At 42.7% G+C, this 288,358-nt stretch overlaps 7 protein-coding genes and 1 long non-coding RNA gene across 34 annotated transcripts; 3 read left to right on the top strand and 5 right to left on the bottom strand.

Moving 5' to 3' along the window:
- Window positions 1-1,670: 1,670 nt before the first annotated feature.
- LOC116525352 (olfactory receptor 481) lies at window positions 1,671-3,273 on the bottom strand. Its single transcript, XM_032241156.1, has one exon. It carries the CDS (start codon window positions 2,840-2,842, stop codon window positions 1,904-1,906), a length of 939 nt encoding a protein of 312 aa, XP_032097047.1. The 5' UTR covers window positions 2,843-3,273; the 3' UTR covers window positions 1,671-1,903.
- Window positions 3,274-13,407: 10,134 nt separating this feature from the next.
- On the bottom strand, window positions 13,408-15,255 carry LOC116525082 (olfactory receptor 10T2-like). Its single transcript, XM_032240649.1, has one exon. It carries the CDS (start codon window positions 14,730-14,732, stop codon window positions 13,767-13,769), a length of 966 nt encoding a protein of 321 aa, XP_032096540.1. The 5' UTR covers window positions 14,733-15,255; the 3' UTR covers window positions 13,408-13,766.
- A 9,077-nt stretch (window positions 15,256-24,332) lies between these two features.
- On the top strand, window positions 24,333-30,511 carry LOC116524999 (olfactory receptor 502-like). The gene is given in 3 exon segments (XM_032240509.1): window positions 24,333-24,354; window positions 29,377-29,904; window positions 29,907-30,511. Coding segments are annotated over 3 exon segments (987 nt in total). The 3' UTR covers window positions 30,344-30,511.
- A 22,622-nt stretch (window positions 30,512-53,133) lies between these two features.
- Window positions 53,134-69,346, top strand: OVCH2 (ovochymase 2). The gene is given in 16 exon segments (XM_032240648.1): window positions 53,134-53,221; window positions 54,857-54,966; window positions 55,727-55,818; window positions 57,156-57,328; window positions 57,675-57,770; window positions 58,010-58,161; window positions 58,844-59,033; window positions 60,476-60,499; window positions 62,511-62,601; window positions 62,725-62,849; window positions 63,593-63,730; window positions 64,111-64,244; window positions 67,321-67,414; window positions 67,935-67,970; window positions 67,973-68,065; window positions 69,273-69,346. Coding segments are annotated over 16 exon segments (1,710 nt in total).
- Window positions 69,347-91,547: 22,201 nt separating this feature from the next.
- LOC116525079 (NADH-cytochrome b5 reductase 2) lies at window positions 91,548-100,697 on the top strand. Of its 5 annotated transcripts, none has more exons than XM_032240643.1 (9): window positions 91,548-92,102; window positions 92,924-93,067; window positions 93,279-93,351; window positions 96,134-96,240; window positions 96,531-96,660; window positions 97,268-97,351; window positions 98,021-98,106; window positions 99,250-99,349; window positions 100,251-100,697. In XM_032240643.1, the coding sequence occupies exons 1-9, from the start codon at window positions 92,082-92,084 to the stop codon at window positions 100,421-100,423; spliced, it is 918 nt and encodes a 305-aa protein (XP_032096534.1). In that variant the 5' UTR covers window positions 91,548-92,081; the 3' UTR covers window positions 100,424-100,697. The 5 variants fall into 5 exon arrangements, with proteins under 5 accessions (XP_032096534.1, XP_032096536.1, XP_032096535.1 ...); XM_032240645.1 differs by having other exon boundaries at window positions 92,001-92,102; window positions 92,816-93,067; XM_032240644.1 differs by lacking the exon at window positions 91,548-92,102 and adding an exon at window positions 92,317-92,376.
- A 2,266-nt stretch (window positions 100,698-102,963) lies between these two features.
- Window positions 102,964-244,136, bottom strand: PPFIBP2 (PPFIA binding protein 2). Of its 23 annotated transcripts, XM_032240619.1 has the most exons (28): window positions 243,759-244,136; window positions 211,619-211,718; window positions 195,480-195,694; window positions 168,020-168,112; window positions 163,668-163,781; window positions 152,025-152,156; window positions 145,200-145,382; window positions 141,514-141,606; window positions 135,145-135,256; window positions 132,580-132,641; window positions 131,381-131,456; window positions 129,848-129,951; window positions 127,961-128,028; window positions 126,363-126,420; window positions 125,327-125,368; window positions 121,117-121,258; window positions 119,918-119,950; window positions 119,362-119,503; window positions 118,556-118,684; window positions 111,648-111,798; window positions 111,271-111,382; window positions 110,946-111,034; window positions 110,527-110,649; window positions 109,215-109,340; window positions 108,322-108,510; window positions 106,973-107,149; window positions 104,662-104,727; window positions 102,964-103,432 (listed from the first exon to the last, which is right to left on the bottom strand). In XM_032240619.1, exons 2-28 carry the CDS (start codon window positions 211,680-211,682, stop codon window positions 103,361-103,363), a joined length of 2,967 nt encoding a protein of 988 aa, XP_032096510.1. In that variant the 5' UTR covers window positions 211,683-211,718; window positions 243,759-244,136; the 3' UTR covers window positions 102,964-103,360. The 23 variants fall into 23 exon arrangements, 22 of the variants coding, with proteins under 22 accessions (XP_032096510.1, XP_032096513.1, XP_032096511.1 ...); XM_032240622.1 differs by lacking the exon at window positions 104,662-104,727; XM_032240620.1 differs by lacking the exon at window positions 119,918-119,950.
- Window positions 244,137-245,303: 1,167 nt separating this feature from the next.
- Window positions 245,304-245,631, bottom strand: LOC116525351. Its single transcript, XR_004257651.1, has 2 exons — window positions 245,465-245,631; window positions 245,304-245,399 (listed from the first exon to the last, which is right to left on the bottom strand). It is a non-coding gene; the product is annotated as an uncharacterized LOC116525351 (long non-coding RNA).
- Window positions 245,632-246,969: 1,338 nt separating this feature from the next.
- On the bottom strand, window positions 246,970-272,034 carry OLFML1 (olfactomedin like 1). Its single transcript, XM_032240618.1, has 4 exons — window positions 271,760-272,034; window positions 271,390-271,519; window positions 269,010-269,298; window positions 246,970-248,879 (listed from the first exon to the last, which is right to left on the bottom strand). The coding sequence occupies exons 2-4, from the start codon at window positions 271,516-271,518 to the stop codon at window positions 248,089-248,091; spliced, it is 1,209 nt and encodes a 402-aa protein (XP_032096509.1). The 5' UTR covers window position 271,519; window positions 271,760-272,034; the 3' UTR covers window positions 246,970-248,088.
- Between the last annotated feature and the right edge of the window lie 16,324 nt (window positions 272,035-288,358).

Raw genomic sequence — 288,358 nt, 5'->3', positions numbered from 1 at the left:
AGTCTTTTGGAGTACTAGTCCTCTCAAAGAGGTGACATTTATAAGGTGACCATATTGAGAAAAGAAATAGAGGAGAAGACACAGTTTTGAGAGAAATATGATAAATCTGGTTGCAGCACGCTGAGTGTGAGAGTCCTAGGAAAAAAAGCCAATGAAATCTATTGGTCCTCCAAGGAAGGTTGCATTTGAAGACATGGATATTGTTAACCACAGAGGGGAAACTGACCCCATGGAAGAAAATGAGGTCACACTTGGGGATCATGGGGAACGGGGATAAGAACAGAGATCTGAGGATGTACCCTGGTGAAGAGTGAAGTGCAGAGGGTGAGATGAAAAGAACGGCTGCCAAAAACGGTCCGTGAAAACCTTCAACCACCAGAGTTCAGTGTTCTCACCATGATTGCTAAGATGGTTCTTAGACTGAAATCACACCTTTGAGTCACCTCTCTTTGCAAAGGGCCATATCTGTGTAAACTTTAGCCCTGTAATTATTGCATTGGGGGGATTATAGGCCCATAGTTGATACAAGAGGTGGAAACAGGGAAACAGGATCAGAGAAATTGCACATTATAGCTTCCAGACAGAAGAAAAGATTTCCTTGATCTGGTCAGTGAAGAACCCAGGAATGAGAGGTCAGATTGTAAAATGGCTCCTCCCTACTGTCTTGGGATCTGTATGACATTATTACTATGCTAACAATGCAAATATATCAACTAAAGTGTTAATCAGAAATTGTGGAAGAAGCACTGGAGGCAGGGAATCAATTTAGAAACAGTTGCCATAATTGAACTGGGTCACAAAAAAGGGCAGTGGAAGAAACAGTGATGATGGACACCTTTTTGAGAGACATTATAAAAATGTGTGGCAGATATATTTTTTGCCTGGATCATAATTTCATGTCTCCTATCTATAAGCTATTGGTCAAAGAAAGTCTCACTATCTAAAGAAATGTCTGCTTTCAAAGTCCAACTCTAATGCTTATCTGCTAAGACTTCATTTATAAAAAGAGTTAGCTAGGATTTGTTCAGAGTTTCTTCTATGTTATGTGGGTTGTATCTCTTAATGGCCAAATACAGGAATCACAATTTTTGCCCTGGCTTAAATAAAAGAAAAATAAATAGAAGCTTTTCTGAGACACTCACGTTGCCATTTTCAGAAGTTTAAGCATTTATGGAGCATAGCAGAGTAGTAACTTGAACTGCCTGATTTGTCAGCATTACCATTGATTACACATCTATTGGAAATTCCTTTCCCAGATGATGTTTTATAAGATGGGATTTAGAAAAAGTTGATATTTGATTGAAATATGTCTCCTTGTGTCTTCATTCAGTTAGAACTCTGTAATTGGCGAATGGGGGACATTTTATTTGAAACTGTTTTCTGAGGTATTCTTACCTTGAAAAATCCATGTTTAATTTGATTCCAGGCTGGGCGCAGTGGCTCATGCCTATAATCCTAACACTTTGAGAGGCCAAGGTAGGCAGATTGCTTGAGCTCAGGAGTTCAAGACCAACATGATGAAACCCCATGTCTACTAAAAATACAAAAACTAGCCGGGTGTGGTGGTGCACACCTGTGATCCCAGCTACTTAAGAGGCTGAGGCCGGAGAATTGCTTGAACCCAGGAGGAGGAGGTTATAGTGAACCGGGATAAGCTCATGCCACTGCACTCCAGCCTGGGCAACAGAACAAGACTTAGTCTCAAACAAAAAAAAAAAATTCACCGCAGCAATGTCCACATAAATTAGACATTTAACTCTGTACATGGAAGGAAGCATTGGCTTTCTACATTCGTGTGAGTTCTTCACTATATAAGTGATACAGTTAATGATAAATAGAATATTAAGCACAAATGTCTCCCAAATCATTGGTTTTGTTATTTCTGGATTATACCTGATTTAATTCAGGAAAACCAGTGTGTTTTTGCCAACAGTTTTCTCATGGCCTCTTTCACCTCCTTATTCCTGAGACTGTAGATAAGGGGGTTCAGCATAGGAATCATCACCGTGTAGATCACAGATGCCACTTTGACCTGAACCACTGAATAGCTTGACTTGGGCATTACATAAACAAACAAAACGGTCCCATAGAACAAAGTGACTGCAGTGAGGTGGGAAGTGCAGGTGGAGAAAGCCTTGTTCCTTCCCTCAGTAGAACGCATCTTCAGGATGGAGTGGAGGATGTAGATGTAGGACACGATTATGGTAAATAGCGTGCTGATAAGGACAGATGCAGAGGTGATAGCAGGGGATATTTCAGCAATGTAAACATGGCCACAAGAAAGTTTCAAGAGTGGGAAGAGGTCACAGAAAAAGTGGTTGATTTTATTTGGACCACAGAAGGACAGGTTCATCAAACAGCCTGTAAAAGACGAAGTGTTCATGCATCCACCCAGGTAGGAGGCTCCCAGTAGGAGGAAGCAGACGATTGAGGACATTTGGATGGAGTAAAGTAGGGGAGAGCAGATAGCCACATAGCGATCATAGGCCATAGTGGCCAGCAGGAAGCACTCTGTGGTTCCAAACATGACATCAGAGCCAAGCTGTGCTATACAGCCGGTGATGGGAATAGTCGTTTTCTCTCTTAAGAAACTGATGAGCATGATTGGTGTAACAGATGTGGAATACCCAATGTCCACAAAGGCCAAATGGCTGAGAAAAAGGTACATAGGGGTGTGAAGTTGTGGGCTGGTTCGGATTAAGAAGATTATGCTAATATTTCCCACTATGGTAACTATATAAACTGCTAGAAAAACCACGAAGAAAACAGCACATAGCATAGGATTGTCTGTTAATCCCAAAAGAATGAACTCTGTCACTGTTGAATTGTTTTCAGTCTCCATCTATCCATTTAACAGTGCCTATTAAAACAAGACCAGAGGACATTAAATTGGTTGAAATGACTCCACGGTTAATGTATATGCCTAAATATGATCTTATCATTCAATTTTTAATATAGTAACTTTGCCTTATAGAATATTTTGTGCACACAAATTTTCCTTTCAGATTTCGTTAAATAAAACTGAAGATTCAATTATCTTGGGATCCAGCTATTTCACCCTTATTTGTATCTTTAGAGTAAGTCTAATCACCATGTGCACAGGAGATATATAAATGGATGTTTACAACAACATTTATTAAAATAACATAAACTGTTAATAACATATTAATAAATGTTCATAGAAAAGTAAACTCTAGGCCAGACATAGGGCTCATGCCTGTAATCCCAGCACTTTGGGAGGCTGAGATGGATGGATCATTTGAGGTCAGGAGTTTGAGACCAGCCTGGACAAAATGGCGAAACCCCATCTCTACTAAAAACACAAAATTAGTCAAGTGCGGTGGTGGGCATCTGTAATCCCAGCTACTTGGGTGGCTGAGGCAGGAGAATCACTTGAACCCGGGCGGCAGAGGATGCAGTGAGCCAAGATTGTGCCACTGCACTCCAGCCTGAGCAAGAGAGCAAAACTACCACCTCAAAAAAAGAAAAAAGAAAAAAGAAAAAAAAACCGGCCAATTCTTAATTTTCCATGCCCATCCCAAATGTATCTTTTCCAGTGGTTACACAATTAATTGGGCCTAAAAATTGACTTTGATATCTCTTTCTTTCTGACTTGCTCCTTTCCATAGAGTACAAAAACCACATCCTTAGTTATAATAATTGACAAAGAGCTAGATGACGTCTGCAATCCAGATGAAGAAGTCAAACAATTTTTATTATTGTTAAAAGCCAAACATCCTAGATACTTTGCAAAATATCCCAAGACTTATCTCCTACACCATACCTTGTCATACATATGAGATTGTGTGAAGCAATAAGGAAAACCTAGGTATCATTGTGGACTAGGATTAAATGGAAAGTGAATGGGATCTGTCTATTTGGGGATCTGTCTAGGTAAGTTTTAGCTTTACCAGTTCTAAAAAGCAACTATAGAGAAATAAGTGTGGCAGTATTTGATGGGGCTGGGGATTTAAACAGGTAGGAGAAGAAGTAGCCAGATAGGAAAGGTAGGAAGTTATATTGAAAAAAAGATTAATTGACGTTTCAAAATAATGGTTCCTTTTCCCAAAATACAGCACATGATCTAGGAAAGGGGAGAATAGATAAGTTATATTCATTCTTTCCCATGACTCTGATCTAAAGGCCAGCATATTCTTTAGAATAATTTGCTTTTTCTTCAAGAAATCCTACTTGAAGATTCAGAAAACATAATAAATAAATATCAGCAACCACGCTCTTACCCAAACACATTCTATCAAATTTCATTCGATCTCAGTTACATGAAAATCATGACAGCAGTATGCTTTAGTGTGAATAATACTAAGATTGTGTGCCTGAATTATTAAATTCTGGCTTTTTTATCTGGGCAAACACCCAAGCCAGATATGAATTTAATATTTTTAAAGAAAATAATAATAAAAAAGAAAATAAATGCATGGAAGACACAAATGTTTTCAAAGTTGAATATGGTTGCCAGTATGGAAGACAAAGTGACGTGCAGAAACACCATGGATTTGCAGCCATGCAAACCTGGGATCAGAGTTTTTAGTTCTGCCTCTCACAGTCTATGCAATCGCAGGCAGATTACAAATCTTTCTGATCTTCTGTTTCCTTACCTATAAAAAGGAGATAATAATACATACCTCATATGATTCTTGTGTTAAAATATACAATGTGGGAAAAACACCAAGCACTGCTTACACAATAAGTAGATGCTCAATTACAAAATATTTGCTTGAAATAATCAACCTGTAACTTCTGGTACAGATAAAATAATCAAATATTCCTGAATCCTTAAAAAATAAGTATAAACTTGTGATAAATTTATTGTAACACTGGAGATAGATTAAAAGGAATTGTTATTCTACATCAATGCTATATTTAAGTGAGGTTTGGGTCATTTGGGATATTATTCACTTCAACTGTAATTACAAATTAATCACTGTTTTGGAAAATTACATTGAGAATCCACTGGGACAAAGAAATTATACGTACACATCTATTACGACAGCAAAATAACCTGTCCACATGATCATATAAAGGCTTATGAATGAAGTATTTTCTAAACACCCAAGGGTTCCATGCATTTTTAAATTTGGTGATTTGAAAAAAAATTATAACATTTACCATTAATGAAGCTGAGTTTCAGATCAACATGATTAATATGGTTGCAGCAATTTGTGGCACTTCTGAAATGTGGCTGTATTCAGTGGCCCAGGATTTAAGGTCACCTGTGTTTAGAAATCATCGAGGTTTGCCAGAAGAGTTTAGTTTACAAACATGCATAGAATAGAACTGAAATATTATTTTCAGCATGATGAATAGCATACACTTAAAAATTTTATTTGTGCTTTCCACATCTTACAGACTTGTTCTAGGACACTTGATATATACACCACACTTGGTAGTGGTAGATATTTTTCACACACACACTCTTCCCTCTCCTCATTGCCCACTTTAATCCACTCATTTGTATGCTTTCCAACAGAACAATTATGCTTACACTAACATTTTTTGTGACCCTGTCACATACAGCTGCCACATTGACTGGCAGTTTGCCAGGGCACAACTGGCTGTCATTGTGTTCCTGAACTATGGCTACATAACAGAGCATGCTCTAGGTTGAAGGCCAAGCTCCTATGGTCTTGTCCTTGAAGAGTCCCTAAGCCAGCCCTTCCACATCAGGAGGATCTAACAGCTCAAGCATATATGGGCCTAATTTCAATATTTTGCATGTAGCTTTTTCAGTTTTATCAGCATCATTTGTTAAAGAGAGTTAGTTTTTTTTTTTTTTTTTTTTTTTTTTTTTTTTTTTTCTTATTGGCTAGTCATGGCACCCTGCACAAAGATCATTTGAGCATACATGCCTGAGTTTATATCTGGAATTCCTATCTATTCTTTTGGTTTCTGTCTCTCTTTATGCCAATATCATACCATTTCAATTATAGTAGTTTTGTATTTTGACATCATGAAGTGTGATGCCTCCAGCTTTGTTCTTTCTGAAGATTGTTTTGGTTGTTTGGGGTATTTTATGGTTCCATACAAACTTTGGGACACATTTTTCAATTTCTGTAAAGAATTCCATTGGGATTTTGATACGGATTTCCTTAAATATATAAATCATTTTCTGTAGGATGGACATTTTAACAATATTAAGACTTCCAATTCATGAACACAAGATGTCTTTTCATTTGTTTTTGTCTTCTAAACTTTCATTCATCCATGTTTTGTTTTTTCAGTCTACAAGTTTTTCACTTCCTTAGTTAAATTTAATCCTGCATATTTCACTCTTTTTAATGTTTTTGGAAATGGGATTGTTTTCCTAATTTCTTTTTCTGATAATTCATTTTTAGTGTCTAGAAAACCAATTGACTTTGAAGTCATGATTTTGTGTTCTACCAATTTAATGACTTCACTTCCTGGTTCTGATGGTTGGTTTTTGGTTGACTATTAATGGTCTTCCACATACAAGATCATGTTGCAGGCTTACAGAGATAATTTTACTTCTTCCTTTTATATTTTGATGGCTTTATTTCTTTTCTTTCTTCTTTGCTCAGTATTTCCAGTACTGTGTTGAGTAAAATTGGTAAAAGTGGATATGCTTGCCTTGTTCCTGACCTTAGAAAAAATGCCTTTAGTTTTTCATCAGTTAGTATGATGTTAATTATGAGTTTATAACATATGGCCTTCACTATGTTCAAGTAAATTCCTTCCATAGCTAGTTCGTTGAGAGTTTTTCTCATGAAAGTGTGTTGAATTTTGTCAAATAATTTTTCCACAACTATTGATTCTTTTTTATTCATTTTTTTTTGTTTTTTTTGAGACAGAGTCTCACTTTCTTCCCCAGGTTGAGTGCAATGGTGCCATCACTGCTCACTGCAGCCTCCACCTCCTCCCAAATGACCCTCCTACCTTAGCCTCCCAAGTCGCTGGGACTATAGGCATGTGCCACCATGCCCGACTAATTTTTTGTTTTTTTTTTCCTAGAGATGGGGGGGGGGGTCTCACTATGTTGCCCAGGATGGTCTTGAATTCTAGACTCAAGCAGTCGGTCCACCTCAGCCTCTCAAAGTGCTGGGATTACAGGTGTGTGCCAACATGCCCAGCTTTTTTTTTTTTTTAATTCTTTATTCTGTATCACATTGGTGTATCAGGTTGATCAATTTGTATATGTTGAATCATATCAACCCTGCATGCCAGGGATAAATTCTATTTGTTTATTGCATAGAATTCTTCTTTTTTTTCTTTTTTTGAGACAGTTTCGCTCTTGTTGCCCAAGCCGGAGTGCAGTGGTGTTAGCTCATTGCAACCTCTGCCTTCTGGGCTCAAGCAATTATCCTGCCTCAACCTCCCAAGTAGCCGAGATTACAGGCGCCTGGCACCACACTCAGCTGATTTTTGTATTTTTAGTAGAGACGGGGTTTCACCATGTTGGCCAGGCTGATCTGGAACTCCTGACCTCAAATGATCCACCTGCCTTGGCTTCCCAAAGTGCTGGGATTACAGGTGTGAGCCACCGCAACTGGCCAGAATTCTTTTTTTTCTAAATGTGCTGTTGAATTTAGTTTGTTAGGAATTTGTTGAGAATTTTTGCATCTATGTTCATTTGGAACTTTGGAATGTAGTTATATTTTCTGGCAGTGTTTTTGTCTGGCTTTGGTATCAGGATAATGCTGACCTCATAAAATGAATTTGGAAGTATTCACTTTTCAATTTTCAGAAGAGTTTGAGAAGGATTGGTGTTAATTTTTCTCTAAATATTAGGTAGAATGCACCACTGAAGTCCAGGTATTTTACTGGTGGGAGGTTTTTGATTACTGATTTAATCTCCTTACTTACTGGCTCATTCAGATTTTCTGCTTATTTATATTCAGTTTGGGCAAATTGTATGTTGTTGGTGTATGACTGTTCAAAGTAGTCTCTTAGGATCTGTTTTATTTCTGTGGAATCAATTATAATGTTTATCCTTATTTCTAATGTTACTCATTTGAAACTTCCCTCATTCTTTTCTTAGTCTAGCTAAAGGTTTGTCAGTTTCATCTACCTTTTTAAAAATCCACTGTTAATTTTGTTGATCTTTTCCTTTTTTCTATTTCATGTATTTCTGCTCCAATCTTTGCCATTTTCTTCCTTTTGCTAACTATGGGCTTAATTTGCTTTTCTTTTTCTACTTCCTTGAGGTGTAAAGCTAGGTTAATTCAGGTCTTCGTTTTTAATATAGGCAGTTGTCACTATAAAAATTCCCTTTTAGTGCTGTTTTGGCTGCATTCTATAAGTTTTTGTACATTCTATTTTGTTTTCATTTGCCTCAAGATATTTTTATCTGTCTTTTTGACTTCTTCTTTGACTCACTGGTTATTCAAGAGTGTGCTATTTAATCTCCATATATTTTTGGATTTTTCAGTTTTCCTTCTGTTATCGATTTCTACTTTTATTTCATTGTGATCCAAAAAGATATTTGTTAAGATTTCAATCTTTTAAAATTTGTTAAAACTTATTTTGTGACCCAACAAAATAAATTCTATATATGTTTCATGTGCACTTGAGAAAAATATGAATTTTTGAGGCTGTTGGTTGGAATGTTTTGTATGTCAGGAAAATTTGGTGTATAGTGTTGTTCAAGCTTCCTGTCTCCTTACTGATTTTCTCTCTAGATATTCTATCCATTATTGAAGGTGGCTATTGAAGTCTTCTACGATTATTGTATTAATTTATATTTTAGGTGCTCTGATGTTGTGTGCATGTATTTATAATTGTTATATTTTCCTGATACATTGGCCCTTTTATTATTTATTTATTTATTTAGAGACAGAGTCTCACATTGTCTCCTGGGCTGGAGTGCAATGCTGCTATTACAGCTCGCTGCAACCTCCGCCTCCTGGGTTCACGCGATTCTCCTGCCTCAGCCTCCCAAGTAGCTGGGATTACAGATGCACAGCACCACATCCGGCTAATTTTTGGTATTTTTAGTAGAGATGGGGTTTCACTATGTTGGCCAGACTGATCTTGAACTCCTGGCTTCATGATCTGCCTGCCTCGGCCTCCCAAAGTGCTGGGATTACAGGCGTGAAGCCACCACACCCGACGTGCCCTGTTATTATTATATAAGGACCTTCTTTGATTCTTGTAACAGTTTCTGAACCAAAGTCTGATATGAGTATGGTCAACCCTGCTGTCTTTTAAAAACATTAAAAAATTAATTTTAGATTCAGGGGTACACATGCAGGTTTGTTACCTGGATATATTGCATAATAGTGAAGTTTGGGTTTCTAGTGAATCCATCACCTAAACAGTGAACATTGTACCCAATAAGTAATTTTTTAGATCAAATATCTTTTGGAGTCCCCAGTATCTATTATTCCCATTTTTATGCCTGTGTGTACCCATTGTTTAGCTTCTACTTATAAATGAGGATATGCACTATTTGATTTTCTGTTTCTGAGCTATTTCACTTAACATAATGTCCTCCAGCTTCATCCTTGTTGCTACAAAGGACATGCTTTCATATTTGTTATGGCTGGGTAGTATTCCATGGTGTATGTATACCACATTTTTAAAATTTAATCAGCGGTTGATAGACACAGAGTTAATTCCATGACTTTGCTATTGTGAATAGCGGTGCAATAAACAAACAAGCTTAGGGGACTTTTGATATATTGATTTCTTTTCCTTTAGGTAGAGAGGAAAAGTCATAGGATTGCTGGGCCAAATGGTACTTCTATTATTTAGCTCTTTGAGAAATCTCCATACTGTTTGCCTTAGCAGTTGTACTAACTTACATTCTTATTAACAGTGGATAAGCATTTTCTTTTTCTCTGCATCCTCATCAACATCTGTTATCTTTTAATTATAGCCATCTGACTGGTGTGAGATGCTATCTCATTGTGGTTTTGATTTGCATTTCTTTAATGATTAATGATGTAGAGCATTTTTACATATGCCTGTTGGCCATGTGTATGTCTTCTTTTGAGAAATGTCTGCTCATGTCCTTCACCCACTTTTTAATGTGGCTATTTGTCTTTTTTCTTGTTGATTTGAGCTCCTTACAGATTCTGGATATTAGTCCTTTGTTTGATGCATAGTTTGCAGATATTTTCTCCCATCCTGAGGTTGTCTGATTATCCTGTTGATTATTTATTTTGCTGTGCAGAAGCCCCTTAATTAAGTCCCATTTGTCTATTTTCTGTTTTCATTTCAGTTGCTTTTCTGGTCTTAGTTACAAATTCTTTGCCAAGACCAATGTCCAGAAGAATTTTTCCTAGGCTTTCTTCCAGAGTTTTTATAGCTTCAAGTCTTACATTTAAGTTTTTAATCCATATTAAGTTAATTTTTGTATATGGTGATAAATAGGGGTCCAGTTTCATCCTTCTGCATATGGCTAGCCAATTTTCCCAGCACCATTTATTGATTAGGGTATACTTTTCCCATTGTTTATTTTGTTGACTTTGTTGAAGATCAGATGGTTGTAGGTATGCGATTTTATTTCTGGGCTATTTTGTTTCATTGATCTATAGGTCTGTTTTTGTACTAGTACCATGCTGATTTGGTTATTATAGCCTTGTACTGTACTTTGAAGTGAGGTAAGGGGATACTTTCAGCTATATTAATTTGCTCAGGATTGCTTTGCCTGTTTGGGCTTTTTTTTTGTCTCATATGAATTTTAGTATTTATTTTTCTAATTCCATGAAAAACTACACTGATAATTTCATAAAAATTGCATTGAACCTGTGGATTGCTTTCGGCAACATGGCCATTTTAATGATGTTGGTTCTTTCAATCCATGAGCATGGGATTCTTTTTATTTGTTCATGTCACCTACACTTTTCTTCATTGGTGTTTCGTAGTTCTCCTTGTAGAGGTCTTTTGCCTCCTTGGTTAGGTGTATTGTTAGTTATTTTAATCTTTCATGGCTATTGTCAATGGGATTGAGTGCTTGATTTGGTTCTAAGCTTCAGTGTTATTGGTATATAGAAATTCAACTTATTTTTGTACATCAGTTTGTATTGAAACTTTACTGAAGTTGTTTATCAAGTCTACAGTCTTTTGGAGGAATCTTTAGGGTTTTCTAGGTATAAGATCATGTAGTCAGTGAACAGATAATTTAAACCTGACAAAATCTAGAACAGACTCATAGCTAATTTCATACTTAATGGCCAAAGACTAGATGCTTTCCCCAGATATGAGGAATGAGACAAGAATTCTCTTGCTACTTCTATTCAACATTGCAATGGAAGAAGCAAGGCAATTAGCAATAAGAAGAAATAAAAGGGATCCAGAATGAAAAGGTAGAAGTAAAACTGTATTTTCAGATGACATGATTTCATGGAAAACATAAACATATAGAAAAAATATAGAAATCCATTAAAAATTATAAGGACTAATTTTAAATGAGTCCAGGAAACTTGTAGGATATAGGATGAATATAACAAATCAATGGTATTTCCTTGCACTAGCAATGCAAAATCTAAAAATGAAATTAAGAACGCAATTCCATTTACAGTAACATCATTTTTTTCAATGCTGAAAGGAATGAAATAAAACCTAAATGAATGAAAATTCTTATGCTTATGAATTGGAAGTCTTAATATTATTAAGATGAAAATACTCCCCAAATTTATCTGTAGATTAAACATAATCCCTCAAAGTCCCAGATGATTTCCTTATAGAAATTGACAAGATCATAAAATGTATATAGAAATGCAAGTGACCCCCAATAGCCAAAACTATCTTGAAAAACAAGAACAAAATTGGAGAATTTATGCTTCCCAATTTTAATACTTACTATAAAACAACACTAATCAAGGCTGGGAACAGTGGCTCACGCCTATAATCCCAGCACTTTGGGAGGACAAGGAGTATGGATCCCTTGAGGTCAGTAGTTCAAGACCAGCCTGGCCAACATGGTGAGATCCTGTCTCAATGAAAAACAGAAAAATTAGCCAGGCATGGTGACAAGCACCTGTAATCCCAGCTACTCAGGAGGATGAGGCAGGAGAATTGTTTAAACCTGAGAGGCAGAGGTTGCAGTGAGCCATTATGCCACTGCACTCCAGCATGTGCAACGGAGTGAGACCTTGCCTCAAAAAAACACAACAACAACAAAACAACACTAATCAAGACAGTGTGTACTGGAAAAAGGATAGGCATAAATCAATGGAATAGAGTTGAGATCAGAAATAAACCCATGTGTCTATGGTGAACAGATTGTCTACAAGGGTGCCAAGAATATTCAATGGGGTAATGAATAATCCTTTCAATAAATGGTACTGGGTCATTTGAATATCCACATGAAAAAGAATAAGGTTGGACCCTTATCTTAACCCACATACAAAAGTTAATTCAAATGGATCAAAGGACCTAAATGTAAGATTTAATACTATAAAACTCTTAGAAGAAAGTATAGGGGAAAATCTTCATGATCTTGGATTAAGCAATAGATTCTTAGTTATGACATCAAAACCATGAGCAAAAAAAAAAAAAAAGATAGATAAATTTCACCTCATTCGAGTTAAAAACTTTTGTGCTTCAAAGGAAACTATAAAGAAAGAGAAGAAACAACCTACAGAATGGAAGGGAATACTTGCACATAGTATATCTGATCAAGGATGTGTATCTAGAATCATTTAAACAATCTAAATTCAGTACAAATACCCAAATTAAAAATGAGTAGAGAATTTGAATATGTATTTCTTTAAATTAGACATATGAATGATTAATAAGTATATAAAAGATCTTTGCTGTCATTTGTAATTAGGAAAATATAATTCAAATCCAGAATAATATATTACTTCACACTTCCTACCATATGAACAATGCAGCCTCAAAATTCCTGCACCAGCTTACATCATCTAATTTTCCATAATCCACTTCACAACTTCCCTACCAGGGCCATGATCTGTCAGCAACAATAGCACTTTCCACCACTGTAAGATTCATAAATTAGAAGTTGTTTATTTTTGTGCTCTAAATCAATTTAAATAGCATTTGAATTATTTGTTCCTTGAAGATTTAAACAAATTAATTATTAAACTATCTGCTCTAATGCTTTCTGGATGAGAATAGGAAAGCATCTCTTTGACAAATTTTTCAAAAATTTCCATGGAAATTGGTATGTCAAAAAATGTCTATTGCTTTTGAGGTCATTTTGTAAGCTTATTTTTTCCATAAATGTATTCATGTTTTTCTTCTAATTTTCAAATTTGTTTGAATAAATTTGAACAAAGTATTCTCTTAAATTGCTTTTAATTTTCTCTGTATTTTAATCACACCCTCATTTTCAATTTCAACTTCATATGTTTGTATTTTCTTCCTCTTTTTGGATTAATTATACTAGTCAACTCTATTTTTTCCCCTTTTTTCCTTCTTTCCTTCCTTTTTCCTTTCCTCCTTCCATCCTTTTTTCTTTCCTTCCTTCCTTCCTCTCTTTCTTTCTTCCTCTCTTTCTCTCTTTAGTATCATATTTTCTTTTTTCCCCAAAAGCAACTGCTATCATTAAAATACAGTGTCCCAAAGCAATACATTCCCCAAAAGCATGTGTTCACACACACACACACACACGCACACCATTTAAAAATATTTTAAAACTGCATCATCTCTGTAGTAGGAAAACGGTGTTATGAGGTCAGGACGTAACAGGCAATAGACAATACTTTAATCACTTGTGCACAAAGTGATATTAATTGGAAGTACTCCACTTTTCCCACCTTTATTTATCAATGATAGGTAATTTTTTTAAACAGTATTGCATATTGAGATAGGTAATTTTTTTAAATGTTCAGGGCTCCTTTTTTTGTCTTCTGAGGGAAAAACCCAATTATACTGCCTAGTGCTTTTCTTAGGGCTATCTGCATTTCTTTGTTCCTCAGACTGTACACAATGGGATTAAGCAGAGGTGTCAGTATTGTGTATGCCATGGCCATCAGCATGTTTTCATGGAAGGAGTTGCCGTTCTTGGGCCTCAAATAGACAAAGGAAGCAAATCCATAGTGTATGCACACAACAGTGAGGTGGGAGGAGCAAGTTGAGAAGGCCTTAGACCTCTCCTTGGCAGAGGGCATCTTTATGACTATGAATACAATGAAGACATAGGAAATCATAATTAAAATAAAGCTGCCCACCAACACAAAGGCAGAGAGCACAAAAATAGCCATTTTATAATAGGAAGTGTAATTACAAGCAAGGGAGACCACAGGTGAGATATCACAGAAGTAGTGCTGGATAGCGTTCAAGTCGCAAAAAGACAAGTTGAATACAGTGACGATGATGCACAGAGAAAACAGGAACCCAACCATCCAAGAAGCCATCATCATCTGCAAGCAGCTGTTTCTTGTGATAAGGGTGTGGTACTGCAGTGGGTTGCAGATGGCTGTGTAGCAGTCATAGGACATGGCACCCATGATGAAACAGTTATTCGATGCGAAGCCCAAAAAGAAAAACATCTGTGTGGCACACTCAGGAAGAGAAATGGTCTTGCTCTCTGATAGCAAGTCCACCAGCATGCGAGGGATGACTACCATAGTGGTACAGGTTTCTGAAAAGGACAGGCCACAGAGGAAAAAGTACATGAGAGTGTGAAGGTTGTGGCTGAGCTTGATGGCCCCCATTACAGACACATTTGCCGCTATGATAGTCACATGGAAGAAGAAAATCACCACAAAAAGTAGATGCTGCAGGTCTGAAAAACTGGAAAATCCCCACAGAAGGAATATGCTCACTGCAGTGTGATTGCCCATCCTCCTGGTGGGCACAGCCACTGTCTATCAATGGTGCAGAGGTGTTCTTGGTCAGGAGTCTGAGATCACTGTATAAAGTTCCTTATGCACTGATTTAACTGTATTTTATTCAGGGAACCTGGGCAACTGTCAGGCAATTCTTAGAATACCTGGGGAAAGAGAGTTAAATGCATCTGGAAAGAGGTCAAAGTCAGGAGCCTAGTGATGAGAAGAATGATTCTAGTATGATAGCAAGTATAGATGACATTGAGTGGGCCCAAATATTTATAACTGGATTCTACCCACAAAAGCACTGTTTATCTCCCTCTTCTCCATTCTGAATCTACAAGGAAGATGCAAAATATGAATGAAAGTTTTTTTTTTTTAATCTCACCTACTGGATTTTGAGATGTTACATTTATCAAATGCTTTTTGTGATTTAGTGGTACCCTAGCACTCAGGAGTGCTTAAAATAAACTGTTGATTGAATGAATAAAATAATTCAATTATTTAAAATTAATATAACACTTAAAAAATTCTGAGAGATCAGTGAAAATTTTCTTCCACTACAGTCCTCCGCTCTACCAACTGAACTATCGAAGGCTCCACTCAGTGAAAATTTTCAAAAGAACATTCACATTTCTTTCAATGCAATTCTATCTTCATCAGTGCTCTCCACAGTGTAGTGGCTCTGAGGGTGACATTTGTGTCAATGACTAAGACAAATCAATTTAACATGTTGTATCTTCTGGGTTCATATATGTGATAATAATAACGCTTGAGACATACAATATCAATTGTTCTTATTACAATAGCTCTTAAGATATATCATTAATTTTTAAGTTCTTAAGAACATCATAAATCAAGAATGAAGTGCCATTCACAATTACTACAAAGAGAATAAAATACCTAGGAATACAACTAACAAAGAATGTAAAGGATCTCTTCAAGGAGAACTACAAACCACTGCTCAACGAAATAAGAGAGGACACAAACAGATGGAGAAGTATTCCATGCTCATGGTTAGGAAGAATCAATATTGTAAAAATGGTCACACTGCCCAAAGTAATTTATAGATTCAATGCTATCCCCATCAAGCTACCAATGACCTTCTCCACAGAAATGGAAAAAACAAACTTAAACTTCATATGGAACCAAAAGAGAGCCCACATAGCCAAGTCAGTTTTAAGCAAAAAGAACAAAGTTGGAGGCATCACACTACCTGACTTCAAACTATACTACAAGGCTACAGTAATCAAAACAGCATGATACTGGTACCAAAACAGAGATATGGAACAGAACAGAGGCCTCGGAGGCAATGCCACACATTACAACCATCTGGTCTTTGACAAACCAGACTAAAACAAGCAATGGGGAAAGGATTCCCTGTTTAATAAATAGTGTTGGGAAAACTGGCTAGCCACGTGCAGAAAGCAGAAACTGGACCCCTTCCTGACACCTTACACTAAAATTAACTTCAGATGGATTAAAGACAAACATACGACCTAACACCATAAAAACCCTAGAAGAAAACCTAGGAAAAACCATTCAGGACAGAGGCGTAGGCAAGGACTTCATGACTAAAACACCAAAAGCATTGGCAACAAAAGCCAAAATAGACAAATGGGACCTAATTGAACTCCAGAGCTTCTGTGCAGCAAAAGAAACAATCATTAGAGTGAACTGGCAACCAACAGAATGGGAAAAAATTTTTGCAATCTACCTATCTGACAAACAGCTAATATCCAGATTCTACAAGTACAAAAACAGATTTACAAGGAAAAAACAAACAAGCCCATTCAAAAGTGGGCAAAGGATATGAACAGACACTTTACAACAGATGACATATATGAGGCTAACAAACATATGAAAAAATGCTCATCATCACTGGTCATTAGAGAAATGCAAATCAAAACTACATTGAGATACCATCTCACACCAGTTAGAATGGCAATCATCAAAAAATCTGGAGACAACAGATGCTGGAGAGGATGTAGAGAAATAGGAACACTTTTAATCTGTTGGTGGGAGTATAAATCAGTTCAACCATTGTGGAAGACAGTGTGGCGATTCCTCAAGGACCTAGAAATAGAAATTCCATTTGACCCAGCAATCCCATTACTGGGTATATATCCAAAGGATTATAAATCATTCTATTATCAGGACACATGTACACTAATGTTCATTGCAGCACTGTTTACAATAGCAAAGACTTGGAACCAACCCAAATGTCCATCGATGATAGACTGGACAGGAAAATGTGGCACATATACACCATGGAATACTATGCAGCCATAAAAATCAATGAGTTCACGTCCTTTGTAGGGACACAGGTGAACCTAGAAACCATCATTCTCAGCAAACTGACACAAGAACAGAAAATCAAACACTGCATGTTCTTACTCCTAGGTGGGTATTGAACAGTGAGAACACATGGACACAAGGAGGGGAGCACCACACACTGGAGTCTGTAGGGGAGAACTAAGGGAGGGACAGTAGGGGAGTGGGGAGTTGGGGAGGGATAACATGGGGATAAATGCCAGATATAGGTGATGGGGAGGAAGGCAGCAAACCACATTGCCATGTTTGTACCTATGCAACAATCTTGCATGTTCTTCACATGTACCCCAAAACCTAAAACGCAATAAAATATATATTTAAAAAAAGAACATCCTGTTGAAGTTATTTTTGAAGTGTCTAATATCATATAATGGATTAACTTAGATTTAATATAATTTTGAAGATACTGGCTCATTCCAGAATGGCATATTCTGATCATAATGTTCTGATCAATTTTTGTGTTTTTAGCAGGACTTCCAGAACATTTGTCAGCTAGTATACTTAAGTAGTTTGCTTTGCAACAAGCCTAAGAATAATATTCTTCAGATCAATTTTGCCAGTAACATTTCTATTTTGACTGTTCAACATGTAATCTGATTAGCAGATGAGGGCAGAAAGTGATACTAGACTCTTCATAGAATTTTTATTTTAATTTCAGTCATGGTTAATGCTGAAGGAAAAGAAATAAGGAAGCAGGTATGAGAATGAAGTGCTGGGAGAGAAAAAAGAAATGCTGGCTGAAATTATTTTGAAAGATTCATCAAGACTAAAGACAAAAAAAAGACAAAACACAAAACAATTATATTGTAAATTGAGAAGTTACTGTCTTCCATGTGCATTGCATTTGTAGGCAAAGAATACAAGAAGAGTTAGGGCAAGTAACCAGCACCTACTCAATACCAATAATGTGTTAAACAATATGCTAGGATTAGACAGAACTGTCTCATGTAATTCTCATAAGGCTATGCAAAGAATTTTTGTCTTTATTTTACAAAATATGAAAGCAAGGTATGGAGTGGTTACATGACTATCAAGGGCCATGAATTGACTCCATATATATTGACTAGAGGCCAATGATGTATCCATCATTTGTATGCATAGGAAGGACAACATGGAACCAGACATGTAGGATCTCTGTGATGCGAGAGTGCTTCACTACTGTCGTTTGTGGAATTTAAAAGCCCTCTCTGAGGAGGTGACACACTTAAATGAAGAATAGAATGACTATATGTAAACAATAGATGATGATCAGGGGGAGAATACTGCAGGCACAAGGCACAGATAACACATAGACCCTGAGGTGGAAAACAACTATGCCCAAGCATTTTTCAACCAAGACTCATATCACTTATTTTTTAGTCTACTCCCCACAGGTTCTTTCCTCTGAAGGTTTCCCAGAGGATTTACCTCTAAAGGAAAGTCTTTCCCATTTTTATTGTTTCAGAACCACTACTTTGCATGACTCAAATTTTAGCCTCTATCAAAAAAGGATCTCCAATTTCTTCTGGGACATCTCCAAATTCAGAATGTCCTCCAAGTACTGAATACAGATTTTTAGAGCAGAATCGGCCATATTCCCCCACATATTGGGTTTTCTTCCTGTGTTTTCTATTTATTTCCAGACATCAGAGAGTTACTATTAGACTGCATTTCTTATTCCTTCCACATCTTTTACCCCAGTAAGTTACTTCCAAAATTCCAGATATCTGTTTTTCAACATCTTAACCTTCTTTTTTAGTCCCTCTGCTATTGTCCTATGTCTGCCCCATAGGGTGAGTATGGCATCTCCTTCTCCCAGTTCTACCCTTCACCCACTGCCAGCTTATTTATGTCAAACCTGTGATCACGCTATGTCTCCTCATTATAGATGTCTTTGGACCCCTTTTGCCTACAAGCTAAATAATAATAATAACTTACACTCTTCATTATATGTTTTGGTTATATAGTATTGTACATACTCATAGTTACTCTAAGATATAAATACTATTAAAATGATCTTATTTGCAATTAGGAAATTGTGGCTCAGAGAGGTACCTGATTTGCCAAAAGTGAGATAGTAAATGTACATACACAGCATATTTACAGCAAGGCAGTGAGAGTCTAGAGAACTACATGCTTAGCTAGTAGATTCTAAGGGGAATTCCACCTAGCATGGCTTCAGGGTCTTACCTGTCCATCCTCATTTCCTTCTGCTAACTTCTCCTACATAAGAAAAATTCCACTATTTCCCAAATACAGCACGTCCTTTTGGGGCTCTTATACTTTATCCATGTTATTTTCCCTAAGTTGCAACGTCTTTCCTGCCCTTCTCTGCCTCCTAAAAACATAGCTTTCTCAAAATGACAATTAATCACTTCTCAAAAGACTCTCTAAATTTGCCTAGGTATTATTCATCTTCTAGATTCACATGGCATTTTATTATAATAAGGTATTTTTTACAAGCTTGACTCTTGTACTAGACAGGAAAAACACCTATGTAAAATTTTGTCTCTCCCAATTTTCAGCCTAAGTTGAGTGCAATGTCAGTTTTGACTAAGGGTAGTTCGATGGCCATAGGATAAAATAGGATCTCATATTCTCCAGAAAGGCTTCCATGATTATGACTTCAATTCCTTCATTAATTCTTCCCCAACACATTGTTTGAACTTTCACATTTACTTTATTTAGACATACACTAAAGATAGTTGGCTGCTAAGTAGATTTTAAGGATCTTTTCACCTAGCAATGTGAATGCAATAGGTGCTTTCTAAAGGCTTGCTTAATTGCACTTATGAATGTTGAGCAACAACAAAAACAAACAAGTTTTGAAAACTTCAGCAGTGGTTGCTTAGAGCCTAGGATAAAGAAACTATCATTTTTACATTCTACATTTTACATTTACTCCCCTTATTTACTGTAATATTAAATCACACTTGACCTGTAAATGGTCATATTAGAGTCACTAGGAGAGCTTCATCAAAGAATATATTTTTCATCTCCAGGAGATTTTTCATCTCCAGGATATCAGGATATGTATAGTTTGCACAATCTTTCTCAGTGATTTTGGTCGGGATCATTTGACTTTTGTGATATCTTTCATACATGTTGATGGTAAAATCTGCTTTCCTCATTATTTAAGTATAGTAGTGACAAAAGATATATCCATACAACATTACCCTCTTCCTTCCCAAGGACTCTGGCAGCTTCTGGAGAACAAGATGCCCACAAAGTTGTGTCAGCCTCTCTGTTTGGTTTCCCCAAGTCTTACCCTTTTCCTATACCTGGATTTTGCTTTGAGTTTGCCATCCTGTTCTGTTTTTAGTTCTTCAAATCCCTCCTCATGTAGTTTTCTGGGTTTTATCTCTACCAAGAATAAGAAACAGACAACATTCTTAATTTCCAGCTATCTGTGCCCATAGTTTCTTCAGTACTACTGAAGAATAGTAGTAGAATATTCAAAATACTTCAACTTCTAACAGGCTGTAAACACACACAGATACTTGATTATTAGAACATATAAAATGATGTACATTGCAAAAAGTAAAACAAAAAATCCCCAAAACTCTAAAATTCTTACCTTCTAAAGAAGGAGAATCACCTTCCAGTTTTTTTAAAATCATGAAGTACTTAAGCTGTAGGAATAATGTACAGTTTGACAACTCAGGTGCAGCTTTCTGCAGTTCCTTCTGTCATTTCACTCATGTCATTATTCATGGATAAGTGTTAAAGCAACTTTTTCCTTTGAACGCCTATGATCAGTCCCCTCCAAATTTAGAGTCACCTATACTTAAAAGGTAATGTTATCTTCATTTCTTGGAGATGGCACTCAGAATCATGAAGATTTTAATGAGAGTCCTGGAAGCCACTATCTTGCAACTACTGATTTAGACAACACAGTCTTGACTTCTATATCCTCTATGTGATGCTCACAAGTATGTTTTCTTAAATCCTCACACACCATAGGGGCTTTTCAGTGATGTTTGCTCCTGTTCTTCTGAATAACAGTAGAAATGATTGAAATTCAACTTGTTAAAAACATATCCTTAGAATGCAGATGATTTCCTTGGGCATATTTTACTTTCTGCACAATACCATTTATTTTATGATTCTGAAAATTTGTGAAGTCTCTCAGGTCTCTTCAAACTTATTCACAGGGCAAGGGAATGGGTCATCATTAGAAGCAATTGCCTGGGGAAACAAAAGAAGGAAGGTAAAAAGAAAACAAACACGCAGTATGATCACTGTGATTTTTTTCTCATGGGGCAACTCCACTGTAGAAGACCTTACTGAAAAGGAATATCCACTATTATCCAAACCTCCAGTTACTGCACTGCCATCTGTAATATCCACAGGTGGCTTCGAATTGCCCCTCTGGTTAGCTTGTCCCTCAGTGTCTTCACCACCTATAACAATCTTCTACCTAATGTACTAGCAAGTCTTGTCTCCAATATCTGTTTTCATCATCTCAATACTTCAGGCAAACTAATGCACTGTTTTCTAATAAAATTCTGCATTTTCCTCATTTTGTTTTCTGTCTGAAAAATCTCTATTCTTGATTTCACCTATCCGACAATTTGCACATTCTTCAAGGCTCAGAACAAATGCCACATAATCCAAGAAACCCCTAGCTTGCCTAGCTTGCACAATGTACAAAAACCAAGTCAAAAATTGCCATCATTAAGAAGGAATTCTATAAGGAGAGCCACTTACTTTGGATAACTTGCATTGGGTACCAGAATATCAATGCTAACAGAGTCAGTGTAGGTAGCTGTACACAGTAAATAAGACTTGTTGAAATTAAGTAGACATCTTAGTGCCTTTCCTGGATCTCCCTTACCAGAGCAGTAAATACATTCCCAAGCTTATTTGAGAGCCAGCTTCTAACATATATAAACCTCTCTTTTGAGAATTGCTCTTAGCCAAAGGGAACATAAGCTACTTAGGAATAGCTGGGTGTGCATGACCTCACACCCAGGGTGGCCCGTAGCCAACAACGGAATGATATGGTGATTTTAAAACAACAATGGCAGAAATGTCCTATTGTTGCAAGCTAGAACCACTCCGAAGTGCCATTTGTGCTCCAGTGCTTCCTCAGGAATCAGACTGAAGCTATTTTCAGCTGACCCCACACCTTTCTGTGGCATATTCCCATGCCTTGTCCTGCTTCTTTCTCATTCTTAGTTTTCTCCTGAGATCACTCTTTTACTAAATCATACACATTTGAATTGCTAAGGTTCTGCTTTTGTAGAATGTGTCATAAGACAGAGTCTTAATAAATACACAGAATAAAGATTGCTTATACTTTATTATACACACTCAAAATTGAAAAATAGTTAAGTATATCTAGTGACAGAATATCGTGAAAACAAAACAAAACAAAATAGTAATGTATAAACAGTACCTACCCTCTCCCATCTTGAACCAGTCTGTTTTGTATTCTACAATCTCTCATTCCTGCTTTGGGCCTTTTTCTACCACTTTTATCTTTTTCATGTCTGGTAGAGACTGAAACTTTGCCAACTTGAAGGAGAACCTCACAGTGACTATGGGCCTTCTTCAGCTCTCATCACCAAGGATCACATAGTTTCTGAGGTTGCCAACCCCAGCTGTCTGAGTCAATGGGATACCATGCACACTGAGGTCCACAGTCACCATATGCCCCTTCATTTGGTACCTCATGCATTCCAGTATGTCTAACCCACTGCAGGTGAAGGTCTTTACTCTAAAAAGTCAGTTTATGAATTTTGGAGGGGATGACTGCTTCTGCAAATGCATAGACATCTACACAAAGTTACAAGAATCACACAGAATCAGGAAAATATGATGCCACCAAAAGAACACAATAAACTCCCAGTAATTATCCTCAAAGAAAAGGAGACCCACAAGTTGACTGAAAAAGAATTTGAAATAATTGTTCTAATGAATGTCAGGGACTCGAAAAAAAATGCAGATAAACAATTTAACAAAATCAGGGAAAAAATTTAAATAAGAATTAAAGAAAGAGGAAAACATTAAAAGAAACAAATTTTGAGTGAAAAATACAATGACTGAATTAAAAAATAAAATAGAGTTCTTCAACAGCAGACTCAATTAAGAAGAAGAAAAAAAATCAGTAAAATCAGACAGGTCATTTGAATCAAAGGAGAAAAGGAAAATAATTTAAAAAATGAAGAAACTTTATGGGCTATGTGGAACACTATTAAGACAGCTAACTTTGTATTAAAAAAGAGAGAGAGAGATAGAGAATGGGGCAGAAAGTTTACTGAAAGAATTATGGCTGAAAACTTCCCAAATCTGGGGAGAGACCCTCATCTCACACTGTACACAAAAATTACCTAATATGGATTAAAGACTTACATATATGACCTAAAATTCTAAAACTACTAGATTAAAACATAGTAGAAAAGCTCCATAACATTGATGTAGGCAATTAGTTTTTTGATATGGCCCGCAAAGCACAAACAACAAAAGCAAAAATAGATAAATGGAATTACATAAAGCTAAAAAGTTCAACATGGTGAAGGGAAAAATCAACAGAGTAAAGAGACAACTAATGAAATGGGAGAAAAAGTTGGGCACAGTGGCTCACACTTGTAATCCCAGCACTTTGGGAGGCTGAGGCAGGCAGATCACTTGAAGTCAGAAGTTTGAAACTAGTCTGGCCAATATGGTGTAACCCTGTCTCTACTAAAAATACAAAAAGAAGCTGGATGTAGTGGCACACACCTATAATTCCAGCTACTCGGGAGGCTAAGGCAGGAGAATTGCTTGAACCTGGGAGGCAGAGGTTGCAGTGAGCTGAAATTGCACTATTGCATTCCAGCCTGGGCAACAGAGTGAGACTCCATCTAAAAAAAATAAAAAAAAGGAGAAAGAAATGAGAGAAAATATAATAGTCATTTCTCATACAAATGGGCGATGGGTGTATTAAAAAATGTCCAACAATACCAATTATTAGGAAAATGTAAATTAAAAACCACAATTAGTTATCACCTCACACCTGTTAGGATGACTGTTACTAAAAAATCAACAGGTAAGTATTGGCAAGGATGTGGAGGGAAGGCAACCTTTATACATTGTTAGTGGGACTATAAATTCGTATGGCCAATATGGAAAACAGTATAGAGATTCCTCAAAAAACTAAAAATAGAACTACCATAGAATCTAGCAATCCCACTTGTGAGTATGTATCTAAAAGAATTGCAATTAGTTTCTCAAGAGATATCTGCACTCCTGTGTTCACTGCAGTATTATTCACTGTAACTAAAATATGGAAATAACTAGGTGTTTATTGATGGATGAATGGATAAAGAAAATGAGATGTGTATGTGTGGGTGCATTATATATGTGTATATATACATATATGTACATATGTGTATGTGTATACTAAATATACACATACTAATATACACATACTATATGGTATATGTATACATATATGTAAACTTAGCATATATAGCATACCATATATGTATACATATATGTAAACATTCATCTTACAAATTTTCATTTATAAGATGAATAAGTTCTTGGCAAAGAATGTACAGTATAGTAACTATAGGTAATAATGATGTATACTTGAAATTCAGTAAGACAATAAATATTAAGTGCTCTCACCACACACACACACACACACACACACACACATACACACACACACGCTAACTCTGAGGTGATAGGTATGTAAGCTTGATTCTATTGTTATTACAATCAATAATTGTTTTTAAAAAATCATGTTGTACATCTTAAAACAATTTTTGATAGTCATGCCTCAATAAAGCCGGAAATAAAATAACATTGGTTTTGTATATTATCTTTGTATACAGAGATCTTACTAAATTAATGCTACTGTGTTTTATAGACACCTGAGGCTTTTCTGCTTAAACTGGAAACAAAAGACAGTTTAAATTCTTCCTATTTCATCTTTATATTTTTTGTTACTCTCTATTTCCTTATTTCAATACCTGGTACTTCTAATATATTGTTGACTAGAAGGGGTGAGGTTGGACCTTCTTGCCTTTTACCCAAATGTGGATGGAAGTCATTTAATATTTTATCATTAAGAATGATGTTAGTTGACATTCTCAGCAAACTGACAGAAGAGCAGAAGATCAAACACCGCATGTTCTCACTCATAGGCGGGTGTTCAACAATGAGATCACATGGACACAGGGAGGGGGCACTACACACTAGGGTCAGTTGGGGGGAAATAGGGGAGGGACAGTGGGAGGTGGGGAGCTGGGGAAAGATAGCAAGGGGAGAGTTGCCAGATGTAGGTGATGGGGAGGAAGGCAGCAAATCACACTGCCATGTATGTACCTATGCAACAATCTTGCATGTTCTTCACATGTACCCCAAAACCTAAAATGCAATAAAATAAATGGAAAAAAAAAAGAAAAAAAGAAAGAATACGTGAAATACAAAAAAAAGAAAAAAGAATGATGTTAGTTGAAAGACTTTGTAGATACTCTTTCTCATTTTTTTTTTGTCACTATAGTGGTTGCTGTTCTCTCTTCCTCTTTCCTGCATTTTTCATTATTTGAACTTTAAAAAAAGTCCATTTGCATTTTCCCATTGACATTTTTGGCATACCTCTTTGCATTACTTTTTAAATGATTGTTTTCAGAATTACAACATATGCTTCTAAATTTTTGCAGTTTACCTAGAGCTAATTAATTCATATAAAACATAGAGATTCTGAGATCTTATGTTTATTTTCTTCCTGCCACTAAGTCGTCATACGTCTTACATCTCTATACATAAATATCCCACAAGGCAATATTACAATTTTTTATTTGCTGCTTTGTATAAATTTGAAAGGAATTAAGAGAAATACAGTATTTTTCCTTAGCTTTATTGAAGTATAATTAACAAATAAAAATTGTATATTTTTATGGGGTACAATGTAATATTTTGACATATGCATACATTATCAAATGATTAAATCAAGCAAATTAACATATCCATCACTTCACAAATTTATAAAACTTTTGTGATAAAAACATTTGAGATCTACTCTCTTAAGTATATTTTATTATTAAATATAGTCACTGTGCTGTACAACAGATCACCAGAAAAATATTTTATGTCTTTTTATTAAACTAGGTATTTACCATTTTAGATTATTTTCATATATTCCTACAAACAAGAGATTACCTTTCTCCCCTTGATGTTATGCTTCTTGGTTGTATGATCAAGGTCACTGCTATAACAACAGTATCTTGATTCTACAGCAACAAACGAGAGGTCCAGAGACTGTCTTCCAGAAATGTCAATCTGAAAGATCAGGGCAGAGCATGTTTGCACTGAATTCCAGCCTTTATTAGTTGGGGTTGCCCTTAGGAGAATTTACTGCTTCCACATCTAGGATGTGCTTGCATGAGGACTGAGCAGGCTTCTAACAGTTTCCTAGAAGGTCTTAGACTTCAGATAAGAAGTGGAGCATTCAAGTGGAGAGGTTTAGTGGTTAGCACTGGAAGCAGGAAACTGACAATGTAGATTGGAATCACCCAGTACAAATTCCTTGAACTCCTCAGTCTCAGTTCTCTCATTTGAAAAAATAAGGGTAATAAAAACACCACATAAAATTATTATAAGGATTAAATGTGTATAAACTGTTAAGCATAGTTGTTGACATAAAGTGACTCTGAATGAATGCTGGTTCTAATTATAATGGTGGTGGTAAACCAGCTTTCTCAAAGAGGGGCTTCAGGGGTTGAGATAGGAAATTATAAAATTAAGATTAGCAAGAGAATTAGGGAAAAATTGAGTCTTTGGGTTGAAAATACCTATGTTCTACCACTGTCTCGCTATACCATAAGGAACCACTCAAGAGACAACTCTTTGAGATATCAATGGTGAGAGATTATTTCTTATCTGAGAATCATCCAAACATCTTTCTTTTTTTTGAGATGGAGTTTCGTTCTTGTTTCCCAGGCTGGAGTACAGTGGAGTGATCTTGACTCACTGCACCCTCCGCCTCCCAGGTTCAAGCTATTCTTCTGCCTCAGTCTCCTGAGTAACTGGGATTACAGGCACCCAGTACCACACCCAGCTAATTTTTGTATTTTTAGTAGAGATGGTGTTTCACCATGTTGGCCAGACTGGTCTTGAACTCCTGACCTCAGGTGATCTGCCTGCCTAGGCCTCCCAAAGTGCTGAGATTACAGGCATGAGCCACTGCGCATGGCCTACATCTTTTTTAATTTGTATATCTTCATAAAATCTTCAAGCCACTTATTTTCTTAGTTTTTCTCTGATAATTCGTATATATGTGTTTACATTTTTTATTACTTAACATTCAACTTTACATCAAGTTCTACCTCATATTCCCCTAAGGTACTTAATGGTACATCTTATAAATACCAAAACAAAATTCTTAACAATAAACACATATTGAATAGGTAAAGCTAAGGCTAGTATTTTACATCTGAAGTTTAGTATTGAATATTTCTTAATCATAAATATCATAGTAAACTTGTAATCAGTATTTATTTGTAAGACAATTTGTTATATTGTGCTCTCTAATAACTATTTAACAAAGGTTATAGAACTGTGAATGAACACTTACAGACAACAGAATAAACTGATCACTTGAGAATTGACAGAATCTTGAAAGATGAGTTGTTTTTGTGTGTGAATTGAACTGCTCAATATCCACTACAGAAAATGATGATGTTCTGTAAGGCTTTTAAATTCACATTTGAATCTCTAGAGTCTTTTCCTCAAGGGAAAACAAAAATAAAATATAGCTATATAACCATTATGGGTTTTATTTGTTACTCAAAGTTGAATGAATTCTCATTTCAAGAGGTAAGAATTTAGCTTTTGTTAATGAATCTGATGTATTGATTCTCATTCACCATTTGAGAACACTTTATTTTCTAAAGTTATATCTGTACTCACAAGCCATAGGGCAGAAACAGGGCAGATATAATCAAGCACTCAGCTAGTGAAAAACTTTGACTAAATTTCTCTGTTTCCACCATCAGTTTCATGTGAATAAACAGGAATAATCCAGTTATTAGGATTCCTTGTTCATTTACCCATAAGACAGTAACCCTTATAGACTTTCAACACTATTCAAACTTTGCACTGTGCCATATGCTAATAAACTCACTACTTTCAAGATATTTTGGGCACTTACTGATAAAGTAATAAAATTTATAAAGTTATAAAGATTTTAATTAAATATTTCGAAATGTAAAACTATCATAAATATTTGCAGAAAGACTTACTTTGTTTATAGGTCTGAATGCTGTTAGCTTCAAGGCAACAACATATTAGACACAACTTAGCATATAAAATTAGAAAATTTGGAGATGAGGATCAACATGGCCACTAGTTGGGTGGCCTTCTTCAATTTTTAGGTTATACTTTATCCAGCTATGTATTATGTTGAAAATAATATTATTTTATTCTGCACAACTCCAATTAGAAAACACTGTTACAGTAAAAGCTATTTGATTTGTTCAAATAAATGTATTTTATGTACTGAATATCAATCATACTTTTTGTGTAGTTATTAATAAAACAATATATTCCATTATTAATATTTTAAAAATATTTAATAAATTTATGTGACCTAATTCATAATTCTAACTAGAAATTACTTTCTGATAAGAGTTAAAAATAAATTGACTTTTCCTTTTTAAAAAATTGACTTATTTTACTGATACATATTGTGAAATATGTAACTAACCCAGTGTCTCTCTTACATATTAGCTGTGAGAAGGCATAAAGGATAAAATGTTATCCACTCATTTCCAGTGTATTGAATGTCATGGTATATTATTTATTTGATGTACAGTTACTAAAAAAATGGATAGTCATACTTCCTAGAATTCATATTCTAACTCCACCAATTGCTACGTAACCTTGAAAAAGTTATATAATCTCTTTGAAATTCAGTTTATGCATCTATAAAATAATGATGAAATGAATACTATTTTGTGGAAAGTGAACCAGACAAAATTCCTAGCCCTCTGCTTATCATTTAGTAAACATATAATAAATGTTAGCTATTACTCAAGTCTAATAAACAAAATTCTATGTGTATATATATTTTTATATACGTAACAGTCGTTATTGTTATTCTCAACTGTCTTATATTTTTATTTTTTGGGTTTAAAGACATTATAAGTGCATTTTTGGAAACAATACAAAATAGTAAGAAAAAGACATTATTTGGAGGAAGTTTTCTGGTGTTTGTGCTAAAAATAATTTTAAAAACAGACTCATTATTTGATGTAAAAAATGTACTGATGCTTGAATGTCTTCATAATGACTTCTAATGAAAATGAAACCAACAAGTTTTTATTTCTTTAATGTGCTGTTCTCATCACAGGTTCATTTTGGCAGCAGCTACTTTGTCTCACGGACTCCCTGAAGGATGAGAATCACACTGCTGTGACAGAGTTCATCTTACTGGGCTTAGCAGATGATCCAATCCTTCGAGTCATCCTTTTCATGATCATCCTATGCATCTACCTGGTGACCGTATCTGGCAATCCCAGCACAATCATTCTTATCAGAATCTCTTCTCAGCTCCATCAACCTATGTACTTTTTTCTGAGCCATTTGGCTTTTGCTGACATGGGCTATTCATCTTCTGTCACACCTAACATGCTTGTAAACTTCCTGGTGGAGAGAAATACAATCTCTTACTTTGGATGTGCTATCCAGCTTAGTTCAGCATTTTTCTTTGGGACAGTTGAATGCTTCCTTCTTGCTGCCATGGCCTATGACCGTTTTGTGGCAATTTGCAGCCCACTGCTTTATTCAAACAAAATGTCCACACAAGTCTGTGTCCAGCTACTCACAGTGGCTTATATTGGTGGCTTTCTTAATGCTTCCTCCTCTACCTTTTCCTTCTTTCTTTATTCTTCTGTGGACCAAATCAAGTCAATCATTTTTTCTGTGATTTTACTCCTTTACTTGAACTCTCCTGTTCTGATACCAATATCCCTGCAGTCATTCCCTCATTTTCTGCTGGCTTCATCATTGTGGTTACTGTGTGCATCATAGCCGTCTCCTACATCTACATCCTCCTCACCATCCTGAAGATGCGTTCCACCAAGGGGCGCCACAAAGCCTTCTCTCCCTGCACCTCCCACCTCACAGCGGTCACTCTGTTCTATGGGACCATTACCTTCATTTATGTGATGCCCAAGTCCAGCTACTCAACTGACCAGAACAAGGTGGTATCTGTGTTCTACATGGTGGTGATTCCCATGTTGAACCCCCTGATCTACAGCATCAGGAACAACGAGATTAAAGGGGCTCTGAGGAGAGAGCTTAAAAATATTTTCTAGCGATGTCTGTTCTTTTTATAATGGTTGACACAGTAATGTTCCATAAATAAAATAATAAAAAGAAATTGAATGTCTGAAATATAGCTAGTCATACATTATTACCAGCATGGAGCTTTTGTTAGTAGTGGGTGAATTTTCAGCTACCAAATAGTAAATCAGAGGCACATATTAAATTACCTCTATAAAATCAAGTTAAATTTTAATTAAAAAATCAACTGTTTTTATATTTTAAAAATATACAATCTACTGAAAATTCTTTTTAAGTTATATTTTTTGAAAGAAGGTATCTGCTGTAATTTTACTTGAAGACATATGAACTAAAGAGACAAGTCATCTGCTCCCTACACACCTAACAGATACTGCTGATACAGGGGTAAGAAAATTTTAGTAAACACTTTTGTTTATAAATGGGGAATACAGGAGTCACATAGCAATCACTGTCCCATAACATTTACAAAATTCAACTGGATAGAAATTGCCATTTTCTTGATCATGGCCCAGACATGCTCCCTGTTAAATAGGTTCTTTCTCTCTTGCCTCAGCCCTCTGGGCTTTTGGTTCTGTCCTCTGAATCATCCTTCCTTTTCCAGAAAGTAAAATAAAATATGTTATAGCCGAATAGTCTGGATAACTGAAGATAATTTAATAAAGAGACTATAAAATTGTGGGCAGAGCTTAGGAAAAGCTTCAAAGGTAATGCCATACCTCCAGGATCGTGATCTGCTGAAAACTTGGAGGGGCAAAAGGTGTGGGCAGTTACTAGAACCTGGAGAGCTGTAATGAGAGGACTACCTGTCAGGTGCTGTGGCATTTGGTGGAGGGTCACAGGCAACCCAGGTGACCCAGAAGCAGAAGAGTCAGAGAAGTACCTAAATCAGAAATCAGAAATCAGAGACAAGGGAGTCTGTTGATGCAGTCCACATAGGTCAGTCTCTTGGGATTATATCAAGGTGGAAATGGGTAGAACACTGTGGGCTTCTCCAACCACAGTGGAATGAAACTAGAAATTAATTCAAGAGGAATTTTGGAAACTATACAAATACATGGAAATTAAGCAATATGCTTCTGACTGACCAGTGGGTTAATGAAGAAATTAAGAAAGAAATTGAGAAATTTCTTGAAACAAATGATAATGGAAACACAACACACCAAAATTTATGAGATATAGCAAAAGCACTATTAAGAAGGAAGTTTATGGCTATTAAGTGTCTACATCAAAAAAGAGAAAAAAACTTCAAATAAACAACCTAGCAATGAATCTTAAAGAACTAGAAAAGGAAGAGCAAACCAAATGGTAAATTAGTAGAAGAAAAGAAATAATAATAATTAAAACAGAAATAAATGAAATAGAAATGAAGAAAACACCACAAAAGATCAATGAAATGAAAAGTTTGTTTTTTGAAAAGTTAACTGCAGCCTCAACCTCCTGGCTTCCAGTGATCCTCCTGTGTCAGCCTCCTGAGTAGCTGGGACTACAGGCATACATCACCATACTGGGCTGATTTTTAAATTTTTTGTGGAGATGAGTTTTAACCATGTTGTCTAGGCAGGTCTCAAACTCCTGGTCTCGAGCAATTTGCCCATCCTGGCCTCCTAATGTTTCTTTTAATAGGTACAATGTCTCACTCTGTCACCCAGGCTGGAGTGCAATGCTATGGTCATAGCTTACTGCAGCTTTGACCTCCAGAGCTCAAGTAATCTTCCTCCTTCAGCTTCGCAAGTAGCTGGGACCACAAGTGTGCATGATTAACTAACACCACACCATGCCTTACTAACAAAATGTGATACTCCATTCAATGGAATATTATTCAACCTTTAAAAGAATAAAATTCTGATGCATGTTACAAAATGGATGAACCCTAAAAACATTATGTTAAGTCAAAGAAGCCAGTCACAAAAGACCACCTGTTATAAGATCCCATTCATATAAAATGTCCACAATAGGAAAATCCATAGGCATGGGAAGATTCATGTTTGCCAGGGGCTGGCAGGAGGTTGGAGTTGAAAGATGGGAAGTGACTGCTAATGGATACAGGGCTTTTTGGAGTGATAAAAATGTTCTTAAATTACATAGTGGTGATGATTGCACAAGTGTGAATAAACTAAGTACCACTGAATTATATAAAAGGCAAAAAAAAAAAAAAAAGAAAGAAAAAAGAAAATGTGGTACATACACACAATGGAGTACTATTCAGCCACAGAAAAGAATGAGATCCTGTCATTTGCAACAACATGAATAGAACTGGAGATCACTATGTTAAGTGAAATTATCCAGGCACAGAAACAGGAAACATTGCGTGTTCTCACTTATTTGTGGGAGTTAAAAATCAAAACAATTGAACTAACTCATGGAGATAAAGAATAGAAGGATGATTACCAGAGGCTGGGAGGAGTAGTAGAGGGCGGCTGGTGGGGAGGTGGGGATGGTTAATGGGTACAAAAAATAGAAAGGATGAATAAGACATGCTATTTCATAACACAAAAGGGTGACTATAGTCAATGATAACTTAATCGTACATTTGTGCAACTGGATTGTTTGTAACACAAAAGACAAATGCTTGAGGGAATGGATATCCGATTCTCCATTTAACTATTTCTCATGTAGCCTGTAAATATATGCACTTACTATTTACCCCACAAAATTAAAAAATTAAAAATAAACTATTCTCCAATGTACTCAAGGAGATACATACAAGGTTGTTTATAATGGCGTTGAAAGCGCATCGGAAGACCTCTCTTGATTTTTACTCTCTCTGGTCCAACTCTATTATATCTACTTCATCCGTTTGTTTCTATTCTTAGTAAATGAGATCTCTATTCACTCAATCAGGCCATAAAATGTGGAATAATCCTTAATACCTTTTATTCACACTTGCTCCTTTTCCTGGGTTAAAGGATCACATCCTATTTAAAATAATTTAAATGGAAGGTTAGAGGGTGACTAAGTATATAGTGGGAGTAGACAACTGGAAAAGTGGCTATATTTTTGTGTAATAAATAAATATCTTGCATATTTTGCAGATGTTTTCAATATTCATATTCTACACACACACACACACACACACACACACACACACATACATATTTCAATCCTAAAGGACTGCTTGAAACCATAAGAAACCAAGTATTATTTTTTTAGGGACTGAGTATTAATTACATGAACCAAAGAGTTGGGGACACAGAAATTTTAGTGACTAACATAGAGTGAACTAGGAAATTAGATTTAACTAACGGATCAGCATTATAAAAAATGTTCCCTTGGCTATGAATGAAATACATGATACAAGGATAGGGGAAGCTATCTTAGACAAAGCAATCTTAGACATATCAACTCTCAGTTACTTTAATTTGAGGATAAAGTTATTTCTCAGAATAATTTATTTTTTCTTCAAGATAGTCAATTTGTAAGGAGTTGAACATACAATAATCAAAACCATATTCTTAGTCAACCACCCTATTACGTTTTACCCTTTATAGGTATATATTATTGATGTCACATGTGAATTACCTCAGTGGACTGTCATATGGTAGGTTTTACTAGAATTGAGTATGAATTCTCAAGTTCTGACATCTGAACTAGGCATAGGACGTGAATAAGAATATTTTTGTTTAGACATAGACCCAAACCAGAAACGAAGTTTCTATTTCAAAAAACATAGATGTATGAAAGATAGAAATAAAATTAGAGTAGGACATAAGTGCTCGTATAGCATGTGAAGAAAAGTGGTATGTGAAAATATGGCCTTCTGTCAGTTTCCAGCTCTGCCCCTTGTAGTGTACGGCACCTTAAGCAAGTTATATACAATCTTGGATCTTTAGTTCCATTACTTTACAAAGAGAATATTACTTTATACTTCACAATCGTCTTGTTTTAAATTATGTCATGTATATAAAAACACCAAGCTCTGTTTAGCAACAACCAGTTGCTTAATAATTGAAAGCTTCCTTGATGTAACTGACTTAAATCCCAGTTACTTAACTACTGAAAATTTCCTTGATGAAACTGACAAATATTTCTGTATCTGTGACCCTGGACAAATATTGTCCATTGATGCATACTTCACCAATAGGTAGGGAATCTAGGCAATTTTCACTATGCAATAAAACTATGTTTATGCCAAGTTTGATACACTTGGGATATATCACCTTAAGCATATTATCTGTTTGGGGAAATTACACTGACATTTCATAGGGATTGAAAATTGCATGTACACATAATTATGTAAAAGTGTGGGTCTGAAGCATTCTTTAAATTCTCAGAGGTTCCATTTATCCTTTCATTTCATGATTCCAAAAAGGAATCACTACTTTTGGCTGTCATTTTAGTTCCTAAAAAATTGTTTTAAATCTGTATCTTGTTGAGAAGCTCACTGTGACTAATAAATGGTCCATGAGAAAGGCTTTAATGAGTAAAATTTACCCAAATTCCATCAGAGAATAAATTGTTTCTAACACATCCCACATTAACATTTTATTCATATTACTTGAACAGGACCTGTAATATTTTTAAATTTTTCCTTAAATTACTTGTTTTTAAGGAAGTTTTATCTTTAAGATTTGACAGAAGAAATAGTATGTCTGAAGTTTGCTCAAAGTAGGCAAATGCTGAGTAAAGGAATGTGTGGAGGTGTAGACTTTATATATAATTGTATGTATTTTTAAATGACAAAAATACAATTATTTAAAAAGATCTGAAAATGTAAAAGAGTTATGAAAGAATATTCTTTACATAACTTATCTTACTACTATGAACATTTGAAAGTGCCTGAATGTCCATTGAATTTAATGTGTTAACTTCAAAGTATGCAATGCTATGGAACTATTAAAAGAATGAAGTTGATTTACATGTATTCCACAAAATATTAAGAAAAAAATCAAGTTACAGAAAGTATAAATGGTGTGTGTAATAAATATTTTTGTTAAGGAACAACGTGGCTGCTTTTTTTTTTTTGAGACGGAGTTTCGCTCTTGTTACCCAGGCTGGAGTGCAATGGCGCGATCTCGGCTCACCGCAACCTCCGCCTCCTGGGTTCAGGCAATTCTCCCACCTCAGCCTCCTGAGTAGCTGGGATTACAGGCACGCGCCACCATGCCCAGCTAATTTTTTTTTGTATTTTTAGTAGAGACGGGTTTCACCATGTTGACCAGGATGGACTCGATCTCTTGACCTCATGATCCACCCGCCTCGTCCTCCCAAAGTGCTGAGATTACAGGCGTGAGCCACCGCGCCCGGCCCGTGGCTGCTTTTAACACCAAAATATGTATTTCTGTTTTAAACAATAGCAAAATATCTGTATTGCTATTTCAAAATTTTTATTTTAACTTGCATAATCATTAACTAGTTCCCTTTAATGCCTGCCAATTCTTGTCTTATGAAACTTGTTTTTATGAACATAGTAATCTCTTTTATCTCTTTAAAAACATTAATTATAATTTATATTGTGAATAAATTTTTTCTTGAGTATAAGTTCTATTTTGTTTCCCTCTCATGAATTGCTGTTTTTAAAGTGTTGTGTGACTATCAATTTTGAGCTCATCTTTACTGCTATTTTCTGCTCTATTGCCAACAAGCTCTGCTTGTAGGGGGAAATGTAGAAGCATCAATTTTCTTATAGATTTTAGCTAAAGTTGGAGAAGGGCAGGACATACAATCAGGAAGTGTGCTACTGTCCAGTCTTCTGTGTTTGATTCCTTTCCTTAGGAGTACTGATGAGGCTTGGATAACATAATCCTGTCATAGATGCTTGGTCATTAGGAGGAGATGTGATGTAAGAGCTTGGTAAGCACTTTGGAGGACAAACAGGGAGGACTGATTGAAGCCAGCAGTTCAAGGTCAGCCTGGGCAACATAGCAAGACAACATTTCTACAATAAAAATAATTATAAATAAAAACAGAGCTTGGTAAAGCAGTCTAGCTGCTCCCACTGAAGCACCAGAGCTAAACCATTTGTTGGTTACCCTGATGTCCTTTCAGCTTCTGAAACACTTGTTAGTGAACATTCCTGGTGCTGGGCCCACTGGTTTTTGACATTATACTTTTATTGGCACACATATACATTCTGTATATATTTTTATTTCTTCCGATTGTACATCTCTGAGTTTTTAAGATACCTCTCCTTGATTTGGGAAAACAAGTCACTTATTTATCATTTAAAACATGTATCTATTTTTAAATATATATGCATAGTATATGTATATATGTGTGTTTCTATAATTGTTTGCTGTAAGCTTGTGTATATTGATACACAAAATAATAAGATTATATAATGTTCCAACACTATATATAATTTCTTAGGTTTGTTGTAGTGTTGAAGGTTATTGCATGTGGTCTATCCTCTTAAACCTGAAGTCTTTCATAAATTGATGTATATTAAAAATATTTACATAATTATAAAGAAAAAGCATTGAAAGAGAAATAAATTTATAACACTATTTTCCTTCCACAAGAGCTGATTTACAAGTGGTTAGAAATGCAGAGACAATATATTCCTACTTTATAAATCTCTGTGTAGAAAAAACATGTATGTCCAAAAATTTCTCAGTCTCCTCAGATTTTTAATTTATTTTTAAAGTTTGTTAATTTACATTATAGAAGAACATAAAACATTTCTGATAGTTTTAAAAATGTACTGCTGTAAAATTGTGCATAAGATTAAATAAAAATTAACCTACTTCTATGTAATGTCAGTCATTTACATAGTTTGTTTTTTCTCATCCTTTTTAATCATGTTGCCAAAGCTTTTTCTATTTGTCTAATAGAGTAGCTTTTATCAGAATGATACTCCTACCAAGAATACATACGTGCTTGCTAAAATTAAAGACAAAAACTGTTTTAAGGCATTAGAAAGCAACCAAAGCAACAAGGCTTTGGAGGAGCAAAGATCTTAAAAAAGAGAAAAACAGATTGAGGTGAACTTGAGATTCTCTGTCACATTTCCTCACAGCCTGAGACTGAGAGACAAAGCAGAAAGCAGAGATTCTGAGTTGATAGCCTCATGGGACAAAGTGGATAAAATTTGTTTAATAATATTATGGTTGAAGATGGCCCTTTAGGAACAGCTCAGGATTGTAGCTCCCAGTGAAAGCGCAGAGGGTGAGTGGACGCCACATTTCCAGATGGATTTTTATTGCCCACAGACCAGGAGATTCCCAGGCGGAGGAGCCCCATGGGTCGCTAGCGTGACTGTTTTGGCTGGCTCGCGGCCGTGATTTTGGCCCGTGCGGCTTTGCGGCATCCTGGCATGGCAGTTCTCCTTACAAAATACACTGGTCTGGGTGCCCTTTTAGCTGATGATTGGAGCCCTGGGAAGGTGCAGTCACCCATTCATCTGTCTAAAAAAGGGTGTGAAACACGGAGCCAGGCCAGGAGATTTCCGGGCAAAAACAAACAAAAAGCCCCATGAATCTCTGTGCCGCTGTTTCAGCCGACATGGTGAGTCACCACAGGGGAAATCACATAGACCCCGGCACCTTTTCAATAGGCGACTGGAACATCTGGGAGAGAGTTGACTGTTCAACTAAAAAACAAAAGACTCTGAGGCAGGGAGCCAGGTGATCAGGCTCAGCTGGTCCCACCCCCACAAAAGAACAGCAATCAGAAACTCTGGATTGAGAGTTTCACAGCAAGCACAGCTGAACCTGGGGGTCCAGCTCTGTGGGGGAGGGGTGTCCGCCATTGCCGAGGCAGCCTGCCACTGCCTAGGCAACCCACCATTGCCAAGGCAGCCTGCCATTCCAGAGAGAGTCTGCCATACAGAGCAGGCCACCAATGCTGAGACAGTTCTAACTACACCCATATAAACAGGACTGCAGGGAAGTTCACACAACAGCTGGGCAGAGCCCACAGCAGCTCAACAAAGCCTCTGCAGGCAGACAGTGACTAGGTTGCCTCATTGCTGCGCGGGGCAGCCCTGAAAGAAAAAAAAAAGGCAGCAGCACAATGGAAACTCATAAATAAAGCCCTAACTCCCTGGGACAAAGCACCTGGGGAAAAAAAAGGTGTTTATGAGTTCTGTTGCAGCAGACCTAAACATACCTGCCCAGCAGCCCTGAATGAAAAACGGATCTCACAACTCAGCACTTGAGCTCATGTAAAGGACAGGCTGTCTCCTCAAGCAGCTCCCTGACCCCTGTATATCCAAAGACTCACCTCATAAAGGAGAGATCAGGCTGACATTTAGTGGGTATCCTTCTGGGGCAAAAATAGCAGAAAAAGAAACTGGTAGCAACTGTTACTGTTCTGCAGCTGCTGAAGGTGATCCCCAGGCAAGCAGAGCCTGAAGTGGACCTGAGCAGCCCTACAGCAGAGGGGCCAGACTGTTAGAAGGAAAACTAAGAAACAGAAATAACTTCATTATCAACAAATTGGACGTCCACTCAGAGACCGAATCTGAAAGTCAGCAACTACGAAGATGACAGGTGGATAAATCCACAAAGATAGGAAGAAACAAGCGCAAAAAGGATGAAAACACCCGAAACCAGAACACCTCTCCTTCTACAAGGGTTCACAACTCCTCACCAGCAAGGGAACAAGACTGGATGGAGAATGAGTGTGATGAAATGACAGAATCAGACTTCAGAAGGTGGGTAATAAGGAACTTCCATGAGCTAAAAGAACATGTTCTAACCCAATGCAAAGAAACTAAGAACTTTGAAAAAAGATTTGATGAAATGCTAATGAGAATGGACAAATTAGAATATAAGTGAATTGATGGAGCTGAAAAAACACAACATGAGAACTTCGTGAAGTATGCACAAGTTTCAACAGCCGAATTGACCAAGCAGAAGAAAGGATATCAGAGATCAACACAATGAAATAAAACGAGAAGGCAAGATTAGAGAAAAAGGGGTAAAAAGGAATGAACAAAGTCTCCAAGAAATGTGGGACTATGTGAAAAGACCTAATGTATGTTTGATAGGTGTACCTGAATGTGACGAAGAGAATGTATCCAAGCTGGAAAATACTCTTCAGGATATTATCCAGGAAAACTTCCCCAACCTAGCAAGGCAGGCCAATATTCAAGTCCAGGAAATATGGAGAACACCACAAACATATTCCTCAAGAAGAGCAACCCCAAGACACATAATCCTCAGATTCACCAGGGTTGAAATGAAGGAGAAAATGCTAAGGGCAGCCAGAGAGAAAGGTCGGGTTACATACAAAGGGAAGCCCATCAGACTCACAGCAGATCTCTCAGCAGAAACCCCACAAGCCAGAAGAGAGTGGGGGCCAATATTCAACATCCTTAAAGAAAAGAACTTTCAACCCAGAATCTCCTATCCAGCCAAACTAAGCTTCATAAGTGAAGGAAAAATAAAATCCTTTGCAAACAAGCAAGTACTCAGAGATTTCATCACCACCAGACCTGCTTTACAAGAGCTCCTGAAAGAGGCTCTACACATATAAAGGGACAACTAGTAACAGCCACTCCAAAAATAAACCAAATAGTAAAGAGCATCAACACAATGAAGAATCTATATCAACTAATGGACAAAACAGCCAGCTAGCATCAAAATCGCAGTATCAAATTCACACATAACAATATTAACCCTAAATGTAAATGGACTAAACGCAAAATGAACCAATCAAAAGACACAGACTGGCAAATTGGATAAAAAGCCAAAACCCATCAGTGTGCTATATCCAGGAAACACATCTCACATGCAAGGATACACAAAGGCTCAAAGTAAAGGGATGGAGGAAGATTTACCAAGCAAACGGAGAGCAAAAAAAAAAGGAGTTGCAATTCTCGTCTCTGATAAAATAGACTTTAAAGCAACAAAGATCAAAAGAGACAAAGAAGGACACTACATAATGGTAAAAGGATCAATGCAACAAGAAGAGCTAACAATCCTAAATATGTACGCACCCAATACAGGAGCACCCAGATACATGAGGCAAGTTCTTAATGACTTACAAAGAGACTTAGACTCACATACAATAATAGTGGGAGACTTTAACACCCCATTGTCAATATTAGACAGATCAACCAGACAGAAAATTAACAAGGATATCCAGGACTTGAACTCAGACCTGGAACAAGTAAACCTAATAGATATTTACAGAACTCTGCACACCAAATACACAGAATATGTGTTCTTCACAGCACCACATCACACCTACTCTAAAATTGACCACATAATTGGAAGCAAATCACTCCTCAGCAAATGCAAAAGAAAGGAAATCATAACAAAGAGTCTCTCAGACCACAGTACAATCAAGCTAGAACTCAGAATTCAGAAACTAACTCAGAACAGCACAGCCTCATGGAAACTGAACAACTTGGTCTTGAATGTTGACTGGATAAACAACGAAATGAAGGCAGAAATAAAGACGTTCTTCGAAACCAACGAGAATGAAGACACAACATACCAGAATCTCTGGGACACATTTAAAGCAGTCTCTAAAGGAAAATATATAACAATGAGTGCCCACATGAGAAGAAAGGGGAGATCTAAAATTGACACCCTATCATCAAAATTGAAAAAGCTAGAGGAGCAAGATCAAAAAATTCAAAACCTAGCAGAAGACAAGAAATAACTAAGATCAGAGCAGAACTGAAGGAGATAGAGACACAAAAAACTCTTCAAAAAATCAATAAATCCAGGAGCTGGTTTTTTGAAAAGATCAACAAAATAGACCACTAGCCACATTAGTAAAAAACAAAAGAGAGAATAACCAAATTGATGCAATAAAAAATGATAAAGGGGATATCACCACATATTCCACAGAAATTCAAACCATCATCAGAGATTATTACAAACAACTCTATGCACATAAACTAGTAAACCGGGAAGAAATGGATAAACTCCTGGACATTTGCCTCCTCCCAAGCCTAAACCAGCAAGAAGTAGAAATCCTGAATAGACCAATAACAAGTTCTAAAGTTGAGGCAGCAATTAAGAGCCTACCACCCAAAAAAGCCCAGGCCCAGACGGGTTCACAGCCAAATTCTACCAGACATAAAAAGAGGAGGTGGTACCATTCCTTCTGAAACTATTCCAAACAATACAAAAAGAGGGAATCCTTCCCAAATCATTTTATGAGACCAACATCATCCTGATACCAAAACCCAGCAGAGACTCAACAAGAAAAGAAAACTTCAGGCCAATATCCATGATGAACATAGATGCAAAAATCTTCAATAAAACACTGGCAAGCCAATTGCAACAGCACATCAAAAAGCTTATCCACCATGATCAAGTAGGATTCATCCTGGGGATGCAAGGCTGGTTCAACATACGCAAGTCCATAAACATAATTCACCACATAAATGGAACGAAAGACAAAAACCACATGATTATCTCAATTGATGCAGAGAAGGCCTTTGACAAAATTCAACAGCCATTTATGCTAAAAACACTCAGTAAACTAGATATTGATGGAATGTATCTCAAAATAATAAAAGCTATTTATGACAAACCAACAGCCAATATCATACTGAATGTGCAAAAAGTGGAAGCATTCCCTTTGAAATCTGGCACTAGAGAAGGATGCCCTCTCTCACCACTCCTATTCAATATAGTACTGGAAGTTCTAGCCAGAGCAATCAGGCAAGAAAAAGAAATAAAGGGTATTCAAATAGGAAAGGAGGAAGTCAAATTGTCTCTATTTGCAGACGACATGATTGTATATCTAGAAGACCCCATCGTCTCAGCCCAAAGACTCCTGAAACTGATAAGCAACTTCAGCCAAGTCTCAGGATACAAAATCAATGTGCAAAAATCACAAGCATTCCTATACACCAATAAGACTTAAAGAGAGCCAAATCAAGAACGAACTGCCATTCACAATTGCTACAAAGAGAATAAAATACCTAGAAATACAGCTAACAAGGAATGTAAAGGGCCTCCTCAAGGAGAACTACAAACCACTGCTCAACGAAATAAGACAGGACACAAACTGTTGGAGAAACATTCCATGTTCATGGTTAAGAAGAATAAATATCGTGAAAATGGCCAGACTGCCCAAAGTAATTTACAGGTTCAATGCTATCCCCATCAAGCTACCAATGACCTTCTGCACAGAACTGGAAAAAAACACCTTAAACTTCATATGGAACCAAAAGAGAGCCCATATAGCCAAGTCAATTCTAAGCAAAAAGAACAAAGCAGGAGGCATCACACTACCGGACTTCAAACTATACTACATGGCTACAGTAATCAAAACAGCATGGTACTGGTACCAAAACAGAGATATAGACCAATGGAACAGAACAGAGGTCTCGGAGGAAACACAACATATCTACAACCATCCGATCTTTGACAAACCTGACAAAAACAAGCAATGGGGAAAGGATTCCCTGTTTAATAAATGGTGTGGGGAAAACTGGCTAGCCATGTGCAGAAAGCAGAAACTGGACCCCTTCCTGACACCTTACACTAAAATTAACTCCAGATGGATTAAAGACTTAAATATAAGACCTGACACCATAAAAACCCTAGAAGAAAATCTAGGCAAAACCATTCAGATCATAGGCGTAGGCAAGGACTTCATGACCAAAGCACCAAAAGTAATGGCAACAAAAGCCAAAATAGACAAATGGGACCTAATCAAACTCCACAGCTTCTGCACAGCAAAAGAAATAGTCAATTGAGTGAATTGGCAACCAACAGAGTGGGAAAAAATTTTTGTAGTTTACCCATCTGACAAAGGGCTGATATCCAGAATTTACAAAGAACTAAAACAGATTTACAAGAAAAAAGCAAACAAGCCCATTCAAAAGTGGGCAAAGGATATGAACAGACACTTTACAAAAGAAGACATACGTGAGGCCAACAAACATATGAAAAAATGCTCATCATCACTGGTCATCAGAGAAATGCAAATCAAAACTACATTGAGATACCATCTCACGCCAGTTAGAATGGCGATCATTAAAAAATCTGGAGACAACAGATGCTGGAGAGGATGTGGAGAAATAGGAACACTTTTGCACTGTTGGTGGGAGTGTAAATTAGTTCAACCATTGTGGAAGACAGTGTGGAGATTCCTCAAGGACATAGAAATAGAAATTCCATTTGACCCAGCAATCCCATTACTGGGTATATATCCAAAGGATTACAAATCGTTCTACTATAAGGACACGTGCACACGAATGTTCATTGAAAATTAATTTTTTAAAAATCAGCTTTACCTTCCTGGAATAAACCTAAGTTGGCCATCTTGCGTTTTGTTTGCTAGTACCTTGTGGAGATTTTGGCTATGTTTTTGCTCACTCCTGCTTCTTGAGCTTCATGTGTTCCCCTTAGGTTCCATCTCTCTTCATCCAGAAAAGTAAGGTTGTGAGTAATAAAATTTCAGAGTCCTTCAATAATATAAAACATCTTTCTGTGTGTTACTTTTCCATTCCCACTTCCCCGTGCTCATTCTTTTCTGGGTCTCCTACTAGACACAGCTTGGAACTTCTCAACTGATTATCAACATATCAACTTAAAAAAACTATTTTCATCTCTTTGACCTTTTGTGTACATTTTAGGCATTTTCCTCAGCCATGCTTCCCAGCTCACTAATAGAATCCTCCCTGTGTCCATTGCCATGTTCAACCCACCCACTGAGGGCTTATTTTTTTTATTTCAACAATAACATTTGTATTTTCCAGCATCTGAGGTTGGTGTTTATGCATATAATATTTTCTCATATGTTTATTCTAAAGTGTTTATTCTAATTACCTTAACTCTTTTTCCTTTGGAGTTGGATATTCTGATGATTATATTTGATGTTTCTCCTTCATGATGTTTTTGTCCCTCCATCATTAGCTGTTTCTTGTTGTTTTCTCAGCTTTATTTATACCTCTGAATGCTCATAATCTACAGGTCACATTTTGTTAAGCAGGCTTACAACTCAATTTACCTTGAAAGACATTCTCCTTTCAAAGAAAGAAACTTAACATAAATTCCTCAAATTATTGATGTGCTAGTCAACATATAACCTGCCGATGTCGAATTGATTTATTTTTTAAGATTAGCCAAAACATGAAGTTCTACTGTTCGACTTGCATGTAGATTTTTTTTAGCCTGTATGATGTAATCCATAGCTAATGATTATAACTTTTGTATTGTACCCTCCAATGAAAAGAGAACAACTCCAGTATAAGGAATCTCTCTCTCTCCCTTTTTAGATTATTCTATAAAAACCTTTCACCTACTGACAGACTTCAGAACACCTCCAACTTTGTTGGTATGTCTTCCTGGGTCAATCCTCAAATTTGAGGTTCAATAAACTTTTATAATTTTTTTTCTGTCTTGACAGCCTCAATTTTGGTCAACAGTGCCATAAACTCTCACCACCAGGAATGTTCTCAGCCACCTCCAGTGCCCCTGAGAGAGTTAACAGAATGTACTGTAGAGAATCCCAGGAGCTGGGTTTCTGGACCTGTCTGCTTCTCATTCTCCCTGAAGTTTCCAGCCACCTGGAATTGCCCTGCCCCATGGGCCCAAATATCCCCTCACATCTCCCTCCCAGGGAATGTGGGAGCAACTGGTTCTTGCTTGGAATAAACTGGAGAGAGTCTACTCCAGAACGTTTTCAGCAGTTTTCTCCTAACAGGCATGTTAGGTTGTGGTTCTTTCCTTAACTGAATTCCATCTACTTTTTATCTTTCTAGAAATATTCATAATTTGGAGCCATTAAAAGGACATTTCCTTTTTCTGGTTTTCCAGCAGTGCTATGAGTTCATTTATTTAATATATCCTTCTTATCATAAATTTGGAGCAGAGGCAGGTGGACATACCATATGTTCTCAGGCTGCCAACTTAATCCAGTCTTTAAGTGGGAATCACTGAATACTCCTTTATGAACACCTTGCATGTTCCCTGTTGCAACTAAGAGATGACACCGAAGGCAAATGCAAGGCATGCTGAAATGTAAAATAATTAACAACAATCTGAGAATGCCTCAAGGATAATAAAAAACAATGAATATTTTTAAAAATAAATTTTAAAAGGGAAGAAATGATTTGGAACTGAGAGATGTTGTGGATTGTGCAAAGGAAGGAACACCTTGCACCTTCTCACCATTTGGGTTTTAGAATAGTGATGAGAGTACTCCAGAAAGAAGTTTACTTATACCCAGGAATTTCAGGAATACTGGGGAAAGGAAGAGATAGTAGCAAAGAGACAAACTTAGGCAAGAGTGAGCTGGGCAGAAATGATAGGGAATCGAAGGGAAATCATGTAGGGATTTGCCTGAGTCAGTCTCTGCACAAGCAAAAAATTTCACACACAGGCATGAAGAAAATAGGGGAAAGGAAGTTGTACAGGAGTCTCTCTGGAAGAGATATAATCAGCCCCCAAATTCTTGGTGAAAACTTGATGTGTTATGCTTCAGCCTCTGTAGTTTGTCTCCAAGATACTAGTTTTTATAAAGACAAAGTTGTCATGGTATGACAGAGAAAGGAGGTTAGCAGGAGATGTAGGTGAGTGAGAAAGCCAAAAAAAAAGGAGGAGTTTAGAACAATAAAGAAAACATATCTCTTACAAGTATAAAGTGGGAAAGGAGGCTAGTTAAGACAAATGGAGGAAGTGTACATTTTTTCTTTCTTTTGTGTCAGTTTTGAAGCTAGTGATTGGTGGGAGCCAAAAAGAAAAAGAAAGAAAAAATTGGACCAAATCCTCTGGTCTGCCAGAGAAAAATAAAAAGCACACAGAAAAAGTGACAAGGACTTAGACGACATGATAGCATGATAGAAAGGATAGGGTATCAATTTTTAAAAAACTATAAATTGAAATCAAGATTCCAACGCTTACTAATAGTGTAGCCTTGGGCAAGTCCATCAAGTCATTAGATCCTTGTATTTCTCATATGTACAGTATAGATAACAGCAGATCAGGTCATTCTTTGGTAGCTAGTGGAATGATATCCATGGGGACTGTTTAGACTATTATGTGTTACATGACTTCATAATAACACTATAAAATTAATCATCTTTGTATGATGCATGGAACCAAGACTAATGACCGTTCATTAGCCTTTGGAATGATTAATAGAGAAAAATAATCGCTGGGTATGATGGCTTATGCCTATAATCCCAGCACTTTAGGAGGCTGAGGCAGGAGAATCACTTGAGTCCAAGAGTTCAAGGCTGCCACCATTGAACTCTAGCCTGGGTGACCAAAAAAAAAAAAAGAAAGAAAGAAAAAAAAGAAAAAGAAAAATAATCAAGCATTTATCATAACTCTTATCCCAAATATAATGTGAGGTAAATTACTGATGAAAGGAAAATTTTTATAAAATAGTTCCTGTTGATAAATGAAGAAGGAATGACAAAATTAGAATACCATCGTTTTGTACACCTGAATGAAATAGTGGATCTAGGCAAGGACAATCAAGAGCAGTTTAAAATTACTAAGTGAAAAAATATGAGGGACTTTATACTGAATGAAGCAGGCTGAGATCTGAACCTACTGATTTATTTTAAAAACATGGAAAGGACAGCCAGACATTCTGTGCCTCATGGTATGATGCAATAGGAAGTATATGACCCTGCTATAAAATTTCTTGCCAAAAATCTAACCTGACTCTGATAAAGACCCTATTTAGATCTACCTGTCAGTTCATAAACTACACAGGGTTATAGGAACTCATTAAAGTCACAGCTCTGCAATCAGCAAAATAGAGAATGTAGAAAATGCTAAAAGACTAAATAACCAATTATTTCAACAAAAATAATTGCACAAACAAGAGACAAGAAAGTTATGGCTTTAAGAAAAACATAAGATATAACGACTATATTAAACACATAGACCTTGTTTAGTTTTTTTAAAACTCAAACAATTGCAAACAATTGTAAGAGAACTGGAGAATTCAAGCACTGAATATTTAATATTAAAGAAGTATAAATTTTTATGTAATAATGCTACTATTGTTATGTATTTATTATTCTTTATCTTTAAGAGATACATACTGAATTACATATAAAATAATACTCAAGACTTGTTTCAAAATAAGACTGTAGAGTGGTGGGAGTGTTATAAAAGAAAAATGACTAAAAATACAAAAGAATTAGCCGGGCATGGTGGCACATGCCTGTAATCCCAGCTATTTGCAAGGCTGAGGCAGGAGAGTTGCTTGGACCTGGGAGGCAGAGGTTACAGTGAGCTAAGATCGCAACACTGCACTCCAGCTAGGCAACAGAGTGAGACTCTGTCTCAAATAAAATAAAATAAAATAAAATAAAATAAAATAAAATAAATAAAATGAGCAAAGTGTGACTAATTGTTGAAGCAGTCATGGGTCCAAAAAGGTCTGTTATACTATTTTCTCTACTTTTATATTTTCTATAAGTTTTAACTTAGCCATTATGCTTTGTAAAATTACCTGCCCTCTATTTTTTTCTACAATCTCTTTCTGTCTTTCCAATTAGACATATGTTGCACTTTCTCATTCTGTTCTGCACATCTGGTAACTTCTTTTTCATTCTGTGCATTTCTCTCTCTCCCTCTCCTCTCTCTCTCTCTCCCTCTCTCTCTCTCTCTTTCTCTCTCTCTCTCTCTCACACACACACACACACACACACACACACACACACACACACACATTCTGGGTAATTTCTAAGCTCTGCCATCTGGCTAATTAGTTCTCTCTTAAATTACATAAAACCTACTGTTTAACCTATTTTTTAGAGTGAGTCTATGTTTTTTATTCCTAGAATGTCTCTTTTTATTCCAATCTGTGTGGCCTTTTCTTAAACTTCCTTTCTTGAGTTTTTATTCTTTTATTTCGTCAAAAATATTAACTAATGTATTATAATGTTGATTAGGTCACTCTGCTAACTGAAGATCTAAGTCTGCTTTCTGATACATCTGTTAATAAATTTTTGGTTTGTTTTTGGTTGTTGGTCCTGGTGGTGCTGGTTTGGTTTTGTTTTTTGCTGTTTGATGGTTTTTAAATTGTGAGCACATCCTTCTTTAGTGGGTTTTACTGGTGTTATTCTGTTCAGACTGGATGGAGTCTGTATGCAGAGCATGTCCTTCAAAACCTTCAAATAGTTTTGTTTATGTCTGCCAGCTGCCTTCTACATTACTAGCTCAGGGTGATTTTTTCCTGAGGAGGGGAGTGGAATAGTGTTACAATTTTATTCTTTGCCTGTACTATCCAGTTGGTTTACCACCATTTCTTTAAAAAACAATTCTTTTCTATCTAATTTTCTTGGCACCCAAAGCACTGTACTCACCCTAAACTACCAATTATTTTAACTTTTATTTTTGGTTCAGGGAGTACGTATGTAGGTTTGTCACATGGGTAAATTGCATGTCACTAGAGTTTTGTGTACAAATGTTTTTGTCACTAAGATAGTGGTACAGTACTCGGTAGGTAGTTTTTCAATCCTCACCCTCTCCCCACCCTTCCCCATCAAGTTGACCCTGGTATCCATTGTTCCCAACTTTGTGTCCCTGTGTACTCAGTGTTTAACTTCCACTTTGAGAAGATGAGGTATTTGATTTTCTGTTTCTGTGTTAATTTGCTTAGGATAATGACATCCAGCTGCATCCAGTTGCCACAAAACACATGATTTCATTTTTTATGGCTGCATAGTATTCCATGGTGTATATATACCATGTTTTCGTTTCCGGGCTAACATTAATGGGCATTGAGGTTGAGTCCATGTCTTTGCTATTGTGAGTAGTGCGACGAACATATCCATGCATGTGTCTTTTTGATAGAACAATTTACATTCCTTTGGGTATATATTTATATTCCTTTTGGGTACATCTAATATTTATATTCCTTTTGGTAATTTATATTCCTTTTGGGTATATCTAATAATGGGATTGCTGAGTCCAATGGTAGCTGTTTTAAGTTCTTTGAGAAATCTCTTGAAGAACTGCTTTTCACAGTGGCTGAACTAATGTACATTTCCACCAGTAGTGAATATGTGTCCCCTTCTCTCCAAAACCTTGCCAATATCTGTTTTGTTTTTTTTTTTACGTTTTCATTAGAGCCATTCTACTGGTGTGAGGTGGTATCTCACTGTGGTTTTGATTTACATTTCTCTAACGATTAGTGATGTTGCTTGTTGGCAGTGTATGTGACTTCTTTTGAGAGGTATCTATTCTTGTTCCTTGCCTGTTTTTTAATGGAATTGTTTTTTGCTTGCTGATTTTAAGTTCTTAGAGATTCTGGATATTTCACCTTTGTTGGATGCATAGTTTGCAAATATTTTCTCTCATTCTGTAGATTGTTTATTTACTCTATTGGTGATTTCTTTTGCTGTGCAGAACCTCTTTAGTTTAATTAGGTCCCACTTGTCTTTTTTTGTTGTCGTTGCAATTGCTTTTGGAGACATCATCATGAAATCTTTGCCAAAGCCTATGTCTAGAACAATATTTCCTAGGTTTTCTTTTAGGGTTTTTATAATTTTAGATTTGCATTTAAGACTTTAATCCTTCGTGAGTTGATTTTTGTATATGGTGTAAGGAAAAAGTCTGATTTCAATCTTCTGCATGTGACTAGCCAGTTATATTATTATTATTTAATAATAATCTTCAATACCATTTATTGAATAGGCAGTCCTTTTCCCATTGCTTATTGTCAACTTTGTCAAAAATTAGGTGGTTATAGGTGCCTGGTTTTAATTTCTGGTTTCTCTAACCCGTTTCATTGGTCTATATGTCTGGTTTTCTTTTTTTTTTGAGATAGAGTCTCACTCTGTTGCCCATGCTGGAATGCAGTGTTGCGACCTCAGCTTACTGCAGCCTCTGTCTGTCTCCCAGGTTCAAGTGATTCTCTTGTCTCAGCCTCCCAAGTAGCTGTGATTACAGGCACAGGCCACCATTTTTTTTTTTTTTTTTTTTGTCCATTACTGTGCTATTTTGGTTACTGTAGCCTTGTAGTGTAGATTGAAGTCTGGTAGTGATGCCTCTAGCTTCGTTTTTTGGTTTTTTTTTTTTTTGCTTGTCTTGCTCTGTTACCAGGCTGCTGTGATCTTGGCTCACTGCAACCTCCGCCACCCAGGTTCAAGCGATTCTCCTGTCTCAGTCTCCTGAGTACTAGCTGGGACTACAGGCATGTGCCACCACATCTAACTGCAGCTAACTTTTGTATTTTTAGTAGAGACAGGGTTTCACAATGTTGACCAGGATGGTCTCGATCCCTTGACCCCATGGACCACCGGCCTCAGTCTCCCAAAGTGCTGGGATTACAGGCGTGAACCACCGTGCCCAGCCTAGCTTTGTTCTTTTAACTTAGGATTGCTTTGGCTGTTTGGTCTATTTTTGTTCCATGTTAATTTTAGAATAGTTTTTTCTAATTCTTTGCAGAATGATGTTGCTAGTTTCATAACAATAGCATTGAATCTCTAAATTGTTTTAGGCAGTATGGCCATTTTACAATGTGTAGTCTTCCTGTCCATGAGCTTGAAATGTTTTTCCATTTGTTTGTTTGTTTCTCTGATTTCTTTCAGCAGTGTTTTGTAATTCTTGTAGAGAACTTTGCCCTCCCTGGTTAGCTGTATTCCTAGGGATTTTATTTTTTTGATGTCTATTGTGAATGGAATTGTGTTATTGATTTAGCCCTCAGCTTAGACATTATTGGTGTATAGGAATTCTACTGATTTTTGTACATTGATTTTGTATTCTGAAGTTTTAGTGAAGTTGTTTCTCAGATCTATTTCTATGAGCCTTTGGGCAGAGACTGGGGGGTTTTCTAAACATAGAATCATATCATCTGTGAAGAGAGATGGTTTTACTTTTAGGATAAATTTTGATGCTAATTTCTCAAGCTGGGGATTTACAGACAGGGAAACAATAAAATTTGAACCCCAAATCCATATTTGGTACAGACTTTGGTCCAAAATTCCCAAGAAAGAGTTTTTCCCTTTTAAAAGGTTTAATAGTTTCATGGATGAAAAATTTATTTTCCACTACCATGTCAAACAACACTTTAATATATTCCTCTCAGCAAATAACTACAATGTACAGTTATTATAGTTCCCATTCAAATTCTGGGAGGTTTAAATTGCTGGGCTTACAAAAATGTAGTGTCTTAGAACCTGCTATACCCCCACTAAGAGCAAATATTTTAACAGCAAGGGGGCCACATTTTACCCCCTTAAGAGATAAAAGTACCAAACTCGTAATGACCAGCTTCATGTGGTGAAGAGTGTGTTGATGTGTATTGATAGTTGTGCTGATGCAAGAGCTTGAAGCAAATATCTTCTCCTGAAATTGAGAAGCAAGAGTTCATCATATTCCTGTGTGACAACCAATAAAAATGCTCCACTCCTACATTACAAGGAAAAACTCATTGTTTTTTCAGAATAGAGTCAGATTGTTCTGTCCTATGATATGTGCCTACTTTAGGTTTGTCAAGTTTGGTGCATCCTAGGCCCATGCTAGGTCTTCTTGTGCTTTTGACATTAGCAGCACACAAATTTTAGACAGAATGTAGTGAATTTGGGGTCAGACAGGCCATATTCCTAGCCAAGTTGCTCTCAAAAGTGACTGATAAAACACAATAGAAATTTCAAGCTCAAGAGAGCTTGTTGTCAAAGAAAGATTGAGATTTTGATTATGGCTTAGACATTGATTGATTACCTCTTGGGGATATCACCCCCATACCAATAGCCAAAAATGCTTGGCATTAGGATTACAGTAGTTGTAGATAAAGCCTCAATAGAGGTTTGAGTTTCCTTCTTTCCATAAGGCTGATTGGTGTTTCTGAAATAATGCAATGCTCACAATCTTAGGTTTTACAACTTCTCTGTTTTGCATTTATATTATCTGTATGTGTTGTATTTTTATAGTTTTTTTTTTTTTGTACAAAGGCAAAAGTTGCCAAAACAAATTTAAGGGCTTTTGGGTTGACCTTTGTTATTTTTAGCAGGTAACTTATGAAAGTTGACAGAAAAATTTTATATTTCTATGTGGTCACAGATGGTATTAACCATCCTATAAATATTTCTCACACACTGACCATGTGTCAAAAACTCACTGAGGAAAGAGGAAGATGTACAGTAATCATAGCCACTTTTCTCGCTAGACATCTACCAGGCATAGAAGTAAAGGAGATTTGGTGTTTCCCTTCTATAAATATGAAAAATTATAACAGAATGCAAGGTTACAAATGCCCCACTGGACAGTAACCTAGATGACTTTCTAATAGCAGGGCTTCCTGAGTGTAACACCCAAATATCTTTCCACTTCTTTCCATCACCAAGATATGGCTATAATAACCACATAGTTACCTTTGCAAAATAAGATAAATAAAAATATTTTATAATGTTGGCCTGGTGCGGCAGTTCACACCTGTAATCACAGCACTTTGGGACGCTGAGGTAGGCAGATCACTTGAGCCCAGGAGTTCGAGATTAGCCTGGGCAACATGATGAAACTCCATCTCTACACCCAAAAATTATATACATTTGGATGGGTCGTTTGCAAAAAAGTAGGGAAGTGTACTCTTGCAAACCAGGACAACCTTGATAGTCAGTCCTCTTATAGAAAGTGGTAAGCTCTACAAAGGAGCAAGTAATGTTTGCAAATGCAGACCTTACATGCAAACCACTTTGCTAGCCAGGTATACTCTGGAGGAAACTAATTGATGTAGATGCAATGGGATATGTAATACTGCTTGATCAAGGCTTTGCTTCTGTGGTTGTTTCTCCATGTCTTGCAAAAGAGATTTGCAAAACGCTATATTCAGAAACATCAGCTGGACATGGTTGAATACACCAAGTCTTGGTTAATGAATAAACTTGTCTTAAATTGGCTTATTGCTGGTCTCTCAAGGCTTCCTATTTTTGTTCACTTTAGTCTCTCAAAAACTTCAGAGAAAAACTATGAGTCTCAAAATGCTTATAAGCAGGAACAAGCTGACTTTACTATTAGGAATAATCTGTTTTCAACAAGGTAAATCTGCAACTCTTTCACTCCCCAAAGGTAAGTTTCAAATGAACTCTATAATTACTTTTGTCTGAACCTTTGCTGGGAATGTACATCACAACTCCACTCCATGTTCCTTTGGGAAAATAGAAGCAAATATATTTTGGAGATCTAATTGTTTTTAAACAATTATTTTGGATTTATCTCCTGCAATCAGCATAGGACATGGGGCAAAACATTTATAGAATGTAACTAATGCTTCCAATTAAGTGAACAATCCCTGTTTTCTTCACTTAGTTTCACTAAGTGAACTGAGATTGTTCACTCACTTGGACCCATTACATAATCCCATCTTCATTCATAGAGCAAAGTCTGGAAATCAGCATGGATTTGGAAGCATTTTTAATCTTTTGCAAAATCATCTTGCTGAGAAATATAAAGCATTTTCACTGTAGTATATTGTAAATGGTCTTTTTCCCCCTTCAATTCACTTAAGCTGAAAACAGTTCTTGGCAGAGTTCTCCATGGTCAGACTTGTGCCAGCCCTTAGAAACAACATGTTTTCTGACTTTGCTTCAGTGAATTTGGGAAATGGTAAATTTTGTATTTAAAGTATTTATGACTCATTCAACTAAAACAGTTAGAAAACAAGCTTTTAATCCAGTGTCATCCTGGCACTAGGTTCAGGATTAAAACACTTATTGTTATATCCATGCTCTGCCATTATTCAGCTGTGCATCTTCATCTCTTTGATTCTTAGTTTTCTCATCTGCAATGTGGGGTTAACAGTGCTTCATTATTAGGCGTAGAGTAGGATTAAATAAGAAGCTGTATGAAAGAGCTTTGAATATTTTAACATGTTGATCTAAATAGCTATGCTCTTAAAGATATGTTCTCAAGAAAAATCATTTGTTCATCCATCCAGCATTTCTAAGTGCTTACTTATGCCGAGAATTGTGCTAAACCTTAAAAATACAGAGGTAAATAAGACAAATTTTTTCCCTCGAGTAGTTCATAGTTCAATGATGGAGGCAAATAATTCATTATCACAATTCTTCATGGCAAGAACTATAAAAGGGGCAAAGAAAGAGTGCTACACAACACAGGAGAGAGGCAAACCCAGTTTGAGGAAATCAAGGAAGACTTCCTGGTTGAAGTGATCTGCAAGCTGAGGAACAAGAATTACAAAATCTAGGTAGGCAATGAAGCATGGTGATTATGAGGCAAGCCTAGTTCTAATCCTCCTTTGAAATATGGAAAAGGATGACCTCCACGAGGGACAGAAGATGTGCTATCCCTGAGATGCCAGGTGGTGGTAAACATCTTTAATCTAGCCTATCTCTTGGCTGAGGAGTCAGAAAATGCATTGAGGGCAAAGAAATGAAAACAACTTTTTCAGGGACAAAGTCTTTTACATAAAAAGGAAGGATTTTGTTTCTTCTGTTACCTGGCAACCCCCTAACTGAGCACTGACTTGTGAATCAGAACACTTCACTCTACACTCCTTAAACAACCTATCACTTTCCATCCTGCAGGAGAATTAAATCCAATAAAGATTTATTGATATCTGACTGTGCGCTAGGCACCATAGACTATGGTCTCAGACTCCATTTCATGGATGAAATAGAGAAGATATGCCCTCAATCCTAGAAGACATCTAATCATTTAATGTTTGTCTCATTTTTTTCTCAGCTCCCAATTGTGGGCAGAGTCTGGTTAACGTAGAGCCTTGGAATTACTTTAACATTTTCAGTCGCATTCTTGGAGGAAGCCAAGTGGAGAAGGGTTCCTATCCATGGCAGGTGAGTCTCAGGGACTCCTATGCATCAGAAACTGTGCTAGATCTTATGGGTATAGATATTTCTAAGGTTAAGTTTACATCTTTGAGGAGCCTACAGCCTAGCTGGGTTGAAAGACACAGAATAGTCATAATGGCATGTGATGAATGTCATAAGAAAAAATTATTTACTTGTACTTAGTAAGTCATTTTAAAATCAAATAGGATAAGCAAAAATTAGAAAGTATATTGGAGAGGTAGAATAAAGAATAGGCTTGAAGAAGCTATAGGGGTCAAATAGTTAGTTAAGAGTATGATAAAAATGGTAGATCCAAACCATTTCCCTAAGAGGCTTAGAGAAATTGGAGCATGTGTTGAAAGGCTCCCCAGCCCTCATTTTGCCTTTGTCCCAAACCTCTTCAGCTGGACTCTACTATATCTTATACTCCTTTATCTTCATTCACAGACACTGTTTATATTGTTAGAGCAACAGGTCTTGGTCAACAGTGTTATAAAAATAAGTAAATACATACCAACATTTCTAACTGCTACCTCTGTTGACATTTTTACAGCCAATCATCTCAAATTAACTACCTCTCATCTATACAGTTGCTAGCACCACTCTTCTTTCTGAGCGGTAGTGTGTGGGCTTTATCCTTTCACAGTCTATGATTCCCGATATTTATGAGTGAGGTATCTAAGTCTGGTTTTGAGAATAGACTTCATCACCATGTTTAGGGGGATCCCAGGGCATGAACTTGCTCTCAAAGGTATTTGCAATTTAGGTGTCTCTGAAACAAAGGCAGAAGCATATTTGTGGAGGAAGCATTGTCTCGCCACAGTGGGTGATCACGGCTGCTCACTGCGTTGCAAAAAGGTAGGAAAGGCCTAGCCTATGGTGACGATTAGACCATCCTTTCCTTGCCCTTGGAATCATCAGCAATAACTCTATTAAAACATGCACCTACGTGATGGGTGAGTATTGCTTTAATAGAGGAAATTCTAATTGCATGACACAAATGGGGCTTGGTGACATTGTCAGATGGCACTTGGTAGATAACATATATTCTTTTCAGAGGTAAAATTCTCTTTTACTTAAAACAACTGGAAGTTAACAATATCATACAAGTCAGATATAAAAGCATTACAAAGCAAGATTTGTGAAAGTTTTCTTAAAATCTCAGTGAAAAAACATCTTGTTCATTATGCACCTGAAGAAATGGATAAAAGAAAACAAAGGGAGACCAGTAAAATAGAAAGTAGGCTCCCTGTCTTCCCATTGATCTTGCCTCTCTGGGCCTCAACCCAACAACTTCCCTTTACTCACTTTCTTGTGTGATCCCTATATTCTATTATTGGCAGTGTTCTGGGTATGTCCTAGGCTGTAATCAAGATCATGTTCCTGCATAATCACTCTTTCAAGTCTGCAAACATTTTCTGGATGTTTACTTTGTGCTAGATACCAGTGAGTACCAAAGATACCAAAATGACTAAGACAGGATTTCTGCTCCCAGAGAGTTGATAGTCTAAAAGAAGAGTCAACTGATCATCTCACAGCAATGTGGCAAGTGGTAGGTAAGATAGACATTATGTGTTAAGTTAGGTACCTAATTCGGCCAAGAGTCAGGGAACTTTACCCAGAAAAAAAGCCTTTTTCAATTTTGTATAAAAGCATCACTTTTGGGAATGAAGGGTCTCAAAGGATGGCAAGCTGAAGTTTTTATGTATCTCAATGCATACCACCTAGTTCCTTTCAGGTAACATTATAGTTAGTTATAATGCAGTCTGTACTTTATAATATACACTAAGCATAGGATCTCTAACATTGAAGTCGTATACTTACTGGGAATCACAAATCATTCCCAAAGGATCTCACGGGTATTAGGTCAGGTCAACCTCTCAGGGTAGCTGAATAAAGTCCCCTATAGCTGTAGACTCCTGAACTACAATGTATGTACATCTCTAGATATTTTCAAATTACATTGCAAAGTATTAAATTCATTGTACCCTTGGCTATAAATGAATCCACTCTTCACTAGTCCTCTACTGGATTTTTTTCTAATAGTGTTGGAATTATTCTCACTTTCTCTACTCAGCAGCCTCATACCGCATATTAATTATCCATATCATTTAAAAGAAGCCAGTTTGTCAATCATTGCAACTGTACCCAGAGGCACAATGAAATTCATTCATTTTACTGTTTGCTTTCCATAGAAACATTGTGCCAACTTTGAATGTTACTGCTGGAGAACATGACTTAAGCCAGACAGAGCCGGGAGAGCAAAGTCTCACTATTGAAACTGTCATCATACATCCACATTTCTCCATCAAGAAACCAATGGATTATGACATTGCCCTTTTGAAGATGGCTGGAGCCTTCCAGTTTGGTAAATATTTGAGGATCGTTTTGAATTGTCTACCCTATATTCTCTATAACCTCTGTGCCATAGCACATTTCCTGCAGTATATGTTCTCGGTCATGCACTTTGAGACAGGTATTTGGGCTGAAGAGCCCTGCCTGAAACTCTTTTTGCTTGCGGTTCTGGAGGTAGCATTACATGAAGTCAGGAGAGGGTTTTCTTTATCTCACAAGTGACCCCCTGGAGATGCCAGGCAGAGCTATCACAACTCTTATGAGGTCTTTAGGGGACTACCTAGGTGCCAACAGGTGAGTGGCTTATAGTGTCCTCTCCTTCATGAATAAGATAAGCCTTACCTTGCTCTTTTCTTCAGGCCATTTTGTGGGGCCCATATGTCTTCCAGAGCCATGGGAACAATTTGAGGCTGGTTTTATTTGTACAACTGCAGGCTGGGGCCGCTCGACTGAAGGTAAGAACTTGTGTGCCACTCCTCTTAATCAGAGGTCAGAACTTTCTGGTGGGCAACCAGAAAATGGAATTTTTAATCCATTATTTAAAACAATTGTGCATACATTTTTAAAGACAGAGAATGTCACGTTGTACTTAGAAATGCAAGTCTTTCCAAAAGACATAAACACGAATGATGCATCTCTAACTCAAAAAGGGTGAAAGAGTTCTTGCTGGGGCTTCTGTCTCTATGTTTTTCAGATGGCGTCCTCTCACAAGTCTTGCAGGAAGTGAATCTGCCTATTTTGACCCAGGAGGAGTGTGTGGAAGCTCTGTTAATGCTAAAGAGGCCCATCAGCGGGAAGACCTTTCTCTGCACAGGCTTTCCTGATGGAGGGAGAGATGCGTGTCAGGTGAGTGGGAGCAGCGGGGCTGTCAGGCCCTAGGTAAGGCTTCCTTTGGTTTTGTTATCAGGTTCAGATGAGGGGCTACAGGAAGACTGATTCCAGGTAAGGCAGGAATCTGGAAAGAAGGATCAGTAATACCAAGGGAGGTTACGTCAAAATAAAGGGATAGTGGAAACAATCTGTTTTTAGCAGGAAGTGTGATTTAAAAGAGGTCTTCTGCTTTTTCCAAAAGACCCAAATAATAGAGAGATAATGCCAAGAATAAACTCAGTGTACTCCTATTCCTGAAGGATGGCTGACTCTTTCCTATTTAGAAGTTTCCAGTTTGTGGATGTTGGGAACTTTACACCTTGCCTCCATTCTTCCTGCTAACCAAGACCTGAGGTCAGTTTCATTGCTGGCCAAGACTTCTCTGGGTCTGCAGTGTGAGACAGGAGAAAGAAGAAAGTCTGCTGCTTTGATGAAAGCTGTGGATGAGGAAAAGGGAGGTGGGATTGTTGGGTTCCAGTGATATTTGAGAACCATATGGGAATTGTGCTGGGATCTTTAGACCCAGGTCTCTGAGTCTAAATTATTAGAAGTGAGGAGGTGTCATTGTTCCTCCTCCAGCATCCTTATGGGGAGAAAGGGAGCCCTTTGGGGCACCGACACTGACAGTGATGCTAACAGAGGCTTTTTCCCTCTGCAGGGAGATTCAGGAGGTTCACTCATGTGCCGGAATAAGAAAGGGGCCTGGACTCTGGCTGGTGTGACTTCCTGGGGTTTGGGCTGTGGTCGAGGCTGGAGAAACAATGTGAGGAAAAATGATCAAGGATCCCCTGGGATCTTCACAGACCTTAGTAAAGTGCTTCCCTGGATCTGCGAACACATCCAAACTGGTAACTAAGCCATCACACAAGGTTAAGAAGCTGCCATTCTGCTAGGGCCCAGAGAGAGCACCAGCAGAGTCTTGGCAAATCAGAGCACTTGAACAGACAGGCTCTATCTCTGTTCTCAGTGTAGCACACAAGGATTGTGAGATTTACCAAGTCTAAATAAAACAAGAGCAAAATATGGTATGTGGAGCAGCATGCAAATATTCAATGAAAAATGAATTCATCCATCCTAGACCTTCTCAAATTGGCCTTTAATTGAAACTATCTCCGTTGATGATATGCTTTCACCACTTATTTCTCAACAAAATCCAGCGGACTGTAGCAGATCAGTAATTCTCAACCAGGGGCAATCTTGCCCCCAGGGACAGTATCAGGAGACATTTTTAATTGTCACAACTGGCAGGTGTGAGGAGTGACTCTGGTGTCCAGTGGGTAGGGGCCTTGGATGCTGCTAAACATCCTACAAAGTACGGGACAGTCTCCTGCAACAAAGAATGATCCCACCCAAAAGGTTAATAGTACCAACATTGAGAATCCCTGGCATGGATCCAGGTATAGTAAGTCTGAAAAAGTTAGGATCTATATGCAGCCAGCCCTCCACATCTGCAGGTTCCATATCAGCAGATTCAACCAAGTGTGGATCAAAAATATTTGGAGAAAAATAAAAACAATAAAAATAACAAAACAATAATAAATATAAAAAATTTTAAAAATACAGTATAACAACTATTTATATAGCATTTACATTGTCTTAGGTATCGAAAGTACTCTAGAGAATTTAGAGTACTGCATAGGGCAAGACAAGCCTAGGTTATATGTAAACGCTATGCCGTTTAACATAAGGATTTGAGCATCCTCAGATTTTTGGTGTCTGCAAGGGTTCTGAAACCAACCCCTGACAGATATTGAGAGACTGACTCATAATAGACTGACTAGTGAGCTAATTACAGCTTCTTTGCTACCTCCAAATCCGACCTAATTGTTTTCTTTTCTGGTGGCTTCCATCCTCAAAAAGGCTTTTATCCTTTTTTAAAGAAGTTAATTTAAATTAAGTTTAGTAAGAATTTGAGTTTCTTTTCAAGTGTATGATGCAGTGGCAGGTATCTGAGCCCTCAGTTCAAGTTTTAACTCTTTTGTAGTTATGAACAAATTATTTCCATCTTTAGCCTCTGTTCTTATATAAAACAACCACTTGCTCTGTGAAATCTTTAAGTTAATTACTATTTCTTATTGGCCCACTCAATAAAGAGAATTAATCATTTTAAAACACCAGAGCCCCTTTCCCACTTTATCAATTTATCCCTTCCCTTCTTTCCACAGATAAGATTTTTATTAGTTGCAATATTGACTTAAAAATCTTTTTGGCGCCAAGGAGATGCTAACTTCTTGAAGTATTGTTCAGGATTCCACAGGCTTTCAATTACATCGTTCTTTTTCTTTCCCAGGGAATTGGAGAAAGAGTTCCAGAGGTGGGTATTCCTTGTAGGCTGCTCCACCGGGAGCACAAATTAACATCTAGCATTTCAAATTCCTTTAGAATCGAAAGGCGTCCTCTACAAGAGCGCTCCATGCTCAGTAGGTCTAAAACTACCACCTGGAGTGCCTATAGCTATGGACTTGCCTATGGCCAGTCCAGGCAAGCCCATGCCCAGCAGAAGCCTCAGTTGCCCCCCACCCCGCCCCATTTCATTTCTTAGCAATCCAGAGCTCTGTCTCAATTCAGCCAACATTTGCCAAACACTAGCTTTGAATCAGAGACTCAAGGAAAGAGGACAAGGCAGTGCAGATGTAGTCAGTAAGCTACACACCTTGTCCTGAAAGTGTCCCTACTTATATAGGGTCCCATCCCCTGTGTTACATTGTGATCCTGCAATGAATTCACTCTGTAACTTTGGGCGAGCCCTTTCCTAACTCTGGCCCTCATCTATAAAGAATATAGTGTGGGCCAGATGGTCTCTAAGACACTGTAGCTCAAATCTCCAGTGGTTCTTTGAACCTGTGGAAAGATCTACAAAGAGCAATATGGAAAAATAGTATCCTGAGAGCTCAGAGGAGTGAGAGGCTGCTTCTAGCTGAAAACAAATTCACAGGGGAGCTCTGATGTACAGACATCGTTGAAGCTGTGCCTTGAAGGAGGAGTAGGTTTTTGTCAGGTGGAAAGGAAATATGGGTAAAGAAAAATATTCCAACTCAAGGAAGGATATTAAGGATGGAGACCAAAAAAATGTAGGGTCTAAGTCAGCTAAAGCAGCAGAAGTATAAGACATGGGATGATGCCTTGTGAAGTAGAATAATAAAACATAACTTGAGATCAAACCATGGAAACTTTAAATACCAGCCAAAAAAAGTTTGGATATTATTGAGTAATAGAAAGCTGATTAATTAGATAAGCAGATTTGAACTATACTTTAATAGCATAAAAACTGGGTTGAGAGGAGACTCATGCATGAACGTATGAAATTCTGCATTAGTTTGAGAGACAAGAAATGAAGTCTTGAATCAAGGCAATATCCACAAAATGAAAAGGAGGGAATAGAAACAAGAAAAATGAGGATTTGGAGCCAATTAGATGAAAGTTTATGAGGAAGAAGGAGGAATAGAATATAGTACCAAAGTTTTGAGCACAAGAGACTAAGAAAAGGGCACACAAAAATAATAAAATCAGAAGTGGGTGCAGTTTGGCTGACCCAAGGAATTCTATTTATAGCATATTGAGTTCTGAGAAAGATAGCTAGGAAACTGTCATAAAAATCAGGCCCGAAGTTCAGAAATGTAGAGATGACATCTGAAATGAAGGATATGAATGAATGAAACTGGTCCAAGGGATCATAGAGAGAGAGCAGATGAGGACGAATGCTTAAACCTGCAAAATACCTGCACTTACAGAAAAAGTATGAAGTCAGCAAAAGAAGAGTAAAGGGCCAGAGGTGGCTTATGCCTGTAATCACAGCAATTTGGGAGGCCAAGGTGGGAGGATTGCTTGAGTCCAGGAGTTCAAGACCAGCCTTGGAAAAAAAGTGAGACTCTGACTCTACAAATAATTTCTTTAAAAAATTAGCCGAGTGTGGTGGCATGAGCCTGTGGTCTCAGCTACTTGAGAGACTGAAGCAGGAGGACTGTCTGAGCCCGGGAGGTTGAGGCTGCAGTGAGCTGTGATCGTGCCACTGCACTCCAGCCTGGGTGACAGACTGAGGCCCTGCCTCAAAAAAAAAAAAAAAAAAAAAAAAAAAAAAAAAAAAAAAAAAAAGAGAGAAGAGTTAAAAAAGGAAAACCAAAACCAATAATAGAATCTCAAAGTCAAGCAGTATCTAAAAGGAGCCTAAAAGGCATCATAGAAGCAAAGACAGGAGAACATTTCATGAAGAACAAAGAGTACATCAAGAAGAACCAGGAGACTCTGGTGTTTGCAGCTTCTGGAGGAAGGGGTTGTTGAGGTAAGCCTACACAGCTCACCCTGACTTTCCTGGCTTTCCCTCCCAGCCTGGTGCAGTGAGCAGGATGGCATAGTCAGTGGGGCTGAGGGGGAGCTGCACTTCCCAGAAAGCCTCCACCTTTATTATGAGAGCAAGCAGTGAGTAACCCCCTTTGCACTCCTCCTCCTTACTCCCACCTCCAGTCTGGCTGTGCCCACTAATTGGACTGTGATAGTAATTTTCTGTCTAGAAATGACGCCCTCTCCATGATCTGCCTACAGACAGTGTGTCTGGACCCTGCTGGTGCCAGAGGAATTGCATATGTTGCTCCATTTTGCCCACCTAGACGTTGAATCTTGTCACCACAATTACCTGTCAACATATTCTTTAGAAGACAGATCCATCGGTGAGTGGATTTTCACATTGTCAAATGGAAACCAGTGCCAAGTGGGCTGAATGGGGCCTTGGTTATCTTATGTGTGGCACTGAGCCATCTGTAAATGCCACACTGCTTGACTTCAGTTTTGAGACTCAGAATGGGGAGTGAGAAGGAACCAAACCTGAGCCTGGCTGATGGCTGCGAGGTCACAGGGCAATTCATTTGCCAAATCTGTTTCACATCAAACCAGGCTTCCTAGACCTATTTGCCAGACGTGGAACCCCTGAAGAATAAACTCTAGATATATTCCAGGGCCTCTCAGGACCTCCAGACAGGTCACTGCTTTCCTAGCTGTGAAAACGACCTTTCCCTGCCTCATCAAGCTAAGAAGGAAAATACAAATAGACAATCATGAGAAGGAAACAGGTTACTTATAAGAAACGGAATTGGAATGGCGTTTCTGTGGTTCTCAGCTGGAGGTGATATTGTACCCCTAACCCTCAGGACACATTTGACAATGACTGAGAAGCATTTTCAGTTGTCACAGGTGCAGGGATTGTCACTGGTAGAGGTCAGGAATGCTACTAAACATTCTACAAAAGATGCAGGACAGTAAGAACACAAAGAAGGTTCTGGCTAAAAATGTCAATTGTGCCAAGACTGAGATTGGAAAATCCTGAAATATCATGGCAAGTTCTGTTCTTCTTAAATCATTGAATGGGAACTATTTTCTAGACGCTGAACAAAGAATCTTTTTTCTCATCCTGCAGGAAAATTTTGTGGAGAAAGCCTCCCTTCATCCATTCTTGCTGGCTCTAATTTTCTAAGGCTGAAATTCATCTCTGATGCCACAGATTATGCAACTGGATTTAATCTTACCTATAAAACCCTTAAGCCAAACTACATTCCTGTTAAAACCATTTACTTTTATCACATAACTATCCCCACCTTCTGTAGAAGCCTAGGCCCCATAGGAATTAGGTGAGAGGCAGGGATCCCTCTCCCAAGGCCCAACTGGCTCCACATGGAAGAGGGGCACAGGCTAGCTAGAGAACAGGGGGCAGTCTCCCCCTCAACCCGAGTTCACCCCACTAGCTCGTAGTGATCGCCCATCCAAGTGAGTTCAGAAGGCCTGAAGAGTTCTGGAGGATCATGCGCGACCTCTTTTCTTGTTGACAATGTCTGAAACTGCAACTGATAGGCATCATTTTCAGGAGACAGGAGGGAGAACATTGAGAATTCTTCTTTACTTAAATGGTGCCATCTGTTTGGACTTTTTCTCATGTTTCAGATTCAGGTTGCAGTTACTTAACTGTCCTTTTTGAAGAAGGCCTCATACAGAGTCTAAACTGTCCTGAAAACTACAGTGACATGGCTAACTGTAACTGGATTTTTCAAGTCCCTAAACATCATCTAATTAAGGTATTGACTTTAGCTGTCTTTACTCAGCTATGGCAAATTCACAAACTAGCTAACATAAGCACCACGAGATCAGAGGTTTTATATGATTTATTCACTACCTAGAACCCAGCATCTGACACACAAAGCTGTCAATAAATACTTGATGAATAATGGGTCTGCCCAGTTTCCCGTGAAACTACACACGTTTACCACTAGATGACACTGTGCTTTTTCCTTTTTGTTAAAAAAAAAAAGTGCTGCTTTGATCTTTGTATTGAATTAGCTGCTGTGCGCGCCTATAATCCCAGCTACTCAGGAGACTGAGGCAGGAGAATTTCTTGAACCCAGGAGATGAAGGTTGCAGTGAGCCGAGATCGTGCACTGCACTCCAGCCTTGGCGACAAGAGTGAAACTCCGTATCAAAAAATAAAAAAAACACAAAAATCTTTGTACTGGTGACTTTCTGAGTCCCTCCCAGAAACAAGCATTTCTTCCTTATTTATTAAACTGCTCACAAATCACACTGTAAATTAGAGATAACAACAGTCAAAGACAATCAGGTCCAAATCAGCATCTTTGAAGCAGAGAGGGCAGAGCAAGCCTAGAGGATGCAGTGCAGAACAGGCTCAGGGAATCGCTGGTTTAAGAGGGTATTAGGTATCCTGGAGAGGGCAGTGAAAAGCAAGGCAGAAGTCAATGTATGGAGGCCTTTGAACGGCTTGAAATGGAGTTTATTCCACATTTGATTAGCCATGTTTATGGCTGTTTGTCCATTAAACACTAATGAACAATCTGCAGAGAGGTATCACCAGGGAGGTGGAAGTAAGACTGCAGTCAGGGTGAGATTGGAGTGAGGCATTTTCTTATAGGTCTTCCTCTTAAAATAATAATTGAAAACAAGACAGTGTATGATGGAGAGAATGGAGAGTAGAAAATAAAGGGGAGAGGAGTGAGGGATGATGAGGTTCCAGCGTTCTCATGTAGTTAAGATACGGAAAGAGCTCTGAGATGTAGGAGGAGAACCAAACTGATATGTTCTTATGTCAGCCTGGAGAATGCAGCCTTTAACTTAAAACACAAACCAAACCAAACAGAAAGACGTAACCAATTGTTTGGATACCACACAAAGTTAGAACTTAAAGAGATGAGAACTGAGAACTGAAGTGTCCAGTCCCCACCCCACACCTCCCTAAGCTGGCAGAATAATTAGATTGGAAATTGAACAATTGAGAGCAGTTGGGATTGGTGGTATCTGAAATATCACGTTCAGTCAGATATTAATGACAGAAAGAAGACCACACAGGATTTATGAGTGAGCAGGAAAAGATGATACAGAGGCAGTTAGTATAGATTTCTTTCTAAAAGTTCTTCAAACCTAAACAGAGTTGGGGCCACACTTTCAGCAGTATTAAGAAAAATTTGTTGTTAGTGGTGGAGGATAAAATTTAGGCTGTAAGCATGTTTCCAGGAGGAGGAAGAAGAGGAAATTTAGTTGAAAATCTGAAAATGCCAGAGCCAGAAGCGATTGAAAAATATCTCCTCAATATTTAAATCTTGAGTGTGGTGCACCAGTGAGGTGATGTTCTCATACCCTGCCAGTGACAGCATCATTTTGCAGGACTCATCTAAGATAGTAATTTGAAAATCGGTGTTACAAGTCATAGCAATGTGCTTACCATTTGACTTGGAGACAAAAGGGCCCCTTCACAGAAAGTATCCCAGAAAGGGTTTAATGTTTGAATGAATCTTATTTCTGATACATGTCCCCCTCCCCAAACCTACCTTCACCATTAATAATTATTTGCCTCCAGTTTTATTTCATCCACACAATCCTTTCTGCACCTTGCTCGGAGTCCGGGTCCCATTGAATCCCCATCATCTGTATGTGAAAATTCAAACTCCTATTTCATCAGCCCTTTCTCCCACCACTCTTCACTTCAAATTCCATTGGCTAGTGCTCACCAAACTGCTCCAAGATCACTTTTTATTGTTTCTTTGTTCCTCCTTCACACTGCTCCTTCTGTCTAGATATTACTCCTCCCTTTGCTTAATACAAAACAAGTGCCGATGCACAGAATAATATAAGAGAAGAAAAAAGGCAAATGCATAAAGATATTTACTGCTAAGTTTCTAAGACAGCAAAAAATGGAGATCTCAAGGATAGAGATAAATGAAATATTATGTTGTCAATCAGCATCACGATGATAGAAACTATGAGAAAAGGTTTGTCATGATTTATTCTTGGTGAACCTAGCTTGATTCCAGGTGATCACCTTTCTTTTCTAGGTCATTATTCATCATAACAAAATAATCTACTTGAGAATTTTGCTGAGGTTTACATTTAAGCTTAGTATCCAAAATCAACTCTAACTCATACAAGGATTTCCTTTTTCATGCACATTAATGAGTTCCCAAAGTTCACTACACTTGACTCTGTAATGAGTTCCCCAAGTTCACTACATTTGACTCTGAGCCCACCTATGCAAATACTTTCAGTAGCTCAGATGATATTTTGTTTTATATCAGCAATTAGAATCACTTGTATCTGTGCCGTATCAGAATTTTGCAGTGAGGCATGGAAATTTAGTGGCAATAGGACAGAGTAGGTGAGAAGAGGAGCTGGATATGTCCTGCTGGGTAGAAAGACATGGTCTCAAGGGGCACAACCAATTTCAGTCTTGATTCAGGAGAACTAGAGGTTCAAGATGAAACATCAGGAACCAGGTGAATAACACTAAGATGTCCAGAGAAGCAGTTTTGTGTATATGCAATTGGTTGAGTGCCTAGTTGCTTCCAGTGAAAAAAAATCCCCATGGGGTAGCTCTTCTAAACTCTTAGAGCTGCTAGGAAGCTAAAATATTTGCACAGTATCCTGCCCTTTGATTTAGGCCATATTTGGTGGCTGTTTTAAAAAGTTAGAGAGCCTGTGATATAGAATCCCTTCCTTGGAAAAGGGATTCTATATCACAGGTCCACTAACTTTCTCATCTGAAGTCTTACTCCAGAACAAGTTGAGCAATCCAAATTTCTCTGCTGAATCAAAGCCAGGTAATTCACTCAGAGTGTTTACTCTGGATGTAACTTTTTGTCTTCTCAGCTTTCATTTCAGAGTCTGGAAATAGAAGAAAGTGGAGACTGCACTTCCGACTATGTGACAGTGCACAGTGATGTAGAAAGGAAGAAGGAAATAGGTTTGTGTCCCGTGAGCTTCAGCTCACTCTGGTTTGCATTTGGACCCAGTCTTGAGATGGGAGTAAAAAGAATACCGATCAATCTTCCTTTATCTTCCTGCACCACCTCCACCCTTCCCTGTGGTGTCACCATCACTCTTTTGTCTTCTACATTAGAGGAGGGAAGATAAAGAGGGAGAATCAAAGAACCACTGAAACGGGAGATGTGAAAGGCCCAGGAGGAACTAGGAGTCAGAAGGGGAAAGTTCCACTGAAACAAATCCCGAGTCTTGAACCAGTTCCCTTAACAGCATTGTGGGTGGGAGCGTTCGGGAAAGAAAACCAAACTGAAATATCATGGGGTTAATTACCTATTTAAGGAGTGGGCTGCCTTTATTTTGAAAATGAATTGTGGCATTCAGCAGAAAAGCTTATTTCACAATAATTACTTGAAGGATGATTTTCTTTTTGTCTTCTCTCCAACGTCATGGCTATCTGCTGAGTGCTTGACAATGTCTTGACTGGGTTGGTTTTCAATGAGCTTGGCTCTGTGGCTATGATGTCCCCACCCCTGTGCTAAGCCCTCCAGCATCATGCTCATCAGCTTCTGATCGGATAAGGATGAGACTTTCAGTGGCTTTCAGGCTACAATCTCCTTCATTCCTAAAGCAGGTAAGATGATAGAGTCACCAACTCTTTGGTTCCTAATTCTAATCCTTGTGATAAGTCTTCAGAGCCCCACATGGAGGCAGTCAGTTCTCACCATCTGCAGTAATTATGTCCTACAAGTCACCATGGACACTGAATAAGAGAATACTCAGCCATCGCTTCTGAGAAATGTAGTTAGGTGCCTGCAAGGTACATTTTCATCAGCTGATCAGTATATAACCTTGTTTTATGTGTGTTTCTGCTTAAAGACGCCCTATTTAATATATATTGTTGATTCATTACCATGAATTCATAACCATTAAATGCATGGCCAACAACAGCACTATGACTGAATGAAGCTATCTAACAAGTGTTTTCTATTTGAGGCACTTACGAACACTAGGTGGCACTTCAGCACTATGCTTGGGGCCATTTTAAACATTGAGGTCACCAATAAAAAGAACAGAAATGAAAAAAGAAAAAAATAGTGGTACTAAATAGATCATGAAAAGGACACTTGTTTATAGGAGGAAGGCTAAAGCAAGAAGGCAAAACATTGCCTTGTTTCACCTCATCTGGAAACATGTGTGTCTAACAACTCACATTTTTGTCACTCTTCACATGCCTATGAATGATGATGAGAACAACATGAGTATTGCTTTTAGAGCTATAAATAAATTTTAGTGAGTAGGTAAATTCACATATATGGGATGGACAGAGAATGAGTGACTGTATGTATGTCTGAATCCTGGCTGATCATTACTAAATATGTAATCTTAAGAAAGAGTCATCTAAGACTCATATTTTTTCAATCCTACTAAGGGAAAACAATGCATGCCTAATAAGAATGTAGTGAGGATTAAATCAGGTGAGACACACTTAGCCACAAGCAAGTGTGCAATGCATAACAGAGACACAGAAATATGAAATATCTTCACCAACTCCAGACCCTGGACACTTGAACTACCTAACCAGCTTCCTTGCAGGTTTGCACACCCATGATTCTTCTTTCCAAATCCCACAAAGCCAGTTATCTGCTTACCAAGTTGTTCATTCTCATTGGGTATTAAGCAACTGCAGATGGCAAAGCCACGTTATAGTTAAAATGCCCACTCCTCATTTGAGATCTCTATAGAGTCTAGCTGGCTGAGGTGCCCTAGAATTCTAACGATAGCTTCATAAATCATTTTCTGATAAATCTCTAACCCTGGCCGTCTTTGTGGGAGCTGAGTAATTGTAGCATTCTTACACCCAGATTTAAACATCTCCATATCAGAGGATGAGTCAATGTTTCTGGAGACATGAGATGGGACAAATGGAGAAACCAATGTTTCTGGTAAGCTGTTTTAGGGAATGTGACCAAATGATAAACACAGAGTATATCATCCAGGGTTCAACTGGAGAAGCAGATGATACAGATTTAATTACATCTGCCTCAAAAATATACTGGAGTCCTAACCTCCAGTACCTCAGAATGTGACCTTATTTAGAGATAAGATTGATACAGAGTTAATCAAGTTAAAATGAGGGTATTAGCCTGGGTCCTAATCCAATATGACTAGTGTCCTTATAAAAAGGAGAAAATTGGAAGCAGAGAGAGACACACACACAGGGAGAACATCGTGTAATGATGAAGACAGAGGTTAGGGCGATACATAATCTACAAGCCAAGGTGCACCAGTGACTCCCAGTAAACCACCAGAAAGAAGCTAGAGGAGAGGCCTGGAGCAGACTCCTTATCACAGCCCTCAGACAAAGCCAACCCTGCTGACACCTCGATCTTGGATTTCTAGCCTCCAGATCTATGAGACAATAAATTTCTGTTGTTCTACTACACCAAGTTTGTGATACTTTGTCATGGCAGCCCTAGCAAACTCATACACCAGAATTGGCTTACATGATTGTTGGGGCTGAATAAGGAGGTAAATCTACAGAACAGGCAGTCAGAAGGGGAAAATCATAGAAACATTGGAATTGCACAAAAGGGGCTGAAGTTGTTCTTCATGGGCAGAAATGTCTATCTCTTTCGGGGAAGCCTCACCTCTGCTTTTAGGGCCTTTGAACTAATCAAGTCAGGTTCACCTAGATTAATCAAGATGATCTTCTTTACCTAGAGTCAACTGATCAGGAACTTTAATTACTTCTGCAAATTTTCTTTACAGCAATAATTAGCTTAGTGTTTGATTTAATAACTGTGGATTGTTACTTAACCAAACTTAAATAAAAAAGCCATCCCATGGAGCTTTATGGGATGTAGTCATTGTCCCTTATGCTCAAAGCAACATTGGAATATTTCCAGTCACCAGAATAAAAGTTCCCATCTCAAGTGAGTAATTAAGTGGCAATGACTACTTTCTGTGCCAAATTGTGGCCTCATTCACAAGATCCCACCTCTGAAAAATAGTAAGTACACCACTATGTTCTAGTGCCAATGAGCATTGAGAAGTTCTGGGCTTTCCCTGTCCCTTGTTTGTTCGTGACATCCACTGGCATATATGAGTGACATCTTGCTCCATGTGGAAAATACAGTGGTGAGGAGAGCAGGCAGGTGAAGTGGGGAAACTTTTATAGTTTGCCATTTTGATACTTTATCAGAAGAAAAGTCAAGCCTTTTATATTTTTATTTTTATAAATTTTCTGACACATAGGACACAGAAAAATAGAGTGTGGAGAATAAAAATTCCTTTTCATGAGAAAGGATGAAAGCAGTTGGGGTCTTTTTGTTCCGGCTTCTTTGACAATGACCTCATGATGCATACATGCCCCGGGTGGAAACATTTTTATAAAATGTGGCTGCAGTGATTCCTTCTCTTGGCCACCAGAGGGTACATTCAGCAAAGCCATTGTTATCTGCCTAAACCAAGCACAAAATTTCCAAAGACCAGAAAAGAGAATATCATAGCAATAGCACATTTGAGGAGGAGAGGTTGAAAATGAATTCAGTGTGTGCCTGTCAATTTACCTGTGGGATATTCAGCTGCAGATGTCCAGGAATTAAGAATCAAGCCTGGGATGGGGTAGTCTGGGAGGGAGCAGATGAAGGTGAGAGTTGCAACCCGAAAAAAGGCTATTTTTAGAGGAAAAAGAAAAAAGGGAAGAGGGGAGAATCAAAGAAAGAGGCTGAAAAGAGCCAAGCATAAGGCGAGGAGGAGAGCCAGGACAGAACATGGGAGCTGTGGGGAGAGAGATTAGCTTTTGCCGTGGACTGAATGTTTGTGCCCCCACCAAATTCATGTGTTGAAGCTTAACATCCAATGTGATGATATTTGGAGTGAGTTCTTGGGGAGATAATTAGGTTCTTAGGGTGGAGCCCTCATGAATGGGATTAGTACCCTTATAAGAAGAGATGCATGAGAGCTTGCTTCCTCTCTGTCTGCTCTCCCCTATGTGAGGATAAAACAAGAAGACAGACATCTGCTAACCAGAAAGGGGGCCCTCACCAGACACTGGATCTACCAATACCTTGATCTTGGACTTGGTAGTCTCCAGAACTTTGTGAAATAAGTTTGTTGTTTAAACTATCCAGTCAATGGTATATTTGTTATAGCAGCCCAAGCAAAGATAGGAGAGAGAGGTGTCAATAATGAAAAATGCTGGACAGAATCTAGTAACATAACAGTGGGAAAAGAGGCCTTTGGATTTGGCCATTGGGATGTTGCGGGTAACCTCAGTGAGTCAGTATTCCACAGTCTTATTGTTAAAGATGAAGAGTGAATAGGGAGGTGAGAAAGAGGCTCCCTGGAGGTAGATTTTACTTTCAAAAAGAAAGGTCCTTGGGCTGGCCGCAGTGGCTCACACCTGTAATCTCAACACTTTGGGAGGCCGAGGCAGGTGGATTAACTGAGGTCAGGAGTTTGACCAGTCTGACCAACATGGAGAAACCCTGTCCTTACTAAAAATATAACAAAATTAGCCAGGTGTGGTGGCTCATGCCTGTAATCCCAGCTACTCCAAAGGCTGAGGTAGGAGAATGGCTTGAACCCGGGAGGCAGAGGTTGTGGTGAGCTGAGATCGCGCCATTGCACTCCAGCCTGGGCAATGACAGCAAGACTCCGCCTCAAAAAAAAAAAAAAAAAAAAAAGAAAAAGAAAAAAATGAAAGGTCCCCAAGTGTAGTTCTGAGCCTCTGGCCTCTGTTGCCTGAAGCTCTCACGTTTCAGGAGTCATAGAGGCAGTTCTGATATACTAGCATAATTTCAGTAACAATTTATTTCTCAGACTTAGCCTTCAATTTTCTCAAAATTATGTCTTAGGCTTTATTATTATTATTCCCACAGCCATCACTTCTTATAAATGTTTTGGGTAACATCATATTTTTCGACAACTTGCACAGAAATATCACATGCCTTTCAAGCCACGTGGTGGAATCACCTTTCTTTTCATCTGTATGAATCACATGCCCAAAGATCTCCTGAAAATATATTCTTTTTTTTTTTTTTTGTACCTTTTTGACCTTAGCAATAGAGATTCTTTGCGTTTAAGGTAGAAAGAAGTCCAACAAGCTACAACAGCTTAAAATTCCCACCTTTGCATCAGAAGCAGGCCAGGAGAATTGTGTGTTTCTCTCCAGGGATTCTAAGGTGCGCAGCAGATGTGGGCAAGGATTCCTGCTGGGTGAGCTCTCCAGCCAGCTGTTTCTCTGCTCTCCACAGGACTCCGGTCTGGGAGTTTCACTTTGTGGTTTGATAAAACAGCCTCTGGGTGGAGCTGCTGTGACAACTTATTTAAAATCTTCAGAATGCTCAGGGACACACTCTAGAAAATTTTAAGAGCCTTCTTTTCAGAATTGAATGGTATGTTCTAAAAAAAACTTTCTGTGAATTTTTGGAAATGTTCTACTCCCTGCTATCGAGTAAGGGAAAGGGTCCTCCTTTCATAGTTTCAGGATTTTGATTTCCTTTCTTCCTGCAGATACTTTGCAGATTGGGATTGGGCTCAGTATAGACAAATTCATTTGTGAGGAGGGTACTTCTTTTTCTCTGTTGTTTTTAATAATTTAAAAAATGTGTATTAAACAACAAATGTCTTTTTTTAATAATTTAAAATATGTAGTACTTGAAACTCGGAGGTGTCAAGACTCTCATGTTTCTTGGTAAAGTGAGAAAGAATGGCTCTCTTCTTTGTGTTACCCTCCATGAGAAATTCTTGAGTCCCATCCCAATGCCTAAAGCAGACTTTATTGAAACTAGCTTTTTCAGTTTTGACTTAAGGACCTCACTCTTGTTTTCCTTAAGATGAGTCTGGCAGGATCAAGAGAGGGAGACAAATGCAAGAGACAGACACCATGATGTTCTCAGAATTGCCCCTTTAAGATGCTAAGATTTCACTGTCTCCTCAGACTCTCTCTGCCTGGATCCCTGTTCCCTCAATCTAAGTTCCTCCTTACTAAGCTCCTTAGCTCTAAGAAAATAGACTTTTGCTGATTCCATCCCACCAGTTCATACCTCACTGGATATGTCTGAAATCTGCTTAGCCTCAAACTGAGAATGGCCATCACACAAAAGAATTAACTATGTCTTATAAATAAACCATACACCTCATTTGTTGGGGCTAATATGTAGTTACACTTAAGATCCTAGGCACGGAGTGGGGCGCCAAGATGGCTGAGAGAAGCCAGGACCGGAAACCGGCTCCCAGCCAATGAGATGCAGAAGGCTAGAGGACCTCATGATTCCAAACAAGGTGCCAGGTTCATTTCTGTGGGACTGATAGGGCACTAAAAATAGGCCCACGGAAGGAGCCGCAGGGCAAGAGCCACTCAGGGGGGCAAATCAAGATGGGGGGGCACGTCCCCACCTGAAACATGCAGCCCGTTCGGAGGGTAGGGGGACTTAACCCCCTCGGTGCTCTGTTTCAGATCCTGTGCCTACCTCATCCCTCCTGCAACCCATGGTACACGAGAGCCCTGACAGATGGTGGGGTGCCCTGGGTAGTCGATGCAAATGTGAGCAGCCGCTACCGCTGGGTGTGGCAAGTTGTCACAGGGACCTGGGCAGGAGTTTGGACTAACGCCAGAGGGATGGATGGACCCACAGAAGGAAGCAGAGTTGAAAGCAGAGAAACAGACCATAAGGCCTGGCAGGCCACACCTCTACATAACTTAAACTGAAGGCCTCGCTAGAGAGCTTGGCAGCAAATACACCAGCTTCACCCCAACCAGGAAGATCCAGCTGGGGAAGGAGAGGTGCCATTGGGAAGGTGGGGCCAATTTCACCTACAAACAAACTCCAGGGAAGGACCACCCACCCAACAACCTGACTGAACCCGAGGGAGGCTAGCAACGCCCTCTACAGGCCAAAAAAGACACAGCTCCAACCTCAACAGAAAAAGACGTGCACTCAGAGACTCCTCCTGAAATCACCAACTTCAAAGATTAAAGGGAGATAAATCCACATAGGTGGGAAAAAACCTGCACAAAAAAGATGAAACCATCAAAAAACAGAACATCTCTTCTCCTCCCAGGGATCACAACTCCTCACCATCAAGGGAACAAAAGAAAAGAATGAATCTGATGAATTGACAGAAGCAGGCTTTAGAAGGTGGGTAATAACAAACTTTTCTGAGTTAAAAGACCATGTTCTAACGCAATGCAAAGAAACTAAGAACCTTGAAAAAAGGTTAGACAAAATGCTAACTAGAATAACCAGCTTAGAAAGAACATAAATGACTTGATGGAGCTGAAAAACACAGCACGAGAACTTTGTGAGGCATACGCAAATTTCAACAGCCGAATTGACCAAGCAGAAGAAAGGATATCAGAGATAGAAGATCAAATCCATGAAATAAAATGAGAAGGTAAGACTAGAGAAAAAAGAGTAAAAAAAAAATGAACAAAGCCTCCAAAAACTATGGGATTATGTGAAAAAACCTTATCTACGCTTGATCAGCATATGTGACGGGGAGAATGAATCCAAGTTGGAAAACACTTTTCAGGATATTATCCAAGAGAACTTTCCCAATGTAACAAGGCAGGCCAACATTCAAATCCAGGAAATACAGAGAACACCACAAAGATATTCTTCAAGAAGAGCAACCTCAAGGCACATAGTTGTCAGATTCACCAGGGTTGAAATGAAGGAAAAGGTCCTAAGGGCAGCCAGAGAGAAAGGTCAAGTCATCAACAAAGGAAAGACCATCAGACTCACAGCAGATCTCTCGGCAGAAACCCTGCAAGCTAGAAGGGAGTGGGGGCCAATATTCAACATCCTTAAAGAAAAGAACTTTCAACCCAGAATTTCATATCCAGCCAAACTAAGTTTCATAAGAGAAGGAGAAACAACATCCTTTATGAACAAGCAATTGTTCAGAGATTTCATCACCACCAGGCCTGCCTTACAAGAGCTACTGAAGGAAGTACTAAATAGGGGAAGGAACAACCAGGAGCAGCCACTGCAAAAACATACCGAATGGTAAAGATAACGACACAATGAAGGAGACACATCAATTAATGGGCAAACCAACCAGCCAGTAACAAAATGGCAGGATCAATTTCAAACATAACAATATTAACATTGAATGTAAATGGCCCAAATGTCCCAATCAAAAGACACAGACTGGCAAAGTGGATAAAAAGTCAAGACCCATTGGTGTGCTGTATTCAGGAGATCCATCTCACATGCAAAGACTCACACAGACTCAAAATAAAGGTATGGAAGAAGATTTACCAAGCAAATGGAGAGGAAAAAAAAAAAAAAAAAAGCAGGGGTCGCAAACCTAATCTCTGATAAAATGGACTTTAAACCAACAAAAATCAAAAGAGATAAAGAAGGGCATTATATAACTGTAAAAGGATCATGCAACAAGAAGAGCTAACTATCCTAGATATTTATGCACCCAATGTAGGAGCACCCAGATACATAAAGCAAGTTCTTAAAGACCTACAAAGAGACTTACACTCCCACACAATAATTGTAGGAGACTTTAACACTCCACTGACAATATTGGACATACCAGCAAGACAGAAAGTCAACAAGGATATCCAGGACTTGAACACAGATTTGGACCAAGTGGACCTAATAGACATTTACAGGACACTCCACCCCAAATCCACAGAATACACATTCTTCTTAGCACCACATGGCACTTACTTCAAAATTGACCACATAATTAGAAGTAAATCACTCCTCAGCAAATGCAAAAGAACAAAAATCATAACAGTCTCTCAGACCACAGCACAATCAAATTAGAACTCAGGATTAAGAAAAGCACTCAAAACCACACAATCACATGGAAACTGAACAACTTGCTCCTAAATGATGAATGGATAAACAATGAAATGAAGGCAGAAATAAAAATGTTCTTTAAAACCAACGAGAATGAAGACACAACATAGAAGACCCTATGGGACACATTTAAAACAGTGTCTAGAGGGAAATTTATAGCAATAAATGCCCACATGAGAAACAGGAAAATATCTAAAATTGACACCCTATTGTCAAAATTAAAAGAGCTAGAGGAGCAAGATTAAAAAAACTCAAAAGCAAGCAGAAGACAATAAATAAGATCAGAGCAGAAGGGAAGGAGATAGGGATACAAAAAAATCTTCAAAAAATCAATAAATCCAGGAGCTGGTTTCTTGAAAAGATCAACAAAATAGACCACTAGCTGGACTAATAAAAAAAAAAAAAAGAGAAGAATCAAATAGACACAATAAAAAACGATAAAGGGGAGATCAGCACCAATTCCTTGGAAATACAAACTACCATCAGGGATTACTACAAACAACTCTATGCACATAAACCAGTAAATCTGGAAGAAATGGATAAATTCCTGGACACTTGCACACTCCCAAGACTAAGTCAAGAAGAAGTCGAAACCTTGAATAGACCAATAACAACATCTGAAGTTGAGGCAGCAATTAATAGCCTACTGACCAAAAAACGTCCAGGTCTAGATGGATTCACAGCTGAATTCTACCAGACATACAAAGAGGAGCTGGTACCATTCCTGTTGAAAGTATTCCAAACAATACAAAAAGGGGGAATTCTCCCTAACTCTTTCTATAAGACCAACATCATCCTGATACCAAAATCTGGCAGAGACACACTGAAAAAGAAAACTACAGGCCAATATCCATGATGAACATTGACACAAAAATCTTCAATAAAATACTGGCAAACGGAATCCAACAGCACGTCAAAAAGCTTATCCACCACGATCAAGTAGGCTTCATCCCAGGGATGCAAGGCTGGTTCAACATACACAATTCTATAAACATAATTCACCACATAAACAGAACCAAAGACAAAAAGCACATGATTATTTCAATAGATGCAGAGAAGGCCTTCAACAAAATTCAACAGCACTTTATGCTAAAAATTCTCAATAAACTAGGTATCGATGGAATGTACCTCAAAATAATAAAAGCTATTTAAGACAAACCCATGGCCAGTATCATACTGAATGGACAAAAATTAGAAGGATTCCCTTTAAAAACTGGCACTAGAAAAGGATGCCCTGTCTCACCACTCCTATTCAATATAGTATTAGAAGTTCTAGCCAGAGCAATCAGGCAAGAAAAAGAAAAAAAGGGCATTCAATTAGGAAAAGAAGTCGTCAAATTTTCTCCATTTGTAGATGACATGATCGTATATTTAGAAGGCCCATTGTCTCAGCCCAAAACCTCCTTACGCTGATAAGCAACTGTGGCAATCTCAGGATACAAAATCAATGTGCAGAAATCACAAGCATTCCTATACACCAATAACAGACAAACACAGAGCCAAATCATGAGTGAGTTCCCATTTACAATTGCTACAAAGAGAATAAAATACCTAGGAATACAACTAACAAAGGATGTAAAAGATGTCTTCAAGGAGAATTACAAACCACCGATCAAGGAAATAGGAGAGGAGACAAACAGATGGAAAAACATTCCATGCTCATGGTTAGGAAGCAATATTGAGAAAATGGCCATACTACCCAAAGTAATGTATAGATTGAATGGTATCCCCATCAAGCTACCATTGACCTTCTTCACAGAACTGGAAAAAACCACTTTAAACTTCATATGGAAACAAAAGAGAACCCGCATAGCCAAGACAATCCTAAACAAAAAGAACAAAGCTGGAGGCATCATGCTACCTGACTTCAAACTACACTACAAGACTACAGTAATCAAAACAGCATGGTACTAGTACCAAAACAGAGATATAGACCAATGGAACAGAACAGAGGCCTCGGAAGCAATGCCACACATCTACAACCATCTGATCTTTGACAAACCAGACTAAAACAAGCAATGGGGAAAGGATTCCCTGTTTAATAAATGGTGTTGGGAAAACTGGCTAGCCATATGCAGGAAGCTGAAACTGGACCCTTCCTTACAAGTTAAACAAAAATTAACTCCAGATCGATTAAAGATTTAAACATAAGAACTAATACCATAAAAATCCTAGAAGAAAACCTAGAAAATATCATTCAGGACATAGGCACAGGCAAGGACTTCATGACTAAAACACCAAAAGCAATGGCAACAAGAGCCAAAATAGACAAATAGGACCTAATTAAACTTAAGAGCTTCTGCACAGCAAAAGAAACGATTATTAGAGTGAACAGGCAACAACAGAATGGGAAAAAAAATTCTGCAATCTACCCATCTGACAAAGGGCTAATATCCAGAATCTACAAAGAACTAAAGCAGATTTACAAGAAACAAACCAACAAACCCATTCAAAAGTGGGCGAAGGATATGAACAGACACTTTTCAAAAGAAGACAAATATCTGGCCAACAAACATATGAAAAAATGCTTATCATCATTTGTCATTGGAGAAATGCAAATCAAAACCACACTGAGATATCATCTCATGTCAGTTAGAATGGCAATCATTAAAAAATCTGGAGACAACAGATGCTGGAGATGATGTGGAGAAATAGGAACACTTTTACACTGTTGGTGGAAGTGTAAATTAGTTCAACCATTATGGAAGACAGTGTGGCAATTCCTCAAGGACCTAAAGATAGAAATTCCATTTGACCCAGCAATCCCATTACTGGGTATATACCCAAAGGATTATAAATCATTCTATCATAAAGACACATGCACATGTATGTTCACTGTGACGCTGTTTTTGACAGCAAAGACCTAGAACCAACCCAAATGCCCATCGATTATAGACTGGACAAGGAAAATCTGGCACATATACACCATGGAATACTATGCAGCCATAAAAAATGATGAGTTTGTGTCCTTTGTAGAGACATGGATGAACCTAGAAACCATCATTCTCAGCAAACTGACACAAGAGCAGAAAACCAACACGGCATGTTTTCACTCATAGGTGGGTGATGAACAATAAGAACACTTGGGCACAGGGAAGGGAACAACACTCACAGGGCTAGTTGGGGGGGGGGTTGGAGGGAGGGGGGACAGCGGGAGAGGGTGGGGAGGATGGGGAGGGATAACACCGGGAGAAATGCCTGAGGTAGGTGACAGGGGTGTAGGGGGGATGGAGACAGCAAACCACCATGGCATGTATGTACCTATGCAACAATCTTGCAGGATGCAGGATGTGCACATGTACCCCAGAGCCAAAATACAATTAAAAAAAAAGATCCTAGGGACAAGACAAAAAAGAAGAAAAAAGAAATGTGTTCTTATACACCTTATTGAAGCTGGATTTAAGAGCTAAATATATATATTTCAATCCAATAGATAGACTGATCTTGTTATTTTATATATATATACATTTTATATATATATATATATACATTATATATATATATATACATTATATATATATATACACATTATATATATATATATATATACATTATATATATATATATATACATTATATATATATATATAATGTTTCAGGACAGGCAGCTGGCTTCCCAGGCAGAGTGTCCAAGGTGTCCTTCAGGGTCCAGGTCCTCAGCTCTGTTGGCCCAGAAACTCAACTGTGTCAAGATGCTCACAGGGACAAGGCTCACAAGAAATGAGTTCCCGACTCAACAAGAGGCTACGCAAACACAAAGTCTATTGTGTGAATGTGTGAGAAGGGCTATTCCTTTCCAGCGAATGGAATACATGTGGCATGAGATACATACTTTCACTCTTCCTAACTTCTGCTGACAAACTTTTTTGATAGTCAATTGGTAAATATATATATTGGTAATATATATATTTGGTAAAAAATGATATTGAGTTGGTAATAAATGATACTGAGAAAAATAAAGCAGGAATAGGGGATAGTGAATGCTGGTGAACAGCATATTGCAATTGTAAAAAAAAAAAAAAAAAAGTATGGTCAGAGAAGAGCTGATAAAGAGACATATGAGAGAAGACCTGAAGGAGTTGAAGGCAAAGGCTAGGCAGAAAATAGGTGTTAGAGAATTCCAGGCACAAGGAACAAGAGGCAAGTGCAAAAGCCTGAAGTGGGAGCTTGCCTGATATGTACAAAAACCAACCAGGAGGTTAGTCATATCTGGAGAGGCATGAGCATAGGGATATCAGAGAAGGTAGGAGGGAGGGCAGCTTGTGTCAGATCTTATGGGCTAAGGTAAAAACATTGGCTTTTATTCTAAGTGGAATGGGATGTTATCAAATGGAGTAACAGGGCCTAAAATCATTTCAACAAGATCACTCTTGCTATTGTATTGAAATTAGGCTGCAGGAGAGGGAAAGGGAGGAGGCAGAGAGATCAGTTAGAAGACTTGAAATAATCAAGGTAAGATATTGAGATCTGAATACTAGCAGTGGATGTGGTAAGTCAGATTCTGGACATATTTTCAAGAAAAAACCAATAGGATTCCCTGATATATTGGATGTGAGGTATGAAAGAGGGACATCATGACCCTGGGGGTTTTGGCCTGAGCAACTGGAAGTATGATATAGACCATCAGAATTTGGGGTCGGGGTGGTGGAGAACAGGAGTTAGTATTGATTCTGCTATGTCAAGTGGGCAGTTGGATATATGAATGTGGAGTTCAGAGGACTGACCCAGCCTGGGTATCAAAACTATCACTATATTGTTGGTATTTAAACACAGGATGCAAGACAAGATCACCAAAGGAGCTGTCTGAGATTTGAGCTCTGGGACACTCCAGCATTTCCAGGGGTTGGAAATGAGGAGAATTGACTGTGAATTGACCATTACATTAAATTTGGCAATGTGAGGATATTAGTGATTGCAACAAAGGTGGTTTCAAAGGAGTGGTGAGAGTGAAAGCTTTTTTGGAGTAGACTTTAGAGAGAATGTGATGGGAAAAATTAGAGATAGCAAGTATAGACAATTCTTTCAAGGAATCTTGTCATAACGAGGAACGTAGAAATGTGTTAGCACCTAGATGGGGATAGGGAAGTCAAGAGAAGGTATTTTGTCATTTAAAACATGGCAGAAATTACAGCACATATGTCTGTAATTAATAGGAATTATCAAATGGAGAGAAGGAACTGATCATAAGGGACAAACAGAAAAGAACTGCTGGGCAGTGTTCTTGAACATTGAGAGGAAAGGAGCACTAGGACACAAAAGGAGCATTTAGTCAGGTGGTAACTGGGGGAAACGCAGAGGACAAATGTATGTTTTCTACATCTCTATACTTTTTCAATTTTCTTCCACTGGCTCTAATCAAACTGCAGGCTATGCAAAGCTGACACCTCAATACCAATGATCCAGTCATAGCCCTTCCTCTAAAATCATCGCCTAACATTTCCGGGCCTCAGCTTTGCCAGCTGAAAATAGGGAGCTTCTTTCAATTAAAAGTCAGAAATTTAAATTTGCATGCCATTAAAAGAAAAGTGCTGTGGTGTAGGGGAAGAATACTGTACTGGATTTAGGAACGTGGGCTTGTATCCCAGCTTTGCCACTGTCAAGCAATGTGATTATGGAGAAGGCAGAGAATCTTTCTGAGATTTTTTTTCTCCAAACTAAATTGGTTGTAAAATGATTATAACAATTTCAGAAAGATGTTTCATTGTGAGTAATGCTTTAAAAACTATACAGCTCTATGAAAATGAAGGTTTTAGAATAACTCTCAGAATGGAGACTTTAACCCACTTTGCTCTATTTTCACCTGTTTTTGCTTTTTAAAACAGAAATTGTCATCACAAACAAAACTCTTTTCTGAAAAGCTCCTGTTTTTGTCCCCGTAAAAGAAAAGGAAGCAGAGGCTAGGGCAAATTTGTGAAAAACCAAAGTCCTGGTCATGCTTAAGTAGGAGTCTGGAATGCTTCCCTTCATTTCTCTTTTGTTGGACATTTTCTCCTTCTCTCTGTCCTGGAAGCCAGCTTTTCTCCTACTGCAAATCGGAAGCTCCTAGCCCCAGACTTGTCCATGCAGGTGGAATTCTCCCCTGGAAACTGCCTCACTTACTCCTGGTTGTCTCCACAGTCCAAGCTGTGAACTCACAAACAATACCTTCTTGAGGCTCTAACCCAGCCCCTGCCACAACAGATGCTGTTTGTAAAGAGTTGAAGCAACTGCTGTAAATGTTGGTGAAGTATTGACTAGCATCATCAGCACAGCTCTGCACACATAGGTGCTCAGGAAGGATTCCCCTAAGTGTGGGAGGTTCTACAGGAATAGGACCCTGCAAGTGGTTCTGTTAACTCTTCCCAATCACACCATTTCTAGCAAACTCTGACCAATCCAGGTGTCTCAAGACTCTTGCCTTTATGCAGTCTTACCCTATCATACCCATGTTAGCCCCACATCGCCAAAAGTGCACAAGTTTTTCATGGACACATTTCTGTTGCATAAGTCACGGTTGAAGATATTTCAGAAAGCAAATTATTACCATTGCTTTATGCCTGTCTGTAGTGCTCCTTACGGAATTCTGAACAGGTAGCATTAACATGCTTTAATTGAAAATCCTTGAAAAGGGAAGCTAATGAAGCTCTAATTTAAGAAATATTCTGCATTGGTCAGCATTGAGTATTTGAGAGGGCTGGGTGCCCTATCAGTGGTCCCTCATGAAGCTCACCCCAGTTAACTGTACTTGTCCGCTGAGCCTCTTTGTTCAGGATGACATTTAAAGCAAAATGCATAAAGGATGGGCCAGTGCCAGGGTGAAGAGGAAGACATGGAGTGGGTGGGCTGCTTACATGCTCTGGCAGAAACAATGAGCTGAAGATGTGACTGGGTAGCAGAGGGCACATTGGAAAAGAGGCCCACAATCAAAGCAACGAGAGCATCGGGGCAGGGGTCTCCTCCCTTGGGGGACTTCTGATCCAAGTCTCAGGAGATTTTTTAATGGAGTAAATTCAAGTATAAATAAATAAGCCCTATGAGACAAAAACAATCATTCATTTACTGTACTAGTTTCCTATTGCTGCTGTAAGAAATTACTACAAATTTACTGGCTTAAAACAACACAGATACATTCTCTTACAGTTCTGGAAGCAAGAAGTATGAAATTAGTTTCACAGGGCTAAAGTCAATGCATCAACAGGGCTGATTCTTTCCAAAGGTTCTGAGGGGAAAATCCATTCCCTCACCTTTCAGCCTCTACTGGTTGCCATATCCCTTGGCATGTGGCCCCTTTCTCCATCTTCCAAGTTCAGTATGCCAGTCACTCACTGCTTCTTTTATGGCACTGCCTTCTCCTCCTTCTCCTGAGTCTCTCTTATAAAGACCCTTATGATCCCATCAGGCCCACCCGGATAATTAAGCAGAGTCTCTGTCTCAAGATCTTTAAATTAATCACAGTTTGAGAGTCAGAAAAAAAACCAAAGTGTTTTTTCCTGTTCTTTCTCTCAATTGTCAACATTCCTGTGACCCTAGATTTGTGGAAAAATTTCCCCACATACCACATGAGCAGTTCTCCAGCAGACACCGGCTGGCTGTCTTCTAATTCAATTCATTGCTGACATCATCTACCTGGAGGTAGCCTAAGAGCCCACAGATTGAGGGTGCAGTCCCTAAGACTGCCACTCATCTCAGATGCCAGTCTCAAGACTGGGCCTGGCTACAAAGACTGACTGGCTACGAAGTGGGGTTCCCACAATTCCCTCCTCAGATTAGATCAATTTGCTGGAGTGGCTCATAGAACTCAGTAAATCATGCTACTTATGTTGATCGCTTTATAATAAAGGATATTCCGAAGGGTACAGATAAATAGCCAGATGGAAGAGATGCACAGGGCAAGGCATGTGGGAAGGGGCATTGTAGGTTCCAGCCCTACAGGGTCGTGGGGTGTCCCCTATCACTATGCTGAAGCGCTAGATCCGAGAAATAAAGACACAAGATATAGAAGGACAAAGAAAGCAAAGCTGGGCTCGGGGGGGCCGACACCACTTATAAGCAGAGACAGGCGAAGCCCTGAATGTCCAAAAGTGTCTGTATTTATTGGGTATAGGTTAGGGGGCAGGGTAGTCAGTGAGGTCATCTAAGAACAGTGATAGGGTCAAGACAATCACGTGTGCAATAAGCAAAGGGTCCACCCCCATTAGGTCACCGAGGCAAGGAGGTGGGCCGTGTGCAGCAAGGGGTGCAGTGTGCAACATCTCTTATCTAGGGGCAGGCTACTTCTAAGGAATTCTATAGGAGGATGCTTTGAGCACAGTAGCTAAAGAGCTGACAGGGTATACAGCCACCTGCTGGCGGCTTCCAGTGATTTTTATAAGAGGATGCTTTGAGTCAGTACATAGCAACAGGGCTGACAAGGTATACAGCCACCTAGGTGCAATGGTATCAGAGGGGTTTTAAGCCCTCGGATGCTCATCGGCTTGCCAACCTGAGGCCAGCTTTCCACAAGAACTGGATGCAAGGTACTACAATTCCCTTTCAGGAGGTGTGACTCTTGCTCCAAGTCTGCCATACAGAGGGTATCTTTATGATACTGAACGCTGCTGCCTGGGCCAGCCTGCCATGTAGCACATGCCCTTTCAGACAGGGGCACTACTGCTGGGCCACAAATTCTTGTCCTGGTATAACTGTTTTTTCCCTTAAATCATGCTTTGCACCACATCTGCTCTAGACATTCCTCCGACTATAAGCAAGATATGATTATATATGTATAGCTGCTTATTCCTTAATCATGCTCTGTACTGTATCTGCTCTAGGCATTCCTCTATGAACTAAGATATAAATATATATATAGGGAAATAACTGAGTAGTAAGATATTCTTCAGGCACTAATTGTTCTGACTATAAACTAATACATAATTACATATAAAGGATTACATAAAGGAAATAACTGAGTTGTAACACTATAAACAGATATTCTTTGGGCACTAATTGTGCCAGGGATCTGCTTAGCTCTCCTTCCTTGGTGCCCAGATAGGGGGTTACCCACAGGGCATGGAGCTCCCATACCTACTCCTGGCACACTGTGCTCTAGGAGCTTCCACATGTTCAGCTATCCAGAAGCTAGCTCTCTGAACTCAGCCCTCTGACGTATGTAAGGAAACTTTATTAAGTGGAGATTATTGATTAAATTATTGACCACTGGTGGGTAATTCAACTTTCAGTCGCTCTCCCCTCCCCAGAAGTTGGTGGGTGGAATGCTGAAGGTTCCAAACTTCTGTATTGGTCCATTTTCACACTGCTATAAAGAACTTCCCTGAGACTGAATAATTTATAAAGGAAAGAGATTTAATTGACTCGCAGTTTTGCATGGCTGGGGAGGCCTCAGGAAACTTACAATCACGGCAGAGGGTGAAGGGGAACCAAGCACCTTTTTCACATGGCAGCAGGAGAGAGAGAATGAGGGAGGAACTTCCAAACACCTATGAAACCATCAGATCTGATGAGAACTTACTATCATGACAACAGCATGGGGAGACTGCTCCCTTGATCCAATCACCTCCCTCCCTCTCTCCCTCTACACATGGGGATTATAATTCAAGGTGAGATTTAAGTGGGGATACAGAGCCAAGCCATATCACCCTCTAAACATGGGGTTGGTTCCCTTGGCAATCAGCACCCAACGGGAGGCTATTCAGGAGACCCCAACCATCAGTCAAGTCTTTATCATACAAAAAGATTCATATCACTTGGGAGATTCCAAGGATTTTAGTTGTTATATGCCAGGAAACTAGGAGGAAGACCAAATATATATTTCACAATATCATGCACAGCTACAAAGTCCCTTTTGACATAAAAGGTAGCATTCCTAGGTTGTGGGTATATCTGGGGTGACATTATTCAGTCTACTCCAATTTAGGCTTAACAGCTAGGACTTAATAAGTGGTCATTTATCTAGTGGGTAAAATGGAAATAAATAATTTTCAAGGTAAACACTTAATGAAAAATTCACAACTGCCTGGAAATTGTTTTGAAAGCAAACATTCATTAAAAAATTTTTGCCTTTTATTTTAGATTCAGAGGGTGCATGCTCAGGTTATATGCATATTATTGCATGATGCTGAGGTTTGGGGTACAAATGGATTGCGTGACCCAGGTAATGAGAATATTAGCCAATAGGTAGTTTTTCAGCCCATGCCTCCCTCCTTTCCTCCCCCTTCTAATAGTCCCCAGTGGCTACTACTCCCATCTTTATGTCCATGTGTACTCAATGCTTAGTTCCCACTTGTAAGAACATGTGGTATTAATTTTTTGTTGTTGTTTCTGTATTAATTCACTTAGGATAATGGCCTCCAGCTGCACCCACTTTGCTTCAAAAAACATGATTTTGGTTTTTCTATGTCTGTGTAGTATTCCACCATTGATGGCCACCGAAGCTGATTCCATGTCTTTGCTATTCTGAACATATGAATGCATGCATCTTTTTGGCAGAATGATTTATTTGGCTTTGGGGATATATCCAGTAATGGGATTGCTGGGTCAAATTGTAGTTCTGTTTTCAGTTCTTTGAGAAATCTCCAAACTGCTTTCCACAGTGGCTGAGCTAATTTACATTTCCACCAGCAATGTATAAGTGTTCTCTTTTCTCCACAGCCACACCAACATCTTTTTTTTCTTTTTTTTACTTTTTAGTAATAGCCATTCTGATTGGTGCAAGATGGTATCTCATTGTGGTTTTTTTTTTTTTTTTTTTTTTTGAGACGGAGTTTCGCTCTCGTTACCCAGGCTGGAGTGCAATGGCACGATCTCAGCTCACCGCAACCTCTGCCTCCTGGGTTCAGGCAATTCTCCTGCCTCAGCCTCCTGAGTTGCTGGGATTACAGGCACACGCCACCATGCCCAGCTAATTTTTTTGTATTTTTAGTAGAGACGGGGTTTCACCATGTTGACCGGGATGGTCTTGATCTATTGACCTTGTGATCCACCCGCCTCGGCCTCCCACAGTGCTGGAATTACAGGCTTGAGCCACCGCACCCGGCCTCATTGTGGTTTTTATTTGCATTCCTCTGATGATTAGTGATGTGGAGCATTTTTCCACCTGGCAAACACTCATTGACCAATGACTTGGGCAGGTCATTAGTTCCCCCAGAGGATACTCAGCAATGAAGGAGGCCTCGTTCCCCAACAGGAAGAGTTGAATCTTGTGGGGTGGAGACTCACAGATGTTCAAACAGCGACAAGAGAAGTTCATCTTTTTTTTTCTCTTTTCCAGCAAATGCTTGCTGAGAGCCTACCCTTGCCAGACCCTATTGCCAAGCTGGGGATTTAGAGGCATGAGACATGTGCTCACAGTTTATTTCAGAGGATTAGTAGAAACTGAGCCAAAATCTAGGCAGCACATGCACATGTGAGGGATACACATAGAGTGCTTAGGAGTTAGAAGAGAGGGGAATCACTGCCTTTTCAAAATTACTGGGATCCCAGAAAGACACCTTTTATCCTGCTCAAAGAACAAATAAAGAGAATGTGCTTGCTATCTTCCTCTTTAATAACACAGAAGGAACAGGCAGAGAAAACGAGAGAGAAGAATGGAGGGTAGAGGCAAACTACTAAGAAAACCACAGGAGAAGGTGAGGTGCTTCTGGATTTCAAAGCCAAAAGTAAAGGCTTTTGATAGAGTCAAAGGGGGAAAATGAAGTTTGTTCATTCATTCATTCATTCATTCATGCAGTAAGTATTTATTGAACATCTACCAATTGCCAGGCACTGTTCTAGCGATAAAGCAGTAGTTAAAGCAACTCCTATCCTCATGAAGCTTACTGATATGGTTTGGCTGCATCTCCATCCAAATCTCAACTTGAATTGTAGTTCCCATAATCCCCATGTATGGTTGAAGGAGGTGGGAGGTGGCTGAATCATGAATCATGGGGGCAATTACCCTCAGGCTGTTCTTGTGATGGTGAGTGAATTCTTACAAGATCAGATCTGATGGTTTTATAAGGGGCTTATCCCCTTTTGCTTGGCACTTCTCCTTCCTCCTGCTATGTGAAGAAGGATGTATATGCTTCCCCCTTTGCCATGATTCTATGTTTCCTGAGACCTCCCCAGCCAAGCTGAAATGTGAGTCAATTAATCCTTTGTCCTTTATAAATTAGCCAGTCTTGGGTATGTCCTTATAGCAGCATGAGAATGAACTAATACACTGACATTCTATGTAACAAATAGGTAAAATATGTAGTATAGGTTAAAAAGTATATCATCCGGTGCTTTGTCTTATGGAGACAAATTAAGCAAGGAAGGGGGACAGGGTGCTGATGGAAAGGATTGTTCCTCTCCTAGGTGAAGAAGTATTTATGAAGCGTCTATCACGTGTGCTAAATGCTACAGGGCAGAGATGAATTCATTCATTTGTTCATTAAATATTTATTGATTGTCTATGCGACAGTCAGTGTGCTAAACCCTAGGAAAACAAGGTGTCTGCCATAAAGAAACTTCCAGGCTAGTGTGAAAGTCAGTCATTTAATAATGCACTGTTCAAATGTACAATTACAAACTAAAGTAAAAGCTATGAATAGGACTGGGTGTGGTGGCTCACACCTAAAATCTCAGCACTTTGGGAAGCCAAGGAGGAATGATCCCTTGAGGCTAGGAGTTCCAGGCTGTACTATGCAATGATTATACTTGTGAATAGCCATTGCTCTCCACCCTGGGCAGCAAAGTGAGACCCTTATCTCTACAAAAAATACAAAAATTAGCCAGGCATGGTGGCGACAGTCCTTGCTACTTACTCAGAGGCTGAGGCTGGAGGTTGGCTTGAGCTGGGGAGTTCAAGGTTGCACTGATCTGTGATCATGCCATTGTACTCCAGCCTGGGCAACAGAGTGAGACTTGGTCTCTGAAAAAAAAAAAAAAAAAAAAAAAAAAAAAAAGCTATGAATAGAATAGTTAAAAGAAAAGAAATTAAATTTAACAGAGTTTAAGTGAACAAAAAACAAGTTATGAATCAGGCAGCCCTAAAAACCAGAATAGGTTCAGAGCAACTCTGGGGCTGCCACATGGTTGTATAATACTTATGGACAGAAACAGGAAAGTGATGTACAGAAAACATAAGTGAAGTACAGAAACAGCCGGATTGGTTACAGCTCATCATTTGCCTTTTTGAACAGTCTGAACAGTTGGCTGCTATAATGAGCTAAAACTCCATGACTGGCGCAAGAGTAAATTACAGTTCACTATGTACAAAGAAAATTTTAGGGTGAACCTAAAATATGTAAGGAGGCAGCTTTAAATTAATTTAACAGACTATAATACGTACACGTACTTAAGTTTGGCGATCACAGCAGGCATCTCCAAGGGAGTGATATCTGACTTGAAATCCAAAGAATGTATAAGAATGAAAGACATAAACGCTTGTTATAAACTACTACAACTGGCCAGGCACAGTGGCTCACGCCTGTAATCTCAGCACTTTGGAAGGCCGAGGAGGGCGGATCACGAGGTCAAGAGACTGAGACCAGCATGGCCAACATAGTGAAACTTCGTCTCTACTAAAATACAAAAATTAGCTGGGCGTGGTGGTGGGCACCTGTAGTTCCAGCTGCTTGGGAGACTAAGTCAGGAGAATTGCTTGAAGCCAGGAGGCGGAGGTTGCAGTGGGCCGAGATTGCGCCACTGCACTCCAGCCTGGTGCCTGGCAAAAGAGCAAGACTCTGTCTCAAAAAAAGAAAAAAGAAAAAACAAAAAAACTACTATAACTAAAACAGTGTGGTATTGCCACAGAGCTGGGTAACTAGATAACGTAAGAGAACCAGGAGGCCAGAGCTAGACTCATACACCTATGAAAACTGATATATGACAGGGGTAGCAGGTCAGTTGCAGGTCAGTGGCCAGGTGTCAGCAATTCAATAAATGTTACAAAAAACCTTAGCCATATGGAAAAATGAAATTGTATCCCTGCCTCACATCTTATACAGAAATCAATTGCACATGGTTGAGAAACTTAGATACGAAAGGAAAATCTCTAAATCTTGTTGGGGAAAATATAGAATATCTTTAAGGGATTGTGTAGAAATAGACAAGCCACAAAAATCACTAACCATAAAGGCAAAAAAATTGAAGATTGGTACATATGGTTACATTGCAATTCAAATTTCTATTCATCAGCCCACAAAAAAGTCGGACAGAAAAGAAAGAAAAAAAAAGAATAAGTTACAAATTACGAGAAAACATTTGTAACTGGTAAAGAAGGGGTATCTAAAATATATGTAAAAGACTCCTAAAAATTAGTAAGAAAAATACAACTCAACAAAAAATGAGCAAAAATCATGAGCAGGCATTTTTTTTTCTGAAAGGGAAACTCGATGGGAAATAAATATATGAAAAGTGTTCAACCTCATTAGCAGTTATTAGGTAATGCAAACTGGGTTCCCAGGACATCATTTTACACTTATCGCGTTGCCAAAAATTAAAATATCTAACAATAATACCCAAGCACCTTCAGGTAAATCAAAAGTAAAGGCATTTGATTAAGTCAAAGAGAGAAAATTAAGTTTTTTTTATTAATTCATGCAGTATTTATTGAGCCTGTGGTGGTGTGTGTTTTGGGGGTGAGGGTTGGTAAAGTGTTATGAGTTATTGTTTTCACCCCCCGATTCTTATATAGAAGACCTAACCCCCAGTACCTAAGAACGTGATCTTATTTGAAGACAGAGCCTTTACACAGGTAATCAAGTTAAAACAAGGTCGTTAGGATGGACCCTAATTGAATATGACTGGTGTCTTCATACAAGGGGAAATGTGGACACAGGGACACACATAGAGAAAAGAAAATGGGGAGACACAGGGAGAAGATACCCCTTCTCCTGGCCCCTCTCCTACAAAACCGAGGAGAGGCATGGAACAGATCCTTCCCTCACAGCCCTCAGAAGGAACTCACTCAGCCCACACCTTGATTTTGGACTTCCAGCACCCAGACTTGTGAGACAATTAAATGTTTGTTGTTTAAGCTGCTCAGTCTGTGGCACTTTATTACATCAGCCCTAGCAGAGTCAAACAGGTGGGGATCTGCTTTTAGGCTTCTCTGCCTCACACAGGTCCCGAGGCAGGAACTGCCTTTATCTGTAATCAAGGGTGGGCGGGATTGCCAAAGTTCCGAAATGCACGGTGAAGATCCTCTAACTATGCCTGCCATGCCGCTCCCGGCGCGGGGCCCTCGTCCTCCCTTTCTCCAACCAGCGAACGAATAAACGCTTGAGCGCTCTGAGTAAATGCCTCCAACTCGGTGACACCCCCGCTTCGGCCCCACCAGCAAACACCCGCCCCGGACCAGGGCCAGAACAGGTGCCCAAGAGGCCTGTTGAATGAATACATTCATGCGCTCTTCGGAGCTGCCTGAATTCTTGTTTCACCAGCATCCCCCCTCTGCCCGGTCACCCAGACGGCCTTCTCCAACCTTGCCGAGTTGAAGCTGAGGAGCTCTCAGTGTGGCAACTCTGCTTATGAAGGGAAGGGGCCAGGTTGCAGAGGGGTGGCGTAGCAGCGAGGACGCCCCCGCTCAGCACCCCGCCAGCCTCGGGATCGCGCGCTGCCCTGGGGGGAGGGCTGGTCCAGAGCCAGCGGCTCGCGAGTGAGAACCCCCCGAGCCCGGTCCCTCTCAGGGAGCGGGCCAGCCGCCGACGTCCCCGCCTGCGGGGTCCACCCGCGCCTCTGCCCGCCGGGGCGCGCGTGTCCGGGTCTCGGCCGGTTCCTCGTCCGCCAGGCGGAGCTGCAGGGCGGCGCCACGAGTCCTCCGGCCCGCGGGGTAACCGCGCACCGGCCCCCGGCCCACAGCCAACCCCAGTTCGACAACATGTTGGGCGTCTCACTCCGGGTGGGTTCCGCGGCGGGGTGTATTTAAGGGGTATTTAAGAAGTATCTCCGTCGCGGCTGCCAGAAGGAAAGAGGCGGGAGGCGCGGAGGCCGACTAGCGACCCCCCGGGCTGCGCGGAGCCGGAGCTGGAGGCGGGGCAGAGGTCGAGGGCCGGACCGCGAAGGGCGGGGAGCGGGGCGGGACGGCTGGGGTTCCGGAAGGCGTGGTGAGGGCGGGGACTCCAGCGCCACAGCTGGAGGAGACGAACCTTTCCCTGACAGGCTTGCGTCGGGAGGTGAGCTGGCCGGCCTTGCCGGGTAGGGACAGATGCGGGGAGGCTGGCCGAGTCTCTGGCAGTTGAGTGCCCAGGCCCCCTTCGCCCTGTCCTGGAGAGTGTTGGGGAGTTCCCAGGCCCTAAGTCACGGGGCACGCCTTAGAGCTACGCACCCAAGTTCTGTCTTTAGGGACTGGGCCCCTTACTCCGGATTGTGTGTTACGGGTAATGTCCTCCCCCTCCATCTCAAGGAAGGGTCGCCCAGTGTGGGAACCTTTGGCTGTGGCCAGGAGGGGCCTAGTGAGCTGAGCACCCCAGGCCATGTGTGCGGCCCGGTCCAGGGGCCTGAAACATCCTGCCCATGTGACCTGCAACTGACCCCTCCCTACCCTCTGGGCCACCATAGGCGGTCCCAGCCACCTTCTGTGTCACTACCGTTCCCTCTGCCTGTTTCCTTCAGGCGGAGCCCAGCTTCTGTGCCTTTGGTGTGGGGAGGGTATGTTGTGCCTGAGAGCTGCCCTGCCCAGGCCGTGCAAGACCTGAGGTGCTCTGGTCACATGTCTGCCAGGACCCATCCCTGCTCCTGGCCATCACAGTCATTGGGGTCACTGTGCTCGTGTTGGTCCTGAAGAGCATGAACTGCAGGAGGAGAGAGCCTGTCACCTTACAGGACCATGAAGCCAAGTACGCACTGCCTTTGATTGAGAAAGAGGTAATGGGCAACCCTGTGGGTGGAAGGCAGTAAGTGGATGATGGCTGGGATGGCAGGGCAGTCAGTCATCTCATGGCCTCCGGTTCACTCCCTGCCGCCCTGTGTGCTGGTGCTGGAATAGCGCCAAACGGACCTCCTTTCCCAGGCATCTCAGCTTCCCAGCAAGGCTTCTAGAAAGCTGACAAAACCTGCCTACGTTTTGTTTTATTAGAAAATCAGCCACAACACCCGGAGGTTCCGCTTTGGACTGCCTTCGCCGGACCATGTCTTAGGGCTTCCTGTAGGTGAGTGGGGCTTGGGTCATCACCAGGACTGGGCCTACGGGGGCTAGGACCTCCACTCCTAACAGAAACACAGGTTTCCTATGTCCTGAAGTGTGGAAGATGCCCTCATGCGCCTCCTCAGCCATGTCAGCTTAGGGACATAGGTGGATGGATGTGGGACAGTACATTTATTTTCTTCATTGTTCTAATTGGGTTGACACAAGAGTGGTACCTCAGTGAGCACTGAAAAGAAGTGAAACTAAAGCAAAAGGCTTGAGATCTCATGGAAGGCTCTTTGCTGGGCAACTTTAGGGAAGTCCTTCAATCTCTCTGAGACTCAGTCTATGAAATGGGGTCTCTGAGACCTGCCTGCCTACCTTACCTGAGTTGTTGTGAAAGTAGCGTGTCTAATGGATATGAAAATTCAGAATAGGCAGAGTGTTGTGCACATGGGAGGGATGGGAGGAACCATTCAGGGGAAAGGCCCAGAATGTGCAGGTAGGCAGGAATGAGTCAGGTGCCCCCTGCCCCCACTGTCACTTAGATTCTCTGCAGGGGCCTCAGGCCCATGTAAGGAGGGACCAGCCCTAGGAGTTGTGGATACCAGCCCTAGCAGTCCTAGAGTTGAGTTATCCCATTTCTAATCTGTCACACCACTAGATAGCTGAGTCAGTCTTAGTGTAGCAGAAAACTTATTGTAATATCAGAGATTCAGAAAAGCTTTATACCGTCTGCTAGTGCTGCTTGCTTGCCTGGTGGTTCCTACTCCATGGCCTGTTTGTCTTATATGCACAGGACAAAACTTTGACCACAACTCTATCAGGTGGTGAGATGACAGCCTAGCCAGCTGGCTGGGCCCTAAGCCTCCCTGCTGCTCCCTCCCTCCCTTTCTATGCATGAGAGTTCAGTGTCATGCGTGCAGTCTCCCAGCTCTCTGCTCGGCCTGTCAGGCCAGTCCTGTTGGCAGGAAGCTTAAAAGAATGAAAAGCTTTGAGAAATAGAATTTCTTAGAAACTGCTTTGACCCACTATCTCCTCAGCCTTGGTATAGGCAGTGCAAAGTTAGTGGGACAAGGTAATGTAGAGGCCTCTGATTAGAGGCTCTAATATGAGGCCTCAGAGTTCGCTGCTTCATGCCAGCTCAGTGGATGTAAAGTCAGTTAGAGATGGGGCCTGAAGGACCAGCCAGGGATCCTCAATTGCCCTGCGGATACTCTCAGGCCAGGACTAGGTGGCTGCATATGAAAGAGCTTTTCCACATTTCTAGTTTCATGTTTTCAGAAGGAAGCTAGGGGTCTCAGACACTTATTCCTGGGTATCCCTGGTGCCCAGAGGGACCATGACTAGAGTCATTGAGTGTGTTCTGAGCTGAGGGTGTTGACACCTCAAGCTTCAGGGCCACCTCAAAGACTTGGCTCATGCCCTTGAATCAGCTTCAGGGCCCGTCCCCTCTAGTGCCTACTCTGCCTGCTTTTTTCTCCTCCTGCCTCCTTCTCCCTGCACCTTAGGTCTTGGTTTCTATCCATAACTCTGTTCCATCTTCCTTGTCTCTTGACTAAACTTCCTGTATGTAGCCCACTCAGTTTCTGAGGGAGTAGAAACTAAGGGAATAGAAACTGACTACACACAGGAAGTTAGTCAAGGGTTAGGGTTAGGGTTAGGTATCTTTCTCTTGCCTCTAGCTCTTAGTATCTCTTGATTGCACTCCTGTCCCTGCCACTAATTGCCTTAGTAATTTGAGTCTCGCATTTTGGATCCAACAAGTCGTAGCTGCCCAGTGTATCATCTGACAGTAGGATGTAGTCGTGATCCTTAGGTCTCTGGCCACACCTGGTTAATTAAATTCTGCCCATTAAGGGCAGAGTTACATGGTTTAAAATTTCACTGCTAGTCCTCACAAGGCCACAGGCCAGGAAGACATGATATTGTTGCTTCATTTGCTCCATGGGTACCCAAATTCTAGGGCCCTTGTAGTATCTGTGAGCCTAGGCCTGCTCTGTGCCTGGTACCAGGATTCAAATGGAGTAGCTGTAATTTATTCACAGACCCCAGTGATTCCTCCAGTTTAGGAAGAAATGAGTTTGTGAAGGCCACATATTTTTCTTGAAAATATACTCCATTTTCTTGAAAAAATACTCCTTTCTGTAACTTTTTTTTTTTTTTTTTTTTGAGACAGGGTCTCATTCTGTTGTCCAGGCTGAAATCTAGTGGCATAGTCTCAGCTTGTTGCAGCCTTGGCCTCCTGGGCTCAGGTGATGCTCCCATCTCAGCCTCCCAAGTAGCTGGGACTACGGGTATGCACCACCACACCTGGCTACTTTTTTTTTTTTTTTTTGCCTTTATTCTCAGCCCAGAGATGGGGTTTCGCCACGTTGCCCAGGCTGGTCTCGAACTCCTGAGCTCAAGTGATCCACCCATCTCTGGGCTGGGATTACAGGCATGAGCTACCATGCCCGGCCCCTTTCTGTAATTTTTAATAATCACTCTCCAACTTTAATGATCTTTTCCTGCTCCAAAAAGAAGTTACACTATGATCATAGGTGGGCAGGCATATCATCCCCATTTTACAGATGAAGAGGCCAAAACCCAGAGAGATGAAGTAATTTGCCTAGGGTAACACAGGGAGGCAGGGCAGGCCTAGGATCCAGGCATCCCAGATTTGGGCTCCTTCTCTGCTCTCTCCTTCCTGCCTGCTTTACATTCTGCCCCAGAATTTGCTCCCTTCACTGAAGCTCAGTCCTTTATTCCTGGGCCTTGTTTAAGCTAGACGTGCTTTGACTCAATGCTTGATGCCTTTTCTATAGGTAACCATGTCCAGCTCTTGGCGAACATTGATAATGAATTGGTGGTTAGGGCTTACACGCCTGTCTCCAGTGATGATGACAGAGGCTTTGTGGACCTAATTATAAAGGTGAATAGTGCCCACCATGTGTGGCTGCCTCATGCTTCCAAGCCTATCGAGGGTGGTAGGGTAGAGGGCCAGTGCTTTTTCTCTGAGGGGACATATGCCCTAGACAGGGCTTTTCAGCAGTGAAGCTACAGTTAACCTTGTGGCGGCTTCATCTTCAGGGATTGCTTACAGCAATTGAGTGAGCAGAACATTTTCTCTGCAAAGCTTCCAGCAGTAAATGCATTTTCCAGTTGTGTGTGGCTGTGGTGTTGTGTCTGGGAATATGAAAACAGTGCTGCCTTGCTTTTCAGATCTACTTCAAAAATGTACACCCCCAATATCCTGAAGGGGGGAAGATGACTCAGTATTTGGAGAACATGAAAATCGGGGATACCATCTTATTTCGAGGGCCAAAGGGACGCCTGTTTTACCATGGGCCAGGTACTGGAGGGGTTGACACTGGGCTTCCAGACGTGGGGGTGAAGATTCCTGCAATGATTCCATTGTTCTAGTACACTCCTCAGATTTGAGTCACATGGGCTTGTCCTTAGTCTTCATTCATTCACATACAATGCATAATAACCACACCTGTCCTACATTCACACATCCACTTCATGAGGTTGTAAGCTTTTTTAAGGTAGGGGAATTATGTGGTGTTTCCTCATCATTGTATTAATATCTCCAGCACAATGCCTGATACATAAATGGTGCCTGCTAATAGTCTCACATAGTCATCATTTACTCGCTGGTTGACGGCTGTGGGTGAGAATGCTTTTTGAGTCTCTTTGTTAACTTCAGCTTGCCCCTCTTCTTCCTCAGAACAAAAGGCCCATCGATTTCCTGAGCAGGCCCAGGCTCTATTCCTGCTTTGTGCACTGGGGCACCAGGGATAGCTGAGGAAACTGCCCTGGCTTACTTCTCTGGCTTAAAATGGCGCAGACAATCCCCTTAGTTGGACCTGCCTCCTGGGAGTCCCAAGGAATGTCAATGATCTTTTGCAGTCTCTTAGGCAAGAACTGCAGAGGTCATAAGTATTCTGTGTTTCCAGGGAATCTCGGAATCAGACCAGACCATACGAGTGAGCCTAAAAAAAAACTGGTCCATCACCTGGGAATGATTGCTGGGGGCACAGGTAAGGGCCTTCTAGGGTCTCCATTCAGAGAGCGAGCCCTGAGACCATACTGACTTGGAAGTTATTTGATCCTAGAAGGTACAACATTAGAGATTTCTCCCCCAGCTGTAGTAGGTGGGAAGGATGAACCAGTGACAGGTCTTGAAACTGACCTTGTGTGCCCTGCTTCCCCTAACCAATATGGTGGCTGCTCAGGAGCCTTGGTGGGGACCTTACAGGTCAGGCTGGGGTCAAAGCTGGACAGGCCCACCCATGCTGTCCCAGGAGCTCGTGGATCCAGTTCAAGCCCGACTCTTCCCATCCCTTGAAAATGAAAGCCTGAAGGAAGAGAACAGTCTTGAAGGAGACACACAAAGTGCCAGGCACCGTAACAGGCACTCTGAAAAGTATCACATCTACTCCTTGTCATTAATTGTTTGATGAATGAGGACACTGAAGAGCTTAGAGTGTTCTTTCCATCCAGCCATATGAAAATGAGAAAGACCTCTGACTTACTGTTGCATTAGAAAGGAAAATCAAAATGAAGGACTGTTCTCCACTTTGAGTTTTGGGGACAGAAGTGAGAAAAGGATAACTGGGGCCAGAGGAAGGTATGAAGCTTGCTGCAGGTCAGGGACTGTGGGCTTCAGAGATGGGGAGAAAGCTGGCTGCCCGCTCACTGTTTTCCAGGAATCACACCCATGCTGCAGCTCATTCGCCACATCACCAAGGACCCCAATGACAGGACCAGGATGTCCCTCATCTTTGCCAACCAGGTCAGTTCCTGCTGAGCTTGCAGTGGTAGGATGGAATGTTTGCTGAGCTGGGCTCTTGTTTTCATTTCTCCTCCATTGACTGAGCTCATGCTGCTTGGGTGCCTGTGGCTGTGGGAGGGCTTAGCGGGATCAACAGAGCTGCTGGCAGCTGGCGAAGCTGAGTCCAGGCCTGCTTTTTGCTTGTATTTAACTCTTTTGTGTCTCCTCAACCAACCCTGAGCCCGGAGCACTCCTTTCTTGCTTAGTATGTATTGCTGTGTTTTTGCTAAGTACAAAATTACAGATGTCCTCAGTGGACATTTGAGAAAATACAGAATATAAATATGTTTACTTATTTTTTTTTCTATATATGCTATATATTTTTAATTTATATATATTTTTTCACTCAGCATTACCACACAGGCATTTTCTTCTCATTAAGATGCTTTATAAATATTTTCATCATAGTCTCTATCAAGTTGCGCCATAATCTACTAACTTCTACATTCAAGCTGTTTTCAGTTATAAATAATATGGTGATGAATATTTGTGCCTACGCTTGATTACATTTTTAGATTATTTTCTAAAACAGAATCCCAGAAGTGGAATTACTGGGATGAGAATCATGAAGAGTTTTAAGATCCAGGCCTTCTGTGCAGTCTCTTTGAGGCTGTGACAGGTTATTTTTGGCTTTGGCTCCTTTTTCCCCAAATGAAACTCCAGACTGTTTTCTCTCCTTCACATATCTAGTGCTGTTCTACCACAGGATTTTCTGAGCTCATTACATTTCTTGCAGAAGATCCTGGGCCTGCAGTGAGCTTGTTCCACTTGGGTTTGCTGTGCTAGAGCTCATTGTAGATGTAGCAGGTAGGGCTGGAGCTCTGAGTGAAGCCACCTTGGCCAGTGCTTGGCTAAGGTCCTTCTAGCTGGAGGCAGTCATTACAGCTCTGTGGGAACCTACATCCTACGGCCAACTCCATCCACAAGACAGAGGGTTTGATCTGCAGGAGCAGTAGCAGAACTGTTGTTTGCCCTGGGAGTTGGCAGCCAGCACTCCAACTGGAGTGGCGGCAGCTTTGGAAAGAGTGTCCTGACCAGTGTAGTCAGTCTGGGGAACAACAGGATGGCCCTGGAGGGGCTTTTCTAGTGTTGCTTCTTTTCTAGACAGAGGAGGATATCTTGGTCAGAAAGGAGCTTGAAGAAATTGCGAAGACTCACCCAGACCAGTTCAACCTGTGGTACACCCTGGACAGGCCTCCCATTGGTACGATATCCAATGCCCTCACCCACCACGGGTCAGCTTCAACCCTTGACTACTTTGAGGACTGGTCTTTGTTTCTTTGTTTTTGTTTTATAGGACCAGATATGGGGGTGAAGCCTTGGGTTTTGGCTTCAGATGAGAAATGTGAGAAATTGAGGGAGAGAGGATTTGGGATGGCTTGCTGTTAAGGGCAATCAAGAGCAGGTGTCCAGTATACCAGCAACACCCCACATACTGCACTGAACATCAAAAGGGACACTGCCCCTGGCCACTCTGAACAGACACCCAACTCCACACGGCCATCACACACACACCTAATATGGGCACTGACCCCTTCACACTCACACCTCTGCTTACGGCCACCACACCTCTCACCACCCACCTTACCTGGACAGCAGTCTTCACATGCTGAGCCCCCAGACAGCTGCTGCAGCCCCAAACAGCATCCCAGCAACCACGGTGCACAGAGCACCCCACACTGCACCCAGCTGTTCCTGCTTTTCATACAGCTCCCTGCTCAGCAGAGTGAGCTACCCAACTGAGCAATTCTGAGCAGTTCCACTAACACCAGGCCACACCCTGCTGGACAACTCCAGCTGGCTGCATTGATTCACACACCTCGGTATACTTCATTGTGTTCTCCTTCCTTGTCATTGCTGACAGCTGACAGACGGGGGGTGGGGCTCAGGTTCCCTGCAGTGAGCCTGGGTCCTGGGGTGACTGCTGCAGAGGGCTATTTACCAGTTCTGAGACTTTTGGCAGGGAGCAGTAGTACAGAAACTTCTAAGCCTTTGTAGAGTGGCCTGTCACCACCTGCCTGGCTGAGGGTGGGTGTGCAGGCGGCCTGGGGTCAGGAACTCCACCTGGCATCCCAAAGCTTTTTCCTGCATCTGCTTCATTTCAGACTGGAAGTACAGCTCAGGCTTTGTTACCGCTGACATGATCAAAGAGCACCTTCCTCCTCCAGGGAAGTCCACACTCATCCTGGTGTGTGGCCCGCCGCTCCTGATCCAAACAGTGGCTCACCCTAACCTGGAGATGCTGGGCTATACCCAGGACATGATTTTCACCTACTAACACCTCCATGTGCTCAGCAAATTTACATGTCCCTTTTCATCTGTTTCAGAGTGAGTTCAATTTTACCACGTTAAACTGGGATGTTTTCAAAAGTGCCTTGCCATGTACTTGCGTGCACACACTGGTTCTCCTCTCTTTTGGGTGTGGGCTTGACAAGAAGGGCTCAAGGGGCTGGAGACTGGCTACTGAGCCCTCCTTGCTTGGAGGCTGGAAAGAGCTCCATTTCAGTAGCTTTCTTTGTGGTTTTGTGAAATAAACTCAAGTACAAAGCAGATAGCCCATGAAGTGTGGCTCTGTGCGGGACCTGGCAGGCAATCAGGAGGTCTTGGCCTGCCCTGTGAGTTGGCTTCTGCATGCCCATGGGGGTCAGAACTGGCAAGTATCAGGGCAGTTCCCAAAAAAATCCAAGTGGGGTCACATCAACTCTTAAGACTCTCTCCATGGCATGGTAGGGGTGGTTATATACAGAAACGTCTCAACTTTCAAAATCAGGTTTCAGAAACTGTGCCTTCAATCCTTTGTATCATGAAACCCAAATGATATGAGTGACCACGTGGCCATCTGCGGTTCATGGCCAGGATGACACACTGCTGCTCTGTTACCTGTGAGTGAGTAGAGCTGCTTCTGCCCTGTTTCAGAAGTCTTATAACTAGCCAGAGATTCTGTAGGGATTTTGTTCTCCAAATTATAGATGAGGAAACTAAGACTTGAGGACTGTGTTCCCAGGTCATTCAACCAGTAGGTAGCAAAGCTGGCCTTAAACCTGGGTCTGCTTTATTCTAAGTTGTTCTTCTTTTCACAAAAACTGGCATAATGGTGGCAATGTTGGAACTTGGTGTCAATGGATTTCTTACTCAGTGTGCATGTGCATGAGGGAGAGGGGAGGGGAGAGAGGAGAGGAACAGGGCTCTGGGGAGCTCTCTGTACAGCTGTGTTTTGCCCTCAGGTGGCCAAGCACAGAGATGGCCTCACAGAGGGCCTGTGGGGGTAGAAGAGAGGGGTGGCCAACCTTACCCATCCACCTGTTCAGTTGCCTCCTTGGGGATCCTTCACTGCTTTCAAGGGAGTCCCCACTCTGGCCACCCCATCTCTCCAGGACATACTCCAGGGCTTGGCTCCCAAGGCCTTTCTTGATTTGGCTCCTGCTGACTTTATCAGATTTTTCTTTCCCTGGGCTCCCAACTCCAACACCATTCTCTCACCTAGTTGTTCTCAACTGAGGGTAATTTTGTTGCTCAGGAACATATGACAAAGTCCAAAGACATGTTGGTTGGGGTTCAAAGAAGGGGTACATCTACCCTCTGTTGGCATTTACAGGGTAGAGACCAAGGATGCTGCTAAACATCTTAAAAGCCACAGGATAGCCTCCATCACAGAGAATTATGCAGCCCAAAGTGACAGCAGCACAGAGACCAAGAAACCATCTTCTAGCCTACCAACTTTTGGCAATTCCTAGGTTGTGCTAGGCTGTTTCAAGTCTGTCTACCTGGAATGCCCTTCCCCTTTGGCATACGTGGGGAAGTATGATTCATCTTTCCAAATTCAAGTGTCACCTCTTCCATGGAACCTATTCTACTCCTTCCCCAAACCCCCATTAAAAATGACAACATGCTCTTTTAGGCTGCAAAGAAACTAATATTGGAGCATCCATAACCTTTGGCACAGTCTTGTTTGAAACTGGTCTGTACTACCCCACTAGACTGTAAGCACCTTTAGGCAGGGACCTTGGCATTCATGCCTATATCTCTGGCCCCAGCATGGAGGGTACATACCACACACATGAAGGAGTGTGGATGGGAAACTTAAGAGCATGGATCTCCTTGGCAACTGGAGGCCTGTCTATAAAGGAGCCAGCCCAGAGCAAGTGCTCCAGGTTTGTGGTAAGGATTGGGTATAGCAAGACAACAAGGGACTTCAAGGCAAGCTGTGCTCTGGCTCAAGGGCAGACACGTGGGAGAGCTGACCTCTAACTGGATCATGTGGGAAGGCTTCCTGAGAGGTGGTCTCTTTGCCAAGCCTTGAGAGACAGGATTTTGCCTCATGAAGTGGACTAGGAGAAAAATGCATTCCCCAGTGAGGGAAGGGCCTGAGTAGACACCTGGAGGGAGGAAAGACTAGAGTGTCTGGAGAGGAAACAGACATGTTTGGGAAGTTGGTGAGTTTGTGGTGGAAACCTGGAGCTTGAGGTGCCCGAGGGCCTTCCACTAGGGGGTGCTGTTTAATCAGACATTATGCTTGAGCTGCTTGGAGGGCAAGGCCTGGGAGGCTGTGTGTCTGCTTGGGTGGAGAGGGCACGGCGTGGTGTTGGGCTTGCCTCTGCTGAGACGCTAGGAGGGTGCACTGATACCCATTGCAGATGAGGGGCGATGGAGTCAGGCAGGACTGTGGAAAGGTGCCTCATGTTTTTCCCACTCACACCCTAAACACCCGCCTTGTTCCGCCACAGTCCCGTGAATGGAAAGGCACGTTCCTGTGAAGCAGCCCCGGAGGGAGTTCCTGGTGATCATGTCACAAAACGCAGTCACTACAGAACATTCAAAACAGGTTTTCAGAACTTTTTTTCCAGCAGGTTTTATGAACTAACAGCTCTTCCCCTCAGGTGTGAGAGCTTCCAGGCTGTCACCAGAAATAGCACAAGGCATCGAGTCTGTGTGCTGACAACTCACTGCCCTCCCACAAAATGGTCTGCAGTCCGGGAATAAAAGTACAAAAGGTATAAGGCCTGTGGTGAAGAGCGCAGCCCGGTTGAAGACACACATGAACTCTGGGGCCACCCCTGGACACCTGTCCCACAGCTCTGCTTCGTGCCTGTCGGCACCCTGTCCAAGATGCCCTGCCAGTCCGACCGGGCTTGCAGAGGGGGCTGCCAGCTCCCCACAGAAGCAAAGGCTCTGGGCCCCCACACGTGCCTCCCTGGGCTCGCAGCCATGAAGAGAGTCATCTCCAGTCATCAGAGTTGGGGACAGGCAGATGAGAGTCATTCAGCAGCTGGTCCTGGCTCAGCATTGTCTGAAAGGACACAGCCGAAGGGGCAGTTCAACAGAGTTTTGGTTCAGGCTGCCCTGCAGCAGCTACATGGGAAGCAGAGGGCCCAGGGTGAGGGCTGCATCTGATGCAAGTGCACTATAAGTTTATGGTGTCCCAAGAAACCCTGAGTATTAGGGTTTAATAGAATAAACACACTATTAAGATAAAAATAAATTGTTCATCTTAGAAATACATTTCCCATTTTCAGGCTACCAAAGGCCTAGATCATAAGGGCAAGTGTGGGCAGATTCATGCATGGGCCAATAAATAAAAAAGTTAAATAAAAGTGATCCTGTTTGGAGTCAGTGAGACTTTCCTGTTTTGTCCTTGGATACAAAGAGACTCTTGTGTCCCTGTCCTTGTCCTGTCTTCCCAATGTGCCATGCTAGACAAGCAGATAAAGTACAGTGACGAGGCCTTGATGGGAACAGACACTGCAGCCAACAGGCTCAGTGATGGGATGTCCAAGAACTAAAAGGCCTTGGGAGTTATGGGCCTTCAAAAACAAATCCTATGCACTGTGACTGCGCTCTGTGGCTGGCTTTTCCTGCCAGCTCTAGTCTGCCTGTAAGCCTGGCAAGGAGGATGTCATTAGCCCTGCTTTACAGATAACTAAGCCAAGGCTCAGGAGAGAATGGCACTTGAGGTCACAGAGCTAGTAAAGTCAGAGCAGGGACTTGAGCCACACTCCAAAGCTGCTTTTCGAGGCCAAGCTGTTTCCCCATTATATGGTTTGTCCTTTCGGGCATGCCAGGATGCGCTCACAAGCCTGCGAACACATTGTGATACCCCCAAAGTCAGAGGCAAGCTAGGATATGCATGTGTCTCTGGGCAGAGGGTGGAAGCGTCCACCAGGAGAGGATGCAGGCTGGGCTCTAGACTGATGAGACAGGTGATCCAGAGCTGCTAAGCATCTTGGTTTCCTCACCTCTGAGCCTGGGAATAGGACCTGAGACCTAGTGTGTACTTTAGCTGGCTTTGGCTAAAGGCCCATGAGCCTCCCCATTGCCGGTAGGGGCTCAAGATCCAGCAACAGGCCAACGGAGGAGGCCCCTGGGCTGCTTTCTGCCTCGGGGCTGGCTCAGGCTCAGGCTGTGACCCCAGCACTGAGCACCCTTCTTTGCTGTCCCCCGGGCCTTGTACACTACCATACCAACTCACTGGGCCTCCCTGGCACCAGTCTGACTGTGGGGAGAAGGTCAGAGTCCTACCGTAAGGCGGTGAATGTCTTGGGAGAGGAGCCCTATCTGCGTCACGGTACCTTCCGAAGGTGCCATCTGTAAAATGAGCAGCAGCTTGGTCAGCATACATGGATGCAGCTCGTGATTCACAGAGATGGCATGCAAGTCCTGTCCTGCTCAAGCCTGGCTTCTCCAGGGCATGCTCCCCTGGAGGGATGGGCAAGGAGTGGGCCAGGCCCTGAGGAGTGACAGGTGGGTGGAGCACATGCTGCCGCTTCTATTCCTGGGGAAAGGCATCAATGTCCCACACTCCATGCACACCTCTCCTGGGGCCCCAGTGGGCACTAGCATTCAGGGTACATAGAGGCAGGACATAGGCAGGGCTTGTCAGAAGCAGCCCTTCTGCATGTGGTCAGTGTTCCAGCTACTTCCAGGAGCAGAGAACAGTAGGAATGAACATCTTCAGGATGCTAAATAGACCCACATTAACCAGGCAACAGAGCCCAGACACCAATGCCCTGGTATAGGTGGCCATCCTCCCCAGTAACCAAGAGCCTCCCTTCTCCCCCTCCTTCTCAGGTAATGTTAGTCTCTTCCTTCTTCCCTAAACCTACTTAGACACTGTAGATTTGGAAGCATTCTCTGTAAATTTGAAGGGCACCAAGTGTAACCCCTCCCTTGTTTTATAGGTAGGAAAACTAAAGCACACAAAGGGAACAGGACTTACTTGAGGGTACAGAGAATCAGTGGCAAAACAGTTCCATGCAGGGTTTGAAAACAGGCACATGCCGAGATCTCTGTAACGCGACTTAAGAAACAAGGGACTAAGCCTGCCCTGACTGGCTCTACAACTGCAATGGCCAGGTATCAGCCTGAATGCGCGCTTGTCATCCAGCAGACTTGGGTACCAGGATCTAACAGCAGCACTGCCAGCTGGCAAGCTTGTCCCCACATCTCTCACCTCTGAGGAGGCAGTGGCCTGCGGCAACAGACCATGCCTGAGGCTGCTGGTAGTTTAAGAAGCAAATCTTAGCAGAGCCTCCATCTGGTACAGAATCAGAGTGCTACAATGGAGTCATCACACCGTGCCCAGGCCGTCAGACAGCAGTGGCATGGTGTTACTCTTCTGTGATGAGGCCCAGGGTATTGAGGGGAGCCAAATGCTGCTTGGGGGCAAACTACAGTCTCCTGACCAGGAGCCCAGACTGGCAAGGCATGTCTCACCCTTAGTCCCAGCCAGACAAGTCCCATCTGGACGAGTCATTATCAGTCAGTCAGCCTCTAAATTAAGGGGACAGAGCTCTTCCAGTTCCGCCAGCACAGACAGACCATCACCCACCGTGGTTATAAGTCTAGCTAAGCTAGTAATAGAGAAGCCAGCAAAACATATGAAAGAACAGAGTCTTTCCAGCAAGGTGCCCTTCTCGTCTCCCCACCACCCTTCACTGAGGGTGTGGGGGGAGCTCATGCCACTGAAACAAACCAGCTTTGAGATCTGCACAACAGATGTGCCCTACAGTCAGGACGTGCATGATACACAAAGCCCCCCTCTGCTTCACAGAGGGAAGCAAATTCTGGAGCAGCGAGGCCATAGACCTCTTCTGCAGGATATGGGTGGGGGTATCTCGCCTTGTTCTACCCTGCCTGGTGAATCCTGAATGTGCACCTGGCTGAGGACCAGGCTCAGTGCCATCAGCTCTTCAGCTCTGCAATCGGTAGGACTCCATTTCCAGATATTCTCAGCTCTCTTTCCCCAACAAAGTTAAAGGTACGTTGTGCTGCCTGCTTTCCACATAAATATTGTTTTTATTACAAGAAAGAAGAGACCACCTCTGAAGTAAGGCACAACACAATTGCCACTGTGGCAGAAGTCCCTGTTGCTCATCCCTTTGATCTCAGCCAACACTGTGGCCCACGGGCCTAAGGCACTTGAGCTTTTCCCTTGATTGAAGCGCAGGAGGTGCCTGAGAGCTGAGCCTCATGGGAGTGTCCATGGTCTCTGGACCTGTGTCCAAGTTCACGTGTTTCCACTGGTGGTGAAGATGGACATCAAGAATTATGAGAAATATAAAAATGTCTTTAAGTGTCTTTCCTCCTGAGTCCATCTTTGGCAATGGTCCCCAAAGCCTGGCCCCTTAGAGATGCAAATCCAGATCCTGGCCACCCTCAGGGTTCAAAGAGAGACTGGCCCAGGGGTACACAATTGCTGGAATGTTCTCTGCGAGTCATGCACACGTGCAGGGGTGAGGTACAGTTATATGGTGACACACATGGTGTTACTGTGAGCTCTCATGGTGCACAGAGAGGGCAGGTGATAAGGGCATCAGCTAATCTGTCCCACCTGGTCCAGCCCATCCAGTTCAGGGGAATCAAGGGGGCTGAGGCTCCGGTAGCCACTGTAGACCCTGTGACTGTCACTGACACCGTCATTAGGCTCCATTGGGCAAATGTAGTCTGTTGATTCATCGAACTTCTTTTTTCTTATGTTTCCAAAGTGTGAAAATCCTAGTTTCCTAGGCTAAAACACAGCAAATGCAAGATTATGCAATCAAGGCAGTATGCAGATATGACTGACAATATACTTAATAGCAGGCCCACAAGGAAAGCAATAATGTAAACTGCTCCTAGAAAGACTCTGAACAAAACAGAGCTCTTATAAGCAATTTCTATGCTGCGAAAAGGGCAACAGGTAAATAAACTTGAAAAAGAGCTGCTCCTCAAATACTATGCCTGAAACTCATGCCTGGCTACCCCACCAAAGTGACTTTCTTATTTCCACAGATGAACTGGGAGTTCCTTCAGAAAGTACTTGAGATCTGCACTTGAGGCCAAGCACAGAGAACTTGCCTCACTATAGCTGCTGGCACCCCAACCCCTTCCCATCTCAGCACCTGGCAACATCTAAAGGCACATAGGATAGCTCCAGGTTGCTCCTTGCCCTAGTGTCACCCAGCACTGTTTCTGTTTCTGCTGGACTCCTCCAGACACACTTCCTGTCCTGCTCCCTTGGGGAAGGAGGTCTGTGCATGAGTTGTAGCTGGGCACGAAGCATCAACACTACCAGGTATAGGACCAGCCTGGCCTCCACAGGGGTTGCCTGTGGGTCTACAGTCTGGGAAGAATGTGGTCTGAGAATGCTGTGGCTCAGGCAGGTCTAAAGGACTGTGTGGGATTTTGGGAGCCCCAGTGAGTAGTGTTGATGCTTGGAAGACCTTGGGACCTCTGGGCATCTGTGTGCTGGCCACTTCATAAAACAAGACAGATGAGACCAACTTCCAATGGGAGCACTTCCTATGCCAGCAGGACAGTTTTGGCCAAGATCCCATGGCATTGTGTCATGCAGATGGGTCTGACCAAAGAAAAGCTAGACTCAGAGCATGTCCACTCTGCAAGATGAGTCATGGGAGCAATGGGGTGGAGGATGAGCTCTAAGCCACCTGAGGATAGGTGCTTCCTGCACATACTTTCTATTTTCTAAAGAAACCTGCCCTCTCTTCCTTGGATTCAAAATTGGTGGAGAACTGGCTTAACAAAGAACTGGCCTAACAGCCCACAGGACCACAGCAGAAGCTGGAAGGGCCTCCTTGTCCAGGTTGCACATGCTGCTCTGGCAATAGGCGTTGAGCCAGGTGCTGTGCTGGAGGGCCAGGAGGCAGCCCAGGGCCCACCCAGAAAGGGTCTGCAACTCACCCGGACTTTGGCTGTGGTGGTCAGTGGTGTGTAAGCAGGTGAGGACATTTTCTCTCGCTTTTCCTGTTCAGCCTCTGGACCAATCAAGGCATTGAACTTGGTGGTCAGGTGGCGCCTGAGGAGCGTCTTTTGTGGGGGGATATTGAGAAGCATAGCCAGGGTGTCCCCCGTGAAGCGTGGCTCCAAGATCTAAGAAGGAACCACAGACAAATCTGGCCAGGGGCAAATACAAATGGCTCCAGGTGGGGGATGCCGAGAGATTGGCCTGTTAGGGCCGGAGGCACCTCCACAGCAGGGGCAGGAGCTCATTCACTTGTTCTGAGTCCCACTCCTCCCACTGGCTGGCACAGGGCCTGGCTCTAAGCAGACACTAGCACATTTGCTGACTGACTAACACCTTGTTTTCACAGCCCAGCAGAGAACTGGGACCTCTTGGTGAGGCTGTCTCCCACGGTCTCCCCTGGATGACATCCAAGCCACCACACTTCCTCATTTTCCCTCTGGCTTTGTGACTTGACAGATCTGAGTAGTAATAAGGATCATACTGCAGCAAGTGGGAAGCTGCATTTTTATGGCCTTCCTGTCTCTTCCCTAGCCCCCCGTTCCCTCAGGACAGGCAGACCTGCCTTGTAAGTGTTGGTCCTCATACAACTCATTGACCTAAAATCCTCGGGTCTGATGCCAAGGAGGTGCTTCCAGAAGGCATCTTGCTTCCATGAGGTATTAATTCTTAAGGACAAGTTATCAAAATACTTTCTTTGAGATGTCAAATTATGCAAGAGCTTCAGATGAAGTACCTATTTTTTAAACTAGATTTTATGTCTTGTCCTTAATAAGTTTCTGAATATCCCATTTGCACCAAGGCAGATGGGTTAGGCCAGAGATCCACTCACAATGAGGCCTCCATGGACTCCACTCCCTCGAAGATTGGGTGCATACTCTGCCAGGTCCACAGATCGCAACCATTCCATCACCCTGTGGTTGGACCACTGTACAACTTCTGAAGGAGAAAGGTTACTCTGTCAGAGGGAGAAGGAGAGTGAGGAAGTTAGTCTTAATAGGTCCCACCATGGTCCTCTGTGGAGTCAGCCCCTGTAAGTGACCCGGCCCCAGATGCACCCCAACAATGGAAGACCCTCAAGCTTGGTGACCCACACCACCTGCTACAGCACCAGCCTCCCCAGTTTCCAGGAAATAGAGCTCCCACTGAATCTTGCAAGATCTTCCACACTGAGATATCTGAATCCAGAATTCTGTTACTTCCTCATTTTCTGGCTTTGAGACAAATAAATGAGGACATTATAGTTATTCTTTCAGTGATTTAACAGAACTTTAAAGATGACCGTCAATTACAATTCAAGTGTTTTATAGAAGAAAGATCTCCCTGGTGTGGCCAACTGTTTTAGGGGAGCACACCTTAAGATACTTATTCCTAAGTGCTCTCATGTAGCATTGTGGTCTTAAAAATGCACAGTGCTGTGCCTGACATATACAAGGCATTCAAAACATGTTTGTTGAATCAGGAGAAAATAGGAGATAGATGTCAAAGGTAGCAGTTTTTAATCTCCCAGGAAGCTGAGTTAATTCTATAGCAGGGTTAGACCTAGTTCCCAGGAACAGAGGAGATAGGATGTTACTGACAATCTTCAGTTTTGGGATCCACCAAGAACTCCGAAGTTCATGGAACATAATCAGTTATTTCATCATGACTTGGGGTGCTGTTAGTTACCTATGCTATTTCTTCTCTAGCAAGACTGCTCATGGATCCCCTGTACCTGGGCCTGAAGATCAGTTACTTTTGGATCTATGAGTAGGGATACATATTCTGAAATGTCTAGCTTCTATGGGCTCCTCTTCCCTCTCCTGTCTCTTCTCCTCTCTTCCACTGTGGCACCTATCTTTCCATTTTGTCTTTCCCTTCCCCTCTTCTTTGCACCATCTTCTTATCTCCTTTTATCACTATGATGACTTTATAGCACATGTCTCCCCAGTGGACGGTGGGAGCTTAGAGGGCTATGGCTACTATGAGACATGAAGTATAGGTAACGGGTGTTTGGGGCACCATGAAGCACGAGAAAACAAAAGAAACCCAGGCACCATGATCCCTAAAACAGTGCTTTTATGCTGTCATTCTTGTTTTCTCTTGCTCGATGTTGCAGGGGTCCTGGCTCAGAGCTACCTGGAGAGATATTATCATGGTCTCACCTCATCAGCTGGCCGCCGGTGCAGGCAGTGGGGGTTGAACTTGTTGACATGCAGCACGTGAATGGCACATTTGATGCTGAGATGATGTAGTTGGCTGGTAACTTTTAAGAAGAGTAAATCATTCTGAAAGAGGAAAGTTTGGTTGATAAACTAGTTTCCAAAGTGACAAAAGACCCCTGATGTCCCTTCCCAGACCAAACATAGACAAGTCAACCACATTTCAGGAAGGCACATGTGGAGACACCCATAGCTTATTACAGTGGTTTGTACTCTGCTACTTGGGACCTTTTTTTTGTGACAAATGATATTACTTCAAGGCCATAAGAATATATGGAATCAAGTTTAAAATAACCACCATGGGTACACGTGAGCTGGGTGCTCACAGGCCCCACTGAAATATTTAAAGAAAAAGTCCTCACCACAGTCAGGTATTGCAGCATTCGCCCGTCAACTCGAGATTCATGAAACTGGTCTTTGTACTGGGGTAAGCCAATATCATCAAGCCACCCTACAAATACAAAAACCCCAGATGTGTCAGGATTCACAAGAATGAGAGAATGTAGATGCCAAGAAAGGGGAGCAAATTATATTTTGAGGTTCCAGTTTTATTCCCCAAAATGTTTGGTAATTCCTCTGCCTTTTACAAGGAGACAGCTGTCTTTGAGGTAACCATTTAACAGGGAAATTCCTTCTACCCTTAGTTGCTGCTGGAAACATACTTAATACATATATGCCTGTCCTTACGTGTCACCCAAATGTGGTCTAGCAGTGCAGACTTCTCCTCCTGCTTGGTGTTGATGGCTTTCACTGCTAAGACAAGTTTCTTCCTGTGGAGAGGGTGCTTAATTCCTAGCTCCTGAAATTAAAAGGTGAAGACCACATGTGAAATTTTGGCATGCAATTTGGCCCTCAAAGAAAGCAGCGTCTGGGTGGAAATGCTCTGAGAGTATGACAGTGGATCTCTGTACCATGCCCTAGGATGCCAACCTGCAGGTACAGAGGGACTCTCAGCCTCCTCCATCCATCCTCCTGTGTGTGTGGGAGGAGTGGCGGATCCTGGCCTCCCCAGGCGTTGGTTTGGGGAGAAATGGGAGTCTCCTCTCCCCAAGCTCAGCCCTTACCTTTTCCATGTCCTGAGGGGTGGCTGTCAGTAAAGTGTGGCCGGAAGACACCCACTGCCTGGCGAAGATCACATATTGAGCCAGGCCAAAGTCCTCCAGCCACGCACATACACGCTCTGTGCTCCACTGGGCAAAGGGGGCGTTGGTGTCACTGGGAAGCAGAAGAACAGCATATTCCTATTAGTGGGAGAGGCTGAGGTTCTGAATCTAATCATGTCTCACAAAAAATAACTGTTTTTTAACAAACAACCTCCATCATGGGATTTTGTTCAACAAAATTCCACTACAGCACACTCACATGAGGTAGGCCCTACAGTTTCCTTAATAACACAAGATCTGCATTTCAAATCTTAGGCTACTTAGAGGATGGGGCAGCCTATATGATCCTCCTGAGATCACGTTTATATGCCCTAGGTCCACATACACACATATACATGCCACAAGCCCAGAGCTGTGGCCTCATTAGGAGGAATCATCTTTTTAGGAAAATGCTTAGAAAACTAGTTTTCTTAGCATTTAAGTGGGTCAGTTCTCAACATTAAAAAAACAAAAACAAAAACAAAAAAACACCCAAAACTAAAAGCAAAAACTTTCCAGTCAACAGTTCACACCTTACATATTAACGAAAACATGGGAACATTCAAATTAAAGTCAACGAAAGGACAATATGTGTTTTATCAGTGCTAACAACATTGGTCTGAGAGTCGTAGCCAGTACTAGAGATAAATATGAATAAGAAGTATAGGTATTAGAAAGGCAGAAACAAAAAAAAAAAAGCCATTTGTTACAGATGATAGGACTGTCCATTTAGAAAACCCAAGAGAGCTCAGTAAGATGGCCAGTTATGAAATACACATATAAACGTATGTAAGATATATGTTACATACAAAGATCAACAATTTTCTAATACCATCAATGTACAGATACTAATGGTTCTGTTAAAATAATTTAAAAATTCCACTCATAGCAACCGACATTATAAAACGCCTACAAATTGTCTTAACGAGAAACATTTGGCCTTGTGTGATTATGTGTGGGGATTGTGGGGGTGGGGAGAGGTGCTGACTACAACAGTCAACTGAGCAACATAAAAAAGGACATGAAAATGAAAAGCTAGATTATGTTCCTAGACAGGATGACTGGGTTTTATAAAGCCATCAATTCTTAAGGACATCCATTCTTCATTTAAAGTGTGAATTTAACAGCACGCTAAAAATCCCAATGGAGTCATTTTTTTTTAGGAGGGGAGGATTTGACAGTGCAACTCTCTGTTCATAAATGGGGATTTATAGAATACTGAAGACTAGATATTCCTTCAAAGACTAGAAAGATTCCTTCAAAGCATCCCTAACATACTACATTAAAACGTATTTTTTTAATGTCTGGTCAAACTGTTCTTAAAGTTAGGGAATTCCTTAAAGGATAAACATGGTAAGAAAGCTTCATTTTAGAATAATTGCTAGAGATGATGTATATCCTGGGGCAGGGACTGATCAATTGCAACCTGGAGCCTGGGCTTTCATGGGTCCTGAAAATGTTTTTATGAGGCCTAGAACTTATAAAATTTCAAAAAAGTATAAAATCTAAATATTAAATTAGAAATAAAAGGAATATTTAGAATTAGAAAACAAGCCACAAAAACTGCAAGTTTTGCAAAACTGAAAAAAAATCACAAAATCTAGAAATATTAATATTTTATTACATAAAAGGTAGATATACCTCTATAGTTTGATTCTTTTTTGAGACAAGATATTTATTATTTTAGAGATGGGGTATTTATTTATTTTAGAGACAGGGTTTTAGTAATTAATTAGTTTTAGAGATGGGGTCTGGCTCTGCCGCCCAGGCTGGAGTGTAGTGATGTAATCATAGCTCACTGCAGCCTTGAATTCGTGGGCTCAAGCAATCCTCCTGCCTCAGCCTCCCAAGTAGCTGGGACTAAAGGTCTGAGCCACTGTATCCAGATATAGTACTTTTTTACTCTCATATTTTGGGTGCATACTATTTGACTGCTTCTTTATATGTCCACAATCTATAATACTTTCTATGAAAACTGATGGTTGATTTAGTCTTTCTTCCAGTATGACTGCTCTTTATCTTTTATGACAATAGTTAAAAAAAAGTCTCCACAATTTTTTTTATTTTTATCTTTTTTTTTTTTCAGACGGAGTTTCGCTCTTGTTACCCAGGCTGGAGTGCAATGGCACGATCTCGGCTCACCACAACCTCCGCCTCCTGGGTTCAAGCAATTCTCCTGCCTCAGCCTCCTGAGTAGCTGGGACTACAGGCGTGTGCCACCATGCCCAGCTAATTTTTTTTGCTATTTTTAGTAGAGACGGGGTTTCACCATCTTGACCAGGATGGTCTCGATCTCTTGACCTCATGATCCACCCGCCTCAGTCTCCCAAAGTGCTGGGATTATAGGCGTGAGCCATCGCGCCCGGCCTTTCTTCACAATTTATAACTGGTATTGTCATGGACATTTTTAAAATCATTTAAATTTAGAAAAGCCTCTGTCAAATGTCTTATATGTGAGTTGTAAAACTACACCTCATTCAAGTTTTCTAATGCTATGGCTAATCTTAAGCATTCTTTGAATTTGACAATATTCATTTAACTCATGTGTTGTCTATGTCCTTGTGGCAGTACATGAGTTTATATCATCTTTGTCACTGTCAGTATATCATGTAAACTCAGCAAGAAATTTCAACCTTTTTCCAATGAGTTCATATGATTCATCTTATATGAACAACAATCTAGGAGGCCATTCATTCCTTTTGTTTAAAACTTGCCTCTTTGTCTTAGCAAATTACTGCTTTTGGTATGATCTGGATTTTTTGTTTGTAATTTATTTTTTAAGGTAAGAAAGAATAATTTCTCTCAAATTTCAATGCTTATTTTATCACTTCTGTTTTATATTCTATTTGGTTTTTATTTCATTCATTTCCTTGTTTCTTGGAAGTGGGAAAAACAAAAATATCTGAGGGACATTTCAGTTCTTTTTAAAATTTTTTAACTTTCATATTTTGCGTAGTCTTTGTGAACCTAACATTTCAGTTCCAAAGGGAAAATAAGTGTTTCTGAGATCATAATTTGAAAACCTCTGTCCTATAGACCTTTTCAAAACCACCTAGAGCTCTGTTCCTCATCTCCATAGTCTTTCCGTTTTTTGTTTTGTGATCCTCTCCTCCCTCTTAAGCCTTGAGTTGCTCGCACAGTATCAGACCCAGCTTCTGCACCTCCTCCTCAGCTCCTCTCAGTGCCAGCATCTCCCACATCCTCAGCCAGGGCACCACTCAACATTCTAGGAAATAATCTGGAGATGACAGAGAAGATACCCTTCATCTATAGCCAAACCATTTATTTTGCTGACATAGTCCAAAACATCTTTTCAAATTGCAGTTCAAATGATATAGCTGAGATTTATCAAATATGCTCTTCTCATCGGAGGGAGAGAGGACATGGCACATTTACAATTACACAGTTCACCAGTGAGTACGGAGTGCTGAGCGAATCGGCACAACGGGAAGTGGAAGTAATTCTGGAAGCCATTTGTGCAGTGGGAAAGCTAGTGAATCAAACTTAACTAAACATGCAGTGTCTGTAAACCACATACACACATACCCCACCCTACCCTAAACCCAAACAACATGGATCCCCAGATCAACTTCCCCTTAACAAGTCCCCTGAAACCCTCACAGCTGCCCTAACACCACCTGTTATACGGAAAAGTGTAGACCAAGGGAAAGTTGGAGTAAAAAGAGTCAGGAGTCTTGAAACTGGCTGTGTTTAAAATTGCCAAATTTTCAAAACACCTGGCCCTATCGACACTATGATCAAACTCTCTCTGGACTCTGGAAGGGCTCCATACAAGTGAGGGTCCCCGAAGCTTAAGCGTCTTTATATTCATGATGAATCTGACTGACTGTGCATGTAGGAAAAGGAAACAAAATGGGGCCCAGGGCAGGGGAGCGGTAGGATTGGGGACACCTCTTAAAGCTGGAGTCCTAGGGCAATACACTCAGTAGATCAACTCAGAAAAAAAACACTCCGCAAAGATAGGATCCAGCCATGTGCCTCTAGAACCTGTTTGCCTTAAACATTATGCTTTACTGCCTTTTTCTAAAAAATAGTAACTCATAATAAACACACATACTAAAATAAATCCTAAATGGATTATTCAAAGTTTTAAAAAATCATAGAAAAAAATTTAAAAAATGAAAGAATTCACAAATTGGATGAACCTAATTCTATATAAACATAAAAATTCCATATATTAAAGTATCACAAACAAAAGTAAAATTCTACCACAAACCTATAAATACTGTCACAATTTTTAGACATGACTTAATATCTTAATAGAGAACAGTTAGAATCTATAAATACATTAATAATTAAATAATGAACAAGATGCAGATAATTCACAAAAGAATTAAAATGACAAAAACATAAAAACTAAATTACCAATGCAAATGTAATTTGGATGTTCATAAAAATAGAAAACTTTAAAAAAGAAACATTTAAATACTTCATGCTGATAAGGATGTGGGTGTAATAGGCACTCTCTGTCCAGCAGTGCTGACTGGAATGCAAATTGGTAAAACTTTACCTGGGAGGAGAAAGACAATAAAACGTGTTCTTCCATAATCTGAGACAGAGGGCCTACACAATATTATCAAAGATCATATAAAAAAATAAATTGTTTTATTGAACAAAGAAAGGTTGGGGCTGGAGACTTTCAGTAACAAAGCACCTTTCCTAAAGAATATGAGCAACAGTTTTAAAGCTATACCTAAATATTAATATCTATAAATTATAAGTATTACCAGAGGACATTAACATATACCAAATTTCTACTTAAGAGTCGTAAAGGCCTTTCTTGTCCACCAGCAAATTCATTTTGCACTGTTAGGATAAACATAACAATCTCATCAGGACCTCTTCACACTTCTTCCCTTTATCATCTACTGTTATGGTTAACGAAGCACAAAGACATTCAAACAAAGCAGCCCTGTGGCTAGAACTGCAATTTTTTTTCTTTGGCAAAGAAAGTTACTGACCCTGGTTACCCCATACCCTAAAGTGACTGGCAGAATACAGATGGCTCCCTAACCATGCACTTCTACTCCAGGGACAATGCTGAGGGGTCTTAGAAAAGTTCCTACACCCTGTCCCAATGATTCTCCTTCTAGAATCAATCCTTCAAGAACTAGCCAGAATTAAAACAAAAATGAATCACTAAAACTTGCTATGGCTTGATTTTTTTTTCAGCTCAGATAAATCAGAAACAACAGTAATGTCTACATTGAGAAGACTGCTAGGTAAATTGGAATATCTAATTATTGAATATACAGGTAAGCCTTCTCTGGCTCACTTTCTAAGGGCTCTGATTTAGTCTCTGACTTAGACTATGTTCTTAGGTTCTCTAGCCTCTAAAAGCTAATGGTCTACACATTCTATTGCTTCTTTTCAAGGCACCTGGAGCCTGGGGATACTTGTCAAAGAATAAATGGATCTGGAAAGGTCCCGTATCTCATGCACCAGGAGGACATGGCAGAGACAAGAAGCCCGTTTGGCAAGCTAGGGAAGTGAAGTATCATATCCGTGAGCAGCATAAGTGAAGGCTCCCTTCCACAGGGGATGCAGGTCTGCCAAAAATATGAAGCATTTAGCGAAATGCTTTTCTTCCTTAATCGGAATCTAGACTGTATTATTTCTGAGAACTGATATTTGAATTATATGAACCTTATCCAGTAAATGACCTGTACTTTGCATTGGTATATGGGAATCTTGAGGGGACTAAACTGAAGAGAGTTAAGCCTTACTTTTTTCCCTTTTGGTTAGATATAAAATGCCACATTCGAATCTTGTGGAAAGCCCCCAGGAGTACCGATCTTGGCTGAGTAACTCAGAACTTAGGAGATATTCTGGTGGAGGTGATGTATTGTAGGGACTGCTTGACTGGAGAGAGAATATGGAAAGGGTTTTCCCCAAAATACAGGAGTAAAGATTCACCTGTGCAGGTTCGAAGGGAGATACTGGTTTTCAGAGCAGGGATATCAAAAGAAAGTGGGTAAAACTAGTAACTGGAGGGTTTCTGCCAGGGACATGTCCAGAGAAGTTTAACGTTTTCTATGCTTTTGTATTAGGGCATGATGGGGAAAGTCACATGAAACTTCCCACTTTGATTCCAGTGCCATCCCTCTGCAACCCCTTTTAGTTAACATGCTACAGTAAAGTTTGGCACAGTAGGATTATGAAAAATAACGGCAGGTGTGGCCAGCTCCACTGACATCTTTCTGCAGAGTCTTTGTGGATGACTGACCCAGAGGTGGGTAAGAGACAAGGCTTACTTTCCCAATACTAGAGGCTGTTGACCCTTGAATGGCAGACAGCTGATGCAGAAGCTCATGTAATCCTCATGAGAACTTTAATAAAACACTTGTTTTTGACATCTACTTTACAAGTGAGGAAATGGAGGCATAGAGAGAGATACTGTATAACCTAGCTTAGGGCTCACAGCTAGGAAGTGACTGAGCAGAGATTCCTAGGGGTCCCAGAGTCTGTGCTCTTCCTGGCTACACCAAGGCTACTCAATTCAGTGTGTAAACCCACTGCCGAGAATGGATCATAGGCGTGTAGCACTGTTGAGGTGCTCAGGGAGGCCCAAGGGCCCACCTCCAACCCTAGCCAGCTCCAGCTGTAGGGAGCTTCTTGTCTTCACCTCAGCATACTTGTAAGCATAAGCAATGTGCATGCGTGTTGAATGGACAAGTTGAGAAGCTCTGCACTACGGGCTCCTGCCTTCCATTTCTGGAGGCTGTGGGACAACCGGAAACCCTCTCCCTGCTCCACCCTGGCCGGGATTTTCACACGACTTTTTGTAGATGGACTGGAGGGAGCCTTACCTTTTCTGTCCCTTGGAATCTCTGGTCCTAGAGAGTCTTGGCCCTGCGGTTGCCCGGAGCCCACCTCGTCGAAACTCTGCCATCCCCAGCGTGTCTGTGTTGAAATTTCCTGACTGAGTTCTTCGGATTCTGCATGGAGAAGAATCCATGGAGACTGTCACGGGAGAGTCTGAAAGCCTACAGTTGCTGCACTTCCTCTTTTGCAAGGCCATGCAGGCCAGAACGGTGACTCTGGGCAGCACTGCTTCTCAGTACCTTCCCAGAGATCAAGGATCACAACCTGTCACAGCTCCTCGGCCAGACTCAAGCCTCAATTCTAATCCTGCTTCTGGGATTTAGTCACTTGCCATAGAGGTCAGAGCAAAGTTTGATGCTTTGTAGGAGGCCCCAGTTTCTGCCTCATGTTGCAAAGTAGATCACTTGGGCCAGCAAGTACTCAGCTTTCAAAGATCTTTCAAAGATTTCTTAAGACAGACTGACTCCTAAGAAGGAAGAATACAGTCCCATCTGTGTCTGTCCCAAAGCCCATGTAGTATAAGCTGCAGAGATGATGTTCAGGGTGTGTGGAATGGGTGTGTGGCAAGGATGCATGACATGAAAGGCAACTGGATATATTTAATGGGTGCCTTTCATACTTCTCCTTCTCTTGGCGCTGAAAAATAACTCAGATTCTTCTCTTTAAACATGACCAATCTGATTTGACTGCTGTTTCAATGTCTGATGGACCAGGAGCTTACAGAGACTCTTTGCCCAATCAAAAAGAAAAATTCCAAGCAACATAATTATCATCAACAGCACCAACTTACTTTCCCCAGAACTTCTTAATGCCTTTGGGACTCCGTTTACCATCTGGTGTCAGAGGAGACTGGGGACCTGATTCAGTGCCCGATGATGTGGATGAGAGGTCATTGACCACAGCAGTGTCATCCCAGCCACTTTCTGTGTCTCCTGAGATTGGAAGAAGGCAATGAACATGAATGTAAGGACGTGACCTCCAGAAACCTTCTCTCCCAAGCCTGGGCCCTTCCCTTCAGTGGCAGTCCAGAGAATCTGGCCAGCTCTGCCTTCAGGGCAGAATTCCATACCAGATCCCAGAGACTAGTGGGGATTCCAGGCTTTCTTGCTGAGAAATTAATGAGCTCAATGTTTCCAATCTAGGTGAGCTAATGTCTTTAATTTTAAGGATTTGGGGTTCAAGTACTTGTGGATTATTCCAACAAGGAGCTTGCTCTCTTTTCTCAGAGGGAGATGCAGGCACGCAGGCAGTAGGGGGACCCTGGCTGAGTGTTGGTGAGGGGGAGGGTTAGGGTAGGGAAACAAAGGCATTCTCACTCTCCACCTCACCTGGAATGGGTACAGTACCTAATACGGGGGCACTGACACTCCGGCCACGGTCTCCAGTGAACCAAGAAGCAGAGAAGCCACATGAAGAAACAAGAGAGGCCAAAGTCCAGCCCAACAGAGTTACAGGGAAGCAAAGAAATAAACAAAAGAGTGTCATCGAGCAAGAGAGAAAAACTCAAACAGAAAGAAAAATAATCCCACGGAGAAGGATAGGGTGAGTGGTGACTGAGACTGACAGGAGGTTTCATGTGAGGGGACCACGTGCTCCTAGTGCCTCTCTGTGACAGGCTGAGGTGTTCACACTCGGGGACAGGGAGGGACAGCAGCAGGGGCTGAAAACTCCAGGCCACAGGCAACTCTTGTGCAGATGCCTGGGCTCACTCAGCTCAGACTAGAGCAATCTGAAGCTGTGGTGAGTCCAGTTTGAGTGTCACACTCAATGAGAACACACTCATTCCAGGGCTTATCTGGAGTTCCTGCAGCCAAGGGCAGAGCTGACCTTCACGAAGCCAACACATGGGCCAGCTCAGGCAATAGCTGAGGCTGAGGGGCCTCAGGAAGAACTGTGCCAGGACCAGAATGTTCCCTCCTGGGCCCATTGAATCTTCTGCTGCTGCTGGGGAAAGATGGCCTATTTTGAACGCAAAGCAGCAAAAACCTCTGCGGTTTCAGGTCTTACCCACCGAAAGGATAACTGTAGACCAACACACTTGCCCATTGGCCACTGACTCTATTTGCCTAAGGAAATGCTCCTACTTGGAGTGCATGATACCCTCCTACTAGGAATAGGGAAGCTGCAGAGAAGAAGGTGGAGACAGGAGAGAGAAGATCAGAGTGACAGAGGAAGGAAGCATGAGGGGCAGGAAGGGTAGAACAGGGTCTCTGAGAAGAGGGAAAACAATGCTAGGAAGGAAAGGAAGGGGTTCGAGAGGAGGAAGAGAAGAAGAGAGGAAATGAGGGTGAAAACTGCAGCTGGAAAGAAGTAGGGGATACACACACCCTGCTTTGCTGAGACTGTGGATTGCTGACCATAGAAAACAGCTCAACCAGAGGGAGCCTCTAGAGGTGGGACCACCCCAAGGTACAGCTTGTTCCAGCCACCCACCCCACCATTCTCCAATTGCGGATTGTGGTGGTAGGTGCAAGGTTCTTGTATAATCACTCAAAGTGCCAAGGACACTGCTTAGAGGTCACCAGCACCAGGGTTGGACACTTACTCAGTCTCAGCAGGCTGCTCCCCGTGGCGTCAGGCTGGCAGGCAGTGGTGGCAGGAGATTTGGCAGCTTCTCCATTGGGCGTAGCTCCTGAAAGCTTCCCAGGTAAAGTGGGGTATTTGTGCTCCGCCAAGAAAGGGCTGTCCTATTCGAAAGTGGAAGAAAGAGAAAGATACGTATTTAGCTGTCAGCCTCAGTTGGGAAATCCTTGGATATAGAATAATTCCCTGTTTTTCAAGAGCCATTTTTCATATATGGTGACTCAAAGACCCCTCAAAGATTATTTAGCTAGTCTGACAAAGGGGAATAGAGTTCCAAGGAAGGAAGAAACTTTTCCAAGGCCACACAGTAAGACAGGGACAGAGTCAAGTGCAAATCCAGAGCTGACTGCAACTGCCTCTAACAGGAAGTGAAGTTGTCTTACAAAGTGGCCTTTGCTGTCTGGCCTAGTGCTCAGAGACTCGATGAATTAACAGCTGTGAATTACTCTGTAAGCTCTTTGGATATGAAAACTGGCATTCTCGTAAAAGCTGCCTCATGCTTTATCATACATACATACATACATATATACGTAAAATAACAATTCTGCAAGAGAGGAAGCTGAGCTCAGTCTGCTCTGGGCTTCTCTGTTTCTCCCAGATTTGCTTTCCTGTGGTGAGGAGAGAGGTGCTTCTGCTAATTGGGATCCTTCCTCAGGCCAGGCAAGGGCAGACCTCTGTGAGGGCTTGACCAACTGCACAAATGATACGGATCTTGCCGGAGAACAGGTATGCTACAGAAGGGAAATTAAAGTTTAAATCTATAGCAAAAGAAAAAAATCTATATTATGATAATGGTTTCTTGAAAAACATCATGTTAAGGCAAGCAAGAAGATATGCACACCTTTGGGGGAGATGATGACAAGAAATGGGCCAGAGGACTACATGGCAACGAGCTCCTTTAGGAACTTAGGGTTAGAGTTTACACAAGGTAGAGCCTCAGTGTACCCAGCTCCATGCTTGGACCCTGGCCATGGAGAGGTCCCAAAAAACAAGCTGATTAAATGAGGAAGAAGATAGCATTTATTCGGCAAAGAGGCATATAATGGCCTCTAAATCTGCAAACCTGAGAGAAACACAGTGGAATGCACTGTGAAAGTGAGAAAAAAAGAAGAGAGAAATTGAAGCGATGTCACCAGAAGGAATTGACTGTGGATCACCTGATTAGATTCAGAAGAAAATATGAAAGACAAAACATTTCAAACTGGCAAGTCAGAACAGTAATGGGCAGCTGCTGTGACTGAAACATCCTTTGAAGTTCCATTTAGCTAAAAGCCAAGTATCCAATATATTTCTGAATTCAATTTCCTTATAAACGCATGTCCTAGAAATTGAGATTCAGTTCATTCATTGAACATTCACTGTAACTCCCTATAAATAGCTCAGAAAGGAGAGATACAGGAACAGTAAACTGAATTCTGAAAGAACTGGCTGGTACAGTAGAAGTAACTAGAACCTTGAGAGTGAAGGCCATGAGATTTTCAAGTCTGTGATGACCCATGAGCTAAAGATTAGACATGATCAGACATGTATGTGGTCAAGACCCCAGAGTTTCCAAATGGTAGTTCACGTGCCGGCTGCTCTTCCTAATTACCTAGGGCACTTGTAAAACAATATGAGTTTCCAGATCCCTCCTGTGCCCAGTCCCTGATTCAGTCTTCCTGGAAGCACACCCCATGGGTCTGTATTTTTGACAAGCATCTCAGATTATATGAATGCAGTCAGACCCAGGAACCACTGACAATGAGAAGATAGTGTTCAAAAAGTTTAGAGACCTGAAGGGCATGACTCTAAGCTCCACCTTACATAGGACATATGGGAAGAGGGCAGGGCTCTCAAAAACAGGTTTCTGACTGTATCATCATGCATGATCCCTCAAGGCAGGGCTGAGACAGCCAAGGAGCCAAGTGGGCCAGCAGGGAACTCCCTGAGGAGCTGAGATGCAAAGAGAACAGATACCTAATCCAAGCATGGGGTTTAAAAGGCAGCCCAGATCTGTAAGAAAGAAAGCAAAAAGGAATCAAGGACAATGGAAAGGGCTCTCTGGGTTCTACTCAGGCCAAGAATAAGTGCTGGGAAGAAATGACTCACTGATGGAGAAGGTGGTGCAATGTCGAGACATGATGCAGAGGAAACAGAGATGCTCAACTCCTGTCTCCAAAAAGAATACTCCTCCTGGCTGTGGGGGAACAGAAGCCCCAGCCAAGAGAGTAGTGTAGAACTGATTATCCGCTGCTTTAAATCAGAACAGAGAAGCAGCATGCCAGAGTGGAGAGGGCCTAGGCTTTGAGTCAGACCATATCAGGCAAAGCTCTTTCTCTTCCACCTCTCAGGACCTCTGCTTGGTCATTTCTAAAAGGAGAATAACAATTCCTGCTTCAGGTTTGCCAGGAAATAACATATCCACAGGGCCTAGCACACAGTGGACACTGGATAAACAGAAGCACAGGAAATATCACATACCCAGGACCTAAAGAAACAGCAATCTAGAAGAGCAGTTCTTACCAAAGCAGGCACTGGTCAGACTACATCTAGAATATCACAGTCTGGTCCAGAGCACAACTTAAAGAATACACTGAGAAACTAGTGCTGATCCCAAGTAGACTAAGCAGCAGCCTGAAAGGCTTGTGATCCATGCACATAAGAAGGTAATATTCAGTCTGGAGAACAGAGCAGTCAGAGAGGGCAGGAGGGACTTAAATTCCAGAGCTATCAGAAGTAGGGGAGATTGACTTTATCCACGGGCTAGACACGAAGAGAGAGGATCAGCAGATGCACATTTTAGGGAAGCTCACAGAGCTGGAAAAGAATACAAAGGATGTCTTACAATGAAGTCACAGAAAGCAAGAGCCAGTTTAAGCAAGTGCCAGACACAAAAGTTAGGGCTGCTGCAGAAAGATGGCTCTGGAACAGTTCTGGCCCTATGGGACAGTTCTGGGAGGGCAGTGGTGTATGTGGGTGAGCAGCGAGCAGTGGCCATATTGAACAAGATTGTATAAGATTGTGATTATGGGCAAAACCATACAAAATTAATCTTTTAATCTGGAGCATTTTTTTCTTTATAAATAGTCCCATACCACTCATATTTCTTGGTAATCAAATTGGGATCTTGAACCTTGAGCCTGTGAACTGGGCGTTCTTCCAAAGGAGCAGGCGGTCACTTACAGATGTGCTTTAGAAACACCTGTGAATGACCTCTGTGAAGCTGTGGTGGGAGGGGGGACTGCTGAGCGATTTAACAGCTGTCCTCACAAGTAGCCTTTCGGTTCACAAAGGGACCACACAAACCCCAGACTCAAGGGTCTGTGTTCTGGAGCACCTGGGCAGGAGAGCAGGCAGAAGACTTTTGCTGTACAGCTCAGATGGCCCAAGGAATGGCTGCCTACTTGAAGCACCAACCGCTACAAATATGGAAGTGTAGAGAAACCCCTTATATAGATGCAGAGGTGCAGAAAAGATCTTTCTCTTAAGCAAATGTGGAGGAGCAGAGATGCCTCATTTTACCAGATGGATGTGAAAATATAAAATGACCCCCTCAGGCAGAAGTCAGCAAGGAATAAGAAGCTCCATGTTTCATGTGGACATGGAGGCAGGGGACAGAGAAGGGAAATGCCATCAGCCTCACAATACAATACATTTTCTATATACTGTTATAAATCGTGGTTGGATGTGGCTGAAATTATGCTAATTATATGAATCTTCATTTCTTTATGGGTTCAACATTTGTGCACTGGCCTAAAAACTTAATCCTCTTCCACGACAGAAGAAGAAAATTAGTCCTAATCGAATTTTTATAACATAACTTGTTCACCAAAGCGGGACTGAGTGTGCACTTGTGGTTTATTTTTTAACCATGACATATCAGCACAGAAAGGATGACAGTGTGCTGAGATCGTAGCAATCCCCTTCCCAGGGATTAAGTCAACTTTCTTAATTTCTCTGAGCCTGTAAAATGGAGGTGGTAATAATAAATTCTGTCCCACAGATAATGGCAGTGAAAGCATGTTAAATAGTTGGGTGCACATAAAGATAAAATGGGAAAGAAAAGTTGATCTTTCCCCTCTTACCCCCTTACAGTTAGTACATTTTAAAGCTACAAAGCTATGACTTGCCAAATTAAAATACTTGCAAACAGTGTAACCACAAATAGGCAACAGGGCATGAGGTCAACGCACCTTGGGCTCTACCACCGGGAAGAGCTGGTTCCCGTCCATACACTATGGAGTAACAAGAGGATTTCGTTTATGTGGAGAAAAGAGATTTGTATTATTCACAAACAGCAACAACTCAGAACTACCCGTCTGCTTAAATCTGAAGGGCTCATCCCCTCCCTCCACATCTTCATGCCAGGTAATCACCATCCATGGCAGAAAACAGTTCCCTGTCCAACTCCTTGGACAGATGTCCTGGGCAGCTGCCAGCAACATGGTCGTGGCAACCAAGGGACACATGACCATGAAAGCAGAGCCACTGAATGAGCCCAGGGCTCCTGGCGACTTCAGCTTTTATGGTTCTCCATTGTATCAACAGGGAGGCTGACCAACGTTATTGGAAACCAAGGGATGCCATGTAGCACGGGCTCACTGAAGGGTCTCTATCAGGACAGGCTCCCTCGGTCTCTAATGACCAAGCTCAAGAGCCTGCTACTGTCCCCTGCAGCGTGAGGTCCACCCACATGATCAAGGGCTACTCCCATCTAAGGAGCCACAAAACCCTCCTCATCTTCCCAGACTCTTAGAACAGCTCACTCTCCAACATCTTAAAGATCCCCCATCTTCTCCCTGGGATCATCTACTTTACTCACATTAATTCACCAATAAAAAGTCTGTATGATGCCCCCAAGTTCCGCAGGGATATAGGACTAGTAGTCACGATCTTCCCTGGCTCGATCTGTCTCATGGCTCTGACCTTACCTCCTCCTACTCCCCACCATTTCCCAAAACCCACCAGTGCCCAGCAGACTTTAACCAAGCTTTGCCTACCTCAACATCTCTCATCAACTCCGGGCAGCATTTCCTGAATTATTCTTCCTCTAAGATGCTTTGGACTACACCTGATTAATTTTCTCAAAATGTTCATGTAATTCCTGTTTTCCCCACAACTTTATAAAATCTTCTACAACGTAGGGACCAGGACCTACCCATATCCCAGTACTAGGCTAGGCCCAAAAAAGTAACTCAGTCATCCTTAAGGGTAGGTTGATGAGCTGACCTTATTCACAGATCCACTTCTCAAGTCTTCTAGACTACAAGAGAGCTTTTTCTGAGCCCTGAAAAAAACACAAAAGAAAGAAAGAATTACTGGAGAAGGAGGTAAATGTTATCACTCATGCAGAGGACATTTCAAATACTTAACCAGTGGTCTTCGGCTTAGGTTCAAGGTCATGAAAAAAAAATACCCTCTCATAACAGCCTTTACATATAAAATTAGACTGGCCCACCCTGGGGGATAGATTGGTCCAACAATGTGTTAGTAAGGGCATGAGGGCATCACTTAAATCCAAATGAAATGTTCTTGCACAAAAAGCCAGAATACACTCAAATTCTGCTGCAACAAGGTGACAATTGTGCAGTCATCAAAGACCAATGTCTACAGAGTCAGAAGAGGGGAAAGGCATGAATGCTGGGCTTGTCTGAGTCTAAGAGTAATCCAGGGAGGAGGGACCTGAGCCTCCTTAGAGTGGAGGTGAACACACCAGCCAGCCGTGGCTCCAGATCACCTGCTAGGAACCTTCCACACTCTGCTCTGGATCTGCATGCCCTATCTAGTCTGCTTAGAATAATTTGGCTCTCTCAGGGGCTATTTTGCAGAGAGGGGCACCAAATGCATCAAGAGGCCATGCCACAGTGGTCCCAAGGGTAACCTTTTGCCAAATCTCCTTGGCAGCCATACTTCTCAGTTTCTATGAATAAATCAGCATTTAAAAAAATCTTAGTCTCTTTTGAATCTGGCCAGTGTGAGTTCCTTGGTAGTGACCTTCCCTCAGCGAACTCACAAACCACAATTCTTACTCTCCAAAACTAAGGATTGGCTGATCAACTTCTCTAACATTACCATTTTCCTCTGGGGCTACAGGCTCAAAGGAACAAGTGCTTTCTGGAAAGTGGACTCAGAGTGCAGGCTCCGGAGACTCAGCACCATTCTGGGGAGCTTCTGTGATGCTTATGGTCATCTGCCCCAACACCTTACCTGAAAGGCAGCCTGCTCTTGGCAGTGAAGCCTCCATATCTCCTTTGCAAGGAGCTCAATTTGGAAATGTGTGCGAAAGTGCAGACATAGGGAACTAGACTTAGGTTTGTTTTAGAGGGAACAAGACAGCTGGCAGTCAAATGACCTCAGAGGCGAACCCATTTTTAGTCCATTGTTGTGAAGCATCCCCAAAGCAATTAGACCAATTGCTATGAGGAGGCATGTCCATCCTCAGAGAACTTGGATTTACAAAGGGCTAAATTCACTCCAAGAGCAGAAAGCAGAGGCTGACAAAAACAACACATATCATGGCATGCTCTCAGCTCTGAGTAGCCACTGTAAGACACAGATGAGTTGCAGCCACGTCTCCTCTGAGGCTCTAATCCCTGGCCAAGTCCTTTCTCAGTGACAATGATCCACACCTCAAGCTGAAGGATGAGAAGCCCTTTTGTAGCCCAAAGAGGTAGGCCTGGTTTGTAAGTGCCCTGACTAGAGAGGGGCAGGTGCACCTAGGATGCAGTGGCCATGCTCAACACACAGGACCAGTCACCATCCACTTCGGCAGCCCCAAGGCACGCCTGAGAGCACAGTGGCTATGGGGAAACGCTCAGGCCTCTTACCTGGTTTCCAGTGATTTCTGTGGCAATGGAGGTGGCCCCACTGTAGGAGAGCTACATCCCAGAGGCATCTGCACCAGAGATAGAAGAGTCATGGTAGAGGACAGTCTGTCTGGTGACCACCCACCATCTTTCCCCCTTCTTTGAATGATTCCTTTTAGGGAGACATTTTCTCCCTGGGTACAGCCATGGTGGACACATCACTATAGATGCCCAGCTCTTTCAAGATGCCAAGGGGGTGTGGTAGGCCTATCGGTCCATCTGGGCCAGCTTGCCTCTCCTTCCTGGGCCCTAGAGCTTAGATCATGTTCATATCCCAGCAGTAGATTCCTGAGACCTGGGTTCCTGGGTTTTTTCTGCTCCTGCCCTTTCTGAGCTTGGTTCTTCAGCTTTTCCTTTAACTCATGAGCCACTGCATCCTCTTTCGAAAACATTCCTTTTGGCTTAGGTTAGCCAGAGTCAAATTTTGTTGCTTTCAATGAGAGAATCCCATTTGATACGGTTACCCAACAAACATCAGCAGCATCTACTCCCTGCCAGGCCCTGTGTCAGGTCTGCAGCAAGTACTCCTCACATCTGGGAGACAGACAAGTAAACTAGGGTAACAGAACAATGCAACATGTTCTTATGGTACCAACACCTGTAACACAATATGGGAACAGTGGGAGAGAGGGGCTTCCTCTCACTGGTGGGAAAGTTGGGAAAGCTTTAGAGAGGAGAATAGCTGAGCTGAATTTTGAGAAATGAGAACTGGCTAAGGCAAGAAAGGAAAGAATATCACAGGTGGAGTGACCATGAGCTAATGATGGTATGAAAGAATACAGCCCTGTCTGTCTTCAGTATTGTACCTTCTGCAACACTGTGCCTTTAGTAGTGCACCTGGCATCACAGGTGGAGCCACCTTGAGCTAACGGTGGTTATGAAGGAACACAGTCCTGTGTCTCCAGTATTGCCTCTTTTCTCTAGACCCCAGCATCATCTTGGTCTACTACAAGAACAGCCCTGGCATTACAGTATAGTTTTAAAAGCCTGGGCTTTGTGGTTAGACCTGGGTTCAAGTCCAGATTCTGCCAGGTACAGTGTTCATCACAGTGACCACATGGAGGTATCCAGTAAGTCTTGGACAGCACTATTCTGTAACTGCCAGCAATCTGGGGTGCTTGTTCTGAGTCATTAACTAGATCACTGGATGAATGTTTTGTCCCTCTGTTAATTAAAAAGGTTGAAGCGGGCCACTAAGATCCTTTAGAGTTGACTGTCTGGAGTTTCAGGAATCTTTTGAACCATAGGCTGAAGCCCCTCCTTCACTTGAGGTCTTGTTTATTTGTATCTAGCCTAAGTCCAGAGAGATTCAAACAATAGGGACCAGATTTTACACAAATGAAATAGATGAGAAGGAAAATCTGTGTCCTGGCTATAGGGGGTATCTGTCAAGTCAGAATGCAGCATTTCAGAGGTTGCAGTTATTCCTCTCAATGAGCAAGACATGTTCGTTCATTTGTTCATTCAACAAACATTTTTTTGAATTCTACTGGGTATCAGGCATGACTGCAGACCTTGGAGAAAGAGTGGAAGATAAATCAAACACCACCTTTGGCCTATGCTTATATTCCAGAGAAGAAAAGAAAAAAAGAAACTAAGAGCCTGATTAAAAAGGAGAATTCTTATCCTTGAAAGTTCCAGTATCTACCATGCTGCCCTCCAACCAGAGCACAGGCCAGAGCCTCAGCCTCTTGCTCCACTATCCCCATCACAGCCTGAGGAGCACTTCGTTAAGTATTCACCTGTGAAGATATGTACCTGATATGTGTCTGACTAGATCCTCCCACAAGCTCAGGACAAGCTCAGAGGACCTGCTGAAACCCTACATCATGGATGGAAACACTGTACCTCTTGTTTAAATAATTCTTCAGGGCCCTTATTTGTAGTGTTCCACTTTCTGAAACCTCCCTCTGGTTCTTCTTCATTGATTGAGGGAGTTCTCTCTGAAGGCCCTGCAAGCATTAATGCAGAAAAGAGTGAACTGTTGAATTCATACTGTGGGAATTGTTCAGAAACCTGTAATTGTACCATGAAATTCTAACATTGTTTCTCCTTCATTATGAAGGACTAAGAAATATATAAAGGACCATTAAGAGTGTGATTCTGAAGATTCTTCAGGGCATCTGAGCATGGGCTGGCATCAGGATCATTTCAAGGTCAAAGCTTATCTGCAGAACAGAGGTAATGTACCCCCTGCCTCCAAACGTCTCACTCCTTAGCCATAGGCAATTAAAGCCCTGAGAGTGACTTGACCCATGATCTTAAAGGATTAAAGAGGGCTGTGAGGCCAGGTGCATTGGCTCATGCCTGTAATCCCAGCACTTTGGAAGGTTGAAGTGGGTGGATCACTTGAAGTCGGGGGCTCACGACCAGCCTGGCCAACATGTTGAAACCCCATCTCCACTAAAAGTACAAGAATCAGTGGGGTGTGGTGGCGGGTGCCTGTAATCCTAGCTACTCAGGAGGCTGAGGCATGAGAATTGCTTGAACTTGGGGGGCTGGATGTTATAGTGAGCTGAGATTGCGCCATTGTACTCCAACCTGGGCAACAGAGTGACACTCCGTCTCAAAAAAAAAAAAAAAAAAAAAAAAACAAAAGAGGACTGTGTGTGAGGGCTGGCAGAGGTCCTGGTCAGTGACCAGTCAGCTGCATCCTGGCAGAGGCTTGGCTTCTTCCCAAGAAGCAGCAGAAGCTCAGCCAGAATCAGAGGTTCCTAAATATCCTTCAGAGCAGCCCTGTGCTGTGAAACAACAGCCACTTCCTCAGGATCTGTGATGGGAACCCAGGCCAATGGCATGAACAGTGAAGGCAGCCTGGCACATGCACCACTATGCCCATAAGAACACTGAGGCTGCTTGCATGTTGCATTCAGTCAGGGCAGCAAATATTAAACACAGCAGCTCTCTCTGTCCTGTGACTTCCTACAGCAACTCAGGCCCAACAACTCAAGGAAGGCAACCAGACGGCCCTCTGAGTCAGCTGCGGAGCTCTAGATTTTCTAGGAGGTGGAAAAGCTCTAATCCCCAGTGACGGCACTGAGTTGATTTTTGACCCAAGTTTAACTGTACTTGCTGCCTCTAAGGTTTCGTCCTGGGAAGATGCATAAGAGACCCTCCAATGGTGGAGAATCCACAGGCTTTATATTCTTGGTGATCTGGATAGTCCCTGAAGGTCCTGAGCTGACTTCCATTTGCTAACATTTCTGGAAATCAACAACTGCTAATTTCTTACCATGCAGGAAAGTCTAAACAGCTCTATTCTCCAGTAGGGAGTCTTCTCTGAAATACAGGTGAAACCGCTGCTAGCAGGACTGCCCCTGGATTTAACGTAGCTGGTGGAGTATCTTTCAGCGACCACAGTAGGATGGTCTTTGCTCTTACCTTGAGTGACCATCACAATCTCCTTTACTTTCCGATACTGGTTTAACAGCCCCGTAAGCTCCTCTATCCGACGGTCCTGCCACAATGCAAACAGAGATTTAGATTAATTCTATGCCGGCATCTCACATGATTTCATTTTGGGACCCAGGCTATGTTCTGGGCACAAGGAGAAGAAACACCCCTGTGGAATCAAAGGAAAAGTGTGTCCAGGCCCCATTCCACAGAGCTGGGATTTCAGTGGTTAGCTTCATAGGCATCTGCAGGCATTCACAGCTTTACCTGAAGGCTGTGAGTCAACAATAACTACCTGTGACACCCTTCACAGGGCTTAAACATTTTCAGAAGCATGATGCTCACTGTCTCCCTACCTTCCTAAAGTGGCCCTTGAAATCTGCCTTCTGGTCCTAGTGTTGCCCTCTGGAGCTACACAAAAAATGACTAAAATAAAGCAGTCATATTTATCCCAATATACTCATTTGTTCCGTAGGAGTCTGAGATACCTCATACTACAGAGGAAATTCCCAGAGAAGATCATTTCTTTCAAGGCAAAGGCCGTGAAAAGGGCTTGGGAGACCACACAGGTCCTAGACAAACGTGGATGTGAAAGCTGGCTGTGCTATTTACTGGTTACCTGACCTTGGGCCACATTACTTAAGCACTTTGAGTCTGTTTTCTCATCTGTAAAATGCAGGGTTGTGCTCCTCAGAGATGATGTTTATACCAGCCAGGTACTCTTTATTTATAGAGGTGGCTATTTTATGACTGTGCTGAAATTAGTTGTGAAGGATATAAGATGGCAGGGTAAACTGAGGCACTGCATGCTGCCAAGCATCTCTATGATGGTTCTATTGTCAGATCATGCACATGGGAGACTGGTGGACTGTTTCACTAGGGGTTTCAGCAGGAGCTAGGATATTGGCAGTGATCACAGCAGTATTTTTTCCCCCAAAACAGCACGAACAGGGAGGGCTCTAATCTGCCTTTAGGAGATTCAATTTAGATAAACTTTCCAGTTACCAAGGCCAAAAACAGGTGGCTGAGGCCAAGTCTTTAGGGGGCATAAGTCATTCTCCTGACATATCCATATGTCAGTGGCATAATGAGCATGGCCCTGTACAGAATATCAGAGACCAGCAGGGACCAAACAGAGCCAGGGATGTAACCAGGGAAAAGACAGGGCTACCCAATGAGCATTTTACCTTATCTTCATTGGCAAGCAGCAAAGTTTCCATCCCCATTTTCAGACGTTGAATTTCTTGGTCTAAAATAATTTAGGTATAGAAATAATTAGTTATATAAATGTAAACAGCTATCCACATTTGCTACAATGCGCCCCAAGTTCACACAAAGACTTTCCATGTGAACGTGGCTCCTTCAGTTCTTTAGAAAGACCAGGATGGTGTCTGCCACAGACTCGGTCTCCTTAAATATTTGTTAGACTACTAAATGAAGGAACCTCGTATTCTGTCTTCTCTTTATAGACATTTATGGGCAAAATCAAAATGCCCATGTACTCAAGGTGACACAGAGGAACCCAAAAATCTTTTAAAACCAACATCTTCTAAGAATATAGGTATTCTTATCCTTTACAACTTGAGTAGGCTGCTGACTGGCTCTGAAGAAAATCATACAGTCTGACAAATTGTAGGCAGAGGAGAATTTAACATTAAATAAAATCCACAGTTGAATGAAGACTGGGAAATAATAATTATGTAAAAGAGTTGGTACTTGGCTTAACTTTAAATGGATATAGTCAAAATTGACTAACAAATGTTTAGATGTATTGATATATGTATATATATGTGTACACACATATCTATATGTGTGTGTGTATATATATATAAAATATATACATATGTTTGTGTGTGTGTGTGTGTGTGTATACACATACATATGTAAACAAATGCTGGGTTAAGGATAAACAATCTTATTTCATCGTAAACCAGACTTTCCCTATGAGCTGAGAAATCTCTGTTGTTCTGTCACGGAAAACCCGTGGCCTTCTCTCAGTTTGGGCCCAAGAGGGACTCTGTTGATTTCTTCCTTAACTGTTCTAGAGAGCCTAAGGAAGCTGGAGGTCATTTGCCAGATACTCTAGAAACTGGCACATAGCTAGAATGATGTTCAAAGGAGAATCTATACATTTTCCAAAACGGGAATAGGGATGTCCATTAAAAAAAAAAGTGCAGATGTCAAGGGAACAAATATACAGGACTCCCATTTTCTTTTGGGATGCTTGTTACATCTAACAAGATTAGCATCAGTAGATCTACAGACTTTGTGTAAACAGTTGTGGAGATTCATTTTCAGAATAAAGTGGAGAATGCTTGCTCATTATTTAGGGTCCTGGTAGCTAACATCAGCTCTGCAGCTCACTTTGCTGGGGAGAGCAGTAAGTTCCAGAAAAAGACTGGCAAACCTTGGTCCACTGGTCAGAACTTAACTTCAGCAGCAAATGACCAGAGGACCAGCTTTAGAAAGTCCTCTTTCTAAAGGTCCTCTAAAAGTCCTCTTTCCCAGGGGTAGGGCCTGGGAGGCTTAGACTGTGGGGAGGTAAGGGGTAGACAGTAAGAGGTACGGCTGTCTGGCCTAGAAGTCATGGCATGGGACACTCTCTGTCCAGGCTTATCATCAGAGATAGTCTGGGGTGTCTTAGTAGAACTCAGCCTCTACAAGGAGGCCTTGGGAGGAAGGCAACACACCCAATGGCTTGGGTGGACACTGACAAAAGCCAGGCGAGGGGTGAGCATGTTGATCACTAATTTCCTTCTCCAGCCTAAGCCACTGTTGCATGGCTTCCACGCCCCAGCTGGGGATCCAAGCTAAGCAGTGCTGAGGCCAGGATGTGACTAGGTAGTGGCACCAATCCATAGGAGTATTTGATCTTCAGCATTGCTCTGCAGCCTGTCTGTGAGTGGAGAAGTTGAAAGGTGTGTGATCATTTTGTATGCATGGCAGACAGCTATAAAGGTTTATGTGTTCGTAAGAGTAGTTGAGGATTTATCTTCCATTTTTGATCGCCAAGACTTGAACTCCTCAGAGGCCATTCACCATCCTTTCACTTATTTGAGAAGTATTTCTTTGGATCCTACAATGGGCCAAACATTGTGATGGGCTTTTTGGATATGCTGTTAAGAAAAATACAGTCCCTGCCCAAGTGGGGATGACATGTAACACTGTTGAGTTATAATAAGTGCTGTGCGGGAAAAAGGAAGGATGCTGAGTTAGAGAATAATAGGACTGAGGGCACCTATTTGAGTTAGGGTGGCCAGGAAAGGCCTTTCTGAGAGGTACCATTTGAAATCTCAAGAATGAACAGACTTGTTTCTATAACCTCAGGGCCTTATACAAGCATCAGGCAGGTATCCATGAAAATGACAGTAAATTGCTAAAGCCTCCCCTTTGGTGACAAGACAAAAACAAGGCCTTTCAATCAAACGAAAGAGTTAGGTATTTCCTACATTTTCAGCAAAAGCTCCAGAGGTGGCTGCACAAACCTTCTCTGCATCTGAGAAAAGCCTTCCAGTTAGGGCAGAGTTCCATGGAAATGACTCCACAATAGCACTGCATTATAGGCACATATACACAAACACACAGACAGGTGCATCCATTCACTTAGACAACCTTGCACACACACATGCATGCACATTAGCATGGCTACACACACATGCATATGCACACTCATTTATAGAAACACATGCTCACTTATAAGAGTAGGCCTAGAGACCCAGAAAACTGCATTTTGTCACGGTCAGGCTAGTCACCTCTATCTGTGTGGTCACCATGGAGAGCTGCTGTCCGGGAGAGCTGGCTGTGCAGACGCTCAATTTCTGCATCTTTCAGGGCCACCTGTTCTTGCAGCTGGGCTACCTCAGCCTGGAAGAGCAACAGAGGATCCCTACTAGGTCAGAAGGACTGCCAAAATCATGACAAAGTGCCTCCCATCAGAGTCCAGAGCCTATCAGGCCCCAGGGCATGTCAGGAGTTGGGAGAAGTGGTGAACAGTAGCAGGGGCTCATTGCCCTCCCCACAGGTGGAACTCTGCTGACTGAATTCCCTCTTCTAGGCCAGCCTGGCTCCCCCAACAGCTCTGGCCATCCATGTGCTTCTTCTCCTGCATCTTCCTATCTGACCAGGCTCTCTCTCTCCTGTCCTGTGAGAACTGGGATTGTGATGAGGAGTTGGGACTGTGTGCAACAGGAGGGCTGTTCTTGCCAGAGGAGGATGCTGTCTTTCTGGACATGGTCTTCCTTCTCCCAAGATACTCATGCAATACCATTTAGAGACACCACTGTAACAAGTGCATGCAGCTTCCATCTTTCAAACCCACACAGAAAATACAGCGGAAGCCAAATCACCACTGGTAGAGAAAAGGTAAGCCAAGGGCTCCCTCCCTCAAAACACTCCTACCCTTTGGGCACAATCACTGCCTCTGCCCAACCTCCAGGCATGTGTACGCACTCACTCATATATAGATGTACAAGCATTCAGGAGTGCTTAACATATATACTTTAGGGGGTAAAAAAGGCATGTATACACAGCTCATAAGTACACACATACATTCATATTTGCACACACAGGCAGCTGTGCTATAGTTCCCATGTCTCCACTAAGTAGTACAGGTTAAATTTCACACAACACTAGATATGGTTGTTCATGCTTTCCCATACTCTTTAGGAGATCAGAATTGTATAGGTCCTATCACAAGAGGTACCTGAATTTTAGAGTCAAACAAACCTTGACTCTCTCATTTCCTAGTTGGGTGACCTTGGGCAAGTAAGTTAACCTTTCTGTGTCTCAGCTCATCTATAAAATGGGAAAAACAACACCTACTTCATGGGACTGCAATGAGGTTTAAGATAATGGTTATGAACAACCTAGCCCAATACTCAGTATATACTAAGTGCTCAGTAAATGCTACTGCTATTTGCTCCTTCCATCCTATTATTTTCTTTGTGGATAATCGGTTCAATTATCTCAGCATCAAACCAGCTAAGAAAAAGGGTGAGCACTGACTATGGAGCTGGTCAATAAAAGACAGCAAAGCCTTCTCCTCTGGCCACCCCTTCCCCATGTGTTGGTTCAATCATGTCCCACCTTTGGTCCTCAAGGTGACAGTATGGGCTGTCCAATTCCACAAAGGCCCAAGTTAATATTTGAACAACCCCAAGTAATTAAATGAGCACTGGCCTTGTTGGCAACTCTGTTGCTGGACAGACCATGTATTCCGTTTCAGCACACGGACTGAGCACCCACCCTGATCAGCCCCTGCAATCATTGCTTTCTTACATCAAATCCTTTCAAGATACCATGGGAGGAAACAGTATCTCCATAAGTCACCAGAGAAAACAGGAGTAGAATAAGGTTCAGTGTCAGTCACAGAGCTACTCGGTGATCAGGCCAGGATGCAAACCCTGGCCTGCCTGCTCCAGTGTCAGAGCTCCACCCTCCACAGTGTGTCTGCTTCTGAGGTAACAGGCAGATGAGGGCCACTCTGACAAGGCTTGGGCTCCCTGAGCCCACCTCAAGGGTTTCTAAGTAATCTTCCTTAGCATCCCCCAAATGGGACAGGGATGACCATATCAAGAGTGACAAGGGGTAGCGTTTCCTTATTCCAAAGTTCATGATGAAGCACTGCCCCTCTGCTCTGGGCTCCACTCACAGAGGCCAAGAGCTGGGTCCTGCTGTGCAACCTGCAGGCTGAGACACACAGCTACGGTGCAGTTTTTCAGAGCTCACACAGGGCCAAGATGCCCATGGGCTTATGACTCATGGTGACAGTGGCTTCTGAAGATATGAGCTTTCGGACTGTCAACCTCCATTTCTACAGAGGTCAGATGATTCTTGAAAGATATTCCTTTAACGTTATTTTCTTGCACCTCTCCACGTCCAGTTCTCCCTTTCTTTGTGGACAGGATGGGTGCTGGTCTTCATTAGAAATCTGGATACCTGGTGCTTGTCTGTTGACCCCACAACCGGGACTTCAGCAATGTAGACCTATCAAGATGGAATCTAGCACCTGGCATGATGAGGACTCTTCTTCCTGAGGCCCGCCTCTAGGGGAGGTCTTGTAGGTATATACTGTGGACCCTACAGACCAAGTGACTGGGCCCAACCTGCCTTGTGCCAGTTTCCACAAGAATACGCCAGAAACAATATGTGTTCTGTTATCCTTAGAGTAATCTCTGTCTCCACAGTTAGGAAGGCCAAGAACAGTCCAAAGACCTTCTACCTCACTGTGTATGCTACTGCCACTGTTCCTATGGCCACAGTCACCATGGCTGCAGCTGTGTGGCAAAAGGTCTGAGAGAGCTATGCAGACAGGCATTCAGGCAGAGATGGGTGCTCTGGGTCCCTGCAAGTGCTGTGCCTCATTAAACCCAGGGACCATACCCTACTGCCACTGAACTGACAGATGAATCCCCTTCAGGGACTGAGAAGCCTTAAGAAGAAAAGTGAAGAACTTCCAAAAACAGTGCTGGTTTTCTCTGCAAGGAATCAGGATAATGTAGGAAGCAGTATAACGAGAATGACAAAGACCCAGATGTGAGCCTCAGCTTGGCCACTCTGAGCCAAGTTTCCTTCCCAGTAAAGTGAGAATTAAAAAACATAGACTTGTAGCTGTAGTCTCAGCTACTTGGGAGGCCAAGAGGACAGGATTGCTTTAGCCCAGGAGTTTGATTCCAGTCTGGGTAACAGACTGAAACATAATATCTAAAATTTTTTTAAAAAGACAACCCATTAGAAATGCAGGCCAAATACAGGAATAGACAGTCCACAGAAGGAATACAGTCAATATAAATGTAAAAAAGAAATCTCAGATTTACTAATAAAGAAACACACATGCAACATGCACAAATCAGCTTCAGTTTTGCAATATATGCCTAATCTTGTTTTATATCTACTGATCACCATGACATTATCCCCTTTGGATTATTTCAAAAGAAATCCTAGACATTATAACTTCATTTTATCCATAATATTTCTCAGTTTTAAATGTTTTGATGAGACTACAGCTACAAGTCCATGACAGGCTAATGTTTATTTTTACCTTTTTAGAGATGGGATCTCACTCTGTTGTCCAGGCTGGTCTTGAACTCCCAGCCTCCAGTGATCCTCCCACCTTGGCCTTCAAATGTTCTGGGATTACATGAGCAAGCCACTACATCTCTTCCCATTCACTTTAACAATAATTTTGATATGCTTGGTTTTATTCTTATCTTAATGCATTGCTTAGAACCTCCAGGATAATACTAATTATAAAAATTTAAAGAATGCCCAGCCTTGTTTTCAGACTGTAATGAGAATGCATGTAATGTTTCACTGATTATTCCTGTAGAGATATAAATAAAGACTGATTATTCCTGTAGAGATCTGGTAAATATCACCTATCATGTAAATAATTCTTCTATTCAGAGCTTATTAATAGTCATTTTATTATTTGCTTTTGAGAAATAGATTTGGTATAACTTTTGGTGTTTTGTTTTTATTTGTTTATCTATTTTTTGAGAGGCAGGGTCTCACTGTGTTGCCAAGGCTGGCCTTGAAATCCTGGGTTCAAGTGATCCTCCCTTCTTATCCTCCCAAGTAACCAAACTATAGGCATGTGCCGCCATGCCTAGCTTGTATTACTTTTTAATAAGTCTTAATAGGTTGCAATTGTTAATCAAAAATTAATTTCAAAAGTCTTCTATAACATTAATTTTCTATGTGAAATAAGCCAGATACAAAAAGAAAAACAAATACATGTCCTATGATTCCACTTATATGAAGTACCACAGACAAAAATTACAGTAAAGGTTCCCAGGCAGAGGGTAGAGAGAATAGGGAGTTTTTCCTTAATGGGTCTAGAGTTTCTGTTTGGAAAGCTGAAAAATCTCTGGAGATGAATGGTGGTGGATGGTTGGAAAACAATGTGAATGTACTTAGCACCACTGTATTATACACTTACAAATGTTTAAAGTGGAAAGTTTTATGTTAGTTATGTATATTTCACCAAAATGAATATAATGCAATGGGGCTGCCTCTACATAGCAGGGGAGGGACAGAGAAATAAATACTACACTTTTAAGTGTAAAAAAATAAAATAAAATAAAACATATACCTCACTGGGTGATTTTATGAATTATATGATAAAATGTGTGCAAATAGCTTGGAACATTCTGGCACATAGGAAGTGTTCCACACTTGGTAGTTATTAAATAACTACCTTAGCATCTCAAAGGTCTACATGCCAAGGCAAAGAGCTTGGGTAATTTAAAAAGGAAAGTGTTATTTGGTTTTATCACAGAGAATGGTACGTACAACTTCAAAGGTTTCACCAAGACAGGGCTTGTTTGAGTGGAGTGTTGTGATGGAAGGTTCTGAGTTACTGGACCAAACCAATGCCCCTAGTGCTGGTGCCTGTGAAGCATACACATGAAAAACTACATTCAGACACACACAGGCCAGGACACAGATGTGTCTCATTGCCCAGGCTTGGTACCAAATAGCGGTGAAATCTTCGGAAAGTTAGTTAATCTCTCTGTGCATCCGATTCATTATCTGTAAAATGGTTAATCAAATTATTTTACGATTATACACTAGATTATTAAATAAATATTAACATCATGTTTGTTGCTTTCTTTTGATAACATGGGAAGTCATAAAATTTTAAATGATAAAAGCGTGATATAAAATTGCATACAAATTATCAACATTAACAATTAAGAGAGACAGAAACACTGAGAGAGAGAGACCCTGATGTTTGAATATCTGTTCCCACCAAATCTCATGTTGAATTGTAATCCCCAATATCGGAGGTGGGCCCTGGTGGGAGGTGAATGGCTCATGGGGAAAGATTTCTCACGAATGGTGGCACTACCCTCTTGGTGCTGTCCTCGCAACTGTGAGTTCTCACGAGACCCGGTTCTTCATAAGTCTGCGGCACCGCCTCTCCTCTCTTGCTCACTGTCTCCCGCTTTGCTTTCTGCCATGATTGAAAACTCCCTGAGGCTTCACCAGAAGCTGGGCAGATGAGAGCATGCTTCCTGTAAAACCTGCAAAATCCTGAGCCAATTAAACCTCTTCTTCATAAATTACCTAGTCTAAGCTATTTATTCATAGCAATGCAAGAATGGCCTAACACAGATCTAAAACAAAAGAGAACAATATCTGGAAGGAAATATTAGCAATGGTAGTGCCTGGATGGTATGGTGCTTTTTATTCCTTTAATTTTTTTTATGGTTTAAAAATTTTCTATAATGAGTGTTATTGTTTTTATAATCATTAGCAATTAACTTGCAGAAAAAATAAAAATACAAACTAGAAGTTAAAAAACTAGAGTAAAAACGATCCCGTAATGCCCTTTGGTGGCACTGCAGACACAGTAGGGGAAGGTAGATATGAGTCTCCCACCTTCCCATACCCTCAAAGGAAACCTAACCATAGCCTAATGTAAACTTCCTGATGTTTAAAAGACAATTCAACATTTAAAAATCCAACATTTTTTTTGTGCGGGCCAAAAAAAATTCACGGGCTGAATGTAACCCACTAGTTTTGATCTCCGTACTTTAGCATAGGAAAAAAAGGAAGAAACAAAGGAGGGAGGGAAGGAGTTTATTTCATAATAGAATTTATTCTTGGTGTCCTTTAAATTGCAAGCTCCCCAGTTTAAGAGAAACATGATTTGATTGAAGAAATAATTCAAAATTTATGTCATTTTTAGGAATATATTTTGTGCCAAAAATAAAGCATGCCAATTTTTGAAAAACTGATTCTAGAAGGGACTACTGAATTTAAAATGATGCATCCAACATCTGCTTCAGGACTCACGACTCACTGCCTGCCACTCACTTGCTCTCCCGCTCCTACCCTCTTCTTGGCCCAGCTTCAGCCAGGTGCTATGCGGTGCAGGGAGAGGACGCAGACTGGGTTACTACACTTCAGCAGTTCATAACCTCACGGGCTTTCCCCATGAGGACCTTTCCTTGATCAAGTCAGTCTCCTGCACAATCTGGGCACTCTTGCATGTCCAGATTGGAGGGTTGATTTGCATTTTCAAACTCAAGGTACTGGAAGCCCCCAAGGTGGAATGCAGACCCTCCCCACAAGGACCTCATATCCTCTCCATAAGCATCAGGAGTGCCGTTTACCTTAGTGGCCTTTAGCTTCCATTCGTACTGATTCCGTTCATTTTCTAACTCTTCCACTTTGATTTTGAGGTGCCTGAGCTCTTGTAGTAACTCCTAGACGGATGAGGGAGAAAGATGAAGTTCTGATGGTTAAAAGGTTGTGCTCTCGATTTACCAACCTGGTTAAGCTCATGCATAGAGGATGCAGCAACCACATCAAGCTCCACTTAGCAGCTTTCATCTTTAAACATGGCCTTTGTTTTAGGAAAGCTGTATGGCCTTTAAAAAACAAAGACCAGGGAGCTCCAGACATAAGAAAGTGAAACCTTTCCATTTAGTTTTAGAACCTGTTCTGCCTGCCTCTTTCTCTGACAGCTGTGTCCTCTGCAGGGTACTCCAGCATCACACACGTGAGTATAGGGAACCAGGCAGGTGAGGCTTCAGAGTGGGAAGAACAGAGATGCTGAAATGAGGAAGCTTCTTCCCTGCGATGCAAAGTAGTAGGAAGCAGGCTAATTGGGACCATCTCTTTGTGCTGGGAGTGAAGGAAGCCAGAAGAGGGGGTCTGTGATCCTGGAAGGCCTCATAGAGGAAAAAATGACACCCTAAGGGAACAAATGTTAAATGCCAAATACGGGTGCCATAATGTGTGCTCCAGTTCAGAGGAAGAGGTTGGTTTGAAGAAAGAAGGGAGGGAGAAGGCATCCGGGGGGAGGGGGCGTGTAAAGATAGGAGGCAGAAAGGGAGGTAACTTATGGGGCTGGAGCTGAGGATGGGTGCAGGCACACAGTGGAAGATGAGGCAGGGAAGTTAAGGTGGGACCTTAACATAAAGGCTTGAGGATGAAAATATGTATGATGAGTTCCAATGCCATTTTTTGGACAGTAGAGAGTCATTGAAGGTTGCTGAGTGGGGAAGTGACACAAACAATTTTCTCTTACTCATGTAGCTAGTAAGTGGTGGAGTTGGAGTTTAAGCCCATATATTCTGACTCTAGGACCCTTGTTTGTGAAACTACCCCTTCGATAAAGACGACACCACTAAGCACTGTTATCTTGAACCAATATTTCCTTAACAGACCATTGGTCCTGCTAACTAGCTCCCATCAGAAGAATTGGCATAAAGATAATCATTTCCATAGGCTTTCTGAACTACAGTCTCACACGATAAACTTCCTACTTACCATCACATGGATGCTGCACAGCCACCTCCCAACTGTCATGTGCCAAGTGGAACCCTCAACTCCCCTCGTAGTCACTCTCCTCACTAAATGCCATATCTGTCTACCTAACAGCCTATCCAGAAACATAGGATCTATCCTAAGCATCTCCCTCCCCCTCCTCCCCTATGTATGCAATTTCCTCCCAAGTTTTATTAATTCTACTCCCAGAAAAACAACTTGAATGTCTCATTTCTTTCCCACTCAGCCACCACCACTCTGGTCTAGCAATTAGCATTTATAGCCTGGACAGTCAATTCATTGGTTACTCCTCTGTTGTCTTGTTCCTCTCAAAGCAATTGACCCCGCGGCATCTGGGGGAATCATATGAACAAACCATACATCATCAGATCATGGCACTCCATGCTTCTCAAAGATCATAAACTTCAACCCATGACCTGACTCAGCTCCCTGCCTGCCTCTTGGATCACTCTTTCTCCCTAGTTATGCTCTAGCCACATGGATAATTTCATCAGTTCCTCTCTTCAACTTAGGTCTTTGCAGTCAACATTCCCTCTGTCTGGACTTTTCTGCCAGGTTAACTCCTGCCTATCCATCAGGTCTCCCTGAGTTAAACTATCCCGACCTCCACACTATATCAGGCCCCTCTGTTATATTCTCTTGTTGTACCCTGTGTACCTCCTCGTAATTTGCAATTCAATGTTTATTTGTATGATGGCTAATGGCTAGCTCTCCGCCTAAACCGCAAACTCCATGAGGCATTTGCTAACCTCTGATTATTCTGCAGTGCCTGGCACATAGTAGGTGTTTACTATTTTGTCAATGAATGCACACATGAAACTCAAGTCATTATTTAACTGGCCTTGAGTTTTGTAAGGTCATTTATTAAGACTGCCTTATAGCTGAGGTGAGCATTTGCTGGTGCCCGTTAAAAACCAACCAACCAACAAACAAACAAACAAAAAAAAACTTCTGGCCAGGTGCAGTGGCTCACACCTGTAATCCCAGCACTTCGGGAGGCCGAGGTGGGTGAATCACTTGAGATCAGGAATTTGAGGCCAACCTGGCCAATATGGTGAAACCCATCTCTACTACAAATACAAAAAATTAGCTGAGTGTAGTGATGGGTGTCTGTAATCCCAGCTAAGGAAAAGAAAAAGAAAATCGCATCCATGATCTGCATCACAGGACGTCAAGGCCTCAGTTACTGCTTTGACTTGCAGCAGACCCAGAATCATTCTCTGAGAATATTACTGGCCCTGCCTGAGAGGTTCCAATGCCCACAAGTTGGGTGTTCTTCTGCTCAGCTTTGTATCCTAGCCAGGCTACTCAGTTTGTTGGAGAGGGTGTCAGGCAAGCTGATATCAGAATCAGAAGAGTGCAGGTTCCTACTGCCTGAGGGGCTGCTACTATGGGTACACAGAGATCATCCTTTCCAGGCTCTGTGACCTCTGGAACATCCTCTTCCTTCCATGTTACTTCTTGTCCATCATTGACTACCAACACTAGTACACAATTTTACCTTCCTTTAGAAGTCTTGCTGGAGAAACCTACTCAACCTGGGTCATGCTCCAACAACTCCTCCAGGCTTCTCTATCCAAATCTACATTTACATCTTGACTTTCACATTTTCCCCCTGTCCTTTAATGCAGCAGGAAATCTTTCCCACGGACTCCCTCCCCCAATGCCTATGTCTAGATTCTCAACAGGTTCCCTAATTGAGTATGGGCCATAGTAACTTCCTACAGAGCCACGGTATCCTCTGTAGTACTCATGGCTGCTGTAACCTCAGTCTTTTCTTGAGGGGCTTCCAAGTCCTCTTCAACAGTAGGCCCCCTTGGAGGTATAGGCTTGTCTCTGCTGAAGCTGTCATCACCTGCCATCAGCAAAGTCACAGAGAACCAGGTCACCCCCATGTGGAGAGCCAAATCTAGAATCCCAGTCAGGTATCCCCCTGCATGGCCCAGTGGCTATAAAATCACCCTGATGTGATTATGTGGGGGGATATTTTTCCTGGAAATTCAGATGATGACTTAATTATTCACAGCACATGGAAACTTGTATTTTGTTTTTGAACATAAACTTGAAAGGATTCTTTTTCATGATACTTTTCTTCTCAAAAAAAAAAAAAAAAAAGAATCATGTAAAACAAAACTTTGTTTAATCTCCCAGCCTTGGAGGAAGTATCAGTATCTGAGTCATATATCTGGGAAGGGGAATCATGAGGCTCCCTGTTGCACAAACGCCCCATCACTCAGAGCACCTGGTGTACCTCATTTCCAACCCTAAGGGAGATGAGTGTCACCTGCTTGAGGGTTGGCCTTACCTGCTCAGACCCTGCTCAGTGAGGGTCACTGAGCTCACCTCACATCCCAGTAGGAGTGAGTCAGTCCAAGCTCTGCCCAGAGGTAACAACAGGTCCATGCCAAGCCACTGCACTCTGTTCTGGTTAGGAGAAACCCCAGCCCCTCCACCAGTGAAATGTCCCACACACGCATGCTCTGATATACTTAAGTGTGGTTCCTACAGGTGACCCCTCCCGACAGGCACAGTCCTGGCTGCAGGGCTGGGGCTCGGCCACATCGTCGCTGGCCGCCACCTCCTCAGGGTGGTCCCTACTGAGCAACAGGCGCTCCTGGATCTGCCTGTGGATGTCCAGCTGCAGCCTACACATCTGCTCCTGCAGCTCACTGATCACATTTAGAACTGACTGTAGGAAGGAAAAGAAAGAAGAGACAAGCACTCCAGGTGAGACAGCTCTCAGATGCACAACTCCTTAAGAGAATGGCACAGAGGAAGTGTGCATGGGGCGGGAGGCAGGTGGCACCCAGTGGTCACTGTTGATGGTCCTCTACTTCCTCACCAGAACCAAAAGACATGGCATTTTTCTTCAGGCCTGCCCCAACCAGGGGCCTGTCTTGAAGTTCGGACAAATCCCCAACAGCTCCTTTGTGCCATACTGTTGTGGTAATGCTGAGGCATTTCTTCTAGATAAGGGTCTAGAAGAAACCCTTCATACAAGCAGAAGCAATAGCAGAGATGGGTGCACACCAGGGGCACACACATGGACACATCCCCTCTCCACATATACCTCTCCACATGCTACACACACCGAGTCCCCTTCCCCAAACACCCAATGTGTCAGCACCTGTGCACAGGAGACATGGCACACATCACACTTATCCATGACAATACATACCCAAACCCTAAACTCAGGCACCAATATGCCTATTTCAGCATATTTATCTTATATTCCTCCATCTTTTCTAAAAGATTATCCCAAGCAATGTTCTTGCAACTTTTCACTGATGTGTGGATTTACCTGGTCTACCACAAGACACATTCCCGGCCAAACCAAAAAGGCCAATCTGATGTGCACTCACTCCTTAAGGACACAGATCCCTACTTTGTCTCCTAGTTTCTGGCAAACCATCACAGAGTTGGCCCCAAACTCAATAGACTAAAATTTATTGAACCTATCAAACTTTTGCCATTTTGAAAATCAAGAAGAACATGGTTAATTTCCAGTTTTCTAGCAACTGATTTGATTTTTCTGATTCATTAAAATTCATTTAATGAACACTTTGGACGACTACTGTCCTAAACTTTTTGTACCTGTCAGAGGCATCAGTGGAATCAAGGCCATTTTTTCTTTGATTTTCTTATTAAGAACACAACTCGTGTGTGTGTGTGGCTTTGTGTTGTCCTCAGCATTGTCCTCCTTTAGTTTGGGATGTCCCCTTCCTGACACTGGTCATGCAAGTGCACTTTTATTTGTCTTTAGGATATGTCCTTTCTGCCTTTTGTACAAGCCCCTCTGAACACTACTTCCTTTCAGGACACCTCTGAGTGCTTCCTTTTTGTTGGTATTATCTGGGAGATTGCACAGTCAGGATTATATTTAAGTCGTTCAATATTCTTGGGTCTTCTTCTGTTCGAGAGTTCCCCATTTTATTTTTAAACTGTCAGTTATGATTTACCCAAGTATACAGTGCATGTCTGTTTATGCCTAGGTTTTTTCATGCTCACTCTTGTGAATTTTCAAATAACAATGAGCACTTTCTCTCAAGTTACCTATCACTTTTACTTCATAAACCAGTTTCTCCCTTTGCTTCTGTATTGGAGCTAGAATGGCAGTTTTCCTAGTTTTGTCTTTTACCCTCTGAATAAAGTATAAACCATTGAGAAAAACAAACAAGTAAATATTCAAATGCTTTAGAATGCAGCTAGGAGATGTTTAGGAGCTAACCAAATAGTTGCTGCTCCCTCCCTCCATCACTGTCCCTTGTCTGCACCAGTCAACTTGGAGACCTGCATCAGGAACGCATCTATTTTCCTCCATCTACTCAGTAACCGAAATTTCTGGGCTACTCTGCCTTAACTCTCCCTAGCTATATGTTGTCATTGTTTTCTGGTATATGTCTGTTCTCAGGCTTGGCGTTTCAACTCAGCTTCATAATTTTTTATTTTTTTTTGAGACAGAGTCTCGCTGTGTTGCCCAGGCTGGAGTGTAGTGGCGTGATCTCAGCTCACTGCAACCTCCACCTCCCAGATTCAAGCGATTCTCATGTCTCAGCCTCCCAAATAGCTGGGACTACAGGCACACACCACCATGTCTGGCTAATTTTTATATGTTTTAGTAGAGACCTGGTTTCATCATGTCAGCCAGGATGCTCTCAAACTACTGACCTCAAGTGATCCCCATGCCTCGGCCTCCCAAAGTACTGGGACTACAGGTGTGAGCCACCACGCCTGGCCTAGCTTCACAATTCTTTATCTTCAGGGCTGGCCCATCTCCTCTCTTAACAGGTCTGTTTTCCCTCCCATAAAGCAGACCCTTTTGTAGCTCTGTTCCATTCTGGGTCCCACAGAATAACATCTAGGTGTCATTTATGAGGTTATAATTGCTGTCTTGTGTTGTAACCTCAGCTCACCTTGTTTTAAATCATACTTTGCCGACCATTAAAGCTCTTCTTTATGATTCTTTTCTACGTGAAACTATTGGGCATCTCCCATAATCACAGTTGTTTCCAATCCCATCTTACCTGCTAATCTTGTACACAATTTTACTTAGTTCTTTCTTTTTTTTTTTTCAGGCTCAGTTTAATACTGTCCTGGCACTCTTATACATTACATTGCTCATAGGAATATAACCTCTATGCTCTAGAGAGGGCAATTTGGAAATATCTGTCAAAATTTCAAGTTCCTGTACCCCTTGACCCATAAATTCCACATCAATATATTTACATATATACAAGATTATTCACTAAAGCATTATTTGTAAAAGCAGAAACTTGGAAACCACCTAGATGTCCACTGAGAGGGGACAAGTTAAATAAATTAGGCTATAGTTGGATGGTAGAACAATATGCAGATATGGATATGAATGAGGAAGTTTTTAAAAACATAGTTGGTGTGAAAAGAACTCTAAGACTGCTAAATTTAAAAAGAAAGGTCTACAATAGTGTACATTTGCATAAAAATGAGGAAAAGTGTGTGTGTGTCTGTGTATATCCACATGAATGTACCTGTCCATGCATAAGATGACTCTGGAAGGGTACAGACTGATGGCAATGGTTCCTGACTGCCGACTGGAGGACAGGTGTTGAAAAAGGTCTTTTGCTATATACCTTTTGAACTCTTGACTTTTGAATTGTGGGAGTACATTTCCTATACTGATACAAATGAGTAAACAAAGAAAATAAAAACAAGAATAATAAAACTCTCCTCCTTAGGCCAGCTCATTTCTGAGCAAACAATCTTTCTAGATCTCGCTCTATATTCCAAGTCCATCATTCTGTTGCCTCAGTTCAGAAATCAGAATCCCTTTCTCCCAAGGTCCTAACCACAAGGAAGAAGGAATGAGGGCATCATCACTTGTGCTATAAGATGTTTCCATTTTCTGCAGGAAATCCTTAAGATTCTTTCCTGTTCTCTTCTTGCTCATGTGTACCCCTGATCAGTTGGGCTGACTCCTCTTCCTAGCATACTGGGGGCCCTGTTCCCTTAACAGGGTGCTCTGGTAACTACTCACAGAACCCTCTGTTGCCACAGTGGGGTCCAGCTGCAGGTTGCTGGCACCCCCACAGCATGGGGAAGCCAGATTCCTTTCTTGGGGAAGATTCATCTGAGCAACATGCTTTTGCAATGCTTTGGCCTGTGTCCACACAGAGGCTTTCCTTTACCTCTGGATCTCTTTCTTTCATGCTCCATTCTTTGATTTTAGTATTTATTTTCATTGTCAATCACTCTTTCATAGTCCTGCTTTTCAGGAGTACGTCTAATTCATCCAATCTTCAGTACCCTCATATGATCCCAAACCATTGCAAAAGGCTGACGAGAAAAGGTAAACAGGAAACCCAGTACTCACCGACATCTCATTTGGGCCATTACTTACTCCTGAGCAAGTGTGGCTATCAAGGAACCTGCGCCTCCAAGTCCTTAGGTCTTACAGAATGACTGTCAGTAATCACTTCCACAACTTACAATGAGCAGCAGGACGGTGGCTTAGGCTATGATCAGAACCAGAGTAGAAAGAGCAGCCTGCAATGCCCTTGCCACCAGCATTCTCTTCTTTTCATTAAACATAAAACAGAATTTGAGGATAAAGCCTAAGCTAAACTGAGGAAGTTTATTTCATATCTGCCTTCCTCATACCTAAGGAAAAAAAAAAAAAGAATCCTGCCTGTTCCAAACCACACACAATCAGCCCTCAGGCTAAGTACATTCACTGGAAAAAACAGCAGCAGTATAATATGGGAAGTAGCGTTCCCTTTATTCATGCAATTACAAACTCTGGTGACCTTAGCCAGCAAAATGTTTCACTCAAAATAAACATCTCCATGCACATGGCGATAGTGCAGCTTTAGCAGCACCCTGTGGTTTTAAACCCCTGGTGATCCATGCTCCAGACACTCACAAATAGAGGTAGAAGTTCTGTGCATACCGGCAAAGATTTTGTGCAATTACAAGAATGAAGAATTGGTTTCAGGTCATGTGGCTGCTCACTGATTATCACAGGTTTGAACAGCCTACAGAATTCCTCCACGTGGAAACCTAATATTTGTACTAGCAACTGGGAAGGGCTGTTATCTGGTAGGATTGAGGCCAGATGCTCAGGGTCTACGTTGCCTTATTTCTGAGCAGACCGATGGAAAACAACAACAAAAAATTCAGATTTAAAAATAATCTTTCAGAAAAGAAAGAAAAAAGCAAACAGTAAAATGACTGTGTTAGTGCATCTTGTCTCAGAAGTGGGAGCGCTCCTTCCTTTCTGATGTCCCTGTAGAGGGACTGCATTATCCCAGCTTGGTGCTAACCCTGCATACTTCCACAGATGGACTGACTTTCAAACTCATACCCACCACCTCCCATGCACGGATCCCTGTGGTGACTGGTGTAGAACCAGGCATATGATCCAAAGTGGCCCAGTGAGATGCAGCCCTGGGGCTTTTGCTGGAACCTTTGAGAAAGTACCTCTTTGACTGCGGAAGTTGCCTGACTGGCAGGATATCATTCTGGAGCTACTGATGGCCATCTCTGTCACCACTTGGGGAGAGCCTTCTTGAGAAAAAGGCTAAAACAGAACCAAGTGATACAACTGAGACTAATTTCTAGTAACACTGTGAGATTACCTGGATCTAGTCATATTGTATTTTTTAAACTGTGGACTTTTCAAGTGAGGTGACATAGCTCTCTCACCTCCCGTTTTGTCTTAAGTGATCCTGAGTTGAGTATCTGCCACTTTAAGCCTTCTTACAGAGTTGATGGAATTCTGCCCCCCAAGTCCTAATGTGTGTTCACATACAATTGTGCATGTTGAAACGCTAGTAAACTACTTTAAACCAGAAGAAAATTCAATTACTTCTCCCCGAACAGTTAATTCAACTAACACTTCACACAGATTAGCTTTCAGGCTGTGTCAACTTTGCAGCATGTAAATAATGTATGTGTGTCTACATTTTCATTTCCAACATGCTTAACAATACTATCAATTAAATCTAATTACTATGTGCCCAGGACCATGCTAAGGGCTCCACATACATTATCTCATTCACTCCTCAAAATAACCAAAGAAATAGGAAGTATTACTACCTTTATCACACAGAAAAAGAAACGGAGGTTCGGGAGGTTAAATTACCTGCCCAAGATCACAAAGCCACTGAGCTCAGTTCAAAGGTGGGAGATTCGATTGATTAGCCTGCACTCTTAATCAATACAAGCTACTATTCTCAACTTATTGGTGATATCTTCTTTTGGCATCTGTACTTCTAATTAATGAACATGTTCTCAAAAGCAATGCAAGGAATATGCTCACACATTAGAAATATTCCAATCACCAGTGTGTTTACTTAGCAAACATGGCAGGTATCAGTATGCAGTAATGCTGGCACTTATCAGAAGGAAACAGTATCTGTCTTTAGCCTAACTGAAGGAAGGAGATGAGGATACAGCAGGTATCGACAAAATGCCAAATACTATGACAGGTACTTAACTTCCATGATTTTATTTGGACTTTACGAAAGCTATCCACTTTACAGATAAAGAAATTGAAATTGAGAGATTAAGTAACCAACTTGAAGTTCATAGAACTATTAAGCAGTTAGGTCAGTAAATAAGCAAGGTGTTTTTAAACCTAAAACCTATCTTCTTTCATATCTCTCATTTCTAGGTGTGAATATAAGAACTTAAAGGTAGAGGCACATGAAGACAGTTATCTAAGGTTAAAACATGCTGCCTGCTCTCAAAAGAGCTCTGAGCCTAAAATTCTGTAAATATTTATTTTAAAAAGAGTCTGGCATGCTCTAGTCAATGGCATACAAAGACTGAAAAACAAAAATTGGAAAACATTTTCTAAGAGAAGGCCTGCTCATGGGCCGCTCCATGAGACCCATCAGGAGAAAAGAAACATATAACCTGAGGGTTCCCACCGGGTCAGCAAAATGCATGTCAAGAAATGTTTCCAGACTCCTTGGACGTGTAGTGACAATGGCCTACTGGGAGGCCGACTTCACCCCTGTACGTTGTCATTACCTTGGGCCTCTCAGAAGACATCTTGAGTCCCTCCACATTTTGTCTTATTCTTCCCCAACTATTGCTTCTCTTTCCATCCTTGTCAGCAGTTTGAGGGAGGATAAAGCCTTAGAGCCAAAATTGGGTGGTTTGGATATTGCTGAAATTTGCAGCCACAGCAAAACCTGATAACTTGGTATTAACAGATCACTGCATCTCTGGTGTATAGATATTTCTGGCACCCAATAGCTTCCAGGCTGGGAGTTGACCAGATAGCCTAAATTCACATTATGACAGCCTTCCCATGTCTGAGCTTAGGACAGTACAAGATCATCCTCACCTCTGCTTTCCTCTGCTTCTCCTCCTGCTCTCTCTGCTCCTTCTCCATGCCAACCAGCTTGAGCTTCAGCTCAGACACTTCAGTCATCAGATCAAGCTTTTGGGTCTCAAGAGATGTGCGGCTTAGCAGCTCCTGCAAGCAAAAACAGATCTCGAAATCAGAAACCACCATGTCAATAAGAACAGCTCTGGCTTCATCTATAGCACATAAGGCAATACCTAAGTTGTGTGTAGACTGCTGCCTATGAGTCACAGGCCTACTATGGATGGGCCCGGGCTGACGCTGGGCTACTCAGGGATAGCACATTCCCGATACCACCCACCGTACTTAAATAGACAAGGTGAGCTATATTTCTCAACTAATATGTTTGCCCGTAGAAACCATTATTCATTATTTCCATGTGGAGAAAAATGAATGGGTACTTTCAAAGAACCAAATTTCTCAATTTTTTAAAAGACAAAGCAGCAGGTCCTCTCTATCAAAAGAAACAAAAATGCTTACATTAACAATATATTTTTTTCAAAGCCAAAATTTCTAGATCACCTCCTGGGCTCAACCAATGCTCAGCCCAGTCTTCAACACGTTTCAATACAAGACTTCACTGCAATGAACCTAGACAGGAGCTAGAACATAAAATACATGTTCAGAGAGTATTGAATGATTATGTGGGAATCTTATGTGACATGGATCTTTCCTGGGCTGTTCCAAAATTATAATCTGGCCACTCTGGAATGTAAATAAGAAAACTGTTCTTTCCCAATTGTGAGGACAGACCAGGGAGGTTATTATTAGTCCTGCCATCACGGGGACAGTAGCAAACTATAAGCAGATAACCCAGGTCTTTGACAACAAACCTGTCACTAATAAAAACACTTAATAAGCATAAACAAGGTAACAAATAAAGGTGATAGGCAAGACACCCAATTAGAACTAATATGAATTATAAGGAACCTCAAAAATCAGGAGCATTTCCTAAAGTCCAGGGCAACATATTTTTCCCATTGGCAAAGGGTAATGTCCTATGAGGTTGAAAATCCTGGCACATGGTAGACATTGGCTACATTGGATCTGGCAAGGAGAACAAACCAGGCAACCATGAGAACAATGGGCCAAATGAACAGAGGAAAATACAATATCCTGCCATGGTCTGAACATTCTGTATCATCTTGGGCAACCCAAGCTCAGCACAAGAATGGAAATCTCAACACTCTTACTCAACCATTATGAGGTCACAGATTCCGAACTGTCCTCAGAGCATGAATCAAACCACACAAGACAGAGATTCTTGACTTGATTCCCAGGCCAACAGCCTGGGAAACAGCCTACCTGGGAAAGGTAGGTTACAAACTGTTCATCTGCTAGTCTGAGAGGATGGGTATCTATCCAGTAGCCCAACAACTTCTAGAGCATAATGAGCTCCCCCAGCTCTGGGCTAAGGAGGCCAGCCACACTCCAGACTCCAGTTGGCTGGAGCTCCAGCTGGCTCACAGGCAGAGGCAGAGCACCGCAGACAGAGCTACAGGCTACTTGGCCACAAGGAGTCAGCCAGATGAGTGTGTCCAATGCAATGGAGAACTGAAATTTGTTCAGTGCCTCCTCTGTACCAGAGACTGCTGGTGCTCTTATATACATCTTCTTAATAAACTCTCCCAGCGAGTTGGCAGTAAACATTATCCCAATTTTACAGATGAGGAAACAGGCCAAGAGAGAATATGTAAATTTTTTGGCCAAGGGCACAAGCCAATCAGCAGCAGAGTTAGTTTTCAAACAAAAATCTGTCTGACCCCAGAAGTCATATTAGTCTGTTCTATCACACTGTTTCCCAAACAGAGAAAGAAATCCAAGGATTTTAAGAGACATTTTTAAAAAATGGTAAAAATAGGCAATCAAATATTCAGTGAGCCCAGGAATTGTCCACTCGAATCGCCAAGATTTCATTGAGCACGTACTACCTATCAGGGCCTAGCACGAAGGCTAAGCAGGCCACGACAAAGGGCCTTAAGCAGTTCTTCCCTGAGTGTGAGGGCACACAAAGTGATAAGTTCTCTGGGTCTTGAGTACATGAGTATCTTAAGATGTAATCATCCCCTACACCACCTGCTCTCTCCCACCTCCTTCCTTCCTTTCCCTACCTCCCACTCTTCCTTTATTAGCCCATTCTCTAGTTCTCCATCCTTTTGCCTACCTACCTTGTTCCTAACATGATTTTAAGCAGTTTGTAAAATAGATATTTCAAGTTAAAAAATAAATCATAAAAATTAAGGCAGGTAGGAAAGTAAGTTAAAGTCAGACTTATAGTCAGTAGAAAATCTATGCCATACACTTCTATAAACAGCTAGAGATGGACTATAATGTACATGTGAGCTTCCTAGTTGCCAATGCAAAGGGGAAAAGGAACAAGTGCACAGTTCAGGGTCCACATGGTAATGCCTCAGATTACTGAAATCTGAGGGGAAAAAAATTCTCCATGAAACTTCATTCATTTATTCAACAAGTATGTTTTAAAAAACCTACTAGATGCCAATGCCTAGAAACATGACAGTTACTAATAAAACGAAACCCCCTATTGAGTACTTGAGCATCTTAAGATGATGCTTAGCCTGGACGCAGCGGCTCATGCCTGTAATCCTAGCTATTTGGAGGCTGAGGTGGGTAGATCACTTGAGCCCCAGAAGTTTGAGATCAGCCTAGGCAATATAGTAGAACCGTCTCTACAAAAAATACACACACACAAAAAAGGCCCCTGTGGTGGCATGGGCCTATAGTCACAGCTATTTGAGAAGCTGAGGTGGGAGGATTTGATTGAACCTGGGAGGTTGAGGCTATAGTGAGCTATGAGCCACTTTAGCCTGGGGGACAGAGTGAGACTCTTTCTTAAAAAAAAAAAAAAAAAAAAAAAAAAAAAAAAAAAAAAAAAAAAAAAAGATGCTCATGTAGCTTTGTCTCCTGATCAGCATTCAAAATACTGCTTTGATAGGATTTTTAAAAGTCTCATAATGTATCTCTTTTGAAAGCTAAGATTCTACTCTGCTTCCATCATTGCCAAAATCCCTCTAGCTATTTTAGCTACCAGGTTGTGATTGGTCATACCAATGTTCCAGCTGATGAAGATAATATTTTCACTGGTTCCAACAGCCATTCCAATTGGTCATGCCAGCGTTTGAATTAGTCACACTAACATTCCAAATACATATTCACAATTGGACACACTAACATTTTAATTAGAAACCTGAGGTTAATTTCATATAGTTCAGTAATAATAGAACATTTATTTACTCTCTTCTAGCTTATATCTATTAGCATGTGCTTCTACCTTTCATGATCATCTTCACCTTGTCCCTGTTATAATTACTGTTCTGGTCCCTAAACTCAAAATCAGACTTCAACAAACTTATCCCAATTCCAGCTCTACTTCCCCATCTCCAGATCCAGCAAGGCCCCTAGTCACTATTATGAACTGTGATCTCTAAAATGTGTGTTTTAATAGGAGTTAGCTTATCCTGCATCCTCAATTGCTCCTTCTACTTCCAACATAAAGTAAATCTTGTTTTTTTCAACAATATTACACCTTCTTCCCAATCATTTCAAGTGGAGACCACTCAACTTCCACCAACCCAATTTATAGAACTCCGTCCTCCCTATTCCAGGGCTGCTTCCAAGCCACTTTTTGGCCTCCTCCGACCATCTGCATCTATCCTCCTATTCTAAGGCAGAGCTCTTCACTTATACCACATTATCCCCAAACACTCAGAACCAGCCCACTTCCTTCAGGCTTCTGTCTTGATCAACAGCTTTTCTACCTACTTTAGGCGCATTCCGTCTCCTCAATAGCTTCCACATCTTTGTTATTAACTTTTCAATTCAGTACCCACTCTGGCTTCACATTCTTTGACCTCAGCTCCAATACGCTTTGCTTTCCACTTCGTTTCAGCTTCTCAGCAGCACGGTCACAACTTGGATCTCATGTTTATCCAGCATGTGTTTCCTTTGCTTCTAAAATCTTCATCTCTGAAATTCTCTCCTCTGGCCACAATCGTCTGACCTTTCCTCTGTCCCACTTGCTCACTCAACCTCTAATTGCTTCTGTGGCCACTAGTTACTTAGTAACTCTCTATTTTCCTGGTTTATCAACTTCCTTGAAGCAATATTAGTCTCCTTATCCACTCTATATTTTGAAGTTGGTCATTTCAAATGTACTCATACCTACAGCAGAAAATCCTCCTAGGAGCTCATCCCTGTCTCCAGGCACCACGTGAGTTTGTCAGTCTTTTGTCTGATTCCACCCTCCATGGCTTAAAAATTGCTAGTGAAAGTCACTTAATGATGCCAGTTGGTTTCCATACAAATTTATGCTATCTAATTACTGCTGATCTTCCAATACTGCCTGGCAAAACTTGTGTTTGTCTCTGGCTGATTCCTTTCAGAAGCTATTCCAAGTCTTTTCTGTTCTGCTCAAGCCTAAACCCCTACCATGTCCTCCTCTTCTCCTCAAATAATCTCTCCTCATATTTGCTGAAAAGATAAAATGCATCTGTTCATTGAATGTAAGTTGTATTTCAAAGTTTCCCAGCATCATTTCTCATTCATGTATCTTAAATTCCTGTCTTAGAGACAGCAAGCCCATAGTTCCTTTCCAAGGCTAATCTGCCACAATTGCACATTGCCATCTTCTCTGCAGTCTTCTTTCACTTTTGAAAAGTGTTCTCTAGCTCAGAAAACTTCCAGCTGCACATAAAAAGTACACATCAAAGGATACAGTGCTTCCAGAATTTGCTCCTGAATTGCCCCTGACTGACCTTCCCGTTTCTGGCTATTTCTCAGTCTCCAGACTCTTCATACATCCCCATACAACTTGATGAACCTTACAGTAACTTCCTGGTCAACCAGCAGCCTTTGGCTCTGTCTCTGAGCTCTGGTCCTGTTTCTCCCTCCAGCTGGTAACTCAGAATGGCTCCTGCTCACATGGTCCTAGATTCTTCCTTACTTCTGTACTGCCTTTGGGCCATTTCCCACCAGGCTTTGTGCTACTCTAGATTAGGGCCATCAATCATCCACTCTGACAGGCATTTAATCTCTCCCTCACCATCAGCTCCCATCCCTCAGGCTATAAACATGATCGAATTTCTGACATTCTAAAGAAACTTGACCTTGCCTTGCCCTCAAGCTACCACCATCAACTCCCATGTCCTTTTGCTGGGCCAATGCATGGGTGTGTGTGTGTTTACGGGTGGGTGAGTAGGTGTGTGTGTTTATGGATGGGTAAGTGGGTGTGTGTGGGGTGTGTTTATGTGTATGGGTGGGTGAGTAGGTGTGTGGGGTGTGTGTGTGTGTGCATGGGTTGGTGAGTAGGTGGGTAGGTGTGGGTATGCAGGTGTCTGTGTGTGTCACTCCTCAATACAATTTCTGCCTGACTGAAACTGGCTTCTCCTTTCACCAACTAGGGCACAGAAATCATTCTGGGACCAATGTACAAACTTTAAGATGCAGCTTGCATTTCTCAGGTCTTCATCCGCTCAATGTAAGCTACCCCTAGCCACCCCATCTTCCTTGCTCCAGGTTTTCCTGGCCCTTCTTTTTTCTTCTCCATCTCCTTTGCTGGCTCCCTTTATCTGTCTAGCCTGTAAGGAAAACACTCTTAGAGCCCTTGTTCTCATTCTCAAGACGGGAGTCAGATCTGATCCAGGTTGTCTGGAGCACCCACATCCCTGCTAGGCAACACCTGCCCCCTGCTGAGGGCTTCCTGACCTTCAGGGTGGAATCCTTTTGGGCTTCTGGAGCTACTGCAGTGTGGGGAGGGGAGTTGAGAGGAAGCAGTGAGCTGAGGATAAGGGGCAACAGCTTCCCAGGCAGCACTCTTCTTCTGCTCCCAATAGTTTGAAGGTTGCCGGTGCAAATGACAGGAGGGAGGAGGTCTGGGGGAGGCTGGATTTTACTCACTATGGTAGACCACGAAACTGGGTAATAAAGGTTTAGAAAAAAATCAATGGATAAAACTGTCACTAACCTTTTTCAGAAGGACGAATACTTCTCGTTTCTAAGAGATAAAGAAAGTTTATATCTCGGAGAAATTCATCATTCATTTCCTTTTACCAAAACTCATGTTCTGACTAAAGCTGAACAAAAGCATTTGGCTTTCAACTTATTCGCTCCTTAAAGGGCCACATCTTGAAGCAATTACCTCCATCTTTAAGTGTGGAATATGACCCAGGGAGTTACTGACCAATGACGGAGGACCACAGCCAGACTGGCAACCTGAAACCAGAATGAAAGAATGGGCCATGGAAAGGCATGAAAGGAAAAATAAGTCTCTTTGCCCTTTGAAGTAAAAGGCCCAGGTCTTGCAGGGAGGCTTCTTTCATGAATAACACTGTGCAGACAAGAGGTGCTTGTAGTCAACCCGAGTTTGAGCACAGACTCAGTCCCCACTAACTCAATTATGTCTCTGAACCTTACTCTTATCTGCAAAAATGAAGTTAAAGTATCTAGTTTGCCCTGTAGTCTGGATACCCAACATCAAATAGGATAAACGTGAAGAAATTCATTAGCTCATAAATCCCCAGAGGGAGTTCTTGGGAATATTTGAAAACTTCCTGTTTTCTTCACTTATGAATCAGTGTATTACCTGCCTCAGACAGATTTGTCTTCCCACCAGAACAAGTACACAGCTCATTTAATATTTTCTTTGAGATAGAAATACCTGTTTAAAGGCTCTCCTGGGAAATTTATCAGTCAGCTACTAGACCTGTGTCTCAGGCCCACAACCTTCTGCTCAGTGTCTTGACTTACAGTGGCCATTTGTATGCCAGCCTGTGCTTAGTAACGCTGGAAAAACTTTACTAGAACTCTGAGAAGTAAGAGGTGGGCAATACAGAGGCCATATTGTCATCCCCATTGTCTACTAGTAAGAAAACAGGTACACTGACTTTCCCAGATCAACAGCAAATAGCAAATCTACAGAAACTCATATCCATGAACTCTCAGTCCCCTTTATTTGTCACTTCCCAACCTCAACTAAAAGCCAAAACAATGAAGTTGCCTAACTCCTAAAGCTCTGGGTCAACAGGGAGGATGGAAATAGAGAGACTGGTGTTGTTCAAGGTTTCCCAAAAGCAGGATTATGTCTTCACAAGGTTTGCACCCTTACTTCCTCCCCACAGTGTTCCCTTTCCCTGTGTTCTGTTTTGACATTGACATTGTTTCTGTTCACATTGATTATATCTGTAAATGACCAGTCTGGAAAATGCTCTATTTGGCCACTAGCTCCATGTAAAACCTCTTATCCACTGAGTAGCATCAGCTTCTTTCCGGAGATCACCCTCTAGAGAAGGGTCAGTGATCAGAGGCAGAGGAGCTTATTGTGTAGGAACCTACTAGACCCCAGAGAGCTCACGGGGGCTACTTTACAAAAAGCCACCATGGGCCTCAAGTATATAACAGAGCAGGGAAACCTTTCCCATGATATAGAGATTTTTGTTGCCAGCATAGTTTGAGCCAGTCACGAGAAGATTGCTGGTCCATGCCTCAAATCCTAGGGACAATTCTGGGCCCTGGTCTCTGATAGCCTTGGTGTGCGGCTGAGCAATGCAATGCCTTGACCCACTTAAGGACCAGAGAGGCAGGGCCCAGCACTCTGAGTTCCATTTTCAGGCTCAGACAATACCAGCCCAGTGAAAACCAACTCAGACTGTCCCTCCCCTAAAGATCCTTCTGAGAAATGGTTTTTTTTTTTTTTTTTTTTTTTTTCCCCCAGTTTTGTTCTTATTGCCCAGGATGGAGTGCAATGGCATGATCTCAGCTCACTGCAACCTCTGCCTCCCTGGTTCAAGTGATTTTCTTGCCTCAGCCTCGTAAGTAGCTGGGATTACAGTTATGCAACACTACACTTTGCTAATTTGGTATTTTTAATAGAAATGGGGTTTTACCATGTTGATTAGCCTGGTCTTGAACTCCTGACCTCAGGTGGTGATCCTCCTGCCTTGCTTCCCAAAGTGCTGGGATTACAGGCGTGAGCCACAGTACCTGTCTGAGAAATGGCTCTTCTTAATGGGAAAGGTTTCTTGGGTAATCCAGACATGCTCATTGAGTCTAAGACCACACCTTGAGTAGGTGCTTCCCTAAGCAGTCCTGAGAGCTACAAGGTATGTCTATGTCTATGTAGACAGCTATGAGATGCTTGTAGCAGTCCTGAGAGATGCTTATAGCTATCATGTTCCCTTCCCACCCCACATCTTGCCCTGGGCTGCAAAATAGAAACATTATTTTGTCCTCAAAAGTGTTCATAATCTAGGTAAGCTCATGTGGACCTGCCCCTTTGCTGACTCTGGTTGGTTCTGGTTTGCTTGTCTAACCCCAAGGGAGGTCTTCATGCTCTTTCTGGAGGCTGGATGAGTTCATGTGTGGACAAAAACAGATGGGAGCTGGGAGACCAGCCCTGTGCAGGGACAGGCTAAGGATGTTGTGGTTGGGGGTACAGCAGGTACGTGGCTCATGAACTGGGTAGGGAATTAACGTCTCACCTCTTGTGCTTCTGGAGGGAGGTTGACATTGGTTAGAACAGCTATGGAGAGAGATAGCTCAATGGGGTTCTTGGAGCCCTTGTAATCATAAGGTTTGGGCTATGCTCATTGGATTTGGCTTTTCCTAAATCCCCCTAGAGTTATTCCAGCCTGCGGGGGCCAAGTCTAGAGCAGAGGTTGCAGATTGGAGGCCTGCGGGCCAGCCTTGACCTATAGGTATGATTCACAGAGCATTTCTAAAAACTTAAATTAGCTGCTAATATTTTTAAAGCAGACATCTTTAACTCATTAAATCTGGATTTTGAGTCTCGTGTAAAAAATGAGAATATGTAGCATCACCATGCCTAAATGGTCAGTCAAGTGGAGTAGAACAGCAGCTGCTGCCTTCAGACAGGATGTCTTCAGAATGCAGGGTTATCAGGAGGAGCAAACCCAGAAGATGCACCTTATCTATAGGCAGCTAGAAGCTGCATGCTGAGACAGTGAAAGGATTTTCTTCAGAGCCTTTGAGCAGCAGGCTCACCTTGGCTCTGGGCCAGAATGATTTCTGAGGCTGGCAGAAAGAGTCAATTGTTTGCCTCCATTCTCTGCCTCTAGGCCATGAGTCAGTCATTCTTGCTCCTACCACCAGAAGCCAAGGGCCCTGCAGCCAGGATATCTCAGTCAGATTGGGCAAGTGTTTGCCTGTTCTCAGCTCAGAAAATGCATACATAGTCCAAGCCAGAGATATCATTGCATCAGCGCTGTGGTGCAAGAATTAAGTGTCTTCACAAACAGCAACAAACAGACTTCAGGAAAGCAACAGCATGTTCGGCCAAACATTCAACTCTGGATTTAGATTTGGGAACTCAAAACATCTCAAGCTCTGGTGCCACCCAGCCCAGTGAACACGTGGGTGGGAGATGAGGCTCAGATGTGTCCTATGGCTTGAACTCAATTTGTTAAGAAAGGAGCACTGCATACTGCTATCATTTTACCCTTGGCAGTTTGAGGGAACGCAATGAAAGCTTATGAGCAGAAAAAAAACTTAGTCAAATTCAGGAATCTTTGAAACTCGATAGTGGCTACCATACTCCAATATATGTCAGGTTAAGACATCTACCTCTGTGGCGCATGGTACCACACGCCCAATACCAAACTCATAGCACACAAGAAAGAGGATTTAGAATAAACAGGATAAAAAAGGTAACTGAGCTTAAGACTTTTTAAAAAGTCTAAAACGCCATCCATGGGAATGCTTAGAGGAACTAGACAGCCTCTCTCCAAGTGGTGCTGGGCATCACAATCAGACTCCTTGACACAGAGACTTTGACAATGGAGCAGAAACACTGCCATAGAAAGCTATGTAGAGCAGGCTCAGAGAAGCCAGCACGGGCAGTCAGACAACTCAGCTACTACAATGCAGCTATTCTCTGACCTCTGATTATGTGGTTACTCTCCCAGCATCACCTTCCTGAAACATCAACCTTCTGACTTGTTCCCTTCCATATTCAAATGTTCTTGGTGTCTTTCTGGATTGTTTACACCATTCAATCATCTTTCTCCCTTATCTTTCTCATCTGAAAACCACACCTTGAGCAGACCTGAAAACATAATCTAGTAGGTTGTTTTTTGCACTCTTTGTGAAAATACTTTCATCATTTGAGATTTTCTTCTATCAGGCTATTTTCTTTCCTGGGTCTTCAAAAGAAAGATTCAATTTTTTAAAAAAGACTCAATTCCTCTTGCTAGCCAGATTTTTAGGGAATACCATGAACAAGAGAAATGGCACATAATCTAAGTAGAATATCAAATGGAGCCAAGAATGTGGTAACTTATTAATCAGCAATGAAAAGATAAGAAACTAACAAAAGTTCCTGAGCCATTGGAACTGGTTTTTATGAAGATATATACATAAAAACAGTGACTTACATGTTTTTAAAGACCTTCAAAGGCACTCAAACAAAACTAACAAACACCAGAATTAAGATGTTTATTATGAGACCAAAGGTAAAATTCAAAGCCTGTATTCACCAGTATGCTGTCAAGAAACAATCTGAGTCTTATGCTGATCATGACAAAAAAAAAAAAAAAATGCTAGTGCTTTTGGTATTATAAGCAGTCACCTAATTGAATCCACTCATTTTAAGGAACAAACTTTTGATCTTTAAGTAATTGTGAGCATCTTTTATGTGCTAAGTACTAAGCCAGGAGTTATAAGGCAGACACACACAAGCTTCAGTTGTTTAATTTTCAAGATAACTTAAAACACAAGAATGATATGAATTAAGGAAAATTTAAAATTAGATATATTAATAGATTTCATTTACAAACTTAATTAGCTTCTGAACAAATTCTGAAAAGAGTTTTAATAAAAATTCAACACCCCTTCCTAAAAAATTGTAGTTCATTACTTATAATACAGAAAAAGTACTCAGGAATCGAAAAACAGTTAAGTCAACTCTGATACTTTTACTAAGAAAATCTATTATCAGTGATAATAAAGATGACAATACAGCAAAAATGTAAAATGGAAAAAATTATATGATATTAAGCATACAAGATCAGAGAAGTAAATTGCATATTTGATGTGACTACAGACTTGGAAAGTACATGCACGCATAACACGGACAAAAAGGAAAGAAAGAGAAGACTATATTTGAATGGTAGGAAACAGTTAAATATTTTTTCCATTTTGATAGCTACTGAATTATATTAAAATGTTATTTATGTAATAATTTTTATTTAAAAACTATATAGAGTAGGAAGAGGCAGAGCAAGATGGGAAAGGGGCACAACTGAGAATTGACTTTCTAAAACTCCAGATGACACCGCAGGATGAGGGTGAGTCCCCCAACTGAGGTCTTCCTCACTGCACCAGGTCTGGAGGAAGTGCTAGCTGGGAATCTGTCTAACCAGCTCAGCAGGTTATTCGTCTCGGGGCAGCCCTTCCTTTCCCTACCCCCTCTGCTACTCTCAACGTTCAGGTTGGTTTCACCTGCTGTACAAACACTATACACTGAGCAGCCAATCCCGCCTCCAGGTAGGATGGGAAAGCAGGCAGCGAGAGCTGTAGCCTAGGCACAGAAAGGGGCTTCGGCACATGAGCTGCTTCAGAACCCAGGGCCTTCAGCACACCTGTCCTTACCTGTTGAAGCATCTCTTCAGCAGCATTGAGTTTCACCTGGTGTCCTTCCAGACACACTTCCAGGTCTCGAATCTTCTCTCCCTGGGCTTCCACTTGGTCTGTGAGGACACTCACCTGTTCCAGGAAATAAAGCAATGGCAGAGGAGCAGGGACTTGACATGGGGCAGGAAAGCCTCCCCACCGCAGGGGAGCTGTGAAACCTCACCACTGACTCTTATACAGAGGAAAGAGTTTTGCCTTTGGCTGAGTGGCAGGTAGAGGAAGTGTCCTGAACGAAGGCAGCTCCGGTTAGATTCTTACCTTACAAGGGAGTCTCGGCCACTGCTCTGATGACATGGGTCACGTTTACTCCTCTTGACAGACTCAAGAGAAAAACACCCAACAGCCACAGAATCTGCCTCTGGGCTGGACTCGTGCTCCTTATTCCTCTTACTGAACAGCCCCGACCTGAAGGCACATCTCAGCAGGCTTGCCAGGACTTCTGCAACCTCATGTGGAAGAGCTTTCCAAACTTCATGAAAACGAACCAATGACCTTACCTCTCTCATAAGGGTGTGAGGACTGCTCACCTATCAGGCGAGTGTTTTGATGCAATTAATGAATGTGGGCTGTAAAGGGCATGTATTAGCACTGACAAAACTTGGCTCCAGAAAGGGTTTTGTGCTTCACAGGCCAAAACATGACTCTAAGTCATAAATACAGAGGAGCCACATTACACATATGGTGGCAGAAAAAAAGTCATCTTTCTAAAGAACGCTGAGAATCTCTATTGAAAATATGAATTAGTAAAAACTCATTTACAGGAAGTCATTCAAATTATGCCCTAACTGTATACTAGCAATGGCTTTCATAGCCTTCTCTATTAGCAAACTGCCCCAGTATCCTTTTTCTTTATTAAGAGATGGTTCAAAGCAAGAAGAAAGAGAATGAGTGTCCTCCCAAAAGTGAAGAAATTAGCAGTTGGTAAATTGAGATCCTTTAGACTTTTTCATCAGAGTCATTGTCATTTGCATATATATTATCCAGAATTATTTCTCAGCCTGTAACATAAAGATAGATGGAGCATGAGTTGACGTGAGTTCATTTATGAGTGTTTAAATAAATTTTCTGAATTATAAAGCTCCTGTTTAAAAAGGAACTAATCTAAATTAATATGCCTACTTTAAGCTCTCCATTTTTACGTTCCCAAATGATGAATGAATTATTGAAACATATTCCTGGAGTCGACACAGGGTTAACATTCCACTTTTAACCAAAAAAGTGGTTTAAAACCTTTGTAGGTGGGTGTGTATTTATTACTCCCTGTGGCCCAGCACTCAGCCATCCTGAACTAACACCACTTTCAAAAAGGTAGTACTCTGGGGGTGGGCTTTCCTCGCTGGAATCCAGAGTTTCTGTCTGTGAAGGATGTTTTCTCGTTAATCTTATTATGAGGATTAGACATTTCTATGGTCTATACCATGCCTGAGGCTATGTGTTGGCGATACCCAAGGAATCACAGGATCTCTAGCATTCTATAGCTAATTGTTCAGCTCCAGAAGACTTCAGAACATCAATGCTGATTCTAAGTATTATGAATGAAGGGATGTAGAAAATCTGGACAAAATACATAAAGGTCCTAAACATGACCTTTGTTCACTAAAAACAACTATTTTTGAGACCCTACTAGATGCTAGGCATAGTTCTAGGTATTGAGGGATACAGACGTTAAAAAAAAGAAACAGGACGAAAATCTTTAAGGATTTTCATTACAATGAAGATATAAGAGATTTGGGGTTTCTTTTTAACTAATCCTAAAAACAGAGTATTTTGTTACGTGTGATTTGTCTCGTTTTACGAGTAGAACCAGGAAAACTTTCTGGGCCAAGGGCTCCAAATTAAGTCAGTCTGGCTGAGCTTGTGTGTGCATTAAGCAAGAGCCTCTACCCTGCTGAGAATCTGTCTAACCAGCTCCACTGGGCCACTGCAGAACAGGAGTGATCACATAACAGACACTCCTGGAGTCTGCCCATAAGCTCCCAGTAGAGTAGAAACCACTAGGGTCAACTTCTGACTTTACTGGTAAGCAGCTTCCCAATTGTGTTAAGATTATTTAAATAGGGATTATTCAAGAATTCGGAATTTTAGAAAACTATGAATGTGAAAGGAAGCATTATTAACACAGGACTTTTAAAAATTAAATTGTAATCCTCTCTAAATAGGAATGTGCTATTTCAATCATGAAGGGTCCTGGTTCAGAAGTTTGCAATTTCATACTGTTTACTGCAAAATCTCACATTAGATACTCTTTCACTAATCATGTCATTGGGATAAGAGTTTCAAATTACACATCCCTCAAACATCTGTGCTACAATGTGCTATTCAATCTGACCCCTGCGACCTCTCTAAAGGCGGCTCCCACCACCCTTTTGGGCACAGACTCCAGGTACAATAGCCCTTTGCTGTTCTTCCCACACACCAAGCACACTCTTGCCTCAGTGTGTGGGCTGGAATGACCAACTGCTCTGCCTGGAGTGCACTTCTCCAGGTATCTGCATGGCTCCCTCCCCAGCTTCCTCCTGTAAAGGAGATCTTCCTTTTACTACACAGTCCTCATCTTGCTTTACTTTTTTCCATAGTTCTTATCATCATCTGAAATAGTTTACATATTGGCTTATTGTCAATACACACTCTGTTTTTTTTTTTTTTTTGAGACGGAGCCTCACTCTGTCTCCCAGGCTGGAGTGCAGTGGTACGATCTCAGCTCACTGCAACCTCTGCCTCCTGGGTTCAATCAATTCTCCTGACTCAGCCTCCTGAGTAGCTGGGATTACAGGCGCCTGCCACCACACCCAGCTAACTTTCATATTTTTAGTAGAGATGGGGTTTCAACATGTTGGTCAGGCTGATCTCAAACTCCTGACCTTGTGATTCACCTGCCTTGGACTTCCAAAGTGCTGGCATTACAGGTACCTGCCACCAAGCCTGGCTAATTTTTGTATTTTTAGTAGAAATGGGGATTCACCATGTTGGCCAGGCTGGTCTACAACTCCTAACCTCAGGTGACTCACCCCCATCGGCCTCCCAGAGTGTTGGGATTATAGGCATGAGCCACCGCGCCCGGCCCACTCTCTCAAATGGAAGATCCACAGAATGGGAACTGAGTCTGCCTCTTTCAGTGCTGCATCCCAGCATCAAAAACCAGAATCTCACAAGTTGTATATACTCAATTATTTTATAATGAATAAATCAATGAAGAAAAATACAAAACTGGAATGTAAAACCATATATTTAGTATGAGCTCAGTTATTTAGAATACAGGCAAAAGGAAAAAAAAAACAACACTGGAAAAAAGGCCAAAACGTTAACCTGATTCTTCAAATTTTTAGCATTTTAAAAGTTCCTAAAATCATTCATTACCCTTATGTTCATAAAATACAATGAAAGAATAAAATAAATAAGGTAAAAAGAGAAAAAATAAACACACTGCCACCTCATAACCCTAGTGCTCCAAGCTGAAGTCCATAGCTTAGGTAGGGTACAAGTCCCCCCAGCCCCTCCCTCCATTCTACCACCAGTCTAACTCATCACCCTTTAAGCTTTAAGGAGCTGGGATTAGGATACTGGCCTTTATATTTTCCAAATCACCAATTAATATCTGATGCATACCAGACCTTGAGCAAATGCTTGCTAAATCAATTTATACTTTCAAAAGCTAACATAGCAAAGAGCTAGGCCTGCTTCTTCAACAGCGTTCTTACGGGAATACCTAATTCTATGGGCTACAAGGCACACAAACTTTCAAAAGTGAGAAAGCCCCTTTGACTATCTTTTTCCATTAAAGGTGTTGGAGTTCCTCTCTTTCAAGCAAGAGAGCTATCAAAGGCTTAGCCCCTATTACCAGCTCCAGGGGATTTACTATCAAAAGGATCAGTCTAGATCCAGCTTCAGAAAATTTGGACTTGATTCATTAGCATTCACCTTTAGGCCTGTATCACCCACAGCTCTGTCTTATTAGGGGCACGAAGATATATCTCCCCTACCTCACAAGACTCGGGAGCTTCTGGGGGACAGGGCCCATTTTGTTCATTCTTAGCACCTGGAAATCAGCCTGGTCATGGGGCTTCCAGTGTATACAGGCAGGTGCTTGGTACTGCATGATAAATGAATGACTGAATTCACAGCCCCTCAAAGTCAGGTCTAGAATTACTTACTTCTTTATTTCAGGAAAAGTCTTTTCTAAAAACATACGCTTTGGAAGCAGAAAAATTCCAAGAGAAAATCCCTTGTGCTTCCCTCCCACTTAAGAGAAGCTACACAGTAGGAGGTAACAGGATAAGGTGATTCTCACCAAAAAAAAAAAAAGTACCCACCTGCAATATGAGGGACTCCTTATCTCCTTCTAGCCGTGCCAGGCGTTCCTGGTAGGTTTCATTACTAGCAGTACTGTGGTGGTTTACCTGGGTCTAAAGAAGACAGAAAAAAAAGAATATACTTAAAAGGTTGGAAAAACATCTTACAGCTTCTAAACAAAATAGGGGATCCATGTAATTTGTGAGGACAGTTTCACTGATTATATGTACAAAACCACTCATCAAAACAGGAAACCACAAGATTTCAAAACTACCATGAGGAGAACCAGATCACATGCCACTGAAAGGTGTGCCTTGGAAGTTGGCACAACCGCCCCCTGGATGACCTCACTCCTGGCCAGGAGGCCCTCTGTGAAACTCTAGGCCCAGCAGTGCTTGACTTGACATGCTGGGTCTGGGTTAGCCAGAGGCATTGCCTCCAGAGGCATGGTGACAATGAGGGCCTGCTCTTTGAGGAGACTGGAGAGCCGGTACCATTCACCAAGGGACTACATGGGAACAGCTTCTGCACAGATCTTGGTATCTCCTAACTCTCATGCCAGGGTCCCCTGAAGCCAAGGCACACCTTGCTGCATGGAGGCCCAATCTGAACATCACAGTGAGCATGAAGGATGGGGGATGTCAACTACAAGGCCCTTCACTCACACCTCCCTTTCCACCCCAATCCCACCCTCCAGTAAGAGCTTTGGTAGCCAGGCTGGCAGGTCACATTTCCTCAGTGCTACAGCTGAGAGAAGCAAGCTAAGACAAAACATCTTGAGAAGAACTTAAATAAGAGCCAGAGGGATGCCAGAGCTAAAGCACAGGAAATGACAAGTGGCCAGAAACTATAGAAAACAGAGGAAAGGGAGAGGATGTGGAATGTCAGAGGAGAGGCAGAATCTTACAAATGCCCCAGGCAGAGACAGGAGGTGTCACTTTCTCGGGTGTGTCTGAGCTGCTTGTGGGTAGAGAGGAGGGAAGGAGCTGCTAATGTCACTAAGCTGGCCCCAACACCTCCTTCCTCCATGGTGAATGGAAGACTGAAACCAGGCTGGTCTGCAATAGGTCACCCAGAGGCTTGGCAGTCTGAAAAAGTAGATCTGATTGCTAAACGTGGAAATGAGTATCACATAACCTGAGCTGGTCCAGTGAAATCAGTGCTTCAATATTCATGAGGCAGGTGTCCACCACCCTAGAGGAAAGCCTCAACTGTGCAGAGGCAGATGTGAGAGACCCAGAGTTGGGCCACCTTGTCCTAGGCCATTTCTCCACATTTCAACTTTTAGTATGGGCTCTCCCACCACCCTCCATGAGAAAGGGCACCTCCTTCCTCCCCTGATCCCACCCCTTCCCAGTGCACTGCATAGGTGAGGGGAGCAACGGAGCCATGCCCAGTTCTAGAACAGAAATGTGAACGAAGCATACTGCACTCAAGCCTAGAGTCTCACTAGTGAAAAATACACTGATTGTTTGTTGAAGGTGCAGCCAGAGGACAGGCCCAGGGGCCACTCCCTAGGCCAGCTGTGCCAGGCAGCACCTGCTGCCACACTACTGTCTTCTGCTCCAGCCCCTCTGGAGCCTATGTCTTGTTCATTGTTATGGGAGCGCTTTCGTGCCGCAGACAAAGAGCCTTAACAATCACAAATGACGTCTTTGTTAATGGTAGTTTATTGTTGTTAAATTAATATTCCAGTTCTCACATAATCAAACTCTCTGACTAGAATCCAAGGATGTAATCTATATTTTCTCAGAACCTGAGAAGAAAAGATAGGAAAATAATTCTTAACAGCAGATCAAATTCTTATGTCAAATAACTCACATGATGGTGATTTCCAGTGGACAGAGAAAAAGGACCCAGGTGTCCAAGAGAGGCTCTGCACGCAGAACCCCGGTGCCAAAGTCCACATGGACATGGAGCCACCTAGCACTGGCAGCTGCCCATTCTCTGGCAGGAAATGGAGAGAAGACTAAAGACCCCTTTCACAGACTCCAGCAAGCCACTGTACCAACTATGCTTTATTCAAATGGTGTACAGTATATTCTTCATTATAATAAAAGGTCTACCCATGCAATCACCCAGAGAGGCAACTGTTTTTACTAGTTGACAAAAGAGAGTAAGAAAGTTGAAAGGGAGGGGAGCAATACACACTGGGGTCAGTTGGGGGGAAATAGGGGAGGGACGTAGCGGGAGTGGGGAGCTGGGGAGAGATAGCAAGGGGAGAAATGCCTGATGTAGGTGATGTGGAGGAAGGTAGCAAATCACACTGCCACGTGTGTACCTATGCAAAAATTTTGCATGTTCTTCACATGTACCCCTAAACCTAAAATACAATAAAATAAATAAATGGGGGGAAAAAAAGAAAGTTGAAATCATAACTCCAGTTAATAAAAGGTGTGACCCACATTCTATAACACATGCTAGAAGGGGGTAAAAATCTAGATTCACGCTAGAAGCCAATAAAAAAAGAGAAGCACAACCAGTTAATAGATGCACAGATCAGTATGATAAAATCAAATCAACTGCCTAGGAGAAGCATAACTATTTCAAGCAAGGGAGAAACGTCTTGTTTTCACAGAGAGATTTTGTGTAACAGGATCAGCAATATCCATGATAGCACCCTTACAGTAAACAGAGCCCAAGAGAACTCATTGCTTTTGTATGATGCTCTCAGAGTAGTTCAGAGGCTAGTGGGTAATATGGGCCAAAGGTGAAAGCAATTTTATGGAGATTAATATAATATGGCCCAGGCACAGGGCTGTAAATACACAGCAAGCACCAAGTGCTCAGCACGTGCCAGGCACTATTCAGAGCACTTTGCCATAATGTTTGCATTTCCTACAAAAATGTTTCTATTGAGTAATCAAAATCTATTTGAAAATCTGGAAGCCCTGTTAGAGGACCTAGAACAGTGGTTCCTGATATTTGTCCCTCCTATAACAGATTCAAGGAGCCAACTCCTTTCCTAGCAGTCACACTGGTCCATACAGCAGTGGTGTGCATGGCAGACAGGTCCCTCCCCTACCCCTAATCATTGTTCTAGAGGAACAGTACATCTTCCTCTTCTATAGATCCTTCAGAATCACTGCTGTTCTCCAGCAAGCTTTTAAAAGGTAGTAAACGTCAGTGAGAGACAAAATTCCAGACAGAAGCCCACAGTATCCCTATCCTTTGCTTTTAATGAAGTCAGAGCTATGTGTTTTCATGATCTAGACAGGACTGGCATGTGAAAAAACTGTGCTGTTCAGAAAGGCCAGGATCAAATGCCACCTCCGTCTGGAGAAAAACTTAGAAAGCATCTGAGAACAGGGCCAAGAAGAGGATTGTCTTGCTGAATGCTAATATTCGTCAGCCAAAGGTAAGGATTTACCTTTGGGTGAATCTGCATATTCTGTATTCTTATAACTCGGCAACAGGTTCAATCACGTTCTGGTGTCATTCTTGCATTATAAAACGAGTACATCATCAAGGCGTAATAAGCTTTGTGGTTATCAAAATGTGATTCCAATTTATTGAGAAATATGTTTTAAAAGACTAAGTTAGGACACACCTCTGTTTTGCTCTACTTTAAAAAGAGATTGCTTTGTCAAAAGGTATGCCTGGTCCTTTAATAGTGGAATTGCAAATAGAAGGCTTGGACAGATAGTGGGTCCCTGCGTGATTCCAGGTTTAATGTGTCTCTGAAAAGTCTTGTCCATGTTCCTGATTAGGCAAATCAGTGTTAGAGCAGTTGCCCAGCTCTCCATGCATGAAGTCAAGTTGGAAGAACCATGCCCACATTCCACAGAGAAGAAAGTACAACCAAATTCTGAAGGACACTACATGCCAATTTTCTACGGCTCCCCACTGTGGGATGGCCAGTGACAAAAGGAGAGTATCATCTACCCCCTGTTCTACTTGTTAAGGATGCTCATCCCACAGATAAATATAAGAAAGCTAATTTTTACGCAACCAAGGACATTAGCCACTAGGCTAGGCCTGCCAATGGACTGACTTACTAATCTGTGTTACATATATTTGATCGAACTTCCTCCCCCTCTCTTTTGATAGTTATTGCTACAAACGTAACACGGTAAAAATCAATCTTCTCATTCAAATTTTCCATGGTCAGAGCTGTTTCTGATACTATAATTCAGGTTAGTTACCTAAAAATATTGTGAGAACCATGTGATCTGTGTGCCCTGTGGAGGTGAATTGTCAACTACAGACTGACACTTGCATATCCTCTTGAATTTTGCCTAAAGGATACCACAGTGAAACATACTATCTCTCCTATATCATGGAACTGAATCATGAACCAGGACTTCCTGAATGTATATTGTTAAGAACTCGGCACGTTTAGTCAAGATTACTGAAGCCAAACCAACTTTGTGTCTATCAAGCTTTGCTCTCAAGAAGCTGAAGAGAGTCTTGGACACAAGGAATTCATCCTCTAAAACTCAGATTTCTTGGAGGCAAATATAAAACGGAGCACAGAGTTGTCATATCCAGGTCTTCCGTAGGCCTTGAGAGTAATATTCCAGAGTGTCTTCAGAAACACTGACAACACACCTCCTTGATTCTTACAGGTTATCCCAGGGTCTGTTTCTGTAAGATCCAAATTGCTATCACTGCTGAGGCTGGGCGAGCCTAATGTGCAGCTTGAGCAATTAACAGCCTAAAGTAGGGCTATTTTCTAAGCCATCTCTGACTGAGAGAGGCCTCAGGAAGATGCAGCAGCTATGCAGGGTATTCTGTGGTTGGGATCCTGGAGCTGCTCACCATAGTCAATCGGCCTCAGCAGGGAGGGGACAGAAAGAGAACTCCGAGTAGCCAGGATGGAGAGGACTGGCTGACTGCAAGATTCCAGCAGCGACAGTCTCCACATAAAGGGCAGTTTGGACCGTACAATGACAGTAGCCTAATCTAAACCAAGTCCTGTCCCTACCTCTCCCATCCCTCCCCTTGGTCAGTGAGTAAGAAATTTACTCTTGATAAGTTCCTCATGCACAGAGAGCTGGATGCTGACAGACTCAAGAAATCAAGATTTCTGCAACATGGAGAACATTGCATTTTAACTAGGTATGAGATTTTCAGGGGGTATGTGAGGTCCAGAAGAGAAACTTTATCATGAATTATGGAGAACCCTAGATCAGCCGATTTTCCCCTTGTTCTCTTGCTAAGGAATAGGAACAGAGAAGACTTGTCTCCATCTTGGCAGACAATTCTTCAGCACCCTGCTTTAATGGAATCTATTGTTTGTCTGGAGTAGGCTGAGATCATCACCTTTACTGTAATTAAGTGGCACAAATGAGGGCTGCCATCTTCTTAGAAAGATCCTCATCTCCCTGCCACTGGCTTGTTGAAATCCTTCCTCTGAATTTTTAAACTTAGGAACAGAGCATGGTAGTTCCTAGAGCATGGTGGTGCCATAAAGTTCTGAGGTTGTCAGTGGCCGTGTCCTGTTCTATGTGGACAAAGCTGGTTTGCAGCAAGAGACAGCTATGAAGCCAATGCGCAAACAAAAGCCAAGAAAAAGACTGGGGGCATTCTCATCCCTGGTTCATGCTGTCTAAAGGCAGAGATATATTCCAGTCCTTCCTGTTTGTTCCCTCTTGGCTTAGTTCAAACTGAATTTCTGTTATTTGCAACCAAAAGTTCTGGTTAATGCATTTGTCTCAAAAGGTGATCAACTGACTAAAATTTACTCCTTTGGAAACAGACTTGCAGGAAAGAATTCCTGCTATTTGGATATAGTACTGAATTGCAAAGGAATTCTGCCTATTATTGCTTGATTTGCTTAAACTGGCAATTTTTAAGGCAAGGTTGCCAGCCCTAAGCCAACTATAGTTAAAACCAGGATTATCATCAGGGGCTAATTGAGATCTACTTTGTGGCACAGGGAGTGTCTGTGTGGGATGTACTAGGATAAAAAGGGCACCCGGTCTCCTTTGTGTGGGAATAGATGGCTTTCTATCTACCACCTGTTTGCTTCCATTCTTATTTCCCATGTAGAGCAAAAAGGTTAAGACAGGGAACAAATACAAGATGCAAGAGGCCCATGGGCATCAACCAGGGCTGGTGGAGCAGGATGTGGGATATGAAAAAGTAAGTTCAAACAAAACAAGAAATAAACAGGAGCTAAAGTCTAAAAGATATAATGGTGAATCAGAAAATGAATAAACAAAGGGTAAATAACAAATATATCTAACGACTATTTAAGAAGTTATGTTGAAAGAATTACATGTCAGACACAGCTGTACAAATGCCAGGTCTGGGTGCTGGGAGGCTGGGAGCTCTGGCTTCCCTATTCCCCACATTTGACCCAGCTGAACTTTCAAGTGGGGGATCCCTGGGGACTTTCTTGTGGTGCTTCCATATTCATGTACAGAATTCCTATTGCATCCTCCTCCCCAAGGTACCACCTTCTCTGCAGCAAGAGGACAAACCAAGAATAATTAGGAGGCTGGGGCTGCACCTAACCATGTGGAATCTCAGGTAGGTCACCTCATCTCAGGCTTTCCATCCTATCAATAGAAAAAATTATGCTTCACAGAGAGGCAGAGAGGGTCAGTTAGGTCAATATACCTGAAAACCTGAGGGAATAAAACTACAGAATGCTCTTTATAGCAGGATGCTCTAAAAATTCCTGTGTGATATAAAGTTTTTGAATAATCATAGGAATATGGAAATGGTTTTAAATTATAATTTAACAAATGAATTTAACTAAATTGTAAATGAATTTAGCTTTGTTTAATCTAAAAGGCTACCGTTCAGTTAGAAGCATTTAATGTCTTCTACAAAAAGTTTTAATTCACTCTGTATGTGTAAGAGAACAACAGGAAAATATTTCTGATCAGGACACCTAAGAAATATCTATAAAGACCTGTACAAACAACCCAAGGGAACAATAAACAAAATACTTTCAGGCTGGAAATAAAAAACAAAACAAAACAAAAACAAAGCCTGTGTGAGAGTGGCAACACAGAATCCGACATTAGTTAACAGCCCTGGGATCACGCCTTTGAGCCACATTGCTCAAAAGGAGTTCCCTTCTCCACTATCCCTGAAAAAGTGCTCACATTGTTGAGTCATATATTCATGGCCACACTTTTTTCTCTCGTACAAGTGTTTTATTGTGTACTGTAAGTATTATGTGCTACATACATGTTTATAATGAGTACACTGGGAATTTTTATAGCTAGTAATAACCAATCATAAACATTGGATTTTTATTTCTGTTCCAATCTAGAGGTTAGTTCAAATTTGAGTTAAACATGAACTTTTTAGCCAAGTTAACCTCCAGCAGCCTCCTCAAAGACATCACCCTCTGACTGCAGTGGCTGTTCAGATCCATGATGCTTGCTCTCTCCTGGCCTAGCCCTTCCACTGTAGCTTGGCCAAGGGATAGCCATGTTAGGCTCTCCGTGGAGCTCTAGACAGGGTGTGAGTGCTTGATACCATGGCTGGGGTCCTGCAGATTTGCCGGGGGCATGACTGCTTTGTGGCCTGGCTGGCATCTGGCAGGAGAATGCACCGTGCACATGTGCTCTGGTACACCGCAGGGATGCTGGGTGAGGGCAGTTCTGCAGCACTCCCCAACTGGCATGACCCAGATGATTTCCTGCTGGCACTGTGCTTCACTGAACTAGTAGAAGGAGTGGTTCCAGAGTAGTCAGATGGGGAAAGGGGAAGATCACAACAGGGGTGCCATTGGTATATAAGTAAGGAGTGTGGGAAAACCTAAGCCAGTCAGCTCCCCCATGTGACAGCCCTAGCCGTCATGTTGGTTTCTGAAGCCAACAGCAGCTTCTCAGAGCTCTTGCCTTGGGACCGTCAAAATGCATCTGCCTTCCTTTTTTGATATCAATAATTGTCATCTCGGCTAGGTCAAGAGTCATATTTCCTTCAGTGCTTCTAATAAGCTATAAATTCCAGTGCCTCCAGGATCTTGGCCACAGTACATACACTGTCCCAACTGGTCAGAGCATGTTAAATTATATGATGGCTCTTCACCTGTAAATATGCTGAGATTCTGAACACAGCATGTTGGGTAAGCCTTGTCCTGGATAAGCCTTAAAACGGTTTCTCCTCATTTAGCCACTTAGGCGACATGTATTTTTAGCTGAATAAGAAAACAAAAGAAAATGTATAGTGTTTCCAGGCTGCCTGGTCAAGAGGATCTTATCAAAACCCAGAAAACCAGTTACACGCGAACCACAGCTGCCAGGAACAGGGCATCAGGGGAGATATCAAAGCTACTAAGGCTATATCTTAAGCTCAGAAGCACCACTCACATGCAACCCTTTTAGAAACTTAGAATACACAGACCTTAAAAGTAAGGGGACCTAAATAAATAAATAAATAAGGAAGATTGGATCACAAAGGCTATACCCACCACCAAGGGAACCCAGTAGTATGAGTGTAGGCAGGTGCTTATAAAAAAGAAAATTTCCCCTAGATTTTTTGATTCAGCAGTTTTAGAGCTTTCTGGCACTTATTATAAACCCAACCATTCCCAGGACTAGTTCTACTTTTTCTAGGTGAAGAATGGTCAAGCCAATCTACCATCTTTGGCACAGTGTTAAAGAAGTTTCTTCCAAATGCAAAGTGGATAGAGTGCAATCAAATCCTTGGCTACCAGGAGTCCAACAAGAGAGAGCCTATCCTGACCTTGACCCTTATGCCCTCCTCCCCCCCTCAATTATATATAAGGGGAGGTTAAGTATTGCTGATGGAGTTATCATCCAATGATCTAAATGCCCTCTTTTAAGGAATAACAAAGCAGAGTTCATAAACAGCAAATAAATGGCTTCTTGGTTGACGAATGTTCAAGTCATCACACTCCACGCATGTATTTACTCAATGACTTGAACATTCCTGAGCACCCACTAGGTGCCAGTTTATGTGCTAAGCAATGATTTAGTCCCTGCCCTTAAAAAGCTCTGCGGTATGACAGGGAAGAAGGACAGAAGGAAAAAAAGAAATCAGCCTTTGCAGCAGGATGTAATAAGTACTATCATAAAGAATTATATGCACACAAACGGCAGGGGCATAGAGGAGGGACAAAAACATTTCACCCTCAAAAGAAAGAAGTGGCTTTACAGTGGAGGTACCATTTGAATGATTGAGCCTGAAGGCTATAAAGGAATTCCCCCAGGAGGATAGGAGAACAGCAGCTTTGGACATAGCCTTCCCAATACAGATATGCTGCCTCTGAGGCTAAGACAATCACTACCCTTCAGACATTCTGGTCTTCCAGAACGAACACAGCAAACACAGGATACCTTAAGATGAACTGGCCATCAGCTCTCCAACAAAAGGGGCTGGCATGAAGCTCCTAACTGATCTTCCTGGGGAGCTAGATTTGTAGAGAAACACATTTGATTTACCAGGATTTTTTTCCCAAAAAATTATAACCTTGGCTAAGCTTGGTCACTGCTAATTTATCTTTATCCGGTGGCTGGACACTAAAAGGCTTTAGCACTGGGTTACAGAAATAGCATTTGTATGTGTGCTGGTATCCTGTGAAAAGAGAATGTGAAAGCCAGGAGGAGAGTAAGAAGAGAAGTCTTTGAAGACCGTCTTCTCCGTGCCAACTCCAACAGAAGCACTGAGTCATTATTACTGAAAACACCTTCAGAGGCAGTGCAGCAGGATTGGGTGCTAGAGTTGGGGTGGTACTGTGACTGTTTTAGCTTCCCTGGAGGCTTTGGAGCCTGGTGTGTCTTCAACTGTCTAGACCTCCCATATGAGCAACCAACGATCATATAGGCATGAAAGATCCAAAGTTGGAGAACATAGAATTAGGCAAGGGCCAAAGTGAGGAGCTGCTCCTTGGGTCACAAGAATGCCATAAATCCTACAAGATTTCAAAATGGAAATGAATACAAAGGAAAATGCATGGAGAAGATTACTTGGGAACTACAGGCAGCAAGAATAACATTACAGAAGGAATTTAACAGATGACTATAGGAACAAAGCTAGTGCTCACTGGAGGGAGCAGAGATGAACAAGCAGGCTAACAAATCACCAAGAATCTTAATGCTGAAAGTAAGGTAAGTTACAAGGCAGCATGAAGAGGCAAGCACAGGGTCAAAGACAGTTTCGGGGTTTTTTCCTGAGAATTGAGGAGAAGCATTTTCCACCAAGTGTAAGGGACAGATAGGCAGGGAGGAGCTGAAAGAAGAAACAATCAGAGGAACAACGGAAGCTGGAACAGGATTGGGTCAAGGACAGGATACTGGGATAGCCTTGGCTGAGAGAAGGGACTCTTAGCCCATGAAACAGAGGGATGCTGAAAAATGATAGCTGAAACAGTTACAATTTGTGGCGAAAGGGAGGAAGAATGAGAGACTCAGCTCGGTTTGGCTGTATTTTTTTTCTTTGACATTGGTAGTGACGTCAGTTAAAAGGAGAGTGTGAGGTTGGAGACGAATGGGAAAGTGTGAAAGAGCTTCTATGGAGGATGGGAGAGAGAAAAGCAGGGATGAGTCAAAGGATCCCCAGGTGCTGCTGCCAGCCCACAAAACCACCAGTGGCTGTGCTGCTCTGCACTGCCCACAAGCTGTTCAGCAAATGATGGTGGTGTGATGACACTTTGTAAAATCCCACTGGGTAAAAGAGGCCTCTCTTCAAGGAGCTGGCAGGAGTCGCAGGTGCTGGGTGTCAGAGATGGCAGAATTCTAGCTTCTAAATTATACCAGGAAACATGATGTGCAGGCACCTTGGGTGCGTTGGCTAGAAATAGGAGGTATCTTATGAAATTGAGGATAGCTAGTGCTCTTGGGTGACCATACCCACTGGTGCCTTTCTCATGGGATTGAAAAACCTCTCTTTTCAGAATCAGGGTTAGGTACATGGCTCTGGAGTAACCAGAGGTTGTTGGTTCTGACCAATGTCATCATCCCCATAACTAACACTTATGAAGTGCTTCCTAAGCACTTAACATATATGGAATTGGCTGGGTGCAGTGGCTCACGCCTATAATCCTAGCACTTTGGGAGGCTGAGGCAGGCAGATCACCTGAGATCAGGAGTTCGACACCAGCTTGGCCAACATGGCAAAACCCTGTCTCTACTAAAAATACAAAAATTAGCCGGGCATGGTGGCTCATGCCTGGAATCCCAGCTACTTGAGAGGCTGAGGCAGGAGAATCACTTGAACCTGGGAGAAGGAGGCTGCAGTGAGCTGAGATCGTGCCACTGCACTCCCAGCCTGGGCCACAGAGCTAGACTCCATCTAAAAAAAAAAAAAAAAAAACAAAAAAAACATATATACATATAATTGTTTATCCCTATGTTATAGTCAAGGAAATTGAATTCCAGGAAGGTTAAATAAATCACCCAAGTTTACATAGAGATGAGATATGAGCCCAAGGAATCTAGATCCAGGATCCACGAGCGTTAAGAGCTAACTAGTAGAACAGCCTTCACAGAAGCTGCTGACTATTTCTGCAACTTTCACTGCAGCCCAACATGAATGCAAGGCAAGGCAATGTCTGGAGCAAGCGTGCATGTGTGTCTGCCTTTGCAGCTCTTCTGGCCCAAGCGGCCAGGCTACTAGATCAACCATTTGAGCACCAGATGACATGGAATAAAGTCTCACATTAGCAGCTTGAGTTCATTCTACTTTCTACTGCAGAACCCAAGCCAATTGCATGGGGGACCCATAGTGATTCCATTTTCTTTGTGACTTTGGGTTGGAATGTGCTTAAGCACTGAGCGTGCTGGAAGCCAGGAAGCAGTGTGAAGATGCTGGCAGTCTGGGATTTCTGTTCCTGGGAAAATGAACTCTTGCTGAAAGAGCAGTGGGTGGGTCCCACAGACCCCGCTTGGAGCTATTTTTAGAGGCATGTTCATGGCTGTGTGGGCTGGATCTACTGACCTCAATGTAGGACAGGTGTGAGCTGTTTGTGAGTCAGGAACCAAATAGCTGAGGGGGCTGAGACCCTCTGTATACTTGTGGCAGGGGACTACCTTGTTCTAGGCTTTGTGCATTACGAGAATGAACTAGAGCATCAGCCCTGGTCAGCCTTCACTCAGCAACCACAGCCAAGCTGGCCGGATCCAGCAGCCAATGAGGCCTCTGGTGACCTACGGTGGCCCAGTTTGCAGCTGCCTTCTTCTAGGTCTTCAGTATGCTTGGTTTGAGACCTTGATCTGGAATGTGGGAAGGGGCACGGAGCTAAAGGACTGAATGGCCTGAGAGGCACTTCTAGGATAGAGCCTGGTCCCATCTCTTCCTCTTTCAACCTCCCGCTTCTTGGTAATCGCCAACAGCAGTTAAGGGCACACATGTTATTGAGTGTCTCTCATATGCACGATACTGTGCTAATTCTATTATCTCACTTAGTCCTCATAAAGCCTGTATGTGGTAGGTACTATTATCTTCCTTATTTTACAGTGGAAGAAATCCAGGCTTTTGAGATGATTTACCTTGGACCACACAGCTGGTAAACGTGGCAATGCCAGGATTCTAATCCAGGCCTCACTCCAGACTACATGTTCTTAACTATAAGATTAATAGTATACACTATCCCATCCCACAAAGGCCCTGGAGTAAGGTTTCTTTTCTGAACAAATATTTCCCCTCCAGCTCTGTGCCTCTCTGAACATAGATGCCTCCCTTCTCTACCACCTGGGACTGCTCAAAGGGCAAGGGCTTCCACTCTGTGCACTTCTTCTAGAATCTATGCCCTCTGTAAAGGAGAATGAAGAAGACAGTGTTTCTACTTCAAAAACATGAGTTCAGAGAAACCGGCTCTCCAAGCCACCTCAGCTGAAGGAAGCACAGGAGAAGGGGTGGGTGGGTCGTGCAGATGGGAAGTGCTGCAGACCTGGGCTACAGGAGGTGGGAGGGAGGGCCAGGAAAGGTTTCCTGGGAAAAGACAGGCTGGATGGAGTCGGATGGAGTCAGATGAAGTGGGTGAGAGTTAGAGAGGAAGTGGTCCTCTGGGGTAAAAGCTCAGAAAAGGGAAGAAATACACTTGGAAGCTCAAGAGGGTAGATATAAAAGATAAAATAGAAAAGGTAAGTTGAGGTTGGACTACTGATGGTCTCAAAGCCCAAGCAAGCTGAAAATCCTGAGATTTTTCTTCCAGAATAAGGGTGAGTCTGGGGGGCTCATCATCAGGGTCATAAAATGAAAGGGGAGTTTTGTTTTTGTTTTTTAAAAGATTTTTAAAAATCTGGCAGTAGTGATTAGGATAGAGAATAGGGAAAATACTCTGATCACACTGCCTATGACACGTCTAACAATTTTAGTTTTGCTTTTTTAACATGCTCTCTAAAATTCCAAAAGTAGGGCCAGATGCAGTGGCTCACGCCTATAATCCTAGCACTTTGGGAGGCCGAGGTGGGAGGATCATGAAGTCAAGAGATCGAGACCATCCTGGCCAACATGGTGAAACTCCATCTCTACTAAAAATACAAAAATTAGCTGGGCATAGTGGCATGTGCCTGTAGTCCTAGCTACTCGGGAGACTAAGGCAGGAGAATTGCTTAAATCCAGGAGGCAGAGGTTGCAGTGAGCCGAGATTGTGCCACTGCACTCCAGCCTGGCCCCTGGCGACGGAGCGAGACTTTGTCTCAAAACAAAAACGAAAACAAAAACAAAAATTCCCAAAGCAGAAGAAAAATATCTGTTTTGCTATGAGTCATCCTGGGGGGTTCTGAAGTCTCCTTGCTTCAAGTTTCTCTAAGCAAACTTCCAACTGTCTACAGGACCCAGAATACCCTGGGTCCTGGGACAAAAAGGGCCTTCTTACATTGCATCACTTGCAAAATTAGTTCCTCCACACATAGAAAGTCTCCTGTACTAGGCAGAGTTACAGTATATGCCACAGGGGCTGAGACAAGGCTCTGACAATCCTAGGCACATGTTGGCTGAAAGGATTTCTTGATTAAAAGCTTCATTTGGGATACAGGGGAAAGAAAGACTGAGTGATGGAAAGTGCATTTCTTACCTATTTCCTGCCAGTATCTCCCCAGTGGGGCTTTTTAAAAGCTAAAGATGATGCAAACCTTTGCCAAAACATCTGGTCATCTCGGCATGCTCTCTGGTGACTGTGATGCCCCTGGGGCTGGGCACAGACAGGATTTCTGCTGGGTTCTAAAGCAATAATTTTCTACATATTTGGCAGAGAAGATGGATAAAGAGAACTAGACTGGGAGATAGAGAACAGGGTTCAAGACCAGGTTGCACCACTAACAGCTATGATACTAATACCATGAGGTTCTTAGCCTCTCTTGGGCTTTGTTAAATGAGGGGTTTGTACTAACTGATTCCTCCAAGCCCTCAGCCCGGTAATTGTTTTCAGCTGCCTTACTTTTCCCAACATAGCTTACCATATACCACATCATAGCTAGAGCAATTTTCTTAAAATACAAATTGGACCCCCCAGTGTATCCCATGTTACTTCCCTGCTACAAGTCCCCCAGCATACAAACCATGTAGCCCACAAGCCTTACTGTGGCCTTAGCTGTCCTACGTGATCCTCTGCCCGTCTCTGCTTGCCACACTGCACTCAGCCACATGGGCTCTCTCTCAATCTGCACAGATTGAGAGAGTCCATCTTGATTGGCAGACTCCATCTTGCTTTAGGACCTTTGTATACATCATCCCCTTTGCCTGGAATGTTCTTCACCCCATTTTTCACCTGACTCATTCTTACTACTCTCAGTTTTCAGCTAAGTGTAATTTCCTCAAACTCCCTGACCCTTCCTTCTCAATCAAAACAGCAGTCCCATGTCTTCTGTTGTTCCTCCAGGCACACTTACTGTTTGTCATCTGAGGTTTATTTCCTGGGACAGTTTCACCTACGTCTCTAGCACCAGGTAGAAGATCCACAAAAGACTGATTCTATTTTGCTCACTACTGTACATCCAGTACCCAAAACTCAGTAAAGATTTGCTGCATGAGTGCTGCTGCACTCACACAAAAGCCAGCCAGCTCAGTGTCTGGGAGTTGGGGTCCAGGGACCTGCATGCCCCTTCCGAGCTGGACGCTTCCTGGCTCTCCTGTCCTTCTGCAGTTACAATGTCAAGTCTCTAACCTGTCAGCTGCTTTTGCCCTTCCTGCCTCTGAGAAACATTCAGCCTAAAATCCCTTAGTGTGAAAATAAATTCATACCTATCTTAGCCAATTTAAAGGCAGCCACAAAAGAGGAAACAGCCTGAATTCTAGGAGTGCGATGCTACTCCAGCCCCCAACGTTCATTCATTCCTTGCTCATACCACACACTAAGGCTTATCTAAAGAAAGGGCATGAACAACTTGCAACATAAATCCTCAGCTTCAGAGCATTCAAAAGAGAACTCCCTGAAAGCTTTCCTCCGGAAATGCAGAAGCTGATTCTGCTGACAGCAGATGTGTCCTCCGCTGGATAAAATCAGAGTGAGAATGAGTTAAACAACTTCCGAATTCAGTGCATTTAAAGAGGCAGCAGCTTCCTTTTCAGTTTGTCCTCAAACTGAAAAGCAGTGGGCACAGTTTTCTGCTCACGGTGTTTGGAGCCTCTGACTGTTTAAGTGCCAAAGTTAAAATAACCAACTTTCCTCACTCCATTCTTGCCTTTCTGTACAAGAGGCTCATTCACTAGAATGTCAGTGGAGAAACAAAGACAGCTGACTGTTTTCTCCCTGGTGTCTATAATTAGATTCTCATGAAGCACTTGGCCACAGCAGGGCTCTGCCAGACAATACCTTCCCCCACCACACACACGCACACTTACCCCAAAACACCCTAAAGTGTCTCCCCCTCACTCATCTCCACGGAGACCCAGACAAAGCAGCCAGTCACTTACCCTCTTCAGCCACGAGAAATGCTTGTAAACATCAATGTCCCCATCCATGCTGGGCACCCATGTCAGCAGTTAGATGCCTTGGTTGAAAAAGCCCTTTTTCTGGCTGGAGACCAGGTTCTCTCCTCTTCCTTGCCTCTGCCCCCTCCCCCCTCAAGAACTCCAAGCTGTGTTCAAATTTCCCCACTTCCCTGGCCTGCGTCCTTCAGCCTCTCCCTGGACAGTTTCAGACACACAGCGACTCAGAGCAGACCGTGCTGCTCCAGTGTCCTCCCCGACCGCCCCCACAGATACACACACACACACACACACACACACACACACACACACACGCGCACACACGCACCAGGACTGGGATTCAGAGCCCTGCAGAGAAATCAAACCTAGCACAAAGGTGGGGGGAAAAGAAAGACTTGGACAGGAGTTGTAAACACAACACACACGCGCACACACACACGGGACTGTTCTCAGTGATAATACCGGAGCCTGCCAGAGGGAAACAGTCCTGAAGAAAATTCCTTGTCTGGCTTCCCCCTTCTGGAGTGGCTGGAACTCATTACTGAGAGCCCCGATTTCCTGTCTCGGCTTCACTCTGCATTTACCCAGGGCTCCCAGCTGCTCTCAGTTTATTTGGGACTGGGGAGAAGACTAAAAATAAGTGCTGCTCTTGGAGGAGCTCACTGGTTCCCACACACAGTCTGACCCCCGCCCCGAAGCTCACACCCACTCGTTTTCCAGGCGAGCGACAGCCTGTGCCCCAAGGAAAGCCTGCTGTTTCCAAAAAAGAGCAGATTCAGAAGCAGCTCCAGTCTGGGTTCCTGGTCCTGCTGAGCGACGGGCCCTGTGCAGGGTGTTTGCTGTCCTTGGCGCTGGTGGTGCCATCCCCTGGAGACCAGCTGCCGCAAACTCGGGGGAGTCTGGTCCTGGGCTGTTGGCACCAGCTAGAGCTCTGTGGGGGCCACATTTTAGACAGGGGCCAGGGCTAGAGGGTCCTGCCTCTTTGGCTGTCCCCCACTCTGGACTACCTGGCTTTACAAGCAGGGAGGTGGAAAGCGTGAGGCTGCTTCAGGTGCATTTCCACGAGACTTAGGGAGCAGTGCTGGGTAGACAGGAGCCTTGGAAAGGCTGGAGAGACCTGGAGCTGTGGCTGTTTTCCTCCTGTCAGGGCAGGTCACGTGCAGGCTCTCCAGGGCCCCTCCAGCATTCCCTGGATGCCACCCCCCCACCCCACCTCCTCTTCATATTCCCATTTCCTTTGAGAGCTCCCCACTAAAAACAGATTTTCCCCCTTGCCCAGCCCTTAATGTGTGGCCTTTGGCTACGACTGATTATGAAAGTGACCTTTGATGTGGGTGCGGTGGGAACTGTGGTTACATGCAAGGCCCTGAAATCTGCTGTGGCAAAAGACTTGCAGATGCACATCTTGTGACTGCCTGGGGCTTCCCAGCTCTCTGGGGTTTCCTGGAACTCCTAGTCTGAAGAGCAGGCCCTATGGGGTGTCAGCATACCCCTCACATGGCTTCAACGTTCACCAGGCCAGACGCAGGGCCCAAAAGGACAGAAACAAATGCCTGGCAGCACAGTCCACAGCAGGCTGAGCCAGCCCACAGAGATCACAGAGGCGGCAGGGAGGAGAGCCGGAGCCAGCAGCTGGCACGAGGGGAGGAGTGAATTCCTGGAGACAACCCAGACAGAGGCCAGAAAGGAAAAGCAGGCTTTGCTGCCTATGCACTGAGCTCTAGCCCCTTGCTTCTCACCTCTTGCCCAGCTCCAGAGCACAGTGTGACCCACCCAGTCCAGGTTCCCTACCCATGCTATGGCAGGAAGTGCCAAGGAAGAGCATCTCTAAAGGTGCAGGAAAAAGCAGGTTGGTTTTTCTCTGTCTAAAAGCCTGAACAAGTCAAACGAAGAAATTCATCCTGTCGGTATACATTTTCCCCCACATCCAAGGCAAATGAAACCAACTTCCTGACCTGGGTTAAGGATTACCACATGGTATGCAATAAAGGTATATCTAGGACTCCAAGGAAGGAGGTAGACAAGCTGATTTGGGAGCTGGACAGGGAGAGATGGTGCAGAGTTCCAGCCTCTACGGGATGGGAGAGAACCCCCACTCTCCTGGAAGGAGCACAGTGCCCTTCCTTAGGTTCTGGTACAAGAGAGGAGGAAGGAGAAATGTGGCCAACGTGGCTGCTCTCATCAGCCTTGCTAACTCCCAGCTGACATGGAGCTGGGGCTCAGGTGTCCCTCTTCTAGCTCCTCCTGAGCACCTGCGTTCCCCTCCACTTCATCACTGACCTAGTCACACTGAACCACGCCTACTGCACCAGACTGTCAGAGGTGGGTCTGATTTCCCACTCAGTTCTCCCACTTCCATGTCTACAATTCTTAGCACACAGTACGAACTTGAACATTTTTTGTATAAAAGAATAAGTCTCAAATGATAAGACTGGCAAAGTAAGACTAAAAAATGCTATTTGAAGAAAAGAGATTTCAAGGTCTTTCTATCCTAGGTAAAGATGTTCAACACAAAGAGGAAAAGATGGCCCGTTTCCTCTGTTAGCTCAACTCAACTGTGATGCACAAAGGAGGAAGGTGCAGGGTTGGGGAGAGAAAGGGACAGAAAAGGGAGTAAGGGATGGAGGAATCCGGATAAACTACGCTAAATTCTTGACATTGTTATGGCATCCTCAAGTAGCAAGTCTTATCTCAGCCCTGTTTTTCCTTAAACACCAAAGTACATTTTAGTTATATTGTAATTCAACTCAAAGATCACAGATTAACACCCCAAAAGACTTAGGAGCAGGTTGGCAGGAGGGAAAGGGGAGGGGCTGAGTGAAATGGGATTGATTGAGAAGCTAAGGCACCTCCTCACTCACTCACCGCCCCCACCCCACCATCCCCAGGGGCAGCTGGGTCCCGGGTCGTGGCTCCCTCATTGCACTGGCCTGGCAAGGCAAACCCATGGCTGCACCACTTCCCCTGGATGTTCATTCTGTCCAGGGCACCTCCGCTGATCTACAGATGGGGTTCCAGGGATCAGATAAGCCCCTGAATATGTTTGTAAAATATACACAGAGTACCTTTGTATGCATAAATTTTTCTCTGAAAAGAGTTTTCAGATGATCAAAACAGTACACAACTCCCAAAAGGCTAGAAGCTCAGGTTTTATTGGGCCTAGGCAGTTACTCCTAAAGGTCAAGGCTGCCCTTGTTATTGGGGGCTCTGGGCTTCCTGCTTGCATTACACCGCTCCTGTGAGGTAGTGCCTCAGACTCACTGGACCCATCTCTGAAGAGAGAAGTCCTCAGGAACCACAGACAGTACATAAATAGGGGTCACTACAGTGACCCAACAGCCCCCAGGGCCTTTCTGGAAGTGCTTTGCTCACCTACAGCCAGACTCAACTCATTACTGCATATAACATGCAGCAGCTAGCTGTGGGAAATGGCAAGAGACTGTGAGGCTGAGCATTCTGGAAGTGAAAACACAGCTAAGAGGCCAGGGTGGTCAGGTCTGCCGGGAAAGTCACTGTAGCTTGCTCCACCCCATCCTAGGGTCTAGAAGAGAATCTCAGGATTGTCACCTACCTGTCTGGAATTCCAAGTACTTGAGGGAATGGGTGAAAGGGAAGCTGGAGTCCCCTGAGGTTCTAGTCCTGCTGCCTACCAGAAGTCAGCAGCATCTTATCTGGCAGAACTGTAAACCGAGAGGAATCTCATGATCACATGCCTTTCCACTGACCTATCACCTAAAGGCATCCTGGGCTCCGCTTAGCCTCGAGCCTTCACCTCTGGGCCATGGGTGGCAGCTGCCAGGACACTCCCTCATAAATCGTCGTAAGTCAGAAACAAGCTTGTGTCCGTCAGCAGACATGGTGCACAGTGCGCCCGCTGCTAGTAAGGAGGAGGAGGAGAGGGAAGAGCGCAGTGGAGGAAGTCCTGGGCACTGCAGCACAGGCCTCCACAGAACACAAGCGTGGAAACACACATCCAAAACAGATCAGGACAAAGGTAGGCGGACTTTTCCTGTAAAGGGCCAGATGGTAAATATTTTGGGTTTGGTGGGCCACACAGTCTCTCTCATACTCAACTCTGCTATTTGCAGTGCAAAAGCAGCCACAGCCAACACCTAAACCAGCGTGTGGCTGTGTTCCAGTGAAACTTTATTTATGGACACCACAATTTGAATTTTATACTATTTTCCCATCACAAAACATTCTTGTGATTTTTCTTCAGTCTTGAAAAATGTAAAAATCATTCTTAGCTGATAAGTGTAAGAAATATGCAGTGGGTTAACTAGAGGCCATGGTTTGCTAACCCCTGGGTTAGGACAGTGCTTCCCCATCCAGAATGAATTCCCTGGGCCTGAGGGGGTTCTAGTAAAAACGCAGATTCTGATTCAGTAGGTTGGATATGGGGCTTGCTGTTGTGCACTGCTGACAAGCTCCCAGGTGATGCCCGCACCACTGGTCCCAGGACAATACTTGGAGGAATAAGAGGTTAGGAAACTGCTTTCAAAAGTTCCTTAAGGCCAGGCATGGTGGCTCACACCTGTAATCCCAACACTTTGGGAGGCTAAGGTGGGCGGCTCACCTGAGGTCAAGAGTTCAAGACCAGTCTGGTCAACATGGCAAAACGCTGTCTCTACTAAAAATACAAAAATTAGCCGGGCATGGCAGTGCACAACTGTAATCCCAGCTAATCAGGAGGCTGAGGCAGGAGAATTGTTTGAACCTGGGAGGTAGAGGTTGCAGTGAGCCAAGATCACACCACTGCACTCCAGCCTGGGCAATAAGAGTGAGACTCCATCACAAAGAGAAAAAAAAAAAAGTTATTCGAAACATATATTACTAAACTTGCCAGAAGCATAAATTCCCTGGAGCCTGCCTGCCCACTAGCAGGTACTTGAAAGGGCAGAAGGCTCTTGGTGGTGTTTCTCTGGCAGTTTTTTTTTTTTTTTTTTTTTTTTTTTTTTTTTTTTGTGAGTGGAGGGTAAGTGGGTGTCTACATGCTCAGACCTCAAGTTATGCTAACCTGGCAACGTCATCCACCATGGCCCCAGCGTCTGAAGCAGGAAGTTTAGTGGGGAAGGATTTATTTGCTCTTTCACCAGTGTTTGCACATTCTTGGTCATTTATAAACATTGTTGGGGCTGAAATAGTCTCTTTAGGTCAGATCTGAAAGGATCCAGATTGCTAGAATTTAGTAGGGTAAATTTACTTTGGGGGCAGGGATCACCATCCAGGAAAATTAAAACTGCTAAATTTGCAGTGGCTGAAGGCCCCTAGTCTTGGCTGCTGTGCCAGGAAAAAGGCATTCAAAGTCCCACAGGGGACAGGAAGCTTCTCTAGGGCACAGCATAACATACACTGTGGGCTAGGATATGCCTCCGGGAATGGAAAGGGCCATCCTACTTGCACCCCAGCAGAAGGCACTGCAGTCAAAGAATCTGGAGAGGTTTCCTCACATCCACAGGGGAAGGTCAAGCCTGTGCTCCCAGGACCAGCCCTGTCTCTTCTCCTCTACCCTCAACAGTGGAGTGCTCCCTTGACTGCCCTCTGTCCACTGTTTCTAAGGAAAATGGCAAAGAATTCTCTTTGCCAGCTGACCCCGGTGCAGCTCAGCAGCTTCAGTAATGAGAGGTGCTTATATTATCTTTGTCTAAAAAAGAAAAATAAAAAGCTGTTTTCTCATGTAAAGCCCCTGCTGTACCTCACTCTTTGGGATTTCACTTCCCAGCATTTGTCCCTGACTCCCACCTAGTGGCTTCTTTCAGCACTGCACAGGGACAAAGAACCAGCCCTGGTGCCACTGGAGCCCAGCCCAAAAGTCCCCTGGGAGCTAAGCGCAGAAAGAGAGCAAGGACACCACTCAAGTTCACACCTGTCACAGGGGAAGTAAGAAAACATGCTGGAAATCAGCTCACACAGGCTCTACTGTTTTCCTTGGAAAAATAAGCACCAAATTTTCCTTCCTCTCCTTTAAGATCCAGAGGAAAAGGTTTGCCTACAAAACTCCTTCTGTAACTTTTCAAAATTAAAATGTTCAACACACATGTGTCCTGACCTATCTTTTGTTTCCCATTCTGGATGGAGAATGGAGACACAGAAATGAATCACATGGTCAGAAATTCAAGCTCACATTTTATAATTCATAAAACAGCTTTTCCTCTCCACCTTTTTTTGTAACTCCGCTGGTTTTTCAATATGGTAAACAGATTTGCTTCTTTGGACAGAATGAAAGATTGCAAGCTGAATCTGGCAGGAATGCATGGGCTTTGTTTGAGGAGCCGGGAGCTGAAGAAGCTGCCATCTGTGACAAGGTGGTTTGTAGCTGAGAAGGGGGGTGGCTTTGTTCCCCAGCTTGGGCCTGGGTTTCTTGGGAAACTAGTTAAAAAGGTAACTGAGGGCACCTGAACTGAGTTGCTGGGCTGTCAGAGGTGAGCACTTAACCCAGCTGGCCCCAGCAGAGGTTGCTCATTCAGGAGGGCAACTCCTCAGGTTTTTCACTATGGTAAACAGATTTGCTGCTTGAGAGGTGGGTCTCCATCAAGCCCTAACATAAGGGCAGCAGTAAACCGAGAGGTTCCTGTCTCCATACTTTGGAAATCAAGAGGTCAAGACTGAGGGAGGCAAAGGCTGGTGCTTACAAAGAGGCCACTCCATATAGCCCCTAGAATAAACTGCAGAATTGGAATACTTGGCCAGATCTTGCAGTTTCAGACTCAGCTGTTATCCAGTAGGGAAACTGAGTCCCAGGGAAGTGAAGAAGAGGCTCATACAAGTGAGTGGCAGAACCAGGGTGGAACCCTGGCCTTTTAACTCCTTCCTACCTCCCATACTCCCTCACCCTGGTTCAATTTGCTTTCACCCACTCAAGCACACTGACTAGGACTCTTACAACCTTGCAAATAAAAGCCTGGGTTCCTTCGGGATGGCCAAGCCTACACCGTGTACCCTAGTTCCAAAGAGGTCCCAGAGTATAGCCCTTCTCTATAGGTTCTCTGCCAACCACTACCCCTTACCCTGGGGCCTGAGCTTTTCCTTGACTTGCTTTCACTTTGCTGCTGGCTTTGCCTACCCTTTCTCTGACTTCATCTTGAAACTTCACCAAGAATCTCCTTGGCCCATACCCAGTGTGTGAAACAGCAGAACAGACTGGCTGGCTGGTAGGAAATGAAGGGTGGACACAACATACTGTTGGAGAAGCACCCATGGCTACTTCATATGGAGACTCTGCTGGCTCTGGTATCTTCTGGGCATCACCCAAAGACCTGGGACATGAATCAACACTGTACCAGCCTGGGTCTACTCCTCCCAGCGAGGTGGCTGTACCCAGCCCTGTAAAGCCCATTTGAATCTGGCTGGCTATCCTCTCTAAGGTTTCCACCACCCAACCTAGCCTTAGATCTTTGAAACCAACCTTCACCCAGCCAAGCCAAGCAGGGTAGAGACACCCCTTTCAGACCACGGGAAAGCCCCACTCAATGCACAGCCCAAGTCCTGGAAGTGGTCACGGTGGCACCAGCTCCTTCTTGCCCCTAGTACATGCCAGGGTCACTGATGAGCACTGCTTCCCTTTCTGGGCTTCAGGACCACCTGTGGGGTTCTGGGGCTCCTGACCTGAAATAACCACACCCTCCTCAGAGCATCATCCTACATTTCACCATAGTAAACAGAGAAGGAGGAGTCTGCCCCTTTCTGGAACTCAGCTCTGTTCCCATCACAACAGAACTGCCTCAGCCTTCCAGCCAGGACCTCAGTGTCATCCTCCATGAGCACTAACCCTGAGCTTGGCTCTGTCTTCCAGATGTAAAGGACCGCCTTCCCATCTCCTGAGGGTAACACTGCTCTGCTGCAGGCCAGGTCCCAGCTCATCTTGGACCTCAAGACACCCTCTATGTGAGGTCCTCATTCATCAGCTTTCCAGGGGAAATAATACTGCTCCTAAACCAAAGGAATCCAGACCCTTTTGTCCTTACCTCACTGAGGCCCCAGAGGGTATCCCCATTAAGAAAGCCTCACACATGCCCTTCTAGGCCTGGAGCCCACTTCTCTTCATCATACTTACTGCCAAGGGGCAGGATGCTACTTTAGACCCCGGAGCATGGGAAACTCACTCACAACCCAGTGCCACTGACTCCTGGGCAGGTCTGCTCCACTTGGGCTTTAGGACAAGTCTGCTCTGTTTTATACCCATCTCCTGGCAGAGTCCTGGCCAACAGCGCTCCTACTGCTGCCAACTGTGCTGGCCCAGCTGTGCTTCAGCTCTGCCAGGACCCAGCAGGAAAGGCACCAGCCCTATTACAAAGACACAGCTGCCCAATTGGAGGCACTAGGACTAGGAGTGCCCTTTTCATGTAAAACATGAAAGAGAGAGCCCAGGACTAGTCTGCTATTTGTCCTATTCTAACCATGAACTATTCCTCCACATTGACCCCTGCTTCTTAGCAGCTCATTCTTCTGGTGGACCACAGATGCCCAGTGCCAGAAGATTTGCAGCCCTGATGAGGAGCAGCAGTACAAGACCACATTTCCCATCACATAATCCCTCCCCTCTGCTCACAGATGATTTGCCCTGGGGTAGACACCTGACCTAAGGTATGCATCCAGAACTATGAATAAATTAAGAGTCTTTAATTCCTATCTATTTTACACTTAGCACTTCTTCATTGATCTGGATGACTTCACTAAAAAATAATTAACTGGGCCAATCATATTCTTTTCTTTAGAAACTCGAGTTTAAAAAGAAAACATATTGAGAAAACATGGAAAGAATTTGTCAGTCAACAAGAGTAAACTCAAACCTAACAGAGTTTGTGGCAGTCACTCCGAGCTGTCTTCCTGAAAGACAGCTTTCCCCAACTTCATCATCATTCCTTTCTGACAGAGTCCACCTCCCTCTATGGCAGTGCAACTGCTTGCTTTCCCAGCCTCCCTTGCAGCTATGCATGGGTGAACAAATCCTGGTCACTGGGGCTAAATGGGAAGTCTGCTAGAAGGTTGCAGAGAATGAGTTTCCCTCCTGATTAAAAATAACAACAACAACAAAAAACACACTAAAGTAACTGCTCCCTACCTCTGCATGTAATTGCATAGTTGTGTCTTGTAAGGACATGTTGCCTGCAGTTCTAGTGACGATCTTGTGACTGTTATGGGACATGCCTGGGCAAAAACCACCTCTTGAGGATGGCAAGGCAAAAAGACAGGAAGAACCAGTGCCCATGAGGTCATTCAGAGCCACTTATTTAAACCTGGGACTGTCTGTCTTCTGGACATCTTGTTTGTGGTCTATCTTGTTATTGCTTACGTCACTTCACTGGCCAAAATATCCCAACTGATAGAGATGTCATGAAAGAGAGTTGCATCACGTCGGGCCAGTGTCGTGGCCAAGCAGGAACTCTAGGTGTGTGACAATGCCAGTGTGTCTACAGAGGAGAGGGGAACAAATAAAGGGAGGCACAGACACCATGCTTGAGAAGGCGCTGCGCAGTGCTGCCTAATCCCTCAACCGTTTTACTAGTTTCAATTCCAATCCTAATCCACATGGGATTTAAAAAAAAAAAAAAAATTCAAGTGAGTCTCCATGATTGAAAACAGTGCTTTTTAAACTTAACGTGCTTATGAGTCACCTGGAGATGGTTCAGCAAGTGTGAGATGGGAGCCCACATTCTGCATTTTTCACAAGCTACTAGGGGTAAGAAAGCTGCTGAGCCACAGACCAAAATCTGAGCAGTAACAACTTCTAACTAAAATCACCAATCTAAAGCACCGGATGAATTTGTTCACCAGTCTGAATTTATTTCCATACAGATTAAGACCTTGTGTGGAATGTGTATACGGGCTGATCATAAAATGACTTTAGGTCTGCAAGATGTAAAATACAGACAGGCTATCTCTTTCCAGAATTAAAACCTTAGCATACAGCCCTTACATCTTGGAATGTTTATATGAACTTCTGACCCCCTAAAAGTACTTGCTTCCCCATTGATAGGTTAGTGACGGCCATAATTACTCTAGAAGATTTATGAATTCTTTTAGGGGAATCTCTCCAAAGGAAGGCATTCCCTAAACCATTGTACATAATCCCAACACAAAACTGCAAATCTGAAGGCAAGCTGTTTTCTACCAAGGCATCTTGAAAAAAAATCAACTGATTGTCAACTGCCTTTGGATCAAACATATTTTTAATAAATTTCCAAAAACTGTTTTAAAAATAAGATTCATTGTGTTTATACCAAACACTAAAAAGTATTGTTGATGGATTAGAGTTAACCGTAAGATAAAAATCAAGCCATAAACCTACTAGAGGAAGAAACAGGTGAACAGTTATTTGTTCTGAGGTTGGGAAAGGCCTTGCTAGGGCCAAAAGGAAAACAAGAAACCAAGGAAAGACTGATAGAGTGAAGTACACTTGTTTAAAATTCCATGTCTCAAAAGCACCCTAAACATTTAAAAACAGAGTGAGGAAAATATATGCTACAAATAAAGCAAAGGGCTAAGAGAAGATCATTCAAATAGATAAGAAAACCACTAAAATCCTAATAGAAAATAACAGCATAGAATATGAATAGTATCAAGTGGGAGAGGCCCCACCCAATGGGCACAAGGTGATTTCTTGGTATATGGGAAAAAAATATTGGAGCTGTTTTTTAACCTATCCTTTAAAAATCTATTTTGGTGAGCAATGGATACCCTAAATACCCTGACATGATCACTATGCATTATATACATCTAACTAAATTTCACATGTACCCCACAAATTTGTACAAATAAAAATCTTTACAATTTTGTTTTGTGTTATTTTTATGATTTAAGTATATCAGTAAAATACTGGCCAGGTGCAGTGGCTCATGCTTAGAATCCTAGCACTTTTGGGAGGCCGAGGTGGGTGGATTGTTTGAGCCAGGAGTTCAAGACCAACCAGGCAACACAGGGAAACCCCATCTCCACAAAACAAAAACAAAACAAAAAATTAATTAGCCGGGTGTGGCAGTGCACTTCTGCAGAGGTGCACACTTCTGGGAGCAAGAGGTGGGAGAACCGATGAAGCCACACTGCACTCCAGCCTGGGTGGCAGAGCGAGATCCAGTCTCAAAAATAAAATGCTGCATATGTGAATATGCATATAAGAAATGCATTTTTTTCCAGATAGGATATAGGGTCAGAAGTTTAAAGGCCGTACAGAAGAATACAAATAAACTAATTTTTTAAGGTTTGGCCTTTTATCAAAGAAATGCAAAAATGTTAAGAAAATATTTTCTTCTAAGAAATTTATAAAGCATTTTTTTTTTAAATCAATAAGGTAACCCAGTCTTTAGTTTGTGGTAAGAAACAAGGGGCAGTGGGATCTAGCCGAAGAGAGAGACCCCAGCCATAACTATAACTCGGTAAGTAGTACATGCAATTCGAGGGGGTCTGTGCGTGTGAAATCTTCAGTGTTTACCCTTCTCTGGCCCTGGATTTCCTCAGGAGAGGATGACTGTGGACCACGGGAGGTCAGAGGGCATAGCTTAAGTTGCTTGACTGGGCTCTACACTCCTTGGTGAGAAGGGCCACCCCGCATCGTTGGCTAAGTGGGATGGAAGAAAAGGCTGGAAGGTGTGCAGATGAGTCAATAGCCCCAGTCAGCAGTGGCACTCCATGGGCTACACCATTGCATTTCCCAGTGGTTCCCAATCAGGCCACGGGACTACTCACCAATCTCTCTTCAAACCACTCCTTTATGTAGGCAGCTGTTGGGCCAGGGATCTGGCTCAAGAGGGCTGCTCTCTCCTGAGGAAGCTCCAGCATCTCCAAAGCCAGCCTCAAGTCCTCGATGAGATGGAGCACTGGGAAGGGGTTCATGTAGGAGGCCGGGGAAGCCAGTCCAGGCTCACAAGTACCATCATTAAGATCTGCACCTGTTTTAGTGCCTGCAATGAGAGAGAGAGGTGGAAAACTCAGTAAGGAGGGTGGAAATCATGGGCAAGGAACTGGTAAAGTGCAAAGGTGGTGAAAAAAAAGTGAAAGGGACAGATAAGAAGCTGGGAGTGAGCTGGGTGTGGTGGTGCATGCCTGTAATCTCTGCTACTTAGGAGGCTGAAGCAGGATTGCTTGAGTCCAGGAGTTTCAGGCTACAGTATACAATATCATGCTTATTAACAGTCACTATCCTCCAGCCTGGGCAACAAAGTGAGACCCCTATCTTTAAATAAAAAAAACCTGGAAGGCCACCGGGACCCCAGCTGAATGACTCACAATGTAAGCTTCCCAGAAATCATCTTTATCTAATCTTGGGCTGGACAGTGTAAAAAGAGGGATGCAGAGGTGGGTAATTGTACCCTTTGAGACTGACATATGAAGCTCACACACTTAGGCAACTGGGAAAGCACAGCCAGTCCTCACTAGGGACCATAAACTGCTAGTTTAGACAGTAAGATCTCATTTTTCAGCTTTTAGAATAATTTTCTTTACGTTAATGTCATAGATTGCACAGTTGGCCACCAGAGGTTCTTTCATTTCTGTGTGTGCATTCCCCTCCTCTGATAAAGGGATGGATCTTGATCTGGGCCGGCCTGGTAACTTGCTCTGATCAGTAGAATGCAGTGGAAGTGGCTCTGTACCAGTTCTGGGCCTGGGCCTTAGGAGGTCTGACAGCTTCCACTCTCTTTGACCCTAAACTGCCATGTAACAAAGCCCAGTTACCCTGCAAGAAAGACAGCCCCACCCTTCTTAGCCCTCCCAGCTGTGGTGACAAATATGTCAATGAAGCCATCCCAGATCCTCCAGCCCCCATGAGCTGCCCCAGCTGATGCCACGTGGAACAGAGAGGAGCCACACCTGCACTCAAATCATGAAATTAAAAAGAAATAAACGGTGGTAGTTTTAAGTCACTATGTTTGGGTTGGCTTATCCCACAGCAATAGATGCCAATTAGTATATTCTTTTTGGTGAGGGCTGAGTGAACTGGAATCTTTCTAGATCTTCCCAGTTGGGAGATCTTTATATCCCCTGACATATGCTCTTAAATTTGTATTATGAAATATATCCATACCTCATCTCCTTATTGTGGGCTGTGAAGTCTCTGAGAGTCCACGTTACATTTAGCTGAGTTCCCAGCATCATGCACTCTACCTAGTGGACACTGAAGAGGAATCTGACCAAATGCCTGCACATATACCTGCATGAGTAGCTAGAGAGAGAGTGCTTCCATTTCCTCAGAGACACGGGATATTGGGTCAGCTCTTTCTAATTTGATGTGTTCCAAATTGGACTGTTCCACCATTCTTAAACCCATCCTTTAACAACAGCTCATTTAACAACAGCAGCAGCAGCAGCAGCAAAAGTCTCCTTTCCATGAGTTCAATGATCAATTTTTCAAATCAAAACTGGGGCAACAGTCTAACAGAGAGTCTGTGCTTCTTTCAGCAGTAAGAAACACTTTAGAAAATATGGCTTAGGTGGTGGAATTTCTAGGGCATTTGGATTATTTATAAGGCCAACCAGATGAAAGATTTCAAATTAGGACTCTACTGGAAAATGTGAGCTTGGGGCCACCGCATCCACGGTATGCTGCAGTCCTGACGTCCAATTCCAGGTCCCTTTACTCCTCTCAGAGCCAACCTCCTCCTTGCCAGGCAGTCTTGGGAAATGCAAAATCCACACAGATGGAAACAATTACCATTTGATTGCCAGTTTGCTTTCTGAAAATGCATTATACAGGGAATTATGGATCACAATCCACAAACAAGTCAGAGGCTCTGGGGAGCCAGGAAACTGCCCAATTACCACACTGTGATGTGTGCTCAGCACTTTCTGGCTCCTACAAATCCAATTAAGAGTGGACTGGGAAGAGCCACAGCCAAACTTCAGGAAAGAGAATGGACAGAAGGAGAGCAAGACCTCCAGTCTCCAAACCATTGCTGAATAATCCCTCTCCATTCTGTACACACGAATTTTAAACACAGAGCCATCCAGTTTCATTTTAAGTATTTCATAAATGTAGGATGAATGAGTCAGGCTAAAAGGTGGATGGAAGATCTGGGTTTTCATTAACTTTATATCACTGTGTGGCCTTGGACAAGTCTCTTCCTTTCTCTGGGACCCTCTCTGCCCTAAAGCTTTGGGATTCTTTCCTACTATTCAGTGTGTGTGTGTGTACATGTATAAAAAACTTTAATTTCTATTTCTTTGCAACTTATATTTTTTATTACTTTATCAAAACCAATGGTCAATAAATACTAGATGAGGGAATTAAAAGGATAAATACTTTGTCTCTGAGCTAGTTGTAATGACAGTGGCATAAAAGCCTCAGATGACAAACGTCACTTGATTTTAAATTTAAGAATCAGATAAGGTTATAGGGCAGAAAACTAAGGGAAGAAGAAAGTTCCAAAAGCCACCTGTGGGCTTTGGGATATAAATGACAAAATGATACTGAATACGCATCTATACAAGGGGAGATATAATTCTAAGTTTCCACTCAGAGGAAGAGTTTGGTAATGAGCCTCTGAGAAGCCCCCAGTGACCCATGCCTCTTAATGTTCATAATTTTGTGGCTATTATATCACGGTTGTTTGGCGTCACCAGTAGAGCATGGCAGAAATGATGGAATGTCACTTCCAAGGCTAGGTGATAAAAAACACTGTGACTCCTCCTGCTTTGTTCTCTCAGGCAACTCACTCTGGTGGAAGGCTGGTGCCATGTTATAAGGACACTTAATCATCCCTATGGAAAAGCCCATACGGTGAGGAACTATGGCTACCTGTCAACAGACATCAAGGAACTGAGCCCTTCTACCAATGGGCATATGAGTGAGCCATTGTGGAAGAGATCCTCCAGCCCAGATGTCCCCAGTCCCAGCCACAGACTGGTACCAGTCCATGGCCTGTTACGAGCTGGGCCACAGAGCACAGGTGAGCAGTGGGCCAATGAGGATTACTGCCTGAGCTCTGCCTCCTGTCAGATCAATGGTGGCATTCGATTCCCACATTGTGAACTGCGCATGCGAGGGATATGGGTTGCTCACTCCTTATGAAAATCTAACAAACGCTTGGCGATCTGAGGTAGAACAATTTCATCCTGAAACCATCCCCCCACCCCCAGGTCCAAGGAAAAACTGTCTTCCATGAAACCGTTCCCTGGTGCCAAAAAGGTTAGGGACTGTTGCTCCAGCCCCCAAGAAGCCTTCAGATGACTGCAGCCCCAGCTAATATCTTAACTATAATCCTTTAAAAGACCTAAGCCAGAACCACCCAGCTAAACTCCTGAATTCCTGGCAGATAAAAACAGAGATGATAAATGTTTGGGGTAATTTATGTTACACAGTAAAATAACTAACCAATGAAAATAGCTGAGAAGTACAATCAAGAGGGACTTGCCATGCACTGCTAAAATATGTTGCTAGAATTACTCTTACAGAAAAAAATAAGATCTTTATTTTACACCATACACAAAAATAACATTTAGACAGACAGGCAAGGATTACATGCTTAAAAAAACTGAGCTAGAAATACAAAGAGAAGATGGATCAAAATTGAGTTAGAGGAAGATTTTATAGGCACAGGAGCAATTGAGCAAGTCATAAAAAAACAATAAATCTGACTAAATTAACTTATGGAATATTAAAAACAAAATTAAAATTAAAAGACAAATTATAGCCTAAATAACCTACTTGTAGGCCAAGCGTGGTGGCTCATGCCTATAATCTTAGCACTTGGAAAGCTGAGGCAGGCAGATCAAGCTGAGGTCAGGAGTTCGAGACCAGCCTGGCCAACATGGCAAAATGCTGTCTCTACTAAAAATTCAAAAATTAGCTGGACATGGTGGTGGGTACCTGTAATAATCCCAGCCACTTGGGAGGCTGAAGCAGGAAAATCGCTTCAACCCGGGAAGGGGAGGCTGCAGTGAGCCAAGATAGTGCCATTGCACTCCAGGCTGGGCAACAAGAGCAAAACTCCATCTCAAAAAAATAACAACAACAACAACAACAAAAACCTACTTGTAACAATTACAACAAAAGCTCAGTATAGCTTTCATATATAAAAAGACCTTATCTATCAATAAGAAAAATTCCACAATCCACTTCTGACACACAAAACAGGCACAAGGTTTATATGGGCAATTCTAGAATTAAAACACAGAAGTAAAAATTAAAAATATGAAAAGAAAATGTTTTTACATTGGTAAACAGAACATTTAAAAATAATATTCAATTTTCACCTATGGAAATTGTTGAAAATGCAAATGCAATGATAGTTAATGTTGGCCAGCTCATATGCTGTTCATAAGGGTACCCTCCTATGCTGTTAATAGACACAAAGACTGACCTAATCTTTCTGAAAAGCAATTTGGCAAGATACAGGAAAAATATTCATACCGTTTGACCTAGAAAGTCCAATACTAGAAAGTTAACCTAAGGAAATATAATCAGACATGTAGTCAAAGATTAATATATAAAAATAATCTCAGCAGCGTCTTAATTATTAAAAAGTAGGGGAAAATTCCCCCAAATTGGTGAATGTTTAACTCCTGGAACATTCAAAGAATATGATTCATATAGCTACATAAAAAACAATTGTCTAAAGACCCAATAACGGGGAGATACTTGCTTTATTCAGTAAAAAAATTATAAATATATGTATATGTGAATACATACAGAGAAATACACAAATGTTGACAATATTAATTTTCATTACTTTTATAACAATGTTTTAAACTTTAAATTTGTTGAATATATGTGAGAGATTCAAGTTTGACATTTAGTTTGCACAGGACTCTAGGTTTTCTTGTTCTTTGAAAGTCCCCACAGGATGCTAGACAATATGGAAGAATTCAAGCCCTTATTTGGCAGGAAATTAAATGGGTAAATCCAGACAGGTTTCTTCCTTGTGCTGTTGATTAGCTTTCCCTGGCTCTGTAATTGCCTTAGTGAAAGAGGGAAAAGCCTGGTAGTATTTTCACAGAACAATCATTTCAGAAAATCTCAGAGCAGGCCTCAGGGTAAGTTAGTCATATACTGCTTCAGGGGGAACCTTCTGGAAACAGGACAGACTCAACTGCCAGGAGTCCCCCTTACCCACAACGAACAGAAAAGCTGAAAAAGATAACACCCTTATTATTTTTTTTTAATGTGGAGCCAAGCTTGAAAGACAGTAAAAACCTTGGGTACCAGAAACAGAGTGAACTCAACAGTGAAATTAATTCAAGCTGACTCTAGAGTAGCCCACGGGCAAAAGACCCAGAGATAGGAAGGACCTGAGGTTGGTGCTTGAGGTTTTAATTCCTCCAGTGAAAGCAGTAAGTTGAAAGTGAGACCCCTAGAGAAAGAAAGTACCTCGAAGTATTGCCTATTTCATAGAGGAGTCTGAAAAAAACTCACTCAATTGCAGGGAAGCTTGCAGTGTGCTAAGGAGCCCCCTACGTGTTTATAATACCACATATATACACCCTCCCTCACCCCCAATGGGACATCAAATTTACAGGCCTCTGCATAACCACAGGTATAGTGCCAAATTTCTACTATGCACTTAATACTGAAATCCCAAACCAGAAATCAACACACTTGCACACAAAATGGTCCAGAATAGTGCAACACCTAAAACCCAGCATTAGCAAATACAAAGTCTCCCAGGAGACTCATTTCCACACTCCACACACACATTCCCCGCAATTATCCCCTGCAAAAAAAATTACAACCACACTGGGAAACAAATCAAAATAAAACAATAAAATACAATCAATATAAAAACGTGTGCTCTAAAACCTGGGATTAACAGAACAAGTTAAAAGAGACAATAAACTAATGCTGGATATGCCTAAATATAAGTCAAGGTTTACCCCCATATTTCTCAGAAAAGGGTGATTCAACTTACAGTCAAGCCCTAAAAAAGTTTATCTTTGGGGCATTCTATTATTTTATTTTGAGCAACAAAGCACTATTTAGAGTAGCACAAATCTTCTCAACTTTCAACGCGCATTGAAGTTACCTGGGGAGTTTTTACAAACTACAGATGCCTGGGACCTCCTCCAGGGATTCTAATTTAATTGGTTTGAGGTGTGACCTGGAGTAATAAAAAAGTTTCCCAGGTGATACATTTTAAAATGATGCCTAAGTGGAAGCCATGGCACTAGCAGATCACCTCAATCAAGTCTAACTCTGATGGTTACAGAGGTCACCTGAGAATTTTAATTTTAAGGCAGAAAAACCAAAATTTAATATAGATTTAGTAATTATTTTTGAGGATAAGACCACATACAATGCAAATGCTATAGGGTTTTATTGGAAGCTTTTTTTTTTTGAGATGGAGTCTCGCTCCTCACTGTTGCCCAAGCTGGAGTGCAGTGGCTTGATCCTGGCTCACAGCAACCTCCACCTCCTGGGGTTCCACACATTCTCCTGCCTCAGCCTCCCGATGGGACTACAGGTACGCACCACCATGCCTGGCTAATTTTTGTATTTTTCAGTAGAGACGGGATTTCACCATATTGGCCAGGTTGGGCTCGAACTCCTGACCTCGTGGATCTACCCGCCTTAGCCTCTCAAAGTGCTGGGATTACAGGTGTGAGCCACCGTGCCTGACTGAAAGCCTTTTAATGATTGCTTTCAAAAGCATATAGGTATGTATGTGGTAGTGATTGGGGTTATTCAGATATTTTGTTCTCCTCTACTTGTATTCATAGCAGGCTTGCAGTTCTGTCCCTTGAAGTCACTCATGGTCACATAACTTCCTCTGACCAGTAAACAGAAACTATGTATATCACTGTGGGAGAAAGTCACAAGTCCCTCTATCTCTTCCACCTTCCCTGACTTCTGGCAATAGTGGAGACTCAATCAGCCTGTGTTCAAGTGAAGATGACAAGGACCAGAGCTCTTGGCAAATCTCAGGGAATTTGCAATGTATACAAAAAACAAACCTTTGTGTTTCAAACTATTGACATTTCAGTAGTTTCTCACTGCAACATAACTTAGCCTATCTTCTTTCATGCAAAATATGTATGTTGTACAATTAAGACATATAGACAAGATAAACTTTTAAAGTATGATATTTCACCATGTAAATAGAGTTTTTTGGCATGAGATGAAATAGCTGATGACAGCATCATATGTGAATTTTAAAAGGGTTGTATTTAAAACAATTTCCAAGTAAGGATATTGTGTTCTAAAACCTTGCCACTTAAAAGTGGGGTCCACATGAGTAGCAATAGCAAAACCTCAGAATTCATTAGAAATACAGAGTCTTGAATCCCATCCCAGACCTACAAATATGAATCTGCATCCCCAAATGCTCTGCAACTGCTGTAGAATGCTAGGATTGTTCAAAAAGAGCTCTCTTAATGATAGAAACAAAGTATAAAAAGCTTGAATAAAATTATTTCATAAAATGTGCCCATGGTGGGAATGGTAGCAGGCACCTGTAATCCCAGTTACTCAGGAGGCTGAGAATTGCTTGACCCCAGGAGGCAGAGGTTGCAGTGGGCCAAGATTGCGCCACTGTACTCCAGCCTGGGTGACAGAGCAAGACTGTGTCTCCAAAAAAAAAAAAAAAAGTGCCAGTAGACAACAAGTTCATAAATTAACATATTATTTTGAATTATTGAAAGTCTTTTAATTAGTGCTTAAACATGTAACTAAATCAATACATTAATATTAATATGTGTAAATATTTTGTCTATTTGGGAAGATATTTGGGCATATTTGATATGTTTTACATAATTAAAAGAGAAAAGGAAGAAATAAAAATCTTAATGAAAGAAAAGGAAAGCGTGATTTAAAAAATAGTAAAATTTGAAAAAAAAATACAAACTAAAATAAAGAATGCAGCCAAACAAATTAAAAATTAAGTATGGTTAAACAGCAGATGAGAGAATTACAGAGAGGAATACAGACCTGAAGAATGCTGCATACAGAGATATAGGTGAAAAATATAAAAGAAGAATTAGGAAGCATGGAGTTTAAAAAGAATGACAAGGTCCAACACAATTCTTTAAGAATTCCAGAAGAATACGGAGGATAAAGCAGACGCAACAAAGAGAAAATGGCTACGGATTTTTCAGAATGGAAAAGTTGAGTTCTCTCAGTTTAAAGACACACACTGAGTCCCACAAATGATACATCAAAACAAATCCACCCAAGAAACAACACAGTGAAACTGAAGAACACCGAAGAGGAAGTTTAAAAGCAACCGGAGACAGTCAGACTTCTCATCAGCAATGAATCGCTGTGACCACAAAATAATACCTATGAATAGTGACCAACAACCTACAAGCCTGTACAAGATAAACTATTATTCAAGATTATGAACATTTAAGAACATTTTTCAAATGATGACTAATACAATCTATTACTATAAAATTTTAAGGAAGAAAACTGTACCGTTAAAAAAAAAAAAAGCCGGATGAAATAATCAACTATAATTAGAGAAGCTGTTAAAATTTTCAGTTAAACAAAATGCTATCAATTAAAAAAACAATAATTTGGAGAATATAAATTAAGATGATACTAGAATACTAAACAAAAATAATGTGGACGATGGGGCAGTCATGGGAATTAAAGCATTCTAAGAGTCAAGTATTATTAAAAAGGAAGACAGAAGTATTATTCTTTAAAGACACGTATCTTTAGCCTTCATTTTAAGGATACATGTTTAGAAAACATAAGAATGGGCATTAAGAGAATAGAAATAGATATTTAACTCCCTAACAGATTTAAAAACAACCATAGTAACCTGATGATCAATGTAACAGAAGCCAGTTAAGGCAAAAACAAAACAGTCAAACAACATAAGATGGAGAAATAAGTACACATATAATTGTATATCAATAAGTACAATAATTATAGATGCATTAGACTTATCCTTGAGTTTAAGCTCAAAAATTTTAATGGCATAAAAGAAATCCAGTTCTTTAATGTTATCTGAAAAAGACTTATGAGAAACATACAAAAAATTATGACTCTGAATGACTCAAATATAAAATGTTCAAAAAGATCAAACCAAGAATTCCATACACTAGAGTAGGTACTTTGATCAAACTGCTTTTAAAAAGGGCACACACACACACACACAAAATCATTGCATAAAATAACAAAAATCATTTGAATAGTCCTATAAAGAATTTAATCATAGTTTAAAATTATTTTCAACACAGAAAATACCAGGCCAAATGGTTTTACATGTTACTTCTATCAAACATTAAAGAATAATTCTATCCTACAAAGTATTTTAGATAAAATAAAATGGCCAACTTCATGCTAACAAAATGGAAAGCCTCAGTTAAATGGACACATTTCTAGAAAAATTTAACTTGCCAAGACTCAATTAAGAAGAAATTAAAACCTGTCCACAACCATTAAAAGAAAAAAATCTTCAAACAAGAATATACTAGGTCCACACAGTTTTGCAGGCCAGTTCCTATACCTACAACTAGAGCAAATATTTAAGGAACAAATAGTTCCAGTCTTATCTAAACTCTTTCAGAGAATGAAAAATGAGGCACGGTTCAATAAAGGACTGGGAGATGGGGTCTACCAGTGAGGAAGAAATGTAATGAAGGCTGTCAAACAGTAGATACCCCAGTAGCCATTTTGACCTCTTCATACAAAGGGCAGTCCTTGATAGCTCTGCCCCTTAGACACTTCTAAAAGCCCCACTCCAACTCTTCAGAACAAAGTCCTAGCAGGGCTCTCCCAACCCGCAATGGGAAACAGCGAGTCTGTTACAGATGACTGTCATATGCTGCTCCAACTCAGAGAAGCCGGAGACATGATCAGTCAAGGACTGTTCAGAATATGAACCCAGCAGCCCTCAGTACCACATCTGACTTCATTCACAGGGCAACATGAAGAATCTCGGTCTTGATCAGAACTTTCTCCGCCCCTGCACAATCTTTTGTTTTCTTTTTACAAACCCAGACGCTAATCAGAGTTGGCAGAAAGGCCTCAGCTGACAGGGCAACTTATTTAACTATCATAAAACAGACTCCTCTTACCTATTCCTCCTCAATGAGTACAGCTTGTAGATAGCTGCATGAGTAACCTCCTGCACAGCCAAGAGGAGCAAGTGGCCCTCTGTGTCCTGAACACGTGGCTCTCTGGTCCCCTGCCAGAAGTAGCCTGACAAAGTAGCCACTGAACCTGTCAGTTCACAAATTAAGCCCCATGCAAAATTAGTGTCTGTGGCAGTTGCTCTGGCCATCTAGAGGGTGGTAATTAAGCAACATATGGTTTAAATTATCTACAGTGTAATTTGCAAGCAGAATCACAGGGACTAATCAGGAAGAAGAATTGATCAAAGGTTAATATCCTACTGGAAACTATAATAATCATCTTTTGTATTAGAACCAAGTCATTATTGACAGGGGTCCTAGAGTCTTTAACAGCCACCCTTTCCCAACTTTCTGATATAAAATACTGAGGTCCCAATCTAGTATAGTCACACCTGGGATTCAGCCATTCAGATTCAAGAATTCAACTTTACAAGGAATTTCACTTAATAGTCCTACTTCTGCTTATAAGGCATTTCTTTTTGCATTTACAAGAATCAATTTCTATCTTTCATACCTCCCAAGCGCTCACCACCTAGGATGAAGGCCATATCCTCTCAGAGTACTCCTGGTCTGATTGGTTACAGGAGTGATGATCACCCACACTGTTTGCACTGTTTTCACTGATGGAGGAGGGGAAAGATACTTTTTTGCACTAAAAGTTTAATTACATAAACATTGATACCACATGTCCAAAGTGTACTCTTTTTAGAGTTTCGGAAAGTAAACGGTAACCTAGCCTATTGTAATTAATGACAGGCAATTCCTTGTTATGTAGTGTATGATTATTAGTGACCACTGAATAAAGTACATCCATTTTAGTAGGAATCTGTGTTGTTTTCATCCAAGTGGCTAGCTACTATTTGGGAGGTCCAGGAAGCCCATAAAGCTTTCTTCCATTGAAATACGTGATAATGGTGAGATAAGACAGTCTTTGGATACTTGAGTACTTTGATGCAAAAGCAGTTGTGTTTTGGCAGTGGTGGAGGCACTACTTGACATCATGCAATCTAAATAAGAATATAAATAAAGAGAAGAAGATTTAAATGTTCACACAAAAATGTCATTTCTGCAGGATCTGTGGTATCATGATGTGGTGCCACAGTTTTCAAACTTCTTGAGCTGTGCTTAAACAAAGGAACCTTGCTTGGAAGAAATAATGTGTAAAGGAGACAAGAGCAAAACTACTCTGGCTTAGGAATTGTGAGCAAGAACAGAAAAGTATCCTTCCCTCAGTTAATTCTTTTCTCCTACAAATAGTCCTGAACATCAACATTAAAACCAGCCCAGGAATAAAAGGAGCCTGGAAGAGACTCAAATGGCCCTGGACTCAAATCTCAGCACTATGATCTTGGGTGGTAAAAATAATACTAATATCAATAAAACAAGTAACTTACACCAGTTGAGCACTTTCTAGGTGCCTTATTTGCATTAATTTAACCCTCACAATATGAGACAGGTACTATTATTGTCACTATTTTATCAATAAGTAAATTGAGGCTCAGAATAATTAAGTAATTTGTCCAAAGATCCCACAGCCAGCACAAACCCCTACAGTCCAACTCAGTAGTCCATGTTAATAACCATGAAAGTTCTTAACCTCTTTGGCCCAATTTGGCTTAGCCATCTTAATGCCATCAAAAAATGAGGAAAAGTGTCCAACAATCTTGAGAAAAAGTATCCCGAACAAGGCATTGAAATGAATGATCATTCTTTTTATCAAGAAGAGCATAGAATACACGCCCTCCAGTTATTCACTAGTAACCTCAATGTTGAATAATCTGTCAAATAGCTCCTGTCAAATATCTGTGTGAGCCAGTTGCTACTTCAGGAATGGTTCGTGGGACATACAAACTACCGAGTCTTAAAACAAACAAACAAAAACAACAACAACAACAAAACCCAGTAATTTGTTATTCCAAAAGAATCAGTGAAACAAAGGTGAAAATAATAAATGAAGTTCAGTATGCAGCCAGATAGAGGATGTAGACAGAGACCAATACTACCTCCTATCCAATGAAAAGATCCTAGTGACAAAAACAAATAAAAAATACATCTAACATATATTTATTAAATACTTGTTAACTAAAATGCCTAAACACCACCAATTTAGGCACTGGAGATACAGCTCCTTGTCCTTAAGGAGCTTACATGCTGGTGCAGGAGGAAGACAATGAACAAAGAGGCAAATATAAATGTGAAAGGTCAGGCGACAAGTGCTATAAAGAAGTATAAACAAGATACAAGGACAGAGTTATGTGGGAATGCATGACAGACAGAGTCAGGGAACGCCTTCTGATAAGGTGACATTTCAGTGTAAGCCTGGAGAGGGGAGAGCAAGTGCATGGCCAAAGTGAGATAAGCCAGGGGAACATAAAAGGGATGCATAAAGGGCCGCAAAGGCCAAGTCATGCTAAGATCTTGCTGGCCATGTTAAGGGCTTTAAACTTTATCCTGAGATGGGAAGCCATGGAGGAGTTTTGGAGAGAGGAGTGATATGACTTAATTTACATTTTCAGGTTTACTCTGCGGCTCTGTGGAAAAGAGTCTATAAGGGAGCAAGAACAGAAGCAGAGAGCCATCAGAAGACTACGGATCAATCTTGCAAACCCTGGACAAATCCAGCAATGGACGCACAAGGCTTATACAAGGAAAACCATAAAACTCAGATGGGTGAAATAAGAGCTTTAATAAATGAGAATGCTACCCTGTCCCCAGAAAATGTTCCACATGATAAAGATTATTTTTTGTCCCTCATTAATCTATAAAAAGCTAACATTTTATAGTGTTTACTATGTGACAGGCACTGTTCTAAGCACCTTGTATGTGTTGAAACAGGCAACTCTCTAAGACGGGTACTGTTACTATTCTCATTTCAAATATGAGAAAACTGAGGAACAGACCATGCAAGTAATTTGTTGTAGAGCTAGGATTTGAAATAAGTCATCCGGCTACAAGTATTCCTCCCTACCAATCAGCAAAGAAGCAATTTGCAAAGAATGCCTTTCTCTCTATAAAACTCTCATGCCTTTTGCAGACCAAGAAGCCCAGGAGCCTTCTGGATGGAAGCTTTCAAGATGGAGGACTAAGGAAATGGAAGGACAGAGTAGTTTGTACTGGAAGGTCAGAAGAATTAGGTATGCTGGGTTTCATACAACCCACGCTTAGGGCCCCTCTCTCACACACGTCCCAGATTCTCAACTGCAATCTTGGGTCAAGGCAAGGCCTTAGGGATCCAGCCACATAATCTTCTGTCAGAGACAGAAGGAATTTTGCCAGAGGCTCTGTCATTTCAGGAATGCCTGTATGGAGAAATCAGGAGGCAGAAAGAAGCACTGACCCCACACAAGTCTACTTTCTTTAGAAGTCTGATTTATCTCTCAAAAAGTTCAATATTGTGAAGGGGTCAGTTCTCAACATGATGTGCAGGTTAAATGCAATCTCAATCAAAATCCCAAAGTTACTTTGTGAATATCAGAAAACTGACTCTAAATTTTATATGAAGAGGCAAAAGGTAGCCAACACAACCCTGAAGAAGAACAAAGTTGGAGGACTGACAGTATCCAACTTCAAGACTTACTGTAAAGCTACAGTCATCAAGACAGTGTGGTAGTGAAAGAAAAAATAAAATAGATTCATGAAACAGAATAGGGAGTAAGGAAATAGAGCTGAATATATATCACAAAAATGTAACCAAATGACCTTTGACAAAGCAGCAAAGATAATACAGAGAGAAAAGATACTGTTTTCATTCTTCCCTGACAACCATGGAAGAGGTCTTCCTCAGTCTTCCTTTTGCTCTTTGGCTGGAGGCTCTGAAGTGCTGACTGATTCAGGCATTCTGAAGGTCTGATCCTGTGGCTCTTACCCCAATGCACATGAGACCCCTAGGAGCTCAGAGGTCAGTATCTCTAAAAGGATTGCTAGGAAATTCACTTTCTTGACTGTTTCTCCTCAATAAGGAATCAGAGACCCTAACCTAGAAGAGGACATCTGTATTGGCCAGGGTTCTCTAGAGGGACAGAACTAATAGGAGATATATATGTGTGTGTGTTTGTGTGTGTGTGTGTAGATCTCCTATTAAGTAGTATTAACTCACACAATCACAAGGTCCCACAATAGGCCGTCTGCAAACTGAGGAGCAAGGAAACCAGTCTGAGTCCTAACACTGAAGAACTTGAAGTCTGATGTTCTAGGGCAGGAAGCATCCAGCATGGGAGAAAGATGTAGGCTGGAAGGCTAAGTAGTTTAGCCTTTTCATGTTTTTCTGCCTGCTTATATTAGCTGGCAGCTTATTAGATGGTGCCCACCCAGATTAGGGCTGGGTCTGCCTTTCCCAGCCCACTGACTCAAACATTAATCTCCTTTGGCAACACTCTCACAGGCACACCCAGGATCAATACTTTGCATCCTTCAATCCAATCAAGTTGACACTCAGTATTAACCATCACAACATCCCCGTCTATGGAGCCTCTGAAAAGCAGGACATTAGTCAGGACCTCTCAAGGGCCCTCTATCCACTGAGAATTTAAGAATCAGACAGATGATAGCTAGAATACATCACAGTACCAACAATAACCTGAAGAAGCTGCAAGACACAGACATACTCTCCCACTTCAGGCTCAAACACCAAAAGCCCTCTGTAAGTCAGATGAATCTCTCCAATTGGAAGGGAAAGCAAATGCCTGAGAAGGGGCAGTGTCAGGTACTCTGCACTTCCTGGGGTCTAGCCACACTTGGCCCAGTACCTTCTTCCCTCCTCTCTTCCAGCCACAGCTCAAACAATGAAGGACAAAGTCCTAAAGAAGCACATCCAATCTACCAATGAGGCCACTGAAGTGTATCAGGTAAAGACAGAAGACTTGGGACCTTCTGAAAAGATTTCCAACAAAAGGTTGGGTCTAATCAATACTGGCTTCTGGTTGCCCCCATGAAGAAAGGAATCAGCTGAAACAGTTAATCGATAATCCTTTCAAATTAACCATAGCTTTGCTAGATCTTTTCTTTTTCTCTCTTTTTTTAGATGGAGTCTTGCACTGTTGCCAGGCTGCAGTGCAGTGGCATGATCTCGGCTCACTACAACCTCCGTCTCCTGGGTTCAAGCCATTCCCCTGCCTCAGCCTCCTGAGAAGCTGGGACTACAGAAGTGTGCCATCACACCCGGCTAATTTTTTGTATTTTAATAGAGACGGGTTCACCAAGGTCAGGATGGTCTCGATATCCTGACCTTATGATCTGCCCATCTTAGCCTCCTAAAGTGCTAGGATTACAGGTGTGAGTGCTAAGCCTGCTAGATCTTTTCTTAAAAAAAAGTCCCCTACTGGCTAATGCAAATATTAAAACCAAACAGTTGAGATGGATAAAAAACAATATGGCATAAGGAACATTCTAATCATTAAGTGAATCAACACAAAATTGCTTCCCATCTCTGAAACACACTGGAGACCAGCTGAGGAAGTGAGCTGACTCCTGCATTAGGTGGCAAAGTCTGCTAGATTTCAAGTTTCAGATCAGCTGTAATAAGCCATGCAAAGCTCTGAATGTTTTAGAATAGAATCAGTCTCATCGAACCCAAACTGCCTCGCAGCCAGAATCCAAACTGAGACAGTAGATGGTAGGTACATCCACATTGTCTCAGCAGAGACCAGAACGATCACACCAGACATCAGAGAGTTCTAGAAGTTCATATCAAAGAAAAAAAGGAGACATGACGTACACAGTAACACTACTGAAAAAAAAAAAAAAAGTAAAAGGAGAAGAAGCAGTTTCTGGAATGTGGAGGATGAGACCTTGGTTGCTGGGGTTCCTGGGTGTACCTGCAATGATCCCATCCATTTGCTCCAGGGCGGCTTCCAGCACATGACTAGCATCAGACGCCATGACTCCTTCTGACTGCCTAGTCTCCTCTTCTTCTTACTGAAAATGCAAATACAGAACAAAGGAAAAATTACAGAGAGTTCCACGTTATGCATATGAGACCACAAAAACCTTTAATTCCATCATCACACAGTGTGTTTTCATAAGAATCCTAGTAGCCGACTTGTAGTTTCTGCATCTCCAAGGCCTCTCCCAGGTGTCTCTCTACTGGTATGAGCGCCTTTTCCACGAATCATTAGCACACAATCCCAGTCACTTCTGTCATGAAAAACCACTGGGGCTTTCCAGAGTCACCTGCGGCAGCAAGACAGCAATTGTTAACGCCTTCCCAGGTGTAACAATTGGAGTCCCAGGCTCCAGAAGCTCCAACCACACTGTGAAACGCTCCACTAAGTGGCGTAGGAGAGCTGTGCACCTAACGAGGACATGGTCAAGGTGTACAAGGCAATGCAGTGGCAGGGCCCAGGACAGGACAGTCCCTGCAGGCATTTAACTGTCTTACATCTGCATTTGCCCTAGGCCTGCAATGCTTTCCTTGGGCAGAGGTGAGCCAGGCTGAGAGGGCTCAAATGCTACTTCCACTCCTCCAACTGGGACAGGGTGCCCTGCCTAGGAAGGTCACAGGCCACAAGAATGCAGAGAGAGCACTGTCCCAGGAGCACTGTAACTGACCATCTTAGATCCACTCTACCCAGCACCATTCAAGGTTCAGAATCCCATCTTTTCAGGGCAGATGAACATTTCCAAGGATACACAGTCCAGCCACTCCCTTAATGCTGTATTCCCTAGCTATAGCAAACGGGCAACTGCCCAATGCCTCTCCCCTGCCCCTCGGGCAAATGCTTCCATCTCTGGACAACTCTATCTTAAGAAAGGTCTTTAAGTTAAACTGTCTTCCCGTGGCCTCCTCTCACTTTTCTTGTTCCCCGTCCTCTCCCTGAATAGCAGGGAAGGATTTACAACAGCACTTGTAATCCTAAGAGAATTAGCTCATGTCTGTAAACTGGAGGAGTTGCTGTTTGCTCCTTCAGCAAATCTACACACGTGCCTAATGGCCATACATGCCACGGAGAACAGAGGCACGGCTCCCACACCCAGGCATGGCACAGGACAGGAAACATATGGTTCTGAGACTCTCTGGTTTTTCTTGTGAAGTGGGACATTCGGGATGAAGAGAGGAAAATGGCACCACACAGGAGTGGCTTTGGAGATGGTGTGGATAAGGATCTCAAGACCAAGGAACCACACTGGCTGCACCAGGAAGCAATAGTTAAATTCACAGGCTCCAAAGTCAGACAGCTTGAGTTCAGACCCAGCTCTGCTATGTACTGTGTGATCTCTGAGCCTCAGTTTGCTCTTCTGTAAAATGGGGATAACAGCATCTAACTCATAGATGACATTATGAATAGGTAATTAAAATTATATAGAGAACACTAAGCACATTCCTTTGTACAAAGTGTTCAATATGTTAGCTATGTCTGTTTTTTTTTTGTTGTTGGTTTTTAAGTCAGAATATAACATCAGGATGTATTTTTGTCAGCTCAAAGGAAACTTTAAACAAAAATAGGTAGGTGCAGGGAGAGAGAGCCAGATAAACTCAGGAGGCTGCTTGATTTGGAGGCGGCAGGTATGGGTAAGGAAGATAAGCAACTATGCCTGTGGAGCGGGAGAGGGCAGGGATTTACAAGGGCAAAGGTCAAAGAAGGTTGAGAAGCAGGCATTCAGCCTCGGGGGTCAAGAACCATTGCACAGTTAGCATGGAGGGAATGAGGATGGGTGCTCACAGGGGTGTCAGGGAACCTCACTGGCACCTCAGGGCCCTGGCAGGAGCCAGACAAGTTTGCAACAAGGAGGGAAGCTGCTTCGAGGTGAGATGAGCAGCCCAGGCTGCTAGAGCAAACACGGTGTGGAACTCCTGGGGCCTGAATGGAAGCCAGCTTGGGTCAGGATAAAAGAAGAGGTAGCAGGGAAAAGGGTGGAGCAGAAGGAGGGAAACAATCTGCAGAGTCTCACCTGTTCAGCAGAAGGGGTATTAAAAGTTTGAAATAATCCCTCCAAATCCTTCCCACTGCTCTTTCTCTAAGGCGAAAATTCCAAACTCCTTACTGTGGCCTATGAAGCAGGTCTCAGAATCAGGCCCTCAACCCCGCTATCCACCCACCCATAGCTCCTCATGCTTCAGTAGCATTGGTCTCCTGTCTGCTCCCAAACACTGCGAGACCTTCCCTCCTCTGCAACACTCCTGCCACCCCCCTACCCTGAGCTCACTCCCCAGCTGTCTGCACAGCTGATTTATTCTCATGCTTCAGGGCTCAGATCCAAAGTATAAGAGAGGTCTTCCCCACCCTTCACCCCACATAAATCTGCCCCTTCAAAGCACAACAAATCCACAGTATCTTGTTCTATGTATTTGTCTCCTTGCTAACTGGCCACCTTCTCAAAAAGGCAGAGGGACCCTGTCTGCCTTGTTCACTCCTAGGTTCTCACTGTCTAGCAGATAGATACTTGTGAATAAATGGATAGATCCATGCAGCCAGCACTGTGCTGGGCCCTAGATGGATATTGATAAATCAGACCTAGTCTCTGCCCCTATGAACCACACAATGTAGTGAAGAAGACTGAAGTATGAACAAATAATTATGACACAGTGCAAGGTGTGTTGATAGAAGCAGGTGTGCAACTTCCCTGGGTCTTGAAGGACAAGTAGAAGCTGTCTCAGAAGGTGAGGAGGAGAATGCTGTTTCAGGCAGAGAGGGTGGTGCACATGAAAGCCAGGGAAGCATGTAAGGGCAGGGTATAGTTGGCAAAGGTCAAAATGGTTGATGAGATTATGCAGGAGCACCCAGCTGCTCAAGATGAGTCAAAGCCTTCCGTGAAATTCACAGACACAGGACAAGGGCAATGCATGAGAGGAGCCTGGGAATCACACCTATCACATTGAGGGCCTGGATGCCAGTGCCTAACAAATCAAGTGGCCTCACACGTAAACATGACAGAGATTTTTTTTAAAGAAAGAGCTCATCTTTCAGCAGATGGGACACATTGATGAGCTGTGATTGGCCCCACTTGAGGCCTTAGTACCTGGGTATAAGGGGAGAGGGTAGTTAGGGAGTGTCAAACCCAGAGGGCCCAGGCTATGTGCCCCTGCAACAGAAGGGCCATAAAATAAGACCCATGGGCCTTCTGCCCAGCGATGAGTTTGTACTTGGCAAACAGCATGCTGGGTGGACCTGTGGGAGCTGGCCTGAAGTGAAACATGATTCAAGGTGCATGACAGGCATCAGAAGCCATGGCTCCTTTTGCCAGCCTACTCTCCTCTTCCTGAAAATTCAAATACAGAACAAGGAAACATTACAGAGTTTTCCACATATACATACAAGACCATAAAACCGTTTAAATCCATCATTGTACAATGTTCTTTCATAAGAATCCTAGTAGCTGATGTGTAGTTTTTGACAACGCACAAGCAGCCAAATGGAAGAGGTGCACGGAGGAAAGGATTGGGGATGGTGAGGGACGCATGGAGCTTCCTTGCCTCTCCAGGGCCACTGCCCAGCAGCACTTCCATGGGTTCACCAGCCCTGAACTTCTCGAAACCCCTCCCTTCATTTAGGGTTTCTTATAGAAGCTCCATTCCACATACATGATTAATTCAGTCATGGGTCACTCGGTCCTCAGTGACTGAACTCAGTCTTCAGCCCCACTCTCCTCACCAGAGGTAGGAGTGGGGAGGATTCGGAGTGGGGCTGAAAGTTCTAACCCTCTATTCACATGATTGGTTTCTCTGGTAACCAGCCCATCCCGCAGGAAGCACCTCATTAGCATAAAGCTGAGTAAGGCTGAAAGGGGTTTATTATAAATAACAAAAGTTGCCCCTTTTCTGTGTTAGAAAACTGGAAGGAGACCAAATAGATATATTCTTTATTATAGTAGTCCCCCCTTATCCTTGGGTGGGATATGTTTCAAGACCCCCGGTGAATGCCTGAAACAGTGGATGGTACCAAGCCCTATATACAGAATACGATGGTTCTTTTCCTGTACATACAGACCTATGATGAAGTTTAATTTATAAATTAGGCATGGCACAGTAAGAGATTAACAATAATAATTAGTAATAAAATAGAACAATTATAATAATATACTGTAAAAACACTATGTGAATGTGGAATGTGACCTCTTTTTATTTTTTGAGACAGGTTCTCACTCTGTCACCCAGGCTAGTAGGGCAGTGGCATGATCTCGGCTCTCTACAACCTCCACCTCCCAGGACCAAGCAATTCTCATGCTTTAGCCTCCTAGTAACTGGGATTACAGGTGTGCACCACCAGGTCTGGCTAATTTTTGTATTTTTTGTAGAAGACAGGGTTTTGCCATGTTGGCCAGGCTGGTCTCGATCTCCTGGCCTCAAGTGATCTAGTCACCTCAGCCTTCCAAAGTGCTGGGATTACAGGTGTGAGCCACCATGCCTGGCCTTGTGGTCTCTTTCAAAATACCTTATTGGATGGTGCCTTGGGTAACCGAATCCCATGGGTAAGAGGGGGCTACTGTATATCATATCATAGTATCACAGGTCTCAGAGGTAAATGTGCTGTTTGATGACATGCATTGTGTTCAGTGTCTTCCACATCGGTTCCTCCCACAGGGACACAGTATCTCCTAGGGAGTCAGGGCTCAGCAGGGATATGGGGCTAAAGTGCACCAAGCCCCAGAAGTGACATGCCAGGGAGAAGACAGAGACAGCATCCAGAAGAGGCAATACTTCAAAGAGAGCAGGAGAGCCAGAATCCAACCCAAAATCTCAAGCGACATGTGAAAAATCAGGGTGACATCTAAGCAGATGGTGGACGGTGGGAAGTAGAATTTTTTTTTTTTTTTTTGAGATGGAGTCTCTGTTTCCCAGGCTGGAGTGCAGTGGTGCAATCTTGGTTCACTCCAACCTCCGCCTCCCAGGTTCAAGTGATTCTACTGTCTCAGCTTCCTGAGTAGCTGGGACTACAGGCACCTGCCACCACGCCTGGCTAATTTTTTGTATTTTTAGTAGAGACGGGGTTTCACCATGTTAGCCAGGATGGTCTCCTGACCTCATGATCCTTCTACCTCGGCCTCCCAAAGTGCTGAGGTTATAGGCATGAGCCAGGAAGTAGAATTTAAATCATGCTCCCTACCAATGAGAGGAGAGCTACAGCAGTTACCAAAAGGCCTTACACAGCATGGACAACAGCGGAATCAACAACATGCCGGGGTGACTGTAAGAGGGGCACCCAACCAGCCCAGGAAAGAAAGCAGCAGGCACAGGGAAGGACATTGCTCTTATCACACACCATATAGTGACACTTGCTACATGGGACCGAAGCAGTTTTCATTCTCTCTGGACGCTTAACATAGCTGGCATTTGACCCTAACGAGCAGGCTGGCTTCTGATACTGAGATACTGTCTCACCCCAGCCATAAAGATAAACATTTTATCTTTATGTTGTTTAAGATAAAAAATGCAGTCCATCCACAATTCATAGGCCCGTGTGTGTGCTGTCATCTTCCTGCCTGGGACAGTGTCTGAGACTGAGGCTCCCGCTAATTACAGGACTGAACCCTTCTCTTTGCTGCGAGTCAGGGAGAAAATGATCCCCCACAACTTAGCTGTAAATACAGTCAGTGAGGAAGGAACAGCCATGTTTTAGAATGACAGGGTATGATGACATGTTACAGGCACATGAACTGCACCACACAAGACCGGTGTGGGCCCTGAAAGTTGATCAGGGAGCAAGATCCACATGTGTTTAAAATATAGAAAGTGGTCACAATTGACCCCCATCATCTGGTATGTTCCGAGGCAAACAGTGATTTATATGCTATATTAACTCCTTTCATATTTGCCAAAAGAGAATTTGAAGTAGGTAGCAGCCGCTGATTAAGATAAGTCTGAGGCAAGCAAACCTTAATTTACCCCACCCACACTGAATTCCATTTCTAAACTTCTTTCCTCTCAATAATAATAGTTAGGGTTGTGACTGATGTTTGGAGCAGGCTCACACAGCCCTGCATGCTGAAACGAACTAGGAACAGATCCGGAAGTCACCACTACTCCCTGCTCCTTCAGGATATTCTGAGCCTTGGACACAGTAGAGCCAGAGCTGAGACCTGACTCCTCTGCAGCTGCCGCTAGACAGGGGCCAGTGTCCCTGACTAGAAGGCCAAGGCCTGGGGAAGGAGGCCTCAGCCAAGAACCCACCACATCCACAGAACCGCGTTTCTCTCCTATCTCTCCCTTCCCCAAGTGGCAAACAGATGATAAAGAAGTGTTACTGGCCAGGCTCAGTGGCTCTTTGGGAGGCCAAAGAGGGCGGATCACCTGAGGTCGGGAGTTTGAGACCAGCCTGACCAACATGAAGAAACCGTGTCTCTACTAAAAATACAAAATTAGCCGAGCGCGGTAGCCGGCACCTGTAATCCTAACTACTCAGGAGGCTGAGGCAAGAGAATTGCTTGAACTCCAGAGGCTGAGGTTGTGGTGAGCCTAAATCGTGCCATTGCCCTCCAGCCTGGGCAACAAGAGCGAAACTCCGTCTCAGAAAAAAAAAAGAAGTGTCACCCTATCACAAGAAATTGAAGTATTTTCCCATAAATTACAGGCCTCCCATAAACCATAGCTGCTCTTAAATGGTTATTTTAAGAAATACCTTTTGCTAACCCTAAGCTTAAGAGAAAGCCTCTTAAAAGAGTATAAGAAACATCTTTGGTAGAGTGGAGCAAGAAGCCATTTGGAGCATCCAAAATTAAAAGGACAAAGACAGATATGCAGGAATTTGATGTCAATGCCTAAATTCTCAATCACATCCCATATCAACCAATAACTTACTTTCTAAAGGACAAAAAAGACAGAGTACAGCTTTTATAGACAGATAGACTTGAGTTAAAACATGGACTCTGCTGCATAATGGTTGTGAGTCTTTTAAGCCTCTTTTAGCCTCAATTGCCTCATCTGTAAAATCAGTATAAAATCAATCTCATTGTTATGGGCAAAAGTAAACAACACGGAACTCAGGTAAACAATGCAGGCTGAACCTAAACATCTAATTGAACTGCTCATTTAAACAACAATAGAGAGATTTATTTTGAAACAGATAAAACTCAAAAGGACACAATGTCATAGGCATAAGGGAGAGGCCAGGGTACAGTTACGCAGCAAGCCTGCGTGGGCAGCCAGTCCAAAAGCTCTGGGAGAGATTTCATCAGTAATATGAAATTGACAGAACACTTGGTGCATCTGAATATCTTAAGAGACTTACATAATTGGTGAAGACTTTGTTTAATTCACTAAGAACAGATAATGACAACTGGGGGAAAAATAATAAAGTAGCAGAACAAGCATTTTTCTAGAGACACAGACAAAAAAATACAGGACTAAAAGAAGCAGCTGCATCTGAGGAAGAACGATGGGGTGGAGAGGAGTCTGTCTTAACAAATTACATACAATTATTTGACTCTTTAAATTGTGTGAATATATAGTGGTAACAAAAAAGAAATCAAAAAGATTAAAAGAGACAATACATGTGGCATGGCAGGCACAGTGCCAACATTAAATTAATGCAGTGTTTGTCTCCTCTTTAGTTACCATATATTGGGCAGAAAACTGTTAGCTACTTGCTAAGGGTTTATCCAACATTATCTCACTTAATCCCCACACCAGTTAGGAATTATTCTTCCCCTGCTACAGATGAGAAAATAGATTAGGCAACTTGCCTGAGGATGCACACCGTTTTTCCTCCTGTTCTTCCACTTTCCTGAGACAGGAACCCATTTGGAGGGTTTTGAGGGATAGGGTTGACATGATTTGACTTAACCTTTTAGAAGGATTACTCTGGCAGGAAAATTACTGGAAAAAAAAAGTTTTGCTTGGAAAATAGACTATAGGGGACACAGCGTGAACACAGGAAACCCCACAAGAGATGAGGTGGCTCAGACCACAATGAATTAGGTGTTCTAGTTCCTGATATACTTTGAGGACAAAGCCCAGATTTACTGATAAACTAGACATGGGCATGAGAGAACAGAGTCAGGTGTACCTACACATGTTTTTGCCCTGAGTCCCTAGAGAATGTGGAGGCCTGCAGGAGAAACAATGTGGAGTGTCTGGGGGTGAAATCAGGAAACTGGTTTTGGAAATGCTCAGCTTAAGATGCCTACAGACACCGTGGAAGTTATGCTGAGTAGCCATTTGGAAATAGGAGTCTGATGTTTACAGAGAAGTGGGATGGAGATGTCAATATGGGAGGCATCTTCATAAAGATGTATTTAAGCAATTGCATGAAGTGACTTAAGAAGTGGTATAAAAACAGAGGAGACCCCAGGACTCCCGGAAACACTCCACCATGCAGCCTCCAGGGAGAAGAGGAATGGAGAAAGGAGACAGGAGGAGCAGCCAGGAGAAATGAGAATGACACCCAGAAGCCAACCAAAAGGTTTAGGGATAGAGGGTGCAGTCAGGTGCACCAAATGCTGCTGAGTAAGACCAGAGCACTCCTCTCCAAACTCATGCTTGTGGTGATCTCACCTGTTCACACAGCCTCACCTGTCCCTGTACTACCTCACCCTTCTTACCCTAGGTGACTACTATAACCTCCTAACCGGTGACCCCCTCCAAGGAGCTCCACCCATTCACTCTGCACTGAAGCTTCACCTATCTTAGTGGTCCTCAAACTCTGCTATTAATCAGAACCACCTTGAGAGCTAATCAAGCAAGAGGCCCAACTTCCTATAAGTAGGGAGGGCCTGACCTTTGTGGTTGACTTAGCCATATTCTGACTCCGACCAAAGTTGAGGAACTGATGGAATGCAAACACAGCCCTGCACTAGGCATCCTTTTGCTTAGACAGCCTCGGGGGCTGGCCACCAGCCACACAATAGAATTCATGGTCTATCATCATATGGACTCAACCTATTTGTTTGCAGCTTTAACTTTTACCATACATACCTTTTGGCAGACCTCTGCCCCATCCCAACCAGATGCCTTATCACTAGTGGACTGATCCTAATTGTTAGTAATTGGCTGCCTGCACTGCTTTCCAGCTTTTATGCCCATGCCCACAGCTATCCCTGCTAAATTCCCATCAAGCCAGCTCTTCCAGGTAATCGTACTTAATTCTGACTAACTAAATGGGATCTCCCTGATCATCTTTTTCACCCTGAAGGAAAGGGACAAGAGCAGCTGTGCACAGCCATCTACAGGTCCCCGTGGGATCACCCATTCTGTAAGCACTGGATAAATGTTTACAGATTTATTGACAAAGTAACCAATTCATTGTCCCTGGGAAACTAAAGTCTGGAAGACAGTGGGGACTGGAGTGAGGCTACAGAAGGTTCTCCACAACAGCCTCAGGCTCTCCCCCTTCTGAACAGCCACCCACCTCTCCCTATTCTCACAATGGGTGGGGCCCAAATGCTTCCCATCCCACCTTGGTGATGCCCCCATGGTCACCAAGGTAAAAATCTGGGAGTCATCTCTGAACCTTCCCTTTTGATACCCACATTCAACTGGTCACCAGATTTGGTAAAATCTCCTTCCTTGCCCTCTCGCAGATCTGTCCCCTCATCTTCACCTGCCCTGCCATCATCTCCTATCAGAATGACTGCATTGACTTCCTAACCAGTTTCTCTGCCTCCAGCCTCACCACCCCTCCCCCCCAACACACACACACCCCTCATCCTCCACACTGCTGCCAGGAGGGTGGGTCTATTTCACAAATCTCACCAAGGCTCCCCAGCATTCACAATGATTCACCAGCTTCCTATCACCCAGGCAACAAAGGGATGCCTGGGGACCTGGAGAGGAAGTTAAGGACCCACAGGGTGGTTAGGAGAGTGGGCTCTGTAGTCAGACCTGCACGTAGATCCAAGTTCTTCCTTTCACAAGCTGTGCTCCTGACAAGCTCCTTAATGTCACTGAACCTCATTTTACCCATTTATAAAATTCAGGAGAAAAGAAACACATTGTGGGATTGCAGGGATTCAAAATCGAGTGGAAGTTCACAACCCCAGCAGTTTAATTCTCCTGGCCATACCTGGCTCTGGCCCTGAGCAACAGCCAAGCTATTGGCCCCAGCCTGCTGTGGCATTTGGGGCTACTTCGGTGTTTCAGCTAAAGTCCCTCGTTTGACCTGCTCAACTTCCACTCCTGTTTTGAGGCCAAATTCCATCATCATCATCTCCTAGGATCCTCTCCCATCCCCCAGATGGAAGTGACTGCTCCTGACTTGGTCCCCCTCACCACTCCCAGGACAGACCTCTCCAGGGGCGCTTTTTTCTGAGTGATAAGCCCCTCACAGGCAGGGCTGTGTCTCTGGCCCTGGAGCTCAACTCCCATTCTAAAAGGGAGAAAGTGGAAGGAAATAAAGGGGTCACTGGTCTACACTGGCGAGGCTCTCAGCATAAGCAGTTGAAGTTGTCCCTACCTTCTGCCAGGGGCCACAAGCTGTACCTGTCCTCCACAGGTCCTATCCCGCCCTGAGGTCACCACCTGTCCTGTCCTCCATAGGTCCTATCTCGTCCTGAGGTCACCACCCCCACAGGATCAGATCTGACAGTGGAGAGGAGAAGCAGCACACCTGGCCTGAGAAGACAGCTCCTCAGAGCAATGGCAGAGCCCACAGATACTGGCTTCGTATCACAATGATGGACAAGGACAGGGGCTCTAAATGTCCCTCAAGACAGAGGAGCCCAACACAGCAAGACATCCAGTCATGACAGAGAGGAGCCTGAGCAGGACAGAGGGGCCAGGCTGCTGAGAAAGTTGCTATCAGAGTTGCTGAATGCCTTTAGTGAATATCAAAGTCTAATAAAAGTGAAGAGTCGGAGCTTTCTTTTGTCAATGAATAGAAGCTTAAGTAGTCTAAGAGACGCTGAAGAGGAGAAAATAAAAGAATGCCACTGAAGGTGAACAAACATGCTTAGATGGTCTCCATCTAATCACAGTATCAGTAACTCCCAAGAGGAAACATTTGTTTAGAAATTTACAGTCACAAAAATATTTCACACTTACAAGGTTTCTTGTCTCCACCTAAACATCCTAGATCAGGCTGTTTTGATTAGTCAGTGAAGCTCAAGCTGGTGGGGGCCTAGATCTGTCAGAACTGCAGAAAGGGCCCTGAACCTAGACGCAGGCTGGTAGTGCTGGGTGGCAACAGGGGATGAATGCAATATTTCTTGCTTAGCATCTTTTTCCCGCTATACCAGGTTAGTGAGTTGTATGCACAGGGCATTCCCAGCCACTCCCTGCCAGGCGAGTTCCAGAACATCCTTAAGAACATTTGTGCTGGAGCCTAGTTCTGCCGAACTCACTGGAAGGATTCCTTTTGCTTTCTGGCCCTTCCATGGAAGACCCAGCCCACGTCCCGTCACAAGTCCCTGCTCCACCACCAGCCTCCTTTGGCATAGCCAAGCCCAGATGCTTCCACTTAAGCATTCCCAAAAAGCTCGGGCCCTTCTCACCAAATCACAGCCCTTTAAGCAAGGCTCCATGCTTCCAAACAGCATTTCCAGCAACACATCATCACAGCAGGGGATTCAGTCACAAAGCTGAACACTGTCCTCTAAAGAAGGTGAAGAACAGCACCAGGCACTGAGACCTCACCTCCGGGCGCCACGAGGCCAGATTCCCTCTGAGCGTAGCTGTCCCACAGCTGTCTCAGGAGGGACATCCTCCTCCTACTGGAAATGGCAAGCTTCTTAAAAGAAACGCCGCCCCAAAGACATGAGCATGAGACACCATGAGCCCAGCCCACAAGGAGGAGTTCAGGATCTGGCCAGGAAACAGGTGTGAGTCTGAGGTTCTGATGGCTCACACCCAGAAGCACATGCGATCTTCTGGGCTTCAGGAGCACTGAGAAGCTGATGTCAAGTTTCCTTCACTGTGTTTGCTTAACGTTGTTGAATGCTTGCTTCACCTTCCTCTGACTGTTCTCCCCTCCTATTTCTGCTCTTGATATTCTGCCCTTGTTCCCCTCTCTCCCCAAGCTGGATCTTTTCCCAACTCAAGCACTGATTAGGGTAAAGAGGCCACAACAATCTTGGTGACCAAGACCATGCCTTAATGCCAAGTCTGCTAAAGAACAATTTGGGCAGATATCAAAGGTCAAACAGTACACGCACTCCATCAAGGAGGGGTTGGGGAGGGGGAGGACAGGGAAGCGAGACAGGGATCTGTGTCTTCAGGAAGAATTGAGATGGGGAGCCAGATAGCATCCAGGGAGCAGAGCATCACCAAATTCCATCAGTTTGCCCCTTGATACTGTAAGACAAGTATATCTGTGCCCTCATGGGGATGGGGCCCACCATAGCCACTCAGAGAACTTTCGGAGAGCAGGTTCTTTCCCTTCCTTCTCAACTGCTCAGTAAGAGTGGGTCTACGAAGTAAATGTAAATGAGAGTCTACCCTTCGAGGCTGAGATGTGAAGAGCCAGGACTAGGCAACAAACAACTCCCATGTTCTAAGATTTGGCTGCCTGCCCCTGGCCACACAGCCATTCACAATAGATAAAGATGATGGTGAATTACTTGGTGCCTGTGCAATACCCACCTGTGTGTAAAAACGGCCTGCTCTGGAATTTCACAGGTTTCCTGTCTCCTATGAGAACCCCCTGCTGCTGTGAAAAAAAAAATGTGTCCACATTTTTGTTTTCTCATTTAATCTTCAAGGGAGTCCTGTGAGGGATATAGCACAATTATCAGCCCTGTTTTACAAAGATGTAGCTCAGTAGCCAGAGAGCAGGGGAAGAGTGACAGCAAATAAAGCTGTTCCTGGCTTGGGAAGGGTGTCTCACCTATAACCCTCAGAACATGGCCTGTAGCCACTAGGCAAAGGGAGCCACCTAGAAGCCACCCACACTTCCCAGCAATAACGTAGGAGGAGGAGGCGGGGACCTGAAGGAAGGATCCTTCTCAGGGAGCTCAAGGATCTCTCTGGATTCCCCTCCACAAGTGTAATGAGGCTCTGCCAGCCTGTCCCTTCTACCCGCCCACTTCGGGTACCCACCTATCCCCTCCCTCCCCACACTTCCTTGACTCCATTTCTTCACCATAGCCCTATTCTGGACAACGTGGAAGATCTCTCTCTCCCTGCCTCTGCTTGTCAGTTTGTAGGTCCTCACCTCTCTCTAGTCGCCTCCTAGCTCACATAACCTGCTCCTCAGCTCATTCTGTCTCTCTTCTCACAGCTTACCCTCACCCTCCCTCTGCCTGGGGAACCAGGTTCACGTATCTCTTCTTCCTTCTGCTCCTGGGATGCTAAACAATACATACAGCTCCATCAGACATTCATGCACCCAGGTCTCTAATCTCATGTTTCTTCCTGTCAGACTCCCTCAGCAAACTACCATGCATCTTTCTTTAATGAGAAACGAAACCTCTCGATTCCCTTTCTCTCATCTCTTACCCTCTCTTCACATGCTTTGTAAGACCTGCCCCTCCTCCCTATGACCCCTAATCTCCTATCATTACTGAGACCCAGCCTCTCAATTATTCCCCCTCTAAATTGAATCTGCACTCTCGCCCTCCTTCCTCTGCTATCCTAGAACACGTCCTTTGACCTTGCACCCTACTGTTAATATTCCATGTTTCTCCTTTGCCTCAGAGCCTCACTACCTACCTCCCGTGCTCTCTGACACCCACAGTAGTGGGACGTCACTCATCTGTGTACACCGACGCCATGCTCTCATCCATCCAGCTGCTTCTGTTTCCATTTCCTTAAGAGGTCATCTAGGGTGGGGTTAAAAGGCTCAGCTGGGGTTGGACTGCCTGGGTGAGAGCCCTGATTCCGACACTATAGGTCCAATGGCAAGACGCTTAACCTCTGTGCCTCAGGTTTTTCATCTTTAAGGTGAGAATAATAATGAAACTGCCTACCTGAAGGGGTGGTTGTGAAGGTTAAATGAGTTAATAAAGTGCTTAGACCAGCCATCAGTCAGCGTTTGCCCCAGTGCCTTCTTTGGCATCTCATCCGTGTTGATAGGCTTCTCCTCCGGCATTTGGGACAAGCACTCTCCAGGTCCCTCCTTGAACTATGCGGCCTGCATTTACCTGTCATGCTTCCCCACCCTTCTCCCCTCCCCTGTGAGCCACCGGATCTCTGTGGTCTCCCCCTGCAGGGATGCTCTTGTCCATCTCATCCTTTTCACTTCTATCGCCCAGCCTGTGTTCAGGTATTCAGAACCAGGGCACAGGAGGACCTCCTCTCTCCTGAGTAACACCCAGCCTCTCCCACAGCAGTCCAAACGCATGAGCTGACATCCAAACTGGAGCTGACCCCAAAATATCCTGCAGCTAAGTGCTCTTATTTATCTCATATCTCAATATTTGTAACTATTTTTATCCAGATTCTACAGAAAAGGGAACTGAAGCTTGGAGAGTTTAAGTGATTTGGTCAAATCACACATCCATCCAGGAAGCAGTAAAGATAGGATTTGAATTCAGGCAGTCTGGCTCCAAGGTTATGTTCCTAACCACTGCTCTTGCTGCACTTCCTCAGTGAGCGGACCTGCTCCTGGGTTCCTGATACCCCAGCTGCAAGAGTGCATTCTTATGCTACTGTGCCTTTTTCATGCTGTTTCCTCAACCTAAAGGCCCCTTCCCCAGTCTCTGTCCGTCAAAACTAATTTTTCAATGCTCAGGCAAGTTCTCTATCCCTACCCCTGCCTGTTCAAATGAATCTTGGCTGAGACATGGGTTCCCACCTCCATTTAGTTTCTGCTTCCTGTTGCCATGGGGAAGACTCAATGGGGGACACTGACTTCCTCTCTTTCCAGGACTTCCTCCCCTGGGGAACAGCTCAGTATCTGATGGTGGGAATGAAAGAAGGAACTGAGCATGTGCAGTTCAGCCTATCCTCCCCTCTCCCTAGAGTCACCTTGGTGAAGGAAGTGGCCTGCACCAGAAAGAGACTATCACTAGCAAGGAGGTCCCATCAGGGCCTGTAGTGACGCACCTACAATGCACACGGTGCCTTCTATTTGAGAGTGTGGCTCCCCAGCAACCTGCGTATGATGCTGTAATTCACTTTCCCAGGTGGGGTAATGCCAGGAAGGCGGTCCAGGAAAGCAGGCATTTGTGTTGTGACCACAGCACAACGCCTGCCAGAGTAAATTAAACTGGTGTCTGGCTTACGGAGTAGCCTTGTCATGTTGGTCAGTGTGAATCAAGCTCTGGGCAACAAGCACTTCCCAGTGAATGGATAAGGGTGTCTGTCCTGTGGTAGTCCTTACCTCCATTCTCTCCTCTGTCCACACCGCACCTGCCCCCACAGCAGACAGAGAGCATCACGCCCCTGACAGGACTCTTTTGGCAACATGCCTCCTCAGCCCCAGAACTCACCCTTCAAGAGAAGCTACTCTCATTTTCCTTCTTATAGCAAAGAACACACATGCCTACACACAGTTTGTCTCCAGGAAGGAACAAATGCACATGAAGTCATTTCTTTGCCTCAACCAGATCACAGACAGATTCAGAGAAATGCTTCAAATGCAATCTCAAATTGAATATTTCCAAAAAGCTTCATTTCAAAAACTGCCCCCCTGAAAAACTAATACAGGCAAGACACTATTAAGTTGAGTAACGGGTAAGAGGATTCATTTTACTATTTCTGTGTATGCTTGTATTCTTTTTGTAGTAACAGGCTAACACAAAAATCCAAACCACCAACTGGGGATATGGGCTTTTTAGGGCAGGGGGCACAGAATTTTACCTTCCCTTCCAGCAGAACTGATATTTGAGCCTAAGTTCCTGATGAGTCACTTGGTGTCTTTCTACAGTGCCATTCAAACTCCCCGGATGGGCCCTAACATTCCACCAGACTCTCCTTACCTCTCACCTCACCACAGCTTAGAACCCCATCATCTCTCAGCCAGACTGCAAAACGGCTTCTCTGGGCTTTCTCCCTCTAGCCAACTCCGCTGCATTCTTTCTTTCCTGGTGCTGGCAGGACATGTTCCATTGAGCTCACGACATGATCCTCTGCTCCCAAACATTCCTCGGCTCCCCAATGCTTTCTGGGGAGAAGCTGTATTTTGCAGCTCTGCCAAGGTCTTCTAACACAGTTAACATTTCCCGCTATACTTCTCACCATTCTGAGTTCTAGCTTCCCTGGACCACATCCTACCCTCAAATACAGAAATACCCCATTTTCTGTACTTCCTCTACTTGGGTGCTTTTCTCCATCTCTACTTTCAAATCCCACCCATGCTAAGGCCTGAAAGCCTTTCCTAACCCATTACCCCTCGTCCCTGAAGGCGCTGGATACCTCTGCTCTGCTCCTGTCATATCCAGTACGCACCTTTATCATCAGAGTTGTCTATATTGTTTATAAAGATAATAACTTATATTATTTCTCAATATATCTGCCTCCCTGTCTAGATTAACTGCTAGGGAGCAAGGAATATACTCCATTCACCTTTCTATCCTCAGAGTCCAGCAAAGAACCTGGCACAGGACCTTCAGTAAATGTTTGTTGACACAAAATGTTAAGTGTTTGTGTATCCGAGTGGAAGTGAAAGGAGGCTGGGCATGTAATATTGGCCAGCATTCTGAAAAAGAATTGGGCGTTATCCATGACAGCCTCTTCCATCAAACTTCCTCCATACCTAGGGGCCTTCTCTCTTACAGCCACATAATCAGAGGTGAAAGTGTCTTTATCATAAGGTGAACTTATGCTTGGGCCTCACATGAGCAAGAGACATAACTGATGGATGCAACTGTATACCCAAAGGACCGACGAGATAAAAGGATATAGCTTCCCCAACAGATGATAAAACCAGGCATTTCTCCCCATTCCATTATTTTAGAATGCTAAGCAACAACAACAACAACAACAAAACAACAAACAGATATGAATTGGTCAGCTTTCTCTATTAGCTGGAACGTGCATAACTTTTTCCTATAGCCAACTCCCTCCTACGAGCCTCCCTAGCTACCTGCTGAGGGATAGGCCCCAGAATTTGGCAGGCTGTAGGCAAGCACTAATTGAATTAATCAAAATGTATTCTGTAATTTGAGCCTTCATTTCAACAGTTTGTTCAACAGTTTAATTTTGATTCAATGCAATGCTTTTCCTCTTGCAGTAAAAAAAAAATTAAGCCAGTAGAAGACCAAAGAACTTCTTTAAAGACAGGCCTGTGTGTACTGTCAACAACAGCCTGGCCCCTGCCTCCATCAGAGGAGAAGGAGGCTTCCCCTGAAGGCCTGGGCTGGAGGCTATCAGCAGCTCTGTCTTCACCGGAGTGCCAAGGGACCAGGGGTAGCCAGATGAAGACGCTGCACAGAAACTACTACTGCCGGAGAGCCTGACTTCAAGTAAACAGCTCAGCCTGGAGCTGAGCCTTTGGACAAGGCCAGTCAGGATTCCTCCACTAGCTAGCTGGGTCCACCATCCTCTCCTGGTCCCAAGGTTGGCAGGGTCAGTAGTAAGTGCCTCTCCATCCTTCACCATGATACTGAGCCTTGTTCACTGAGGATTTTGGAAACACTCTGTTAGGAGCTGAATTGTACCCACACCCTCAAAATTCTTATGTTGAAGTCCTAACCCCCAATACCTCAGAATGTGACTATATTTGGAAATAAGGTCTTTAAAGAGGTAATTACATTAAAATGAGATAATGAGGGTGGGCCCTAATCCAATAGGTGGTGTCCTTAAAAGCAGAGGAGATTAGGACACATGGGTAACAGAGGAAAGACAATGTGAAGGCAAAGGGAGAAGACAGCCATCTAAAAGTCAAGGAGAGGCTGGGCATGGTGGCTCACACCTGTAATCCCAGCACTTTGGGAGGCCAAGGTGAGTGGATTATTTGAGACCAGGAGTTCGAGACCAGCCTGGTCATCATGGGGAAGCCCCATCTCTACTAAAAACACACAAAAAATTAAACAAGTGTGGTGGTGCATGCCTGTAATCCCAGCTACTCAGGAGGCTGAGGCAGGAAATTCACTTGAACCCAGGAGGCTGTGAGTCAAGATCGTGTCACTGCACTCCAGCATGGGCAACAGAGTGAGACTCTGTCTCAAAAACAAACAAACAAAAAAAAAATTAAAAAATTAAAAATAAATAAAAGTCAAGGAGAGGTCTCAGAAGGAACTAACCCTGCCAATACCCTGATCTTAGACTTCTGGCCTCCATAATTGGGAGAAAATAAATTTCTGTTGTGTAAGCTCCTCAGTCTAGTACTTTGTTATAGCAGCCCAAGCAAACTAATATACACATCTAATTCTGACATGCAGCTGGGAAAGTTAAGGGAAGAAGGCAGCCTCCTCTCCAGAGCTACTGGCCTCTATTCTGACCCACTGGTCTTCACCTTCCCTCTGAATCCAGGGAAAACTTTGCTTCACATCCTCAGACTTTAAAGCTCTAATAGAGGTAAACATAGTTCACAGTACTCCTTTATCTATATTCTTTATAATTCAGCTCTAAGTTGAATCATACCTCTGGACCAAGACCATTTAGTGAGGCTAGACTTTAGGATGCTACAAACAGGAAACCCAAAGATCCTGCAGCCTGGCCAGATGTCAAGCTGCATTCAAGGGCCAAGAGCCCTGGGCCAGCTCTCTTCAACTCAGTTCAAAAGCTCCAGCATGTGGGGAAGCCAGAAAAAGGCTGGTCCCTAACCTCAGCTTGCCAGTCACAAGATACTTGCCACTTGGATCACTTCCCTACCCTAAGAGTTCAGAGGCCAGAAAGGGGTTAGGGGCTTTCCCAAGAAAAGTGATCTAGGAATCCCCCACTTGCACATGTGCTCCTGCAGGTCAAAAACATGTCTGCTGGAGAATTACACTGCACTATGTAGCCCCTTCCCTGCAGGCCCAAGTGGTCTTGTTCCTGGAAGTTTATTAGCTGGACCCCAGGGGAGTGGGAAGGTCTAACAGTCTCCTGGGACCTCTCTCCCATCTTTCTTATCTCTTCCTTTCCATAAAGCAGGGGTCTTTATTCCCCTATAGAAGATACCCAAACAGTTCCTCAGAGTCAAAGGAAAAGGTGAAAAGTACAGAGGGCTATGTGACTCAAAAGTGCCACAGAAGAGACAGTATAGATGCCAGATACCCTCATACCCACCAGCCCCAAGCCTTCTGAGGCTCCTTTCTTGCCCAGTGAGTGGGGGTTTCTTCCCCTTGAAGAAGGAGAGGAGCAGGATGCAGCAGAAAGAGCCCAAGTTTTGTCTTAGTCTGTCCAGGCTGCTATAACAAAATTACCATAAATTGGGTAGGTAGCTCACAAACAATGGAAATGTATTTCTCATAGCTATGGAGGCTAGGAAGCCCAGAGGCAAGGCACCAGCAGAGTCAGCGTCTGGAACAGGACTGTTTCCTGGTTCACAGATGGTGCCTTCCAGCTGTGTCCTCACATGGTGGAAGAAACTAGCTAGGTTCTCTTTATAAGAGAACCAATCTCAAGCATGAGGGCTCCACTCATGAGAGGCCCCACCTCCTCATACCATCAACTTTGGGGATTATAATTTCAATATACGAATTTTTAGGAGACATAAACATTCAGACCATAGCAGAGTCAAACAGACTTGGGTTTAAATCCTTGCTCTACTACTTATGAGCTGGATTAGTTTTTTACCTTAGGTAACATGTACATTAACCTCTCGGGTTACTATGTAATGGACAAAATACCTGCCTCACACAGGGCTAGTCAGAGGGTTCAAAAAGAGGACAGAATAAACTACCCGCCTCGGTGCCTGGCCCAGTAAGTATGTAACACTCTGCCTCTCCTCATCAGAGAACATGTTCCCAACTGCACTATTCCAGAAGATGGAATTGGCCTAGACCCTTCATCAGGGCCTAAATGTTGGGATTTGTGGGGGAATCAGCCACAATGTTGAGTCCCTTTGAGAAGTCTCTCTTGCAGGTAGCCCCCAAACAGGCAGACCTTGGGGTACAGAAGCTCAAACAGCACACATGCTCCAGGTTTTCTGCATCCCTCTAGCAGTACCTGACAAAAAGAGATCAAGGCCAGGGCCACAGGGCCTTCTAAAGCCGAAGGTTTCCTAGGGATCACACACCCATTCTTAAAGCCCCTTGGTGCCTTCCTCAGCCATTCCACCAGGGTCTCAAGGTGACCCTGCTGAGGGACAGTGAACAGGCTGAGTTATGAGGCTCAGGGGCCATCCCAGGGGCAGGCACCTGACAGAGAAGGTGCCACTGGGGAAATGGATTTGGGAGGCCCCAAACATGGAAGCTAAAGCTGAACTAGGCTCTGTGGGGTTAGGGAGGGGAAGGGCCAAGTCCTGACCACATTCATGGCTGGCTGGCTTCAGTCTTGGAGCAGTAGGTCCCTGGTCCTATCTACTGGCATCAAGAGAGTCCATAGTAACTCTAGAGATGGCCTTGAGAGAAGATGGCTGAGCTGTACTGGTGTCCAAAAAAGGCCTCCAGGTTATTCTCAGTAGACACCACACTACTAGGGGACACCGATAGCCAGAAAGGCAATCACTCCAGGCGTGACTGAGGGAAGGTTTCCATATACGATGTGTAACAGCGACATTAACTCCATTTCCCATTCAGCTGTCACTTGCCTTATTTAAAATTCTCATTTAAATATAAACCATAACATTTGAGGACTGGATTTGTGACCATTGAACAGCCTTTAACAGGTTCTCAGTGCTCCTTCTTAAGTGGCAGGACAAGGAGGTAGAGCTTCCTCCCACATGAAGTCTCCTGTTGACATGAGATCCTGAGTCACTGCAGCCCAGATGCTCCCCTAACTTCTTCCTCTGAATATTTCCTCTATCTTATCAGTGGTTATTACTGCCTCCCCAGGTGGTCTTCTCAACTTTTCTCTCTGATAGTAGAACTGCTGAGAAAATACAATTAATATTCAGAGAAAGATGCTGGAGGACCTGGCTTGCTGAGGAGGTGGTATTTGAGGTGTATCCTGAAGGAAAGACAGGGACAGGGGACACCCTTTTCTATGGGGCTGAAGGGAATTGCTGGCAGAGGGAACAGCAGTGCACAAAGGAAGGCATGAAGAAAAGCTTCCCATTAGGAAGTCTGAAGGACCCTGGGTTCACCCTGAGGACAGAAGCAAAATGTGGCCACCAGGGCCAGATCTGAGTTCTGGGCTCCAGGAGGAAGGCCAAATTGGACAGAGAATTGGGCCCTGGGCAGACTTGCTCAGCAATAAAGACTGGCTGACTCTACTGGATACACACATAAGAACAAACCCCAACTTAGGCAGGCAGCCCCCACCAACACCTACCTGCTCAGATCTTGAACATGCTATCTGTGAAAACAATGCTCTTCTTTCATGCAGGCATCCCAGTGCCCACTCTACACCCGTGTGGACAGGCTCTCAGCAAACACTTACTGAACTCAGCCCCTCCTCTCCACCCCCACAGCCCCACCTGGGTTACTGCCCACATTTCTCTGACTCTTACTTTCATCCCACTCTTCCAACCCACTTGGAGTTACCACTCTTGGTAAATGTCTCTCAGGGCTGATACCTTGGTATCCTATAACAGGTAAGGTTGGTTGTAGGTAACTTGCTACTAATAGTAGAAGCTTTTTGTATAAATTAGAGAGGATTCAGGCTTATCTTGCTCCATTCTAATATACTTTATTGAAGGGTTGAGAAAATATTGGAATTCAGCCAGCAATTCAGAAATTGCCTGTAGCAGTCTGGGAGTAACCATTTCTATTGTAATGTGTAAACTGTATTTAGGAAGTTAGTGATTAACTTCCTATATACATGTGTATGTATACATATATATGTATTAGAACTGAGATATGCTTTGTGACAATCTGGCCATGTCCACCAACTGCCTCTTAAAGGTTAATGTGGTTTGCCCTATGCCATCTGACCATCTTCCTGCCCCAAGATGGTAAGAGCAGGTCTTCACTGTAAATTTGAGACTGTATAATCTGGATTCTAAACATGGTGGCAAGATTGAATGGAAAGAACAGAGTTTAGAATCAGGCTGACTGGGCATCAATCTTATTTCAGCCACTCACCAGCTAGGGAAACTTGGGACGATCAGGCATCTTATCGGAGCCCATTTCCTCTTCAGTTAAAGCCCTGAAAGGCTGCTTTGAAATTTAAGTGAGCACAGACTCTGTGCTCAATGCCTGATGCATGATGGGTACTTCATAGATGGTAATTTCCAATCCCCGGTGCCCTATGTAACCTCATTTACTCCTCAGTTCTAGCCAAACCACACCTCCAGCTGTTTTTCACAGGTGTCCCTTAATTGACATTACTCATGCCTTCCTTTCTGCGCTGCTGTTCCCTCTGCCTGCAATTCCCTTCAGCCCCATAGAAAAGGGTGTTTCCAGTCCCTGTCTTTCCTTCAGGACACACCTCAAATACTACCTCCTCAGCAACCAGGTCCCCCAACATCTTTCTCTGAATATTAATTGTATTTTCTCAGCAGTTACTACTATCGGTTTGAGTAAGGGGATACATTTATCTATTTATTTATTTTTGAAATGGAGTCTTCCTCTGTAGCCCAGGCTGGAGTGCAGTGGCGTAATCTCAACTCACTGCAACCTCCACTTCCCAGATTTAAGCAATTCTCCTGCCTCAGCCTCCTGAGTAGCTGAGATTACAGGTGCCTGCCACCACGCCCAACTAATTTTTGCAGTTTTAGTAGAGGTGGAGTTTCACCATGTTGGCCAGGATGGTCTTGAACTCCTGACCTCGTGATCCATCTGCCTCAGCCTCCCAAAGTGCTGGGATTACAGGCGTGAGCCACCATGCCTGGCCAGGGAGAACATTTCTTAAGTTCCATTCAGGCAGGGGAGATGTCTATCATCTTGTGGTACCATCATCACCATTCTCAGCATAGAGGATGGTTCAAAATTATTTAGAGGCTGAAATAAGAAATAACGTCATAAGCCTACTGATTCTACATAAGAATTATATTTTACCTCTGCTGCTAATGGGTAGGAGTTTCCCCAGATCCAGTGGGCCAGTTCTGACCTTGGGGTTCCATGGTCACTCTTCCTACCACTCTTGCCATACTCTCTCCCTGCCACTCAGACCAAGATATCATGCCGCTCAGGCATCCACATTGCCTAACCACAGCACTCATTCCTCCCATACACCACACCCCACCCAAAACCTCAGCCTACTTGAATGAGGCCCGGGCGCCCACATCCTTTCCTTGCCTCCTCCCGGGGATGGAAGCTCGCTCGCTCTGTGGCCCAAGCTGCAGACAGCCAGACTTCGCAAGGTGTGGTAGGTATAGAAGGGACATTCTTGTGACCAGTGTCCTCATGGATCACTCCCTTCTGTAACTGCTATGCCCTCTAGGATGCTGTGAACCCAGCTGTCCCACATCACATGCCCTGGTTCTCCAGGTCTCAGGATAGTGTGTTCTCAAAATCTTCAAGGAGTGGCAAATGAGTCTAAAACAGCTTTCAGGCCACAGTCAGGTGGTTGGGCCAAGGCAGGCATCAGCAAAGAATACACACAGTCCAGTCGCTTCTTTGGGATCATAGTCTCATTTTCAGCCCACAGACATTTGCCCTGAGCCTTTCCCCTCTCCCAGCCCTGGTCACTAAGTGAGATGGTCAGCTTGTGACTTGGGATACAGAAGCTTCTGCACAGCTTTAAGGCTGCTCCTTCCTCAGCCTCCCACCCTCACTCCAGCCTACATTCTGCTGCAAGTCATTTCTGCTCAGAAGCCACCAATTATTCCCCACTACCGACAGGATAAAGTCTAGCCTCTTAGTTCAGCATTCAAGTTCCTTTCTCCCTTGGAGTCCCAACTTCTTTCTTTGACTTTTAACAATGGGAAGAGTCTAGCGAAACTGGATTCCTTATTATTTCTTGATCCCACTTTGCTCAGTTGGGCTTCTATGCCTTTTACTCACTTGACAACCAGAGCTTTTTCTTCCCGGCTCCCCAGGATCCCACCCCAGTTGGTTGATCCACAGTCTTCCCTTTGCCAAAATCCTACAGCACTTTAGTTAGACTTATAACCTTTCAGTACGCCTTCCTCCCTGTTATTTCATAAACTCCTCCCTAGTCAGTACTGCTTTGACAATACCCTTTGCAGGTAGACACCAATATCTGCTCTAAAACAGCTGTTTGGCCCTAGAGACCAGCTTGAGTTCTTTAAAATTTCTTACGTTATGTCAAAGTAGAATCTGCCCCGTCTTCAGTTTTCTTTGCCATCACTACCATAGGCCTTCAGCTCTGCCCTCTGAGCAACACAGAACATGCTGGCCCCCTTGCCCACCTGAAAATAGCAGTCATTCCCTTTTATCTTCCTGACTGTCCTTGGGCCCCTACAAAGCTTATAAGACAGGGATACTTGGCTTTGCAGTATTTGAGGTCTCTCCTTTAAAGTGTGGAAGTCAGAGCATCACCTCCAGGTGTGGCCAGTCTCAGCCAATGCAAGGAAAAGATCCTTCACCAAGATCTAACCCCAGGACTTCAATTAAGGTAGCCAGGCTAAGCTAATGTATTGGGCTTTTCCACACAGACGGGTAGGACACTCACAGAATTGACTTTCAGCGCCTAAGGGCAGGACTTTGCACTTACCCCTGCCACATCTCGTCCAGCTGGTTTGAGTTCTGTGTTCTCTCTGATTGCTGCTTTCGTCCTGTTATATGGGTGAACAGCCACCTGAATCCAGGCTATTCCCTACCTTGTCATGTACTTCTGCCTCCTGGACTTTCTGCTCACCTCTACCACGGCTGCCGTTTCTGTGTCATATCTGGAAGCCCAGAGCATGCAACTTCCCACCTGAAATTTCAGGATAAGCCCTCTGGGTGATCTAAATATCTCTTGACAAACTATTTCTTTCAGGCTTCCTGAGAAGAGAATAATCGCATTTACTGACTACCTATGATGTGCCAAGCACTGAAGTCAATATTTCATCTCATTTTGTTTTCACAGCCAACAAATGATTTGGCCTATTGTTGTTCCATTAAACAGATGAGGAATATAAAGCTCAAAGAGGTAAGGAAACTTGCTCAAAGGAGCAACAGGAAATTTGTGTAGAGCTGAAATTTTAATGGAGGACTGATTGATTCAAACTCTCCACTCTAGAGCTACCAGGATCCTCAGGAATTAGGCCGGCCAAGTCCTCATGCTGGAGGAAAACCTGCTGCCTGCCATGATAGAATGAGGGGGTGGGGCAGGCAAGAGGAGTCAGTTTCCTCATCTCCAGAAGCAGGACAATAATCCCTGCCCAGGACATTGTGTTGCACCAGTGAGCTGGCATAGTGAAAGCCCAGACAGACACACAAGGCTGTTGTTGTTACCAGGTGAGCACATGCATCCAAGAACCAGATGTCTTGGCTGGTTGGTTGCAGGAAGAGCTTATGTAATAAAACTTTTTCATGACATCCAGTCAAGGTCACGTGTTGGAGTCAAGAACTATTCCTTTGCCTTGGTGAAATGTTGCATTAGAAGAATCTGCCATTCCTACCCCAAATCAATTTCCATCCCCTTAGGCCAATCCACTCTCCCACCCCATCCCTTCCCTTTCCTGCCTGCGTTGCTCATAGAATTTGGAGTTTTGAACATTGAATTTGAAACCACACATCCCAATGTGCCTGATCCTGATCATCCCCAGGCCCCACCCAGTTTAGCATTTATGCGCCTCCTTTCACTTTCAAAAGTGTTCAGTTTGGACAATAAATTACATGGAATACTCTGGAACCTTCAAAAGTATCTTTACTTCTCTGGCACCTGTTTCCCATAAAATGAGAATAGCACTACCCTCACCTCATGAAACAAGCCATTTGTCAAATCCACCAAGGTTGGAAGTTCTGTTCTATCCTTTCCTGTGGAAGAAACTTTCTGTGGGGCCAGTCTACACGTCCACTGCCTCCATGAAGCAGTCTAGCATTGAGCTAGCTATTCGTGCAAAAACGTCTTTGATTAGGAGGGAATACAGACTTGCGTGCTGGGAGAAGGAAACTGTTGCTCCTGAATAGAGAGGCTTTCTTGTCTGAGCAGGCAAAAAAGAGGTTACCCATTTTTGGTCTTCCTAAGCCTGAACTGTGGCTCTACCCTCTCTCTGTCCCCCTTGTCCCTATAACAAACCTCTCGGTTCCTACACAACTCTGTCTCTCACATACACACTCACAGACACACACACATGCACACAGCTGTCAACCAAGTAGTTCCTTTTGGCAGAGTTCTCTGGACCTTTCTGCCAGAAGAAACTTGGAGAAGTTTACTAAGAAGACCTCTTGGGATACCCTGTGCAGTCACAGGAGTGGCCCTCCAGGTCAGAGTGAGAGGCCCAACTGCATGTGGTGGCTGAATTTCAACCATGCACATAAGTCACTGTGGAAGCATAGCTTTACCCTGGAGAGCAGGGGCAAGAATATCCCCACTAAACAGCCCTCATTGGCATCCCTAAGCAGGCACAGAAATCCTGAAATCTGGATCACCTCCTTCCCTATGCCTGTCCTCATTCCCAGGAGGAAAGAGATATACTCAAGGCAGAGCCACCTGGGAACACTAACATGGCCTTAGGCCAGGGAAGAGGCAATGTGGGATCTCGTCCCCACAGCTTCCCTTGAGCGCACAAATGCCTTCCTAGAGATGCATTAGTAGATCCTCCACCCACCTACTTCCTAAGAAATGAAAAACGTAAATCTAAGTCTGTAATCTGTGCAATTTCTGGCTGTCCCTGACACTTTACCATGGGTGAGCAGGCTTGTGCACACATTTTGGTCTTAATATGAAAAACAAAAACAAAAAACCTTCAGAACAAGGTGAGGTATAAACTAGCAAGACTCCACTACAAAGCTCAAAAGAGAAAGGGAGTCTTGACAAGTTTTCCCTCAAAGTTGACTCCTAGTATTCTTTATGTATATGTTATTTGGCAAGTACCACATCTCAGACAATAATCCAAATGTTTCACATTCACTAACCCAGCTCTTCCATAGAAATAGAAGTGACTGCTATGTCAGGGTACATGGCAAGACAAGACTCCATCTTGGGAGGCTGGAGGCTGAGGAGCCCGGCTGGGCAGTGAAGTGTGGAAGAGCGGGGTGAGGAGAATTGAGGAACTCCAGCCTCAGGGCCACTGAATCTCCTGACAGCAGTGCAGATTCTAGATAAGATCCTCACTCCTCATCTGATAGCTGTATCCCTCATTGGGCCATCTGAATTGTGATCCTGGTTCTACACCCACTCCTGCTTGGAGGAGGTCCTTATGGCTGGTTGCCTTCCCTAGCTAGCTGTTCCCTACACCCCCAACCCCACTCCACACTGTAACAGGCAACTGATGTGTCCCTAAAGTTTGAGTAGGGGAGGTGTTTGGGCCTTGGAATATAACTTTCCATGGAATTGATACATTGATGGGTGGTTACATTCACAGAAGAAAATTAATACACATGTGCCCACATTGAACGTAGTAATTATAACAGTGCTGATACCCTAAAAGTACTTCCTACCTCCCATCAGCCCCACATACAGCTAGGCTACAGAGCAAAAAGGAGGCCTCATGAGCCTTTGGGCCCCTATAGCACTGGCAACCAGCAGACAGTTCCATCTGGGTGCTAGACCTATAAGACTCGAGTCTTAGCTGTTTTGCAGGCTGAATTCACCCTAAACCTGGTCTCATTCCCATTTTTCACTTCCTAATGCAATCTCCATCTGGACCTTCTGGCAGTTATCCTCTGGCTAAACTCATGTGCTACAGAAGATAGAAGCCTAGGCCATAAGGCAGGAGGCGTGGGTTCTACCACCAAGAGCTAAATGATCTTGGGTAGGTTTCTCTGGGCTTCACCATCCTCTCATGGGTAAACATATAATGGGCAATCAAGAAACTACCCAAGGCTCCCTTCTGATTCCAAAAGAATCAACCACTCTCAGTTCCCTTCCCCCTTCCATGAAGTTCCTCCATGCTTTCATGCTATTAACAATTGCCTCATTCTTCTCCCAGCAAACTAACACACAATGTCAGTAACCAATTTGACTCTTTTCTCTCTCCCTCAAATCCAATCAGCCACCAAATCCTGCTGGATTTCTTGGCATGCTCACTTGCCTCTGCTCCCTTATCTCTATTCCTATTGCAATTGCTTTGATTTAGGTCCTAAGCTACGTCAATGGGTTATTCTAACAGCCTGTGTTCATAATAAGTTCCTCCCTGTCCCTCCAACCTGCCCTTCCCAGCCAGAATCATCCTGAACAAATAGTTTTACTATGTCTTTTCCACACTTGAGTATGGAACCTTCAACATCATCAGAATAAAATTTAAATTATTTAGCTCCAACTTTCAGAGACTTCCATGATCTCTTCCCAGCCTGAGACTCCAGCCTCACCTCTCCCAGTGTCCACCCAACTTCATGACTCTAGCCATGTGGGCCCACACTTCACTGGACCTGTCCTTCCTCCCAGTTTTTCAGCTTCCACTCCTATTTCTCCTCTTATCTACCACACAAAATAACCAGCCTCTTTCCCTCTTTACTGAAATAAACATTGCAAAGCCAGCCAGCTCAAGGCCCATGTCTACCACATACTCTTCCTGAACATCTGCTAAGTGTGGGGCCACACACAAGGGCTGATACAGCCCTAAAGCAGCTTAGAGTTAGGAGGGGTATGGATAGAGACATACACACAAAGTGATGAAATAGCATAGCAGATCTGTATTTGATGTGATATGTACATAACAGAAGAGCAAAAATGACTTAGGGGCAACGGGGTTTCAAGAATTTGATCTACATCCTGAGGATTAATAACAGTTTATCCATCTTGCAGAACAGAGACAAAAGGTCTTTCCAGGAAGATGAAATAGTGTATGCAAAGGCAGAGAAGCACAAAAGAATAGAAATTATTCCGCTTCTCAGTTTGGGGAACAGTGGCGATGCAGCTGGATAGCTAAAGTAGGGCCCACCACTGCAGAGCTTTGAACACCGTACAAGGATGGTATATTTTATCCTATCAGAGAGACAGCCCTATTCTTTCTGTGTCTAGGCCTCCCACCTACCTACAAGTGTGTTAGGAGTCATGGTTACTATACAACGTAGGGCAGGGTGATTAAAAGCATCATGCACAATGAATGCTGTGTATGCATGAACATGACAGACAGAGGAAATGAAAGTAAGAATTACCAAGGATCACCAAGCCAAGGACCTTAACGCGAACAGAAATCATACATTTGCTGAAGACAAAGCTCAGAGTCAGCAGTCCCCTGGAACTCAAGGTGCTAAAGAGATCTGGGCCTAAAGCTAAACAGATTGTCCTCCTATCCTAGGAGATTATTTACCAGATGTGTGAGAGAAAAGAATGAAGCTTGTGAAGATCCACAAAGTCAAACAAGACTTGGCTTTAAGGGTATATAAAAGATAAAGCCCACCTTTCCTAGAACTACATATAGAGTACATGAAGACAGAGACACATAGGTGCCATCAAGCATTAGAACCAAAGAATGATGCTAAGAAACATAAAATCCAAGGGAAGTGGAGCTCCTCTGAGGAAGAAGGAAGCAGAAAACATAGTGACTCAGGAATACACAAAGCTGCCAAAAGTTTCGGCCTAGTTGTGCCCACATCAAGGGGTGACTGCGCGTCACATCTTGAATGGGGATGAACAGGCTATGGAATGGAATAAATGTTTAAATACCTTGTCAGTTGCGTTTATATTAGCACTTCCTTCTTATATTTTGCATTAGGAGATCCACCAGAGGATTTCAAACATGATAGCATCATGAGCAGATTTGCATTTCAGGAAAAAAAAAAAAAAAAAGATGGCCATGTCAAAAACCACTTCTAAACTTTTCTAAACTTTAAACATTACAGTCTAAAGGCCATACCATTCCTCAGGCCCAAAGCTGAATCTTCCCAGAATTGTTTCTCTCCCCTCACTTCTCATTCCATCTATCAGTCTGGAGACTGACACCTCCCATTCCCTGGTCCTCTGTCCTACAGATTCTGTCTCTCCGAAGTTTCCCTACCTATCCCCTCCTCACCACTCTCTCAGGCCCAGAATAAGGCCTCATCCCTTCTACCCTGAATCAGCCTCCCAGTTTCCCATCCAGCCTCACCGCCCCCACTGATTTTTTCCCTTGGACTTTGCTTCCCACAACACTGCCAGAACTCTGCCATTGCAGCAACTGCCTTTGGGTTTGTCAACAGAATCACCTAAGGAAACCTGATAAAAACATCCCTGACTATTTAATCTGAACATTTTACAAAACTCCCCAGGCGATCATGAAGAATAACCAGGTTTGCAAACTTCTTATCTAAATCTTGCTATACATAGGGAAATGATCAGCATGCTCCTGGGAATCTGTTAGAAACCAAAAATATCTGGTCCCACAGCTGACCTACTGAATCATAATTTGCATTTGAACAAGGTTTCCGCAAGATTCTGAAACTTGTTGAAGTTTAAGAAGCTCTGCTCTACAGTGTTGTCAGACCATTTACACCACAAATATTGACTGAATTTTCTCTGTATCAGGCTAGGAATTGGGTGGGTCAAGGACTAAGGTCTTTGACTTTGAGAAATTCACAGAATCATCAGTCAGGCCCCTGCTGTGCCTTCAGACCAAGTGCAGACTTCTGCACTGGACAGCTGGGACCATTTCCCAGCCTTGTCACCAGCTTTACTGTCTAGCACTCGACATAAGAGCCAAGCTGGACCACTGACCACTTCTCATGGTAAATCCATGCCTGCCTGCCCACACAGCTGCCACAGCCCAGGCCATACTCTACCCTTCCCTGCCTCGAAAACCCAGAAGGAATCCTTTGAGGTCCATCACATCACCCTTTCTTAAAATTATCCGAGAGTTCCCTGCTCAGATGAAAGACGGGAATTCCCACAACTTTGTTCCTACAGCCTTGTCATTGATCTCGTTCAACTTAGTCTTAAAGTCAAAGCGCATCTCCCTTAGCTACCCAGTAAAGAAGGCAGCATGGTAAGCAGCTTGTCTCTCCAGTAGCAATAAGCTAACAACTGTCACATCACCAAATCTTAAAGTCGTACCACTAATAATTGATATATGTTCAATAAAACATGGATAAATGCAATCAGTGAAAACCTCATCAATCTTCCCCATCTCCCACTTCAAAGTTATTTAGATATGAGTTTAAGCAGAGGGTAAACGGGATGCCTCTCAAGGCCAAAAGAGAAATAATTTCTAAAGTAGATAACATTCAGTGTTTTTCATACACCTATAATAATCAAAGACTGAATACGATGAAGATGAATTATGCCTAAAGTCAACTACTTTTCTGTAGTTGACCATTTCACATAATACACTATAAAATTTGAAGGCACTTCAGATTTATATTATAATCAATTAAGGAGGGGGTTGAGAAAGGAGAGAAATGAAGAGAAAGGCAGGAAGTAGACCAAAATATAGAAAACGGAGACGGAGCTATACCAGATATCCGGCTGCTCTAAAAGTAAAAATATAATTAGATTCGTTTTTTAAGAAGATTAAACACTGGCAAGAATGCCTGTCTTAATTCTACCCAAACACTGAAAGCTCTGGTTTCTAGTTATATAATCTTATTTTCCTCCGAGGAAAAACTGCGGGTCTGGAGTCTGATGTGAGGAGGTGAAGAGGAACCCACTTTTAAATAGGACCGTCCCCATCCTGCAGTCTACTGGGATGCAGTGGCTTTAGATTTTGAAAAGCTTGCTGCATTTTTGCAATTACACCGTAGAACTGGCTTTAGCTGAGGTGCTGCATCCAGACACACGCTGTGTCCAACAGTTTCCTAGGCTGACAGACCTAAAGCTTCTGCAACCACCTTAAGCTCCCTAGTCCACGCTGTCGCTCCCGGGGCTGAGCAGGGCTGGGACGCGCCGCACAGAACTCAGGGACCCCACCTCCCTGCGCATCTCCAGGGCCACGCTGGCACCTGCAGGAGTGCGGACCGTCCGCGGATCCCAGGCAGGGTGGGGTGGAGTTTCGCAGCCAACCCACAGGAGTTCTGCCCTCCTCCCAGGCTTCTGGCCAGGGGAGTTGGCGAAGGGTCCCCGTCCTCGAGCCTGCGACACGCTCCGTGGTTCACGGAGACACTGACTCGTGGTTCGTGGCTCTGGGGTCTCTATTCCCCAGGCAATGCCCCCAGCGGGGATCCCAAACCCGACCGCTAGGCGAGCCCGGGGTGTGGGGACAGCCCACTGACCTGGGTGCCGGGCCGCGGCTCCTCTCCAGGCGGCTCAGGTGTGCGGGCCGCTCCCGTGTCCCTCCCACCTTCAAACATGAGAGCCCGGCAGCGAGCAACAGGCCACTGGCCCCCCGACAGGCCCACCGACCAACTGCGGGACCTAGCGCACGGCCAACCAGCCGACCAACCAGCGGACCGACCGCAGCGGCCGGAGCCGGCGCCCACGTGACGGGGCGGGACCCGCGGGAGGCTCCTCCCGGAGCGCCGCGCCCCCACCCCTGGACCTGCCACGGGGGCCACCCCTCGGGCACCCGCTCCCTTTCGGGCACCGAGGCGGCCCGCCGGGCCCAGTCCGCCGGGGTTCCTGTTCCCGGGCGGGGGACCGGCCTGCTCAGCCCCGCCCCTTCGAACCTGCCTCATCCCCACCCCTGGGCCGCGCGTCCCGGCTCCAGCCCCGCCTCTCTCGGCGGACCGCGCCCCCTCGCGGCAGCCCGCTCCGCTCCGTCCCGCCCCGCCCCGCCCCTCTCTCTGCGCCTCCTCCTACAGCACAGCTCCGGTGGCCCGGAGGCACGGCTCGGTCCCCAGCGCTCCGGCTCCCAGTCTTCTGGACTTCTCTGGCTTTTCAGCGCCGTTCCCCGGTCGCAGGGAATGAAAGCGAGGAAGAAGGAAACTTGTGTGCGAAGAAAGCATAGAAAACCCTATTAGAGGCACACCCAGAGCAGCAAGCCTTCGGAGCATCCCGACTTCCTCAGCCCGCGTGCGATCCCAGCAAAATCGAGATGGTCTCTGAGCCACCCTCCCTAAGCAGGTCGGAAAGCCTTGAGTCACCCCAGGTCCCGCCGCGCTCCATTCGCGACCTGGGGCGGATGTCCCTCTAGTTGTTGGCACCAAACAAAAGTTCTGTCTTGTGAAGAGCCGAGGTCAAGAAGCTTTTTCCTGTGCCCAGCACCAAGGGCTGAGACCTGAGGTCCAAGAAAAGCGTTGGCAATGTCTGACCTCAGGAATGGGTTCTCGAACTGGGGAGGACTGAACCCTGGAGACCTGGTCCAACCCCTACCTCCAGTGTGTGGCCTGAATCTGTTTTGGTTGTACTGCTTGGTTGTGGCCCTGCCTGGGCCTCCAAGGACTGGCTTCTCTGTTAAGCTGTTTAAAATCCCTGTAGGCCTCAGATGGCAGCGACACCAGGGACTCTGGCATAGTGTCCCCAGCTCTGGCAGGAGTCACCACAGCCCTGGCCTTTAGTTCTCTACAGGGTAGAGAGTCAACATACTCCACAGGATACAACTTTTTCAAACCATATTTACCCTCGAGGTCTGAAATGACGAGTGGGCCCAGGAGACTTTTACACGTGAACAGAACCTAAGCCACCCTGGCACATATGAGACGTGTGGTCACTGCGGGAACCTAGCCAGCAGCAGACCAAAGCACAGCCAGCGGGGGAGGGCTGGGGCCCAGAAGAGTTGTGTTACAACAGGACACCCTTCAGTTCTCTTTCACTTCCTTAAAATAGCCCAGAGAGGCTTTTGTAGACCGAGGCTGCCACAGTTCACACGAGTTCATGGCTGTTTCCAAATCCCACACTTTATTGCCCTAGTGGACCCACTCTCCTTACCCCAGCCTCTAGAAACTGCTAGTCTGTTCTTAAAACAATACAATTACCTTTTTAGCTTCTGGGCTGGGGCACTTTCAGGCTGCTTGGTGCCAGGGGGCTGCCCAACAATTACCTTTTTAAATGTTGTAAGTCACCAGCTGTGGAGCTGCTTTGCACTTAGGAACCACCTTGGGGGAAGGGACTTAAAAAGTACTGATGTCTTGGCTGGGCAAGGTGGCTCATGCCTGTAATCCCAGCACTTTGGGAGGCCGAGACAGGTGGATCAACTGAGGTCAGGAGTTCGAGACCAGCCTGGCCAACATGGCAAAATGCTGTCTCTACTAAAAATACAAAACTTAGCCAGGTGGTGTGGTGGGTGCCTGTAATCTCAGCTACTTGAGAAGCTGAGGCCAGAGAATCGCTTGAACCTGGGAGGTGGAGGTTGCAGTGAGCCGAGATTGTGCCACTGTACTCAAGCCTGGGTGACAGAGTGAGACTCCATCTCAAGAAACAAACAAACAAAAATACTGATGTCTTGATCCATCCCCAGAGGTTCTGATTTAATGGCCTTGAGGGTATGGCTGGAGCATGAGGACTCTTAAAACTCCCCGGGTGATTCTTATGTGCAACAAAGTTTAAGAACCACTGATGTAGGTCATGTTGATGTCAGTCTTCACTTAAATCCAACAAGACCCCAGAGCTGAAAAGTTTACCTGAAAGAAGCTCCGTTCCCAAGCCTGCATACTGTCCTGCCCTGGCTCCCAAGAAGAAAAGTGGTACATTAACAGGCTTCCTGGAGAAAATGTCTTGATCTGAAAGAGTGATTCTATCTGCAGGGATTTAAGGTAGGTACCAGGGTGAGTTGTTAGGGACAACTCTGCCCCGAGGAGCTGTCAATCAAATTTGTGCCAGGTGGAATCCTGATAGCACCTTTCAGGCAACCTCCCCTCTGTGCCTCCAAAGTCCTGCAGCTATGGTTGCAGGACTCACTCCTGTTGATAAATCCACCTCACTATCTTCTGTGAGGCAGCCCACATTCCTTATATCTGTGAAACAGGTAGGTAATAGGCAGGTAATACCACATTTATTTATTCATACCTGTCTCATTCCACAAAGGATTTGGGCTTTCCGTACCATTCTGTTAGAACTGTGGGTAATTACACTGTATCCATGGGTTTAGTAATTCTCCTCTGCCGAAGATCTACTCAAATGCTATGGCAAAAAACATTTTCTCTTCACTGCCTGTGGTCCCAGCCTGGGCTTGGCAAAGACAGGAAAACAGCTGCAAGCACACAAAGCAAACCTTCTCATGTGATCATCCTGGAAAGACAGAGGCTTCAGCACGTGACACAGACTGGCACCAGAGCCTGCACTTGTGATTTGAACTTAGCTGAATTGGACAAACACGTGAGAAACACTGAGGAAGCTCCTGTCAAGAGGCACGCTGCCCTCTGTGCCACAGGACATGCCTGCTATGGCAGAGCCACTTGCCTGTTGTATGGCTTCTGTCCAGATTCCAGAATATTTACCAAGGGCCTCAGTGTGCTGGGAATCATTCACAGTAAACCTAATACAAGCAACACTCCCAGAAAGCTTTTATGCCTAGGGTATGTGGGCAAATATAACCTGATGAGGTGATTTGCTCAGTGTGACTTTTATTGAATTTAAAGCAAAAAGAAAGAGGACAGCAAGACAAGAGGAGGCTAGAGTTGGTGTTCTCACCCTTAGACTGGTTTTCTGGAGGAATTATTGTCTGAAAGCCTATTGAAAGAGCTTGTGTAGACATGAAAACTGGCTAAAGGGACGGACTATTATTTTTAGGCTGAAATGGTGAACACATTGACTATAAAAGACAGGTGAACAAACATACATATTTGATGCTTCCTTGGGCAAAGACTAAGGGATTTGTAGTATTTTCCAGCTCTATCTTTCACTTTGTAATTGTGTCACTCACCTAAACTCTAGAATGACAGCTGTAAAGACTTGTGCCTGTTTCACAAGGGTGAAATGAGAATTAAATGATGTGCAAACACTCTTCACCTGGAAAGTGACATTCAAATGTTAATATTTTTACTTTATTGTTATGCCCACCTTGATTAGTGGAAGGACAGGGCTAGGGGAAATAGAGATTAAACCTCAATAAGAAATAGTACTTTAAGCCAGGTGTGGTGGCACATGCCTATAATCCCAGGTACTTGGGAGGCTGAGGCAAGAGGATCTCTTGAGCTCAGGAGTCTGAGAGCAGCCTGGGCAACATAGTGAGATCTTGTCTCAAAAGCAAAACAGAAGAAATATTAATAGTACTTTAGTTGGCCAGTGAAAATGGGAGAATGTCAATAGACATTTGAAAAAGAGGGAAGAGTTCAGCAAAGGCCCAGGGAGAGAAAAGCCAGTGGTATTAGGGACTGGCACACAACTCTAATTGTGGCAGGGAAGAAAGCAGAGTTACAAAATGCTGGGGAGCAGTAAAAGAGAAGGCTTGAAGTAAGCTGTATCAGAATGTGGTCAGCCTTGAGAGCCAGAAGCTTTGGGTGAGTAATGGACATTGTTGAAACTTTCCTAATGACGTGCTTTCATCTAAGCTCTTGGAAGATACCTAAGGCGGTGACATCTGGAAAAGGACGCATATGTGTTTCCATTTCTACACACTCTTCCTGTGTGTGATTTTAGGGATACTATATTGTGAAGGGCTGTAGCCTCAATGTCCTGTAGAACAGCTGCCGAAGACACAGTGCTCTTTCTCCCAGCTGTCATACATTACTTCAGATGCAGCTTTCTTTTAGTCTGGAGTTTATAAATGATCTGGTTTCCTTCATTCCAGGCATAGAGCTGCTTATCTCTGGGGTTGTAATGGATCATGGAGTGACTTTTCGGTCTCTTGGGGAAGAACAAGTTGGGCAAGTCGTCCTCACTGATAGTGCCCAGTGGATCATAGACACAAGTGATGCGATGAGGGCCCTGGCCTCCAGAACTGTAGACCACATAGAGAACCCCACACAAGAGGAATGAGGCTTCAGCATCCTGGCTTCTGCATGGGGTGTCCCATGAATGTTCCACTCCCAGTGTGCCCGGCTCAATCTTTGTGAGAACCAAATGGCTATGAGTGCCTGGCCCAGAGTGGATGGCCCAGAGCCCATGTTCATCCACAGCCAGGTCAATGTAAGTTGAGGGGGAGTGCTGGTAAACCAGTGCTCGGCCTACCCCTCCTGGGAGCAGCATTCGATCTTCCACAGTCCTCTTCTGCAGGTTATATTTGATTATCTCATTAGAAGTTGCTTGATTGTGAAAAAATAGAAAACCTTTATATATCACTTGGCCTGTTCCCTGCCAGGAAAGTGTTAGGATTAGCTTCCGAGGAGCTGGCTTGGTGTTATCCTCCGTGAATGCCCGTATGTTTGCAAATTCCCAAACAGTGTTGTTTCTGGATCCAATTAACAAGTACACCTTTGGAGAGTTATTGACAGCATCTTTCATCCAAGAGCCGTGTGTGTCCATCATCTTCTTCACTATTTTCAGAGACTTTATGCCCATCAGCATGTTGTCACAGCCTGGGCAAACAGGAGAAAAAGGAGAGATTACTTTATAAACATGAGCTGTCTGCTTTCTAGAAGGCTCACCATGCTTGGCAAATCTTGTTTCCTTTCAGGTCTAATACTGGTAGGGAATATTTTCAATTCTACTGTGACTTGACAGTCCTTAGAAGAATTTCTCTTGGAAAATCCTAGATGGAACATGCAACATAGGCATGCATTTTGTTTCCTTAAAAAACAGGGCATTTAAATCCCGGCAAGAAGCCAAGCCTATCTTTCACCTCTTTATTGCCACAGATTGTTTTTTCCTTAGTTTCTATAATAGTTATTGAATGTAGATCAATCACAATTCATGGTGTGCCTTGATGAATGAAAGAATAAATAAATAAATGGGTCTCTGTTAAGAGACTTGCTATCCAGTTCTAAGAGTCAGCATTTTATTCACTTCAGGATATGAACAACTATTTGCTATTTCAGAGACCCTGTTCACTCTCCAGAGCACTTGGGATTGACACAGTGAGAAGGACTTAGGTGTGAAGCCACTAATTCAATTTCATTTACCAATATTTTATTGTAGTGTGTACTTAGTTTATAATGCTCCCAGAATGGTGCTAAGTATTGAGGATAAAAAAATATAATATCAACCCTAAACCTCAAGGAGATTATCGTTTAGTGAAGGATTCTGGCCCTTAACATGACTACAACATTATAAGAGCTCTGTTTATTTATTCATGAATGTATGAATGCATTTAGTTAGCAGACACTGGATACCTACAAGGGGCAAGATAATGAGTGAGGTGAGGTATTATGCACTGCGTTACAAGGATAAATTGGGCATGGTTCTTTCTTATTGGGTACAGGACTATCTAGAAGATAGGGAGTAAAGTGGAATTTTAAGAAGGCTAGAGAAGGGAAATGTCATGTGATACAGGGAAGAGTCTGCATTTGATTTGGTCCTTGAAGGATAAATGGAGTTTTATACTCAGAGGGGAGAGGAGAACCATTCCAGACACAAAACCACTTTCAGAAAAGTCCTCTAAGATTAAGTAAAGAAGTGTAGAGTTTAAACCAATACAAGCTAATGTTTGATACTGCTTCAAACTAGATATATAAAGCAAAGTATAGTTGACCTTTGAAAATGAGCTTTAACTGTGCAGATCCTGTTAAAATTTTGATTCTCTTCTGCCTCTGCCACCCTGAGACATCAATGCCAACTCCTTTTTTTCTTCTTTCTCCTCAGCCTACTCAGTGTGAAGAGGACGATGAGGATGGAGACCTTTATGATGATCCATTTCTACTTAATGAACAGTAAATATATTTTCTTTTCCTTATGGCTTTCTTAATGACATTTTCTTTCCTCTAGCTTACTTTATTTTAAGAATAAAGCCACAGTGCTGTTTCTCCCAGCTGTAATGCATTACTTCAGAGGCAACTTTCTCTTTGTCTGGAGTTTGTAAATAAGAAAGAACCAGATCACATTCCCAATATGTGTTAATCGATGTCTATGTTATCAGTCAGTCTTCTGGTCAACAGCAGGCTGTCAGTAGTTAAGTTCTGGAGGAGTTAAAAGTTACACATACATTTTCAAATGCACAGGGATCAGCACCCCTAGCAACTGTATTATTCAAGGTCGTAGACTGAAGCTGTCTCTATGCCTGGAATCTTAAGGGCCAGGCTAAGAAATTTGGATTTTATTACATAGATAGAGAAATACTGACATTTTTGATCAGGAGTGAAATAAAGGCTGTCAAGACTGATCTATAAGGTTAAGCTGGAAGTCCTGTGTGTGATAGACACTTGGGAGGTAAACCAAAATCGGGGAAATCAATTAGTAGATTATTTCTTTAATCCAAATGGGATGATAAAGGGTCTAAACCAGAAGAAAGGAGAAAAATGAAGTAAAAAGAAGGAGTTAGATTTTTCTAGCTCCTCAGTACCACTTCAGACTACTATTCTTCCCAGCTACAGCAAATACTCTTCCTTTGTAGTATTCTTGCTATGTGCCTCATGTTGTCAACTCCTTCCAGTCTAAATCATTGGCAGTCTCCAGGACACTATCCTATAAGCATGGAACATGTCCACCTCTTCAATTCAATGAAACTTACTTTTAAACCACGTTAGCATCCTCCTCCAGTGACTATACTCTGAATCTCCCCATTCCCCACAACTATTCCATATCTGAAATCTAAAACTCTAATATCCCACTCACTGCAATTATTCTTCCCTTCCTCACTCCTTTGCTCATGCCCTCCAGTCCTTGGCCTCTACTTTATCCCAGGTCATCAGCCCTCTCTTGACCTCACTTTCTTTCCTATTCCGCCTAAACCACTGTAATAGCTCTCTCACCAGCATCCTCACCCATCAACCCCAGTTATGCCACAATATCCAGCCAACAAAAGTCCCTGGCCCAGGATGAGTTCAAACATCTGCCTCTGCCCTGGGGCTGAGTGTTGATAGTGAAGGAAAATCTCACAGTGGTGTATATGGGTGCCACTACACATAAGGAGTCTCCAATGTCAGCTGAGCCCTAAATACCATACTGGTCTTCATGGTTAGCCCACCATCTTCCACATAATAGCTATCTTATATCTTCCCCACCCTGCCCCAGCCAGTCCCTTCACCAACAGTAGATTAACTCCTTTGAAAAAATAAATACCATTAGACATGAACTCTTTTCACTTCCTGTCTCCTCACTTATAAACTTTTCTTCAGTCATTCCCTTATTGCTATACTCATACACATCTTAAAAGAAACTGTGTCATTTCTCCTGTCCCAGACTAGTATATTAACTTGTACTGTGATCTCGTCCTTTCTTGACTTTTTCTAGACTTCCTTGATGAATTATCCCCTCTCTGTTATCTTTAATTTCTCCTTCATTACTAGATTCTTAGCCTTAGCTTATAAGCATCTAGCCTATATTAAAACAACAATTCACCTTCAATTAGGCACCTTTTTCTAGTTGCTTCTTTATCTCTTCCCATCATTTTGTAGGCAGCTTCTCCTGCAGAATAGGCTTTATCTGTATCTACATCTTCACATCCCATTCTTATTTGAAACAGGGTCTTACTCTATCAAAGGGCTAGAGTGCAGTGGCATGATCTTGGCTCATAGCAGCCTCAACTTCCTGAGCTCAAGCAATCCCCCCACCTCCTCCTCCTGAGTAGCTGGTACTAAAGACGCACGCCACCATGGCCAGCTAATTTTGTTTGTTTGTTTGCAGAGATGAGGTCTTACTATGTTGCCCAGGCTAGTCTCGTGCTCTAGGACTTAAGCAGTCCTCCTGCGTTGGCCTCCCAAAGTACTAGGATTACAGGTGGGAGACACCACTCCCAGCCAGTTCTGGATTTCTTGTTGGGACTCCCTTGTCAGGGCATCTGTTGTGAGGCGAGCAGTGTTATGGAAGCAGAGAGTGGTGGTCTTGGTAGGAGCATGAAGAAACTTGCAGGTCTACCCCAAATTCTGCTGAGGTTCATATTATGGTAGGAAACAGTAGTCTTAATAAGAAAGAGCATAAGAACCCTGGGCTTCCCTCATTGACTTCTGGGTATAAAGTGTTGGAATGATAGATAGAGCATTCTGAGGAGCTCCTTCAAATTCTTTGAAAGGCTTTGGTATAAGAAGCTGGATGTGGACCAGGGACCATGGCTCACACCTGTAAGCCCAGCACTTTAGGAGGCCAAGGCAGACAAATCGCTTGATCTCAGGAGTTCAACACCAACCTGGGCAACAGAGTGAGACCCCCATCTCTACAAAAAAATACAAAAATTAGCCAGGTGTGGTGGCATGCACCTGTAGTCCCAGCTACTCAGGAGGCTGAGGTAGAAGGGTCACATGAGCTCAGGAGGTGGAGGTTGCAATGAGCCAAGAACCTGCCACTGCACTTCAGCCTGAGTGAGAGAGCCAGACCCTGTCAAAAACCAAAAAACCAAAAAAACCCGGATGGGTCAGCAGGTTGTCATTTTCTTAATAAATGCTTGGGTTCTTAAAGCCCATTGAAGGTCAGCCGGAGTCAGAGGACAAGAAACAGGATAAAGGAAAAAAGATTGGACAGGAGGAAGAGAGATGTACAGTGAGATGAGTCCCAGAGGTTCGGAGGTAAGCAAGCATGTTAGCAAACTGCTTGTTATCTGCCAGCTGTGTGGGTAGCAGTCCTATCATGCTTTCCATGTGACTATTATACTTTCTCATCACCCTGCAAGCCTCCGTCATACCCTTCTCAGTCTGGCACAGAGAGTTACTGCTTACTCTGTGAGAAAGCAGAAGCAGTCTGAGGAGAACTATACCATATCCTGCCTGGATTACTGTAGCAATCTCCTATGTGGTGTTCATGCCACCAACCTTGCCTCCCAGTCCAAAGCAGCCAAAGGTATGCTTTTAAAATGTAAGTCACATCGTGTCCTTTGCCTGCTTGAAACCCTCCATTGGCTTCTCATTTCACTCACAGTGAAATGGACAAAGCTCAGGTCTTTACCTCCAAAGTCACATGTAAGCTGTTTTCCCACTGCTTCTCTCTCTGTTCTCCCACTCCTTGTCTCCCTTTTCTCCCCTACCTTGTTCATTTTGTTCCACCACATGGCTTGTACAATTGTGCAATTTCTTAGATTGTACCAAACACACTCCTGCCTCGGGGACTTGGCACTTTTTGTTCCCTCTGCTTGGAAACAAATATCTGCATGGCTTCCTCCCTTGCTGCCTTTAGGCCTGTTCTCAAATGGTCCTTGATCGTTAGGCCTTTTCCCATCACCCTATAAAAAAGGCAACCCTCTTCTCCAACTCTCTGGTGACTTCTTTACCCTGGGTCATTTTTCTCCATAGTGTTTACTATCTTCTGTCTGACATATTTTACATTTGTCATTAGCATATTATTGCTTGATTCCCCTCAAAAAATGTAAATTCTATGAGGCTATAAGCTTTGTCTTATCTGTTTCATTCACTACTGTGTGCCTTGTTCCTAGAGTAGCATCTGGCACACAGTAGTTCAGTATTTTCTGAATGAATAATGAATTTTCAACAACCAAATCCACAACAAACTGCTCCTGACCCTACATTCTCTGCTGTCCTTCCTGCATTCTTTACTTTTGCAGTGGATCTCTTCCCCTTTCACCTACTCAAGAACTTATCGCCTGAAATTATCTTCCCTTTCCTACCTCAGTAGTCTGTTCCTCCCTGTTGGATCATTCAGTAAATCATCCATCCTGGAAAAACATACTAGCACGGTCCCATTTCTCTATTCTGCTTTCTATTAGAACTCCTTGAAAGAGGCATTTCCTCACTTTTGATGATCCTCTAAGCCATTCTAATCAGACTTCCATTCTCCACTGGTCTAAACTCTGCTGCCCATTTTTCAGAATCCGTTTCTCTCAAGGTCCCCAACAACCTCCATGTTGGAAAATCCAAGGGTCAGTTCTCAGGATTCATCCTGATCAACTTTGAAGCAGAACTTGATTACTTGATCAGTACTTTCCCTTGAAACCCTTTCTTCCCTTGATTCTGGGGCATCCCCTTCATGTATATCCTCCCACCTTTTTGGCTTGCTTTTTCTTGATGTCCATTGCCAGTTCTTTCTCATCTTCCTCTTTTAAATACTCTGTCCTCAGGCCTCCCCTTTTCTCTATCAACAATCACTTTCTAAGTCATCTCATTCTATCTCTGAGACCATGGAAGTTCTAAATAATGATGACTACCAACTTCGAATCTTTAGCCTCTATCTGGATATCTACTTAGTCCCAAACCCACTTATCCACCTGCTTACTCAGTGTCCCTACTTGGATACCTTCAAACTTAACCTGTCCAAAGCAGAACTCTTACTTTTATCCTCCAAACTCTCTTTCTCCCTAGTTTTCCCATTTCAGGCAAGAACCATAAACTAAGTTTCTTACCTGGAAATCCTTGATTTCTTTCCTTCTATTCTCTACCACCAGCAAATCCTGATAGTAAAACTTCCCTTTAAATTATAATGTTACATAGGGCCGGATGCAGTGGCCTATGCCTGTAATCTCAGCACTTTGGGAGGCCAAGGTGGGCAGATCACCTGAGGTCAGGGGTTCGAGACCAGCCTGGCCAACACGGTGAAACCCCATCCCTACTGAAAATACAAAAAATGAGCCAGGCATGGTGGCACATGCCTGTAATCCCGTCTACTCAGGAGACTGAAGCAGGAGAATTGCTTGAACCTGGGAGGTGGAGGTTACGGTGAGCCAAGATTGAGCGATCGCACTCCAGCCTGGGTGACAGAGTAAAACTCTGTCTCAAAAACAAAAAACAAGAAATAAAAAAACCTAAACCCTTGGCCTAAGGAATCTATATAAGGTGGCCCCTACCTTTCTCTGTGACTTTACCTGCCATCTGTCTCCCCTTGCTCACTGTGTTGTGATTACATTGGTTGTCTTCGGATCCTGCCAATGTGTTTCTGCTTCGGGCTCTTGCACTTGCAATCTTCTGCCTGGAGTGCTCTTTTTCTTGATCTTCCCACAGTTAACTCCTACTTAGCCTTCAAGTCTCACTTTCAATATTATCTCTTTAAGAGGCTTCCTCTGACCATATTATGCAAATACGTCTACCCTAAAATTATCTACTGTAGCCCTTTTTTTATTTCCTTGAGATCACTTACCATACTCTTAATTATTTCATCTGTTTTATTTGCTAGCTCATTGTCCTTCTCTCCCGCTCCTAGACTCCTTGTTTCTACTCCTTCATCTTCATGGATATTGTGTCCTAACTCAGTGAGTTGGGTGTTCATAAATATCTGTTGAATGAATTAAAAAAAATAGCCTCATTTAAGCAGATATTTTTCTAAAGTCTAAATATTACTGCACTTCCGGAGTTCTAACTGCAGGCTCATCTTAAGTAAATAATAATTTGTAAAGTACTTTAAAGCTTTTAAGATACTTTCAAATCCATTATTCCATTAAAAAATCTGACCCAAGGTTTTCATGAAGGGAACACATGGCAGAAGTGGGGGTGGGATTAACCCTAGCTGGGAAGAGTCGAGTGTCAGAAAGTCAGTCCTTTTAGTGGTCATGACATCACTGGCTGCTTCCGGGGACACAGTGGCCTTGCCTGGCTCATACTGTGGTCAGAGCCAGACTTGGAGGCAAGCTGCAGAAGTCTCTCAGCCATCAGCTGCCCCCGTGTTCCCCTGCTAACATGCTTCATCAGCCTGAGGGGTTGCTTTCTTGTAGCCTCTGGGTCAACATTGTCCTGGGTCAGCCTGGGGTATAGGAAGCCAAAGCCCTGCGGAATGTGGAGAAATCTGGGACAACAGGGAACCTTATGTATTGCAGGAGCAGCTAACAGAAGAACCCCCTGCCACACTGCGCTACTGGGGGCCGTAGGCTGCAGTGTAGAAGGATGAGGAATGAATGATCTGCTCTGCTTGCCAGGGCCACCCCTCCACCTGAGCCCGAGACACCTTTTCGGTTTCCCAAGCCTAACCTGTCTCATGAAGAGCCTCTGCCCTTCCCTGATTCTATGCTGATCACAGAGGATGAGTAAGATTTAAGCCTGTAAGTGACCATAGAGGACATTTATGGGGTAAGAGGGTAGGTTTATTGGCTGTGAGAAAAGCCCAAAAGCTACACCTATTAAGGAGCAAGCACAAGGTCTAGAGAAGGTAATAAATACCTGACAAATATATCTGACATACAGCATGTTTGGTACTGTGCTAGGCACTTTACATTAACTCGTATAATTCTTTCTTAAGGTTTTAAAATTTATTTTATTTTATTATTTTAGAGACAGGGTCTTGCTACATTCACCAGGCTGATCTGAAACTCCTGGCCTCAACCAATTCTCCTGGCCTTGGCCGCCCAAAGTGCTGGTATTACAGGTGTAAGCCACCATGCCCAGTCCTATATAATTCTTTAAAAAAAAAACAAAACTCTTTAAAATTTTATTTTTAATTGACAAATAATTATATATATTGATGGGGGATACTATGGTGTTTTAATATATGTTTAAAATGTAGAACACATATAATTCTTATGATAAGTTTAGGTGGTAGATATTTTAATCCCCATTTTCCAAATGAGAAAACATTAAGGCTTATATAAGCTACTTGGAAAGGTTACACAGCCAATAAGGGTGGGGATGGGGTCCTCTGAGCTCAGTCTGAGCTGGGAGGCAGTCAGTCAGGACCCCTCTAGCTAACCCCAAGGGCATGGTGGTGTGTATGTATGTGTGTGGTGGGAAAGGATGAAGACCATCTAGGTGTACAGAAGGGTGGATGAGAGCAGTGGGCCTTCTGGGATCTAGTCACAGACTATGGGCCTTTATTAGGAAGCCCCCAGCCTACCCATCCCTCTTGCCTGAAGGAAAGTCAACAGGCTTGCAGCCCATCTACGGAGGGACTGTGTCTAAGAGCAAGGCATATTAATGTCTCACCCATAAGAAAATGTTCATTTAAAATATAGCAGAAATGGTTGGGCACAGTGGCTCAAGCCTGTAATCCCAGAACTTTGGGAGGCTGAGGTGGGAGGACCCCTTGAGCCCAGGAGTTTAAGACCAATGTGGGCAACATAGTGAGATCTTGTCTCTACACAAAAATACAAAAATTAGTTGGACAGGGTGGCACACCTCTGTAGTCCCAGCTATGTGGGAGGCTGAGGTTGGGAGGATCACTTGAACCTGGGAGGTTGAGGCTATTATGAGCTGAGAGTGCATCACTTTAGCCTGGGCAACAGAGGGAGACCCTGTCTCAAAACAACAAAACAAAACAAAGTAAATCAGTCAATAACATAAAATACAGCAGAAACCAACACAAACATGCTTCTTTCTCCCTCTACTCCTCCTTTCTAATGCAGAACACTTGGAGAAATAACAAAAGAGTCAATATATGGTTTTGGTCAGGGAAACATAGTTCTAGAAAAGAGAAATAGAATTCTGGCCACGTTCCTTCTCCTTCTCCTATTCCTTCCTTTGTAGACGAAACCTAGGACTTGGAGTCAGAGATGTGAGTGGTCTGAACTCAGCCTTTGGCACTATGTGTCTCCCCAAAAGTCCCTTTGTCAACCCAACCTTGTTTTTCCCAGGTGTAAAACAAGAGGTTTAGGTTGGATACTGTCTACATAATTTTCAGGGCTGATACCCTGTAAGTTTTATAAATTCCTTTTCTTTTGGAATTTGAGGATAATATATTTACAGTGTTCAATTAAAAGGGTATTTTAAAACTTCCTGCTGTGCTTCTCTGGAGAAGAGATAATTAGCAGGAAGAAAAGATTGAGGAAGGATGGGAAATAAATTTAAAACCTTTGGGTCCAGCCAAGATGCAAATTTTTTTAACAGAGACAATGACATGCAAGGTTTCCCTGGCAAAGCAGAGAATGAGAATCTGGGTTTCCCCCTCAGGCAGAATTGCAGAGAAGCAATTAGGATAGAATTTGGCCCAAGGCCTCACAGTAAATTCATACACAAGTATCACTTATTTGAATCTTTTAAATACTTTTCCCCTGATTTAATAGCAACACTCTCCAAATTTGGTGAGACTTATTCCTTTATGTGGGAGTCACTCAATCTGAGGTAAGGATCAGAAACACTGGTCTGGCTGCTGTTGGAGAATGGCTCGTGGCTGGGGAAGGACAGAGGGAAAGCAGGTAATGAATTTGTGAGTATAATCCAGAGGAGAGCTATCCGAATAGTGATGGATATAAGTCGTTAGAAAAGGAGCGGTCAGTTCATAATAACTGATTCCATTGAGGGAACCAGGTAATACCAAATCAGACTCAAAGATGGGGTGATAGGGTACATGAAATTGCAGCAGAGAAGGAAAAGCAGGTTGGCTTGAGAAGAGTGATGAATTCATTAAAGAGGAGAGAATTCTCTTAAAACCCTGAGTACTAGACTGCCTCCTGAAATGCTGTCATAAAACTTGACTTTTTCAACCACCTGGATTGTAATCATGTTAATAAACATTTGTCAATACCTATCAACTGATAGGTAGAATGACAGGCACTGAGATGATGGCTTTCAGACTGGTAGTCAGTTATAAAATACCTGACAAATATATCTGACATACAGCATGTTTGGTACTGTGCTAGGCACTTTACATTAACTCGTATAATTCTTTCTTAAGGTTTTAAAATATTATAAAATATCATGCTATTACTATAAAATTGTCAGCATGGACTTATTGTTTGCCCACAGAATAAGTTTCAGATATCTCAGCACGGCATGCAGAGTGCTTAGTCAACTTCCTCTCTTGTCACTTCCTCATCACACTAGTCACTAGTCACCAAACCTGCCATGGCTTCCCACAAATTTTAGGTTTTGCTCAGACTTTTCCTTAGCTCACCTTTGCTAACTTGGAATACACCCGCTCATTATTCAAAACAAAATACTCTGCTTCTGCAGAGCTGTTGGTTGGCCATTTTTATCTGCTGAAAGCATTCTGTGCAGCCCCTTCCAGGGCACTTATGATGCTGAACTAGAATTGATTATTCACTTTGTTCCCCTGCAAGCACTTTAGACTCTATTTATCCTTAGTACCTGGGACACAATATATATATCCCTCACTAGTCAACTTATTGCGTACTCTCCAAACTTGGAAACTAATTAGATTGAGATTATGCAGAATTTGTCAGTGTCCAAACTTCCTATCCCAATTCATATTGTGCCAACCTGGAAATCGCATAAATTAGCAGGTGATATTTTGCTGAGTACTTTAGTGGATGGGTAGCAGGAAAACAGGAACTGTATAAAATTCAGTGAGCCATGGGGCAATTTGGTGTTGCAGAAGGGCTGTGAACCCAGGATTAGGGCTGAAACAGGGCCTGGCACACAATAACTGCTCTATATGTTGGTTTTAGTGAGTCACACAGAATCCTTTATTAAATCTATATCATAGGTTTTTCTAGATTTCCACACTAAATTCAGAGTATTCCATGGCACCCAGTCCTGAACACTAACAGCTTTACTGATAATAGCAATAAATTATGAAAAAGAAAATAGACTTGACACATGGCTTTTCACATGCACTCATGTATGTTGCCCAACAACATCAAGTTGACAACTTCAGTGGAGCATGTGGAAGCTGGGAAGATGTGTGGGGTGTGAGTGAGTCCAGCCTGGTTCCACCCTGGGGTCCCTACATCTGGAGTCCAACATAGACAACTTCCTTCCAATGCCTCCTTTTAGAAGAGTCCAGGTCTCCATAACTCCTTCCCTTAGTTCATTTTCCTCTATAGTACTTATTATATTCTATTTGCATACTTATACATTTATCTGTTAACATATTTTATTGTTTGGCTTTCCTCAATAAAATGTTAGCTTTAAAAAATGAAAAAAAATAAATAAAAGCAGGGGCTTTTTCTTATCTGTTTTTTTTTTTTCCCCCACAGGTACATGTCTTATTCTGGAATAGTATCTGGTACATTTTAATTACAAATATAGTAAATATCAATAGTTATAACCAACCTCAACAAAACCTCTTTGGAGGCTGAATAATTTTTATGACTGTAAAGGGTTTCTGAACTTGAAAGTTTGAGAACTGTCCTAGAGCATCCAGGCTTGTCAACACTCATGTAAAGTAAAGCATGGAAATGGGTCATCCTCTGGGGAATTTATTTTTTTGAGACAGGGTCTTGCTCTGTCACTCAGGCTGGAGTGCATTGGCATGATCAAGGCTCACTGTAGCCTAGACCTCCCAGCTACATTGTAACTGGGACTACAGGCACATGTCACCATGCTTGGATAATTTTTTTTTAATGTTTTGTAGAGATGGTGTCTTGCTATATTGCCCAGGCTGCTCTGGGGAATTTCTGATCAAACAGTTTACACTCTCTACCAATTATCTAACTGCAACAACATTGTAACCATTCCAACATTATAATTATGAACTTCTCATTTTTATGTATTTCTCATTTAAAGACTGAGCTGATTTTTTTCATACTGTTGTTTTTTTTTTTTTTCCCCTGTAATATTCCCAACTGAAAGGGATGGAAATGCTCTCAATTTCTAGCTGCGGTACTGCCATTCACCTATGTACAGTTAGAAAACACAAAGTCATTTTGATGTTTCCCATGGATTCTTTCTGTGAAGTACATCTCATTTCATCCTGTTCTTTTTATCCTTCCTCACCATGTGATGGGTCTAGGGTCTGCTTCCTGAACCTGAACTTTGCAGCAACTTCTTGCTGGTTCTTTGGTGACACCTCCTCAAAATTGTTAATCACACCAATGCCTGACTCACTGCTTTCATGTAGACATTTGCATATTTTAAAATCAGTGTTGATTGCTGCCTGTTTTCAGAAGCACTGAGATGAAAACCCTTATAAAGGTGTAACTAGAGGTCATAGTAGAGGGGTGAGCTTCAGAGCCAGACTCAGAACAGCAAAGTCTTAAAGTGACCAGGCTAAGTTCTAGGGACCTTGTGTGCTTCTGCTTTCTCTCTTAGACATCTGCCTTGATCATGAGGCCAGTCCAGGTTAGCCTCCTGCAGGAGCAGAGGCCACACAGAAGACAGCTCAATCACCCTAGCTGAGGCCATCCTCACCCAGCTGTTCCTAGGCAACGTGCCACTGACTGCAGGTGTACATGTGAACAACCCAGTCACCCTGTGGGCTCCTGAGAAATGATAAACGATTGTTGTTTGAACCTGCTAAGTTTTGGTATGGTTTGCTATGTAGCATTATTGTGGCAACAGATAACTGATAGAGGGTGGGGTGGAGATGTGAGTAGACATGGAGGCAGAGATGGATCTAGTGTGTCTGGGGTAGTGCGTAATCCTGTATGTGGCAGGAATGTGGGGAGAGGAGATGGGCTGTATGGAGCTCTCTAAGCCAAGGTTCTTCATCTGAAAAGGAGCTGTAATAGTATTAATCTAGCAGAGTTTTCATGGGCATCAGACAAGACGTCAGATGTAAGGGCTGAATGCTATCTCTGGCAAACGGTTCCTTCCACTTTCAAATAAACAATTCTTTCAGGTCAGAAAAGATTGATCTCCTACTGTGTTCCAGGCACAATGATAGACTTGGGGGAACACAGCATAAATGACAGAGGCATACATGAAGTATATTTTACATTTTCAGAATAGCAGGTGAGCTGGACAGAGCGCTAGGCAGATAGCAGTGGCACGAGAGGCTGAGGGAGGTTCAAAGTTGCCGTGTTCAATTGTTGGCTTCTTATCCACTTTTATGATAAAAGTAACCACAACACATATAGTGGACACCATATTCATAGTTTGTATTTAATTTGCAATTATTACTTTCATACTTAAACCAAAGAAAGCTAGGTTGGGCTGGGGTCAGGTTGTAAAGGACTTTCTTTATATGTTATTTTTTTGGGGGTTGCTTTTCCCTGTGGGTTTCGGTTGCCATTGAAGGGGATAAAGCAGCGATATGGTAACTAGCAAGATTACTCTGTGGCAATGTAGGATAAAGCCCTGAAACAGGGAGGAATGGGAGGCGGGAAGGTCAGCAAGGAGGCTTTCATAGGAATCAAGATTAGAGATGGTGAGAGAGCAGTGTAGGTGGATAGGGTATACTTGAGAGAGATTCACAAGGAAGAATCTACTGGATATGGTGACCAGTCAGACGAGGGCCAAAGGGAAGACTTCTAGTCCAAGAAAGTATTTGTGCGACTCTTCTGTTAACTGAGCAAAAAGTGGAGAAAGCACTGGAGTTTTACTGTTTAAAAGTCAGTGATGAAATGACAGGGAACTAAAAAACAAGAGGGTGGGGAAAGAAAATTGGACCTTTTTGGCCAGAGTTTAAAAGAATGATCTAAAAGCAGTTTGTTTGTACATAAGAATCATCATCAAATAGTGACTAGAAAAACTAACTTGGCTTTTATACTGTGACCCATGATGAGATAAGAAACAGCTAGAACTTCTGAACCCAGGCACTTACTCTCACAACAGAAGGCTCCTACCTCATGTGCCTCCCTGCCAGTCCTGGAGATGGCTTCACTGGGTTCAGCCTCTCTCTTCTGTGTCCCATCAGCCTCCCTTACTGCCATTCTGCTCTGCACCTTGTAGCCAGAATGAACCTCCTCTGAGCCCCAACACTTCCATGCTTATCACTACTCTGAAGACAGCACAATGGGAGAGGTTACTGTGTTCAGGAACCAGCTGTCTGGGTCGAATTGCAGCTCTGCCATTATTAGTTTTGTGACCTTGGACAAATGACTTATCCTTTAGTGTCCTTGTTTCCTCATCTATAAAACAAGAGATAATATACAATACCTATCTCACAGGGTTATCATGAGTATTGCATGATATAGCCCAGTGAAATATATAAAATGCTTATGGATTATGTGGTACATAATATGCATTCAGTAACATTAATTGCTGTTGTTCACATTATTCTGATTCCCTACAGCTTGCAAGTGTGAACTAGTTTAGCTCAGAGGAGCTTAGCTCATGTCTGCTCCTTTCATCACCTCTCTACAACTTCCTCCTTCACCTGAGCTCTATTGAACAACTTGTTCCACAAACACAGTGAGCCCAATTATGCCTTTGTGCTGCCGCACGCTGTTTCACTTTCTTGAACTGCCCTTTACTTGATCCTCCACTTAATTAGCTCTTTTCCATGATTAAAATTCAGCTTGAGGGCTACTTTCCAGATTCCACAATCCCCCCATCTACATGGCAACCTGACCATATCTACTTAATGCCTGCCCCCTGTGCTTTTGCGACACCCTATGACTTCCTCCATCAGAGCCATCATCACTCAGGATTTGTCTAGACAGCTTCTCCGCTTGGCTGTAAGCTTTTTGAGGACAAGAATGTTATTCTATCCCACATTCCATCTCTAATGCCTGGCACAATGCCAACATAGTTCTAGAATTCAGTTGGGCATTTGTTAAATAAACAAAGGAGTTATTGCAAGAATGAGTGGATGTTGAGAGCACCCGGAGCCACAAGCTAACCCTCTGTGAGAATCTGTAGTGATGGGGCTGGAGGTGTCCTCATAGACCACAGGCCTTTCAGATGGATAAACAAAAGAAGTGCTGTGTACACAGGCCTTTCTGAACCTGGCACAGAGACCCATGCGCATGGCCTTTCCAAGCGAAAGCACAGGATAAGCTGTACTGTATATACACCTCTAATGTTGCTGCCGCCATGAATGCAGAAACAGCTGGGTGCACACAGGCACATGCACGCACATGTGCACACACACACACACACACACACACACGGCCTCTACTTACACCTGCATTTATACTTTCAATCCCTTCTTTTGTGGGAAACACATCTGTACCAATAGTTATACTTCTTTTAATATTTTGTTCCATTCATCACAAACAAATGGACCTTGAGAGTTGGCTAACAGATACATTTTATTTGGTTAATAGTGGGGAGTTTTGTTTAGTTGTCTTGCTTTTAATGTTTTTGAATATGGGTCATGCACACTTATAAAACCTAGACAGATCCCAGAGGCTTTAAATATGCTGCAACAGACTTTGTTCTTTGAAACGTGACCTAACAAAAGATGTGAGTTATTTCATTCAGCAGGGTGAAGGTTACTTGAGGTAACTTGCATGCACCCTTGCAATAAAAGGAACTGGACGACAACAGGAAATAAAATAAAATCTGCTATAATGGCTTGTTTTGACTGCCTTGAGAATTTTTCTTCACAGGCTATTTATGAGTTAAAAAGAGGTTAATACTGGTATCCACACAAGAATGCGGCCTGTGGAATCTTCCAAAGAGTATCATTTGGATAAATTCTTGTTGTCTGAGGCAATGATTCTTTACCATAAATTATCAAATGCAATACAAAATTATATTTTAGTAATAATAGCTATAGTTCTAAAGACTTGGAATAATTTTAAAATATAAGTTAGATTATATTCTAATAGTGTTCACTCCTTTGTATTCTAAATTGTGTATGTGTGTAAATATGAGGAGAGAGAGGAAAGGAGAGTGGAAGAGTGAGACAGACGGAGTTAAAATGCTTAGATTTTACTTACCCCCAAAACATCTCTGAGGTTGAAGCCTCATGTGGACATCATTTGGGGATAATCTCTAAATAAAGACTGAAGATTTGAGAATAGCTCTATAGGGAATGGCTTAATTATAGAGCAATTTTATCTTATTATTCTCAATACTTGGTCTTTAATAGCTGCCTGAATAACATTCCTAAAATAAGTGAGAAGCACTGAGATCAGTATTATAATTTTCTGGAAGTCTCCTGAGATACAAGGTTAAATTTTCCAAGGAAGTTGCATCATCTATTCTGCCGCGGTTTATAACTCTCTAAGACAATGCGTACCTATGAATGAAACCCTCTGATCTGATCTCTGGTGATGCTTTCCTAGCCCATAATCCCATGGTGTTTGCACACAGAAGGGTGCTAACTTGAGACTTTAGGATTTAGTGGAAGGTCTGTAACTGGCACAGTCTCTATAGGCCAAGGTTAGAAGACAGGAAGATCAGAGTCTTCCAGGAAGAAGGCAGGTACAGGTAATTAGTAGCACCAGCTGAGCCAATCAGACTGAGGCACTGTGATAGGCAGAATTCTTAAACAGTCGCCAGGATTTCTACCCTCTGGAGTACATGCCCTGTGTAATTCCCTTCCCTTGAGTGTGGGCAGGACCTGTGTGTATGACAGGACAGCACTCTGGGTGATTGCATTACATTGTCAGACAAAGGTGAAGTAATTTTCCATATACAAATAAGGTCCCAATCATTTGACTTTGAAGTTATCAATAGGAAATTATGGGTGGGCTGACTGAATCAGATAAAAACACTTAAAAGAGGGACTAGGTGCCTCCTAAAGAAAAGCACTCTCCATCTACTTGAAGGAGCAATAGCTGTGCCGTGCACTGCCTATGGCAAAGAGAGGTTCTAAAAGCTGAGGGTCCCAGCCCTGCAACTACCAGCAGAGGACCCAGCTAAGCCATGCATGGACTCCTGACCCACAGAACCTCTGAGATAGTAAGTGTGTATTGTTTTAAGATGCTAAATCTATGGTAATTTGTTGTACGGCATGAGAACCGATATAGGCATAGTTACTAACAGAAATGGCAAAAAAAAAAAAAAAAGGAGTGTACGTAATATGTACAATACAAAACAGTGTGTAACAGGAGAATAAATTGGTATTCCGAAGCCTACTCCTAGATAGAGAACCTCTAAAAATAGTAAGTCAGGGGGGCACTAATCACACAGTTGTGATTGTTTCCAAGTTTGTCTTTCCCTAAACTAAGCTTTGCAGGGGTCTCTGCCATCATTATTTCTTCTGTAAACAATTTCTATGGCCTCCTCCATGGGAGGACATGACCTAGGTTCTGTGAATGCAGAAATGAAGATGTCAGTATTTGTGGAATGACTGATGAGTCAAATACATACAGACTTGTGTGGTTGGGTATGTGAAATGCTCCCTGGGAGGACTCAATGAAGTGCTCCAGGAGCACTATAGGCCAATCTGCCTGGCAGCCCTCCCTCACTTCTATCCTCTCCCTCATAGGTCTTCACAAATAATTCACAGCATTTTTGCATCATAAAGGATTTCTAGGAAAAAAATATTAATCATATATAATACATTTTAATATATAAATCAATATGCACACATACATAAATATATGTATATTTAAACTGCATTTGGGTAAGTTATGGTAGAACGAGCTGGAGATCAACTTGGATCACTTTGTAAAGGACCTTTGCTATGTAAAAAAAAAAAAAAGGCTAGGAGATTTGAATGGATTTTTTTGTTGTTGGTAATTGATGGTGAACAACAAAAATACGTTCTACACAGAGGCGAATTGTGATCTGTTTTGTGTTGTGGGAAGGTCTCATGACAGCAGGCGGACTGTGAGAGGCAAGAAAAGCAGTAAGGAAGCTAGAGCAGGATGCAGACGTGTCCTACGCACTCCTCCATCCCTCCTGTACAGCACAGGGCCCATCCAGTAGTGGGAGGCAACAAGTATTGGCTGATTTACAAACCAACACAGCATCAGATGTGAGCTCCAGAGATAACAGACATGGATGCAGCAATCTCTGAGAGTTCAGAAATGAGTTTTCATTTACCACAGAGTTAGGAGAGGGGATATTTCAGGACTACAGGGTCCGAGGGGCAGAGGATGGGGATTGAAAAAGCAAGTCCAGTCTCAGGACCTCTACTGAGCTCTACCTGGAATGGGAAGGAGTAATCTCAAGGCCTTGTGGGCTGAGAGTGTCCAGGGACCAGGAACAGCTCAGGGATCCAATTAAGCACCGCTATTCAGACTTAGGGTCCTGCCTGACCCCCCAGTTTGAAAATTCAGACACATTGTAGCCCAGGCCACATTAGCACACTGTCCTCCCCGTCAACTTTTTAGGAAGCCCCTGTTCATCCTCTGTTTTTCCTTCCTTCACACTCTGTGCTTATCCCCAGCTTCTCGTCTTCCAGGATGATTCATCTCAGAACAATGTCAGGCCCATAAAGGATTGCTCACTTGACCCATTGCTTCATATTATAGGCAAGGCACCCTCCTCTCTTTCTTCTGACTCAGGCATAAGATGTCTTCTTTTTTTCCAAAGCATAACTAACCCCTCTGCCTGTGTTGACAATCCCTATATCCACTCATTCATTTGTTTTAATTACTCACTGAAAACTATTTGTTGAATGCAGACACCATTCTAGGCACTGGAGACACAGCACTGAACATGAAACTGGGGTTCCAAGCTCTCATAGAGCTGACATTACAGATAGGGAAGTAGGAAATAAGCAGTGAGCCAATAAATGAACTAAAAGTTTTCAGAGTTATAAGTACTCTGAAAAAAAATAGTAGAGTAATAAGTTTCCCAAACTCCTTTTGAGTTTTCCATCTCCACATATTTCATACCAACCATTCAATGACCTAAGCCCAAAACTTGGAAAACATCCTGAACTCATCTCTGTCATTCATCCTTTACTTTTAATTAGCAATCCCAAAGCCATGTAGATTCTAACTCTCAATGGTTCTCAAATCCACCTGTTCTCTGTCCCATGATACTTAATGGCAACACTGTCACTTTTCACCCAAGTTATTGCAGCATTCCCTGACTGGCCTCCTCTCTCTAGTCTTACCCTCTTCCTTTGTATCATGCTCTTGTTAAAAACTGCTCAATGGTTCTCTGTAGTTTCTCCAGTGAGCATCACCTTCCTTCATTTAGCATGCAAGGTCTCTCATTATCTGGGTCCTTCAACCTAGTTTCCCTACTGTCACCTGTCTAAAAAGCTTTCACTCAGCCATATTTGCGGGCATACCTGTTAAGGTGTTACAGTACCCTCACGCCTTTGGTATATTTTGCTCTGACTTGAAGTACCCTGTGCTCATTCTTTTTTAACTTCTTTGTTCAAAACTCAGACCAAATGTCACCTTATGTAGGAAGACCCTTTTCCTTATAGTGATCATGAAGTTATTAGAAGGATTACATTGAGAAGATAAGTGAAACTTTTAGCACAACGATGACACTCAGCTTATATATCATTTCCCTGGTGGAGTTTCTTGTATTAGTACAGACATAATTAGCATGTAAATAAAGTCTTCCTATTTGCAATGAAAACATTTCAGAATACAAACCCTGAGGTGGGAGACTTGTCTCCCTCATTGTTTTAATGAAATAGATTCATGCACAGAAAATTTTTCTTGTCATTTGTGTGTTTATTGCCTGATACTGTTTATTATAATTTGAGCTGCTACACATTATTCTTAATGGCCTGGAAGTGATTCTGATGGATCACAAGATTAGACCACATCGCATGCATATCACCATCTCAGACAGCACACACAATAGTAATTCACTGCAGTTCCCAGCCCTGAAGGTTGGCTGTTGCCATTTCCAATTTAAGACTGTCTCTTGGTACATTTGCAGGTGCTCTCTATACCCTGAGTACTGGATGTAGAATCCACCAAACTGCCACTTTCCCTGAAAGAATCTGGGACCACACACCTCCACCAAACCAAGATTTATCAGGAGGTGGTCTCCTTGGTCTAACCTTTAGCACTGTAGCCTTGACCTTCTATGGAGTCTTTAGGTGCTCCATGTGAAAGAAAGAGTGGCTTTCCGAGAATGGATTTCCCTTTGGACACCTGTTCTCTGTACAGCTTTCTCTCTTAGCAACACACACAAAAGCATACACCTCCAGTTCTTACTCTCATTATTCTATGATGCTCCCTAACTGCTCTGAGTCTGTATGTTTCTGAGCATGATAGTTCCTAGCAGGGCTAGGAAAAGATGCAGTTTTCTTACTTGCATTCAGCAGAGTCCGGATCTTTCTCTCTTCTTCAGCTTCTTGAAGCAACTTTTCTGCCAGTGTCTTGTCCTCTGATTCTATGCACTCGTCAGCCTCTCGAAGGTATTGTATGTAGTCAATCTCCCGTTGTGCACGTTCAACTCTCAGTGCCAAGTTACTCACTGCACTCTTGTACTCGTTTGTGTGAGTCTGACATCTTCCCAGCATGACAGATATATTTTTTGAGAACTCTTGGAATTCTTGAATGTATGCCCTCGTTGCTTGGGTACATTTTTCCAGCCCTTGCTTCAGTCAGAAAATAAATTTGCAAATTATTGCTTGTTATTTAAATTATCCAAATAATATAAATAGCTATCATTCACAGAAAAAGATTAGAAAATTACAAATAATTAAATGGGAAAAATTGAAGTCACCCGTAATTACTAAATTCAAAGGTACTATTGATGCTTTAGTATATCAGTTTTTAAAAGTTTTCCCAGGCATTTAGTCATACATATATAAACATATGTTTTAAAATGTGATTTTAGTATACATATGTTTTGTATCTTTTTCACTTGCAGATACATTGTGAACTTACTTTGATACCAATTAATGTATACCTATACCGTAATTTTAATGAGAGCATTCCATTGAAATGATATCCCATTACTTATTCTGTTACTCTTTTTGATGTACATTTACATAGTTTTTAATTTTTTGTCATTCAAATGATGCTGAGAAGAAAAAAAAAACTTTGTATTTACATCTTCATCAGATTATTTTAAGGTAGATTTCCAGAAGATTTGTCCCTAGCACTTGGCACAGGACAAAGCACATAATAATATTCAATAAATATTTGTTGAACAAAAGAATAAACGAATGGGAATGGGATTGCTTGTTCAAAGACAATGTCTACTTAAAGCTTATTTGGCATAGTTTGTCAAAATGCTGTCCACAAATATAAAAATGTATACTCCAAACAGCAATATGTAAGACTGTTCATTTTGAAGGGAGAAAGATGGAGAAAGAGAGACACAAAATAATTGTCTAAACCCCTACCCTCTTTTTTCTTACCCCTCCGGGACTGGCTTCTCAGGCTGGGAATGCTATCACTCTGTGGTTGAGTGTCTGCGCTGGCCAACAGTGACTGCCACCTGCAACCTGGCTTCACCTCAGGTCAGGACTGTGGTGGGAATATCTACACAGATCATATCCTTGTCTTTTTCAAATCCACGTTCATAGCCATGAAGGGATTAGTCTGTACTTTATACCCTTGACAAGCTCTTAAAGTATTGAAAGATAATTTGCAGGGATTTGGCTGGCTTTACTGCCAAGGCAAGTCAGTGCTAAATGCAGAGAGATCCTGGTTGAGCAACATTTTGGCACTTCTAAGGAGGTGAGGCTCAGGAGGGAGCACGTGAAGAAGCACGAGAGGCCACTGGCCTGGGAACACTTCATCCACTGCCTCCAGGCCTCAGCCTGTTGGCTGGACACCCTTAGAAAATGTGTTTGGCCTGCTGTGTCGAATTACTTTACTCTGACTGTAACTAGAAGAACAAATAATTTGGACATGAACATTTTTCAGGAAAATGTAGAAAATAGTTATTAGCAATAAGGGTGTCTTTGAAAGAAGATAAATTATTTATCAATTTATCTTGTACAAAAGCAAGTCATTAAGTATGAAGATTCAAAGCCAGGGTGTGGCAAAGGCTAGGGTGGAGGGTTACAGTTGTCTCTGGGAGCCTGTCGAGGCTGCCAAAATGTCCGGTTTTGCACATTTTAATGAGGTGGTAGCCCAGATGCTTTCTTGCTGTTTAACATTGCTGAAATCTGCTCACTTCTAAATCGAAATCCAGTTCAGCAAATGAAACTAAGACTTAGCTTCTCAATACACTGATATCATGACTTTTTACAGTGACCTAATGGTTTATCATAAAAGACAAAAAGAAAAGCTGAAATCCACCATCAGCCTGAAACACTAAACATGAAGAAAAAGTGACCAACATTTTTAAGTTTCATATTTTAAAAAAATGAACTATGGTGAATAATAACATTTTAGGTATATACCATTATGCCAGGCAGTATTTCAGCTATGGATTAAATCTTCAGAATAAACCTACAACATAAATTCTACTATTATCCCCGTTTTACAGATAAGACAAACTGCCAAATCAGAGCACAAAGTGCAGCTGTGCTCAAGGTCTGGGAGTGGCACACTGGACTCTGGATTTGGGCTCTCAACTGCTAGACTACGAGCATTTTAAAGTATAACTTTGGCAATGTGTGTGTCATTTGCTCTCTGGGAGAAAGACATCCCAGTAGATAGAGAAGCATGGGTAAAATAAAGTGACTTCTGGGAGGCCTGGTCCTTGTCCAAGGGGTACAGATGCCACCTACCTCCAAGACTTGAAAGCGCTGGTAGATGTAATGCACCATGGCTGGGTCCTGGGCACACAGCGGCGGGGGCAGAAAAGCTTCGAGGAACAGAACCAGCCACGCAGAAGCTCCCCGAAGGGCCACCATCATCCTGCAAAACACCAAGCAGGGCAAGCTCTTACGCGGTGGCTCTTCTCAAAGAAGTCTTGAGGGTTCCAGTGGTGGTCTCCTGCTTTCTCTCTGCTGCTGTGACAAATCCTCTAAAAACAGCGTTTTGCACAGCAGACAGCAAAGTCCGCTTGTTATTCCACCCGATACATGTGCTCAGTTTGCCAGCTGGTGATCAAGTCCAGCTGTTGGTAAGTTGGTCCCTGAGGCCTTGCAGACTGACTTGTGGCAGAGAGCTCCCTGGGTCCAGCATCTGTTGCCCTCACTCTTGACACATGGGGACCCTCCCCAGGCTAGTGATTGCACGCTGCTTCCAGGCTTAACTGTGTGTGCGCTGGGCTGGGGGTGAAGATGGCTTCCCTGCCATTCCCTTCCTCTAGCTATTTCCTTTTTATTTTTGCTTTCCTCCTCCCTAGGGGATTCTGCAGTCCAATCACAGGACTTCCCCAACACAAACCACCCCCAACTTTCAAAGTTGGAATCTCAGTTTAGTTTCTGGCGAAATTTCCCAGGATCCTTTTCCCAGAAGCCCTATTGGGAGACCCCACCCCTCATCCAGACTCCCTTTGCATTCCTGCAGCTCTTAAAGGCACAGCCAGGAAAAATAAACATGGATCTACCACTGTCTCTGAACAGCCAGTGCACAGGGCTGCATCACCACTTGGGCAGAAAGGTACAATGGGCTACAGGCCTGGCCACCCAGGCTGGCAGCTGAAAAATCTCAGGATGGAGCTGAGAAGAATTTGATGAAGAGGAACAACAACAGTCATTGATACAGTGATGCTTCCAGAGTCAAGCATCAAAAAGTGAAATTCCTTTGTAAGGAAGTCCTTGAGTTTTCTCAATCACTAGAGGCAGAACTCCCTTCATGTAGCTGCAGGCCAGAAATGTGTAGGACTAAACTGCAGGCCGGGGTCCAATTGAAGGTAAATTATATCCCTAGAACAAGGTGGTAAAATATTTGAGTTTGTCTTTGCAGTCCAAGCCTCTTCTTATCTCAACCTGCCTTTCCAAGGGTAAGGCCAGGGCTCCTTGTGGTTCTTTCCCAATCACTTGCCAAAGTGAGAAAGATTGAGGCATCTAGGGGATGTGAAAAGAATGCTATCCAGGAGTCAGAAGGCCTATGTTTCCATTTGGTCCTCACAAGGGACACTAATAGATACCTTTATCAAAGCATCTCATGTACCCCATAAATATAAACACCTATTATGTATCCACAAAAATTTTTAAAAAGAAAGAGACACTAGTATAAACCGAGAATTTTCACTAGTGGTCCTTAAACTTCCTTATCTTCAGTAATATTTCTCCCCACCCTTCTTCCATATGACCACAGCTCCTAACTATTCCTCCTCTCCCTCTTGGTAAAATCTCAAACAGTAGTTCCTCATCCTTAGAAACAATTCCTCCTTTTTCTGAGAACCATCTTTGCACTATTCCCTACACCAGTTGAACTTCAGCTGACCCTGCCTCCTGAATCCTTATTAAAAGTTCTGCCTGGCACAAGCTCCTTCTCCAAGTGAGAATGTTCTCTCTGAAATTACTCATACCTAGCATTTTTGAATAAAGTCTTAAAGGTGCTCTAGTTGATTTTCTTCCACAAATGCCTCAAGTGATAACTTTGAGACTGTGAACTAAGATGGATAAAGTCCAGTGGAGGAAAACTCTGTATCACAATTAACTTTTGGGTGCTGGTGGTGTGGGTAGTTCTTTCCTGGGTTTTCTAGAGCATGCTTACATTACTTTTTCAATGAAATACACATGCGATATCCATGAAGTCTAAAGAATTACTGGAGAGTCAGTGAGGGGAAATGCAGTGGGAAGTCTCAGTTGCAGCAGAAGTCCTTGGGGTGCTTTCAGAGCTGCTGTTGCTCTTATCTCTGTGGAGTGGGCTCCAAAGAGCTTGGCCCAGGTCCATCTCTGCCCACTAGTGATTCAGGCCCAGCACCACTTTCTCTGCAGTCACCACCTTCTTCAGAGGGACACTCCTGGCCTCTCAGCTCTGACTGCCCACACCTGGTCTTAATTGGAGAGCTGCATTTACTCTTTGCAATCCCAAACAGGGACAGCAACTCTCACAGCTGGAACCCATAACCCATTAGGATTGATGACCTATGGTTCAGAAACAGAGTGGAAACTCATGGGTTTGAGACCAGCCCAAACAACATGGTAGAGTATTTTCTCTCCTAAAAATACAAAAATTAACCGGGTGTGGTGGCACATGCCTATAATCTCAGCTACTCAGGAAGGCTGAGGCAGGAAAATCACTTGAACCGGGAGGTGGAGGTTGCCATGAACTGAGATCGAGTCATTGCACTCCAGCCAGGACAAAAGAGCGAAACTCGGTCTCAGAAAAGAAAAACCAAATTCACTTTGGAGACAGTCCCAGCGTTGACACGCAGTGGCCTGCTGAAGCCATCTTTATTAGAGCAGTCCCTCTTCAATGGGTGCCAGGTGGGTAAGGGTGAAAAAGATGGCCTGCTGCACCTAAACCTGCAGTGGGACTAACTCAGCTCTGCTCTCTTCCTTACACTTAACCTCTGGCCTTGACTATTGCTCTAACTAGCCAGGACAGTGGACAAGCACAGTGACTTCCCTTTTCTCCTCTGCAAGTGTCTGATCCTTCTGCTTTTCTACCTCAGTATCCTGAGAGGGGAAACAAGCTCCTTAATATTCACCACTGTTTCCTCTGTGTGGTTGGGTCCAGGTGACTGGTCCTTGATCTATAAGCCAGGCCTGAGCTGACTGTTTTCTCTCAATGAGAAAGAGCTGGACGTATCAGTGCTCTCAGTCCAGTGAGCCTCCTGAGGCTGATCACATCCAGATCTCCAGTTCCTTTCGGAAATTTTTGCTGCCTTCATCCCCTGTTGGCTCCAGTTGCTGCTGTGCCAACACAGTAACTAACCTTCTGATTTCTAGAGCCTTCTCTGCTTCTAGTACCCCCTCACTTTGCTGAGAGATGATAGTCAACTCCAGCAAAGTCTGGAGGAGGCTTTGCCTGTTTGAGGAGGTAAAACCCAACTCAACAAAATCCCTTCTGGGATATTAGAATGTATCATTTAGATGCGAATAGGATGCCTCCTTTTTCTGTTTTTCTCTCTTTGCTTCTAGGTTTCCCTTTATCTTTTATTTGCCACGCCTCCCCCATTTTCCCCTTCCTGATAGCTATTTGCTTTAAGTCATCTTCAAATCTTCCAACCTTTTACAAGTTAATTGCATTGTTTCCTGCATGAGTGATTGGAACAGCTCTAATTCCCTATCTTCATCTCTTTAGATAAAACATTGGCTGATTTTATGCCAAAATGAAAGCTTTTTACAATGTAACCTCGGCCAACCTTTCTTCAACTATTAGCATCCACCACATTCATCCTCCACAGCAGCCACATCTAATTGTCCCCAAACTCCCCACGAAATTTAACATGTAGTATGTATCTTTGCTTATGCAATTCCCTCAGGCTAAAAGGTCTCTCCCTTTTGTAACTAGTGAATTCTTGGAGTCCTCCTGCCATCTTTTTGCCCCCATTCCAGGCAGAATAATACCCATAACATGTTGAAGCCTGAATCTTGGAAATTTGAGGGGAAGGCTAATCTGGGCATTGGTGCTCTGGTGAGAGCCATGGGCTTGCTGCCTTTGGGACAGACACCATTGTGGAAGGAGGACAAGAAGAAACAGAACCGTTAGGGGCTGAAGTGTGTTGCCCCAAAATTCATATGATAGAGCCCTAACCTCACTTATATTTGAAGTTAGGATATTCAAAAAGGTGGTTTAGTTAACATGAGACAATTAGGATAGACTTTAATCCAATATGACTGGTACTCTTATAAAAAGAGGATATTTGGACCAGGGATATAGATGCACAGAGAAAAGCTCATGTGAGGACACAGCTAGAAGGTGGCCATCTGCTAGCCAAGGAGGGAGGCCACATAAGAGACGAAACCTGCCCACACCTTGATCTGGAACTTCTGGCTTTTAGAGCCATGAGAAAGTAAAATTGTGTTGTTTAAGCCTCAAGTCTGTGGTATTTTGTTATGGTAGCCCAAGCAAACTAATACATATTGTATGCCTAGTGTGTCCCAGGTACTGGACTATGCACTAGGGATACAAAGATGGACACAATAGACATATTTCCTGCACTCTTAGAAAATGTAGTCTAGCAGGGGAGATAACACATAGATACATAAATAGAATGCATTATAGTTTGTCTAAGCATTTAAAGAGGTAGTGCTAAATGTCATGACAACATCAAGGCAGAGCACCTGAGCTTGACGAATCAGGCGGCTTCCTAAAGGAGGTGACATCTTAGCTGAGAGTTGATGGGTGAATAGGAAAAAAGTAGGAAATGCTTTAGGAAGAAGAAATAGCCTGTGCAAAAACCTATACAGCAGAGAGAGCTCAGTGGCCTTGAGGAACTGATCAAAGCTTATATGAACTTTCTATGTCTGAGTGATGGTGCTGGGAGAGTATTTCAGGTCAGACTCTCCAGGAAACAGTCTGAGGCCAATTTATATGCATTATGTTTCTTGAAGTGTGCTCTCTGGAACACCTGTGGGGGAATAAAGGATGCGTGACTGGGCGAAGAGAAGTTAAACTTCCATGTAGTTGCAACATAGGCCTCAGCCGATCCCATGAGGAGCTCTGGAGGTAGCAGGGCCCATCAGATATGTCCCAAATTGAGGCAAGGGGATCAGACCTTGGCACCCCTGCATCAAGCAGTCACTGGATGAAAGCTGCGCCCAAGGAGGGAAAGTAGATGATCTTGGGTGAGGCAGTTTTCTTTGGATGAGGGCAATGCCTGGAAACGGACTCAGCTGTAAGTTGTTAATAGCAACACTTGCAAATCAATGTCTTTGTCCTAAAGAGTAAATTTGGGCGAGCACCACAGTGTCTATTTCAGTAGGTTAAGCAGAAGCCAGACCTTGCCAAGTATGTAGAACATGCCAAACATTTTAGGTGTTACAGTAAGAACAATGAGACAGTAATTTGAGTTTCAAGTGAATAACACATAAATAGATGTGTGTTTACAGAGGGCTCTCTGGAGGCCAAGTGAAAGACGAATTGGAGGACAAGACTAAATGCAATGGGGGAGATGGATTAGGAGGCTCTTAGAACGATCTAAAAAGAGAATGATGAGGGCCAGAACTAGAGTTGTGTCAGTGGAGAGAGAGCTAACCGGTTGCCTTTGAGAAATATGTGGAATGTAGAATTGCCAGAACTTGGTTAGTGATTGAATGAGAGGAAAGAGAGGGAGTCAGGTTGATGACGAGAACCTGCGTTGTTTACAACAGGCTCCCTTCTGACCCCTTCAAGTCTAGCGTCTGCGTCTGCGTTGTAGCCAGGCGAGGGAGCCAGTATGTAAGCCTCATTGTGTAATCTCCCTGCCTTACAAGCTTTGACTGCCTGCCAATTCCTTCCCAAGAACACAGATTTCTCAGGCTCAGGTAAGTCTTTGCAAGTAAACTATATCTAAGCTAACATCCATAATGTGAGTAACCAGTAGGTGAAGGAGGAGGGATATGTCTTATATTTTTTATAGAGGGAGACAGACACAGACAGCCCTTTAAAGGTCGCTCTGAGGCAGAGGCAGGAGGATTGTTTGAGCCCAGGAGTTTGATACCATCCTGAGCAACAAAGTGAGACCCCATCGCTAAGGAAAGTAAAAAAAATTAGCTGGGCATGGTGGTGTGTGCCTGTGGTTCCCAGCTACTTGGGAAGCTGAGGTAGGAGGATTGCTTGAGCCAGGGAGGTAGAAGCTACAGTAGGCTGTGTTTGTACGACTGCACTCCAGTCTGGGAGACAGAGTGAGACCTTGTCTCAAAAAAAGAAAAAGTATCTCTGGCAAACGAGTCTCCCTCTAAGTATTGAACATTGAGCATTGCCTCTTCCATATCCAGTCTCGGCCGCCCCGCCAGCTTTTTCTTTTTGCCATGTATCTCCTACTCAGTTTCGCAGCCCTGTTTGATTGCCCTTGCCTAGAGGAACACCTGAACCAACAGTACCTTTCTTCTTGGCCTGAGCTGCCTGCCTGCCTCCAGAACTGGCCCTTTATATAATTCATCCCTCTCTGACCTTGCAGCCAGGTTGTATTGCCTGATGGCCTCTTTGAAAGACACCTGGAAGTTTGCATGGACCTCAGCTCTATTGTTGGGGCCCACTTAAAAGATTTTAGTACAGACCCCAAATCATATATTTTTGAGGGGACAGATTTGAGGTGATTTCACTCTAGTTCAGCCTACCCCACATACTTGTGAAGACAAGGCTTTTGGTAGTGTTATATTTACAAACCATGCAATGCTGTGGATGTGTCATCTCCCTTCTCTATGAGACATTCCTCATAAATAAATTTTCAGAAAACACGAGATTCATTCTCCCTTGGGAAAATTCCAAAACATTTTTTACACTTGATCTTAGCTAAGTGTAAGGCCGAAAAGTGATGCCAAAACATTTTTTAACTTTAAATACTTCAATGGAAATCTTCCCAAGCATGTTTCAAACTTATTTACTTTTTCAAAGCCATTTATTATTAATGTTGTAAGATGACCATATGGATATCAGCTATTGTATCACGTACAGGGACCTGTCAGAGATTATTAAGGTACATAGAGGTGTCCGCCTTGGTACTTATTGGTTAAGGAAAACTAGGGATTTAGAGTTTCTGTGTCTGTTGTTATATTTTCTGTCTTCCTTTCCCCCTCTGTCTCTGTCCAATCCTAGTAAATAAAAGAAGCTAATTCTCATGCTGAGACTCTGAGCAGGTGACCCCTGTTTGGCATTAGGTTTTCAGAAATCATTTGAGGCTGCCCCCACTGAAGTGTTCTCTCTCTCTCTCTGGGATCATCACCTGTTTCCATGACTTGCCCTGGCTCTCCTTTGTAGCAGGATCTAGAACTGGATTTGGGCTTGCTATTCTGCTTCACTTCAGCCCCTTCCAGATCATGGCCCCTGGACTCTCTCCTCCAACTTCATGGGCTTCAGCTGTGAGTAGGGGACGCACCACCCCATGGCTCCAGTGGAGACCTGTGGAATAGGCTGGGGTGGACGTTTGACCATATCTTCTCGTGGAAGTCTCACTCTATTCTCTTCATCTCTGGGTTCTGCCCAACACTGTCAGCACCTCACTGCTGGCTCTGTCCTGCACTTGCATCCGATTGAAGACCAGAAGTTTGACAGAGAAGGTTGGAAAAGACTTTTCAGAGTTTGAGGATCATCTTGATTCTTCTTAATCTGTAAAGAGTCCCACCCCCCCATATCAATCATATTATAATCCACATGAAATCCCAAAGGCCCTTCCACAATTTAAGGAGGAAATTATCTCCTTTCCACCTTCCCCCGCCCCACAGAGACAGTAAAAGATGAACCTAAACCCTCCAGCCTCTGTGGTGACTGTCCAGGGAGACCTTGGCAAGGACCATCACACCTCCCAAATGCAGACCACTGCGGGTGAGGGAGAGGGCATTGAATGAAGAAGGGCCAAATCAATACCAGATGAAGTGTCACAAATTTGAGGATTAGTACTTGTCAGTTCCTGTGAAAATCAGAGCTAGAGTCCTTAGGAGTCTGATTTTATTGATAGAAAAGAATAAGAATGGTTTTAATAAGTGTGCCAACTTATGGCTATGTGTCTTTATTGACTTCTTGAGCAAATGTGCTACGAAAATGAGAAGACATGGCTCTGCCCTTCAGGAACTTAAAATTTACTAGAACACACACACACACACACACACACACTCAGAAAATAGTGTAAGAGAATCCAGTTGTGAGGTCACATGAGTGAGAGGCACTGAGTGGGCTTCACATGAAGTTCTTTCTAAAGTACTATAATGTTCCCCCAGATATATTGATTTTCTTATTCATTGTCTACTCTTTTCTCTTAGAATCTTTGGATTATATAAAAGAGAAAGATGGGAGAATGGAGTTATAGGGAGTAATCTGTGGAAATTCATAGTGACTAAATGTTGCTTCGGGTTGGGTTAAAAGGAATAGACATATTGAAGAAGAAGTTTAGATATTAAGAACAGTTTTCTGACTGAGAAGTTTTTTGAAGCAAGTGGATATTTTTCTAGTGGATAATGATATATTTGGGGAATCATTTTCAAATCTTCAAATAATTATGTTAGGGAGTTGGGAGAGAGCCCCCTAGATGACAGTCATATGTAAATACTTGGGATAGCTCCAATTATTGTCAGATATACATTTATTTACTGTCTGTTCCCACACACCATTTGCTGTGTTACCAACTTAGTCTGTCCAGACTGCTATAACGAAATACCATAGACTGGGTGGCTTCAACAACAAATGTTTGTTTCTCACAGTTCTGGAGGCTGGGAAGACCAAGATGAAGGTGCTGGCAGATTTGGTGAGGGCCTTTGTCCTGGCTTTTAGAAGGCAGACTTCTGACTATATTCTCACATGGTGGAGAGAGGGGGGGCTCTAGTCTCTTCTTCTTCTTATAAAGACCCTAATCTCATCCTGGGCACTCTACTAAACCCAATTACTTCCCAAAGGTTCCATCTCCAAATACCATCACAGTGGGAATTAGGAGTTCAGCATATGAATTTGGGGAGTGGGACATAGAAATGCAGTTCATAGCACCAACCTTTTCATTTATTGATATCATCATGATTTGATATGAGTGAGAAGTTCCCCCAAAATGCCACCTTTTCCCCCATGCACTCCTCCTCCCCCTCTTCCTTCTCCTTCTCCTCCTCCTTCTTATTCTTTCTTCTTCTTCGACATGGAGCCTCACTATGTTGCCCAGGCTTGAATATAGTGGCTCCTCACAAGTGCTGTTATAGCACACTGCAGCCTTGAACTCCTGGGCTCAAACAATCCTCCCACCTCAACCTCCAGGAGTAGCTAGGACCTCAGGCACGTGCCACTGCACCTAGCCATTCACTTCTTATTCTTTTTTGCTCAGTCTTGTCCTGGGTCTACTCAGAGCACAGTCTAGTCTTCTCAGTTCTGAACATTCTCTCTCAACTCCCTATGCTTTACTGGAAATGCCTTTTGGCTCAGAATCTGTCAGTGATTGGCAGTGGTGCATTCCCTGCCTGAAGTGAAGAGCCTGGCCCTGCCTTCCTGCAGCCCCCAGGATGGGACAGCTGCCTGCCCCACACATACTTGGTGGAATGGCCTCACTCTGCTTTTTAAAATAAAAACCATGTGTGCCGGGGGTCCCTAGAACTCTCACACCTCTCATTGTGATTATTCGGGTTTGGCTTTTGAATTCACCTGGGAAGTTTTCCATGAACTGATTCTCCCTGGAGGCTGAGTATCTGGTCCTAAATGGCACTAGCCAAATGCTGGGCATGCCAGGTGTGGCTGGGTGGGCTCAGGTGGCCTATTCTGAATCTCCATTCTTTCAGCACCTGGTAACCATATCTCTGCCAAGAGCTTCTGAAACACTGTGTACATCCACACAGCTTGGGGAGGCCCTGGGGGTGGACAGTAGGAAGGTTACAGGGAAGGGGACTGATTAGTGAGAGCTACTGATGGGGGTGGGATGTAGATTAGTGAATCTGGAGGTGTGGAAGATGTGGCTGCAGCTGGAGAAGTCTTGCTGGCCAGGAGATGATGTCATGTTGCTTGATGGTTACCTGCACATGGCTTCTTCCCTGTAAGTGAAGGGAAGTACACCCCAGGGCCAGGGCTGGCTGGCATGAATGGGAAGGCTGGGTCTTATCTGGGCTCTGTGTCTCCCCAGGATAGGACGTACCCTTGGTCTCTGCTCCACAAGTTCCCAAATTAGGTCTCTGGGGTTCTATAAACATTTTATTCTGGCGGGAACAGAGAGCCCCAGGACATAAACCTGAGGGGTTACGTGCTGTTCCCAGAGAGTTCCCCCTTGGATGATTTTCATTCAGTGTCGTAGATCAAAATATTGGGTCAATATTTGTGCAAACTATTGGTTTCAGAGCTGTTAGCCACTAAAGGGCAGAGGCTTTTCAGGTAGTCATCTGACTATAGCCAGTCCTTTTTCTTTTTAGATTTGAATGAGAATATATTCCATCTAGAAAATGTACTGCCTATAAATCCTCTCCTGTCTCCCTCCCTCACCCAGTAAGTCTGATTGATATTCTTGCTGAGTGGATAATGGAATGGGTAGTTTGATTTTCAAAACGTAGGCTGAGACACAAGCATGACGATCCTTGCAGTCAGTAGAGCATCAGGCCCTGGAAATCCACATCTCATTCCAGTGCACACACAGGACTGGTGTGTGGACAGCACTGGCTTGTGTGAGCCATGCAGTGTGGAGAAGGAAGGCTCTTGCTTTTGATACTCCAGACACTTCTGTCTTGATGTTTGTAGAAGCACAGAGTGGCATGAACTGGGGACAGATACATGAGCTTCCTAGGATGAAGATTTCTATTACTGCCTTAGGTGAGGGATCACAGGTTGGTGCTTAAAGGCATAGGCTAGGGCAGGAGGGACTCAGCATCCTCCCTGTGGGTCCCAGTTTCCTGCTCTAAATGTGAACCAGCCGCACAGACTGTCTTTCTGTGTTTCTTCATCTAATACCGGTTTTTCTGTGCAGAAACTCCCCACTCAGGAGGCTCTCCTTTCTGGTGCCCTCTCATCCCTCTGGCTTACATGTAAGACCGTGGTGAACTCTTTAGGGTATAATGAAAGAACTTATTTTGGTATTTAACTGAAAATGGAATTTCCTCTCTTCAGAGGGCCAGTTGTGGTTTTATAATCCACACTAGACATCACTGGTCATTAAAAGGGCTTTCAGGATAATCTCAAAGTCAAATTCCTTTCCATTTATAAAAAAAAAAAAAAAAAACTCAGTGAAGAGTAAACTGAGAAATAATAGAGGTGGTAAAGAGACAGTAGATGTCAGTAAAAGTAACCCAAACCTCTCCTCCACGGTTAGCCTGCACTTGGGTTTCTGGGCAGTGTGTGTCTAGGATTGCACAGGCCCCACCCCAGGTGCCTGGCTTCCTCAGTGCTGAGCACAGCAGTTCCCTAGATTCACAAACACAGACACCACAGGTGGAAGAGCACAGAACATACTGGGCCAAGCCTTTCTCATGTGAGGAGAAACTGTAGCCAGCAGGGGCAGTTTCAGCTTCAGCAGCAGGAGCAGAACTCTGGGACCCAGCCCCAGCCCATGGCTCTGTCCACCACACTATGCTGCATCTTGGTTTTGCCCAGTGTTCTTCAGGCTGGCAATCAGTTGCAAACGCTGGAGGTGAATGACAACCTTTCAATAGAAATGAAAGCCTTATCAAATATTAATGCTGTAGTCTTGGACATGATCCTTTCTTGATCCACATATGATGGCCCTGGAAAGGTGAGGTCACCTCTACTGACACTTTCCTGGCTGCAGACTGGGTTGTGGAGGTGAGTGTCACCCATCCTCATATTGGATAAAATGAGGAGGGAGCTGCCATGACTGAGGGTCATAGGTATCAAAGGAGACAGAAGGCCTCTCAGAAGACTAAGCTGTGTTAGGTAGGCAGGTGTCTTCTTTCTGGCATTCCCATGCAGCAATTTCTGTGAGAGCCAGAGAGCTCCTATCTATAAAGGGATGTACAAAATCAAGCCTCCCAGCTGTGGTAGGACCATGCTCACCTCAGCCACTTTCTTCTGCCTGGGAAGGACCTGAAGCCCTGCACCAGCCTCTTTGCAGTTCCTCCTGCACAATAATTGCATTGCGCTTGTGTGTGCATATGTGTACAGTGGCCTAGAAATGCCAAGCACCACTACATAAAAACCAGTGATGGGCTGGGCCAAGGCAGGAAGTTCTAGGCAGGGGTTCATGTTCAGTTCATGATCATGTTGTATCTGAGCCCTTTGGGGATTGCCAAGTCCTCTTAAGCCCAGAAGTGGGGGAGCCAAGTATAGTCTCAGGCGCAGTGCTGTTTATCTGTCAGATATGGCCATGACCTGGTTGCAACAGGGGCTGACAAGTGTCTGGTAGGATCCCTGACAGCAGGGAGTGTTTAGGAAGGTGAGGCCTGGAAATCACAGGGTTGGTCAGTGGCAGAGCAGGTCCTCATCCCCACCTCAGGGAAAGGCTGTCTCCAACCTGCACTCTGCTTGCTGGTAGCTGGGTAGGGTTCCCTTTGTATCTTCTAGGGGCCCACTGGTCTCCACGACTACTTCTATCTACCAGAATAGGGAAAATATTTTATGATTAGAACCTGAAGAAGTGAGATCATGTACTAGAATAATTTCAAGTGGTGAGTAAAAGTTTCATCTTCCTTCCCAGTCATTAACTCCTGTATAATTACAGCTTCAAGCCTTAAAGCTAACTTTCCCAAACTAGTGATTTTACCTTGTTCCCTGGATTCAAAGAAGATCATAAGTTGAAGATAGGTGGGGGAATGTTTTCTCATTCATATAAACACCTCTACAAGGACCTGCCTACTTTATATAAACATCAGAAGACTTGGATATCATGCTGGCATCTTTTTAAATTATTATACTTTAGGTTCTAGGGTACATGTGCAGATCATGCAGGATTGTTACATAGGTACATAAATGGCAAGGTGATTTGCTGCCTCCATCCCCACATCACGTGTATCTGGCATTTCTTCTCATGTTATCCCTCCCCAATCTCCCTAACTCCTGCTGTCCATACCCTAGCCTCCCCCAATAGACCCCAGTGTGTGATGCTTCCCTCCCTTTGTCCATATGTTCTCATTGTTTAACGCCAGCCTATAGTGAGAACATGCAGTGTTTGGTTTTCTGTTCTTGTGTCAGTTTGCTGAGAATGATGGCTTCCAGATTCATCCATGTCCCTACAAAGGACATGAACTCATCGTTTTTAATGGCTGCATAGTATTCCATGGTGTATATGTGCCACATTTTCCTTGTCCAGTCTATCATTGATGGGCATCTGGGTTGGTTCCAGGTCTTTGCTATTGTAAACAGTGCCGCAGTGAACATACGTGTGCATGTGTCTTTATGATAGAACGATTTATAATCCTTTGGGTATATACCTAGTAATGGGATTGCTGGGTCAAATGGAATTTATATTTTTAGGTCCTTGAGGAATCACCACACTGTCTCCCACAATGGTTGAACTAATTTACACTCACACTAATGGAGTAAAAGTGTTTCTATTTCTCCACATCCTCTCCAGCATCTGTTGTCTCCAGATTTTTTAATGATCGCCGTTCTAACTGGCGTAAGATGGTATCTCAATGTGGTTTTGATTTGCATTTCTCTAATGACAAGTGATAATGAGCATTTTTTCATATGTTTGTTGGCCTCATATATGTCTTCTTTTGAAAAGTGTCGGTTCATATCCTTCACCCACTTTTGAATGGGTTTGTTTTTTTTTCTTCTGGTAAATCTGTTTTAGTTCTTTGTAGATTCTGGATATTAGCCCTTTGTCAGATGGATAGCTTGCAAAAATTTTTTCCCATTCTGTTGGTTGCCAGTTCACTCTAATAATTGTTTCTTTTGCTGTACAGAGGCTCTGGAGTTTAATTATTTTATTTTATTATTATTTTTTATTGCATTTTAGGTTTTGGGGTACATGTGAAGAACATGCAAGATTGTTGCATAGGTACACACATGGCAGTGTGATTTTCTGCCTTCCACTCATTCACTTATATCTGGCATTTGTCCCCATGCTATCTCTCCCCAACTCCCCACCCCCCACTGCCCTTCCCCCATTTCCTCCCAACAGATGCCAGTGTGTAGTGCTCCCCTCCCTGTGTCCATGTGTTCTCATTGTTCAACACCCGCTTATGAGTGAGAACATGCGTTGTTTGATTTTCTGCTCATGTCAGTTTGCTGAGAATGATGGTTTCCAGGTTCATCCATGTCCCCACAAAGGACATGAACTCATTGTTTTTGATGGCTGCATAATATTCCATGGTGTATATGTGCCACATTTTCCCTGTCCAGTCTATCATCGACTTGGCTCCAGGTCTTTGCTATTGTGAACAGTGCTGCAATGAACATTCTTGTGCACGTGTCCTTATAGTAGAACGATTTATAATCCTTTGGATATATACCCAGTAATGGGATTCCTGGGTCAAATGGAATTTCTATTTCTAGGTCCTTGAGGACTCGCCAAACTGTCTTCCACAATGGTTGAACTAATCTACACTCCCACCAACAGTGTAAAAGTGTTCCTATTTCTCCACATTGTCTCCAGCATCTGTTGTCTCCAGATTTTTTTTTTTTTTTTTTTTTTTTGAGACGGAGTTTCACTCTTGTTACCCAGGCTGGAGTGCAATGGCGCGATCTCGGCTCACCGCAACCTCCACGTCCCGGGTTCAGGCGATTCTCCTGCCTCAGCCTCCTGAGTAACTGGGATTACAGGCATGCGCCACCATGCCCAGCTGATTTTTTGTATTTTTTTTTCCCATTTATTTTATTGCATTTTAGGTTTTGGGGTACATGTGAAGAACATGCAAAATTGTTGCATAGGAACACACGTGGCAGTGTGATTTGCTGTCTTCCTCCCCATCACCTACATCTGGCATTTCTCCCCTTGCTATCTCTCCCCAGCCTCCAACCCCCCACTGTCCCTCCCCTACTTCCCCCCAACTGACCCCAGTGTGTAGTGCTCCCCTCCCTGTGTCCATGTGTTCTCATTGTTCAACACCCGCCTATGAGTGAGAACATGCGGTGTTTGATCTTCTGGTCTTCTGTCAGTTTGCTGAGAATGATGGTTTCCAGGTTCATCCATGTCCCTACAAAGGACCCAAACTCATCGTTTTTTATGGCTGCATAATATTCCATGGTGTATATGTGCCACATTTTCCCTATCCAGTCTATCGTTGATGGGCATTTGGGTTGGTTCCAGGTCTTTGCTATTGTAAACAGTGCTGCAATGAACATTCGTGTGCACGTGTCCTTATAGTAGAACGATTTGTATTCCTTTGGATATATACCCAGTAATGGGATTGCTGGGTCAAATGGAATTTCTATTTCTATGTCCTTGAGGAATCGCCACACTGTCTTCCACAATGGTTGAACTAATTTACACTCCGACCAACAGTGTAAAAGTGTTCCTATTTCTCCACATCTTCTCCAGCATCTGTTGTCTCCAGATTTTTTAATGATCGCCATTCTAACTGGCGTGAGATGGTATCTCAATGTAGTTTTGATTTGCATTTCTCTGATAACAGGTGATGATGAGCATTTTTTCATATGTTTGTTGGCCTCACGTATGTCTTCTTTTGTAAAGTGTCTCTTCATATCCTTTGCCCACTTTTGAATGGGCTTGTTAGTTTTTTTCTTGTAGATCTGTTTTAGTTCTTTGTAAATTTTGGATATCAGCCCTTTGTCAGATGGGTAAACTGCAAAAATTTTTTCCCAATCTGTTGGTTGCCGATTCACTCTAATGATTGTTTCTTTTGCTGTGCAGAAGCTGTGGAGTTTGATTAGGTCCCATTTATCTATTTTGGCTTTTGTTGTCAATGCTTTTGGTGTTTTGGTCATGAAGTCCTTGCCTACACCTATGTCCTGAATGGTTTTGCCTAGATTTTCTTCTAGGGTTTTTATGGTGTTAGGTCTTATGTTTAAGTCTTTAATCCATCTGGAGTTAATTTTAGTGTAAGGTGTCAGGAAGGGGTCCAGTTTCTGCTTTCTGCACATGGCTAGCCAGCTTTCCCAACACCATTTATTGAACAGGGAATCCTTTCCCCATTGCTTGTTTTTGTCTGGTTTGTCAAAGATCAGATGGTTGTAGATATGTTGTGTTGCCTCTGAGACCTCTGTTCTGTTCCATTGGTCTATATCTCTGTTTTGGTACCAGTACCATGCTGTTTTGATTACTGTAGCCTTGTAGTATAGTTTGAAGTCTGGTAGTGTGATGCCCCCCGCTTTGTTCTTTTTGCTTAGAATTGAGTTGGCTATGCGGGCTCTCTTTTGGTTCCATATGAAGTTTAAGTTGGTTTTTTCCAGTTCTGCGAAGAAGGTCATTGGTAGCTTGATGGGGATAGCATTGAATCTGTAAATTACTTTGGGCAGTCTGGCCATTTTCACAATATTGATTCTCCCTAATCACGAACATGGAATGTTTCTCCATCTGTTTGTGTCCTCTCTGATTTCGTTGAGCAGTGGCTTGTAGTTCTCCTTGAAGAGGTCCTTTACATTCCTTGTTAGTTGTATTCCTAGGTATTTTATTCTCTTTGTGGCAATTGTGAATGGAAGTTTGTTCTTGATTTGGCTCTCTTTAAGTCTTATATTGGTGTATAGGAATGCATGTGATTTTTTGCACATTGATTTTGTATCCTGAGACTTTGCTGAACTTGCTTATGAGTTTCAGGAGGTTTGGGGCTGAGACGATGGGGTCTTCTAGATATACAATCATGTCTACTGCAAATAGAGACAATTTGACTTCCTCCTTTCCTATTTGAATGCCCTTTATTTCTTTTTCTTGCCTGATTGCTCTGGCTAGAACTTCTAATACTATATTGAATAGCAGTGGTGAGAGCGGGCATCCTTGTCTGATGCCACATTTCAAGGGGAATGTTTCCAGGTTTTGCTCATTCAGTATGATATTGGCTGTTGATTTGTCATAAATAGCTTTTATTATTTTGAGATACGTTCCATCAATACCTAGCTTATTGAGTGTTTTTAGCATAAAGGGCTGTTGAATTTTGTCAAAGGCCTTCTCTGCATCAATTGAGATAATCATGTGGTTTTTGTCTTTGGCTCTGTTTATGTGGTGAATTACGTTTATAGACTTGCATATGTTGAACCAGCCTTGCATCCCCGGGATGAAGCCTATTTGATCATGGTGGATAAGCTTTTTGATGTGCTGTTGCAATCGGCTTGTCAGTATTTTATTGAAGATTTTTGCATCTGTGTTCATCATGGATATTGGCCTGAAGTTTTCTTTTCTTGTTGAGT

This window comes from Sapajus apella, unplaced genomic scaffold (assembly GCF_009761245.1).
Source record: "Sapajus apella isolate SASKATOON/1434 unplaced genomic scaffold, GSC_monkey_1.0 scaffold47, whole genome shotgun sequence".
Taxonomy (NCBI): domain Eukaryota; kingdom Metazoa; phylum Chordata; class Mammalia; order Primates; family Cebidae; genus Sapajus; species Sapajus apella.
Note: the sequence above shows the minus strand (reverse complement) of the source record. Positions and strands in the feature narration are given on the sequence as shown.

Bases quoted from the DNA above. Each gene is read 5' to 3' on its own strand.
- PPFIBP2 (XM_032240619.1), bottom strand. From the start codon at position 211,682: ATGGCGTCTGATGCTAGTCATGTGCTGGAAGCCGCCCTGGAGCAAATG. The intron at 132,642-135,144 runs GTGACTAGCCTG...AAATTATTTTAG, and splicing joins TGGTGACCACACAGATAGAG to ACCAAGAAATTCAACGTCTG. The intron at 125,369-126,362 runs GTCAGCTCATCA...GTTACTCCATAG, and splicing joins GAAGTGGATCTGTGAATAAG to TGTATGGACGGGAACCAGCT.
- OLFML1 (XM_032240618.1), bottom strand. From the start codon at position 271,518: ATGATGGTGGCCCTTCGGGGAGCTTCTGCGTGGCTGGTTCTGTTCCTC. The intron at 269,299-271,389 runs GTAGGTGGCATC...TTCTGACTGAAG, and splicing joins AGCGCTTTCAAGTCTTGGAG to CAAGGGCTGGAAAAATGTAC. The intron at 248,880-269,009 runs GTAAGAAAACTG...CTGTTTGCCCAG, and splicing joins CCGGACTCTGCTGAATGCAA to GCTGTGACAACATGCTGATG.
- LOC116525082 (XM_032240649.1), bottom strand. From the start codon at position 14,732: ATGGGCAATCACACTGCAGTGAGCATATTCCTTCTGTGGGGATTTTCC.
- LOC116525079 (XM_032240643.1), top strand. From the start codon at position 92,082: ATGTTGGGCGTCTCACTCCGG. The intron at 97,352-98,020 runs GTAAGGGCCTTC...ACTGTTTTCCAG, and splicing joins AATGATTGCTGGGGGCACAG to GAATCACACCCATGCTGCAG. The intron at 99,350-100,250 runs GTACGATATCCA...GCTTCATTTCAG, and splicing joins CCTGGACAGGCCTCCCATTG to ACTGGAAGTACAGCTCAGGC.
- LOC116525352 (XM_032241156.1), bottom strand. From the start codon at position 2,842: ATGGAGACTGAAAACAATTCAACAGTGACAGAGTTCATTCTTTTGGGA.